This window comes from Chelonia mydas, chromosome 1, assembly GCF_015237465.2.
Source record: "Chelonia mydas isolate rCheMyd1 chromosome 1, rCheMyd1.pri.v2, whole genome shotgun sequence".
NCBI classification, from domain to species: Eukaryota; Metazoa; Chordata; order Testudines; family Cheloniidae; genus Chelonia; species Chelonia mydas.
The window spans coordinates 51,833,313-52,121,670 of NC_057849.1; the positions used below are offsets into that span (position 1 = coordinate 51,833,313).

Below are 288,358 nucleotides of genomic sequence, written 5' to 3' on the forward strand. Positions count from 1 at the left end.
TCACAATTTCTGTTTAAATTCTGTCACACAGTTCTTTGGCTCATAATTGTTTTCAGCTGTGTGAAATTGGCCTTTGAAAAGTACCAAGTAGAATTGGATTGGACTTAATTCTGTTTACACATAACAAATGTAATCAAATCAGGATCAACTACGCCTAAGCAACCACTAGCTTTTAGTTTTGTGATCAATTCCTGTTTAATCTGTTAAAACTCTGTGTTGGATACAGACTTTATTTGCATGAGGAAATCTAACTTTTAGAAATTTCAAGGATGGTTTAGTAGTGGCAGCATGAAACATGTTCAAGTGTCCTCTTCTCAGAGGAATGTTTTCCTTCACAATTTTTGGGGGGCTTTGGAGGACGAAAGGTGAGCGGGACATGGTGAAAGAAGACTAGTGCGTTTTGGAAGTATTTAAATATATGGGCAGGACAACTTGCTAACTTTTGTTTCCTCCTGACTTGTTTCCTCTTAAGGCTCTGCAGAAGCATCTATTCTAGATGACTTTGCTTTTGTTGAGTTTATAGCTGTACTGTATAGGAATAGGTCAGTATCCCTTTAAATAGTTTGTGAGCCCTCTAATGGTGCTTACTACATTGTATGTTTAGAAATCATCCAGAGCAGCTCTGTGTGTGTGTGTAAGTATATATACACACATGTTGGCTTTGTTGTGTATATGGTTGTGTATATCCTGGGGTTTTTTGGAGTCTACCATGCCCATGTGTTTTCTTTCCTGTTGTGTATTTTGCCTTAAACAATAGAGTGAAAAAAGTAAGCAAGAAATTCTTTTTTCCTTTTCATGGATCTGACACCAGCCTCTCTCAGAAGAAATAGGAGCATCACCAGGAATGTGAGCCTAGCTGTTTGAGAAACATTCATCTAGTTTCACCCCCTCTATAAATGGTATAGTGACCTTCCTCCCTACATGCAAGCATGATCACAATTAATGATGAGGGCAGCCATCATTTTTTTATTTTAAAAGATGCAGATTTTCCAACAAGAATAGTACATATTTCCTCTGTAAAAAATATTTATAAAATAAATTCATTAAAACCCAAAACACAAAAGAAAAATCTTTGGGAACACAATATTCATTAGCATGGCCTGTCTGTTCAAAACTGGGATCAAAGCAGAATTCAACAAGTGGAGCGAGATATGCCATTTGTATTGAAAAACTATTTTTTAATTAAAAACTTGATTTATGTGGAGCAAATTTATCTCGGTTTACACTATCTGGCAGAAGTAAAGAGAAAAAGAGCCTCAGTGAAAATTTAGTGCTTGAAACCGGCTCTGTCAAGTAATGCATCTTTTACTTAGTACTTAGCCCACGGATTTCCAAAAAGCATGTCATAGAATCATAGAATATCAGGGTTGGAAGGGACCTCAGGAGGTCATCTAGTCCAACCCCCTGCTCAAAGCAGGACCAATCCCCAACTAAATCATCCCAGCCAGGGCTTTGTCAAGCCTGACCGTAAAAACTTCTAAGGAAGGAGATTCCACCACCTCCCTAGGTAACACATTCCAGTGTTTCACCACCCTCCTAGTGAAAAAGTTTTTCCTAATATCCAACCTAAACCTCCCCCACTGCAACTTGAGACCATTACTCCTCATTCTGTCATCTGCTATCACTGAGAACAGTCTAGATCCATCCCCTTTGGAACCCCCTTTCAGGTAGTTGAAAGAAGCAATCAAATCCCCCCTCATTCTTCTCTTCTGCAGACTAAACAATCCCAGTTCCCTCAGCCTCTCCTCAAAAGTCATGTGTTCCAGTTCCCTAATCATTTTTGTTGCCCTCCGCTGGACGTTTTCCAATTTTTCCACATCCTTCTTGTAGTGTGGGGCCCAAAACTGGACACAGTACTCCAGATGAGGCCTCACCAATGTCAAATAGAGGGGAACGATCATGTCCCTCAATCTGCTGGCAATGCCCCTACTTATACATCCCAAAATGCCATTGGCCTTCTTGGCAACAATGGCACACTGTTGACTCATATCCAGCTTCTCGTCTACTGTCACCCCTAGGTCCTTTTCTGCAGAACTGCTGCCGAGCCATTCGGTCCCTAGTCTGTAGCGGTGCATGGGATTCTTCCGTCCAAAGTGCAGGACTCTGCACTTGTCCTTGTTGAACCTCATCAGATCTTTTGGCTCAATCCTCTAATTTGTCTAGGGCCCTCTGTCTCCTATCCCTACCCTCCAACGTATCTACCTCTCCTCCCAGTTTAGTGTCATCTGCAAACTTGCTGAGGGTGCAATCCACACCATCCTCCAGATCATTAATGAAGTTATTGAACAAAACCGGCCCAAGGACCGACCCTTGGGGCACTCCACTTGATACCAGCTGCCAACTAGACATGGAGCCTTTGATCACTACCCGTTGAGCCTGACAATCTAGCCAGCTTTCTGTCCACCTTATCGTCCATTCATCCAGCCCATACTTCTTTAACTTACTGGCAAGAATACTGTGGGAGACAGTGTCAAAAGCTTTGCTAAAGTCAAGAAACACATCCACTGCTTTCCCCTCTTTCACAGACCCATTTATCTCATCATAGAAGGCAATTAGATTAGTCAGGCATGACTTGCCCTTGGTGAATCCATGCTGACTGTTCCTGATCACTTTCCTCTCCTCTAAGTGCTTCAGAATTGATTCCTTAAGGACCTGCTCCATGATTTTTCCAGGGACTGAGGTGAGGCTGACTAGCCTGTAATTCCCCGGATCCTCCTTCTTCCCTTTTTTTAAAGATGGGCACCACATTATCCTTTTTCCAGTCGTCCGGGACCTCCCATGATCGGCGTGAGTTTTCAAAGATAATGGCCAATGGATCTGGAATCACATCCGTCAACTCCTTTAGCACTCTCAGGTGCAGCGCATCTGGCCCCATGGACTTGTGCTCATCGAGCTTTTCTAAATAGTCCCGAACCACTTCTTTCTTCACAGAGGGCTGATCACCTCCTCCCCATGCTGTGCTGCCCAGTGCAGTAGTCTGGGAGCTGACCTTGTTCGTGAAGACAGAGGCAAAAAAAGCATTGAGTACATTAGCTTTTCCCACATCCTCTGTCACTAGGTTGCCTCCCTCATTCAGTAAGGGGCCCACAGCAGAGAGGCTAACAGCTGTCCACCCATAACAATGATGCTGTTCTCTTATACACCAAAGCTATGTCTATTCTCTAGAACAGTGGTTCCCAAACTTGTTCTGCCGCTTGTGTGGTGAAAGCCCCTGACGGGCCGGGCCAGTTTGTTTACCTGCCGCTTCCGCAGGTTCGGCCGATTGCGGCTCCCAGTGACCACAGTTCACTGCTTCAGGCCAATGGGAGCTGCTGGAAGCGGCGCGGGCCGAGGGACGTACTGGCTGCCGCTTCCAGCAGCTCCCATTGGCCTGGAGCAGTGAACCACAGCCACTGGGAGCCGCGATCGGCCAAACCTGCAGACGCGGCAGGTAAACAAACCGGCCTGGCCCACCAGGGGCTTTCCCTGCACAAGCGGAGGAACAAGTTTGGGAATCACTGCTATAGAACCATTGATGCCAAAAATGCCCTTTAAGATCCTTCAGAGAAAGGTGTTTACATAGTTAAGACTTAATCCAAAGCTTTTGAGGTCAGTAAGTCTTTCCACCTACTTCAGTGGGCTTTGTATCAGGCTCTTATTGACTAAGGGTTGCAGGATTTGGCATTTATGGATGTGACAAATTCAGTCCTTTGGGAATAGCCAGATACCATACTATCAGCTCTTACATTAATCAGATATCTATGAAACTAAGTAATAAGACTAAGCTATTCATTTTAGGTTCAAAGAATTGGGCATGTTTTACTTTAGAGAAGAGAAGGCTGAGAGGGGATATAGTCTTGAAATGTGTACAAGGTTCTTATAAAGAGGATGGTGATCAATTTCTCCATGTCCATTGAGGGTAGGACAAGTAGTAATTGGTTTGGTTTGCAGCCAGGGCTACCCAGGTTAGCTGTTGGAAAGATTTTTTCTTACTATAAAGATAGTTAAGTACTGGAACACGTTACCTAGGGATTCCCATCATTGTCTAGTCTGTTCTTAAAAACCTTCAAACACCTGTCAGGGATGGTCTAGGTATGCTTAATTCTGTCTCAGTGTAGGGGACTAGACTAGATGTTTTGAGGTTCCTTCTAGCCCTATACTTCTGTGATTTTACTGAATCACTTCTTAGCTGATATTTGGTAGACAGCCAGAATAGCTATGGTGTACTCCTGTAAAAAAAAAATCACTGTACCGTTGTTCTCCATTCCAGAGGGCAACTGTTTAGGATTGTGCACATCAGGTCAATTTCACTTAACAGGAACCAAAGGCAAAGTACCAGAGAGTATGTAGAACTGATCAATGAAATTGTTTTTAATTGTTCACTTTATTAATATAACTTCATAAGCAAAGTTTTATGAATGAAACATTCATTCATAAAACCGATTACCCCAATAACTGGCTAATTGAGTTTCACTTTCAATCCAATTGCTGCTTAAATCGCTGAAACTTACACTGTTTCAACATTGTAACTTCTGTTCACTGTTTGTCATTCATTATACTTGTCCATATTGTAACTCAAACTCCATTTTAACTTGTCCCAAACTCCATTTTAAAATGCTCACTCCATTTTGTAAAAGCTTGCTGCAACCTTCATTTTTGCCAAACCCTGCTGTAATCTTATTAGTTTAGTTTAGAGGTGTGAATGAGGTATGTATGGATGATGGAATCAACCTCCAGCCCCAGCCTGTCCTGATGAAATAAAGTGTAAACACCAACAGCTGAAGATGCAGACAACAGGCCTGACAAAGCAAGAAGAGTCCACCCTAAAAAGAAAAGAACAAAAGTACAATTGAAGAAACATCAAAGCCAGGTCTAGGCTGCAAGTCATGTCTGCAATTGACGGGTGATCAATCACACCGAACCCAGAGGCAGCGTGACACAGCAAGAACCTATAGACTCTGGATTCAAACTAAAGCCTACAAAAAAGGATGGATGAGATGGAAGACTTTGGAGAGTAACATTCTGCTGCCAACATGGAAGGGCATCGGTGTATGCCCAACAGAGACGCAGCCCTTCCTTATGCCTGGCTTTCCTGGCCAGTTAGCTGCCACAAGCTATGAACCCAAGTCACAAACTCAAGCTACATTCAGGACTGGTAACTATACAGCAGCTGCAGAACATTTGGGGTGTGTGTGTGTATACACATAGGTATTAGATGTTAGTTATTGGTCATAAATCAAATTGTGTTATTATAATAAACGTGACGTCTTGTCCCCTGAAATGATCCTGTGTAGTTTTGTCTGCATAACAAGTAGAGCTAGTTTTCTTCTACAGGCATTGATCTGAAGAGGAAAAAAAAAACAGATACAGACAGAAGAAATGGAGCAGAAGACTATAGTAATCCCCAAAGATTTCTCCCGACTTTGGTAGCCCAGATAATTTTCACTATTAGGACAATGGATCCAACTTTAGACATGGGCCACTAAAACTTATCTCTAGGTAGATCATTGGATTAACATGGAACAAATCAGTTTGTTTACACTGATAATATAAAAAGAAAAGGAGTACTTGTGGCACCTTAGAGACTAACAAATTTGAGCATAAGCTTTCATGAGCTACAGCTGCTCACGAAAGCTTATGCTCAAATAAATTTGTTAGTCTCTAAGGTGCCACAAGTACTCCTTTTCTTTTTGCGAATACAGACTAACACGGCTGCTACTCTGAAACTGATCATATAAACAGTCACACATTTCTAGAATTCTGCTACTCTTGCATTATGTATACTTGTATAAAATGCAGATGTATACTTGTATAAAAGCTATTCTCTTTTTATTCATCACTTTATATTTTGTCATTTTCCAAATCTTTTATCACAAAGTATTTTAGGATTAGGACCACGTTCCCCAGGTAGAAGCATTGCCAATCTAGAGTAAAATGGCATATAAATTTAGGGCCAAATGTCTTCTGATGTTTACCCTCCCTTTATCACAAGACTTAAAGGCACCATGTTCTACAAACTAACACATTTAGAGCCAATGAAACCCCATGTAACTATGCACTAATGTAATAGCAAGAAATGTAATTAAAGTCACTACTGTAATAACATCTTATTGGAATGTACAATGAAGACAAACTTGGTTACTCCAGAGACAGAGGTTGTACTGCATAGGAAACAGATAGTTCAGAAGGGTTCTTTGGTATACAACCAATATCTTTTTAACTGTTTTTTTTTATTTTTTGTAAATAGCCCCACATTGTTTCTTTGGCAGCTGGGAAAAATAATTCAAAAAGAGAGGATTGCAGGATCAAAGAAACAGAAGAAGTTATGTTGTCTAGTGAAAACACTAAGGGAAAGAATTCTAAAAATGATCTTTATTTCTAAATATTTAGAAGGCACAGATGCTGAATAAACACCTCATTGAGCAAGAGGCCCTAGAACAACAATTTCTCTATGAAAAGAATCAAGGGCAAAATAAACTAGGTTGGTGACAAGTATGTAAACTGTGTATAGAAATACCACAAGTATGCACAAGGTATCAGGTTTTCCTCACAAACGGCAAGAAATTAACATGACTCATATGTACGTATTTTGTACACAAATCAGACAAAACGGCAATTAAGGGAGTCAGGAGACTTCAGAGATTCCCAGCTTCTGGGAACTGGGTGGAATGGTCTCATTGAATGAGCTCTTAGAGCCATGCAGAGAGAGGGGGGCTTGGAGAGCCAGGCAGCCTAGTGATTAGAGCACCCAACTTCCAGCCCCTTGTCTCTCAGTCAGAGTGATGGGGTACCTGTTTTGACCTTAAGCCAGGGATCTTCAGCTTTTCACTCACATCTGGAGCTAGGCCCTAAATGGAGTATAGCAGGAAGACCTTTCCACCAAATCCCAGCCCAGGGTCCTGTGGGAAGTGACACCACCAGGATCCTCCCTTCAGTAAATCTAAGGGTATGTCTACACTGCAGTTAACCCACAGTTGGCCTGTGCCAGCTGACTTGGCATGCAGGGCTCAAGCTAAGGGGCTGTTTAACTGTAGTGTAGACATTCAGGCTCAGGCAAGAGCTCAGGCTCTAGGACCCTGAGAGGTGGGAGGGCCCAAGAGCTCTAGCTGCAGTCCAAGCCCAAATACCTACAGCGCAATTAAGCAGTCCCTTAGCCTGAGACCCACAAACCCAAGTCAGCTGGCACAGGTCAGCCACAGGTGTCTAACTGTAGTGTAGACATATTCATAAATTCCTTTCTTGGGCTACTTCCTACCTATTGATCCCTTCAGTTTGGGGCATGACTCCTGTAATCCAAATAGTCAATCACCTTACAACCAAAAGAGCAGGACCCTGTAGGACCTGTTGATTCACAAAGGGGGCAGTGGTAAGAGAAGGCACTGCCTGAGGTCTTACCTGCTCTGTGGCCTCCTCTCAGGCCCACTCTTCTGCCTGGAGAAGGATTCCTCTCTCCTGTAACCTGTCCACCACCCTTTGCCTGAGCTTCTGTGCTCCTTTTAACTTGCTTCTCCAGTCGGAGCATGCCCAACAGGCTGGAGGGGTGGGACTACGTGGGCCCAGTATTGCTTTTTAAACCCTCTGGACCCAGTGTGGGGTTGTGCACCCAATCACACATGTTATAGGCTAAGCTAACTCTAGCCTCTTCCAAAGGCTGCCCAAAGAAGCCCAGGGAAATTCAGAAGAAAAGAAATGATCTTTCTTTTTTGGTTAGAGCTCACCATAAAAGAGTTATTCCTGGGGCAATTCTGCACCACTGTGCATGTGCTGAATTCATGTCCTGTGCAGAATTTTTTTTCTCCACAGAAAATACATTCTGCTGGAGAAGTCGTGTAATTACACCTTTTGCCAACCAGAGGCTATTGTGGCACCAGAACAGAGAGTATCTGCTGCCAGGAGGGAGCAGCCCCAGCTGCAGATAGGGAAGAGAAGAGGCTGCGTTCCTCACAGCACGCTACCTGTGGGGCCAGATCAGGAGACACTGTATATGTGGGGGTGACAGTGTAGGGCACATGGGGGTTATGTGGGGGGTGACAGACTGGGGTTCAGAAGGGCTAGTGGGGGGACAGTCTGGGGGATTGGGGTGGGGGCTGAATAGGAGTGAGGGTGCAGGGACACATGGGGACATGGGCAGCTGTGCCTGACTGAATGTGAGAGGCTAGGGGTCAGCCAAGGTCTGCATGGGGGAGGCTCCCTAACAATCCCTACCTCTCCCCAAAACCTATTCCATACTTCTTCCACCCACATCTAATAACACTCCAAGTTCACAACAGGCTCCTTCCCAGCAATTACTTCGCTCTCCCTCAGCTCCTCTATTACCCTTGACTCCCCCAAGCCTTTCCACCGCTTCTGAGCGGTGTGGGAAATACATTTCTGTATTGTAGTTTACATGAATTATTACTCAAAGTTCTGTATTAATATGTCTAATAAGGCATCTATTTGTCAAAAAACATTTTCTGAATCTTTTTCATTGCCTGTACTGTTGTAGACATACTTGCGGACAGGTATTTTGAAATAAATTTCCAAAATAGTTGAAACTGGCGTGATTATATTGTATTAGTTTGACAAATTAAAATATGCAAAATTTTGCAGAATTTTAATTTTTTTGGCACAGAATTCCCCCAGGAGTAATAACTAAAGTGTAGTATTGACTAGTTTACTTAAAGCACTTAAACATTCACTCAGTGGTTCCACATTTGCTGAGGACTCAGCAAGAAAAAATGGTGCAGCCTGCCTTAGGATTCACAGAATTAAAATATTCGGCCCAAATGGGTGACATCTGCCCACACACATCAAAAGCTATTTTTTGTCAGCACCTCAGTTTTTACAATTAGGGAAGCCAGAGTATTCATTTATTTATTTTGCCTTACGATAGGGATGCTGTGACAAAGTGTGTGAATCTCTGCCTTTGAGTGGTTTAACCAACCACAACAGTGTAAAATATTAAGTTCCAGGGTGAGACGCATGATCTTTATTATTATGTAACGTATATATTGAGGTAGAGGCAAAAGGCCACAGCCAGGTTGCACCTCATTGTGCAAAGTGCTGTACAAACCTATAATAAATGACAGTCCCTGGCCCAAAGACCTTACAGTTTAAAAGGCAAGATGTTACAGCTGATGAGGCAAGCAACCGGGCTGGTGTGGGGTTCGGAGTCATGCAGGAAAGGATGGGAATAAATACAATAGGATGTGCACAATTCCTAGCTAGTCACCGTATAGGGATGAGCACATCAGTATTTGATGATAATTAAGGCTACGATTTAGTCACAGATATTTTTAGTAAAATCCTAGGCAGGTCATGGGCAATAAACAAAAATTCATGGCCCATGACCTGTCCATGACTTGAACTATGTACCTCTGACTAAATCTTAGCTGGGGGGTGGGGGTGGGGCTGCTGCCTTGGGAGGCTGGGAGGCCACTGCTCTGTGTGTGTGTGATGTTATCTGATTAAAATATGACCACATAGATCATTGTTGCAACCACTATTATATATCTGCAACAAATCTTGTACAAAGGTTGTCAAGTAAGGTGTCTATGGAAAGGTTATGATTTGCTGAATACAATTATGCTATATGTATGCATGTATCATTTTTGTATTTGAAGTTATGAGTATTGGCTCTATACCTGTATTTCAAATGTTTGCCCTTGGGGTAACGCCCACAAGGTATTTAGCCTGCACATCTTGAAGGGAGTATTCAAATTAAGTGGCTCATTAAAGAATACTTAACTCAATATGGGAGATGCCTATCTACAGATAATGGACTTTCCTGCTGTGACTAAGCAAAAATATGCATGGACATGTGACTTGCCCATGTGAATCCAAACCCCATCTTGTCACCAGTGATTTTCCACTGGTTGTGGTGAGGGCTTTGTTTAAAACAATGGGTTTCCCTCCACATGGCAGAAGCTATAAGAGGTCCCAGAAACACCTCCATTTTGTCTCTTTCTTGCTCAAGCCTTTGGACTATGAACTTATACTAATGGGAGCATTCCAACCAAGGGACTGAGGACCTTCCAATGATTTGGAAGCAGCCAAAGACTTAACATAAGCTAGCAGTTTATTCCATCACTGCTACAAGCCTGAACCAAGACATTTGCAATTATTGTATGTATTTGATTTCTTTAACCAATGTTAACTCTCACCTACCTTTCTTTTCTTTTTTTTTTTTGTTTCTTTCTACCTTTCTATCTTTAGATACTAAAGGATTGGCAACAGCATGATTTTGGGGTAAGATCTGAGTTGTATATTGACCTGGGTGTGTGGCTGGTCCTTTGGGATCAGAAGAATCTGTTGTTTGATGAAATTGGTTTTAAAGAACCACTCATCTATAAGTCTAGCATTTTTGGTGGTGATACAAGGACTGGAATGCCTAAGGAAACTGCTGTTCTGACTTCTTGTTAGCCAGTGTGGTGAAACAGAAGTTTACTTGTGTTGCCGGTTTGGTATATCTCACGGGAGAATAACCTCCAGTTTGGGGGGATGGCCGCCCTATTTCTTAGCAGTTTGTCCTGAATGTGGGTATTCTCAGTTGTGACCCACAAAGGCACGGTTACAGGGGGCCCAGGGGCCAGCGGCACCAGCTGCTCCAGCCACCTCCGGGACCGCCCACACGCTACTGCTCCCACTGCCCCCCGGAGTGCTGCTCAGGCGGTCCTGGGGCCAGCTGCCTGAGCAGTGGCTGGTGCAGCTGGCCTGGGGGCTGTCTGCAGAGCTGCTCCAGCAGCGGCGGTTGTGGCTGTCCCTGGAGCCAGCTGCTTGGGCGGCTCTGGAGTCAGTCACACCGGCTGCTGCAGAAGTCACGGAGGTTGCGGAAAGTCACAGAATCTGTGACTTCCGCGACCTCCATGACAGACACCAAGCCCTAATAATAATCACACACATTCATTCTGGACAGCGAAACTTGGCTAGGAATCACAGCTGTTCTAGCCAAGTTGCACTGTCCAAAATGAATTTGTGTGATTATTATTATCAAATACTGATGAGCTCATCCCTATACAAGTTACATAAGGCATTCTCTACCCCAAAAATGTGCAGTCTAGAAAACAGACACAGAGGACCCAGCAAAATGTGTATGTGTGGGTGGGGGGACAATTGAATATCATGGACTGGTGTTTGTGGGCCATATGGAAGAAATTACTCTCCAGAAGTGATTTAACACCAGGATACCAGATAGTTGTGACACTTACTCTATTGTTCCTTAACTTAAGCATCTTTGCTTCCGTGATGTTTCTTTATTGTCATGAGGGTGCCTGTCCATAAGGAACTGGATTGCAAAAACTCATTTCCATAGGCCACTAGGATAGCCTCCAGGCCTCTTTCATCACTATCCACCTGGCTGGGATTGATTCACCCTGATCAAGAGGCGAAAGACTCCTGTTACTGTTTCGACAGTCACCAGCTTTTGGAGCAATACTTTTCCAGCTTTTATATATTAATAAAGAGATCAGGAAAGGAGGCGATCCATGAGGCAATCATGATCGCAAGAACCTCTTCCATTTTTGTTTGTAACCGTATTACATCCCTACAGCAGTTGGTAGATGGACAAATAATTAGGAAAGCATTAGATGTGTTGTTAGCTTTTTTAAAAAATGCAGTTTGGCAGCTGAAAAAAAGAGCAAGCCAGCAAAATGTGACCAGTTGGCTCTCTATGGACCACTAGTGGTGCATGGATTGTCATTTGAGAGTTGGTGCTCTAAAACAGCTAATAAAAGGGCTGGTCTACACTACAAAGTTAAATCAGCTTAACTACATCACTCAGGGCTATGAAAAATGGCATGCCCTTTGTGATGTTATTAAGCCAACCTAAGCCCCGGTGTAGACACAGTAGGTGATGGAAGAAGGGGAGGACTATAGTGACCTGGCTGGAGGGTTGAGCCACAAAGGATCACCTCGACTCCTGGAAAGAGGGGGGCCATGGTGCAAGGAAGGGGGCATCAGACCTGAGTGGAGCTAATCCCCAGATGTGGCCCAGGCACCCCTAGTAGCGAGTGAACCCCATCACACATACCCTAAGATTTAAACTTTGTTCTGGAAATATTTTGCCACCGTGGTTTTTATTAATCAGTAGTTCTATGATCATGTGTGTGGTTGTAGCATTCATATTTCAAGTTGTCAGCTTTCACTTTGGGGCCAAAAACATACTATATCTGTAAGAGGTTCACACACTGTTCACTGCGACTGGAAAAGAGCCAGAGCCTCATCAAGTCTGAGAATCCCTGACTAATGCAATCATATAATTAATCTTCTAAAAGGCTTCTGTATTCGAAAGCTATGTTCATGTATTATTCCTCTGCAATGGCAAACAACGCGCTGCTAGGACTACCCTCTCGGGTTCTGATTCTGCTGTCTGATCTGTGTGGGTTAGCTCTTAACGCTGAGCAGAGTCCCGCAGAAATCAGTGGAGTGCCGCAGACATACAGGGGTCCATCCACGCAGATCAGATTACAGGATCCAGGGACTAATGGTATAAAATGTTACTCGACTAAGGCACAACCTCCGTCTAATGCAAAACACTAGGAAACTGGAGCCAATTAGTTTTCCTAAGCTTCTGACAATCTACAAGGACAACACACATTTTGGGCACATGGCTCATTTACAGCTAGATGAATGTTTATTGCAGGGGTTCTCAACCTTTTTCTTTCTGAGCCCCTCCACCCCCACCATACTATAAAAATTCCTCGGCTCACCTTTGCTACAATAACGGTTTTTCTGCATATCCAGTAGATTAAAAGCCAGGGCCAGCATTAGGGGGTAGCAAGCAGGGGAATGGCCAGGGGCCTGACAGCACAGGCAGCCCCACGAAGCTAAACTGTTCAGGCTACAGCTTCCACCCTGTGTGGCTGGGCTTGGGCTTGGGCTTCAGCCCCGGGCGGCAGGGCTCAGGCTTCGGCTTTCTGCCCTGGGCCTCCACAAGTCTAACGCTGACCCTGCTCTGTGGTTTATTTTCGTGGACCCCCTAAAACTTGCTCAGGGCCCCCCAGGTGGCCCCAAACCCGTGGTTGAGAATCACTGGCTTATTGCACGGAACAAGGACTGCACAGCATTCAACTATATACACGGGTAATTATAAAAACCTGTCCAACTGGGAAAATCATCTCTAGACCTGCCAGAAAGTTAAGTGCATGATCTGCCTCCATTGTAAATGTATAACATGAAACTCATAAGAAAGAGTTAACTTATTGCAAGGACTATTCAAGGGACTTGTTCTCCTAAGTCACTTAAGTGCTATTGAAAATCCCACCATAGATAGCTATTAACCCTTCCATCCTGATTCTTAAGTATTCTGTCTGCTCTGCATTGACTGTAAATTGTAATTAGTACCAAGTGGTTATAGAATGAGGTTATAGCGGCTGAGGATGTTAGGGAGATTCCCAAACCTGAGACGTCTTTTGTAGGTGACAAATCTGAGGAATTGTCACAGATTGAAGTGTCACTAGAGGAGGTTTTGGAATTAATTGATAAACTTAACAGTAACAAGTCACCGGGACCTGATGGCATTCACCCAAGAATTCTGAAAGACCTCAAATGTGAAATTGCGGAACTATTAACTCTGGTTTGTAACCTGTTCTTTAAATCAGCTACTGCACCCAATGACTGGCAGATAGCTAACGTAACGCCAATATTTAAGAAGGGCTCTAGAGGTGATCCTGGAAATTACAGACTGGTAAGACTAACGTCAGTACCGGACAAATTAGTTGAAACAATAGTAAAGAATAAAATTGTCAGACACACAGAAGAACATAAATTGTTGCGCAAAAGTCAACATGGTTTCTGTAAAGGGAGATAGTGTCTTACTAATCTATTAGAGTTCTTTGAGGGGGTCAACAAACATGTGGACAAGGGGGATCCAGTGGACATAGTGTACTTAGATTTCCGGAAAGCCTTTGACAAGGTCCCTCACCAAAGGCTCTTACGTAAATTAAGTTGTCATGGGATAAGAGGGAAGATCCTTTCATGGATTGAGAACTGGTTAAAAGACAGGGAACAAAGGGTAGGAATAAATGGTAAATTTTCAGAATGAAGAGGGGTAACTAGTGGTGTTCCCCAAGGGTAAGTCCGAGGACCAATCCTTTTCAACTTATTCTAAATGATCTGGAGAAAGGGGTAAACAGTGAGGTGGCAAAGTGCAGATGATACTAAACTGCTCAGGATAGTTAAGACCAAAGCAGACTGTGAAGAACTTCAAAACGATCTCTCAAAACTAAGTGATTGGGCAACAAAATGGCAAATGAAATTTATTGTGGATAAATGCAAAGTAATGCACATTGGAAAAAATAATCCCAATTATACCTACAATATGATGAGGGCTAATTTAGCTACAACTAATCAGGAGAAAGATCTTGGAGTCATCATGGATAGTTCTCTGAAGACGTCCACGCTGTGTGCAGCCGCAGTCAAAAAAGCAAACGGGATGTTAGGAATCATTAAAAAAGGGATAGAGAATAAGACAGAATATCTTATTACCCTTATATAAATCCATGGTACGCCCACATCTTGAATACTGCATACAGATGTGGTCCCCTCATCTCAAAAAAGATATACTGGCATTAGAAAAGGTTCAGCAAAGGGCAACTAAAATGATTAGGGGTTGGGAACGGGTCCCCTATGAGGTGAGATTAAAGAGGCGAGGACTTTTCAGCTTGGAAAAGAGGAGTCTAAGGGGGGATATGATAGAGGTCTATAAAATCATGAGTGGTGTGGAGAAAGTGAGTAAGGAAAAGTTATTTACTTATTCCCATAATATAAGAACTAGGGGCCACCAAATGAAATTAATGGGTAGCAGGTTTAAAACAAATAAAAGGAAGTTCTTCGTCACTCAATGCACAGTCAACCTGTGGAACTCCTTGCCTGAGGAGGTTGTGAAGGCTAGGACTATAACAGGGTTTAAAAGGGTTTATAACTGGATAAATTCATGGAGGTTAAGTCCATTAATGGCTATTAGCCAGGATGGGTAATGAATGGTGTCCCTAGCCTCTGTCTGTCAGAAGGTGGAGATGGATGGCAGGAGAGAGATCACTAGATCATTACCTGTTAGGTTCACTCCCTCTGGGGCACCTGGCATTGGCCACTGTTGGTAGACAGGATACTGGGCTGGATGGACCTTTGGTCTGACCCAGTATGGCCATTCTTATGTTCTTATATGTGCACATATTTACAGCTTAAAAAATTATTTCCTTTCGAGAAGTATTGTAATTGTTTGGGGAGGGTGAGATTATGGAAAAAAATAAAAGCATTCTCTCACACATTAATTAATGTCTTATGACGTTATAAACTGCCACTAAATGTAAAGATTGTATTCCCCAAAAAGTAATCGACATGCATAATAGCTCCGTGGAACTGGGAATTGATTTGTTCAGCACTCTCTCTAACTGAAGGAGACGTGATCGAGAAGCTTGAGGAACCTACCAAATTGTTGGGTGTGTGAAGACTGTGTGACCCTCTATGGGAGGTCAATGAGCAGAAGTTTCTGCTGAATGGACTCTTATGGAACTCATGGCGAGTCCTGAATGCTTTAGGGCTTAACAAGTAAACTAGAATAGGGGTTACTTGCGGGGTTTCGAAGTGGGGTCTTTATAGTGCTCAAATACAGAACCTCTTCCACTTTGCTTGGTAAGTACAAGCCAAAATATTCTGGACTTCAGTAGAGTAGTTTCTGTCTGTGGCCAGCCAGTATCCGGCTGTAAGATGCAGCGATGCTTGGTGTGGGTGTAGACGCTGGCCTTCACTCTGCATAATCATATTGGGCTGAATTGGAAGTATGAGGTGAAAGTGTGGCAGAAGAGCAAAAGGCAGAGAGACTCTTCTTCTGGAACATTTGTCTCTTTCTGGAAGGCTCTGAAGACCTCTGTTGGCCACAGTAGTGGAAGGAAGTCTGCCTCTGTCATAGGCCTCAGAGCTACCCTAAATGCTTTCTTCTTAGGGCTAGTGTGTCCACTTGCAGGGACTGCAGGGTGGCTTTCGAGTCCTTTAAAGTGTACAAGGCTTCATTGGTGTGCATGTTGAAAAGGTCATACCATTCAAAAGGTAGATACTTGATGGTTGATTGTACCTCTTTTGATATCTCCACAAACTCAACCATGGAACCCTGCACACGGTGATGAGGTTCCCATAGGCTGCACTGCTGTGTCGGAGGTATTGAGAGCAGCCTGAAGAGAGGTGGGGACTACTGGTTGCTTTAGCTCCTCCCTGTGCTCCTGTGGGATCCTTTCCACAAACTGTGACAATCGGTCTGAGTTTAGGAAGTCCTATTTAGCCAGCAGCACCAGGAGTTTGATATGCACATCTATAAGCTGGCTGAGGAATAAGCCTTCCAGACAATCAAACTTATTTGGAACCTTATCCCATGGTATCATTTTGCTTGGTCCCTGCTGCATAGACCTTTTGTGGTCTGCTGCAGTCACCAAAGATCCTGGGGTTGAAACTGGGATTTGCCAAAGGTCCTTAACTCATTCCAGCAAGCCATCATTTGTTGGCATTGCCAGTCTATGAGGGACTGAGGAATGTAGGACGTCTAACAGTTTGTGTGATTTTTTTCCTGCACGCTCTCTATTGGAATTTTCAGGGTATTGGCCACTTGCCATAAAAGGTCTTGAAAAATATGGTAGTCATTTGGCTGGGTTGGGATGGCTTCAGTGAAAAGCTTCATTGGGCAAAAAGGAGGCTATCTTCATTGGGATGTGATGGTCATCTATGTCCTGCTCCTGATGTGTGATGTACCATGTATCACTGACTCTCATGAGACGGTATATGTGGGGAGGGAGACCTGACTCTAGAGGCAGGAGCAATGGAAGAACTGTAGAGGCACTGATAGGCTCCTTAAGGTGTTGATGGGGTCATTTGGTGATCCATCAGTGCCGAGGTGTCAGGAAGATCTTGAACTGCCTCCTGGCTTGGATGTACCTGGTCCCAGGGAGGGAGACCTGTCTCAGCAGTCACCCTAAGTGGTGTTTTTCCTGATCCCTTTCTTCTGAAGAGGAGGCAGAGGAGGGCTTAGTAACTGACTGACTCCATAGTCGACAAATGAGACTTTCTCGAGGATGAGTGAGCCCTCGAGCTTGGGGAAGACCTGCAGCTTACCAGAGCACTTGCAGAGATGGTCTGCTCGGGTTTGGTGGTATTCTTCCCATGAGGCTCAGAGGAGACCCTCAAGGAATACTCCAAGAGGAAAAAATTGAGGGATTTCCTTACTGTTTGTGATCTCATAGAAAAAGAGGAACATACGGAGCATTTATTGGGGATATGCATTTCACTGAGGCAGAAGGGCTCTTAGTGCCACCATTGATAGGAATAGCTGCCTCACAAAAGAGACAGGGTTTAAGTCCTTAAAATTTGGATTCCGCTACCTCGGGAGAGCTCTGGTACTCAGAGCAACTTCTCTAAAGTTGAAGTTTCTTTCTGCCTTTGTCTTTTTTGACAATGAGCAGTAAAGCTACACTATTCTAAAGTGCACAACTTTCATAACTACAGCTAATTAACAGTAACAATGAGAACTAGAAAGAATAAGAGATGAAACAGTGTGCAGAGAAGGGAATGCTGCAGGGTTCCATTTTGCTCTCAGGAGCAACTGAAGGGCTTTTGGGGCTGTTCAGCCCTTTATGCCCTCAGGTGGGGAAGTGCAAGGCTATGCAGGGCACAGGGGTAACCCCAAGAGATGCTCCAATCCAGTCTCACAGGAGGCATGCATGTCAGAAGTGGAATCCACGTGGACAATTACTTGAAGCACAACCCAGATTTCTTGACTCAGTCCACTATACCACACCTGTTCCCCCTGAAATAACCTTATAGAATATAAAATCCTCAACCCAGACAAGTTTATATGTAGGCTTGGCCGACTTTGATTTTTATTTTTTTTTTTATAAATTTGACAGATAATGTCAATGCTTGTTTTTAGGCATTTTTTTTTCAATTTAAATGTTCATAGTTGTGGGAAATTATGGGGGGGAGGTGTCAGACAATAATTATTTAATGACAGCAGACACTGAGATGTAAAAATTGAAAGCGTTAACACACATTGTCAACATCACATATCAAAATACACAAAATAAATAGCCTTAAATCAAACTCTAATAAAGTTCTCAAGCAGCATTTTTCTTCCCGTGCCTAGCTGTAAATTTCAATTATTATTGATGGAAATATTTTTTCGTCAGTCTGTGTACAGTGAAATCAATGTTTATTGACTTTTATCGATAAAAATCTAATCCTTCTAAGCATATTTATATGTAATGGGGCTTAGAATTTAGAATGAAACTCTTTGCCATTTATAAAAGCTCTAATCGCTAAAGGGGCCGTTTTTTAAGCTATCCCCTAAACACCCATATTTTATTTACACACATCCAGTAACTGTACCACTAGAACTGCAGCTAGTACAGTGCTGCCTAAGCCCAGGTAGGTGCCCCTCTGTCCCATTACTAGCATCTTTGAGCTCAGGAATAAGCCAGGACCAACTGGCATCACGGGTGGACGCTTTTTCTCCTGTTGGGCCGCTGGAATCATATGTAATACTGCTGGGATTACCAGTGGGATACATACAAGGTGTTGGAAGTGAGACCATCGGTGCCAGTGGAGATAGGAATTTTAGGAAGCTGATACTCTCTTGAAGTGAGACTGAAAGGTTTCTTAATGGCTCATGTGTTAGACCTTCTTTGGGACTCAGATAAGTGGTTTTTTTTAGGCAGGGAAACTTGCTCTCTTCTCAGCTGTTTCTTTGTATGGTGTGTGGGTGTGAGGGAAGGAAAAGCTGATAAAGACAGCATAGTTTCCCTGCTAATTACTCTTTAGTATAAGCTTATGCCCAAATAAATGTGTTCGTCTCTAAGGTGCCACAAGTACTCCTTGTTCTTTTTGCTGATACAGACTAACACGGCTGCCACTCAAACTCTTTAGTAGTATCTTTCATTCCAGGATCACCAAACACCACATGAATGAGGTAGGTAAACGTTTTCCAGATGAGGAAACTCAGGAAGAGCACCCTCTACATGGGAATTTTTCAAAAATTTCACATCATTGTTCACATCAGTTCAGCCTCACTATTGCAGCAAGGTTAATAATAAAGAACTGCCAGTTACCCCTAATGCTTTAAGGAATGCGTCATCTCATCTTGCTCAGGTAAAATTTTGGAAAATAATTTTTGTTGTTACTTTAAATACCAAAAAGGCAATACATTCAGTTCACTGTGATTTTTTGTTTTAGATTCAACTATATGTAAAAACCACATTAGCTGAAGCACTATTAACTGGATCAAGTTATATTCAAACCTCTTGGTAGAGCTAGTACTAACTGGACTGTCTGAACAATTTGCTTCAGACAGACTAGAGAACTGATGAAAAGGGGTATAATACTACTTGCTCTGCAAAGCCCCTCACAGTAATGGTCTAGCAAGGTTCCTCTGCAACTAACTTTACTGTAAGTGAGAAAAGGTGGATGAGGTAATATCTTTTATTGGACCAACTTCTGTTAACGAGAGAAGCTTTGGAGCTTAATCAGAGCTCTTCTTCAGATCATCTTTTGTATAGTTACTGTAAATCGTGCATCAAATATTTTTATGCACGGATACGTGCCAAAGACAAAAGTGAAACTTCCCGAATTATTAAACAACATAGATGACTACGCCCGTTTATCTGTTTTGCATGTTGTTTCATCAGTCAAATTTTGTCTGACGTGTTCGCTACATGGACACTGAAAGCTGAGAAAGTCATTTGGGAACCCAATGCCCAAGATTTTCAAAGTGGCTCTTAAATTCACATCAGTCCTAAACAAGTAACCTGATTTTCAAAGGTGCTGAGCATGAAGCTGCTCTCATGGTCTTCAGTGTCTGCTGCAGGGTGCTCAGCATGTTTGAAAAATAGGGTCTCTCGTTAAGGTGCCTAAATATGGATTTAGGAGGCTAATTTTAGACACCCGTCTTTGAAAATCTGCAGATAATAATGTTAGAAAATAATAGTTATTGAACAGATTTCCCCAGAAAATTATTGGCAAAACCACCCTAAGAACAATGAAAATGTTACCAGGACTGCAATATCGAACATCTTTCAAAATATCTCTTTTGCACTGCAGCATCATGCATTTAAAAGATGAAATGTTATTCTGATCAAGTTCATGTCTTTGGTGAGATGGGTGAGACCCCAAGTGAAGTTGAACCCTCTAATGCTCCTTTAAACTGAATGGGCTACCCTATGGCAAGTATGCAGGCTTATTACTGGAACATTCACTACAGTTCATCTCTGTTTCAGGGAAATGAAACACTTGCACACTTTGGAAAAGGCAGGTATGCACTCAGCATTTATCTCATTTACAGCATGTAAATAAATGCTTATATATGAAGTTGCTGAAAGGATTGGGAGCCTGCTAAAAATCTGGCACACTATATTGACAAGTTAAAAACGGATTTGTTCTTAGCCCCAGAAGTATTACTATGGATTTGCAGAGTGCTCGAATGCTAGCACTAGGGTTTGCAGAATGCTTGAACGCAAGGGGGCTTAAAAAAAATATCAGAAAAGGATAATTGTCTAAACATATCTAAATGAGCAGCTTGACAATCACATAACTATAATTACAAATAGAAGGCAGAAATGGTTCATGGTAATAAAAATGGTGAAATGTAGAATAATGTACAGTACAGCTATACATATTCTATTTCCCCTTCCAGCGATCAATCTTTTAAATAGATTCACAGGTGAGGGTGGCTGCCAGGATATGATCTCAAATGTATGTTTTATTTTATATAATATTGAAAAAATAGCAACAGTAAGAAAGAGAGGCTGGGGCTTAATATGACAATGTTAAACAAAGGCTAAGGGACAAATGTTAAAATATATGTAGTAAATAACCATTGGGATAAAGAAAAATTATGTTCTCCCATTCTCTTGCCTGTATTTGATCTATTTGTAGATTGTAACTTTTCTGTCTCTGAACATCTAGCACACTCTTGGGTACATGGTAAATTGATAATTATGGGTAGAAGCAATACTAGTATAGGGATTCAAGAATAGATATTGAAGGTGTGTATGCCACAGCTAAGGATGTATCTGTACTTTTCAAACATTAATTCAGTTTAAATTTGCATCGCACCTGTGTAAAAACTAGTTGTAAAACTAATCTGGGCATTTGTTGCCAGTTGGTATGGGAATGTCCTCAGATATTTGTTTTGAATTCTGTAACTGGTATATTCAATAGAGTTCTGCAGAATGAACTGGAGCCATCTCCTGCCTTTCGTTGCTGACACTTCATCATTTTGTTCATTCTGCGCATTCCAAATGGATTGAAATTGCTTTATTACTTGTGCCCAGGTGCATTGCCCTGAAATAATGCTGCAGTGTCATTGAGCCCGTGGACTGAGAATATAGAGCTAAATTCAGGAGTTATACCAGTGATGGATTTGGCCTGTGATGTACTGTGTATCTGCAGAAAAGGTTATCTACAAAAAAGATCAAAGTGAATCACTGTCCTTTACTGGAATAAACAAACTCCCACGAAGTATCAGAATTATGTCATTTTATTGTCAAATACAATAAACAGGCAGTTACTCACTTGTAATGGGTGTTCTTGGAATCTCTTGCCTCTGCTGAGCCACATTTGGAACAGTTTAGCAATTAAATCCCTATCTCCTCTCTGCAGGAGAGCATGTAGACTTCAGACTCCACCAGGAGCTTTGTGGACTTCAGAAAATGTGTGGCACCCTCAAGACAGACCAACTGTAGTGAACAGTTTCAAAATTAACTCTCCAAGTGTTCCAAAAATGCTGCATATGAACTTTTTTCAGACCAAATTTGTAATTTCCAGGTCAAGCTACTAAAAAAATTGAGAATATTTTATTAACAGAACAGAATTACTACTCAGGCTTTTTTCCTGCAGCAGTCATGTTCCAAATGTCTTGTCAGATTATATATAAGGGGAGTGTGCTAAAAGACAACATATGGAAAATGTCAGGGAAAAGAGTTTATTGTGAAGTTGCATTACAATGGATATCTATACACATTCTTAATGATGGAGTCTCTGCTCCACCATTGCTTCATATTATCCAATAACAATGGAAGAATCCTGAGTAAAAGAATTAGATGAATTTTAGGGCTTGTCAAAATTTAAAGAATTTATTGTTTTCTTTTTGAAAGGCTATTTTTCTACAGAAAATGGCCAGTGAAAAAAACTTTTGATAAATTTGACAGCTTTTTATTAAAAAATCTCTTTTGCAAAACTTTCTGCCACATTTATCAATTTTTGTCCAACGTTTTCAAAATCACTGATGTTTTTCGTTTACTGAAATCTTCATTACTGAAAACTATTTTCAGTAAAAGAAACATTTGGATAATGATTCAAAACCTGAAGATATTGATTAAAGTCCTGCAGAAAATTTTGGAGAAATGAAAGTAGGTCAAATCTGAAAGCTGTGAAACAAATAATTTTGAAGTTTGTTTTTTGCCAGCTTCATGATGAGATCTGATTATTTAAGCCTCTCATTTTAATTTTGTTATACACAGATTTATGATCAGTGTTGCTCAAATGCATAGTAATTTCCATAATCTAATATAATGGTTTTTTCCGACAAATCCTGTGATATTTAATCTGGAAGGATTGCTTACTAATATTCTTTTAATGCACGTATTTTGTGTGTAGTTTTCTTGGTTTAAAGAAAAACCCAACAACTGAATTCCCCTAGCTTCTTTCTAAGAAGCTGCCAAAAATATTCAGTTGAAGTTTTCAAAATCAGACTGAGGCAGACACCTTGCATGGAAAACTGCAGCCCAAATGGTTAGTTTGAGAAAGTTATAAGCTTCTGAGAACATGATCTTATAATGGGAAACATCAAACAACCTTAACAGGTGATACTACCAGCCCTGCCTATCACATCAGTAGTGAATAGAACACTTACCACAAGTGAGCAGTTATCACTTTATTCTGGTTAATGCAGCAACCAGTCACATAACTCATTTGGCAGAAGTGACAGATCTACAAAAGGAACACCAAAGGAAGTGAAGACTACAAAACAAAAACTGAACATGTTCATTGAGATTTTATTTTAGTACCACTTCATCCTCCAGAAAACTGAGGTAACCAAACCCTAGAAGTGTATAACAACTTGTAAAAGGAGAAAAGACAGATTTCAACTTAACATATCTGAAAGTACAACTGGTTGTACACTCAGTTTTCTTTGCTTTAAACAAGCTCATGGGAAAAACTTCTTAACAAAGTGGGACACGTATTACCCTTTATGGTAGCTTCAAGAAACTGGTTTACTTGTTTGGCAATCACAAATGAGCCTTTTTGACATTTGCCATTTTAAAGTTATGCTCCATGATAGGTTGAGATACTTTATCAATAGAAAGCCCAGCCCTTAAAGCTGAAAGCTCATGACCTTCACAGCTAAAAACCAAACATGCTTAACACACACAACCCCCAGCAACTCCAAGGTGTCAGTCTGTTAGTATCAAACTACTTTCTCCCTGGCCTCTGTACAACAGTTCTTGAGGCTCCCAGTCTAGTACATATAGTATTCACCTGAATGGCCAGATTGTATCTAATTGTAAAAGAGAGCATTTTAAAATTAAATGTGCTTTCTTTTGGAAATGTTATGGTCCATGGGGAGTGAATATGAAGTAAGATCTCAGACTTAAGTGTTCTAAATTGCAGGTCAAGATAGATTACAATTGGAATTTTATGAGATTACTGAACAAGTTCTCAGGAAAATAGCACATTCGTTGTATAACACAGTAAAATCCATTAATATCAGCCATACCATTTAAAGATTTAAAATAATAGCCTAAATCCATAGAAGTAATTTAATACCACTATTACCAATTCCAAATCACAACATATGTGTGTGTTCAAATACACAGAAACAAAAAGGGCTTTGGTCATCCACAATATTGCACTTCATGGGATATGGGCTCCTTTTAATGTGCATTAACGGGAATTCCAAGTGCACAGTGAGACAAAATCAGATTTGTTTATTTAATCTGGGTGAATTTATGCAAGAACCTTTAAAGCTGCTACAGAACAAAAGAAAAAACAGATGCTGGGATCAAAACGTATGTCGTTTAAAGATGCTTTTTCTTTCAGATTATAGAAACATTTGACTATCGGCAATTTTATAAAATATACGTACATTGCAAAAATGCAGTACATAACAGCAGCAATGAAGAGTAACCTCAGCTTTCTTCAACATTTTAGTTCACTCGAAATAGTTCTCATGCTCCATTATGTGTAATAATGCATTTGGAGAATGTAAATAACCTAATTAGATTTGCTTGTTTCGAGACGCCAGGCACCAGTCAAATATCTCAGTCGTATAAAAAGAAGATCCCTGCCCATCTGCAGCCAGCTCCAAAAGGGAACCAGTTTCGAACCTATGGTTAATAAAAGATACAAAAAAATCAGAGGGACAATGTTTAAACAAGTGTTCACCTTCAATAAAGTTATCATCAATAAGATAGATTTAACCAGAGAACATCTGCATTGTTAGCTTATTCAGCACCATGATTTAGCCCTTGACTTTAATAAACATTTCCACTTGAAAAGTTAATGCTTTATCATTTAAATTATATTTGAAATTATACTGAGAGTGGGACATTCTAGGTCAGAAATAGATAGTGGCTCAACATATGCTACAGTGGCCTATGTACACAAATTTACTGCTGGACAATAAATCACACTTTGTTCAGGCAACTAGACTTAGAACCTGAGCAAAGGTAACTGGAAGAAAGCATGTGTTTGTTTTTCTTTCCTAAAATCACTCAAGACACAATCTTAAAAGCACTAGCACAAACCCTACAACCTATCCTGAAGGATGACCCAACACTCTCACAAATCTTGGGAGACAGGCCAGTCCTTCTGTACAGACAGCCCCCCAACCTGAAGCGAATACTCATCAGCAACCACATACCACACAACAGAACCACTAATCCAGGAACCTATCCTTGCAACAAAGCCCGTTGCCAACTGTGCCCACATATCTATTCAAGGGACACCATCACAGGGCCTAATAACATCAGCCACACTATCAGAGGCTCGTTCACCTGCACATCTACCAATGTGATATATGCCATCATGTGCCAGCAATGCCCCTCTGCCATGTACATTGGTCAAACTGGACAGTCTCTACGTAAAAGAATAAATGGACACAAATCAGATGTCAAGAATTATAACATTCATAAACCAGTTGGAGAATACTTCAATCTCTCTGGTCACGCGATTACAGACATGAAAGTTGCGATATTACAACAGAAAAACTTCAAAACCAGACTCCAGCGAGAGACTGTTGAATTGGAATTCATTTGCAAATTGGATACAATTAACTTAGGCTTGAATAGAGACTGGGAGTGGCTAAGTCATTATGCAAGGTAACCTATTTCCCCTTGTTTTTTCCTAGCTCGCTCCCCTCCCCCCCCCACCTTTCCTCAGACATTCTTGTTAAACCCTGGATTTGTGCTGCAAATGGCCCACCTTGGTTATCATACACATTGTAAGGAGAGTGATCACTTTAGATAAGCTATTACCAACAGGAGAGTGGGTTTGTGTGTGTGGGAAAAAAAAAGGGGGGCGGGGGAGAAGAAAACCTGGATTTGTCCTGGAAATGGCCCAACTTGATTATCATACACATTGTAAGGAGAGTGATCACTTTAGATAAGCTATTACCAGCAGGAGAGTGGGGTGGGGGGAGAGAAAACCTTTTGTAGTGGTAAACACCCATTTTTTCATGGTTTGTATGTATAAGAACATCTTCCGTATTTTCCACAGTATGCATCCGATGAAGTGAGCTGTAGCTCACGAAAGCTTATGCTCAAATAAATTGGTTAGTCTCTAAGGTGCCACAAGTACTCCTTTTCTTTTTGCAAACAATTTAACTAACCCTTCTTCAATAGGGCTAGACATCATGCTAGGTAGAATGTGCTATCTCTGTATCTTATAGCAGAGTTCCCTACAAGCTGGAAAGCAAAAGGCACTGTGAGAAACCTGAAGCAAAGAGGGTGACCTAGGGGAGCCTGTACATGGGAGAGGTGAGAGTTTTGGAGCCATCACAAGAAAGGGCCGGAGAAAGGAAGTATTGGAAGTGGAGCCATCAGGGAAGCTGGCCAGCCTTACTGCCTTCAGGTCTTTTACAACTGGATGGCTGTATGAGGAGAAGGGTCAATGCAACAGGTCCTCAAGTTTGGAAAAAAGTGTTTGTGTCACTAGAGGATGATACAAAGGTATTGCTTTCTGGACTGACACTCAAGGGGATGAGAGGTGGGTAAGCAATTTACTCACCATCAATTTCAGTCCAGTTGACAGCAACCTCTGCTATTGGTATTTTCAAGAGCTGAGCTATGTAAAGAAGTTCCACATCAAATGCCCTAAATAGAACAGGAAATAGTAAATTCATTTGTATTTATTTTCAGAAAAAAGACGACCGCAGTGTTAATTAAATCTCTGTTCTGGTGTAATTTAAGGCAGTTAGTGTGCAGTTATCAAGTTTATACTGATACTCTGAAGGTCAGATTCACATGAAAGATCAATCCGTTATATAGCTGAATGACAGAAACTAGCCAGGGTACAGATTACAATACCTCATTGCACAACACATACATTAAAAGGAAGGATGAAGTGCTCGTATCAGCACTCACACTTTCCATTTGGTCACAGTCAAGATTTAGATCTTTGTAGAGCTTCCTTGCAGCACCAACCTACTTCTCTAGTGTTTTCTTGGGTTTCAACTGCACCTGAAGTTCCTCTTCCCTTTCTTGATGCTGTTGTATGCTGATGTGAAACACTCTCCTTGTTTTCTTTGAGTCAAAAACCAATGCAGAAGGGAAGTGAGGAAGCAGAGAAATGATGGGAGCTGAGGAACAGCTGGGAGTGCATATAAGAAACCATTATAGAGCTCTTTCACTCCTCAAGTCTATCATTTTTACTGGCAGGCTCTGCTCAGAAGAGATCCACTACTAGAACAGATGGGGTAGCAGAAGTCAGGAGTAGGTGCACTGGCCAAGTTCACACAGTTTCTCACTGCACTATGTCTAGCACTAACGAACACCATAAGACCTACACTTAAGCATGAAGATTCACTCATTTCTTCACCCCACTTGTACAGCTAAAATTCCTCATCTGCTCAGCATTCTTCAGGCCTGGTTTTCACAACAGCTGAGCATCCACAGCTCTCACTGAGGTCAATGGGATACATGGATGATTGCTATTAGACATAAAGGACATGATTTTCAGTAAATAGCTATCTACATATAACTTGTGCATTGCAAGGGTGACTAGAGATAAATTTAAATCTCTAGTGAGTCAGTATTTCTCTATATTTAGTTGCATATACTAAGTACCGAACCCCAAATATTCTGACTTCTTGTTCACCTGTCATTAGGTTTCTCTTTACACTTAGACATTTGTTCTTAGACAGCCACGAGTAACAGAGGTCTTTTTTGAAACAGTTCAGGAATATTAAGTGTCTTATCTGAATTAAGATAATTTTATTTCAGACTTTCATATAGGTCACTCACAAATTCCCTGTTTCTTAACTATTTCTAGGCAACGACTAATTTTAAATGCAAACATTTGTTACAGAATGCGAACACTTATGCTCTGAGTCAATTGTTATTGATTTTTAGAGTGACATAAAACATTAGCACTTCCTTTTCAGCAACTGCATTGTCTAACTAATAAAAAGATATAGTTACATAAGACAATTTGTGCCTTCAACTGTCCAACCAGGATATCCATTATAGTCCTATTTGAAGTACCCTCTTGCTTTGATTTAAAAGACAACATATACATTACTATATTTCTATAAGAAGGCATAGAACCATTTCTGTTGTTAAAGGTTGGGGGAGGTTAAAAGTTTAAGTAAAGACAATTTTCAAGTTTAAAAGGTTTTCTTGGGGACAGGGAAGGAAGAGGGTACCTGTTGAAAACTTCAGGAACTTAGTGGCCATAAGGCAGCTTTAGCTAAAGGTGCATACCTCTTTTAACTCTCATATAACATCCAATATATTAAACTAATGAGAGGTGTTAGCTGCTAGTGACCAGGATGGATTTAAAAAAATAATCACGATTTCAAAAATTTGTTTTCATGTTGTTAATTCTTTACTTTCTTCCTATTTTATATCCTTAAATTGCTGAAGTGGGTGTTCTGTACCTGGTTCCTTAATTGGTTTCCTAATTATTAGTAGAATTCCAGATTTTACATTTTTTTGTTTAAAAAAAAACCAAAAAACTGTTTCACACTTAAAATGCTCATCTGTGCTGAAGAAGAAAAGTCCAGAGCCTCTAACATACCTACTGGAAGAATATCACATACACAAATACAAGATTGATAAGCAAACAGTGCCAGCTATAATTGCAACCAACACCACTTTCCTGTATATATTGAACTTCCACAAGTCAAGAAAGCTGAAATACTTTACATAATCAGGCTGTACTCCTCCATCAGGGTTTTTAGTTTGAAGTCAATGGGATTTGTGCTCCCAAGTCACATAGGTACTTTTGAAAATACTACCATTAGGTCCTCAAAATACGGCTTGACAATTTTGGCCTCTGTGCATGAAGAGTTCACAATAACTAGATGTGACAGAATTCAATTTTTATTTTTTGATAATTTCAAAGGAGAATATCAATGTTTATTTTTAAGCATTTTTTTCGATTTTCATTTATCTAAATTTTCAGTCATGGGAAATTATGGGAGAGGGATCAGATAATTATTTAATTACAGTAGATGCAGCCATTCAAAAAGTTAAAGCTCTAACTGTTAAAACACAAATTGTCAACATCATGTCAAAATATACAAAGTAAATATTCTTAAATCAAACTCTAATTTCTCAAGCAGCATTTTTCTTACTTGGCCTATTTGTAAATTTAGATCATTATTGATGGAAATTTTTTTTGCAGTTTGTGTGTGTACTGTGGAAACGACGTTTATCAACATTTACCAATAAAAATCTAATCTCACCAACCCTGTCACTCATTGTTAAAGTCTAAATAACTTTCATTGCTAACACTGAAGCAATTTTATTTTGATGAGACAAAGATTTTGTCCCCCTAGGAAGTGTGTAATAAAAATAAATTTTATCTGCGATGCTGCAAACACTTATGCACGTGCTTAACTTTAAGCACCAGCAGTCCCACTGAAGTCAATTTGATCATTCAGGTAAACAGTTACATACCAGCTTAAGTGTTAGAAGGAGCAGAGCTTTAACTCTATATTTTATATTTTGCCAATAGCATTTGTAAAATGTAAATAATTTTTAAACCCTTACAGCACTGACATTCAAAGAAAATAAACAATCAATCATTTAGAATGTAGTTTGTTATACATTTTAATTTGAATTTGCCATAGCAAATTTTGAAATTAGTTTTACAAAGCCTCAGCTAGATTTTAAAAAGTTAAGCAATGCAAATCAGTCATTTAAATCACTCCCCACTGCTGCTGACTGCCTTTTTACTACAGCCTCTTTGAAAACAAGAGTTTGACTGGGGGAAATTAAAGGGTTTAAGATTTAAAAGAAACTCTTGCTTTTAAATAAAATTGTTAAATACCTACCTTGCTTCTGCCCCCTCCCCCCCATCTAGGGCAAGATCCTTGCCTCTGCTCTAGACACTTTATGTTACATAAAAGTGCTGGCCAGAGAAGTGTAAAGGGGCCCATAAGTCCCGTATTTGAAATGGGGAGGATTCCCCAGTGCAAGAATTGAGGAATGCAGCCATAAAGCTGTCCTCCCATGATCCCCTTATGTGTCCCTGTGCAGGTGGTTTTCTGGAGGTGGGAGGAGCTACATCAGACAACACTGTGAAAATTCCAGGAAGCACTGCAAGTTAACCCATAGGACAGCCTGGGGAGGCTGCTGTAATTTAGAGGAATTGTCTAAATTATGCTGAGGGACTCTCCAGCCCCCTTAACAGACCAGGATCAAGAGGGTGCAAAGATGTCTTAAAGCAGCTGCAGTTTCCACTCCCCTGGACTGCAAACTCTGAATCTTTCCTGTAATCTTTATGGTATTTTGACAGAGGCTATTGTAGAAAGGTGATCAGTAGCATGCAAAAGAGACACAAGCCTCTGCAGATTGTCAGATGAGTTAGAAATGCTGCTTCCCCCATTCCACTCCAAACCACTCTCCTTTCAGACAAAACCGTACAGGACTTTAACATAATTAAAAATAATACATTACAATTAGTGAAGCAGCAAGAATATACCTCAAAATAGGTGCTAGTGCAGTAATCCAGAGAGACACCCCCATACAGTCAGATACCGCCACAGTCAAACACAAGTGATTATACATTGGCCTCGTCACTACACCACTAAAATAGGAAATTCAAACTAATGGTTTCCATGGCAACTGTAACTCAGCCATATTGCACATATATATTCAAAAAGCAGAACTATTAACATTACCCTGTACAACAATAGAAAAACGCAATAGGTGCAGAAGGCAGCCGAGTTAAGTTAGCTAGGGAACCAGAGGTTTGCAATAATCTCAAATCAAGATGACTTCAGAGTGGGAATAGGGCCCATTAGCTGCCACAAAAGCAGTTATCCAAGTAAATGAATTTGTCTGAATGTGCTGAATCTGTTCCAAGTGATGTTGCTGTTTAAAAAAAACCCAACAACCTACGAACAATTGAGAACTGAACACTGTTTATTAACCCTGCCTAATTTCTCCAGTTTGTTCTATTGAAATTCTAGGTTTGTATTACTTGTCATTTCTGGCTGACATTTTAGATTTGTAAGCAAAGATATATTCATTTGTTATGTTCACCTCTGAATAGGTGCAAACAAGCTTTTAGCTCTAATACAGTGGTCTCCAACCTTTTTACGCCCAAGATCACTTTTTGAATTTAAGGGCAGGATCTGCCCCTGCTCCACTCACTCCATCCCCCCTCCCTCCCATGTCGCTTGCTCTCCTGCACCCTCACTCACTTTCACTGGGCTGGGGCAGAGGTTGGCGTGCAGGAGGGGGTAATGGGGTGCTGGCTCCGGGAGGGGGACACTTACCTCAGGCGGCTCCCAGTCGGCGGCGCAGCGGGGCTAAGGCAGGCTCCCTGACTGCCCCAGCCCCACTCAGGCACATCAGCACCTCCTCCCCATCACGAGCCGGGCCACCCTGCCAGCCTGTAGTGCACCATGTGGCCACGCCGCTCCCGGAAGGGGACAATGGGCTTCTGCGGCCCCTGGGGGAGGCACATGGTTCCATGTGCTGCCCCCCTCTGCAGGCACTGCCCCCACAGCTCCCATTGGCCACAGCTCTCCGTTCCCAGCCAATGGGAGCTGCGGGGGTGTGCTTGCAGGCAGAAGCAGCGCACGCAGACCCTTGCCTCCCCCCCGCACCCCACGGGGCCTCAGGGGTTTGCTGGCCATTTCCAGGAGGGGCATGCTGGAGAGTCTCCAGGATTGACCAGGCGTTTGACGGGTTGGTGACCACTGCTCTAATATGTTATAATTCCATAATACCCATTACATGTATTAATTGACTAGAAATCTTAATAGAAACAGATCATTTAATTGTCCTATGTATTACACTGCACTAACTGGTCTAAAAATGTTGCTCAGACTAGGGAACTAATGAACAGAGTTCAATCATCAGCTAAGCACTATTGTAAGTTTTACCACCTTATAGAAATTGATTAATGCAATGCCAGGACATCACTATCCTGCTGAAGTGACATTAAAAAAGAATTGTGAGCAAATTTTAGTGACCAGGAAAGTAAAGGACGAACATCCCTGGCAAGAATGTGCTCCCTCTCCCCGACTGCATGTGATGATGAACATGTCCTAACCTTGAACCACTCCCTCCTCCCACGTTGAATGCCTAAAGGAAAAGGACTCATGGGTGGGATACTACTGGGGTACATTTCAAGGTGTATGCACATCCACTATCAGAGTTAGTGAGGAAACAGATTGCAACGTATTCAGTAACATGATGATAACTAGTTCTACATCTCGTCAGACCCAGATGGTGCACTGGAATCTACTGTCTTTCTATAATCACAATATGAACAAGGGTGCACTAGCTGAGGCTTAATCTGGACAAGAGCAAAGTGACACTAGTGGATTTGGAGGTTGTAACCTTATTAGTTGGCAAGTGTGATATCTGCACCCAGATTAAGGGAGTGCACCTGCCATTTGCGACTCAGGTTCATAATCTTGGAGTTTTATGAGAGCCAGGACTGCTTTAGGAAGATCCAGTAGTGCACTTATTTTTAATTGTGTTCTAACACAGGTTAATGAGCACGATCTTAAATTGTAGCATAGACAAAGGAGTAAACATTTGTTTCTGGATGTATTTAACCCTAGGAATTTGTTCCTTTACCTATGCTGCAATTTAAGATTGCTTTAGTTAACACGTTAGAACACAATTCGAAACAGCATGTGTGATATTCTGTACCTTGGGGCAGTGCCCTGTAACCCCCATATTCCTCATTTGTATATGACTGTGATCTTACATATGAAGCATGCCTTGTAAGGTATCAGGGAAAAGGTTATGACCTGCTGAAAGTCATTTCTCTATCCACATATGTATATCATTAATGCATATGAAGTTATGAGAATTGTGTTCTATAGCTGTCACGAAAATAATGCTGTAAGTTGGGGAATCAGCCAGATATTCGCTCACCAAAGGCAAGAGAAAGGAATGTAACCAACACCCGGGGCAGGGTATCAATCAAACCATCAACAGCCATTGTCCAGCAAAGGAGCTACAATTCAATGATTCACCTGCATGAAGCCACAGCAGGGGAATTGCTCAACCTTGCCTGGAGACTCAGCAATGCCCCCAGACATGCCTGGACTTGTGGTCCCCAAGCACATGGGACTGAGGTTATAAAACAGATGGGGGGCCTTTTCTTCTGCCCCCACCTATGCTGCAAACAACAAAGACACTGAGAAGAAGACTGAAGATTCAAACAGAGGAGACTGATCCAGATTTAAGGGACAAATCTGTATATTAAGGACTGCAATATCCAGTGGGGTGAGAAAAACTGCTTAATATACTTGCTGCCAAGTCTAATAGGGTTGAGAGTTTACACTGCAAACTTATTTTTTTTCTTTTGGTAACTGACTTTTTGCCTATCACTTAAAATCTATCTTTTATAGTCAACACATTTGCTTAAGTGTTTATCGTTACCAGTGAGTTTATATGAGGTGTGTGGCAAATTTGCTCTGGTTTACAAAGGCTGGTGAATATCCACTTTCCACTGATGAAGTGGTGAACCAATTAATAAATTTGCACTACTCATCTTGAGCAGTACAAGACGGTATATTCCTGGGGTACAGTACTGGGAGCTGGGGGGAATTTGCTCTGATGCCTGTCTCTGTGTGATTCATGAGTGTCTCTGGGAGCATTCATGCAATATAGCTGGGTGTGGGGCTCCACATGCTGTTGTGCTGAGTGATCACAGCTCCTGGAGGGGTTTGCTGCTGGTCACTAGCAAGGCATTGTGAGAGACAGGCAAGGCTGGAGAGAGTTCAGGGGGCACAGCGGTCCCACAGTCCTAGGCTGTACCCCGGGGATCCTGTCACAGCATGCACAAGCAATCTGTATCAATTTCCAAATCAATTGTGCTCAACTTCCAGTATGTTTATCCTGCCGGCCCTGCAAACTCACCCTGGGCTCTGAAACTCCAGCCCAGCTTTTTGCTGCTCGTGCATCATCACCAGCAACAAGTGTTTTCCAGGACAAAGTTAGGCCCTTTGTTATACATGTGAGACTATCTGGAATGTAGGCCTTATCTAGATTGGCAAGGGCTTCCCGGTATAGTTATAGTGGCAAACCCATTTAGTGGAGACATAGATTATACTAGCAAGAGTTCCCCAAATGAAAAGATACACTGGCAAATTTTTGTTGGTATGCCTGCATCTACCCAAGGTTGTTTCATAGAATCATAGAATATCAGGGTTGGAAGGGACCTCAGGAGGTCATCTAGTCCAACCCCCTGCTCAGTGCAGGACCAATCCCCAACTAAATCATCCCAGCCAGAGCTTTGTCAAGCCTGACCTTAAAAATATCTAAGGAAGGAGATTCCATCACCTCCCTACGTAACGCATTCCAGTGTTTCATCACCCTCCTAGTGAAAAAAGTTTTTCCCAATATCCAACCTAAACCTCCCCCACTGCAACTTGAGACCATTACTCCTTGTTCTGTCATCAGCTACCACTGAGAATAGTCTAGATCCATCCTCTTTGGAACCTCCTTTCAGGTAGTTGAAAGCAGCTATCAAATCCCCCCTCATTCTTCTTTTCCACAGACTAAACAATCCCAGTTCCCTCAGCCTCTCCTCAAAAGTCATGTGTTCCAGTCCCCTATATCATTTTTGTTGCCCTCCGCTGGACTCTTTCCAGTTTTTCCACATCCTTCTTGTAGTGTGGGGCCCAAAACCGGACACAGTACTCCAGATGAGGCCTCACCAATGTTGAATAGAGGGGAATGATCACGTCCCTCGACCTGCTGGCAATGCCCCTACTTATACATCCCAAAATGCCACTGGCCTTCTTGGCAACAAGGGCACACTGTTGACTTATATCCAGCTTCTCGTCCACTGTAACCCCTACATCCTTTTCTGCAGAACTGCTGCCTAGCTATTCGGTCCCTAGTCTGTAGCAGTGCATGGGATTCTTCCGTCCAAAGTGCAGGACTCTGCACTTGTCCTTGTTGAACCTCATCAGATTTCTTTTGGCCCAATCCTCTAATTTGTCTAGGGCCCTCTGTATCCTATCCCTACCCTCCAGCGTATCTACCTCTCCTCCCAGTTTAGTGTCATCTGCAAACTTGCTGAGGGTGCAATCTACACCATCCTCCAGATCATTTATGAAGATATTGAACAAAACCGGCGCCAGGACCGACCCTTGGGGCACTCCACTCGATACCGGCTGCCAACTAGACATGGAGTCATTGATCACTACCCGTTGAGCCCAACAATCTAGCCAACTTTCTATCCACCTTATAGTCCATTCATCCAGCCCATATTTCTTTAACCTGCTGGCAAGAATACCGTGGGAGACCGTGTCAAAAGCTTTGCTAAAGTCAAGGAACAACACGTCTACCGCTTTCCCCTCATCCACAGAGCCAGTTATCTCGTCATGGAAGGCAATTAGATTAGTCAGGCATGACTTGCCCCTGGTGAATCCATGCTGACTGTTCCTGATCACTTTCCTCTCCTCTAAGTGCTTCAGAATTGATTCCTTGAGGACCTGCTCCATGATTTTTCCGGGGACTGAGGTGAGGCTGACTGGCCTGTAGTTCCCAGGATCCTCCGCCTTCCCTTTTTTAAAGATGGGCACTACATTAGCCTTTTTCCAGTCGTCCGGGACTTCCCCTGATCGCCATGAGTTTTCAAAGATAATGGCCAATGGCTCTGCAATCACATCCACCAACTCCTTTAGCACTCTCGGATGCAGCGCATCCGGCCCCATGGACTTGTGCTCGTCCAGTTTTTCTAAATAGTCCCGAACCACTTCTTTCTCCACAGAGGGCTGGTCACCTCCTCCCCATGCTGTGCTGCCCAGTGCAGTAGTCTGAGAGCTGACCTTGTTCGTGAAGACAGAGGCAAAAAAAGCATTGAGTACATTAGCTTTTCCCACATCCTCTGTCCCACATCCTCTGGGGCCCACACTTTCCTTGGCTTTCTTCTTGTTGCTAACATACCTGAAGAAACCCTTCTTGTTACTCTTAACATCTCTTGCTAGCTGCAACTCCAGGTGTGATTTGGCCTTCCTGATTTCACTCCTGCATCCCCAAGCAATATTTTTATACTCTTCCCTGGTCATTTGTCCAATCTTCCACTTCTTGTAAGCTTCTTTTTTGTTTCCCCCAACCCCTTCCCCTGATATAGCTATGTCGGTTAGGGAGGTGGTTTGTTTAGGTGTTTTTTTTTTTTTTTTTTTTTTTTAAAAAAACCTCTCCTAACCGACAGTTAAGTTTAGGCCAGGCCTTAGTTAACAAATAACTCTGCAGCAAATCCAACTCATTCTCTTATTTGTATTGGCTCTGCAGGACTAAGAGGAGGGACAAAACTTGTGTCACTAAAGCGAACGGATACAGCAAGACTTGGATCTGTGGAATAAGAAGGTGCCATTTTACCAGTAATATTTGAGATAAAAGTGCACACTTAGTGCTTATATTGGAGAAACAAATGAAAGTTAATTATTTTTACAATGTTCACTAGCTCAGCATAATTTTAAGAAGAAACAGTTGGTACCATAACACGAGGCACCCTCTTCAGGCAAAATTATACATACAAAATGTTTCTTCCCATCAATCAGCTGTGAGTTGCCTAACAAACATAAATTTAACCAGTCACAGAGGTACAGAAAGCATCTAATTGTCAATCATTGAGAGGAATAAAAAATACACTTGGAATTTCCCTAATGTGACTAGAATCCAGTATGAGGCAGGATCCATCAAACAACACCTGGAATATTTGATTCCTTCCTGCAGGGAAAGGAATCCAAGATGCAAGGAACTTTTAAGAGATCCCTTTGGGTCAGAAAAGGCTAGTATTTCTGACTTAAAATTTACTATCTGCCAGTGTAGCCATCTGATTGGCTAAACTTCCTTCAGCAGTTTATGGTTTAAAAAAAGAAAAACAAAAGAAAAAACAGATCATCTTTCAGGTTAAGTCTGTAGTTGTAGAAATAGAAATATCTTCTCTTTAAATCTGGAAACAAGTAATTCCCAACTGTCTCTGTTATGCTTTTAATATAAGCCTTTTAACTTTTTTTTTTTAAGTTTAAATTTAAAAAATGTGCCTTATCTATTTCTGAGAAATAGATTAGTGGTTTAATCAGATTCAAAGCCTAAAACAAAGCATATGCTCTTTGTTTGGAGATTGCTCTCATTTCAGATCAATGTCAAAACTTAGCTATATCGGAAATAAATTTCAAAAACATTTGTTTGTACTGGTATGTATGCAAAAGAATATCCAAAAGGCAGCTTTAAAAATAATCCCAAAAAAATCTCTCCCCTTTAATTCTAAATAGAATGCATGCATAGTAACTTATAATGCTATGAGACAAATACAATACTCCTTTATATGGCTTTGCATGTCTAGAATACCTTTTGTCTATGGATTTCAAAACACTTTACAAACAATGAAAGGAGTTTAAAAGCACCCCACGCTAGTTTATCTAGGCACTTCTATGGCCCTCATCATGATAGTATTTGAGCACCTAAAGTATTTCAACTCTACCCATGTTTTCCTGTTTATGAGCACCTCTACAAATTCAGATATAGCAAATAAGAGTTTGTGCTCTCAGACTGCTGAAAGATTTAATATTAAGGAGAAGGAGATGCTCTGGTCAATAACTGTGAAACAGAAATAGAAAGGTGGAAGTGGTAAGACATAAAGAGATCCAATTCAAGTTAACATTTGGATCTGATTTTCAGGAGGGTTTTTTTGACATCCCTTCTCCCCTCTCCCCCCATGGCATGGGATGAGAAAACAGAAACAAAAGGCTCCATTTAAAAGGTGTTGGTGAAGAAACACTGAAAATACTGTAACCATTCCTTTTGGTGGCTTGCTAGCTACTTAAAAACAAAAGTTTTAAAACCTTTCACTCCGTCCAGTCTAGCAGCAGGACATCTACACTGTTTACATTGCCACATATATTAGTGAGCCAAATATCTTTCACTAACAACTGAGAGAGAATGTGCTCTCAACACTCGTTCCTTCAGTGAGGTATGTTAACAGGCTGCTGAGAGAGACAAAAATAAAATCTAGCTATCTCTTGGATAACTGCTTCTCTCTTTTCAGGAGCAGCACTGACAGGGTCCAGTGCTCCAAAAGAAGATGCGGCACTCTCTCCTGCTGCCCTGCTAATTCAGCACTTGCTCTCTCTAGCATGCACAAAAGGCTGCTTCTCCTTTTATCTGAGGGGAGGAATTCCTGGGGCCTTGCCTGCAGGAGCAGCTGGCCTCCTCCATATATGCAAGAAGCTCAGCATGGAGTCACTTTGAACTACAAAACTGGATGTTGGTTCAGTAGTTTCTCCCCAGCCTTCACTCCTCTCAGGACTTTTTCAGTAGTTCATCTTTTTGTGTTTGATGTGACAGAAATTCAAGTTACAGTTAGAGGGGCACTTTGCACAGTTACAGTTGGGTTGGTACTAATTGCATTAGAAATCTCAAATGTCAAAGGATTTATAAAGTATTCTGCTGTCATAGCTCACTACAGACACCAACTCAGAATACAGGTCAATAATAATGAAGACTTCCATTTTTTTTTTAAAAAAAGCTATTAATTTTGAATAGTGTTAAATGCCGAACGCTAACTTTTTGCTGTTTTGCTTTAAGAAGTTAGCTTTGGGCATGACATCTCTCTTGATTTACTGAAGCTAAAATGTGTAACAAAGCTCCAAAAATATGGGACAAAAAATTATTCATGCAAGAAACCTCAGATTATGTTGGTTACGCTCCTTTAGTCCAAGTTACTTTCTAGAACTTTAGTTGTGATTATTTTTGATGTAAAATAATTTTCAACTCTAAATGAGAAGTCATGTTTGTGTGATGTGTAGGTAAACTGAGGAGTGAAATGAAGGGCATTTGAGAGGCACAAGAGTGATTGTGCAATGTCAGGACGCAGTCCTGCCAGATGCTGTACATCCTCCTCCTGATGTCACTGGGAGTTGGGTTAGTGCACAGGTGCTGGCCTGTGATATATAGGAAGTTGGACTAGATGATCTGGTGGTTTTAGCCTTAATTTCTCTGACTTTGACTATGACCTTGCAGGATTAGCCGCTTAATGCTTTTAGAATATTGGGGGGAGGGGGGGGTGAGTTAAAAACTGAGGAAAAACTTGAAAGTGTAAAAGATTTATTATGTACCTGTCGTGTACGTTTTTCCAGACAAATCACTACAACACCGTTGTTAGTTCAGGTCTTTGATAACAAAATATCTATAAAATATTATTTACCAAGACGTGGGATAAATACACCGTTTCCTAATTTTTAGCCTACTTAACTATTCATCTGATAGGCTAGAGCATTCTGTGAAAGAAGGGCAGAGTAGGTATTTTTTTTAAATCAATACGCAAAGCTGCAGTGAGTGTTCAGGCTGGGACAACCTGACAAGAGAAAGGAAGTTCTAAGGGGAGACTGAGCCAACTTTAGTTTTAGTCTCTCAAAGTGAGAGCTAAGAGCCAAATCCTGGATCCGAGTTACACAGGAGAAGAGGACGTATTAGTCCCGTCCCTCCTATGTAACTCAGCTCTACACTGTGCCAAATGATCCTGAATCCAGTCAGCCCAGCAGAGAGGATAGGGGAGGATTCTGCAGAAGTAAAGTGCTTAAAGCTGAGTTGAGCTGATGAAGGGTGGGTAGGGAGGCCAGTGTCAGTGTCTTCAGACAGGTATGCCACTGAAATAGGATCTTATTTGTTGGCTTTTCTATAGCATCCTGCTGCCCCTCCTCCCCCCGATCGCTACAGTATCGGAGCACTTTCCTAATTCAAAAGGGTATCATGAGGATAAATTCATTAATACTAGGGAGGTACTTTCCTCATTTTACTGATGGGGAAATAGGGCACACAGAAATTAAGTAACTTGGCCACATCTTGCAGGAAACCCATAGCAGAGACGGTAATATAGTGCAGATCCCAGAGTCCCTGTGCAGCATAAAGACTATCCTTCCTCTCCGACAGCAGCTTCTCTCCAGTCCCCAGTGGACAATCTCAGAATGAGATCATCAGCCAGAAGTGGTATATGAATCCATTAAGGATTCCCTGCTGCTCTGAGCCAGAGTGAACATACCCCTCCCGCACTTGCAGGGACCTTGTGGAGGCACCATGAAGACAAACTGTCTCACTAATATTGACAAGAGGCCTGCTGGGATGGAATCACTGTCTTTGTTGGGCAGCAGCAGGAAGAAGCTGGGTTTCTCCCTGCCCCCCACCTTATTTCCACTCACTCTCAGGAGATGTGTACAGCCTCCTTGGTACACAGCCAGATTGGCTGCTCAGCTCCCGCCAAGTTACACACGGCAAATGCATCAGGGCCCAGATTTATCCAAAGGGAGTCTGAGTTATTGGATTGTCAGAGTCTCACAGTTTTGTGCAGAAATTGTTTTATTTAATAATTAATGCTGTCTCTAAAGGGTGAATTATGCTTCCAAACAGCTAAATAGGGCAAATCTATTAATAAAACATGCAATGACTGGATGCAAATATACACAGTGAAACTAGAAGAGAAATTTGTTGAAAGCTACATTAGATATCAAAGGAAAAAAACTAATTATTCTTCTTTTAGACAAATTTGCCATTTTGGAATATTTGCAGAGAATCATGGAAAAATATAACTCACTCTTTCTCCACGAGCACAGCAAGCATTCTTGATAAGGGGTTCCAAGTTTTATAAACATCAGAAAGCCTTAAGGGTATTGCTTTATGGTAATTTACAGAGTAAGCTACAGCATAAGGCTAACTTCACAGCAGTACCTCTGACTAAAGCAGGTTAGGACACGATACTGAAAAGGTCACCTGTTCCTGAAAATTTGGTATCTATTACAGTTACACACATCACCCAAAATTCTTATTTAAGTGAAGTCATATTTCTCTAGTCCCCCCCGAGTTTGTTCTGCATATTTCACTGTATGGAGTGCATAGTCATTTTCACTTTCTCACTCTCATTTCTCTCTTGCTGAAGAGTCCCTTAAACAGTCAGAGGAGCCGCAAAATCCTCATATGTTTTTAAAAGGAATTTATATTATTTACTACATACTATTTAGAGGGTATCAGCAACTGGAGTTACTTGAAACTGATGAATTTCAAACAAAGAAGATTGATTGTTTTCCCTTTAAGGACCCCTTTATTTTCTTTGAAAAAGCCAGAGAGCAACTATACTCATTGGTTTCCTCCTGCTTGCAGCACAGCTGTTGTGTCAGCCTCCTGAAGTAATAGATACACCTTGCAGTTAAAGAGACTGTCAGAAAATAATATATTTTGAGGGAGTACACTTTAGGGCTGTGCTTATCATGGAAATTTCCTTAACATGAATGCAAAGGAATTAATAGAAATACGTCTATAAAATTTAATTACTTTTTTTCCTTAGGAACAGATGAGTAGTCTTATACTCTAAGATTATGGGTAGTAGTCTTATGCTCTAAGATTATGGGTTCTATTCTTGGCTCTGCTACAGTATTCCTTTGTGACCTTGGACAAACCACTCGCTAGAAACTGATTTTCAGAGGTACTGAGCACCACAATTCCAATTTAATAGCAGTTGTGGGAGCTCTGTACCTCTGCAAACTGGGTCCTTAAGTTCTGCACTTTCATATCCTCATCTTTAAGAAATGAGGAGACCTCATAGCTTGCTTTCAAAGTTCTTGCAGTGTGTATTTCCCCTCTAACTCAATGTCAGATTTTTCACGTCCCTGATCCCTGAAGCACCCGCCCTACCCCAGCCATTTTTGTATCTCCATCCTAGAAGCAACATGGCTTGGCAACAACTGCTGAAGATCAACCTAAAACTAAACTTACAGGCTTCTGATTAGCACGATTGGACAAAAGTTCTCAGCATGTGCATGGATGTTGTACTCTATTCTTGTGAGCAGGCAGGTTAATGAGACACAAAAAATTTCTTTCTACGAGAGGTTTTCCTAGATGAAGACAGTTTGAAAAGACTAGATTATACTCAAACCTGGGCCTGTCAACCATGACAGCGTCCATTTAGCAAGAGAGGTGGTGCAAAAAGTCTACAGAAACTATGACACTTACTGCGGAAACAGCATTTCAGTCTTATGGGCATGTCTACACTGCAATAAAATACTTGCAGCTGGCCCATGTCAGCTGACTCAGGCTTGCAGGGCTTGGGCTGCGAGGCTATAAAATTGCAGTGTAGATGTTCGGGCTTGGGCAGGAGCCTTGTCTCTGGGACCCTCCCGCATCACATGACCTCAGGGCCCGGGCTCCAGCCTGAGCCTGAATGTCTACACTGCAATCTTCTAGCCCCGCAGCCTGAGCTCTGCGAGCCTCAGCCTGCTAACACATGCCAGTCGTGGGTGTTTTATCAGAGTGTAGACATACCCATCATAGCTGTCCTCACAAAGCTACTCTAATAATGGACATTCCATCACCCTCTCCAATGCTAAGTTACAACGAAAGACAGCTCTAAAACAATTCAAATTGTATTAATGGTTTTTACTGCCCTTCTTCAGACTAATGAGAGCCATTTTACTGCCCACTTTTATGAAACAGAACAGCATGGACAGAGTACATCAGAAACTTCCTTTACATATTAGGCTTCTTCTAATGACACTTGGTGGTGTACTTTTCAGGTACTCATTAGGTAATGATTTGAGGGAGGGTTGGTTGGTTGACGAGTAAGGAGTTGTAAAATTGTACTAGAGAGCAACACAGGCTGATGAAGTTTCTAACTATCAGATATCTCTCATTATATCACATGCCAGAGTAAGGATAGACTGCAGGGTTCCAGACATCACCATCCATCGAGAGTCTCATCAGTGTAGCCCAAGAGCCTTCTTGTATCTTTATCGCAGACACTCCGTTTAAATATTAAAACTTAGCTAACACATCTCTCCCCTCTTGCATACTGTATGCCTCAAGTATTGAGGAAGAGAAATTCTGCATCACTGCATTATTCAACCGATTCTGGGGGTACAGTTTACGTGAAAGATGCTAAATTAAATAAAATTGTGTTTTCTACATGCATTTTGGACACAAGACGATCAATTTGTAAGCACCACAGGATAATAAAGTTATAAGGAATTGACTGCATGGATCTGTCAACAACAAATCATGCCAAAACAACCTAATTTCCTTCTTTGTCAGGGTTACTGCCCTAGTGGGGGGGGGGGGGCAGTGAATATGATGTATCTTGATTTTAGTAAGGGGTTTGACACAGTCCTCCGTGACATTCTCATAAGCAAACCAGGGAAATGTGGTCTAAATGAAAATATAAGGTGGGCGCACAATTGGGTGAAAGACTGTGCTCAGAGTAGTTATCAATGGTTTGCTTTTAGACTGGAAAGGGGTCTCTACTGGGGACCCACAGTGGTCAGTCCTGGGTCAAATATTATTCAATACTTTTATTAATGACTTTGCTAATGGAATGGAGAGTGTGCTTTTAAAATATGCAGATGACACCACGCTGGGAGGGGTTGTAAGTACTTACAAGTACAGGATTAGAAGTCAAAATGACCGTGAGAAATTGCAGAATTGGTTTGAAATCCACAGGATAAAATTCAATAAAGATGAGTGCAAAGTACTAGATTTTAGGAAGGAAAAATTAAAAGCATAATCACAAAATGGGAAATACACTGAGTAGGCGTAGTACCACTGAAAAGGATAGGGGGTTATTGTGGATCACAAATTGAGTATGAGTCAATGTGATGCAGCTGGGAAAAAGGCTAATATCATTCTGGAGAGTATTAATAGGAGTAACATATGTAAGACACGGGAGGAAATTGTCCCACTCTACTCTGTGCTGGTGAAGCCCCAGCTGGAGTAGCATGTCCAATTCTGGGTGCCACACTTTAGGAAAGATGTGGACAAATTGGTGAGAGTTCAGAGAACAACAAAACTGATAAAAGGTTTAGAAAACCTGATCTATGAGAAAAAAACTGGGCATGTTTAATTTTGAGAAAAGGAGATTCAGGTGGGACCTGATAACAGTCCTCAAATATGTTGAGGGACTGTTATAAAGAGGACTGTGGTCAGTTGTTCTCCATGTCCCCTGAAGGTAGGACAAGAAGTAATGGGCTTAATTTCAAGCAAGGGTTGATATTTGGAATTTTTTTTCTAACTATAGGGGTAATTAAGCTCTGGAATAGGCTTCCAAGGAAGGCTGCGGAATCCCCAATCATTGGAGGTTTTTAAGAACTGGTTAGAGGAACACCTGTCAGGGATGGTCCAGATTTACTTGGTCCTGCCTCAGCACATGGGCTGGACTTGACAATTTCTTGAGATCCCTTCCAGTCCTACATTTCTATGAAGGGTAATGGAGTTAACAGAAATACATCCAAATATCCAACTATATCCTATAATGTAGTTCTTAATATAAAATTCATTGCTTTGCAAACATGTAATAGTTTAAAACAATAAGAAATGTGAAGTGCAATACAAAAAACAAGTACTAAAACTGATTAAAATGGATTTAACAGCTGTTTTTATACGTGCACAAATTGTTTATTGCAGTTTCCATGTGGGAGTTACATTTTCACAACCTCAATCAACTGCTATAAAAATTAAAAATAGAAAAATTAATTGAAGCTAAATGAAAGAACTTACCAGCGTTCTATATGAAGAGCTGAGAAAGTCCGTGAGGCCGCTTCTCTGGTTAACAGTTTAAACCCACATTGTGTGTCCCTAATTTCCTTGACACAGAGGAACCATACTAGGAAGTGGAACCCATACATGAGAAGAGTTCGGAAGTAAGAGCGCTATGAACAAAAGCCAAGAAATTAGATTTTTTTTTTTATATGACAAAAGAAACATCTGAACTGATCTGAACAGAGGATGAAAATTCCACTTCATGACAGTTTTGAGGTTAGAAATGAGTGTTTGTTTCACACAGGAACAAACACAGAATTGTGGTGGAGGAGAGGTGTGTCAGACAGTCACACCTAGGATCTCCCCTGGGATGTGGGAGACCCAGCTCTAAGTCCATGCTCTGCCTGATTCAGAACAGTTTTTCATCCCAGATCATGCCAAATCAGGCAGAGCAAGGACTTGAATCTGGGTGTCCCAAATCCCAGGCCAATACCCTAAACACCCATCTGTAGGGTCTCCCTCCTCCGCCACCCTAAAACAAAAGTTTTGTGGAAACTGATGTCTCTGCAAAATGTTTCAGCTTTTATGAAACATCATATTTTGCTGAAATTTCATTTAGGCAAAAGTATTTCAGCCAGGTCTACATCTGAATCATTTTAGGCTCCCAATGTAACTTTACAATAATGGTGTATGTTACAGTACGGAATGGGATTCTTATTGCAACTATGTATTTTAAAGTTTTGTTTCCATGACTCAAATTTAAACAAATACATATACAGAACTTGGTATAGATCATATAAGTAGAACTACATAGACATACTAGGACATAATGTTGTACTCACATTATGATTTTTGTTCTGAACATCCAAAACCAATTTTAAAAGTGTTTGTAAGCCTAGATTTTAAAAATGTAAACAAGTTTACTTAAGGTACAAAAAAGATCCCAACCACTATTTTAATATGCAAATTAAAAGTAGCTTTATGTCAGGCCTTAAAAGAACAATAATCCCTCCCCCCACCTAAACAGTATCCTTTTATTTGCTCACTGCTGGATTTCTTTCATTCAAGATCAGTTCAGCATAAGCTAGTACTGCTTTAAGGATACATAAAGCAATGCAAGTTACAGGAAAATGTATGCCTATGTACACTGCATATATGGTGGACTGAGCAACAGTTCTCCTATGTAGCCAGTCATGAATGATATATAACAAACATCTAATACAGAAGAAGCCAACAATTGTCAGTATTGACTGATCTTGTAATTTAGTTTATGCACATACTCTAATGTTTCCAGTAGATTTTTCTCCCATTTTGCTTTAGCTGGAACTTTTGTTTATTAGCAATTCTTAACCACGAAGACCAAATCGTGGTCCTAACCACAGCCCCTCCCAGCTGCATGGTGAAGCCTGGTTCCACAGCTCTTGTTGTCTCTGAATCCAGAGAGGATTCCCCAGAGGCTGCTTATCCCATTCCTCCTGTGATTCTATCTCTGACTGCCATATATGGAAGCAGGGACACTTGGCAGTAGTGTCTTCCCAATGCTACTGCGGAAAAGGCAGCATCATTGCTAGCTAAGTGACACCAAGGGAGAGCGAATGGGCTGCATGATTCAAAGAGCTGACAGATGAGGGGAGGAGGAGAGCCTGATCAGCTGAAGATTTCCTCACCACACTAACAGAGATGTAGGGGAAGGAAAGGTACACCCACCTGCAAATTTTCCCTTAGAAAGGCCCATTCCAGTTCTTCTCCCCTATCTCCTGGCAGAAATCTTGTGAGGGAAAGAGGGAGCTGGATGCACTTGAAGGGAGTTCATTTGTATATGATCCCTCAGCAGCTTATCACATGACCACAGAATCAGAGAGCCCCTCCACTCTATCAGCGGTCCTCCAATTTTTCACACCACCCCTCTCCCCTTGCTCTGTCTGCATCCCCAACCTCCCGAGAGCCAGGGCTGGGAGTGGGGCTGTGGCTCTGGGGTGCAGATACGAATAAGGGGAGGGGGGTCAATGCGTGGCTGCAGCTGCAGGCAGGTCTGGGGCTGGGAGTGGAGCTGTGGCCAGGGACCGAGGCTGGGGGCAGGGCTGGGGCCAGGCTGGGAGTGGAGCTGTGGCAGAAGCCAGTGGCTAGGGCCACGGCCGGGTGCGGCACCGCACCCGGGAACTAGGGCCACAGCTGGGGGCAGGGCAGGGCAGAGCTGGGGGTGGAGTGGGTCTGGGTGGTATCCTCTCCCTCCCCCTGGTGGGGGCTGGCCCAGGCCCTGCTATGGCCCCCTCCCCCATGCCCCACAGTTTGGGAACCACTGCTCTAGACGCATCAGGCCCAACCATCCCCAGGATTAGTTGGTCTGGTGCACAGCCAGCATATGTAGACAGTAACCGTCTTCTGTACCCATTCATGTTGTGAACACAGGGTCCAGGATTTAGTCCCATTACTGAGAGAGCTTTGGGGTTTCTTCTTAACTATGATGCAAACTTTCTATTCCCTAACGCTTACAGGAACTTTACCCGTGCATTGAAAGGAGAATAGATCCCTGACACTATTAGATAATCCAGAGGGAAAAGCAGTGCTTAATTTGTGCCAGGGCGGAGTCCCCAGCACCTCTAGGCTTGGCAGTTCAAAGCCCTGACACCTTTGGGCTTGCTGCATGAGTTATGAATGGAAAAAAATTGCTTGAGCCCTGGCAGCTCTTTCATTACAAATTAAGCACTGGGGAAAAGTAGAATATATACTAGGATTTGAACTCCCTGCTATCTCCTCCTGGACTTTTGCAGCTATTTCAGTATTTTGTATACATTTTAGAATGATTTTAACTACCACACGCTAGTGCAGGGGTCTCAAACTCAAATGACCACGAGGGCCACATGAGGACTAGTACATTGGCCAGAGGGCTGGACCACTGACCACCCCATCCACCCGCTGGCCCGGCCCCGTCCCCACTCCACCCCTTCCCTGCCCCCATTCGGGGTGCAAGAGGGGTGCGGGGTGCAGCAAGGGGCTCAGGGCAGGGAGTCAGGGTGCAGGGTGCAGCAGGGGGCTCAGGGCAGGGGGTTCGGCTGCAGGAAGGGTTCGGGGGGCAGGTCCGGCCCATCGCACACTTAGTATGAGGCTCCCTGCCTGCCCTACCCCCGCGCCACTCCAGGAAGCGGCTGGAACCTGGGCGGTAGGAAGTGGCCGGAACCTGGGCGGGGGGAGCGCGGTGCACAGGGGTCTGTGTGTTGCCCTGGCTACTCCTCTAGGTACCTCCCCCGAAGCTCCCATTGGCTGCGGTTCCCCGTTCCCGGCCAATGGGAGCTTCGGGGAAGGTACCTGGAGGAGCGGCCAGGGCAACACACAGATCCTTGTGCCCCTGCCCCCCACCCCAGGTTCCGGCCACTTCCCGGAGCGGCGCGGGGACAGGGCAGGCAGGCAGGGAGCCTGCCCTGCCCCTAGAGCGCACAGGGCCGGAATCGCTCTAAGTAAACGCTGGGGGCGGGGCGGGGAGCTGGCGGGCCGCAGAAAATATCCCCGCGGGCCGCGTGTTTGAGACCCCTGCGCTAGTGTAAACATAACTTGTTCTAGAGAAAATCCAGCACTAGGAGTTCATCTAATGATGTTACAGAAATTAGTCCAGCAATGTGTTTGTTGCAATATAAGTGCAATGTCTGTGCTATGTCAACTACTGTCTGCCAAAACATCAGTAAAACAGATGTAAGACGAGATTGCGTGCTGATGCAAGTTTGTTGCATAACAATCACATACTAAGTTGTTCTGTCCAGTGTGTATTCAATACTTTATTCTCCTGCCATTTTCCTGTTCATATTGAAATTCTGCTTTCATACGGGTTACCGATATTTCCACAAAACAAACCTAGTAGTCTTCTCTCAAGGATCTTTTCAGAGGCTCTTTGCCTGGAACTCATTCAAGACTAAACACAATGCTCATTTCCTCAGTATGCATACTCCACCAGAAGAAGCAACATTCACTTGTTGTCATTTGTAGAAATTTTGGAAACGTGCAAGCATGAGACCCATGAGGCAGTCTTGGCCTCTCCAGTTTTAATCTGAGAGTCTTCCAGGGCATAACTATCTCAAGGAGCTTTAGGAAGGAACGTGCATTGCAAGTGATTCTCAATTAAAGGAGGGAAAAGAAATGCAAGTTTTCCAAATTAGCTGAGTTTGCTGGAAGTTCTGAATTCCAAATCTACACTTGCTGGGGCAAGTCTGGGTGGCGGTGAGGTCTTCCCCTTCAATCATTAACATGAAATGAATTTTCATAATGTTGATTGCAAGAGAACTGTGATACCCTTTCAAACATTTTATTACTACTTACAACAAAACATTACAACAAAACTTTTACCACTCTCAGCTTTTAAGAGTTGAAGAGTGACAAACTGTTGGACTGAAAGTAAAGTCAAACTGTCAGTTGCTTCTCCCTGTGATCCCAGTACTTGAAGAGCCTGCGCATGTGTGTGAAGAGACTGTTCCAGCCCATGAGCTGCAGAGCCACTGTAGAACCACAGAGCTTCCAAAGCATCTGCCTAAAGCTCTCTACACAGTGATTACAGTAGATGTCCTTTTTGGTTTCATGTTGGACAAACTTGCGCACACATGCTGTCGGTTGCGTTTGGGACCAAAAGTCCCATCCCCTGCTGGAGCAACTGATTTAAATCCTTGTTATCTGAAATCTAGCTCACACTTCCTGCTGGTGGTGTCTGAACTCTGGGAACAGAGAGCTTTTAGTCATGTTGGACTATTGCTAGGCTTATGGCAACAGCCTTCCCCACTATCAGCCTCCATTCATTTTGTGTGTCTTGATTTAATTTAAAAACTGGAATGTTAATGAAAAAAACAGCAGTCCGAGGAGACTAGTTTATACGAGGAAAGAGAAACTTACCTGTGTTATTGAGTCCTGCTCCAAATGGGCTCGAGAACCACAGGCAATAGCCATCTGGTCCTGCAGAGGAACACACACACAAGAATTGGAAGCTAACTACAACACCACTAGTGTTTTCTGATTCACTGGCTTCTTCTATTCATGTTTTTATGTGAAACCTTAAAGCATTATGATGGCCTAATCTTGTCCACTGAATTTGTCAAAGCAATAGAAATTTCTGCTTTTGGCGAGTTACACAAATCTTATTGTTTGAATGTGTAGATATAATAAAGCCTTTCTACATTTTATGGATTGTCTAAAGCTCATTACATTTTGTATATGACAGGTTCAGATTGCTGCATTTTATTCAGGTCTCATTTGGGAGTAAGAATGTCTCTGAGCTTTTCAGACAGAGAATTTATTTCACAGTGCAGATAACAAAGTATCTAGGTACACTTAATATGTATGGGCATGTTTGGCCTAAGATTTGCAATAGGGAACAGAAGACTTGATTTTGCTGATATTGTAATATTTTATTTGTTTAGGAATGTCATATCTCTCCCCCCATTAAACTGTAAGAGGCACTTCCAATGGCCTGCATTAAAATTACACTCACATTACTTTTGACATGAAAGAATCATTTCTGGACTTTAGGAAAATTCTGAAGAACTAAGGCCTGCTGCCTTTTCAATAGCACACAGATTTAAAAGGTATGTTAATCAATTAGCGCCATCTAGTGGGGTCGGAACTTTATCTCTTTGACCAAATGGTTATTTTAAACATAATTCAGTGACTGCTTCGTAAGAATACCAACGGGGTAGAAATGGGGGAGGAAAAAAGCTAAGTATAGAAGTTACATATTGCTCCCTCCATTTTAGTTACAAGTTCCACATCAACTTGTCTTTAAGCACCATGTTAACTGAAAATAGGTTTCTTAAAGTCAAGCAGATCTAAGTGCCACTGTTACCCTATTCAGGAATACATTGTGATCTGACATGACTTCCAAAATAGTTTTTTTTTCCAGATAAAAACCATTATTTCGTCTTCACAGAGGACACAATCTGAATGAACTGACACCTGCAAATTAAAAGTTAGCCATCCGCTAACAGGAAATAGACCAATTAGAATAAAATAGTCATTCTCAAAATAATGTAGGAGGAAATTAGGTTAAACAACATATCAAATTAATAAGGGTAGAGAAAGCAAATTTTTAAATAAGTAGGCAGCACAGTGAGCTGTGATACTGGAAAGAAAAAAGGGCTAGCAATGCAAAACACATAGGTCCCACAAAAGTTTAAACCAGGAGTCGGCAACCTTTTAGAAGTGGAGTGCCAAGTCTTCATTTATTCACTTTAATTTAAGGTTTCGCGTGCCATTAATACATTTTAACGTTTTTTAGAAGGTCTCTCTATAAGTCTATTATATTATATAACTAAACTATTGTCGTATGTAAAGTAAACAAGGTTTTCAAAATGTTTAAGAAGTTTCATTTAAAATTAAATTAAAATGCTGACATTATGCCACCGGCCCGCTCAGCCCGCTGCCAGCCTGGGGTTCTGTTCACCTAGGCCAGCAGCAGGCTGAGCGGGGCCTGCGGCTGGGACCCCGGCTGGCAAGGGGCCGGCAGCCAGAACCCCAGACCAGCAGTGGGCTGAGTGGGACTGGCGGCCGGGACCCCAGACCGGCATTGGACTGAGCAGCTCAGCCCGCTGCCACTTAAGGGTTCCGTCCGCCAGCTCCTGCCAGCCAGGATCCCAGCTGCCGGCCCCGCTCAGCCAGCTGCCGGTCTGGGATCCTGGCCCTGCCCACATAGAGTGGGTATCTACCATCTCCCTGGTTCTTGCCCATTCTATTCCTCTCTCTCTGCACTGAGCTGAGGGTGGGAGTGCACTGAGCACAGGGCTGGGGATGAAGGATCAGGCTGGGGGTTGGGGTATAGGGTCTGGCCAGGAGCTAGAATGAGGGAGGGGGCTCAGGGTTGGGGCAGGAGGTTTGGGTGTGGAGTGCTTACCAGGGCAGCTCCCATTTGGTGCGAGGGGTGCAGGTGGGAATATGTGTGTGTGTGCGCACGCGCGCGCGCAGGAGCTCCTGTTTGGTGCTCAGGATGAGGGTGGGAATGTGGGGCGTGCAAGAGTCAGGGCATGGGGCTGTGGATGTGTGAGGGGGGTGCAAGAGTCAGGGCATGGGGTGGGAGGGGCACTGGAGTCAGGGCTGGGGTTGTGGGCGGGGGGGTGCAGGGGTCAGGGCAGGAGGCTGGGGTGTGTGAGGAGTGCAGGGGTCAGGGCAGATGGCTAGGGTCGTGGGGGTGCTCCCAGCCCCCTGCCCAGAGCGGCTCACAGCAGGGGGCTGGAGGGGATATGCCCTGATTCCACCCCCCTTCCCCAAGGCCCCGTCCCCACCTCTTCTCCTCCTCCTCCCCGGAGCAGTCAGCACGCTGCAGCTCCGCTTCTCCCCCTCCCTCGCAAGGGCCATCAGCTGATCGGCGGCAGGGAGGGAGAGGAGGAGGGGCAGGAACCCAGCATGCTGGCAGAAGAGAGGGGGGGCCTTGCCTGCCCTGCAGCAGCCGCCGGCAGGACCAAGCTTCTTCACCCTGCCCCCGCGCGGGGGGGGGGGCGGGCGGGCAGGATTTTTAATGGCACGCTGCTGCCTGCCGGAGTCCTGGCCTGCAGACCCACTCAGCCCGCTGCCGGCCTGGGTTCGGCAGCAGGCTAAGCGGGGCTGGCGGCTGGGACTCGGCAGGCAGCAGTGTGGCATTAAAAATTGGCACGCGTGCCAGAGGTTCCTGACCCCTGGTTAAAAGACTCAATGCAAGAGATAGCACAAGTGTCAAAATGTGCAAATTAAGGCACCTGATCCTGCAAAAAAATACGCACATGCTTAACTTGATGCACTATAAGTAGCCCCACTTATGTCAAGTTAAAGTTAAGCATATCTTAAAGATTTATAAGATTGGGACCTAGAATTCATACTCTCAATATGTATGCAAGAAACTTGTTAATAAAGAGAAATACAACTATGAGTCCATAGACAAACTGATCAGCTAAAATGACAGAAGCTCATACTTACTGGCCATGGCTGGAGATTTCTAAGACCCTCTTCAACTTTTTCAATATCTGCAAACTTCGTGGCTCCATCTGCATCAGCCATAAGGATTTTTTCCCCTCGAGAGCTAAAGACACCCTGCAGATGAGACAGCAAGTTAAAACTTGCACCAATACAAATAATTTTCATCACGATAAACTAGCTTCCAGGCCCCAGGAGTCTAAATTAAGAAAGCAAATCCCTAAAACGTTAACCTGAATAGAAATCTAGAAAGGAATTAAACTAAACAAACAGGTGAATCTGCAATTTCCTATGTTGACATTTTGTTGATAAAAAAACAAGTGTTCAAGGTTATTAATTTGTATTACAGCAATGCCCAGGTGCCTCAATCACTGATCAGGGCCCCATTGTGTTATATACTGTACAAATAACAAAATGACGGTTCCTGACTCTCAGAGCTTACAATCAAAGTATGTAAGACAAGAGACAAGTGGATACAACAAACAGATGAGGGGAGCAGAAGGAAACAAGGAGGCAATACTGGCCAGCATGATACATAGCTGTCAAAGCACATCAGCTGCCTAATCACTGTACAGTTTTTCCTTGTCACTTGATCCATGTTCCTTGGACAAGGTGTGCAGCATTGGGATAGGGTGTGGGATGCTACCTCCTAATACATCTTCAAGAGCTAAATCTCTAAAATGTATCTGAGAAAGATAAAGTACAACATAACTGCAGTTAGCTTGGGGCAACAACTGCAGCAGACCTGGAGCTTGGCTACATCGTATTCTAGGTGCTACATGACACACGTGCAGATGCACAAGGGCATTTGTGCTTGTTGCCACCATACATGCTTAACTCTGTGCAAAGTGTGTTGCAGGCTCTTGAAGATACATCCAGAATATCCCCTCACTGTCCTACCCAAGATGTTATTCACTCGAACTCAGAAAGAAACATGGAATCTTCCATTTCAAGTAAAATTAAACAGAGGGTTTAAGGTCTTTTTTTTAAAATATAAGAGCAGAGATTTCCTGGATTTATTGACCTTTTAATTAATTTCTAAGAGTTTCAAACCAACAGCTACATACTAAAACCAATTAAAAGCACGGCCGCAGTTCTATCATCTATGCAAAGTGTAAAGCATAATCATCTTTCTTCCTCAATGCTGATGGAAAGTACAATGTTGATGAGGGTTTATTCTCTGGTGGTCATGCAGCATTCACGCTCTTCCTGCCTGCTACATACAGCAGTACAAACACACCTCACATATGTGCTACACAAAGAATAAACTCTCTTTCTCTCAAGCAAGTGGGCAGAGGCACTAGTGAATGAGAACATTCCATGCACTTCAGCATTAAAATATCCCACACAAAGTCATGCTCCTTCACCCGGAAGAATTGAGAAGAAGAAAGAAAAAAAAAAAATTTGTGCTTTTTCATTCCATATACTGCCTAAATACTATAATCATAGGCACCATGGATTTATATATCATAATGCCTCTATATAAATCCATGGTATGCCCACATCTTGAATATTGCATGCAGATCTGGTCACCCCGTCTCAAAAAAGATATATTAGAATTGGAAAAAGGTACAGAGAAAGGCAACAAAAATGATTAGGGGTATAGAAACAGCTTCTGTATGAGGAGAGATGAAAGAGACGGACTTTTCAGCTTGGAAAATAGATGAGTAAGAGGGGATATGACAGAGGTCTATAAAATCTTGACTGGTGTGGAGCAGTGATGCTCAACCTTTCCAGACTTCTGTAACCCTTTCAGGAGCCCCGCCTACCACTTACCCAGGGCTGAAGCATATAACTTGGCTTTGTGGGGTCCCCTGTGGTGTGGGACCCCAGGCAATTGCCCTGCTTGCCCCTCCATAATGCCTGCCCTCTACTTGTGACCCCCCTCCCACCCTCCAACCCGCGAAACAGATCTAGATGAGTTGACATACCCCCGGAAGACCTCTGCATACCGCTGGTTGAAAACCACTAGCGTGGAGATAGTGAATAAGGAAATGTTATTTACTCCTTCACGTAACACAAGAACTAGGGGTAACCCAATGAAATTAATAGGCAGCAAGTATAAAACAAACAAAAGGAAGTACTTCTGCACACAACACACAGTCAACCTGTAGAATTCGTTGCCAGAGAATGTTGTGAAGGCTAAAACTATACCAGGGTTAAAACTAGAAACAAAACTAGATAAGTTCATGGAGGATAAGTCCATCAATGGCTATTAGCCAGAATGGTCAGGGATGCAACCCCATGCTCTGAGTGTCCCTAGCCTCTAACCGCCAGAAGCTGGGAGTAAATGACAGGGGATGGATCTCTCGATGATTGCTGTTCTGTTCATTCCCTCTGAAGCACCTGGCATTGGCCACTGTTGGAAGACAGGATACTGGGCTAAGATGGACCATTGGTCTGACCCACTATGGCCATTCTTACGTTCACCATATAAAAACCTTAAGACAGACAGACAAGTTATAGATGTAGCTTTAGCATAATCTTTGAAAAAAATAAATGCATGAAGAAAGACTCCAGAAATAATAAATGAAGCGTACTGACAACATGAGAGAAAAGTTTTATTTTTACTCTTTATAGTCACCTATTATCCGAATTCATGGTTCACAACCCAATACTGATGCAGTCCTTTTAAGTCAAAAAAATAAAGTGCAATGAAGTATCATTCACTCACTCTAAACAATTACATAATCACACACGCTAATATATTTTCTCTTGTGAAGAGAAATATCTATTTGTAATTAATATACGAATTACACACATTATGCCTCATCAAAATCAAGCCCAGCTGACTTTAGTGGGACTACACACATTTAAGCAAAACTTTGCAGGACCTGGGCCTTAGTTCCTCATTCAATTCAAATATCAAAACTATAATCTGGAGAGGAATGTTTGTATTTACTTATCTTATTACCAGAGCTTGCTTTTCATCTTATAACACGTTTTTTGTTTTGGTTTTTTTGCATTGAAGAGCTATTTCTAAATTAACTAATGGATGTAGTTTGGCTTTAATTTAAATTCTCATACAAAAAAATTCTTCAGTGTTATTACTCAATGTGTTATCAAATCCTTGCAATGAGTTTATATTTTGTACATTTTTGCATTGAAGATTTATGGAAGTATTCAATATTTTTCAAAACGGTTTTATTAATCTAAAGTCTTTAAATTAAATTAAATCCACACAAGGTCTGCTTATTTTGGCAAGACTAGAATTAGTTCAAAACAGAGAAAGAACTGAAAGTATTCATTACCATTTTGACAGCTCCACCTTTCCCCCGATTTTTTACCAATGTTAGGACTCGTACTTTGTCACTTCCATATTTCTTGCAGTACTTCATTGCAACCTGTAAGACATATGAAAGTCAGAATAAAACAAAACTGGAACCTCAAATGAAAGATAGAGATCTTATTCTTCCATCCCTTTTTCTTCAACAGCATTGTTACCACTTCAATCTGTTGGATCATATTAAAGAAGTTCTGTATTAAAATCACAAATGAGTTTGATTCCCCATAGTTTAAATTCCAGGGTATTACTAATTAAGAGGTCTCTTGGTTTTTGGTACTGTTTCTCTCCCTCTGTGTGTGAAACTTGCAAGCTGCTAATTATGTTAGTACATTCTAAGACAGAGTCTGTTCTCAAAGCAATTCACAGAGAGAGAGACTCAAAGCAATACTCTAACAACAGAAACAGCACCCAGAGACTCCCCGCCCTTTTGTTGTATTAACAATTGTGATTAAAATAGAGATAGAGGATGTATGTGGATGGATGCTTGGTGTGGATAATAACTGAATGATCAGGGAGGTGCCAGCCTAAGAATCCAGTGTCCATTGGCTGAAGAAGGCGTCAAGAGGAAATAACCAGAGGACCCCCGGAGGGCAGACTGGAATCCACCCAGCAGCCTCAAGAATGGGAGAACCAAAGAACAAGATAACATCTTGGAGCCGTCAGGAATGTGCTATCTGCTGATTGATTCAGCAACAGCATGATGAAGCAATTCCCATAGACTGGCATAGGAAGAAATTCCTATAAAAATAGACTCTAAAAAGTGAGAACTTTGGGGTCTGATTCTGCAAATCAACTTCCGGGAGCATCAGATGAGCATCTGACAGGGCCCTGCTCCCTCCTCATGTCCAGGCCACCTGGCCAGTGGCTTGGCATGAGCAACTCTAAGGCTCGTAACTATGATAACAACTTTGCAGAACCTGTGTGTGTGTGTGTGTATGAATGAATGTGTGAATAAATATGAGATTGAATGGAATGTTATAGCTGTAACTAACTGCTTACTATGATTCTTTCTGTATTCACAATAAATGTGGTATTTTGCCTTTTTCCCTTTAATAAGATCCTGCTGGTTTTTATTTATTAGTACAACAAATCTGCATAAAATGGAAATATATTGTCCAGTGCAGAGTTGAAGTCTGTTTAGGAAAATAAAAAGAGTAAGAACATGAATAGCGACAAAACTGAAGCAAGAAGAATAAAACCAGGTAGTGGTCAGAGAGGTTAGCTATGGCTGTCCTAAGCGCCTTCACCCCACCCGCCAAAGTTAAAGCTAGAAAACCGTACAACACGTATTTATACCAGTGCACAAAACTAGTCTATGAAAAATATTCTTTCATTACTATTACCTGGTTCCCATTTGTTTCACTGCTATGTCTGCTTTTAAATTAAAACTGCAAGTGCTTTGAGACATGAATTGCTCTTATATAGTGCTTTTCATCATGTTTTTCTTCTAGCATAATGAAGCCCTAAGAGACTACAGTATCACAAATATTTAATAAAGTTGAGCATCAGCTTAAAGCAATTTCAATGTTTGAGTAGTTGGGCATGAGAGTGGAGAACACCTATGTCTTAGAAGGCTGAGACGTGTTCATCACTGTATAAGACAGACAATGGCTACTACTTTGAGGGCTTTTCAATCTTTATACAATACAGTAACTCCTCGCTTAACATTGTAGTTATGTTCCTGAAAAATGCGACTTTAAGCAAAATGATGTTAAGCGAATCCAATTTCCCCATAAGAATTAGTGTAAATGGGGGGGTTAGGTTCCTGGGACATTTTTTTCTATACACACACATACACACACACAAAGTTTTAAACAAACAATTTAATACTGGTACACAGCGATGATGATTGTGAAGCTTGGTTGAGGTGGTGAAGTCAGAGGGTGGGATATTTCCCAGGGAATGCCTTACTGCTAAGTGATGAACTAGAAATTGGCTGAGCCCTCGAGGGTTAACTTGTTGTTAATGTAGCGTCACACTCTACAAGGCAGCACAAATGGAGGGAGGGGAGACAGCATGGCAGACAGAGAGACACACCCTGTGTGTGTGTGAGAGAGAGAGAGAGAGAAAGAGATGAGCATTGCTCCTTTAAGTACGCTGACCCCATTCCAAGTACATTGCCTTTTAAAGTTAATCAGCAAGCAGGAGGCTCCAGGGAGCAGTTCGAAGGCAGAGGGCAGAAGCAGCACAGGGCAGTGGGGGGGAGGGACAGCTGAACTGCCAGCAATTGATAGCCTGTTGGGTGGCTGTCGCACAGGGAATTTAGGGGAACGGGGAGCTGATGGGGGGCTGCCGGTCCACCCTGGTTCCAAGCTCCCACCAGCTCGCTCCAACGGGCTGCTCTACCTGCAAGCAGCGGACAAAGCGGGCGGCTGCCAAACAACGTTATAAGGGAGCATTGCACAACTTTAAACGAGCATGTTCTCTAACTGATCAGCAATGTAACAATGAAACAATGTTAACTGGGACGACTTTAAGTGAGGAGTTATTGTACTGCATAAGAGATGTGATTCATCCATCATTGACACTGGCAGTAGTAAACAAGTTAGTAAGCTACTGAACAAACATGCACGAAAGGACACATAACCTTACCAGGCAAGCTTGAAGGAAAACAGAAGCAGGAATGCTAGTGACTAACCTAGACATTAATCTAGGGTGGTATTTTCAGAAGTTGCTTAGAGCTGGCCTGACTCTGCTCCCACTGAAGTCAATGGTAAAACTCCCATTAACTTCAACAGAAGCAGAAGTAGAGGAAAGCAGAACATTTTTGAAAATCCTACCCTTAATACTTCAGTATTAATGTTTCTAAACGAATACACAACTTTATGCTGTATAACAAATTCTATACAAACTATGTCAAAATACTTTACAGAATAATAAAGTGACATTTAAAATTGTGGGAGATTAAGAGGCTTAGATGGGAAAGAATTATGGTCTCAGATGAGATCTGGAAAGAGAAGGGGAGATTTGAAGAACAGACACACACTGATGCTGTTTCAGATAACAGAAATCACACCGGAGAATGCTCTTGAGGTGAGACTGTGTGAAAGGAGATACACTGGATGAACAAAGGGAACTGGGGAAAGAAATTCAGCAAGTTACTACATCTGTTCAAAAGATAACTGTGCTATAAGAATATCATCCTATGAATGGCAGGGACAAGAATGGCAGAAGGAATCTGAGAAATAAATAATTAAAAACAATGAGCAGCAGATGTGTAGAACAAAAGGTAAAGGTTTGGTACATTTTATAAAAGCTAAAACAGCGTGATACACATCTGCTCCCTTAGACTGCCAGGTGAGAAACTTTAATATTCTCTTCTTACCTTTGAGGTCTGATCTTTACTGCCATCATCAACAACTATTACTTCATAAGTGAACGTAGGATCTCGTTTCTTAAAAATAAAAATGGAAATTGTGCATTTGGTCCAATCTCTGTCTCTTTCACACATACACACCTCTCACCCCCTTACTCAAAAAGGCAAAATTTCAGCCACCAGAATGCTTTGTTGCCCCTGGAGCCTTCCTCCTCATTCATGCCATAATATACATTTATATAGATGCACCAATATCATTTTGTAAATTTGCTATGATGATAAACATCCTTAAAGCAGTATCAGTCTGCTACCAATATGTTATTCTAATGCTGCCAGATTACATGCTAACGGCACTATTTTAGGTAGTCTTATTTATTTTTAAGCTACTATAAAATGTTGAAAATCAATATTGCTATGAAATTAACTTGGAGGCTCTGAGTAGCCCTTACGTTAAAGATCAGAAAGAGTTCAAACTATGCCATATTTTCTGAAACTTGCTGCCTCATGAGCAGGTGACCAACTGTAACAGTGATAGAAAATCAGGATTTTAAAAACCTTGTGGGAATAGATAAATTATATCATCAGCTAACTTTTACTCCCCTATATGTTTATCCCGGATAGGTATCATGTGGGTACAAGTCTTTTCCAAGTGCAACAGTTAATTTTTATATTTCAGTAAAAATTGCCTTCCCCCATACAGTCTGAAAAGAACTCATGAAGAGATGTTGCCAGGATAGAGAGCTTATCTTTTAAATGGATAATTTTATATTGCTTCTAGGCAGATCACAGAAATCCAAACAGGCAGTTTGTTTTCATATACTTACAAGGATACTATATTTTAAATTATTTTAAATGCAAAAATGAAAGTTTCACACCTGTCTTTTTTCAAGATAGTCTAAAGCTTCATCCATCATAAGAGGCACTGGAAGGAAAAAAATATCACAAAAGCTTGTTTAAACAAAGCATCAATAAAAGCATATTTAAAATATTTTCACATCCCAAAGTAGTCAGGTCTTGAGATAAAAAAATACCACTGACTTGAAAATAGGGGAACAAAAAAACAAAATTACAGTTATAAATTTAATCCCAGCTGGACTAAAAATTAAGTTAACTATATTTTACTCTCAGCTCTACCACCAAAATCACTATGCAGTCTCTAGCGCTATGTAATTCTGTATGCCCGTTTCCCTCTTCCTGGATAGTAAATTGTTTTTACAGGCTCTGATGCTGCAAAGACTTGTGCACTTCGGAGTTACTGGGGCTACTCACAGTGTGTAATGTTAAACTCATGTTAAGTCTTTACAATATAAGGCTCCAGTTCTGTAAAGTCTTTTGGGAGGAAAGACCATTTCTTCATGAGTTTTTACAGAGCCTACCACTATGGGGCCTGACAGGAGCCTCTGGGTGCTACTGTTAATATAAAGACTTGCTTTCTAAAGGTGAAAACCACTAGTATTATAGGATTTAAATTCCGGTTTGTACTTAACACTGGCGATCATTTTTAATTATTAATAAAATGGTTACATTAAATTACAGGCACAAGGTATCTATGCAAAGAAATATGACTGGAAAAAACAAATTACCCGAGGCACTAGGCAGAGCACTAATTATCAGCCGGAGCCAGCTAACAGCAACTGGGTAGATAAGTAGAGCAAATTGCCTCAGCAAAAAAAGCGTTGATTTCTGCAAACAGGGTGACCATTTGTGACTCCAACCCCTGCCCTTCCCGGATAGAGAAAGAGTACAGAACATCTGGGACACTCTCCTCCCTCCCCCAGTATCAGGGGGTAGTAAAACTTCCTTTGAGGAGGGAAATCTATTACCTACCCTGAAAAAAGCAACAATCCAACCCATACTAATGAAACCACCACGCTACACTAGCGGCCTTGCAAACCATCACAGGCTGTCCAACCTTTTTTCTAAGCGAGCTAACCGAAGACAGCAAAACACAGCACGAGCACTACCTGTCTGCGGCTAGTACCCTGGATCACTCTTAGTACGGTTTCAGGCCAGGATAGGAGACTGAGGGTATGTCTACACTGCAACTAGACACTGATGACTGGCTCATACCAGCCAACTCAGGCTCACAGGTCTCTGGCTGCGGGGCTGTTTCATCGAAGCACAGACTTCTGGGCTCGGGCCGAAGCCTGCGTTCTAAGTGGTGGAAGGGTCCCAGAGCTCAGGTCCAAGTGGTGGAAGGGTCCCAGAGCTCAGGCTCCAGACCGAGCCAGGAAGTCTACACTGCAATGAAACAGCCCAGCAGCCCCAGCCCAAGTCGCCTGGCATGGGCCAGCCCTTGGTTTTTCACTGCAGTTTAGACATACCCTGAGACAGCACTTCCTGCTCTTGTGGCTGATCTGTTCAATGACAAGGGCATACATACATGGCATCCAGGAGGCTCTCTCTGCGAGAGAGAGACAGACAGAAAAGACAATATGGTCTGAAGTGCCAACAGTAAGTAGACAGCATCCAGCTCCTTCGCATCAGAAGGACCTTTGCATTTTAAGGTTAAATGACTTGCCCAAGATCACAAAGGAAGTGCATGGCAAAGCCAGGAATAGAACCCATATCTCCTAAACAACAAGACCATTCTTCCTTCTGCCTGATTAAAGCCACTGGTATGGGTTCCAGAGTGCAAAATTCTAAAACAATTAAACCATAAAGATACATTTTTACTCCTAACCTCCAGTGACTTTAAGAGCCACTAAAGACCAGCTAAAAGTGGCTTTTATAATCTTTAAGCAACCTAGTTTACACTCCTGGAGGGATTCTAGGCCAACAAATTAAAAATTCTGCAAAATTCTGCATATTTTATTTGTCAAAAGAATGTAATATAATCAGTTTCTATTGTTTTGGTAATTTGTTTAAACTATAATACAGAAAAATTTCACAATAACTACTCAGCATTTCCTAAACACATGAAAATTAAGTTACAAACACTTGGTAAATAATGCCCTGCATTCCAGTTATAATCCTGGATTTTCATTTAAATTACATTACAGAACACCAAACAGAAAAAAAAAAAGTAGAATGTCATTTTAAATTGCTCAGACTTTCACACACAAAAGTCATACAGTTTTGCTAATCATTGTCCTGGACGTGGCTGGGTACCTTGGGAAGTGCTTGCTTCTGATTGTCCTGAATTTTATTGACTGCTTGGTAAATGTTTTATTTTCCCTTAAAAAGTCTTTTTTTTTTTTTTTAAATGGGTAAGTAAAATAAATCCTAAGCTGTAATCTAACCCCACTGTGCCACTTTGGCACAGGAAAAGAGTGAGAAAGCACATAAAATCTTCCTAGCTGATTCTCTTACTGTCATTTATAAGGCTTTACATCACTCTGGCAATGTAGGGGCCTTAAAACTATTACAGGTTTTATGCTCCTGGGGGAATTGACTGAGAATGGGAAGAGTTAACTAACAAACAATGTTAGTTAGGCAGGCTGCTACATTTCTGCCTCAGAGAATGAGATCAATTAACTAGCAGGCAGGCTGTTACATTTCTGTCTAGCGGACAGAGCCTTCCTTGTGCATAAATAAAAGCCCTACCCCTCCATGCCCGGCGAGCTGCAGTAGCAAGCAAGAGGGACAGAGTCTCTCTTGCTTGTTGGCAGGCACGCACGCCCCAGCCCTGACCCACCCCCTGACAGTGATCAACATCTCCCCCACAGGCACGCACACCCAGCCCTCTTCCCCCACAGTGATTCGTGTCTCTGAGGCTCTCCAGGCACGCTGGAACAGATGCACTGCCTGGGCTGCTGCGGAAGAGGCACATGTCCCTCCGCAGGTTTTTTTTGCATTCTTCTGTGTGGGGGGCACAGAAACATGCAGGCCATATAAATTCTGTGCCCCCACAGGGGAGAAGAATTATTAACTAGTATCCCTACAGAAACATCTACCTTTATTTCACAAGATTTTAGTGACACTGGGTTCTTACAGAAAGTAGCTTAATTTCTGTTGCAAAAAAAAAAAAAATATATATATATATAATAATCACATGGCTAGATTCTATAGTAGCTCTATGTGCAGAACTCCCATTTACTTGACTGTGACCTGGGAACTGGGTATGCAAAACGGCTACAGAATTTGGCCTGCAATTTTATGTTGCTGACATTCACCGATAATGCAGAACTAAGTTTCACTCTTTAAAAAGAAAACAAGGAAGTATTCTTACACCTGTCTTCCTCATTGTATGAAGGCACGACAACAGAGAGCTCCTTTGTAGGATGGTCATGTATGCTTGGTATAGATTCCTTCTTCCCTTCAGCATTTATAAAGAACTTCTCTTCTTCATGTCGATGAAGATTTGGCATTTTGGTGGCAGTTATATAGGCAACAATAGTAATCTGTGATAAAAAAACAAATAGTATTTGTGACAATGTTTCAGTAGCAAAGTCTATATTCATTGTTTGCATAACAGGATTCTGTTTAAGAGTTAAACAAACTATTCTAATTGGCTGAACAAGGGAGGATCAAATGTAGCCCACTGATACAGCCCAGTAATCCACAGCCATTCCTGTTACAAACATGGTGGAGTGGTCTACTGAGGAGTGCTCTTTTATCCACTGCCCAGATCAAAAAGGAACTTTACCTATCAGGACTTTTTCTCTTCATATGGCATTAAGCTGTTCTATTTTATGTAGACAAGGCAAGGCCTAAGTTTCTTGGCAAGTTGCCAATGAAATTTTCAACTGGAAAAGGTTTGAGTGGCTCTGCGATAAGGCACTGGCCCACACCACCATAAACTTGCCTCAGTTAACATTCTCTAGACCATGGTGCCTGCCAGGTCTAAACCTTGTAGCTATGTCCACTGTATTTATTGATAACTATTCACTAACATTCATAGAGCGTAGCAAGCATTAGCAGCAACACCTATAATATTAAGCAATTCCATACAAGAAGCAAATCTTATCATATGTAAAACTAACATTAAACTATGTAATTAAGTGTAAAAACTTTCTTTTACCATTAAAAATGCCACATACTCATAAACAGAGTGGCGCACACACACACGCATATCACTACCTCTATGAACAGACTAACTAGTAAAGAAGAGATGGGCCACCATAATCTTCAGTAACCACAAACTTCAGTAACCACAGTAACTATGGAATGAGGTCTTAGGGCTTACAGAAGTATGACCATAACTGAATAAGGAAAGAGGAGGAAAAAAATGAATTAAATATATAGATAATAAGTTTGCATGTCTTATAAATCCTACTTCTGGGTCTCCAGTGCGTCTAAAGTCTTATTTTCACCTTCTTATTTGTAATGAATTTGGGACAGGGACTGTTGACATCTGTGTCTTGTGCAGCACTAGACACACTGCTGGCACTAATAAGTCCTGCTGGCTTCTCCAACAGAGCTTCCAAGTTCTTTGAACAAAATAAAATACTTAAATGATTTGTGGTTTAGATTTTCTTAACATTAGAAAAGTGTGCTTTTATCCTCAAACTAAATACTGTAATGGCTCCAGGGAACGTGATCTAGATTTAAATTTAAGTTTCATTTATAGCTTAAATTCTAAATAACACGATTTCCTTTTACAACGGGTCACAGCAAAAATGGTTCAAGTCTGAAAGTTAGCAAGGGCAGTCTTCAGTACATTGTTTGAAAGAAACTGGTTTTAATTTAACAAAATAATGATGTTTTGAAAATTGCATAGGACCTGATCCTACAGAGCATTGTGACCTCTTTCTCATTGGCTTCAGTGGGAGCTGAAGACACTTAACACCTGCATACACTACAGAAAGTTTCCTTTGATCTATAGATATGTACTTAGGCCATGTCTACACTACGGCAACCTAGTGAAAGTGCTGTAGCTATGTCACTGCAGTGCAGATGCTTCCTACAGTCTAGTTACTTCTGCACGGGGGGTTAAGTCGCCATAGCTACAGCACTCAGCAGTGTGAATTCTTCACACACTAAGCACTGTTAGCTCTGTCAACTTAACTTTTAGGCTCTGATACCACACACTAAGGAAAGCATGCAAAACTTTGAATGGAGCACCATTGACTTAAGTTTTCAAAAATCCACTCTCGGAGGTTAGCTTGTCGGATCAGGGCCTTAAACAGAGAAACGCTATTCACATGTTCACAGTTCAGCAGGCATTTGTCAGTTGAGAGAATATTCATAGATTCCAAGGCCAGAAGGGACCTTTGTGATCATCTGATATGACTTCCTATATAACACACAGGCCATGGAACTTCCCCAAAATTAGAGGGGAAGCTCCTAGAGCGTATCTTTTAAAAAATCCATCCATTCTTGATTTAAAAAATATCAGTGATGGAGAACCCATCACAACCCTTGGTAAATTGTTCCAGTGATTAATTATTCTATTTAAAATTTACACCTTATTTCCAGGCTAGCTTCAGCTTTCAGTCACTGGATCTTGTTATACCTTTCTCTGCTAAAGAGCCCATTTTAAATATTTGTTCCCCATATAGGTACTTACAGATTGTAATCAAGCCACCCCTTAACCTACTCTTTGTTAAGCTAAATTGATTGAGCGCCTTGAGTGTACCTAAGGCATGTTTCCTAATCCTTTAATCATTCTTGTGGCTCTTTTTTCAGAATGCTCTCCCATTTTTCAACACTGTTCTTCTATTGTGGACACCAGAAATGGACACAGTATTTCAGCAGTGGTTGCATCAGTGCCAAATATAGAGGTAAAATAACCTCTCTGCTCCTACTCAAGATTTCTGTTTCTGCATTCAAGGATCACATTAGCTCTTTGACCACAGTGTTGCACAAGGAACTCATGTTCAGCCGATTATCCACCATGACGACCACATATTTTTCAGAGTCCCTGCTTCCCAGGATAGGGTCCCCTATGCTGTAAGTGTGGCCTACATTCTTTGTTTATAGATGTACACCTTTACATTTATCCATATTAAAATGCATATTGTTTGCTTGTACCCAGTTTACCAAGTAATCCAGATTGCTCTGTATTAGTGACCTGTCCTCTCCATTATTTATCAATCCTCCAATTTTTGTGTTATCTGCAAATGTTATCAGTGATGACTGTGTGTGTTGTTCCTGGTCATTACTAAAATTATTAAATATCTTAGGGCCAAAAATTGCTGCCTGCCCGACCCCTTTAGAAAAACACCTCTGCTTGATGATGATTGCCCATTTACAATTACATTCTGAGACCTAATAGCTAGCCAGCTTTTAATCAACTTAATGTGCGCCATGTTAATTTTATATCATTCTAATTTTTTATTAAAAAATATTGTGTGGTACCAAATCAAATATCTTACAGAAGTCTAAGTATATTACATCAATACTATTACCGTTATCAGCCAAACTCGTAATTTTATAAAAAAATTTAAAGTTAGTTTGACAGGATCTATTTTCCATGAACTCATGTTGGCTGGCATTAATTATATCACCCTCCTTTAATACTTTATTGATTGAGTTCCGTATCAGCCACTCCATTAACGTGCTGAAATCAATGTCAGACAGACAGGCCTATAATTACCAGGTCATCCTGTTTACCTTTTAAAATATTGGCACAATATTAGCGGTCTTCCAGTCTTCTGGAAACTCCGCTGTGTTCCAAGATTTATTGAAAATCAGTGTTTAAGAGTCCAGCGAGCTCTTCAACCAGCTCTTTTAAAACTCTCGGATGCATGTTATCTAGACCTGATGATTTAAAAATGTCTAACTTATGTAGCTGCTGTCTAACATCCTCCAGAGATACTCAGGGAATGGAAAGAGAGTTACCATATGATATAACATTTTGTTTTTTCCCAAAATACAGAACAGAATTTTTTGTTGAACACTTCTGCCTTTTCTGATTATTGATAATTCTACCACTTCCATCCATCCATCGACCAATGTCATTGGCAGGATTCTTTTTGTTCCCAATATAATTAAAAACCTCCTTATTGTCTTTAACTCTGTTGGTCATAGATTTCTCTGTGTGTCCTTTGCTTCTCTTATCAATTTTCTATGGTTTCTAGCTTCTGATTTATATTAAGAACTATCAACTTCTATTTTCTTCCATTTGTTATACATATTTTTTTTTATAGATGCTTTCACTTCCCCAGGTTGGTTTTTTAACCATTTTTCTCAATTGTGGCTTTTTGGGCATCTAGTAAAGCGTTCTTAAACAACTCTCATTCACATTTTTCTGATTAAATTCTTCCATCCAGCTGATTCAGCTCATGGTCTGCTTGTGATGCCAGCAGAATTTTAAAGTATGTAAATCTATTTCCTCCATATTTTATTTAATTTCCTTTTTGTTCAACCCTCTGCCCCAGATGAACCACTAAAAAATTAAGGAGGGGAAGGAGAGGGAGAATGGATGAATGCACACAGCTAATTCAAATACTATGTTGAGGCTGCAAGTTCAAGCACTCAACATCATGAAATTTCCAAAGATAAAGTTAATCTGACAACTCTAATTCAGCCATAGTTAACCCCACAGCTCTGAGCCCCCATGGGTGGTGGTGACCCCTGGAACTCCAAGCTGGATCCCCGGCAGCTGGACCGGGGTGGGGGAGGGTGGAAGATATGCAGCCGCCAGGCCCGGCGCCATCAGTCGCCTCAGCGGAGCTCTTCTCGGAAGCTGGACGCAGCTCCCCATTTTGTCACGGATATTTTTAGTAAAAGTCACGGACAGGTCATGGGCTTCTGTGAATTTTTTTTTAATTGCCTGTGACCTGTCCGTGACTTTTACTAAAAATATCAGTGACAAAATCTTAGCCTTAGCCATAGTGCAAACCTGTAGTATTTTTTGCTCCTCTCACTTGTTAAGTAATTAAGGTTTATATTTATCAACATAAATTAGTATTGCCAAACTAACTTCTGGAATTTCTCAACTTTTGTGATTGATCTTACAACCTTAATGTTATATTAGTGTTAAGGTTTAAAAAATGTTCAAAATGATTGTATGTACAGCAATATATTCAAGCAATGTATGTGATACTGTTAACTACCAGTGGTATCTGGGTTTCCACATGCTACAGACTTCCCAGTATTCTAGAAGAGAACATTATGTTTCTAAATTATTAAAAAATAAAATAAAAGACAAAAACAAAATATTTGTTTGTGTTATAAAAGAAAGAAATAGAACACTGTTTGCAGTTCATTTACAAAGCCAGCTGGGTTTGTTTAGTTAAATTAGGTTTTACAATTTAAAAATATTTTGGATATAAATTAGTAGTTATTCACTGTTAGAAAAGCAGAAAAATTTGAAACTTGAACCCTGATACATTTCAGCTTTGTGGTAATGTATCTGCAGAGATCTGTGGGTATTTTATAACAGACCATAACCCATAACATATGGAGTACCTACTGCAGTCCAAAAATACCTGGCACAGTTGCAGTCACAATTCTGTCCAGTTTCGTATTTTAACAAAACTGTAGTGTTTAGATTGATAAGCCTCCTGGGAGAAAGCACTTCACTGAGATTAGATAATATTGTATGAGATGAAGGATGAACACCTTTGCACACCAATTTGCCAACCCAGTGGGAAAGTCTTTATACTGGGTTCAAAGGGGGCAGGTGACAAAAGATGTAGATATAAAGAAAATGTGCCCTTACCAGAGGGCTAGATGTTTGGGATGGAATGAAGAATTACAATAGGGTCATAGGAGCAGCAAGAGGTAAAGAAGTGGGAGAATCTGTTCAACATCTTAGAAGTCTATACATAAATTCAAGGAGTATGGGGAATGAACAGAAAGAATTGGAAGTATTAGTACAATAGCTAACTTATGATTTAATAGGTATCACGAGAATTGGTGGGATGAATCTCAATTGCAATATTGGTATAGAGGGGTATAGCTTGCTCAGGAAGGTAAGGCAGACAAAAAAAGGGAGTAGATGTTGGATTACACACCAAGAATATATACACTTGTTCTGAGGTCCAGAAGGTGGTGAGAGGCACTCAAGTTTAAAGTCCTTGGGTGAAGATAAAAACAGAAAAACAAACAAAGAGGGGCAAAGTCATATTAGGGATCTACAATAAACCACCACATCAGAGGCAGTGGATGAGTCATTTCTAGAACAAAGAACAGAAATATCCAAAACACAAGACCTACCCGAACATCTGTTGGAAAAGTAAAGCATCATAACACAAAGTGTCCTATAAATTCTTGGACTGTATTGGGAACAACTTCTTGTTTCAGAAGGTAGAGGAAGTAACCAGGGAGACATCCACTTTAAACTTGATTCTCACTAACAGGGAAGAATGAATTGCAAATCTGAAAGCTGAAGGCAATTTCAGTGATAGTGACAAAGAAATGATAAATTTCCTAATTCTAAGGAAAGGAAGGAGTGAGAGCTGCTGAATAAGGACAAAAAGAAAAGGAGTACTTGTGGCACCTTAGAGACTAACCAATTTATTTGAGCATAAGCTTTCGTGAACTACAGCTCACTTCATCGGATGCTGTAGCTCACGAAAGCTTATGCTCAAATAAATTGGTTAGTCTCTAAGGTGCCACAAGTACTCCTTTTCTTTTTGCGAATACAGACTAACACGGCTGTTACTCTGAAACCTGAATAAGGACAATGGACTTCAAAGAAGCAGACTTTATCAACCTCAGGGAATAGTAGATAAGGTCCCATGAGAAGAAAATCTAAGGGAAAAGGAGTTCAGGAGAGAGTTTCTCAAAGAGACAATATTAAAGGTGCAACAGCAAACTATCCCAATGCAAAGGAAAGACAGGAATAATACTAAGAGGTTAATATGGTTGCATTAGGAGCTCTTTAATGACCATTGTGAAAATTAAAAAGGAATCCTACAAAAAGTGAAAATATAAACAAATTGCTAAGGAGGAGTACAGAAGAATAGCACGAGCATGTAAGGACAAAATCAGAATGGCTCAGGCACAAAATGAGTTACGCGTAGCAAAGGCAATAAGAGGCTCTATAAATACTTAAGGAAAAACAGAAAGATGAAGGAAACACACTACTTAGCAAAGAAGTAGAGCTAATAATAGAAAACATCAAGAAGTCTGAAGTGTTTAATGACTATTTTGCTTCAGTCTTTACTAAAAAGTTTTTATGGTGACCAGATACATAACACAATATTAAGAGCAAGAAAGAAGGAACACAATCCAGAATAGGGAATGAACTGATTAAAGAATATTGAGGTAAATTAGATACATTCAAGATGGCACAGCCTGATGAAATTAATCCTAGGGTACTTAAAGAACTAGTTGGGGCAATCCTGGAAGTGATTATCAGCCCAGAAGACTGAAGAAGGGCAAACATAGTACTTATCTTCAAAAGAGGGGGAGGGGAGAGAAATAAGAGCCCATGAAATTATAGACCAGTCAGTCTAACTTCGATATCTGAAAAGATTTGTAAGCACCTAGAGGTTATTAAGGCAATAAGTAATAGCCAACATGGATTTGTCAAAAACAAATCATCCCAAATCCCTACTTTCCTTCTTTAACAGGGCTACCAGCCTAGTGGCTGGTGAGGGAAGTGGCAGATGTGATATATCTTGATTTTAGTAAGGCTTTTGACAGTCTCATAAGCAAAATATGGACATGTGGTGTACAGTAAATCGTTATAAAGTGAGTACATAACTGGCTGAAAGATCGAACTCAAAGAGTAGTTATTAATGGCTCGCTGTGAAGCTGCGAGGAAATACCTAGTGAGGTCCCTCAAAGATCTGTCGTGGGTCCAGACCTATTCAATGTTTCGTTAAGAACCTGGATAACAGAGTGAAGAGTATACTTATAACATTTGCAGATGGCACCAAACTGTGAAGTGTTGTGAGCACTTTGGAGGACAAAGGTAGGATTCAAAATTATCTTGACAAATTGGTCTAAAAATCAACAAAATGAAAATCAATAAAGACAAACGCAAAGTACTACACTTAGGAAGAACAAAAAAAATCAATTGCACAACTACAAAATGGGGAATAACTGGCTAGCTGATAGTACTACTGAAAGGGATAAGGTGTTTATGCGGATGACAGACTGAACATGAGCCAACAATCAGGATGCAGCTGCAAAAAAGGCTCCTGTTAACACGAGTGTCAGATGCAAGCTGGGGGAAGTAACTGTCCTGGCCTGCTCAGCACCGGTGAGGCCTCAGCTGGAGCACCCTGCCGCGTTTTGGACACTGCACTTTAGGAAAGCTGTGGACAAACCGGATTAAGTCCAGAAAAGAGCACCAAAAATGATAAAAAGTTTAGAAAACCTGAGCTAGGAGAACAGATTAAAAACACCGGGCTTTAGTCTTGAGAAAAGAAGACTAACGAGGGACCAGACGAGAGTCTGCGAATACCTTTAGGGGTGTGACAAAGAGGTGCATGGCCCTTCCCTAGGCATCAGCTCCTCCTCAGTGCCCCTCCCCGGGGGCTCTGGGCTGTTCCCCCCTAGGAAGGGATAAGCGGGGCCTCGCCCAGCGAGGGGCTCCGGTTCTCAGCTCTCTCGGGGGCGGCCCTGTTTGCGGCGCGATGGGTTTGCGACTAGTGGGTGCGGGGCCCCCTGGGGCTGGGGGGCTCCCTCTCCCCACGGGCAGGGGTCTCTCCCACGGTGGGGGTCTCTCCCCACTCTCGGCGAGAGCGGGGGGGGGCGCGCTGGGTTCCGCACTCACCAGGCTCAGGGCTGCGGCCGCCAAGGCGGCGAGCGCCGCGACCGCGTCACCCAGGAGCAGCTCCATGGTCCATGCCAGGCGGGGCCCTATGGGGCAGCTCCACCGATGCGGAAGCGGCTCCCGGCCGCGGCGCTGACAGCAAACCGCCTCGGCGAGAGGAGCCACTTCTCGGAGCGGCCGGGCTGCACAGCGCCCCCTGCCGGCCGCTCCCGGCCAGCCCGCCAGCCGAATCCCCCCCAGGGTGTCGCGCGGGAGAGGCTGGGGGAGCGGAAGTGCGCTCCCGACCCCGGAAGTAGATCGCGCACGGGCGGAAGTGAGACTATGGCGGCCGGATTCAAGTAAGTGACTGGGCGACGCAGCTTCTGGTCCCGGCCCGGCGTTCGCTGTTCACCCCTCCCCCTCCCGGGGGCCGGGCTGTGCCGGCCGGGCGGGCTCTGAGCCGGGCTCGCCTCTGGCCCCGCGGGGGGGTCGATGCAGCCGCCGGGCCCGGCGCCATCAGTCGCCTCAGCGGGGCTCTTCGCGGGAGCTGCGGCCCGGGGCGCTCTCAGCCCCCGACGTTGGCCGCGCGGGGAGCCGGGAACGCGGCCCGCGTCTGCCTGGAACCTGCCCTGGGCCCAGGCCGCTGCCGAGCCCTCCGGCCTGGCCATGGCCGCGGGTGTCAGGCTGTGGGTGGGTTTAGCCTTCAGCTGGACCGACCCGCTGCCTGCTCGTAACGTGCCGTGCCCAGAGCTCTGCCAGGCCCGAGTCTGGGAACTGGCTGCTGTCAGGAGCGGCTCCCCCGCTTGGAAGTGGGGGCGGGAGAGAAACACACCGCCTAGGAAACCCCCCTCTCGCCCCTACCTTCCCCCGGCAGAGCTGATCCACTTGTTATTGGTGATCGTGGAAATCGAGCGGCTAAGGGCATGTGTCCTGCATGCACTTGGCACATGTGTAATTTTATGCATGTGAGAAATCCCAGTGAGTTCACTGGGGCTCCCCATATACAGAGTATGATGCTTGTGCAGAATTGTAATTTGTGGCCCTTACTCTCTATTAGACAATCAGCATTTAATTTGCCCCTCTCCTAAGCTTTTTGTTGTATTTGTTTGTTGTGTATTTTTTATTCCATCCAAATTTATTTATATTCCAAAACTAAAAGCTTAGTTCAGAGGCAGTTAAAGCTATTAAGGTTTTGGGTCAGTAATAGGAACGTGCCCTTTAACAGCCAGGCAGTGTCCAGTTAAGGGGAGAGACCAGCCCCTACCTCGCTACACCCCTCTCAGATTATCCACTTTCAATGCAACGTTGCAGTCTACCAGAGAAAAGTTCCTTCTGCTTCAAGGAGTTACAGAAATACACTATTCTTCCCATGTTCATCAGCCTTGTAGCATAACTCACACCCGTAACTGCTGTCTCATACTTTTGCCAAAAAGCATTTAATTCCCAGTAATATTGACCCTGGGTATGAAATATTTGGGGGCGGAAGTGAGATGACAGGTTAAGGTTTATGTTTGGCTTTTTTTTTAAAGTGAGACCTAATCTTAACCAGCTAAGGTGTCTTGAAACATGTGGATCTCTGTCTATGCCAGAGCAAAAGTCTTGGTGGAAGTCATAATAACTATAATCTCTTCCTAATCAAAACAAGGCCGAGGTGTTAGAGTTGCTAGAGTGGAGGGATCCATCAGGAGACAGTTAGAGGAAAAAGAAAAGGAGTACTTGTGGCACCTTAGAGACTAGCCAATTTATTTGAGCATAAGCTTTCATGAGCTACATCCGATGAAGTGAGCTGTAGCTCACGAAAGCTTATGCTCAGATAAATTGGTTAGTCTCTAAGGTGCCACAAGTACTCCTTTTCTTTTTGTGAATACAGACTAACACGGCTGTTACTCTGAAACCAGTTAGAGGAAAGTGGGTGTTAAGTATAAGGACTGGTTGGACAAGGAGTCTGTTCCTAGGCATTTGGGGGAAGGTTCTTTCTGCATTGACCAAACTATCTTTTGCTTCTCCCGTGTCTCACAATCAATTAAATGGGGCATAGTAGCATTTCCTGAGACAGTGAGGAATTGCCCTTATGTCCATGCTAGTTGGGAATATCTCAAGGAACACCAACAGGGATTAACATTACCCTTGTGCTCGTAAATTGTCAGAATTATGTCGAGTTTATGTTGTCTTGGAAAACGTAATAAAAGTTCTCACTCTTAGTTATCATTTCCATGAATTTTCTCCAAAAATCTTTGTTTGAACAAAACCTGGGAAGGCCTTGTGCCAAAGATTAACTTCTCTCCTGGAAATGTCATTTTAATGTCTCTGATGCAAACAGTGTCATAACAGTTTGTGGCTGTGGAACATTCTGTCTTAGTTTCTGTGTTCGCTGTCTTAGCAACTCTCTGATTTGAAAAATTGTGTCATCAGAAGGGCTATGCAGAAAACAGCCTGCAGCATTAAATTCTATTTTAAAAATGCTGTTGTCATACTACATACATTGGTGTATTTGTAACGTCTATGAAGAGAACGATTATTTATTTATGCTCCGAATAAACATAGGTAGATGTAGGATAACTAGAATTCTTTAATTTTACATTTATCTTAAATTTGGTTAAGGAAATATATTTGTGTTGTAAAGAAAGGCCCTGAGAAGCAAAGTAGAGGGAAGGCCTTGAAAATAAGAAGTGATAAGGCCGGAAGGAATAAAGTAGGGAGGATGTCTGGTTGAAAGAATAACCAATGGGATAAGGGGAAGTTTCTAAAAAGAAGACCTCTGACCAATAGGGGTGACTGCAGATGGTTTTAAATCAAATAAAGAGAATCTATCTTAAAACGAGCCAACATAGCCCTTCACCAACCCACACACCAGCGTTAAAGCCTATGTGAACCCAGGTGCAATGGGAAAACTGTTGGACAGCAAGAAGGAGGGGAGGAAAGCCCTTGGGAAGACAGGAGGTTGTAAATTTCATCTGACTGGAAATAAGGGTGAACTGTCTCAGATTTTACTTCAGCTGAAAACCAGTAATTGGCAATGACATTTCTTTGTTAAAGGACATAAAAATAAGCTTTTAAAGGGTTCATTGCTAATACCTACCTGACCATGTTACAGCCAACCAATATGGGTTTAAGCATTGGGGTTAGCTCATTTGTAAGTATATTGATCAAATGCTTATAAATGTTTTGTTACTATTTGGATGTAGTAAATTGCTTAGTATTTAGGCTTTTTAGGCATGGTTAGACCAACTACATATTGGTCTTTGGATTTAATAAGGAATTTATGGTTAAATTGGTTTTTGATTTCCAATATTAATAATTTCAAGTATTATTAATACCAACAGTAGAGTAATGTGTGAATCAAAAATCAGATTTCGATATGTTATACACATTTTACAATAGGGCTCTGAGAATTTAGATTGTAAGCTCTTCAGGTACCAAATAATAATACAAAGGTGACACCCCACTGAAAATTTTAAAAAGTGGTAATTTTTGAAGCAGTCACGTTCTGTATGGATAAGCCAATTAATCATCAAACTAACCTGAAAAATTCAAATACTATGTACATTTCAATTTGAAACATTTCTTAAAAAATATTTAACACACCTATCTCAATCAGATCTCTTATGCAGCCGTAACTATGGTATTGCTACCAACTCCATCATAATATTAGCTTTTACAGATTCTCAGTTTTCAAGCTAAGGTTTTTTATGTATGCAGTTACATTAGCTGCAGTAAAGGGTGGGTTTTGTTGTGGGATGATGGAGTAAAGTATCTCTCTTTCTCCCATTTTCCAAACTTCACTCTTTCTAACCTTTTTTCAAAGCCCTTGCCACGAGGCAACCATCCCTCCGGAACCTATGAGTTCTGGTGTCAAAATGATCAGAAAGAACACCGTAGAGGGCTCTAGTCTTTCTGAAGTTGGCACTCACTTGGCTAATGTGTTGTCTCCACTGCATTGTCAGCCAAGGAACAAAAAGAGAGCTTGACTCTGAAACACAGACGCCCACTGAGTAACACTTGCTTTTCTTTTCTGCTAGACTTTAGGTAGCCATTTACTTTGTAAAACAGATTATGCATATGAATTTTAAATTTTGTGTCTATTTTAGAACTGTGGAACCTTTGGAGTATTACAGGCGATTTTTGGTGAGTAAAGCATCATGTATACATCAGTTAAATAGATTTAGAATATATTTTTCTTGTACAGCTACTGTACCTCTGTTGCTATTCTCTTTAAATTATACATAAACTCCAATGGGGTTTTGTTTTTCCTTAAAGCCTTTCGTAGAATAAAATCTTTCAGACTCTTCAGGACAGGGACTTTTTATTCTATGGCTGTGATCCTGTGAGTGCTTTTGTACATGTGACTAGTTTCACTGGCCTCGAAGGGACTGCTAAGTGCATAAAGTTAGATGTGCTTAAGTGCGTACAGGATTGAGGCCTTGGTTTGTACAGTGCCTTGCACAATGGGAGACCAACCAGGGTGGTGGCTTTTAGGCGCTACCAAAATACAAATAATATCACTGACTGTGTCCTTGGAAAAGACAAATTCTGAGTCTACATTAATAATGCATATTAAACAAAAGATAATAGAAGATAATAAGATGATAAGTAACAGAATGGATTTGTCAAGAACAAATCGTGTCAAACCAACCTAATAGCTTTCTTAACAAAAAGAACAGGAGTACTTGTGGCACCTTAGAGACTAACAAATTTATTAGAACATAAGCTTTCATGGGCTACAGCCCACTTCATCGGATGCATAGAGTGGAACATATAGTAAGAAGATATATATCTATATATAATATATACACACACACACATACAGAGAAGGTGGAAGTTGCCATACAAACTGTAAGAGGCTAATTAATTAAGATGAGCTATTATCAGCAGGAGAAAAAAACTTTTGTAGTGTACTTCCTCACACCTTGTCAACTGTCTAAATGAGCCATCTTGATTATCACTACAAAAGTTTTTTTCTCCTGCTGATAATAGCTCATCTTAATTAATTAGCCTCTTACAGTTTGTATGGCAACTTCCACCTTCTCTGTATGTATATATATATATCTTCTTACTATATGTTCCATTCTATGCATCTGATGAAGTGAGCTGTAGCCCACGAAAGCTTATGCTTTATTAAATTTGTTAGTCTCTAAGGTGCCACAAGTACTTCTGTTCTTTTTGCGGATACAGACTAACACGGCTGCTACTTTGAAACCTTTCTTTAACAGGGTAACGAGCCTTCTGGGAAGAGGTAGATGTGGTATATCTTGACTTTAGTAAGGCTTTTGATACTATTTCATATGACAGGCTCAACAAACTAGGGAAATGCAACTAAATGGAGCTACTATAAGGTGGGTGCATAACTGGCTGGAAAACTGTTTCCAGAGAGTAGTTATCAGTGGTTCACAGTCAAGCTGCAAGGGCATATTGAGTGGGGTCCCGCAGGGATCAGTTCTGGGTCCAGTTCTGTTCAGTATCTTCATCAGTGATTTAGATAATGGCATAGAGAGTAGTCCTATAAAGTTTGTGGACAGTACCAAGCTGGGAGAGGTTGAAAGTGCTTTGGAGGAAAGGATTAAAATTCCAAATAATATGGACAAAGTGGAGAAATGATTTGAAGTAAATAGAATGAAATTCCATAAGGACAAATGCAAAGTACTCCAGTTAGGAAGGAACAATCAGTTGAGCACATGCAAAATGGGAAATGACTGCTTAGGAAGGAGTACTGCAGAAAGGAATCTGGGGGTCATAGTAGATCATAAGCTCTAAACTGAGTCAACAGTGTAACACTCTCTTGCAAAAAAAAAAAAAAAAAAAAAACAGCAAACATCATTCTGGGATGTATTAGCAGGAGTGTTGTAAGCAAGACACGAGAAGTAATTCTTTTGCTATACTCTGCGCTGATTAGGCCTCATCTGATGTATTGTGTCCAGTTCTGGGTGCCACATTTAAGGAAAGAGGTGGACAAATTGGAGAAAGTTCAGAGAAGAGCAACAAAAATGATTAAAGATCTAGAAAACCTGAGCTATGAGGGCAAATTGAAAAAAATGGGTTTGTTTAGTCTGGAGAAGACTGAGAGGGGTTTACATAAAAGGTTGTTACAAGAAGGAGGGAGAAAAATTGTTCTCCTTTAAACTCTGGGGATAGGACAAGAAGCAGTGGGCTTAAATTATAGAAAGGGTGGCTTAGTTGGAAAAAAATCCTAACTGTCAGGGTGGTTAATTGCCGGAATAAATTGCCTGGGGAGTTTGTGGAATCTGCATCACTGGAGATTTTTAAGAGCAGGTTAGATAAACACCTGTCAGGGATGGTCTAGATAATACTTAGTCCGGCCATGAGTGCAGGGGACTTATAGTGTCACAAAATTCACAGATTGCCACTATATTCGTAGCAATTTACTGATTGCTTTGTCACTGCACCACTGATACGAGGTATTGCTTTTGTTGCTGAATGTCCTAAATAGCTGTAGGAAGGCACATAGTACTTGGCCTCGAGATGCTTTTTCCTGCTGGACTATAAAATTTTTAAAGTACCATATATACTCGTTCATTAGCCCGTTCGTTTATAAGACGACCCCCCCAAGATGGATAGGTAAAAATAGTAAAAGCTGATTGACCCTTTCATAAGCCGACCCTATATTTTAGGGGTTGGCAAACTTTGGCTCCTGGCCCATCAGGGTAAGCCGCTGGTGGGTCGGGACATTTTGTTTACCTGGAGCATTCACAGGCACGGAGCCCCTCAGCTCCCGGTGGCTGTGGTTCGCCATTCCCAGCCGCCACTTCCCACAGCTCCCTTTGGCTGGGAACGGCGAACCGTGGCCACAGGGAACTGAGGGGCTCCATGCCTGCAGATGCTCCAGGTAAACAAAATGACAGAGTATTAGATATTCAATTCAATGATTTCATAGAGTTTAAAATCATCAAATTTTGGTGCAGACCCGTTTATAAGCCCACCCCGCTCTTTGATGCATCAACTTTTTACCAAAAATATTTGGTTTATGAACGAGTATATACGGTAACTAAGTTTTGGACCTGTAACCCAGATCACACTAAATTAGACCAGAAAGCTCACCAGCACACAAATCTTTGAGTTTATCCTAGTGGTCTTGTCATTGCAAATTCCCATTTGAAGATAAACACAACTTTATCATTATATACTCTTGATTGTGTAACACCATGAAAATGTCATTTAACTTGAATTGTGTAATGTTTATGTTTAGAAAGAGAACTGCCGACCTGATGGAAGGGAGCTAGGTGAATTCAGAACAACCACTGTCAACATAGGTAAGTGTTTAATGTTGGGAAGTGCTGGTGACTGAATCGAATGGAGTCAGTTTTTATACCTGGAGTCTTTAATGAATGGCTGATCTATTTCCACAGAGCTTGATTTCAGAACAACCAGGGCTGACATTCTGTGTTGCGCCTCAAAGAGGCACAGTACAGACTCTGCAGTCCAGGGATAGTTTTAAACCATTGTTGCACCCTCTCACTCCGGAGCTACTCAGTGACACCCCCGTTGCTCCCCCAAAGCATAGTTTAAACAGCCACGGGTGGCTGTCTAAATTAAGGTAGCTTCCCTATCTGCCTCTGGGCCACAGCATTTTCCTGAATCACTGTGGTCCCATTCCCAATTTGCCGCTCCTGCCTCCAGCACTGATTCTAAGACACCCCTATATCAGGACTTGCACGGGTGTGTCAGAAGGTGCTTTATGGCTTTCACAGTTCATACATTGGGGGAATTCTTCCTGATCATGGCATTTAGAACCCTTCTGTGCTGCTTTGGCCATTTTACCTGGCATAAAGGTAAATTTTCATCTACTAAAGTTTTGACTATTCCTAATTTAGAAAAAATGAATACTTTAGAACTTGATAGTTAATAGAAATATAGAAATATAAAAATACAAATATAAAAAATGCATTAGAGAATTAAAAACATGATTAAATATAATTTCTGTATATATCAATTCAAAATTAAGTTTAGCCAAAAAAAAAAGAAAAAGCCCTTACCTTTTGCAAGGTGAACTGAAGCTTTTTATGGGTAAGTGCCAAAAACCAAATAGAACATTCCATCATTATGTACTTTTAAACCAATTTTGTTGTCTCATTTATTAAATAATTAACAAATGACAAGTCTAAAATATATTTATTTCGTGGTGCATTTCCCATTCTTTCCATGTAGTGAGAAGTTTGCCACCTTGCTTTGGCAAAAAGCAAATTAAGCCCCACAATGTGCCCCTCCTGCCAAATCGTAGTGCTTAAAGCAAATTGTGGTTCCCTGATGGTGGAAATCAAATTGCATTCTTTAGCAAAATTGCCAGTTTCTCCTGCCTGGCCATCTGGCTTCACCCCTATGGTCTCTTTCACTTACTTTCTCTTTATTGTTCTCTCCATGTTATGTGTGCATGCGCTCTGTCCACTTCTCTGCCTGCTCTATTTCCATCATGGCTTACACATTTCTACCCACTTTCTCCTTTATTCATTACCCCTCCTTTGGAGGGATGCTCCCTTTTCTTCTGTCCTTCCTTTCATGAATTTGCTCTCACACCCAGTTCTTCTTTGTGGTTCTCCTTCCATTCTTCCTCTAATCTCCTGCTATATATGCAACTCCTATACTGCTGAGTCTGCTCTGTTCATCACTTTCCCCAGTGTCCTAACATCGGCTGGAATGGAAAGTGCTTTTTTTTTTAATAAGTACTTTGCTGGATCTTTTTAGCACATTCAGGCTACAGCAGTTTCCCAATAAGAATATGATAAGGCAGGGAATGGAAAACAAATAAGCAGTGCTAAACTAACAGATCTTGCAACCCCTTACTTCGACAAATGTCCTTCCTCATAAGAGTAGCCCCAATAACTTCACTAGCAGACTGCTGAAAGATCTTTGTTTTGCCTCACAAAACTGGAAGGGAATTTAGGTGATAGGGAACTGGACCATAGGGGAAATACAAGGTAACCTTGTCAGTAAAACAGGTAAGATAGGAGAAAATACTGGTATGTGCATTTTAATTTATAATATAAATTCAGCAGTCTGTGAGGATATCATGGTTTCTCACAGAATCAAGTAGAAAAGCAGCATAAAAAAGTCTTCATATTATATTTGAAAAGTTCTGGGTAATCCAGTACTTTGAATCTCTTGTAGGGACATATTCCACTTACCCTTGGAATTCCCAAACATTTAAAATACACCATGTATCATGTCGTTTAGTCTAAGTGAGTGGTATGGAAGCTAAAACTGGTAACTGACAGTGTGAAGATGGATATTAAGTTAAAGAGCTTTCTGAGGTAGCAGACTGAGATTTTATTAAACATGTTCTCTTTTCAGGTTCAATTACTACTGCAGATGGCTCTGCCCTGGTGAAGTTAGGAAATACTACTGTAATTTGTGGCATTAAAGCGGTACGTTTACTTTTTTTGAGATGGAGAAATAATAGTTAAGACTATGTTTTAGTCACGGGTATTTTTAGTAAAAGTCATGGACAGGTCACAGGCAGTAAACAGCGTGGCCTGGGACCCCTGCTGGTGCTGGGGCAGCGGGGAGGAGGTTGGCGGGGCTGGCAGGCTCCCTACCCCGCTCTGCAGCTCCCTGAAGTGGCGACATCTCTCAGCTGCTGGGTGGAGGTGTAGCCAGACAGCTCTGTGTGCTGCCTCTGCCCCGAGTGCCGGCTCCGCAGCTCCCATTGGCCAGGAACCACGGCCAATGGGAGCTGTGGGGGGCAGTGCCTGCAGGCGGAATTCAGTGTGCAGAGCTCTTTGGCTGCACCTCCCCCTTGGAGCTGAGGGATGTCACTGCTTCTGGGGAGCGCCCCCGAGGTAAGTGCTGCCCAGAGTCCTCACCCCTCCCGTGCCCTAGCCCTGAGCCTGCCCTCCTCCGCCCCCAAACTCCTGCTGCCCCTGGGGGCCGGGGTGAGAAGGGGACAGGCTGGTGGCCGCTGCCGAAGTCACAGAAAGTCATGGAATTTGTGACTTCCATGACCTCCGTGACAAACGTCGCAGCCTTAATAATAGTTAATGTAAAGATAAAGCCCCTACTTATTAAATTGAAATCGATATGCCTGTCAAATACACGTACATTTTTTTCACAGGAGTTATTTTGAGGATTGAAGATTACAGGTAGATTTGGACAAAGGAATTAGGGTACAATCAAGAGAGAGAGGGGTGTGTGTGCATGCGTGCATTGTTGTTTGTGTAAAGAGTTGTTTGGCTCTTCTTAAAGAAAACAAAGACCTTATTTTTGTGTATTAATTATTTAGTTTTTGTGGTGATTAGAGAGCATTGATAATGAAACAAATCCTCTTCTTTCAAGGGAGATGTTAATAAATATAGCTGTGGAAAATCTAGTTATAATCGTCTTTAACATAAAACAACAAGCAATTCATTGAAGAAATGATCATAAGTAGAGTAGCTGGAAAATCTAGCTTGGTTTATAAAAGCATTTTGGGCAGACAAACCTTTGAGCCCTTGTGGAAATAGGATTTGTAAATTATATTTAACATCTTTTAAAAAGTCTTTTCAAACCAGTTTGTAGATACAAGCTTTTCTTCGCCCTGGGTTTTGTTGTTGTTTTTGCTTTTATAGGAGTTTGCAGAACCCCCAGCACAGTCCACTAATAAGGGATATATTGGTAAGTTTTAGAGCTTTGTCAGTTTTCTGCCTTTTTAGAAAAAAACCAGCGTTAGTTATTTCAGTTAAATGCTTTTAGTGATTGGGAAGAATCTGGTGCAGTAGACGTTTAAAACAAATAAATCACATTAAATAATTGCATTACAACGCACAGAACCAGTTTAGTAAGATGACACATGGGAACTGGCCTTTTTAGAGGTAGGTGACAGGTTAGCTAAGGAGTACTAGTTATGAGATTGAGGGTTTCTAGCAGCAGCACAAGGCAGAGGCACAAGGTGGGATTTGCTCTGCCTTCCGCATGTGAGAAACCTCTCCTCATGGAAACTGCCTTTTCACTGCCAATTCCAGCCCTGACTACCAGGAAACAATGGGAGGTCAAAGCAAGATATCTGAGGAGACAGGTAGATGAGCCAGAGAACTCACCTACCTGTCTCCTCAGATACCTTGTTGTGGGTGAGATTGTTGTGGCAGTGGAAGGTGAGGTCTGATGATTCAGGAAGGGCTGCAATAAATTGTATGTTCCCTTGTGTCTTGATAATGCCCAAGAAAAAAATTGGCTTGACTTCAAAAATGGTGAGAGGGAAGTATAATTCTGCTGAAATTGAGTCTAACTAACTAGGGATGGTCCTGATGTAGGCCCTGATCCTGGAAGGGATCTTTGCAGGCAGACCCTTATTTCCATATGGAGTTCCAGTGAAATAAATGGGGTCCACTTCTGAGCGTCGCTTTATAAGATTGAGGATTTACATTATAAAAAGGTGGTTTAGTATCTCTCCAAGATGTGATGTCTTTGGGGAATTTACTAGATTGTGTTCTCAGTTTTCTGTGATTGTTCTGAAATATTTTTTGCTTCTTTTATGTCCAAAATGGCAAATTTGGGCAGTTAATAAAAGGAAATGTGTCATACCAGGAAAATTAGACTCCTGGAATGAAAAGATTAGAGTTGTTGTTTATCTAATTACGGATATTAAGAAATAATTTGTGGTTCATGATCTACATAGCAGGACCTCAGGTAAAATGCTTTAATTTACTGTAGCTAGGAGTATATCTTTATTTCATTCTGTAAATGTAAATGCTATTTTATGAAACACTGACCAATAAATGATCTGTACCCTGAATCATATATCACTTTGTGTAATTTTGGAAGAAAAATCATGCAGACCAGTGTTCCCTCTAATTTTTTACATCCATGTGTGGAATGAATTTTGTTATATGCACCAATATGGAGGTGATGTGTGACACATCACCTTCATATTGGTGCACACAACAAAATTCTTGTGGTGGGGGTGGGACCGAGAGGTTCGGTGTGCGGGAGAGGGCTCAGGGTTGGGTGCAAGGGGTTGGGTGCAGGGGGTGAGGGCTCTGGCTAGGGGTGTAGACTTTGGGTGGGGCTGGGGATGAGGGGTGCAGGCTGTCCCAGGCTTGGGGTGCAGGCTGTCCCGGGCCTGTGATGGGAGAGAGGACTCCCCCCAGCCCTCTCGCTGCAGCAGCTCGGGGCCGGAGGAGAGGCGCCTCTCCCTGGCTGCAGCAGCTTCATCTGGGCCACGGGAGGGGCTCCTCTCCCCTGGCTGCAGCAAGTCCAGGGCAGGTCTGTGTTGGGGCCGTGGGAGGGGCACTTCTCCCCCAGCCGTGGCAAGTCCGCGCTGGGGGAGAGGCATCTCTCCCTGTCTCAGCCCTGAGCGGGGCTTAATAGGCAGCTGCGTGGCCACGCAGCTTAGAGGGAACTTAGATGCAGACTTGATTAATGTTAACAATTCATGGTCTTGGCTTTCATTTGAAATGCATGGTACTAATTAAGACCATAAAACGCTTGTATGCATTTTTATTATTATAACAGACTGTATTTTTTCTTTGTTTAGTTCATAACTAAATATTTTTGATTTCTAGTTCCGAATGTGGATCTACCACCCCTCTGTTCATCAAGATTTCGCCCCGGACCTCCTGGGGAAGAGGCTCAAGCAGCTAGCCAGTTCATTGCAGATGTGATTGAAAAGTGAGACCCACTATAACACAGTTCAATTATGAACACAGTTATGGGGAAGAATTTTATTTCTTAATTTTCTGTGTCATTTTGTTTTAGTTCAGAAATAATAATGAAAGAAGATCTGTGCATTGCAAATGGCAAGGTAAGAAAAGGTTTGGTGTTAATGGCAATGTCTCAGAGTAAAGGGGGATAATAATTTGTTAACAGGTTTCAAGAAAACCCTTCAGCTTTTGGGCTACTACTCTTATTATTTGTTAATTTTGGTACCTGCACACTCTTTGGGTTACATCCAAGTATAAGGTCTGCGTGATCTGATTACGGAAATCAATATCGATGTGTGTATCAACTATATTTTTGAAAACATTATGCTGTTTATGCAACTCCTAGAATGCTAAGTACTTTCTTGGTTTGTAGTGTTTGATTCAAGAACTCATTGCAACAGCATGTCTTTAAACCCAAGAGCTTAGTAAGATACAAAGAAGGAACGGATGATGATATGGATAACTTGAATGTCCAGAAATAAAATAGCTAATGCAGAAGAAAAATTTTGGAAGGGTTTAAACCAGAATTAGGATGAGATCGTCACAAGGGGAAGATTATCCTACATCTGTGCACTGTGAGATTTGTGTTCCTTCTTTGAAGCATCTGGTGCTGAGAGACAGGATACTGAAGCTGGTGGACTGCTGGTCCGATCCAGTATGGCAATCCTGTTTGTCATCAGAGTCCATATAAAACTACTTTGTCTTCCCTGCTTTTGTAGTAGGAATTGACTGTCTTTTTGAAGCTCTGGATCTTGCATTTAGTAAAAACTATTAGGCCTGTCATGGGGGCACGGTGTGGTGAGCGGGCTGCCCCAGTTGACTCAGTGCAAGGTTGGTACACTCCATCACACGGTCGACGGGATTCCCTGTTAAGTCAAACATTTGCGGTCAGAGGACTCAGGACCCCTGGCGGGGCCGAGCAACCCAGCAGTTCGTAGACCCTGACCTGGGGCAAAACAAACAGATGATACAGTGGAAGGCTTGGACCCTCTGGGAGGGCAGAGCAAATGCTCAGTCTTTCGCTGCTGAGCCTCCTGGCTGGGCTCTGACTCTGGGCAGGGTCGAGCAAACAATCAGTTTATATTGGGAGTCCCCAGTAGCCACGCCTTAATGGCAAGTGCAAGGGGGGAAGTAGGGGAACCCTACTCCATGGGTTCCAACCTATGAAGCTGTAAATTCCCTATTAAGGGTTCAAGCATTGGCTTCTAACTCATTCCCTCAGTCACTTCTTACCATAAGGCCCATCTCGGGCATTTCCTCTCGGCATTCCTGTCAGTCTCCAGAGTCAGCTGATCAGGGTCCATGGTCCTGACAGCCTGGAAAGCAAACATCCTTCCTCTTCCTCAGACAGCCCGGACTGAACTGGGCTGCCTCCTTTTATCTGTCCCTTTCACCTGGAGTATTCGCAGCAGGGGCGATTACTGTGATTAATCAGCCCCATTGGCCCAGTGTGGTGTTGATACACCCCATCACATGGCCAAATTTAGCAAAGCTGCAGGGAAGTGTAAAGAATACCCCTGTGGTGTGCCTGCCATGCTCGCTGCAAGCAAGGGTATATTCACCCTTTGGAGTTTGTTTTGACTAGGATTTAAAGGTGTGTTGTCGGAAGGTATTAGCTAATGTTAACTAAAACTCCAGTGTGGACAAGACAGTGTAGATGTTTAAAACATGATAAGCTGGTCAAGTTGAACCCTGGCTTTCTGTTTTTCATTGAAAACCTGAAAAATTTCCATGAAAATTTTTGGGAAAAAACCAAAATTTTTCATGTTTCAAAAATATTTTTTGTTAAAAATACTTACAATTCTCCAGCCAGTTTTAAACCTGGGCATCACTTACTTTTCCTAGAGGGATGACAAGACCTTGAATTCCAACATGTGTGTTTTTGTTTTTCCTTTGAAAATAAGGAGGCATTTTGGGTAGGGAACAGAAGAGGTCCATGTTGCAGCTTTGATCCACCTATCTTCAGTTCAGATTTTTGTACTGAAGTCATCTCTCTGTTGTCCTACTTTTTAAACTTAATTATAAATGCCTTTTGCCATGTTTAACTGCCACTCACACTAGTGGTCAGCAAACTTTATTTCAAATTGCAGATCCAATGCTCACAGAGGACTGACAGGCTAGATTTGGCTTGTGGACTGTTAAGTTTAGGGCCCTACCATTTTTGTGGCTGTGAAAAACATGTCATGGACCATGAAATAAGCACTTCCCCATGAAATCCAATGTCCCCTTGTTCCTAGGAGTGCCCCAGCAAAGTTCCTAGCTCCGGCTGGGCTGGGGAGGGACAGGACTTGTCCATTCCCTGCACTGCCAGGGTGGGGGACTAGACCCATCTCTGGTTGCCTCCCCTTGCTGCAGGATGCTCTGGAACTGGACAGCAGCCCCAGAGATTCCTGCAGCTGGAGGAGGCTTGTAGAGTTAGATCCAATCTTCCCTGTGCTGCTCAAAGCGCCCCAGCAAAGGGGGCTCCTAGCTGCTAGTCTGGGTAGGGCTGTGGCAGGACAGGACTTGCTCTTTCCCTGCAGGCTGCTCTTGGGTCTCTCTCCCAGATGCAGATAGCTCCGCACCCTCTCATCCCCACTCTGTCCAGCTCTGAAGGCAACACAGAAGTGAGGGTGGTAATCCCATGACCAATGTTCCCTCTAATTTTTGACAGGCTGTGTGCGCAAAAAATTTCTTCTTTGCAAATTTTTGAAGCAGAGTTCAAATTTGTGCGCCATGAGGCAAATGCGCCCAAGCAAGTAAAATGCTTATACGTTTAAAAAGTTTTAATTTGCAATTTGTGATAATAGTTTTACACCATGTTATTTTATAAATGTCATTTTTAAATACTTAGAAAAAGGAAATTTAACCTCCTTTCCCTTTCCCCCCATTGCCAGTTAGTAGAATCTTGCTGTGTTGATAGATGGCAGGTGAACAATGTCAAAAGTCGCCCGTAAATGATATTTCGGCCTGACGCCGATGTAGTATTTCATTTTTTGTGCGCGGTTTCTCGCCGTGTACGCGGGGTTTAGGATCTGTGTGCGTGTGCACACACGTACAGCTTAGAGGGAACAGTGCCCATGATCCCCCCTACAACAGGTTTGCGACCCCCACCCACAATCCTCCACGGTTACACCACCTTGAAATTTCAGATTTAAACATCTGAAAACGTGATTTTTACCAATTTTCAAATCCTATGGCTGTGAAATTGACCACAATAGACCATGAATTTGGTAGGGCCCTAGTTATGTTTAATAGCTCAAGTGTAAAAAGTCCATATATATTTTTTTTGTGACATACCAAATATGAATTGAATTTCTCACCCATGGTTTTCTAGTGGAGGCAGAAGTCATTCTCTTTGTTGATAAAATACAATACAGTGGCTGACTACAGATGGCTATCTGCACATAAATAACTCCTTTTAAAAAATTGGAATTTTTCTGAAGTGACCATAATGCAGAAATGTGTGTGATGTTCTTTGCTGCCCACTCGGTAAAATTGTTTCCTCAGCCACTTCTTAGCAATATCAATCCTAATAATCTGGAAATGTGAAAATATATTGACTGTTTCTCACCAGCAAAATTAATATTTTGTTAAAATCCATCTTCTTGGAGTAGATCACATGGGAACAGGTGAGGCTTTTGATCAGAAGAGCCATCTAAATTGCTATGCTTAGTGAATTGGGTGGGGGGAGCTAAGAGGCCGTGTATTCATATTTGTTGTTAAAGGATCAGAGGATGTGTATTATCATTGGCTTGTAACCTGAATTAGTGTGATACTGGCAGTTCAAAGGATATATCAGATCTCACATGTACAAACTTTGTTTCTTAGCTTGCTTGGGTTCTATACTGTGATTTCATATGCTTGGACTATGATGGAAACATTTTGGATGCCTGCACATTTGCTTTGTTAGCAGCTTTAAAAAATGGTAAGTGTCCTATAACACACAATTGTTAAGCAAATTACATTCATGGGATAAATGTGTTAGTAGTAATCTGAATCATGGTGAACAGTCTGTTGCTGATTTTAATTTCCCCAAAAACAGAATATGTCAGCAGTTAAACCCCCCATCTTTTTATTGAACTACTGAAGCTATAATACAAAGAAGAAATATGTCACTAAATTGATGTCAAAGTTTTGTATACATGTTGTTGATCAGGCTATAGGCTACCTTGCTTACATATGCTTCTTGCACATTGTATTAATCTATTATAGGACTGAGAGCCATTCCACCAGATAGGTTAGTTTTTCAGAGCAATGGTATTTGTCTTCAGCGTACCAGAAGTTTGGACACTCCACTACTGATCATAAGCAAAATTGTAATTTCAGTACACCAACATCTAAATGAAGTGATACCTGTTCGTGTTATTTAGTGTAGGGAAACTAAGTATTTAATCACTTATATTTTGTGTGATGCAAACAAGAGATATTTAGAAGTTATTAACATGTTCACATTTATAATTGAAGAGATCACAAAAGCAGGATCATAGAGGAGTAGAGAGATGTGATGTAGTGATAGGAAAAAGACAGGCTATTGTGTGGGGGTTTTTTTTTGTTCAGTGTGGTTCAGCTAATGTACTTGTCATGTAGAAAGTGCCATTATGGTGTGTGTGTTTTAATTTCAAATTTATTTTTTTTACAACTGATCGTTTATACTTGACTGAATCTGAACAAAATAATGGGTTCAAAAAGGATGAGTGGCATCTGTTATTTTTGCAGAAAACAGGTGTCCCATATTGTCTGATTTGGGACCTGCAGTCAATAGGAATTGCAGTTGCTCAGCCCCATAGAGATTGGTGGATGTTAACATAGAACAGTTCATAAAGAATTCCTTTGGGGATAAAGCCCAAATTATCTTCAGCTAGTTTAATATCATACAATTAATTGGCCTCTTCTCTTTCAGTACAGTTGCCAACAGTTACTATAAATGAAGACACTGGTTTGGCAGAAGTTGATTTAAAACAGACAAATCCTTTGAATATCAGAAAGCATCCAGTTGCTACATCGTTTGCTGTATTTGACGAGTAAGTCGGTAACTGATCAAATGTATATATATTTTGTAAATTGTTTAGTGACACACACACTGGTGAAAAACTGACACTGTTGCCAAGAAGCTGTGGTGGCAAAATCCTCATGCAGTTATGTCAGTGCTCCTCATGGACCAACCAGACTTTTCAGCTACTCTAATTCAGGGCTGATTATGTTGAACTGTTACATAGTTTTATAATATGAACAAATGACCACCAGAACAAAATTAATACTACCAAATTTCCCCTGCAACTGAAGCCAGATTTGATCTCCAGATTTCACAGCTTAGTCATATTGGAAAGTATTTTAATATTGAAATGTACTTGAGAGGTGTAGCTTCATGATGTTGTTGTATTTATATACTTTTCATCCCAAAGGGCTTTACGTACATGAATCACTACATCCACTACTGAAACGCAAATACCTCTGGCCTACATCGTGACAATTTTTCAATAGCTCATAACAGTTCACAACAGTTTCAGGACAGAAAGTAAAGAACTTATCCAGGGATTGACATATATGGAATGTAATTACTCAAATTAAAATTTGGCCAACTCTCCAAGTTAACGTCCTTAGATCTAAAAGGGTTGCATGTTGTCAGGCTCTTTATTTTGAAATCTGTCTGAAAGACTTCTTCCTTGAAATCGTTCTTGTTTTTTCACTAAAATAGCAGGATTGGGGTACAAGTGGTTCCCCAGGCCAGACTTTGCCTCTTGGATTGTGGCCTCTTTGAGTTTTGTTGTCACCAGCACTTGCTGATTGTTATAGCCCACATATCTCTGGCAAGCCCAGAATTAGAGAGGCCCTTAATTCCCAAAGGGTAAATGTAAAGTCTGTTTCACTCTTCAGGGATTCATCTGCTATGAATTACTTGTTTTCTGTTACTTCAGGCCCTAGCATCTTTTTGTCAATAGTAAAATGGAAATGTGTTAGCTTCTAAGTATAATAACTACCAGATAAGAAAGGTTCTAAAACTAGCTGGCGAGCAGTGCTGATAGTATGCTGCATCTCTTTCAATAGCCACAGTCAACAGAAATATATCTTTCTGTTTGTCCTCTCAAAAATATTTACAGGCAGCTCCTTAATACTGTTAATGTGGGGGGCGAGGTGGGAGTGAGGAGGGTTGGTAACCTGGTATACAGCTATCTCCAGCAAGAACTCTTTGGATGAAAGGCTGTGTGCGCAAAGCAGTAATAACTCTTAGGTGTGTGTGCCATTGCACAAAAACAGCAACTGGAAAAGTGACACTGGAAAAAATGAACAATGAAAGAACCTCCTACCTTCCCTTCATTGAAATCCTCTCATGTAGAACAAGCAAATGTTTTTTGCAGGTTTCCCTCATCAATTACCTGGGGGGAGGGAGGGAGCAGGTACCCTTGGTTAGGGGGTTTATGTACTGAGATTGAGTTGTTCTGTTCATTACTTTATGAAAGTTCAGGCAACTGCTTGTCCTCTTTTTATGATGCCGATAATATGAAAAACATTACCAAATTATAGAACTCCCCACTTTTTAAAAATTAGTTGTAAGTAACGTAGAATAAATGCATTCCCTTGGCAGTTTCACTGTATTTAGTATATCAAATTTAAATTACATTGACTTTAAAATACACTTTTTTTTGAACAGTGTGGAATTGGGAATTCGCACCAGACATTCCCAATAATATTTGCACTGTTGTTTATAAACATTTTGCACGTTCAAAAAGGTTGTAGTAAGGAATGTTTAAGGGTTTTCGTAAAAAGCTGACGTCTGTCATCTTGTCCCATTGACTCCTCTGTGAACTTTTATTATTTGTCTCTGTATCTGTCCATTGTAGTATAGATTTCTAAAGGACTAAATGGTTCCAACAATTTTTATTGTAGAGTAAAGGATATTTAGCATAATTTAATAATTTAGTCAATTTTCCCTTTAAAATATTATGAATTTTACACTATTTGCTGTGGAAAAAACTAATTTTGGGTCTTGAGAAATCAATAGCTTTCATCGCAGGGGTAATATTTTTGATCGCTTCCTTGATTGAACAATGTAGTAGATCAAAATACAGTCCTTGATTCTCTTTCAAAAAGTTCACTAAAAATAAATATACATACAAATAGGTTTTGTAAGTACATCTATAGCAAACGGAAATAATGGTGTTTTCACTTTGTTTACCGTTAACAGAAAACTATCTTATAGCATGTAGTCAGCATTTTAAAAGATTTGTTTTACAACAATTCTAAACTTTTACTGTCTGTTACTGTAGTAGCTGTTTTAGTGCTGCAAATTATAGTTTCCTGATTAGGGCATAAATTTTTAAAACCTCTAAATTTAAATTTTATTTCTATTTACAAACCCTCAAACACCCAATTGAGTTCAACATTGAAGTTCAGTAAGGGTTTGCCTTCTCCCCATGTTCTTTAAATTAGGGCATCCTGATGACAGAACAGTGGATGTTTATAGAATACTTCCAGAAGTACTATATTCAGCTAACAAAATACTCTATATAAATAAAACCTTTTAAAAAGTTAGCCTAAATGACCCTGGCCAAATTCATCTTAGATGAACCTTTTCCTATCTGATTGTTTTGTACGTGAAGATCCAGTAACTTGTACACAAACATCCCACCCACCTCTGGATTCTCTTCTTTTAAAAGCACAATACTCATTGTTGATCCAACGGCAGAAGAGGAGGACTTGGCAACTGGAACGGTAACCATTGTAATGGATGAAGAAGGCAGACTATGTTCTGTTCATAAGCCAGGTACTTTTCAAAATTACTACAAGTTAATTTGACAGGCAGCAAATTTAAAATTAAACAGTTGGAATCAAATTCTATCTACAGCTGGCTGTTACTTCAGTAGTACATGCTACATAGTAATATTATTGGCCTTTAGCATGTAGAGCCATCTTAATACTGTACCTGTGTCGGACAGTGCTCTCAAAACAAGTAACATTTTCCTTCACTTAGTTGAACTATTTCTTAAATGAAAGTTACTACTGCAGTCTTCTTAAAAATAATCTACAGTATTGCATTTTGCAAGAGTTGGTGTGGCTGCTGCAATAAATAACCTTTTCCTTGAACAAATCGTCTTCATGACTTGTTTAGACATACTTGTTGCAGAGGTTGGATCTTGAACCGAGGTCTTCTATTGTGCTAGTAAGATTTGATATTTAAAGTAAAACAATTTTCTTAAGGAGAATTGCAAATTAGACCACCCTGATTCTTAAACAGTAAAGTAACCCCCATGACTGAAAGGTTTTAATGTTTCCATTTGATAAAAATTTTAAAGAAAACAAAATGGAAAACCAAGCTACTACTTTCAATTTTGGGGGGTTCCCCCCCTCTTTTTTTAGGTGGAAGTGGCCTAACAGCAGCAAAACTTCAAGACTGTATCACCCGGGCCGTTACAAGACACAAAGAAGTGAAGAAGCTGATAAATAAAGTGATAAAAAGCATAAAACCAAAATAAACATACAGCAAGGTCTCTTCAAAATGGATTTGTAAAAATTGTATTTGTTAGAGTGTTCACCAACCTTTTATACTAAATAAACAGATATTAATACTACATTTACAAAGTTCATATTTTCTAAAATGTATCACCCTTATACTATGTACAGTGCTGCTGAATGGTAAAAAATACAAGGTTAAAACATTTTGTTAAAAATATGAAGTGACTTGCAAAAAAACAAACCCTAGCTTTTTGTTAGATGAAATTCCTATTTTCCATAGAGTTGGCTTCCCGATACAGTTTATACTTATCGGCGTTACTTCAAAAATTCATTTTCCCATCAGCCATTTCAAACACTGATTTGATTTTGATTTTTTTTTTGAGCTTTCTTTAAAAAAAAAAAAAAATTTAAAATCACTTCTGCCTCTATTTTATTTAAATATAACCCCCCCAAGACTCAGGACTTTGGAGGGGTCGGTGTGCCTCTTTTCCTTTTACTTTTGGACTGGCTGCCTGAATGTTGCTGGTGTCGTAGCTGAGCTGCTTGTGCTGTTGCTGCTGCCATAGCCATTTGATGCTGCAAGAATCGCAACTGCTGCCGTGGGGGAGAAGGGAAAGGAAAAAAAAGCTTGTTATATTAAATTGAACGCTACCTTTTACCTCAGGAAGAATGACAGGAAAGAACAAAATGGGGTAATTAAACTGAGGAAGCACTGAAATGGCCTCAAAAAGGAATACCACAGACTGGGACAATGAGTACAGTCAAGCAGCACCAGTGGCACAGAAGCCTGCTGAGGGCATTTTCTAACATTTCACAGTCAAACTTTGCCCTTTGTGTCTGTCGCAGTAACTGCAGTAACTCAGCAACTTCAGTAAACACTTTAGTTCAGATGATATATTCAGCATAATACTTAATATAATTTCTCTATTTAAGTCTCTCTTCCTCATTCATGCAATATATTTTTGTCCTGAGATGGCAATTATGTACTCCCTCTATAAACATCAGGATGGCTAACATTACTATGTGAAAAGAACACTTTGCCAAAGCTTCCTTTTTAATGTAATAACTGTAGCTGTGCAATGTGTTTGAATTTAACTACGCACTCGACATGCTGTTGCTTCAAAATCCTAATGGCACCTGGCCAAGCTTATTTAGTAACGTGCCACAAGCACTCCTTGAATGTTGTCAAATCAGGAAAGTGGATGGCTTTAATGTATAAAAATAAATTCAGTGCTCCAAGTTGATAGAACAAGAGGAATCGGATCTCTCAGTTTAGTTTGCCACACTGCAGCATTTTTAAAATTCCATATGGTATTAGTAAAAGTCTAAGGGCAGCATTTTTGTTTTTGGAGCTGAGAATTGTATTTTTTTATGCAATCAGAGCGAAGTTGCTGGATTACTTGTATCTGTTGCTGCTGCTGCTGCAAGGCTTGTTGTTGTTGCTGCTGTAAGGCAGAGGAGAGCTGGAGTCTCTGCTGAGGAAGGCTTTGCCCACGTCTGTTCACGGCAGAGCCAAGCTGAGACAACACTACGAAAAGGAGAAGGGGAAAGCAGGCAGGTCAAAGAGGTTGGGTGGAGGTTGTCAGGGTTAGGAAAGGAAGACATAGGAATAGAGTGTAACAGAAAGGGGATCAGTAGAATTAGAGTAAAATCAGAAACAGTGCAGAATAAAGTATACACTGTATAGACACTGTTAGTTGGAACATGCAATTAGCTTATGAAGAGCTTGTGGACATGAAACAAATTTCTCATACTGGACTTTAAAGCAGACAGTTTAAAGAAATACTCCTTAATGAAGTTTGGTATGGAAGCTTTGTACAGTTTTGGCAGGAATTGTTCCATGTGATTTAAAGACTATTCAGTTTATGAAACTACCATACACAAGACAAAGAAGCAGAAAAGTGCATGCTTTTAATTTGCAAGTCAAATTAAGTGCAACATCTTTTATGTGATCCACACTCTGTTGTGATAACTTGATATGTGATTTGCTTTAATCAGAGTAAGGGGAAGGCTTATATTAAACACCAAACTTCATTCCAGTATGAAATTTATCAATGTCACTAAAAAAACCAGAAGGAAACTCTGCCAACACATACCTGCTGCTTGAGGTTGCATAAAGCTCCCCACTCCAGTAAGGTTAATAACAGCGGCTTGCTGGGCAGATAAGGCTTGGTCTTGATTGGCTGGACATTGCTCAGCACTCTGGCAAAAATGAGAAGCTTGATACTTATTGTGGAACTTTTGGGCCATTGAATAAATAAATTCAAAAAATCAGCATGAAAAGATATGAGTACCGCTTTTATTTCCCTTTAAAAAAACTCATTCTGCCTTTTATAATGTTAAATACTGGTAATGGAGTGACTATTCAGATATGTACAGCAGCCATTATGTGCTCTATACTAGCTCTTCAATAATTTTGGATTCTATAACCTATTTTACATAGATGGGAAATGTTTTCCAGGACATTAGGATTGTGTGTGTTCTTTAACAGAAGTCCCATGGCATCTCTAGCTGCACCACAGGCAACCTGCTAGTAATAACTATAGTTTGGATCCAATCAGGTGGTACTTCATCTCCTAATCCTGCAAGAATCTGTATTGCACCTGAAATGGTGGTCCACATGCAATCCAGAGGCAAGAATACTAATCACTGAGCCATCTATAGACCCGAAACATCAGGAAAAAAAGTGAAGATTGTATCATCCTCTCTTATCTCAAAAAAACCACCCCAGTAATATTCTGAAAGCAACAGCTTCACTCAGGAACAAAATGACTCCACACACCTCCATTCATTTCTTACACAGATTGGATCGTGAGAGGATTGATCAAATGTCAGTTGAAGTCAATGGGATCATGCGCTACACTAGGGTACCCACATGCATGATTCTTTAAGTACACACATGGAATGAAAATGTTGTCTGAGTACATCTTACATGATTCAAACAGACTTGTAACACACACCAAGCCGCCCCCCTCCCCAAACAAAACACCAAGCATTCGCTTCAGTTGTAAGAAGGCAGAACTTGTGACTGGGCTGGTAAATTGTCATGTGTTATGCAAGGTTTCTTTAAGAGAACCATACTAAATAATCACTGTACTAAAGAAATAGTAAAAAGAAAAGGAGGACTTGTGGCACCTTAGAGACTAACAAATTTATTTGAGCATAAGCTTTCGTGAGCTACAGCTCACTTCATTGGATGCATGCAGTAGAAAATACAGTGGGGAGATTTATATACACAGAGAACATGAAACAATGGGTTTTACCATACACACTGTAACCAGAGTAATACACTATTACCAGCAGGAGAGCGGGTGGGGGGGGAGCTGTTTTCGAAGTTTTTTTGTTGAAGAATTGCCACTTTTAGGTCTAATTGAGTGACCAGAGAAACTGAAGTGTTCTCCGACTGGTTTTTGAATGTTATAATTCTTGACGTCTGATTTGTGTCCATTTATTCTTTTACGTAGAGACTGAATTTTTCCACTGAATGCATCCGATGAAGTGAGCTGTAGCTCACAAAAGCTTATGCTCAAATAAATTGGTTAGTCTCTAAGGTGCCACAAGTACTCCTTTTCTTTTTGCGAATACAGACTAACACGGCTGCTACTCTGAAACCTGTCATTATGCAAGGCACTGAATTTAGCTGTATGGAGTGGAAATCTATCAATTTCATGAAAAAACTCAGATACAGACAGTCGACATCTTCCTTTCCAAATGCAAACAGATGGACATCATACCAAAAGGACTGAAGGTAAAAAATCCATTACAATCTACATACCACACAGACTATGCTGACAGCTTGTGCCACATGCTCTCAAAGAAACTGCGGAACCACCTGATCAACATCCTCTACAGCAAACAGAGAAAGATTAAGAATGAGCTCTCAAAACTGGATACTCTCATAAAAAAACAACCTTCGACACACACTTCCTCGTGACTGGACTTTACAAAAACTAGACAAGCCATTTACAACACACACTTTGCTTCTCTCCAAAAGAAAAAGGACACTAAACTATGTAAACTACTACATGCCACAAGGGGCCACAACAGTGGTTCCCTTATCCCACCCAGCAATATTGTTAATCTATCCAACTATACTCTTAGCACAGCTGAAGAATCTGTCCTATCTCGGGACCTCTCGTTCTGTCCCTCCACCCCCACGAACATGATACAGCTCTGTGGTGACCCAGAATCCTATTTTCGACGCCTCCGACTCAAGGAATATTTCCAAAACACCTCTGAACAACATACTAACCCACAGAGACTTTCCTACCAAGACTACAAAAAGGAGGATTCTGGGTGGACTCCTCCTGAAGGTCGAAACAACAGACTGGACTTCCACATAGAGTGCTTCCGCCGACGTGCACGGGCTGAAATTGTGGAAAAGCAGCATCACTTGCCCCATAACCTCAGCCGTGCAGAACATAATGCCATCCACAGCCCCAGAAACAACTCTGACATCATAATCAAAAAGGCTGACAAAGGAAGTGCTGTCGTCATCATGAATAGGTCAGAATATGAACAAGAGGCTGCTAGGCAGCTCTCCAACACCACTTTCTACAAGCCATTCCCCTCTGATCCCACTGAGGGTTACCAAAAGAAACTACAGCATTTGCTCAAGTAACTCCCTGAAAAAGCACAAGAACAAATCCGCGCAGACACACCCCTGGAACCCCGACCAGGGGTATTCTATCTGCTACCCAAGATCCATAAACCTGGAAATCCTGGGTGCCCCATCATCTCAGGCATTGGCACCATGACAGCAGGATTGTCTGGCTATGTAGACTCCCTCCTCAGGCCCTACGCTACCAGCACTCCCAGCTATCTTCGAGACACCACTGACTTCCTGAGGAAACTACAATCCATCAGTGATCTTCCTGAAAACACCATCCTGGCCACTATGGATGTAGAAGCCCTCTACACCAACATTCTACACAAAGATGGACTACAAGCCGTCAGGAACAGTATCCCCGATAATGTCACGGCAAACCTGGTGGCTGAACTTTGTTCTCACCCATAATTGTTTCACATTTTGGGACAATGTATACCTTCAAATCAGCGGCACTGCTATGGGTACCCGCATGGCCCCACAGTATGCCAACATTTTTATGGCTGACTTAGAACAACGCTTCCTCAGCTCTCGTCCCCTAATGTCCCTACTCTACTTGCGCTACATTGATGACATCTTCTTCATCTGGACCCATGGAAAAGCAGCCCTTGAGGAATTCCACCATGATTTCAACAATTTCCATCCCACCATCAACCTCAGCCTGGACCAGTCCACACAAGAGATCCACTTCCTGGACACTACGGTGCTAATAAGCGATGGTCCCATAAACATCACCCTATACCGGAAACCTACTGACTGCTGTTCCTACCTACATGCCTCCTTCTTTCATCCAGACCACACCACACGATCCATTGTCTACAGCCAAGCTCTACGATACAACCGCATTTCCTCCAACCCTTTGGACAGAGACAAACACCTACAAGATCTCTATCAAGCATTCTTACAACTACAGTACCCACCTGCTGAAGTGAAGAAACAGACTGACAGAGCCAGAAGAGTACCCAGAAGTCACCTACTACAGGACATAACCAACAAAGAAAATAACAGAACGCCACTAGCCATCACCTTCAGCCCCCAACTAAAACCTCTCCAACGTATCAAGGATCTACAACCTATCCTGAAGGATGACCCATCACTCTCACAGATCTTGGGAGACAGGCCAGTCCTTGCTTACAGACAGCCCCCCCCCCACCTGAAGCAAATACTCAACAGCAACCACACACCACACAACAGAACCACTAACCCAGAAACCTATCCTTGCAACAAAGCCCGTTGCCAACTGTGTCCACATATCTATTCACGGGACACCATCATAGGGCCTAATCACGTCAGCCACACTATCAGAGCTTGTTCACCTGCACATCTACCAACGTGATATATGCCATCATGTGCCAGCAATGCCCCTCTGCCATGTACACTGGTCAAACTGGACAGTCTCTACGTAAAAGAATAAATGGACACAAATCAGACGTCAAGAATTTTCACATTCAACAACCAGTCGGAGAACACTTCAATCTCTCTGGTCACTCGATTACAGACCTAAAAGTGGCAATTCTTGAACAAAAAAACTTCGAAAACAGACTCCAACAAGAGACTGCTGAATTGGAATTAATTTCAAACTGGATACAATTAACTTAGCCTTGAATAGAGACTGGGAGTGGATGGGTCATTACACAAAGTAAAACTATTTCCCCATGTTTATATCCCATCCCGCCCCGCCCCGCCCCGTTCCTCAGACGTTCTTGTCAACTGCTGGGAATGGCCCACCTTGATTATCACTACAAAAAGCTCCCCCCCAACCCGCTCTCCTGCTGGTAATAGCTCACCTTAAGTGATCACTCTGGTTACAGTGTGTATGGTAACACCCATTGTTTCATGTTCTCTATGTATATAAATCTCCCCACTGAATGCATCCGATGAAGTGAGCTGTAGCTCACAAAAGCTTATGCTCAAATAAATTGGTTAGTCTCTAAGGTGCCACAAGTACTCCTTTTCTTTTTGCGAATACAGACTAACACGGCTGCTACTCTGAAACCTAAAGAAATAGTGTTATAAGGTTAGGACATACTGAGAATACCATTAAAAAAAAAGACTGACAAAGCTGTAAAATGATGGTACCAACCTCTCAACAAAAACCTACAGAAATTTGTGATAAATGTACCAGTATGTATATTTTGCACTAATGCAATAAAAAGTGTTATTTTGATTATTTCTTTACTAAGCATTTAGATTTCAGCTCAATTTAATTTACATGCTGGAAGAAACTAAGTTAGGATTTCCTTGTACAGATGTTGAACTATGAAGAGTATTGGCTTACTGATCAAAGAACAAAGTAATTACAAACTAACAGATTCCACAGTTGGATTCCAAATGCCTTAAGAATACATCTACAGCAGTCTGCTGTCACACCACCACACAACAGCTTAAACACCTGTGTGAACAGAGATGATACTGTAGGAGAACTTTTCGGCCATGTGGGATTCCAGGAAACGGACGTTACCTCGTAAGAGAGACCAGTTGGGTGAGGTAATATCTTTTATTGGACCAATTTCTGTTGGTGAGAGAGACAAGCCTTTGAGCCACACCGAGCTCTTCTTCAGGTCTGGGAAAGGTACTCCCAGCATCACAGCTACATGCATGGTGGAACAGATTGTTTAGCACAAGTAGTTAGCACATATTGTAAGGGACCATTCAAGGTAGAGCCTGTTACCTCGTAAGTGAGCTTAGTGTCAGTCTAATACTTTATGTAGTATTCAGAACCACTTTACTGATGATTCTTCCATACTATTCGAAATAAAATTATTTTAAGATAAACTGATCTAGGTATCTGGGCTGAAGGCAGAGACTAACTAGCACACACAAAAGGCCTCTGCAGGAAGACTAGAAAGGAGCTGGTAACTACACTCGTAGATGGGATACAAAAGTAGAGCAGACTGTACTTTTCCTTTCCTAAACTGGCCACATGTGGGCACGGTGAGAACTAAATACCCTATCAGATAGGAGAAGGTCTTGATGCTCCAAGGGAAGGGGATTTGGCATATGAGAATGGATTGAGGTTAGTCTACAACAGAGGTTAGAAGTTTTTACAAAGAAATCATCTATAAAGATTAACTCTTTTCACAGTGATTGTACGTGCTGCCTCAGCTTCCCACCTGTCTACAATCATCCAAGATGACAATCTACAATTTTAGGGCCAAATGCAGCCCTACCCTTTGCTAGCACAGAAATGCCAACTCAAATGAAATGGCTAAGAGGTAAGCCAACTGCGAACTGACAGGCCTAGGAAGAAATGCTGGTTTATTCTACAGTAGCAGGTTTCACATGTATTCCTCTAACACAGCTGTTACTGGTCATTGTAAGAATCGGGACAATGGAGTAACTGGAGCACTACTCTGATGCAGCATGGCAATTCCTGTGCTGTAGTTCTGTGTATGGAGGGGCAAGAACACACTTCCCTCACATACTGAATGACTTCTGTCCACATTAGTGCAGGACGGTGCAAGGCCAGGTTATCTGCCATGTCAAAAAATCACCAGTCCTAACCGTTCCTTTTCTGCAAGGGGAGAGAGGAGCCACGGCTCCAGCTATAACTACAACCTGCGTGTATAGCAGTGGCAACAAAATCGCTGCACTCTTCATGAGGTTTCCTTTCTCCTTAACCTGATTGAGATCTTTTGTGTAAAGGCCCATTTACTTGTTGTTCTGGGGAAAAGGAGAGACACCATTTAATCCATGCATTGTAACTGCCACAGAAAACTTCTACAATCTTCCAACTAATCCTGTAACCTTTAAAAGACTCACTGACATATCTAGATTTCTACAACATTCAGAGATCCCATTCCTCACAAGTAACTGATAACCAGTCAGTTGTCAATGAAATGTTTAGTAGATGTAGTTTTAAATAAGATTTTATTAGCCCTGTCTTCATGCAGGACTAAATGCATGAGCAATCTGATACCTTAAAATCAGCTCTTTAAGTCATAGATAGACAAAAAGTTATGTTCATTTAAAATCCAAAGTATGCTAAGTTTCCAATACTCTGTAACTAAAAGCCTCCTTACCCAACATGCATGTGAATGTTAAAAAACAAAATTCTCTTCTGATCTGAAATTAACAATTTTTAAGGCCAAAGAGGAGATGTTTCTGACAAAATAAAAAGGGGAGTCAAAGTGGAGTTTAGAATGCAATGGGTCTTTCAACTTAAATTATACTATATGAAGGCTTATTTAATTTTAAGGCTAGCAAATTCATACAAACCTATGCAGCTGACATCCTATAGTAAGTGTAAACAGAAAAGGAGTACTTGTGGCACCTTAGAGACTAACCAATTTATTTGAGCATAAGCTTTCGTGAGCTACAGCTCACTTCATCGGAAAGCTTATGCTCAAATAAATTGGTTAGTCTCTAAGGTGCCACAAGTACTCCTTTTCTTTTTGCGAATACAGACTAACACGGCTGTTACTCTGAAACCTATAGTGTGCAAGGCATAATATGAACCACCAGAGGGCTACCCTATCTTTGTCAGTTCTTTGCTAACTAAAACACAGTTAAGCAATACAGGAACTGTTAGAAGCAAACCATAATGGTCTTTTCAGTATTGTCATGACTACAGAGCTGAAAGGACAGTGGACTAACTGGGCAACACAACTTATTTTTATATTCCTATTCCTTGTAAAAGGAGAAATTATGAATGACTTTTACCATCCAAAAATAGATCCTTGCTATTTAGTAAACTAGTATTGTTCATCTCCTCTTCCTTTAAACAACTACTCCAATCAACCACTCACCACCTGAAAGGTATAATCATTTGGGAGTAAACTATGTAGTTCAACAGTTTTCCAATGTATTTATGCACTCTTACTGAGGGTAACTGGCACACCTGGTCTCCCTGCTGTTGAGGACTAGAGGTTGCAGGCTGCGGGGACTGCTGCTGTGGAGAGAACTGTGAGAGCTGTTGCTGCTGAAGTGGGTTGAAAATAAGTGAACCACCTGGAAGCTGTTACAGATTAAAAAACAAAAGACATAATGCAATCAAATTCATGAGCCTGCCATTCTCCAGGGATAAGCACAAATAAAGATCTAGATATTAAATTACTTCTTGCAGCTATTTTAAAAATGCTGCTGTTTTTGAAAAGGCCCCATTTTTCAGAAATAGAGTCTACATAAGTTGTACCCCTAGATTCCTCGGGAGAAAAGTATATTATTGTCATTGTTCGATTTAAATACAATTGTGCAGATTTTATACATCGCTAATAAAAAGGTAGGTTAATGGATATCTGTAACATCAGAATACTTAATTAATTCCATGTTTAAACCATTTTATTCTATTTGGATGAAGGCTTCCTAGTAATAAATTGTGGAGAATCGGATGTAACAGATATTAATTAAATATGGGGCCTATTTCCTCTTGCTTACACCAGTTTTACCAACTGCACAGATTTCAACTGAATTATTCTTGATTTATATCAGTGTAAGAGAGAGGAGATTCAAGAGCATAGCCTGAAATTACAGCCTGAAGAGCACAGCCAGAAAATACAAGCATTTCACGAATATCTTCATAATCTCTCACACACATACAATGCAAAGAACTGTTACTGCAATATGAAGGTTACACAATTAAACTCTCAAGGAAGACAAGAAATGTAAAAGTTCCAAGATCCAAGTTAAATTATCATACTAAGTCCTCCATAGTTTGTAATATATATTTTAAAACAAACAGTGTGACAGCAAGCTGCACATTTAACCAGGACTGGAAGAGTCCCTGTACAGATATAACTGTGACTTGTGCATTTGTGAACTGCACTTTTAACTGTGCAACCTGACTCTTTATTTACATTTCATTTCCTAGGGTCACATCCCCTGGTCTACTAAGTCCACTATATTCTGTGTAAGTGGCACTAAGTGGACTTAAAACAGCTGACTACAGTCAGTGGAGAATTCCCTCCTTGGCAGAGGAACTCTCCTGACACTGTCTCCTGTGCCAGCCACACCCCATACTCCTGGCAGGGGAGAGTACAGGAAAGCAGCATGGGGTGTGGCTGGCACAGGAGACCGTGTCAGACGAGAGTTCCTCTGCCAAGGAGGGAATTCTCCACTGACTGTAGCATGGGGGAATCAATCCTATTCTGATGTAAGGTTCCTGAAGGATCTTGCACCACTGGTGTAATTTAGAGCTGCTCCATTGCAGCTCTAAATTGTGCTGGACCTGATAGCTGCCCCACCCAGCCCTGCATTTGATCAGATCTCAGAAGCAATCAAGAATTTTCCCCCTTGGATTTTATTTTTTGTTTAAATTAAAGAAGTTTATTCAGAGTTTGTAAACTCCTTGTCTGGAACTATTTGTGTTGCGTAGCTTTCTATTTCTGGTAATAGAGACTACAAGTGCACATGCACAGTTCATCTTTCTTAAGACCTATGCTGGTTAATTTACAGGGGATTTCCATTGCACTGTTAATTTTGCAGTTTTCAAATAATCATAACTAAAAATGAAAACAACTTCTTTTCAGTGAAAGCAAAGGCTGAAAAATGGAAGCCTTTAGTATGCAATTAGCCACTTGAATTCAATTTTTCAAATTTCACTATTTCTACAGCTTATTTTATGTTATTCAAGACTTGTTGATTTGTTAGTGGTGGAAGGACAGCCTCAGGTTTGCTGTTTTATAGGTTGATTTTAGTTATCTTTTAAGGCACCTATTCTCTTAGCATAGACCTTTTCTTGTCTTATGCATTCAAATTAAAATAATAAAATGAAACATTTACAATAAATGGCATGTCTCGGAACACCTGGCTCTAAGGAGCTGGAGGTCTATGTGACCAAAAGCACTTATCAACACATCTATATAGAATAATGCAAAGAATTATTGTGTCCAAATACATTAATTACCTGTAGTAGATTTAAGGGCCGAAGACCTGAAGCATTTTTTAAACCAAAAGGGCTGCCTGTTAATTAAAAGTAGGCAACCATTACTTAGTTAGATGCACATCATCAAATCAAATACATCACACCATACCATGCCAATGGGATTATTTCTAAACACTCCAAGGTTGCAACATGGCAAGGTTAAGTTTTAAACTTAAACAGCGTATTGTATTTTCTCTATAAAAGTGTAAATTGCATGATTATCCAGACGCAGCTCAGGGGAACAGACTGATTAGAAAGAAAGTTCTACCAATATTAAACATGGTATATTGCAAATACTACTACTGTGTTTGGACTAGATAAAGTATGCAGAGAGCATCCTAGCAGATGTTCTGTAGTTCTTCCTCTATTTTTAAAATACATTACAATTTGCATCCCACACATGGACATGTCTGGAATCTCAATGAAACAGCAGTTACTGATAGCTGCATTAGCGAGAGGAAAATATTGAAACACAGCAAATTATAATGGCTTGTTTTGGAAGATCTTCAAGTCCAAAAGCATTATTGGGAGGATAAACATCTAACAAACACTAGGTGTTTTTCTGTCCTGTTTTCAAAAAGGTTGGAGCCTAAGAACTTAAACACTTCTCATTAAGGAATGTTGAAGCATATTGATTTCTACAGTAATATTTTATGGCAGTTAAGAAGCTAAAAACACACTTAGAATAAAACACAGTCTAGTAAAAGAATAAGGGCCTGAAGCACTGAAGTGTGGGTCCTCTTCCTAAATTCTGGGATGTTTTCATATTTTACTTTTCTTCTAGTAGTGATGACTGCCATATTCACTTCTGAACTTGCAACGTAACCTACCTCAGAAACTCCCTTGATGGGTGATCCAAATGTATAACCAGATGTATAATACATCTCCCTAACATAGCCTAGGGTTGCCAGGTGTCCAGTTTTTGACCAGAAAGCCTGGTCGAAAAGGGACCCTGGCGAGACTGTTCAGCACCGCGGGGCTAAGGCAGGCTCCCTGCCTACGATGGTTCCGCGCAGCTCCCAGAAGCAGCAGCATGTCTCCGCTCCGGCTTCTAGGTGCAGAGGCAGCCGGGGGCTCCACACACTGCCCCCACCTGAAGTGCCAGCTCTGCAGCGCCCGCTAGCCAGGAACTGCGGCCAATGGGAGCTGCGAGGGTGGTGCCTGCGGACAGGGCAGCACACAGAGCCGCCTGGCCACGCCTCCGCGTAGGAGGGACATTCTACTGCTTTTGGGAGCCGCCTGAGGTAAGCACCGCCTGAAGCCTGAACCCCTCCCGTGCCCCAGCCCCCTGCCCCAGCCCTCATCCCCCTCCCACTGTCCATACCCCTCAATCCCAGCCCGGACAACCCTCCTGCATCCCTAACCCCTCATCCCCCGGCACCCCAAACCCCTGCCCCAGCCCTGATCTCCCTCCCGCCATCCAAACTCCTCATCCCAGCCCGGAGCCCCCTCCTATACCCCAAATCCTTAACTCCAGCCCCACCTCAGAGCCTGCACCCCCAGTCAGAGCTCTCACATCCCCCTGCACTAGCCGGGAGCCCCCTCCCACACTCTGAATCCCTCAGCCCCAGCGGCCTCTCCCACACCCTGAAATCCTGATTTCTGGCCTCACCCGCAGCCAGATCCCTCACCCCTCCCGCAACCCAATCCCTTGAGCCAGCCTGGTGAAAATGAGCGAGTGAGTGAGGGTGGGGAGAGCGAGAGATGGGGGGGGGGGGGGAATGGAGAGAGTGAGGGCATGGCCTTGGAGAAGGGGTGGGGCATCAGAGGAGGGACAGAGCTCAGAGGAGGGGCGGGGCCTCAGCGGATGGAGAGGTGCAAGGGTGTTCATTTTTGTGTCAGTAGAAAGTTGGCAACCCTAACCTAGCCCCTTAAAATAACTATTTCAGACACACTCAACCTCCGCTGACCTGGGGCCTAATAAGGCAGAGATACTCCCCAAATTCAGTGTGGCCTACATCCTAAAAGGAGTGCCAGCAGCTCAGATTTAGGTGCCACTGCAATCTACAACACCCACCCCCCTCAGCTGCCGTCTAAATGTAAAAGTTGCCTAGGCATCTAAGTTTCTGCCTCTGGTCATGCGCACTTCACTCTAGGAGTCCAGACACATATGCTGCACACCTCTGCCCCAGTGTGATCTACAAACCAGGAAAAGAGAGGCAGGCAAATGCCTATCTTGCCTTTTGGCCTGATCCAAACATACTCAGAACACACCTGTCAGATCAGGCTCCATTCAAAATCCAGCCGTAGCAGGGCCACCTTACTTATAACTTCTAGCACAGTGGTTAGAGCACTCACCTGGGATGTGGGAAACCTAGGTTCATTCTCCCCTCTGCCTGAGGGCTAGAAAACATTTGAACAGGGGGTTCCCACCTCTCAGGAGAGTGCTCTAACTGCTGAGGTATGTGTTATTCTGATGTGGGTTCACCCTCAGTCTCTCCAGTTGAAGCTGTTCCACTTTGGATAAATAGTCATTGGGCCAGAGAGAGAATGACCCTACATCCTGGCAGGTAGCACACTTAGCCAGGTGGTGGCTAACGCTGGGTCCAGTCCCCATGCACCAATGACTCTATAATTATTTATCCACAGTGAAACAGCTTTGACACAAGAGACTAAGGCAGGCCCATAGCAGAAGGTCCCAAAGCCTAGCGGTTAGGGACATGGAAGACCCCTCTTCAAATCCTTTCTTCCCATCAGTTGGGGTGGGAATTGAACCTGGGTCTCCCACATTCTGGATGAGTGCTGTCTCCACTGGGCTACCATCTCTTCCTCCCTCTAGAGAGGGGTTTAAGACAAACTCCTCTCATCAGCATCTCCCATTGGCTAGTTAGGCAGCTCCCCATCTAGCATGCTGGCTTTTGTGGATCCCATTCTTAGGCACTTATTTCCCCCCCTTCATTGCATAGGGAGTCTAGGTGCCTAACTTAGGCCTTGTGGATGCCAGTGTTGTTCTTGTGATTTTCTAGGCACCTGAGTGTTGAAATCCCTAAGTCCCTTTGTGGATTCAAGCCTGAATGTACACACTATCCATTCACTGGCACACTTAAATTCTTCTGCCCACTGTTTTCATATTCTACTTTCACTGCAGTTAAAGGACTCTTGCTATTTAACCTGATCTGAACGTTTCCTCATGACAGCTTTTTACCTGATTCCTACTAACCTGTTTGAGAGGCAGACTGCATTGCAGCTGGCAGCGCATTTGGCACCAGACCTCCTGATGGTAAAATGCCACTCAGATTTATACCTGCAGGGGTTATGGCACCAGTATTACACCCCAGCATAGGGTTTGAGCCACTCATCAATGTCTGTGCTCCACTGTAGAAGAGGAAAGAAAACACATTAAATCCAAGTGGCAGAAATGTGTGTGAACAATTAGATTTTTGCCTTCCAGTCTTTGACAACACAATCAACAGTTCGCGTTAAATGAGGTTAAAATTAAGGTGACTGATCAGAACAACATTAATCAATCAATAGGGTGACTATAAATCACAAACTAACATTAAATGAATGTTACAGCTGAGTGGGAAACGTGCTATGTGTTCTCTACAATCCAGACTTCAAGGCATCTTAGAAAAACACATAAAGGAGTAGCATAAAGTACCTAGGATTTGGAATATATAGGTCCTTATCCTACCCTCGTTCTGTGCACACAACTCACTCTGATATCAGTGATCATGGGGAGAATAAAGTGTACAGGTTTTTTTATTCTAAGCCTGTAGTGTTTCTAAATACAAAGACTAACACAACCTTAAATACAGCAGCACTGACAGGACATAAAAGCTGGAGACCAGGCTCATGTTTTCCTTCAGCAACTTGAAAAAATCTGTTTAATGGATTTGGAGTGATGAGTTGCTGCTGGACAGTTCAGATGAGTAATTCACACATCTGACATTGTTAGGTTGCACTCTGTGTTTTACACAAAAGAACGCTACTTTAATTTAATAGATATCTACCTTGGTAATAACAGAATAAATTCCACTGTTGGCAGAAGTGCTTTTAAAAAATACAGAATAATATTTAAGTCTCAGAATAAGTGTAAAAATGGTTAATAAAGTTAAGTAATCATAAATCAAATTCACTGATGTTCCATTTAAGGCAACAAACAAAAGGAAGTATTTTTTTTATACAACGCATGGTCAATCTGTTGAACTCTTTGCCAGAGGATGTTGTGAAGGCCAAGACTATAATAGTGTTCAAAAAAGAACTAGATAAATTTATGGAGGATAGGTCCATCAATGGCTATGAGCCAGGATGGGCAGGGATGGTGTCCCTATCTTCTGTTTGCCATAAGTTGGGAATGGGTGACAGGGGATGGATCACTTGATGATTACCTGTTCTGTTCATTCCCTCTGGGGCACCTGGCATTGGTCACTATCAGAAGACAAGATACTGGACTAGATGGACCTTTGGTCTGACCCAGTATGGCGGTTCTTAAGTTCTTCTTATAAACATTTTCTACAGAGTGTTTCACTCACAAGGGCTTTTACACAGAATTTGTCTAATTATTTTTAATTTGGAATGGTTTGCATATTCCATTTCCTCTCTCATAATGATTAATAAAAAGATAACATTCTAGTGGAAAAATTGTAAGAACAAAATCCCAAGAGTTATCATAGTTTTTGTAGCTAGCTAAGCACTAGTGCAGGGATCGGCAGCCTTTGGCACGTGGCTCGTCAGGGAAATCCACTGGTGGGCTGGGACGGTTTGTTTACCTGCAGCGTCCACAGGTTCGGCCGATCGCAGCTCCCACTGGCCGCGTTTCACCGTTCCAGGCCAATGGGGCTGCAAGAAGCGGCGGCTAGCACACCAGCCTACACTGTTTCCCGCAGCCCCCGTTGGCCTGGAACAGCAAACCACAGCCATTGGGAGCTGCCATGGGCCGAACCTGCAGATGCTGCAGGTAAACAAACCATCCCAGCCCGCCAGCGGATTTCCCTGACAGGCCACGTGCCAAAGGTTGCCGATCCCTGCACTAGTGCAATTAAACCCTATACATCTTAAAAACTCAAAGTACACAGTTCAGTGGTTCTCATTCAACTTCATCAGCATTCAAATACTGGGTTTCTTCTGTTTGAGCACCTCATAAAATTGCATTAACTCTGAATTACACCATTACAGAGTGAAACGATACATTTCCGTTGGACATCTTGAATAAAAACTCGCTTAATGAATATTGAACATTTCTGTAAATCAACATAAGGCAGGTTGTTAAGAAGCCACTAAAATAAAGTGAACTTACCACACAGAGCCCACTACATTGATGAAGTTAAGTCCTGCAGGGTTTGCCATGACCTGGGTGGAGGTGGTTCCTGTAGTAATGGATGTTACCATGGTGGAAAGAGGAATGGTCATTACAGGCAATGCCTGGCTCAGAGACATTTGCTGCTGAGCAAACGGGGTTAACAAAGTGGGCTGAGGGGTGAAGCCTGAATCTTGGGGAGTAGGGGTGGCAGAAGGGGTAATAGGAGTTGAGCTCTGAGCGTCAGGAGGGTGTGGGGTCGATGAAGGGGTGTTGTTTGGAGTAGGAGTAGATGGTTTAGGAGTTCCAGACCCTGCTCATTGAGAAAAATAAAAAGTGCTAGTTTGTTATAAAAGGCCAGTCCTTTTGTAAAATAAGGTTAATGGAATCTTATTTAGCACTGACAATTTGTTCCAGTTTTTATAGCAGCAAACTGCAAGTGTTAATTTCTACACATGACACACGAGTGTTGCTGCACTCGCTCATTATTAAAGATGCAGTATATCACACAGAAACCCCATCACCATGCTTAACTCTTTAACCAAAACATAAATTTGTATCGTCCATTCAGCCCTTTTAAAATGTATAGTGCACTAAGTCATGACTCTGTTGGAAATATTTTTAAGTCAATGTAGAACAATTTTTCTGAGTGACCATTTGAACCCAGTTAATGGTTTTGCTTCTAAAATGTCAAACATATAGTCTGTATGTACTGTCTGTATAACAGCATCATGTTAAAACATATGGAAAACAACAGATCCAACAAAGAACAGATAATAGTTTCAGTGATCAAATGGGGTCAATGGTAACCATCTAAATTCTATCATATAGATATCAATAACTGTATTTGCCAGATTTCTGTCAAATCACAAAAGAGAAAATAAAGTAAATGCTTTTGCAGGAGATAATACTGCATCTTTAAAAGTTACTGTGTAATTCCTTCTGCTTAAATGTAGAATGTATAGATAAATTTGTTGTGAATGCAGTATGCACAGTTTATCAATAGAAGAAACAAAAAACAGAAAAAGTAAAAAAACCCAAAAGCTCTTGAGGTGTTCTCTTTTTTAGCTTTCATGTCCTGCAGAAAGAAAGGAAAGAAATGTGAATGTCCAAAAGCTGTGACGAGAGCTTTACTTACAGTAACAACTGTGTGCAGTAGATTTACATAATCCATACCAGCAACATAAAAAGGTGTGAATAGAACTGTTAGAAAATTTACAAAATCTTTCTTATGTTTTTCTTTGTGCAAAACAAGAAGGCAGAAAAATTACACCTTTTGAGCTATCCAGAAGATTTTAAACTATTTAATGCAAAAAACATATATCACTGTGCAGCATACTGAAATGTTCAGTGTGCAATTAGTCATAAAAAAAAACGGGAAACTATAGCTGTGGTTTCTTTCGCTGTACAAATATGTTCATGAAAGGCCTCAAGACGCATATTTTAAAAACTGTTTATGATCTATCATTACAATAATCCTGTCATTGTTAATTAAAAAAAAATCAAACTTAGATGTCACTCATTTTAGAAAATTACATTTTAACACCTGACATTATGGTGCTATAATAATCATTATTACACTTTAGTAATCAGCAATGATTTGTAAAACAGTGTTGGAGTGTTTTAAAAGATCATCTCATAGTTTATTGTATCACCACCTTGGGACTGATCAGGTTATATACATACACAGAGATACAACTGTACCAGCTCCTATGACATTTAAAAAGAATCAGTTGCTTAAATTATGTAAAAGCAAATTGGTCTCATATACTATTATTTTTACACTGGAGGAAAGAACCACACTTTGGAATCTTATATTGTCACATTAGCTATCAGGCTTTTTTAAAAAAAGAGAATCATACTGGTTGCATAAAATGTATTAAAACGTATACACAAAGGGTGCATACATATATATATATATATATACAGAAAAACAAACACAATTACAGTAAACATAAAATACATACAGTCAACAAGAGACCTGCCTGAAGCTTTGCACAATTTATACAATTTAGAGTACACTGTACATTTAAGTTTCACCATTCCACTGGTTAAGTTTATCTCAAGAAGCATTATGCAAAAGCCTAAGATTTAATGGAGAATTTAGTTCGTGACTCACTTTGTGAAGAGCTCGCAGGAGACATGGCAGCTGGAGAAAGCATGCTAACTTGACTAAGATCCATAGACTGTTTCCGAGAAAGACTGGGAGGCTTAGAAGGAGGAGGAGGAGTTGGGGATTTTAGGTGGCCACTTGACTGCTGTGGACTAAAAATATTACCTGAAAAAGCACAATTAACACATGTTATGGTTCTGCGGAGGGATGCTAGTCAGAATATTTTCCATTATATACATCCTTGAACAATACTGTTTAATCAGAAAGCAGTAAGATCAGCTTTGAAAAACGCTCTCCATGACCTACAGAGGTAAAGTTTTCACATTATATTTAAAATTATTACATTAAGTAGTGAAACCTCACACTTCAAAATAAGGGAAACAGACAGTAGGAGGGAGAGGATAAAAAGCTAAAAAGTATTTACCTGAAGAACTACTTCCTGAACTTGAAGGTAGTTTGATGGGAGGAGGTCGATGTTTTACACCTTTCCCCAATACTGAAGACTGCACGGACCCTGATAGACTCTCTGGCTGCTAAGAAGAAACAGAAATTAAAGATATATTAGCTCAATCTGAGATCACATTATACATGTTAGAAATAAGTAACTATTAAATTAAAGCATTTCTAGTAGAATTCTAAAGTAAAGCAATTTTCAGGAAGTGGTCTCCCTTTGTGGGAGACATTAGAAACACAATCTGTGATCCTTTTCAGATGCAGCTTTTGCCAAGAGAGGCCTCCAAACTAGTGGCAAAGTTAAAATAAAACAAACAATGGGAATTATATTGCTTCATTCCCTGTCCTGAATTCATTGCTAATGACATCCCAGGAGTAGAAGAATGACAGACGTACTCTTGAAAGAAAGGAAAACTTAGTCTTACAGATAAATTTGTCTGTCAATCCTGATCCACTTGGGATTCAGGGCACAGAACCAGAGTATGGGAACAGGAATATAAATACTTGGGTGAAATCCTGGCTCCCCTGAAATTGATGGGTGTTTTGCCATAATTGCACCATTATATTTAGAATGAAGATGTTCTGCTTTTTGTTTCACCAATTATGAACAGAATTTTTTAAGATGAATTAATAAAGTTCAAGTATTGCCTTACAGCTATTCAAATGTGCAGTAATGAATTACAAATGGCAGGCTACATAGAAGTTGGCTGTAATTGCCTCTAAATCCATGCAACTACTAGTTCAGATTGTCAGACAATCTGTTTCAGGGAAAATAAATTTACAGGTAAATGCCAAATATTTAATTTACATGCATGGAGTATAAATTCAGAATAGAAGAAGTATTATAAACATAGTGTCTGTTCTTTCAGGTTCAGGGAGATGACAGAACACACAGAAGACAATATCAGGTATACAACTTCAAAAACTCAATTTATTATTTGCATATTTATTTTTATTATTCTTAATAAAATTAGTGCTTGATATTTTCCCTCCTTGTCAAAGGAGTCAAAAGACTGTGACAGAGGAAATTAAGTCAGCCTTCTTCAGTGCCCTAGAAAAAACACCTAGTTAACTTTAACAATAAAATTAACCACATCACTAAAAAAAGTTAGAAGAGTAATTTCAACATTTTTTTTAGCTGAATTATGGTTCCTTTGAAGTTCTTTTCAAGTTGGGCACACATGCTAAGAGCTGATGCTTAGCTCTTTGTATTTTACAGAGTATACAATTCTGTGGTCTTTAATGGCTCTGAAAAGCAAACAGACACCATTCTCCTTTTATGTGCTTCTATTTTTTTCTTTAAAAATCCTTTAAGTTCCCGTTGATGATAAAAATAAAAACTAAGTGTTTAGGGTTACTTTTTCAAACTCCTTTCTTCACTATTCAAGATAACTGCTTAACCACTCATAGAGGATTATATAGTCAAAAAAGAAGGTGATCCACTGCTTCCTTGCTATGACTCTGCTGACTCCGGCAGAACTTAATTCATGGCTAACAAACTGGACAGCTTTATTTATCTATTTAAAAAGAAGGGATGCTATAGGGCAGAACATAGATAGCCAGGAGGAAAGGAGCAGCAAAGCAGAAATGCTAGCTGAGGTCAAAAAAGAACTAGAGTAGTGGGATCAATCTAAAATGCTCAGCAGAGAAAACAAAACACATAGCCTGATGGGTCCATCAGCACCAAACTTTCAGCTATGGAAATTCCTGCCAGACATGTACAGAGGAATACACCCCTAAGAGCATGTATCCTTTAGAAGCATGTTGTCATTTTGAAATCTAATAAAAAAAAAAACTCCAAACCATTTTTATGAAGAGTTAACAGTTCAGGTACTATGCCTGCCTCCAAGTTCCCTTGCCAATTTTTAGATTGGTTTTAGAACTGTATTTTTCTGTCTTTAAAAATGCTTTTCTCTGCTCTGCTGCTGTATAAAAGACCTACATAAACTGAGAAAATGGACTATAGCAAAACACAGACACTGACTTTACACAGCATTATCAAAGACACAAAACTAAAAAAAAAAAGAAAATCTGAGAAAAACATTTTTCTCTAATTTCTTCCATTACAGACTTGTAACAATAGTAGATTTAAAAACTTCAGACAGATGTTTGCCCTTTGAGTCCCTTTAGGGAACTGTAAGTACTCAATAAGCAATTGTAAATGTAAGAAAGAAACATTTAGCAAACTCACTTCCATTTCCTTCCCTGGAGAAAGATGACTTAGGTTGACTGATCCACCTGAATTATGAACCATTTTCACTGGACATTTAGCTTCACTTTGAACTAGTTCCTGGTATTGGTTCACTACCCTGAAATACACCACTAAAGACTTCAGCACAAGATTTGAAAAAGCATTAACAATTTTGCACTATTTTTAACATTATACTGTTTGTTCTAGATGTAGATTAACTTGATTATATTCTAAATTTTCTTTGCCTACTTACGCCTGTTTCACTTTTCTGAAATGCAAACTGCAAGCACATAGATAAAATGGTTTGAATTGTGATTCAGGTTTACTTTAAACTTCAGTAAATTGATCTGCAACATAACAACATTATATAGAAATATAGACTCCCTTACAGAGACAGCTGAAGCCACAATATTTAAATTTTTTCTATCAGTTTGAAGAATAAAATATCCACTTGTGTAAAGCAGTGCTTCTCAACCCATGGGTTGCGATCCCCAGTGAGGTCACCAAAGGCAATCAGGGCTGTTGCAAGGCCCTGAAAATCCCATTACATTCTAAAGCAAAGAAAATTTCTCCACAGTACTGCCATGACACCCTTATCCCTCGAAGTCAAGTATTCGGTCAGCCTCTTGAAACACAAATAAATTATATAGGCTTAGCATTGTTACATTTTTCACTCCTACTTTTACCATAAATATAAGGGGGTTGTGAAATTTTTTGACTTTGAATTAGGGGTTGCCAACCAGAAAAGGTTGAGAAACATCAGTCTGGAGAAATCCACTGAGTATGGGAGAAGTCTACTTTACGTTTTATAATAAACCACAGCAGATAACCGTAAACCTCTTATAGCTAAAATATACTGGAGGGACTATTTTTCCTCTTGCTGTAGGAGTGATGGAATACTTCTCACAACGCTATATCAATATTGCCTGAATAAAAAATATTCAACTGATTTCTAGAAGAAGTTTTACACTACAGTTAAAGTTCAAAAGAACAACTCTCTTTGAAGATATACTTGATAGCATATTTATTTGTACAAAGTCTCAGGGCCAAATTCTTCTCTTGAATGCTCTCACCAGGCTACCACGGGAGGGTGCATCCAAAGGCATAGTATGGCCTTCAGAATTTAACAGAAAATGGGACAAGGTATGTGTAGTTATTCTCTTTCCCCAACCCTCCCCACAAACGTAAAGTGCAAGAGATGCTACGTTTTTAGTCTGGTTGCAGATCTTGACTGTTTCTATTTAATATCCATGTCACATGCCATTACTTCCATGCTAATGAAAGTAAGGTACATTATGGCTGAAAGGGACAAACCCGGGCTGTAAAAAAAGAAAGATATGAACTACTTACCTTTCAGCATCAGTCTTGGAGCCAATAAGGAACCTAAAATGTAAAACATAAAACAACGTAGTTACTATTTTTGGAATTTAAGAGCTTTCCTCAAAGATCACAACTCTGAAAAACAGCAAAGAAATCACTCTCTTTTGGAATGGGATGCACTGCTGCCAGCTAATTGATGAGAACAGTTAACACTTAAATCTTACTTGGTGGGCTGGAGACTACTGAAAGTATAAAACACTAACCCTGATTCATAATCACTAATACAATATATTTAGAGGGACACAATTAAGGTTGACAAGGATTTGAGGGTTTTATTGTAATACCATCCCTTTAAGAGTGAATCTACACCGATGTAAAAGACAAAATAATACCAGTTTTATATACCTAAAAACAGGAAGTGGCAGTTTGCTGTATATTCTATGCTGTTAAAAGCAGCATTGCATATTGTTTGTATTAAGCACCATGGCATTATACATTTGGTTTACATTTAGTAAAGAAATGTAACATATATATGTTCTCATATAAGGAAAAAAATGTAAGAGCTCCAGCAATTAGCTATTCATATTACTAAAAAAGAAGGATTCAGTTTGAAGTAAATATATTTTAAAAATAGAATATATGAAATCTGTTTCACTAATATCATTTTAATGTAATGCCCATATCCCTTAAAGGAATTTTTTTGGTCCAATTCAGACCAATTTAGGAAATTAGCATGGAAATTATAACCAATATAAGTCAAGGATTACAGATCTCCCAGGCTTTTCCCAGTAATCTACTATTTTCTTCTCTCTTTGTACAGTTCTCCTGGGAAATATGACCGATCTATTGCTTTTTCTGGTTAATGCAGATTCATGGTATGGAAGGGATTTCAGATGCAATGAGAGTGTGATTTGGGTGTATGTCAAGAAACACCAAAGCACTAAAATGTTAAAAGAAATGTTTAGTTTTCCTGATTTCTCTCATTATTTATCTTTCCAATCATGCTTTCTCACAAGATGTAGCTCTAAATAAATATTTCTTGTTTGTTATTCACATTCACATTTTACTGAAAATTTTATTTCATTCCATTCAGATCTGAAATTTGCAATGAGAATTGTTAGGGTTACTTCAGAATTATTCATGTTGTTTCCATGGATTCAAAAAGCAAACTACTTTACAGGAAAATAAGGGGAATACATTTTTTGGATCCCTGACTTTTGAGGCTGGAATTTTCAAATGGAGCCAAAGAGATTTAGGGAACCAAATCCCAATAAGTTCTTAACATTGTGCATCAGGACTGGTATTTTCAAAGGAGCCAATTTCAATCAAAAACTCCCTTAGGTGCCTTTGAAAATCCCAGTTCCAGTGCACAACCCTTAGTGACTCTCTAAGATTAGTATAGAGCTCTAGAAAATAAACAGGCAAAGATGGAGACAAGTGTTAAAAATAACTAAGACTTGGCAGTATGAAATGGTTAAAATTAAAAAGTAATAGAGAAGGATTAAACACTAGGTAACAATACAGAATAGTAGCAGTTAACAAAACCTGATCATGCTAGCTGCTTTGTGCAAGTGGACAGACCCTTACATCCCATTGAAATCAATGGAAGCCTGCGCAGGTGCAAAGGCCAAGTATCCAGAGCACCTTGCAAGATTGGGGCCTAAAATAAGAACTAACAATGGGTAGGTAAAGGGATAGCTGTAGCCAGCTATATATAGTCAGTATATTTTAAAACAGAATTAAGAACATATGTACCAGTCATCGTCCTTGTTTGTGTTGCATCCCGCCCCCCCGCTCTTTGTTTTTTTGTCTTTTTAGATTGTAAACTCTTTCGATAAAGGACTGTGTCCGTTCCTATATGTTTGTACAGTGCCGGACACATTTTCAGCACTATCATAAGTACTGAAAATGGGAACACCACTGGAAACGTGTCATGGAAATTCTACAATTGTCCCTCCAAATTGAGATTTTGTTCCAATATAACTTTAATGTGGGAAGATATGAGATTCTTGTGATTGTATCTGAATTTATGCATTACACAATTTACTACTTTTCTTTTTAAGATGACATTGGCAAATGTGGGTTAGATATTTTTAAATTTCTGAAATGAAATCCTTTAACCACATTTTTAGTTTTCTAGTGTAATTAGGTATACATTTGTCATTATGATCTAAGCAGGTAAATACGCCCTTTTTTCCTCAATTTTCATAGAATAGACCTTTTTAAATATACATGCTACTTACTGTGATGGAGTTACTGGGCTGTCATTCTCCTCACTGCCTTTGAACGTCTGTATTTTACCATAGTACAGCGGATTACCAAGGGACTGAAAAATGGTCAGTTTTGTTTTCTGAAGTTGATTACCAACTTCACATTCAAACACATAATCATCTCTTATCTCCTAAAAGACAGAACGACATTATACATAGAATCTTTTCAAAAACAAGTTAACAAAAAAGGCTGATCAATATATGTCAGAAATCTACAAAATACAAATTGCAAGTAACACAATCTAGTAGTCCCTAAATATCACTTTGCTCAGCAGGAATGAAAAATGATTTTCAGAAAAAATTCTCTAACTAATAGGATGGGAGAGATAAATAAGTTACTTAAAAAACAAGAAATACAGAGAACCCGTAACTATTTATGATAGATAGTGGAAGTGCAGACAGAAGAAACACATCTAAAAGTAGACACACAAGGTGGGTGAGGGAATATCTTTTATTGGACCAACTGTAAATGGTATTATCTCAGCCACCTTGTCTCTCTGATATTCAGGGGCCAATACAGCTACAACACTGCAAATATCTAAAAGTAGTTATATACACAACACAGAACTATGGTTGAATAGGATGCCATAGGGATGAAAATTAGGTACTACAAGAAAAGCATACAACCAAGATGGTAGATTTTGGTAATATGAAGTAACCTGCAAGGACAAAGAGATGGATGCTGAAGATAAAGTGGACACAGTATGTTGGTGGTTCCATTATGAAGAGTCCATAAACTGATTTCTAATTAACTTAAGCATTTTCTTATGTATTGGATCATGCAATTTGCAGCTGATCTATAGGTTTCACTGGGACAGTGGAGGAAAAAAACCTGTACAGCCTTCTGCCTAAAATAGCCCTATGTACTAACGTGCTACAGGGGTTAGACTAGATGACCCTTGTGGTCCCTTCTAACCCTACGATTCTACGACCTCCCTTCCAGAATCTACTGCAAGAGTTATTACTGTAACGGCAGCTCTCCTGACTCACCCATTACATGAGGATTAGAAACAAAACAAAGGTGTGTTGAAAGCAAGAAACATTGCTTCCTGTAAATTATTACATTTTTGTTACTACAGTAATGGCAGCAGCTTCCCACAGTGTCCTGCTATTATACAGGGAAATTAAGAGTACTTTGGCTAGCTGATTATTGCAATGTGGGTAGGCAGTGTTGGCAAAGCAAAAATTCCATTGCATCATGCTCACACTACAAAACTGAGGTTAAGGACTGGAATTTAAGAGTAAATTATTTTTTACTATTTTGTGTGCCAATGAGTAATAAATTATAGTTATTCTTTTAGCTTTGATAATCAACCCAATGCACCAGTGTGTGAAATTACACTTCCCCGTGACAATCTCCCTTCCAAATTTTTATAGAAGACTAGATTATAGAAAAAAAAATATTTTTATGCTCTCATTTACATTTTGTTGAAAGAAGCAGCATCTTAACTAGAGGGACAAAAGGTGGGCCAAAAGTCTAAATTACTCACATGTGCTGGCCAGACAGTAGGTTGAGAGTCATCAGGTTTGACAGACTTTTCCACTTTGGCATATTTTTCCACCTTAAAAGAAAAAGCAGATATCAGAATATAATGCATTTGAAACAAGTGTAGAGAAGAGCCTTAGTGATTTCATACTTCTGTTACTTTGCTCTAATGTTTTCATTGAGGAATTCTCACAATCTTTAAATAGATTTAGCAGAGCTTTATTTAGCTGTAAAAAATCTATTGGCTAAGAGTGTGGCTCACACTGTGGGATGAGTGTGGAATCCCGTCACACTGAGAGTGAATCAATTGCATTCTAGCAGCTGTTCCTAAAGGCATTGTGCCCAAGCCCAGCACAATGTCCCAAAGAGGGCCATCATTGCTCACTGCTTTATCATTTATCTTCCTGCTTGATACACAAAATGTTGAATAAGCGAAATTTTTACTGACCCAAATGTGATTAGAAACAATTGAACTTACATCAACTTCAGAAGGTGCAGACAAGTAGCAAGGGTTCTGTTTCCACATATCTACACACTGAGAGGTGGGGAAAAAGTACAAAACAATGTGAGCATCTGTAAACTAATGATTAACAATAAATAAATAAAAATGTTCGCCCATCTAACTTGCAATGTACTTACATTTCCAGCTTTAGAAATTTTGAGGTCGTACTGCTGGGCCCCTTTCCTTTCCTTTCTTTTCTGTAAGTAGTCAAGTAGTCTGAGTTGAGGTGGAGTTGGATAATGTGCCACATCCTGCTGCCGATTCAGAGACGACCTGGAGTATCTCTTGAAACACCTATGGCACATTGAGAAGTGTGCTTGTAAAACAACAGACTGAAACATGCTACACAGGAAAAAGCTAGTCACGTAACGAAAAGATGTGCTGTGCAATATGCTTTTTAAATTATCATCTTTTATGCTGTTGCATAACACATAACTGTGATCCATCTACTTTTAAACATGTTATTGTTCTTATGAGCCTCAAGGTCAAAACATTTATAGCAAATATTCTTGGAATAAAAATTATGATGGAAGAATTTTGTGAATTTTGACAGCAATTCAAATATTACAAAAAACTGAATATTGTTCAGATTTATTTCATCTTGCCAAACCTTTGTGCAAAACCTACAAAAAGTTAAATTACATTAAAATATAAGACAGTGCTGCCACTCTCTCCAGCCCAGACAGGATCCTTAGCTATGTTAGTATTATACCGTACACTTGTAGTCATGAAGGCTTCTAATACAATCACACTGAAGCTAGCATATTAATTGATTTAGCTAATCTCTGCACACCTGAGCACCTAATATCCATTTTGACACCTACTTTGTTAATTCTAGCAGATCATTTATATATTTTACATGTTACTGAGCATACATATATCTTAGTAAAATAACTGTGAACCATTTCAGGCTACTGTAAAATAGTTGTGAACACACAACCATACACAAAAATGAAGCTATTCTAACGGATTGTATAGTCATTTGAAACCACACTGCTCTTAAAATCATTCAGACACTAATCCTCCAAACAATGATATACATGCTTAACTTTAAGCACATGAACAGTTCCACTGGCTATTTAAAATTCAGCTTGTGCATAAATGTTTACAGGATCGAGACCTTCTGCATGATACTGATGCTCTAAATTTGTTGCCCATTTAAGCAATAGAAAATCAAATTAATTGTGCTGGATTTTATCCTGTTATGTAGTTGAATATTTTTTCTAGTTTATAAATTAAAGTCAGGTCATGAAAATAAGATCCCATGTTCATAAAATAAAACCTGTGAAATATTATCCTGGTGAACCATAGCCTTTAATTCATTTTTTGCAAAGAAGTACAAGGAAGGTTTAAGATGAAACATTTTTAACACCATATACTCATATTTAACATTGTTCACAGCCGCCATCTGCCTCAGCTCACATTTTGACTATAAGCCATGGCAAAAATATGGACATGACCATAAGAGAGCAATACAATTTGGTATTCATTCAGTACGGCATTGTAAGAAAATAATCCATGTGCATATATTATATGTATACACATTACATATACACTTAATATACTACCAGCTGCAATTTAGAATAATCCATGGCTTAATAGGCCTTAGAGCATTTCCTATTTGGAAGAGATTGCAAAAGCATTACACAGAACAAGTACTTAACAAGATTCAGATTACAAGTAATAACTGTTACTGTTATAAGACAAACTTTTGACTTTCCTTAAAAATATTTTTCCCAAGAGTCCTTCTTAAAACTTTAATGTATTAAAAATAAAATAAAAATTTCCAAAGAGTTTCAAAGCTTGTTTAATTTAAATTTATTTAGTCACTGGTCATGAACATACATGTTAGTGAATGATTTTTCTTATTTTTTCTTTAAAGTGATCTGTAAAATTCTAAACAGGTTTATATATGTCCTGACATATCACAGACTAATTATTACCGTTTCATTGGGCGAGTATTCATCTTCTGCTTGTTATAGAGGAGTCTGTTTGCTGTGCAGGTTACGGCTATTGAAGGATCAAGACACAAAGGCTCTGCTGTAGCCAAGATAAGTTGGCTCTCAAGTAGAAGTTTGTCTTCCTATAATATATGCAAATTTTAATTATGTAAAAAAACGTGGAAGTTTTGTATATCTATATAGGCTTTTATTTCATGCGAATCATCATGGTATCTGACTGTGTGTATACATATGCGCGCACATGCACGCACAATTTGATAACTTTGTTTTGGATTGTTAACCCAGGAAAATATAATATTTATTGTTTAGGAATCATGAAATCATTATGCTCTATTGTAGGTTGAGGACCTTCTAGATTTTTTTACAGAAAAAAAGGATGAATACTGAGAAGTAAATGTTTACACACACACACACACACACACACACACACACTACAAGCAATAAGCAAATCAGCAGTGTGTTTGTCAATGATGTATCTTGATGAGGAGGCAGAGTTTCTATTTTACCACAACTGATATATATGAGACAACAGATACTGGTTGTGGCAAAGAACTTGAATTGCCTGTGCTTCTCTGCAGATGTATTTTGCCACTAGTAACTTCTGTTGTATTAAACCAACTAGAATTGCATAATCCTAGTTTCACTCTGCTATCAGTACCAGTGGGAAGGTGCTTCTACACAGGAGAACAGTATAGTGTAATAGAGTCCTTCTTCAGATGCCAACCTGGGCCTACATGATGAAGATGATGGAGGGTGAGGAGGGTAGACTAGTTAGACTATCTCTAATTTTGTCATCCTCTATAATCAAAGATTAAGTGCTAAGCATCTTCAACACATATTGTCTTCTGTGTGAGTTGAGGGTGCTCAGCATCTCGCAAGATCAGACTGCTAGTGAGCTAATTTGGCACATCTCTAGATCATTAAACAGACTCTCAATCACCCTAAAATAACCCAAAGGTCTGTACAATGTCAGTTTAATATAATTAGCAAAACTGCTTTGTTCCATCCTTTATATCACTGTAAGGTTTAAATTTACATGGAAACTCACCTGTGTCCATTTGTGGTTGTCACTTGTTAGAGAATGCACATCACAAACTAAAGTCTGGAAAAATAGGCAAATTTTTGGTTACTTTTCAAATAAATATGATAATATAATTGTAATATATTTGTATATAAATTATATAAAATATTTAAAAGTGATGGCTAATTTCTATTATGACATTTATCTTAAAGAGTGAGAAAAGGGGGATCCCACTCAGGGTAGTTTAAACCATTTAATTTGATGTACCTCTTACCTGCATTGTTGGACGCAGAAGAACATGCTTGCTTTGGTATGTTGGAGATTTCATGTTACCAGACTGCCTATAGTCACGTATTTCTGCTATGACACACCCACAATGAAAAATATTAACCTGTTTGAAACAAACAAAAATATTTCTCTAAATATATGTATTATATAATTATCTCAGGACCCACCATTGTAATTTATTCTTTTGGCCACTGATGCAATGCTCTTATAGCTCATTGTGAACTCCTGTTATGTTTTCACTCTATAAATATATATACCCCATCCAGACATAAAACCAAATTCATCCCCAGCACAGGATGGTGTCATTTCTGCCGAGGTCAGTGGGAGTTGTACAGTTGTTTCTGCTTGCATAATGTGGTCCTTGGTGCTGTGCTTATTATTACGATGGCTAAACCAGTACAGAGTTCTAAACCGCTAGGCATTGTCAAGTGTAGTGATCCTTAGTACACACCCAGACAGGTCCAACACCCAAGCTCCAAAAGAGCATATTAACATTAAGACAGAAAACGTGACTACCTACATTTATGAAATTCCAATCTCAAACATTTCACTACAGTGCACTTTTCTGGTGCATAACAGCCATAGGGGTTTGTCATGTTAGACTAAACCATGGCAAAAAATGTGCATGAATTCATTTGTTTTGGATGCTAACAAGATATTTTATTTTGGACACTAAAAGAATTATGACCCTGATGCTTCAAAATGCTCATTGCAGGTGCACCGAGCCCTTCACCTGATCAGAGACTGATTAAAAGAATAACCCTTCATTGTAAAGACTTTCTTACCTGAGATTTTTCTAAAAGATCCACCAAAATAGGTGGCAGCTCCTCTGCATCCAAATATTCAAGGAGTTCACCTTCCTCATAAGGCAGTCGAATGGTCTCAGAATCTGAATTCAAACAAATAATGCAATGCCTTATCTATTTCTTCCCACTACAGCTTCAGAAGTAAAATGCTAAATATAAGCATGTTAAAAAGAAAAAGTGGGGCTGTTGAAAACTATCCCAAATCCCAATGTTCTTTGCATAATATCCATTTTCATGCTTTTGACTATATTTCCAAGCCATTTAATATTGGCTTTATCCAGCTCTCATGGTAGTAAATGGCAAAACTCTTATTTATCTCTATAAGAGCAGAATTTGGCCACCAAATGAGTTCTCTGTAAACCTAAACTACAGGGAGACAGGAAATCTGTCTCTTTCAGTATCAGCAAGTAGAACTAATTCAGCAATAAATGATAGAAACGATTAAAAAACAAACAAAGTAGTGCAAACAACCCTAAAGTATTCATCCCTGATCCTGCAAACACTTATGCACTTGCTTAACTTCAAGCACATAAGTAATCCCATTGGCTTCAATGAGACTACTCACTACTGAAAGTTAAGTATGTACATAAGTGTTTGCAGGATTGAGGGCTACATGTTTCAACAATAACATAGTGCCTATATGGACAAACTAAATTTCCTGTTTGTTGTAGGAAGTGCAGAATGCTGCGTTCCAAATCTGTCTCACCTGATATTTGCCTTGAACTGGGTGACAGAAGTAACACAATGTATTAAAGAAATTGCTAATTTATTTTTTAAGAAATCACCTAAAAATTGTCTATTCTTTCATCTCAGAGAGGTGATTAAGAAAAAGCAGAAAGCCTACAAGGAGTGGAAGAGGGAGGGATCAGCAAGGAAAGCTACCTTATTGAGGTCAGAACATGTAGGGATAAAGTGAGAAAGGCCAAAAGCCATGTAGAGTTGGCCCTTGCAAAGGGAATTAAAACCAACAGTAAAAAGTTCTATAGCCATATAAATAAGAAGAAAAGAAAGAAAGAAAGAAGTGGGACCGCTAAACACTGAGGATGGAGTGGAAGTGAAAGATAACCTAGGCATGGCCCAATATCTAAACAAATACTTTGTCTCAGTCTTTAATGAGGTTAATGAGGAGGTTAGGGATAATGGTAGGATGACAAATGGGAATGAGGATATGGAGGTAGATATTACCACATCCGAGGTAACAGCGTAATGGGACTAAATCGGGGGGCCCAGATAATCTTCATCCAAGAATATTAAAGGAACTGGCACATGAAATTGCGAGCCCATTAGCAAGAATTTTTAATGAATCTGTAAACTCAGTGGTTGTACCATATGACTGGAGAATTGCTAACATAGTTCCTAGTTTTAAGAAAGGGAAAAAAAGTGATCCGGGTAACTACAGGCCTGTTAGTTTGACATCTGTAGTATGCAAGGTCTTGGAAAAATTTTGAAGGAGAAAGTAGTTAAGGACATTGAGGTCAATGATAATTGGGACAAAATACAACATGGTTTTACAAAAGGTAGATCGTGCCAAACCAACCTGATTTCCTTCTTTGAGAAGGTAACACATTTTTTAGACAAAGGAAATGCAGTAGATCTAATTTACCTCAATTTCAGTAAGGCATTTGATACGGTTCCACATGGGAAATTATTAGCGAAATTGGAAAAGATGGAGATCAACATGAAAACTGAAAGGTGGACAATGAACTGGTTAAAGGGGAGACTACAATGGGTCATACTGAAAGGTGAACTGTCAGGCTGGAAGGAGGTTACTAGTGGAGTTCCTCAGGGATCGGTTTTGGGACCAATCTTATTTAATCATTTTATTACTGACCTTGGCACAAAAAGTGGGAATGTGCTAATAAAGTCTGCAGATGACACAAAGCTGGAAGGTATTGCCAATACAGAGAAAGACTGGGATATCATACAGGAAGATCTGGATGACCTTGTGAACTGGAGTAATACTAATAGGATGAAATTTAAGAGTGAAAAGTGCAAGGTCATGCATTTAGGGATTAATAACAAGAATTTTTGTTATAAGCTGGGGACGCATCACTTGGAAGTAATAGAGGAGGAGAAAGACCTCAGAGTATTGTTGGCTCACAGGATGACTATGAGCCACCAATGTGATATGGCCGTGAAAAAAACTAATTTAGTCTTGAGATGCATCAGGCAAGGTATTTCCAGTATAGATAAGGAGGTGTTAGTACCGTTATACAAGGCACTGGGGAGACCTCATCTGGAATACTGTGTGCAGTTCTGGTCTCCCATGTTTAAGAAAGATGAATTTAAACTGGAACAGGTACAGAGAAGGACTACTAGGATGATCTGAGGAATGGAAAACCTGTCTTATGAAAAGAGACTCAAAGAGCTTGGCTTGTTTAGCCTAACCAAAAGAAGGCTGAGGGGAGATAGGATTGCTCTCTATAAATATATCAGAGGGATAAATACTAGGGAGGGAGAGGAATTATTTAAGATCAGTACCAATGTGGACACAAGAACAAATGGATATAAACTGGCCATCAGGAAGTATAGACTTGAAATTAGACGAAGGTTTCTAACCATCAGAGGAATGAAGTTCTGGAACAGCCTTCCACGGGGAGCAGTGGGGGAAAAAGACATATCTGGCTTCAGGACTAAGCTTGATAAGTTTATGGAGGGGATGGTATGATGGGATAGCCTAATTTTGACAATTAACTGATCTTTGACTATTAGCTGTAAACATGCCCAATGGCCTGTGATGGGATGTTAGATGGAGTGGGATCTGAGTTACTACAGAGAATTCTTTCCTGGGTGTCTGGCTGGTGAGTCTTGCCGAAATGCTCAGGGTTTAGCTGATTGCCATATTTGGGGTCGGGAAGGAATTTTCCTCCAGGGCACATTGGCAGAGGCCCTGAGGGTTTTTCGCCTTCCTCTGCAGATTGGGGCGTGGGTCACTTGCTGGAGGATTCTCTTCACCTTGAAGTCTTTAAACCATGCTTTAAGGACTTCAGTAGCTCAGACATAGGATAGGGGTTTGTTACAGGAGTGGGTGGGTGAGATTCTGTGGCCTGCATTGTGCAGGAGGTCAGACTAGACCATCATAATGGTCCCTTCTGACCTTAAAGTCTATGATTCTATGATTATATTTTACTGTAGAAATTTTTATTTAAATATCTTGTTTTCCCAAAGGATGCTCTACAATATGATTAATATTCTGAAGTTCCTGTTCCTGGCTAAAAGGTACAAAACAGTTTTAATTAGGCTTATATTTTCAGAAGTGACTAGTGATTTTGGGTACCTGAGTTTTACCTGATAAAACTTAAAAGGGCTTGATTGTCATGAAATGTTGAGAGCCACCCCTTTGAAAATCAGGACATTTTAGGTGTCTCAAATTGGGCACATAAAATCACTAGTCACTTTTGAAAACGTTCCTCCTTAATTATAAACACAGTTGATAGTACCACCTACAATTAAGGTTACCTGACATTTCCCATTTTAAGACCCTCTTTTTAGCTGCTTATAATTTTACCAAATTGAACCACATGGGCTGAAATTTCCTATGTTTTGTGTCTGCTTAAGGCTGAATTTTCCTCGAAAGTTTTTTTTTTTTTTAAATGGCTCAGTGAGATTAGGGAAAAAATGAGATTAAGGGAAAATTTGTTGTTTTGCCAGGTTAAAAAAAATTCTTATAACTGTTTCGCTGAGAATCTCTAGTGCCTCTGTGCTTTGGAGCAGGGACTTGAAGTTTGGCAGGAGCATTGCTTTTTGCTGTTCCCCTGGAAAAGTTCCCAAATCTGGTTAAGTTATAAAACTTTGAAAAAAAATTAAGTTCACACATACTTAATAGAGACTTAGTAAAATTTGGCAGCTAAATGCTCTGAAGAGTCCATCTTGACTGGGCCTGTTCCAGCCCAGGGCTACATGAGCTGAGAAGATCTTCCCCTGCCATTGCTGCACCCAGCTGCTGTGGGCCATCACAGCACCCAGCACAGAACAGAGAGCAGGACAACTGTCTTTCCAGTTCCCCCAATGCTCGCCCAGCTGGGATTCAGGGAGCATGTAGGAAGCAACTTAACTTGAGTGCAGAGGGGATGAATTGGACCTGAGTGTGTGGAGTAGTGGAGGGAATAGACTGGGACAAGCAACCCAGAGGAGGAAGGAAGATTAGGATGAGGAACACAGAGAGGAAAGTGCCTGAGACGGGAGGAGGAGCTGGGGGCAGCAGAGACTGAAACTGCCTGGGCAACGGACCTTGGAGAAGACTAGAACTTGAACAGGGAGAGTGGGCCTGGCTAGGCAAAGAGACTTGGAAAGACTGGGACAAGAAGACTGGCAGGGGATGAAGGACTGGGACAGGCTGGATTTAAGTAGTAGAGGCCAAACACCCCTGAAAAGGGATGAATTTGTCTCTGGATAAATAAATGTTATATACCAAATTAAGGACTATTCAGAGGGCTAAAGCTTGCTAATTTAGAGTTTATTCCTATGCTTATATTAGCATCATCCATGATCAGGTGTTTGGACATTTTTAGTTCAAGAACAGAATTGTACAGAAGATTGCTTTAGAACAGAATGCTTTATGGATACAGACTAACATGGCTACCCCTCTGATATTTAGAACAGAAACAAGTACCAAATGCAAGCAGCCAGCATGGCTCATATTGACTAACTAGCGTTTGTAAAGCACTTTGAAGATGAAAAGAGTTAAGCAGCAAGAATATTACCTGATCCATTTTTTCCCCTGAGCATCAGCGAATAACCCTCATTCCCTGGATAGAGGTTCACTACCAGACATGACAAAGTCTCCTGCATAACCAGCTTCTCAAGTAAGTTCACATTTCGCCTCAGCTTCTGCTTTAAAAGTAAAGGGTGCTCATGAAAATAATCAATAAAATCAAGTAATTAATAATATGACATTGTTAACAAAAATAAATAAATCAGAAGGTGAAATTATTAGAGAATGCTGAACATAGTTTACCTTAGTGTCAAGGTATAGATTTAAAGAAGCCAAATATTTAAACAAACACACAATACGGTACATTCATGAAGTAATGCAAACTGCATACCTTTAAAAAAAAAAAAGATTTGAGAAAAATGACTCAGTTGGCTCTTTTTAATCCTTTTCACTCCTAGGTCCACAGTTAATATGGTTATAATCTAAGAATACCCCCTATGCTATAACCCCATAAACCTACTCTGTATATTTATTTAATAAATTGTAAATTTAACCAAATGGCACTTTTTGACCAAACAACAAACAGGCCTTCAGAAATTCTTAACAGCAAAAGTTTCCCTCCAGATTTACAGTATGACTGTAGAATCTGGAAGCTTTCCTAGTTGCATTGCCTTACCTAAATTTGCTGAAATCTGGTTCAAGTGCTACAATAACTTTTCACTATTATTCGTAAGGAGGTTCCTGTTCACTAACAACAGTTAAAGATGTGAATGACCTATTTGCCCCTCTTCCCCGCCCCGTGCCCACTACACTTTCAGCTACTCAAAGTCCTTGGCAACAAAAGGGTATTAATTTTTTAAGCCCAAGATTTCTCTTTTTCTCCTTCTATCTTCATTTTATGGTTGAAGGCTAAGGTTGGGTAGAGGTGCTGCTTAAATGAAATGCATCATGAGTCACATCCAGGGAATAAACAAAAGTTTCACCACCATTGTCTTCTCCTACAAGGACCCAACACATCAGATGTGGGAAGACTGGGGGAAAAAACATCAATGTGCTACCACTTTTTCTAGGGGAAATATTTCTGAGGGGAAAGGGAAAACAGATTGAGGAAGGAATGTTGCTGCTAAGCCAAGAGGCTATTTTATCAGGGCTGCAGGAAGAATGGGGGAAAAACTGTGGATCACACCTTGCCTAGCCCTGGGCTGACTGCCAGGAGCCTTTCCCGTGCCTCTCAAACTCATAAATGGTGGTAACAACTGCATGTTCCCCTATCTAACACACTTGAGAGAGACATGCAGGCAACAACAGAGGAATGGATGAAACAGCATAGTTTCTGCTGCATGGAAAAGAGACAGGGAAGAAACCAGCTAGGGTGACCAGATGTCCTGATTTTATAGGGACTGTCCCGATATTTGGGGCTTTTTCTTACATATGCTCCTATTATCCCCCACCCCGTGTCCCGATTTTTCACACTTGCTGTCTGGTCACCCTAAAACCAGCTCCTGCCAGCAGTGCAAGGCTAGGCTGCTCAAAAGATAAGACTCTTCCCCCGTGGCACTGGAGACATAACCTGCCAGCAATGCAAACCTTTCCATCTACCAGACTCACATGACACCACAGCTCCAAGTAGGAACAGATTGCACATATATTGCTTCCACAGAAGCTCAGTGCTTATAGAATTGGGGATGAGGCTGCTATACCTTCAGCTGAGTTGAGATTTGAATAATAATGTAAGAGCACAACTGTCCTAGTGAAGCAACAAAAAGGTACACTTGGTTTGTGTGCTTGAGAGGAAGAGCCCCAATCTCAACCCAACCCATTCACCTAGCTCAAGCAATGTTTTCCTTACGTGTAGTGCTTTGTTTAAAAAACAAACAAAACTTCCCACAATCACAAGAACAGCCATATCAGGTCAGGCCATGGTCCATCTAACCCAGTATCCTGTGTCTGACAGAGGATCAGCCTAGGATTGCTTCCCTTTGGGAGGAATTCTTATCAAATGTTGCTCTTGTTTTCAAGAAAAGGTCTGTTTTCAGTATTGGACAATTATGTTCCTTTCATTCTTGGTCATAGTGTAGCTCAAGATTTCCAGTCACATGACAAGGCATGTTAACTTGAGAGTACTCAAATTCTGCAGGACTAAACTCAGGAACAAAGTCTTTGCTGTTATTTAACAGAGATCAACAGGAAATGAATTTCAGATAATTGGATTTTATAATACTCAGTACCACATAGTGTTTTATATCTTGTCACAATGATCTAAAGCACTCAAAGAATAAACAAGATCTCCATCTCTGTGTTCAGGGAACAGAATTATGACATTTTCTAATTCTGTTCTGGTGTGTAAATACCATGCAGCAGCGACTCAGTTCATCGAGTGAAAAGCACTATTTTATGCTAAGCATGGGCAAGTGAGTAACTTCATCAACTGACCACTTCTGACAGAATTACTACCTGCAGGCAGAATTAGATACATAATTCACTTCAGAAGTGTATCCAAAGTGTCCCATTAATAATGGAAAACAGGGATCTATATTTTTAAGGGAGGGAGTTGTCCCCGAATTAATGATGAGTACAATTATAATGGTAATTCCATTGTAAATCTAATTTAATTCAGCTAACCACATGCAATTGTATGTGAATGACAAATTAATTTTATTTTTTCCAGATATATTCTTGCGAGTAAGTAGTTGTTCAGTTGCATTTTCTTATCTTTTTCGGCCCGCTGAGGCTAAAATAAGAAGATATTGTTGACATCAGGTTCACATTATCCATTCTGGATTGAACTATTTAAATCAACTTTTGAAGCATAAAGTGAGAGTGAGTTTGCAATATGAACTGGTGCTTGTAAGTACAAGATTTCAGAATCAGTTCCAGTAAAAACATCAATTTCTCCATTGAGCTGGCTGCTAGGAATGCTGGCTCAGGACTGGCCGTAGTGGGCCCGCTGGCTGCTGCTAGGATGTATGTGCCAGATTTGGGGGTGATAAGTCCTTTTCTGTTTTCCCCTGCCTACCTCCACTTGGCACTCAGCAAGAGTAGAGAGTAAGAGCTTCATGTTTGGCCCAAGTGTGAGGGGCCAGTTACAGCAGCAAGCAAGAGGTAGAGAGTGGTTTCTTTTCCCTCCCCTGTCTTTTGCTGGGGCCCAATAACTACTACATACTATAAAGGACAGCTAGCCTTTTTCTGTCTCAAATCAGATCTAGGACAGGGGTTCTCAAACTGGGGGTCTGAACCCCTCAGGGGGTCGCAAAGTTATTACATGGGGGATCGCGAGCTGTCAGCCTCTATGCCAAACAGCATTTATAGTGGGGTTAAATATATAAAAAAATGTTTTTAATTTATGGGGGGGGGGTCACACTCAGAGACTTTCTATGTTAAAGGGTTCAGAGTAGCAGCCGTGTTAGTTTGTATTCGCAAAAAGAAAAGGAGTACTTGTGGCACCTTAGAGACTAATGTATGGTCACACCCATTGTTTCATGTTCTCTATGTATATAAATCTCCCAACTGTATTTTCCACTGAATGCATCCGATGAAGTGAGCTGTAGCTCACGAAAGCTTATGCTCAAATAAATTTGTTAGCCTCTAAGGTGCCACAAGTACTCCTGTTCTTTTTATGTTAAAGAGGTCACCAGTACAAAAGTTTGAGAACTGCTGATCTAGGAGAAGTGGTGTTTATTTTTCCTATCCCTGTATTTTTGTACGTCTGTATTTCTCCTATCCCTGCCTAACAGTAAAGCATTCAGTCAAGTATTTTATTAGCCCACCGGAACATCACTTGGAGAGAAATAAGATTAATTCCAAGATTATGTGTTACTCTTCTTCTCCTGGACCCAAACTTATATTGTTTAAATTTACACTGTCAAAGTTTATTTTTATGACTGATCATCTCTCTTAACATGGCTAAAGTGAATGTTTCTGAAAAGCTGCTCTTGCTGCTTATCAGTTGTCACGTTGTTTGGTAGTACACAAATATGGAAAAATGCCACTACCATCCCTCTGAGGTCATGTTTCATTTTTTTCTTGGGCTGATAGTCACAGCTTTACAGAGACCAGCTGGTACAATTACCATAACTAGAAGCTATTTCTGAAACACAAGCCTACCACTTCACACCAAACACAGGCAAACGCCATCATCAACATTTTAGTTTCAGTAACGGGCCTAAAAATTCCTCTCTCTCTTTCAGTTTATCACGTTTAGAAAAATCTTTATATAAAGCCCAGCAAATTCATACCTGATTCTACTGGCAACAGAAATTAATAGCATAGGATGATCTGCCCTGAATAGATGTATAGTTATGTCATCCTCTGGACATACCACAATTTTAGTCCTGTCACTTTCTCAGCCTTGAAGACTAACCTTTTTTAGTGTCAAAAACCAAATGGCCTACTCTGTTCCAGAGCTGATTAGTATGATGAATGAGAGAGAGAGGGCTGCATTATTTTCAGCAATCTGTTTTGTAGTTATATAAGTCAAAGAGACTGGCTCATCACTTTCTAATTTCATAGAGCAAAGGGCCTCCTAACCCCATGTTATCTTCTATACAAAAGCGCAGTCTCACTGATCCATCCGCAAACATTTTTTGGATGGCTTATTATATACAAGATTTTAAAAACTTTATTAATACATGTTATTCCAGCAATCATAATACTCAGCACTTATACAGCATTCTGAAACATAAATTATGCCTCATACAATGCCCGTGAATTTTTATATCCCTTCTACAGAAAGATAAGGGAGAGCGGGCAATTTGCCTACAGTCACACAAGTGAGTAACAGAAAGATGAGAATCCAACAGTTCTGATACATTTTTTTGTGACATTGCAGAAGACATTATGCAAAAGATGAATTCATACCAACACAACTAATGAAGTGCTCCAATTAAAATAATATGTAAGTATTAACATATTTAAAGAGGTAAGGGGGACAGAACACAGAAAGGTTTCAGAGTAACAGCCGTGTTAGTCTGTATTCGCAAAAAGAAAAGGAGGACTTGTGGCACCTTAGAGACTAACAAATTTATTTGAGCATAAGCTTTCGTGAGCTACAGCTCAGAAAACCATAAGAGCATTTTTGTTTAAAAACTGATTCCTCACAAGGGCTGTGCTTTGACCTATATCTCATAATAACTGAGAACAGCATAATTAGGACAGAAAGCAATTTATAGGCCAGGACCTTTTCCAGGATTATAAACACTTATGGAATTCTTTTATACACTATGTATTTAAAAGTACTTCATTCAGGACAAGTAGTTAATAATTTGTTTCCATTTTAATTATTTGACACGATTGTTTTATTTCTTCACATGGTGACAGAGATTTTCTTCTGTTCATGCAATGGAAGCCTGAAGTCTTCACACAGCATCTTCCTTCCCGAAAATAAGTCACTTGTGTTGCTCTATATGAAGTCTACAGTTCCGGGGGGGGAAAATGGCTCAAAGTAGCTAAACCGAGAAGTTTGGAATTCTCCCTTGAGTACATTTTAACTGGTTTTCCAATCTTGAAGAGACAACATGTCCAGAGACATTATAACAATATAGCATATATGCTCTAGTTCATCCACAAATTATTGGGCTGAATATAGGAATTAGTGAGTAACAGTCAGTGTTATGCAGGAGATTAGACTAAAATTTCCCTTCTAGTCTTGAAAACTACTGATCAAAATGGCAGAAGAGTTTTATTTAGAGTTTTTATTTTCCTAACGTAATCAAGATCTGATTAATTATCCACAGACTATGAAGCATCCAGCGGCTATTTAGCATGGTAAATATGTATCTATTAATTACCTTTAACACTTCACTATAATATGCAGATTAGCAGAAGTTTAAAAGGCTAAGTCTGTTTTCAAAGTTTAACTTATTCTTGTTTTTATAAGGAATTGCCTGTGCAGTAGAGATCCACCACTTCTAAAAAACCATTAACATTTCTGTTTGGACATTAAGAGTGATCTCATTCCCTTCTCCGCAATTTCCTGCCAATAGTTACAAGAATAGGCTTAGTCCCATTCTTCCTGAGGGAGACCACCTCTGAACCAAACAGTCACTCTTTAAAGATTAACCACAAAATTAGTGCTATGTCCTATGCTTCTAAGATTGTATAAAGACTGCTTCAAATTCCTGCATTTATTTGCCTTGGATTCTTTTTGGATTGGACTTTTTTTTGTTTTAGTCATTAGAAATAGCAGGTCATGGTTTCTCTTCTGGAGGGACTTCAAATGATTTTTTCAGTGACCCTTGTGGCCCTTCTAACCTGATGATTCTATGACTTGGGAACAATAGTTAGAGATCATAGAAGCTAACAGAACCAAGAAGTTGAAGCTTCAGACCCAGCCCCATAGACAATAGGGGAGGAAAAAATTGGACCAAATTAAGCCTTACTAAAAGAGAGCACTACTCACACAGACTGCAGTTACAGTTGTGCTTGCTTCCCCCAGAGCTTAATTTGGTGTGTGGAATGTCAAATGCTAAGGAAAAAAGAGACAGGCTTTAATATTCTTAATTTAGGACTTCTTAAATGTTGAGGCTGCCTACATGTATAATAAAGGAACAGTATTTGACAAACTGTTTTAGTTTTATAGCTAATCTTGAAGCTAAATTTTCTAAGAATAAACTCAAAATAAATGCTATGGACTGAACAAAATTTGCCAGATTACTAGAGTTAAATTAGGGGGAATATATTTTCACACATACAGTCTTGTAACCAACTGTATTCTCATCCAACTTCTTCCTCATGCTAACAGTAGTTCATAATTTAATAGCCAGATAAGCAGGCATTGAGAGTGAACTTCTAATCACAGAACACTGTCTAGCCCTGTATCATGTTCATTGCAGCAACAGATCTGCCTACACCAAGCAAGCATATCATTTCTTAGATTCCAAGGCCAGAAGGGACCACTGTGATCATGGAGTCTGACCTTCTGTACAACACAGGTCATAAAACATCCCCTGAATAATTCCTAGAGCATAGCTTTTAGAAAACATCAATCTTGATTTAGACATCAGTAATGAAGAATCCACCACAACCCTTGGTAAATTGTTCCAATGGTAATTTATCTTCACAGTCAAATTCACACTTTATTTCCAGTGTGATTTGTCTAGCTGCAACTTCCAGCCACTGGATCATATTATACTTTTCTCTGATTGACTGATGTCAGGCTGAGAGGCTTAAATTACCTTAGTCATGCCGTTTAACCTTTGTAAATATTGGCATAAGATTAACTTTTTCCAGTCTTCTGGAACTTCCATAGTACTCCCAACACTTATTGAAAAATCAACATTAACAGTCCAGCAAATGTTTTTGAGTCCAGGCAGCTCTTTTAAAACACTGGCATTCACTTATCTGGACCCACTGATCTAAAAAAAGTCTAAGTTTAATGCTTTCAAGGACAAGCATTGCAGATAATTGTGGCTCAGTGTTATTTGTTCCTGCAGCAGTTCAGTTTGTCTCCATTTACCAGCCTGTTTTTTAGTAGGATAGGGAAGTGCATCCAGCGAAAGAGGTCCTTCCAACCTCTGCTACTGTTATGACACCTCCCTCACAGCTCCTGCATTAGCTCCTAAAAGCAGCTCAATAGCCTGGAAGCTGTTTTTTTGGTTTACCATGTTTGTACCTAGTATTACATTGAACTTCATGTTAGAAGCTAAGACTTATTCAAATTATTTTCAATAACTAACCCTGTGCCCCACCTAAGGCGTGAAATGCTTTCACAATTGCATAAGGGTAAGTTGCCAGGAGGCTCCCTTCTATAGATAGGTTCTGGGCCTACAAGATCGGCCTGCATTATAAACAATGTCATCTCAGGGCTGTGGTGATCCTGGGATTTTTACTTATAGGCCTGATCTTCCAGCCTACATACAATTCAGCATGAGAGGGGACTGTGGTCTTAGGCCCAGTTTTGAAGATAAACTAAATATTCTATCTTATGATTCTTCTAGGGTTCAGACACAGGAGTGCTGAAGGCCAAAGTCTATAGGAGATGTGGACAAACTACAGACTGCGGGACCGTCCTGCCCGGCCCTCGAGCCCCTGGCCCATCCCCTGCTGTCCCCACTCCTCCGCAGCCTCAGTTCACTGTGCCACCCGTGCTCTGGCCCGCCGCTCCTGCCAGGCGGCGCGGTGGCGTGGTTGGCTCCGGGCGGAGGGGCTGTGAGCTCCTGCCGCTGTGAGTGGCACAGTAAGGGGGCGAGGAGAGGGGGGCGCGGTTGGATAGGCGTGGGAGTCCTGGGGGGCCTGTTGGAGGGCAGGGGTGTGGATAGGGGTCGGGGCAGTCAGGGGACAGGAAGCGGGGGGGGTTGGATAGGGGGTAGGGTCCCCGGGGTGGTTAGGGGCAGGGGACCGCAGGAGGGGGCGGTCAGGGGACAAGGAGCACAGGGGCTTGGATGGGTTGGGGGTTCTGAGGAGGGCAGTCAGCGGGGGGGAAGTGGGAGGGGGCCAGGCTGTCTGGGGAGGCACAGCCTTCCCTACCCGGCCCTCCATACAGTTTCGCAACCCCAGTGTGGCCCTCAGGGCCAAAAGTTTGCCCACCCCTGGTCTAGAGGGAGCAAACTGCTCAGCCTGTTCTCTCCCTGCCACATCTGAAGCAGCAGCTCACCAGAAGACAATACTAGTCCTTGAGAGGAGGCAGAGAAAAAGAGGACAGTGGTGGTGGGAGAAGCACAAAAGATTAAGTAAAGAAAGCATTTGCTTGGAGATAGGGTGGTCCCTCAACTAATGTAATAGTTCTAGGGTCCCCTTGTTCCTGATTGGGGTAGGGTTGCCAACTGTCTAATCACACACACCCAAACACCCTTGTCCCCGCCCCCTGCTCTGCCCTGTCCTGAGGCCCCGCCCACTCAATCTCCCTTACTCTGTTGCTTGCTCTCCCCCACCCTCTGTTACTTTCACCGGGTTGGGGCAGGGGGTTGGGGTGTGGGCTCTGGGTTGGGGCCGAAGGGTTTGGAGTGTGGGAGGGGGCTCCAGGTTGAACCTGGGGCTGGGGTGCAGGAGTGTGTGTGGGGTGCAAGCTCTGGAAGAGAGAGTTTGGGTGCAGGAGGGGGCTCAGAGCTGCAGCAGGGGATTGGGGTGCGGGAGGGGGTGTGGGCGCCAACCAGGAGGTACTTACCTCAGGCAGCAGCGCAGGGAGCTAAGGAGGCTCCCTGCCTACCCTAACTCTGCGCAGCTCCCAGAAGCGACCGTCATGTCCAGTCCCCAGGGGGTGGGGGAGGGGCAGGGGGCTCCGCACACTCCCGCGCCTCCAAGCGCTGCCCTGCAGTTCCCATTGGATGCAGTTCCCGGCCAATGGGAGCTGTGGAGTCGGCGCTGGAGGTGGGGGCAGTGCACTGAGACAACCCCCCCCGGTCCCACTCCACAAGGGCCGCAGGGATGAGCTGGCTGTTTCTGGGAGCGGCACAGGGCCAGGGGTGGCAGGGAACCTGACTTAGTCCCCTGTGCCACCTGAGTTTTAGTGCTTAAAATCTCCTGGGTTGGCTTCAGTAGCCTCCAGAAGATAGGGCCTGATTCCGGGAGACCCCTGGCAAAACTGGGAGGGTTGGCAACCCTAGATTGGGGCCACTTCTGCACGATTATTGTACAGACACATAGTAGGGGGCCACCATGAATCAAAAAGTGTGTAAATTGAGGGAGACAAGATAAAGGAAAACAAAATAGGTGCTGAGTGACTTTACCAATACAACACCATCATACATTCTTAGTGATACCACATAGCATTATGGGATGCTTTTACCCCTGGTCTATGAAATTAACTCCAACCACTACCCCTTCCTCAATATCTTCATTAATCTGGAAAAGGGAGTAAAAATATTATAAATGAAGTTTGCAGATACTAAACCAGGAGAGTTGCAAACATTGCTGAGGACCAAGAAACACACAGGACCAAGAGTGGTTCGGAAACTGGGTAGAAAATAACGTAGAAAGATACAAGCAGTACTTCTGGAGAGAATATCAAATATTCATCAAAAAAAGAGAAAAGTCAATCCTGACTGGAAAACCTAGATGTGATAACAAACAACATGTTAGACCTGAACTGACAATGCAATATGTCCGGGGACGTACTAATGCAAACTGGTTTCCCAACATCTCTTGCCCTTTCCCCTTCAATCATTTGGCCCCTGCTGCACCACCTGCCCTTTGAGCCAAATGTGAGGAGTGGCATGAGCGCCTTCCAGCTACTGGAACACACTAGATCATGCAACACCTTGGCCACTCATAGTAGTCCAATGAATTAAGGCTGGCAGGTTGTGCATGGAACTGTGGAAGTTCCTGAAGCCAGCATCATGACTGTAGTGAGATAAAGATGTTGTCCAACCAGTCAGTCAGTTATGTTGCAACTGGGTTTCAATATAGCCTGTTGCAGGTGCTGTAGTCTCCAATTAAGCTTTCCTAGTAAACAGGCATTAGTAATTGTGCAGGAAAGTGGCCTATTTATATGACTCCCCTGAAGCCCTCCTCTTCTCTCCCCAAAGTAAAAGAAAATTCAATTTTTGCATAATTTATGCTTGCAAACTTATTTCCTGGATAGTACATCCAAGATCTCTGGATAAGCACACAGGATTAGCAGAAACATCCAGCTAAGCCTATCAGAAGCATAATAATAAACACTGCTATTTAAAAATTGTTGTAATTAGCAACATGAACACACCACTGAGCATTACTCTTGGTGCTTCTAGTTCAGGGGTTCTCAAACAGGGGGTCAGGACCCCTCAGAGGTTGCAAGGTTATTACATGGGGGGGGTCACGAGCTGTCAGCCTCCACCCCCAAACCCTACTTTGCATCCAGCATTTATAATGGCGTTAAATATATTTTAAAAAGTGTTTTTAATTTATAAGGGGGGGAGGTCGCACTCAGAGGCTTGCTATGTGAAAGTGGTCACCAATACAAAAGTTTGAGAACTACTGTTCTAGTTACTTTCCAAGTCTTTAGTACATCTGCTTCCAAACACTCTTGCATTGTTCATATTTTGAAGGTTATTTTTCAGTCAGAAAGGCCAGAAATAAACAAACATTTTTAAAATGAAAACTTCAGTTTTGTAGAAAACATGAGACCAATGATCTATAGATACAGTGTGCAGAAATTCCATATATGTCCATAGCGTGGGAACTAGAAGTGTGGGGGCCCTCCTCCTGGAGTCACGGCCCTGAACCAGGCTCCAGCTCTACCGGGTGGTGCGAACAGGTGTAAAGGGGGGTGGGCGCAACTCCCCCACTCTAAAAAGTATTCCAACACCACTCTATACGTCTCTAATTAGAAATATATAATACCAGAGATTTTGAGCGAACACTCCAGTAACAGGCAGACAAAGTCTTTGTTGCAGTGTGTTCGGAGCTGCCCCATGTTCATATATATTTTTGGTATGAGATACGCATAGGGATAAAGCCTTGAAAGTTCATATCCTTCACATATGGTGCCATTTCCTGCTAGAGGAAACATGGGGAAAAAAGCGAGAGGACCTAAAGCCTAAGTATGAGCGGCGTGAATTTTTTTTGGTAGAATGTCCTAGAAAACCGAGTTAGAAGATTTCCCCTCAGCCAAAGGGTTAAGATAAGTATAGTCAAAGAGACAACATATGCACTAAACTCCTGAGTTCCACCAAATACAGCCATTTTATAGTTCAGATTTCCTAGCATAAACCAAAAAGAAAAGGAGTACTTGTGGCACCTTAGAGACTAACAAATTTATTTGAGCATAAGCTTTCATGAGCTACAGTTCACTGTTGCATCCGATGAAGTGAGCTGTAGCTCACGAAAGCTTATGCTCAAATAAATTTGTTAGTCTCTAAGGTGCCACAAGTACTCCTTTTCTTTTTGCGAATCCAGACTAACACAGCTGCTACTCTGAAACCTAGTATAAACCAGGCACAGTGTACACAGGTAGATCCAGGAAAAAATAAATAAAAAGACAATCAAGTTGTCCTTGGAAAACTCATAATAAGAAAGAACAGTTGAGTTTTTGAACCCATATGTAAAATAACTAGGACTGTCGGTTAATCGCAGTTAACTCACGCAATTAACACAGAAAAATTAATCGTAATTAAAAAAATTAATCGTGATTAATCAGTTTTAATAGCACTGCTAAATAGAATACCAACTGAAATTAAATATTTTGTTTTTTTACATATTCAAATATATTGATTTCAATTACACAGAATACAAAGAGTACAGTGCCCACTTTATATTTTTTATTCCAAATATTTGCACTGTAAGAGTGATAAAATAAGTTGAATTTTTCAATTCACCTCATACAAGTACTGTAGTGCCATCTCTATCGTGAAAGTGCAATTTACAAATGTAGATTTTTTTTTTGGTTTTGAGTGCAATTATGTAACAAAACAATGTAAAACTTCAGAGCCTATTAGTCCATTCAGTCCTACTTCTTGTTCAGCCAATTGCTAAGACAAACAAGTTTGTTTACAGTTACGGGAAATAATGCTGCCCGCTTATTTACGTCACCTGAAAGTGAGAACAAGCATTCGCATGCCATTTTTGTAGCAGGCACTGGAAGGTATTTATTTGCTAGATATGCTAAACATTCGTATGCCCCTTCATGCTTCAATTACCTTTCCAGAGGACATGCTTCCATGCTGATGGCGCTCATTAAAAAAATCATGCGTTAATAAAATTTGTGAATGAACTCTTTGGGGGAGAACTGCATGTCTCCTGCTCAGTTACCCACATTCTGCCATATATTTCATTTTACAGCAGTCTCAGATGATGACCCAGCACATGTTGTTCATTTCAAGAACACTTTCGCTGCAGATTTGACAAAACGCAAAGAAGATACCAATGTGAGATTTCTAAAGATAGCTACAGCACTCAATCCAAGGTTTAAGAATCTGAAGCGTCTTCCAAAATCCGAGAAGGATGAGGTGTGGAGCATGCTTTCAGAAGTCTTAAAAGAGCAACACTCCGATGCAGAAACAACAGAACCCGAACCACCAAAATAAATAAATAAATAAATAAATATCAACCTTCTGCTGGTGGCATCTGACTCAGATAATGAAAATGAACATACGTTGGTCCACACTACTTTGGATCATTATCGAGCAGAACCCGTCATCAGCATGGACGCATGTCTCCTGGAATGGTGGTTGAAGATGAAGGGATATACAACTCTTTAGCGCATCTGGCATTTACATATCTTGCAACACCAGCTCCAACAGTGCCATGCCTATATCTGTTCTCATTTTCAGGTGATACTGTAAACAAGAAGCAGGCAGCACAGGACTTGGTGGTGATGGGGGACTTCAACTACCGAGACATCTGTTGGGAAAACAACACATCAGGGCACAGATTATCCAATAAGTTCTTGGAATGTATTGGAGACAATTTTTTATTTCAGAAGGTGGAGAAAGCTACTGGGGGAGGCTGTTCTAGATTTGATTTTGACAAATAGGAAGAAACTGGTTGAGAATTTGAAAGTGGAAGGCAGCTTGGGTGAAAGTGATCATGTAATACTAAGAGTTCATGATTCTAAGGAATGGCAGGAGGGAGAACAGCAAAATAAAGACAATAAATTTCAAGAAGGAAGACTTTAGCAAATTAAGGGAATTGGTAGGTAACATCCCATGGTAAGCAAGTCTAAGGGGAAAAACAGTTGGCAGTTTTTTCAAAGAGACATTATTAAGGGCACAAGAGGAAACTATCCCACTGCATAGGAAAGATAGCAAGTATGGCTCAACCAGATCTTCAGTGACCTACAAATCAAAAGAAGAGTCCTACAAAAAGTGGAAACTAAGTCAAATTACAAAGGATAAATATAAAGAAATAACACAAGTATGTAGGGACAAAATTAGAAAGGCCAAGGCACAAAACGAGATCAAAATAGCCAGAGATATAAAGGGTAACAAGAAAACATTCTACAAATATATTAGAAGCAAGAGGAAGACCAAGGACAGGGTAGGCCCGTTACTCAATTTGGTGGGGAGAATAACAATAGAAAATGTGAAAATGGCAGAGGTACTTAATGACTTCTTTGTTTCAGTTTTCACCAAGAAGGTTGGTGGTGATTTGGACATCTAACGTAGTGAATGCCAGTGAAAATGAGGTAGGAACAGAAGAGGCTAAAATAGGGAAAGAACAAGTTAAAAATTACTTGGAAAAATTAGATGTCTTCAAAAGCCACCAGGGCCTGATGAAATGCATCCTAGGATACTCAAGGAGCTGACTGAGGAGATATCTGAGCCGTTAGCGATTATCTTTGAAAAGTCATGGAAGATGGGAGAGATTCCAGAAGACTGCAAAAGGGCAAATATAGTGCCCATCTATAAAAAAGGGAAATAAGAACAACCCAGGAAATTACAGACCAGTCAGCTTAACTTCTGTACCCAGAAAGAAAATGGAGCAAATAATTAAGCAATCAATTTGCAAACATCTAGAAGATAATAAAGTGATAAGTATTTGTTTTTGTCAAATCCATGCTGACTGTTAGTGTCAAACCAACCTGATACCTGTCAAAGAAAGCTAACAAGCCTTGTGGATAGAGGGTAAGCGGTAGATGTGGTATATCTCGACTTTAATAAAGCTTTTGATACTGTCTCACATGACCATCTCATAAACAAACTAGCAAAATGCAACCTAGATGGAGCTACTATAAGGTGGGTGCAAAACTGGTTGGAAAATCGTTCCCAGAGAGTAGTTATCAATGGTTCACAGTCGTACTGAAAGGGAATAACGAGTGGGGTCTCGCAGGGATCAGTTCTGGGTCCGGTTCTGTTTAATATCTTCATCAATGATTTAGATAATGGCAGATGATACCAAGCTGGGAGGGGTTGCAAGTGCTTTGGAGGATAGGATGAAAATTCAAAATGATCTGGACAAACTGGAGAAACGGTCTGAAGTAAATAGGATGAAATTCAATAAAGACAAATTCAAAGTACTCTATTTAGGGAGGAACTATCAGTTGCACACGTACAAAATGGGAAATGACTGCCAAGGAAGGAGTACTGCGGAAAGGGATCTGGGGGGTCATAATGGATCACAAGCTAAATATGAGTCAACAGTGTAATGTGGTTGCAAAAAAAGCAAACATCATTCTGGGATGTATTAGCAGGAGCGTTATAAGCAAGACACGAGAAGTATTTCTTCTGCTCTTACTCCGCTTTGATTAAGCTTCAACTGGAGTATCGTGTCCAGTTCTGGGCACCACAGTTCAGGAAGGATGTGGACAAATTGGAGAGTATCTAGAGAAGAGCCACAAAAATGATTAAAGGTCTAGAAAACAAGACCTATGAGGGAAGATTGAAAAAAATTGGGTTTGATTAGTTTGGAAAAGAGAACACTGAGAGGGGACATAACAGTTTTCAAGTCTGTAAAAGGTTGCTACAAGGAGGAGGAAGAAAAATTGTTTTTCTTAACCTCTGATGATAAAACAAGAAGCAATGGGCTCAAATTGCAGCAAGGGAGTTTTAGTTTGGATATTAGGAAAAACTTCCTAACTGTCAGGGTGGTTAAGCACTGGAATAAATTGCCTAGGGAGATTGTGGAATCTCCATCATTGGAGATTTTTAAGAGCAGGTTGGACTGGACTAGATAACCTCTCGAGGTCCCTTCCAGTGCTATGATTCTATGATCTGGCCCAAATTGAACCCATATTAATCTTCCAGATGAATATTAATTAATAATAAGTTAAAGAGAATACTGCACTCTCTCTTGGAAGCGATAGAGACTTTTTCCCAAAAAAACCTCCATGGCAGACATTTACCAATAAAAATCTAATCCTTCCAAGCCTACCAATGTAGTATTTGGCACATCCATATTTGATGGCAACACCTTACTGAAGTTGATAAGTGTAGAGGTAGAGATGGTTTCCAACATTATCTTCCCATTAAGTGAAAATATCTTCCAAAGGTCCCGACCAACATCCTGTACTGTGGAGATCCATTACTGAAAATAAGGTCAGAATGTCTACTCCAATACCCAGCATTTTAATTTAGTGAATTAGGGCACTAAACAGAGCTTCATGGTCTAAATTATCTTCTAAATAAAAAATAATCCCCTCTGTATTCTTAAGGACCTGGAGTTTACAACTGTATTCCTGGTTGTAATCCTTCACTTCATTTCACCACTTGTGATGCATCTTAATAGCTGGATAAACACAGGTTTGCTGAGTGCCTTCCTCTTTTGCCACACTTGGATTATACAGTTGATTTCTACTTGAATCCTCCATGATGGTTCAGTCTACTGATCAACCTTCTCAAAAGCTCCTCCCTACCTAGCTTCCAGCTATCACAACCTACCTGATTCCCCCCTCCCACAAACATTAGAATTCATCTCCATGCTGCTGGACCACCCCATCCTTCCCATCAAGGTTAAGCCTCATACCTTCTTCTACATATTCAGCCCTACTCTCTCGCAAGTGGGCAAGAGCACCAGTGCCGTCCTAGCTTTCTAGGAAATTAGTATACTTACAGCAAAACAAACCACCAACAAAAACCTACTGCTGCCTGCCTTATTGCCATAATCCTCCTAATTTCCTCTAGATCCCCTAACTAGCTCCTGCAACTAACCTAATCCTCCTCCTCCTCTCCCTGCTGCTAAAACCCAATTCACCCAGCCCACTGCCTTGATGAAATTAAAGTTGTGACTAATGTGCAGGTGAGGAGAATAAAATGGCATCTGTATTCACTAGAATTTGTGATGCCAAATAATCTCTATTACAATCAGCACTCAAAACCACAAAACCAATGCCTGATAGTGGCTAATCAAAACGACAGCAATTCAGTGACTGGCATATATACACCATTCCTACAGTTTCTCCCTCTCCTCAACCCCCAACAATAGGTTTGTTTTGATTTTTTGTTTTGTTTTTTAAATGAGTGGTGTTGAAGTAGGTTCCCTTTGCTATTTTTAGCAGACATGCCAAGGGAAGTACATTTTAGTGTACTGACATTTCATCCATGGCCTTTAAGCCTTAAATTGGTCAGATGAGGCTCTTCTCTTAGGTTTGAAAAAGACTTCACAATATTTGACAACAATGCAGCAGTTATCCCAGGAACAAGATGGCAATTTAAAATAGAAGACAGTCAAGTCTACTTCTTCACTAGTAGCCAAGGTAAGCAGAAACGACATTGCAGGTCCTTTGAAGGCAGTGACATTAATAGGACCGTACTCTGGGTACAAACACTGGCCCTGAACATGCTCTCACTAATTTTGATGGTATAGGTTCTAGCACTAACTCTCAGATATCTCAGTAAGTCCCAGACACTGAGGCTCCTACTGTATTGATACTATTATTGTTTTGATACTATTATTACAGTGAACTTGTTAGACACTTTTGTGCTTCTCTGGTACTCTGTTGGATAGCAAAGTAGCTCATTTACGATAAAGGGGGCACACCACAGCACCAGGGTAGTAGCCATTTATTTTCTCTGGCTGAAATTCTATTTTGGCTTCTTTTAAATTACACTAGAGTAACTGATTAATAGGACTGGTCCAATAACTATTCTATTTCATACTGAACTGAAAAGACATCTTGTAAACCTAGTCTGTACAAATAACGTGCGATTTCTAGGCTATTCATTAGCTCAGATGTATGTGCTGCAGTCAAAAGATTTCTGCAAATCTCTTGTGCCATTTGCTGCTGTCTCCTCTTTGTTAAAGAGCCTGCTAAACTTGCTTATTTACCTATTTAGAGATTGCACTGAATGGCTGCTTAACAAATAAATTCCACTTACCTTTATCTCAGGCTCTTTTTCACATTCTTCTATATACAAGTCATATAGCTTTTGAAATACAGATTTTCTGAAATTAAGGAAAATGTTAACATAAAAATTGTGTTAAATCAATACAATAAAAAGTTAAATATTGAAATATTTGCTACCTTCCACTGGATAAATATTTTCGTTTGGGAGGTCTCTGACGGGCACTTTCAATGACATACTGCAAGAGAAAGGTGCATGCAACTCAACAGTTCTATCAACGTACAAGTTACTTTAAGAGCCTTAATATCATTAAAGCAAATTTAGGTTACAGTAGTTATTCTGTGTTACACAGACAACAACAACATGTCAAACCATAGTTCTTTAAACAGAGTAAATACTCTCACTTCTAAAGTGGTCTGTAGGAATGATAGTTACAAAGGAGTGCTTAATTCCAACCACCAGCTAACAAAGGAGTTATTTCATAGCTAAAATTAAAACAAAGTGGTATGTTTCATGATTCTCACTATTACAGTTAAGAAGTAGTTTCTGAAGTCTATGACACTTCATGCCAACATTTTATATTTACAGTAACAAAACCTTAAAGAAACCTGAAATTTCACTGTATTTGAACCAAGACAATTGCAACATTCAGATATAATGCTGTTGCCCTGGTACAGCTCTCTATCTTTGAACACAGCCAACTGTGTTTTAGAAGGCCTACTTTGTTCCTGTGTTTCTCTAACATTTTTTAGAAAAAAGAAAAGGAGTACTTGTGGCTCCTTAGAGATTAACAAAATTATTTGAGCATAAGCTTTTGTGAGCTTATGAAGTGAGTCCCATGAAGTGAGCTGTAGCTCATGAAAGCTTATGCTCAAATAAATTTGTTAAGTCTCTAAGGTGCCACAAGTACTCCTTTCCTTTTTGCAAATACAGACTAACACGGCTGCTACTCTGAAACCATTTTTTAGAAAGTAGGTTAATTCTAAACAAATGCAAGATGCGTACAATATTTTAATAAATGTTAGTTAAGACACTCTCAGGTCAAATTTAGCCCTTGATTTAGCTTTTACATAGACAAGTTTCACAAAATCCAAAGTCTGGAGGAAACATTTCCATTCTCGACAAAGTGCTGATTGATCATTTGGTTTATTTTAAATAGAGACAGGTTCTCCCTCTTCCCCCCCCCCCCCCACAATAGTTTGAATTTAGTATTATATAGTGTAGGAGAACCTGCGTATGAAAAAAATGACTGATATATTCTTTGTTGGCTGTGGTATGACTGAAGTTGCTCACACTAGGTTTATGTAGACTATATGAATAGCAGCCTTGTAGGATTCTACTTGACCAGGCTACATAATTGTTTTAAAAACAGGAAAATAAAGTCTTAAATGTTTTCATCGTGGGAAAGACCAAGCAAGTAGATTGTGTGCATGGGTTGGTAGTTTTAGTGACAATTTTGCAAAGCTAGTGTTCTATACATAGTTTATACAAAAACACCTTCATGTAATATAAATGCACAAAATGTAAACAGACATTTAAATTTAAGCCTGATATATTATTTATATATCAATAGGCAACTTAGCTACTCCTTACCTCTGCACGATCCAATGCCAGTTCTAAAGCTTGTTGCTGCAAAAATTATAAACAGCTTTCTTAGAAAATGTGTTAACTGATGAAAACCTTGTACTGTAACAATCACCCCAAACTCTATGACTAGGACTCAAAGTAGTATTAGTTTGTTATTTTTACAGGACTAGCTGATCAAATGTACGATTCTTTGGCATGTACAGAATTCTACCAATAAATTCAGCACTCTGTTGAACTGCATTAACAGTAATTAACTCCACTACAGGATTTGTGTAGATATGACTGGATTATTAAATGTTAGAAGGACAGTGATGCTGAACTGTAAGGTGGGCAATACCAAGTTTTAACTAAAACTAAATTTTTTAAAAATTGAGAAAAAATGGGTAGGCAAGACTATTCTTTGCCCTCACCCTGGCTGCCAATGCAACGTCTTTCAGCACAACTGCCCGCTTGCATCTATTGCATCAGGAAGAGTAGCACTAGTGGGATAAAGGATGTATGCGTGTGAGAAAGACTTAGTAACAACTAACTGTAAAGTAGAGTTGTCTTGAAGAAACGGATCAAAGCCCACAGCCACTGATACCAAAGAGTATGCATTAAAGTAGGTCATCTTCCTATGAGATGGGAAATGAAGACCCAAACCTCCAACACTCAAACTTATTACATTACACTTCTCCCATCAACATGGAGACACTAAGCAGAAGTGGTCTAGGCCCCTTCCCCAGACATACAAGCAGCTATTTGGTCAAAAACTGAGCTTTGGCAGAGTTTCTCCTCAAAGATTCCCTTTGAGGTGGGCTGAAAAGTATGTCTGAGCCCATGACTGCATACTGAACTCAAAGTCCTGCAAATTGTTCATAACATCTGATAGCAGAATTCACTGGATAATACTTACTGTAGCGGATTTACAGAATCATAAAAATGTAGGGCTGGAAGGGACCTCAAGAAGTCATAGCAACCCTAGACCATCCCTAACAGATGTTTGTCCAACTTGTTTTTTAAAAGCTTTCAATGATGGGGACTCCATGACCACCCTTGGAAGCCTATTCCAGAGCTTAACTACTCTTATAATTAGGAAAATTTTCCTAATATCTAACCTAAGTCACCCTTGCTGCAGATTAAGCTCCTTACTTCTTGTTCTACACTCAGAGGACATGAAGAGCAATTGATCACTGTCCTCTTTATAACAGCCCTTAACATATGGGAAGACTTATCAGTTTGTCCCTCAGTCTTCTTTTCTCAAGACTAAACATTCCCAGTTTTTTCAACCTGTCCTTGTAGGTCAGGTTTTCTAAACCTTTTATATTTCTGTTGCTCTCCTGTGGACTCTTTCCAATTTGTTCACATACTTCCTAAATTGTGGTACACAGAATTGGACACAGTTCTCCAGCTGGAGCCTCACCAGTCCCGAGTAGAGTGGGACAATTATCTCCTGTGTCGTACATACAACACTCCTGTGAATATATCTCAGAATCACATTAGTCTTTTTTGCAGCTGCAGCACACTGATGACTCGTATTCAGTTAGTGGTTCCCTAGAACCCTCCGATCCTTTTCAGCAATGCTATAACCTAGACAGTTATTCCCCATTTTGTAGTTGTGCATTAGGAAGGAAAAAATCAAAGAGAAGTACTTTGCACTTGTCTTTACGGAATTTAATCTTTTTCAATTCGGACCAATTCTCCAATTGGTCAAGGTCATTTTGATTTTTAAGCCTGTCCTCCAAAGTGCTTGCAACCCCTCCCAGCTTGGTATAATCTGCAAATTTTGTAAGCATACTCTCTACTCCATTATCCACATCATTAATGGAAAATATTGACTAGTACCAGACTCAGGACTGGTGCTTGAGACCCCCCATTAGATACACACTCCCAATTTGACAGCAAACCATTGATAACTATTCTGAGTACAGTTTTTCAGCCAGATGTGCACCCAGATTATAGTAATTTCTTCTAGACTACATTTCCCTAGTTTGCTTATGAGAATTTCATGTGGAATAGTGTCAAAAACCTTACTAAAAATCAAGGTACATCATCTCTACTGCTTCCCCCCTACCAGTAGGTCAGTAATCCAATCAAGGAAGGAAATTAAGATGGTTTTGCATGATTTGTTCTTGACAAATCCATGCCAACACCTCTATTCCCCTATTATCCTCCAGGTGTTTAAAAATTGATTTTTAATAATTTGCTCCAGTATCTTTCTAGGTGTTGAAGTCAGGCTGACTGGTCTATAATTCCCCGGGTCTTCCTTGTTCCCCTTTTTCAAGATAGGTACTATGTTTGCCCTTACTTCTCCGATCCTCCAAGAGGTCTCAAAGATAACTGCTCATGATTCCAAGATTGCTTCAGCTAGTGCCATAAGTGAGCTAGGATGAACTTTATCAAGCCCTGCTGAGTTGAATACATCTAAATATTCTTTACCCTGCTCCTTCCCTGTTTTGGCTTGCATTCATTCCCCTCACTGCGAATATTAATTATGTTGAATACCTGCTCATCATTAATTCTTTTAGTGAAGTCTGAAGCAAAACATGAATTAAGCACTTCAGCTTTCTTGATGCCATCAGTTATTAGCTCTTCTTCCTAGGGCCGGATTAACATTTTGTGGGCCCCCCACGGTGGCCCCACTCTGCCCAGCCCAAAGCAAGAGCACTCTTTACAAAGTGGCAGATGCCAGACACACACTGGTCCACCCGGTGCTGCGAGCGTGCCCCTTCCCCTTGGGGGTGGTCCTGCACCACATTGCCCCCGCCTTGTCCCCCAATCCTCTATGCCCAGTGTCCGTCCCTGCCACCTACCCGCTCCCACAGATCCCTATGGACAGAATCCCCTGCTGAGATCCCTCACAGATCCCTGCGCTCAGCGCCCTTTTGACCCACTATGCCCAGCGCTCCCCTACCGAGATACCCCACCACCACAATTGCACAGTGCCCTGCACATCACCACCCCCTGCCCACAGAGCTCACCACTACTCAGTGCCCCAACACACAGACCACCCCACCTTCCAGTGCCCCCCCCCATCCCATCTATGCCCAACACCCAAAACACATAACCCCTTCCACCCCCCACTACTCAGTGCCCCCCCCAAAGAGACCCACTTCCCCGCACCCTGTCCCTTGTTTGCACTTACTGGCCCCGCCTGGAGGTGACCGTGTCCACCGGGCTCAGCCGGCAGCGCGGGGATCACTATGGCCCCTCTGGAGTGGCACCATCAGCCAGGCTGGAGCAGGAGTGGGGCCTGCCTGGGCCGGGCTCACTCAGGACACCACTTGCCTGGCAGGGCCTAGCTGAGCCCCCCGCACTACCCTCTCCACCCCTATTAGCTGAGACCAGCCTGGCCTTTGCACTGGTCCAAGGCAGCTCAGCTCCAGTGAGGTGGGCAGGGTCCCACAGGTGGTGGGCAGCAGAGACCACTTGGAGCTGAAGCTGCACTGGAGATCAGGGTAGACCCCCAAGATGAGACCCCCGAGAGCCTGCCCAGGCTGGCTGGGGCCAGCAGCCATGCCCAGTCTGCATGGCAGAGCCCGGCTGCTGGGCGGCAAGCTCCCTACAGGTGAGCGGGACCTGCTGGCTGGTAGCTGCTCACACAGCAAGACCTGGGTGCTGGACTGCCCCAGGTCAGAGGCCAGACCTGGCTGTGTGGATGGGTTAGAAGGGTCCACCATGGGCCCTTTCCCAGTGTGGGCCTGGTGGCATTTTGTATCTGTGCAGGGCTCTAAAAATACTCTCTCTCTCAAGTCCCAGGGAAGAATGTCCATATAAGTTCCCTCCAGAGCTGAGCAAACATATGATTTCATCATGTTAGTGCAGTGCACAGGAAGAGAAACTGGCTAGAGACAGAGTGCTGTAAAAGATAAAATACTTCCCCCCACCTAATCTTTCAGTGACAGTAACCTTAGAAATTACTTGTAACAATAGTAAGTATGAAGTTTTCAGATAGAAGCCTGACTTTCAAACTGATGCTGTGCCTTTCAACTGTGGAAACCACTGCTACAAAACATTGAGACAGAAAGTAACAGGATTCAAGATATTTAGACATTAAGTATTTATATGAATAATACAGAGTGTTATACTTTTTAGGATAGACGTGCATAAGGGAGATCAATCCACAGGCTTTTAGGTATAACTCATCCACTGACTGCTTGACATTAAGAAAATGCCCTATAGGCATGTTACTGCCTAACTGCCCACTATAGATATGTGAGTAGGGCTTACACATTCCTCTGAATCATCTAGTACTGACCACTGTTGGAGACAAGACACAAGAATGGATTTATATGACAATTCCTATATTCTACCAGCAGTGACTAAATGATTTAGGCGCAGCATTCCCAACTCCACAGAGAGCCCCACCATCAACTAGAGACTGTTAGAGTGTTAAGTCACATTTCTGAGGATTTCAGAGACACAAAGGACTTTTCCTTCTCCACCTTCATCTGCCAAATACCCACCACCCTAAAGGCAAAAGAGTTATGAAAAACATGACGTGAATTGTATCTTACCATTGTAGTTGAAGCCAGGTGTTCAAATGGCAGATGAAATATTTAGGAGTTTTGGTGCAGTAGGCAAACAGTCATATTTTTAGGGTCACACGAGGTACTGTAAAGTTGGGAGGAAAGAAATACAATCACCAACTGTGTTAAACAAGCACTATAATTATTTAAACTGGACGTTTTAATGGCAGATTATATTGATTTATATAGCATCTTTCATCCACTAATACAGAAGTCACCACTGAATACTGTTATCCTGCAAGTGAAGCATAGCCATTCTACCTCAACACCACTAGCCAGGAGAAGGAAAATAAACTTAATCAAAAGAAATTACAGGGCCAAATGCCATGACATACCTGTGAGGTCTTGGCAGAATATCAATATCACCAATGTCTCTGATAGGTACAGTAAAATTGAATATTTAATGACATTAATGACAGGTTTCAGAGTAACAGCCGTGTTAGTCTGTATTCGTAAAAAGAAAAGGAGTACTTGTGGCACCTTAGAGACTAACCAGTTTATTTGAGCATGAGCTTTCGTGAGCTACAGCTCACTTCATCGGATGCATAGCATATCGTGGAAACTGCAGAAGACATTATATACACACAGAGACCATGAAACAAAACTTCCTCCCACCCCACTCCCCCGCTGGCAACAGCTTATCTAAAGTGATCATCAAGTAGAGCCATTTCCAGCACAAATCCAGGTTTTCTCACCCTTCCCCCCCCCCCCCCCCCACACACACACATACAAACTCACTCTCCTGCTGGCAACAGCCCATCCCCCTTTGAAACCCCTCTTTATAATGCGCATGATAATCAAGGTGGGTCACCTCCAGCACTAATCCAGGTTTTCTCACCCCCCCCCCCCAACACCCCCCCCTCCAAAAACCACACACACAAACTCATTCTCCTGCTGGCAACAGCTCATCTTACAATGTGCACAGCAATAATCCAAGTTTAACCAGAACGTCTTGGGGGGGGGGGGGGGGTTTGCAGGAAAAAAACAAGGGGAGACAGGCTACCTTGCATAATGACTTAGCCACTCCCAGTCTCTATTCAAGCCCAAATTAATAGTATCCAATTTGCAAATGAATTCCAATTCAGCAGTTTCTCGCTGGAGTCTGGATTTGAAGTTTTTTTGCTTTAAGATAGCGACCCTCATGTCTGTGATTGCGTGACCAGAGAGATTGAAGTGTTCTCCGACTGGTTTATGAATGTTATAATTCTTGACATCTGATTTGTGTCCATTTATTCTTTTACGTAGAGACTGTCCAGTTTGACCAATGTACATGGCAGAGGGGCATTGCTGGCACATGATGGCATATATCACATTGGTGGATGTGCAGGTGAACGAGCCTCTGATAGTGACAGCCACACTATCAGAGGCTCGTTCACCTGCACATCCACCAATGTGATATATGCCATCATGTGCCAGCAATGCCCCTCTGCCATGTACATTGGTCAAACTGGACAGTCTCTACGTAAAAGAATAAATGGACACAAATCAGATGTCAAGAATTATAACATTCATAAACCAGTCGGAGAACACTTCAATCTCTCTGGTCACGCAATCACAGACATGAGGGTCGCTATCTTAAAGCAAAAAAACTTCAAATCCAGACTCCAGCGAGAAACTGCTGAATTGGAATTCATTTGCAAATTGGATACTATTAATTTGGGCTTGAATAGAGACTGGGAGTGGCTAAGTCATTATGCAAGGTAGCCTGTCTCCCCTTGTTTTTTTCCTGCAAACCCCCCCCCCCCCCCAAGACGTTCTGGTTAAACTTGGATTATTGCTGTGCACATTGTAAGATGAGCTGTTGCCAGCAGGAGAATGAGTTTGTGTGTGTGGTTTTTGGAGGGGGGGGTATTGGGGGGGGGGGTGAGAAAACCTGGATTAGTGCTGGAGGTGACCCACCTTGATTATCATGCGCATTATAAAGAGGGGTTTCAAAGGGGGATGGGCTGTTGCCAGCAGGAGAGTGAGTTTGTATGTGTGTGTGGGGGGGGGGGGGGGGGAAGGGTGAGAAAACCTGGATTTGTGCTGGAAATGGCTCTACTTGATGATCACTTTAGATAAGCTGTTGCCAGCGGGGGAGTGGGGTGGGAGGAAGTTTTGTTTCATGGTCTCTGTGTGTATATAATGTCTTCTGCAGTTTCCACGATATGCTATGCATCCGATGAAGTGAGCTGTAGCTCACGAAAGCTCATGCTCAAATAAACTGGTTAGTCTCTAAGGTGCCACAAGTACTCCTTTTCTTTTTAATGACATTAAGTGGTCAGAACATTTATTTTATGTATCAAAGAGCCAGTACTGATGGCTTTGATTTTATATATTATTTGAAGGACAGCAGCTCCACCAACTACACCTCCTTGCACCATTTTGAGATGTTAGTTCAGTAATGACTTAGGGTAAAGACTGCCAACTACTGAGGTGTTAACAATTTTACTCAGCACCTGGGTGGTCCTCAGACATTCTTCATTCAGCTATTAACCAAGTACTGCACTGTTTCACTTTTAAATTCAACTAGATAACGACATTTCAGTTTCTTTAATACAATTACTTAAATATCAAGATTTAAATCCTCATCATGCTCCATTCCCTTTCAGCCTCTCTCTCAATGAGGAGACTTGAAAGTCAAAGAGATCAGTTTTACTTTTGGTTCTTAATGTTACATTTCAAACACTGCAGGGGAGCAGTTTAACCATTTCCAGTGGGTTTTATTTTGAAATGTGGAAACGTTCCTACTGGTTTTAGGTTCTATAAAGCTTTTTAATACATATTTTAAATGACGAATTATGTTTAAATTGACAAGCAGGTCTTTCTCTGTTATTAGCTATATGCTAGCCAATCTCTTTCCTTAGAAACCTATTCAGCCTTTTTGTTTGGTTGGTTGGTTTTGGTCCCAATTCCAGGGACACACTGTGGTACTGGTAAGTGACGCTGCGTCTCCAACAAGGAGGCTACAGCTCTGGCCTTTCGTTACTGGTCAGGATGTGCTAAGCGCTTTCCAAGCCAGCGAAAGCACCATCCCCGGCCTACAGACCCCGCAACCCACAGCCAGGCAGAGGTGGGGAGGGCCGAGATCACGGCAGAGCGGCTCGGCCACACGCGGCGCTGGATCCGCCGGATTGCCGGCGGGCTGACAGGGGCGCTGGGAGGGGCAGGACGACGGGATCGCGGGCAGGGAGAGGGGTCCAGGCAGGTTTAACCCAGGCCTTGCCAGGGTCCCGTGGGGGAGGGGGAAGGGAGCGGCCACCACTGACAGCGCCGCCGTTGGCAGGAATCGGAGGGAGCCGCAGATCCCAGCCGGGAGAGCGATGAGAGCCGCCCCGACAGCACGGGGAGGGCCGGGGCGGACCCAGGCGACACAACAGCCGCGGAGAGGCCGGGGCGGGAGACCCCAGCGGACCGGCCCAGGAGGAAGACGCCGGCCGGAAAGGCACCGCGGAGGGTTATAATCGACCTCGCCCCCAGTGCTGGACACAAGCGCCCCCAGCCCCCTTTACCTGCCAGCCTCATGTCGGGTCCTGCCCCCCGCACAGCTGCTGCCGCCGCGGCCCTTTCATCCGCCCCCCCTCCGTTCCTCCTCACGTCCCGCGGCACCGCGGCTGCTCCCGCCCCAGAACTTCCGAGCGCGGCCCGGAAGGGGCGGGAAGAGTTACCCTAGAGACGGGACGAGGGTGGGGGCCGCTTCTGCCGGGTTGCCATGGTGAGCAAGCCGGGTGTGGAGCCCCCGCAGCGGCCGGGGGCGGGAATCCGCGGGCGGGGGTGATTCAGGGCTGAGGCAGTTCTGGCCCCGTCCCCGGTATCCCTACACGTGCATCCAGCCTGACCCCTGCAGCCTCCCAGCATCTCCCACCGTGGTTCCCACACGCCCCTGCCTTTCGCCATACCCAGCGCGCAGGCCCTGCCCTGCCACAGGCTTCCTGTGTGACCTTGGGCAAGTCGCCTATGTCCAGATCTTAAGAGCCTAAATACCTTGGACAATGACAGGTTTCAGAGTAGCAGCCGTGTTAGTCTGTATTCGCAAAAAGAAAAGGAGGACTTATGGCACCTTGGAGACTAACCAATTTATTTGAGCATAAGCTTTCATGAGCCACAGCTCACTTCATCGGATGCATCCGATGAAGTGAGCTGTGGCTCACGAAAGCTTATGCTCAAATAAATTGGTTAGTCTCCAAGGTGCCACTAGTACTCCTTTTCTTTTTGTAAATACCTTGGAGGATCTGGCCCTTAGTAACTCTCTGTATCTCACTTTGCCATCCTGGAGAACACTTAAAATGGGGAGAATAGTAACTTCCCTACCTCACCAGGACATTGTGAGGACAACTACATGAAAGGTTGTGATTATCACAGTAATGAGGACCATTTCAGTACTTGAAATAGGTACGGCTTGATGCCCAGGCTAGTGGAAATCCCTGGGGGGCACAGGTATTTCAGTGCTAGTGGGCAATTCCGTGACTGGTTGGTGTAGCAGCAAATCATTTGGAATAAATTACCACATCACTGACAATTTTTAAATCGAGACTAGATATTTTTCTGAAAGATGCGTGCTAGGAGTTATTTTGGCGACGTTCTCTGGCCTGTGTCATGCAGGAGGTCAGATGAGATGATCACAATGGTCTTCTGGCCTTTGAATCTATGAATTGTGAAGGGCACAGTGGTGACTCTGGTGCGGGGTGGCAATGGTTCTATGCATGGGGTGGGATGAATCTTGTTTCATTGTTAGAATTACAAATTTGATGTGAGGGCTGGTTTTCTATAAAAGTTTGATGGCTTTCTGCAGAGTTCTAGAAATTCTCCAGTACAAAACTTGCAAATATCTAGAGCCCTGCATGGATACAAAATTTGTATCCGCATCTGATCTGCAATCCGCAAAAACGATCCATGGATATAAAGCAGATATCTGCAGATTTGCAGGGCTTTAGATACAAAATTTGGATCAGTATGCATCTGCAAAATGTGGAGGCAGATATTTGCAGATATAAAGTGGATATCTGTGGATTTGCAGGGGTCTACAAATAGCCATCTCTAAACCAACAGGTGCAGCCAGTGGAGGTGGCAGTTCAAGGGCAGGCCCCATCATGATGCAACGTTCAGGCTAATACTCATTCCGAGTCACTCCTTAGATGCAGTGTGTGTGTTGGTAAGGGTGGCAGATATTCATTAACAGCAGGTGCTCCAAACAATGAGGATCTTTGTGGTGCTTGACATTATCCCTGCAGGAGTCAGAGGCAATGCGCTGATCTCAGATTGCATTACAAATCTACTGATGGCATAGGTGGAAAATGGTTTGTCTGTTTGCTTTACTTGAACATTTTGTTATGAATAAGAGTACAACAAAAAAGACAACAAACACAGGTACAGAGTAGTGTATGTCTATTCCTGCGCACATTTAAATATTCTATGAATTATAGAACACGTAAGATAGGAGCATCAAGATTAAGCTACAAACGTAAAACGGTATATTTAGAGATAAGTATCTACCAGGATTAGATGATAAAATAAGGAAGTAAGGAAAGAGTGAAAACAACTCCTTACTGCCTAAATATCAACGTATTAATCAAGCAATACAGATTTTGGGGTAGGAATTGGACCCCTTAAAGCACAAGAATTGTAAAACATGTTTAAACTGTGTTATTAACATTGCAACTTTGATTAATGGTAGCAATTCTGTAAGCATCTGGCCAAGAAGACCATATGTTATAATACTATGAACAGAGTTATTCACTGAATATGTTAATCTTTCCATCTCATTCATTGTCCATATGAGTTTTTTTCCATTGTCTAATAATGAAGGTTCTGTCAAGCAGCCAATATCTTGTGATAATGTATTTTTCCAAATGTAATAGCTGAGGGTCATATCTTGTGAGGTCCTGAGTTGCTCCCGCAAAGTGCTGGTGTTCCCCAATGCCTGCTGAAGTTAAAAGGGGTTGAAAACTCTATATTTAGTAGATCTTACAAATTAATAGTAAATTCATCAGGAATATATAAAAGTTGAAAATATCTAAAATGTTGCTTTATAACTCTTGAGTGGGAGTAGGTCTTTCCCAACTTGATTATGCTACGCAAAATCAAAACTTACTCCATTCCTAAGACTTTGTCTTATAAAGAAATAAAAAATAGAAGTGTAGGTTGGGGCGGGTAGCTCCAGCCTCAACTATGGAGTGACCATTCCTTCATAATATACAGCCAATAAAATAATGTGGTTGTACTTAGCACATAAATAGAACTTTACAAATGATAAATAATTACCATGACATGCTTATGAGATAGGTAAGTATTATTATCCCCATTTTATACATGGGGGAACAGAGAGGCTGATTCTTTATTGCACTAAGGATTCTTTATGTCACCAGTGGAAGTGGTTTCTTAGAATACCCCCCGCATAAGGGGGCTTCCTGCACCAGCATAGAGCCATTAAGGGCAGCCCTACCCTACCCCTCATCCCAGCCTCAGTATGAGGGAGTGTGTCAGTGTAGGGAAATGGGAGGGGAGAGGTGATGAAGGGGTGTAGCTAGAGCATCCTCTGCTACAGCTATTCTATGCTTCCCAGAGTTCATAGGGGCCTCTGAGATTGTTCTGAGGCTGAGAACCATGGAAGTCCTCTGAATAGCCCCAGAGAAAGTTCACAGCTTAAATCACTATAGTTACACTGGCGTAAAGGTGGAGTAACACAGTGGTGAATCCGGCCTGATATGTTCTTAATAGTTGAATAAAAGTTTTGTGTTAAAAGTACTTCTTGATGCTGGGCTTGGGAATCTGTTAGGCTTCCTAAAGCAGGCCACGGGAATTTTGGAATCACAGATTACATATTCTTCAGACATACTCTCTGTATATTTTACCCTTTTGCCCCACAGGAAAGACATTGTAACAATATGTAATCTTTTTGTCATGCACAGCTGGGACAAATGATGTACATAGTTTCATAGGTTATAAGGAGAGAAGGGACCGCTGTGATCATCTAGTCTGACCTCCTGTATAACATAGACAATAGAACTTTCTTGAATTAATTCCTGTTTGAAACTAGAGCTGATCTTTTAGAAAAACATCCTATCTTGATTTAAAAATTGCCGGTCATGGAGACAGCACCACAATTCTTGATAAGTTGTTCCAATCGTTAATTACCCTAGCTTCTAAAAATTAGCACCTGTTCCAATCATGCGTGGCAGATGGAGCCCTCCTTCGGGGAGGCTAGCCCCCAGCTCTGCCCCTTCTGCTCCTGGCTGCCCCCCTCCCCCCCACGGCCGGAGCACCGAGACCCCCTGACCTCCCCCGACCATGGCCAGAGCCCTGAGCTCCCATGTGCCTGGAGGAGCCCTGAGCACCCGCCCCCACATCAGCTGGAGGAGCCCTGGGCTGGCCAGAGGCCCAAGCACTCCCCACGTCAGCCAGTGGCATACCATGCCAGTCAAAGACCGGAGTCCACCCCACCAGCCCAGAGGAACCCTGGGCCAGCTGCAGCCGTGCCTCCCCTCCCCAGACCCCAAAAGCGTCTCATCTGGAAGAAGCTTTTGCTGTGTCCCATGCAGGTTCTGGGGCGGCTGAGGAAGCAGTGTTTGTTACTCAACTTCCTGGATTCATCAGCAATCTCGCTGGAGTACAGTGAGATTTCTGATGAACCCCGGGAAGCTAAATAGCATATACCACCTCCTCAGCTGCCCCGGAACTTGCACGGGGCATAGAATCATGGAATGATAGAACTGGAAGGGACCTCGAGAGGCCATCTAGTCCAGTCCCCTGCATTCAAGGCAGGACTAAGTATTATCTTGACCATTCCTGACAGGTGTTTGTCTAACCTGCTCTTAAAAATCTCTAATGATGTAGATTCCACAACCTCTCTAGGCAATTTATTCCAGTGCTTAACCACTGTGACAGTTAGGAAGTTTTTCCTAATGTCCAGCCTAAACCGCGCTTGCTGCAATTTAAGCCCATTGCTTCTTGTCCTATCCTCAGAGGTTAAGAAGAACAATTTTTCTCCCTCTTCCTTGTAACAACCTTTTATGTACTTGAAAACTGTCATCATGTCCCCTCTCAGTCTTCTCTTCTCCAGACTAAACAAACCCATTTTTTTCAATCTTCCCTCATGGGTTACGTTTTCTGGACCTTTAATCATTTTTGTTGCTCTTCTCTAGACTTTCTCCAATTTGTCCACATCTTTCTTGAAATGTGGCACCTAGAACTGGACACAATACTCCAGTTGAGGCCTATCAGTGTGGAGTAGAGTGGAAGAATTGCTTCTCATGTCTTGCTTACAATACTCCGGCTAATACGTCCCAGAATGATGTTTGTTTTGTTGACTCATATTTAGCTTGTGATCCACTCTGACCCCCAGATCCCTTTTTGCAGTACCCCTTCCTATGCAGTCATTTCCCATTTTGTATGTGTGCAACTGATTGTTTCTTCCTAAGTGGAGTACTTTGCATTTGTCCTTATTGAATTTCATCCTATTTACTTCAGACCATTTCTCCAGTTTGTCCAGATCATTTTGAATTTTAATCCTAGCCTCCAAAGCACTTGCAACTCCTCCCAGCTTGGTATCATCCGCAAACTTTATAGGTGTGCTCTCTATGCCATTATCTAAATAATTGATGAAGATATTGAACAGAACCAGACCCAGAACCGATCCCTGTGGGACCCCACTCATTATGCCCTTTCAACTGTGGCCAATGGGAGCTGCAGGGGCAGTGCTTGCAGGTGAAAGCAGCATGCAGAGCCACCTGCCGTGCCTCTCCCCAGGAACCAGACCTGCTGGCTGTTTCCGGGGCACAGCGCGGTCCACGGTGACAGAACAGGTAGGAAGCCTGCCTTAGCCCCCCCGCTGCACCACTGACCAGGAGCCACTGGAGGTAAGCCAGCGCTTCAACCCTGAGCTCCAACCTCTTGCTCCAGCCCTGAGCCACCCCAAAACCCAGAGCCCCCTCCTGCACCCCAAACCCCTCATCCCTGGCCCCACCCCAGAGCCCGCACCCCCAGACAGAGCCCTCACCCCCATGCACTCCAACCCGCAACCCCCTCCCACACCATGAAACCCTCATTTCTGGCCCCACCCTGGAGCTCCCCAACCCCAGTTAGAGCCCTCTCCCACATCCACACCCCAACCCCCTACCCCAGCCCAGTGAAAGTGAATGAGGGAAGGGGAATGTAGTGAGCGGGCGGCAGGGCCTCAGGGAAGGGGTGGGGCTAGAGTGTTCGGTTTTGTGGGATTATAAAGTTGGCAACCCTAGCCAAACTCGCAACTGGGGGTCTAGCGGCAGCGCCAAGGGAGGCCCTGGCCTATTATGCCCGCTGCTGATGGTTCCAATGGTTAATTACCCTATTAAAAATTAGCAATACATATGGCAATCTTTTTCATACAGTGACTATAACTATAAAGAATATTCTTTTTATGGTGTTTTGAAGACTTGCCATTGTCTATATGGAAAATGAATCTATTATATTCATTCTGCTTTTTTTGGTTTGGCTTGGTGTACGTTAATTGAATGTGCAGTGTTGGAAGTTAGTCTTTTCACTGGGGATAATTTGTCACTGGAGCGAACCTAATGATCAGGTATATGACACTCAATAAAATAGTCTGAGTTCACTGAAGCCAGAGCTGTTGTAAAGTATCACAGTAAGTGGTTTCAAATAAGAAAATTGCATATATTGTGGAACATTCACACATTCAGAGGTACTGGGTTTTGCTGCAAAAAGATCTTAGATCCTGGACACATGAAAAATATTTCTTTTTTACTTTGAATGTGCAAACTGACTAGCTTTATACTCTCATTCTGAAATGTAACATAGGAGGTGTCAGAGAATTTACCTCTGGGCAGCTGGGCACTGCCTCAGTTACTCCATCTGCTGTAAGAATTTCTGTTTAATTTAATGACAGGTTTAGAGTAGCAGCTGTGTTAGTCTGTATTCGCAAAAAGAAAAGGAGTACTTGTGGCACCTTGGAGACTAATAAATTTGTTAGTCTCCAAGGTGCCACAAGTACTCCTTTTATTTAATGTAATAGACACCATTCTGTCCGGACAGATGTCACTGCTCAGCCTGGGTTGCAGATCTCTTCTGACGATGGATCCAGGAGCTATTCCAGTGGATATGAGCCTGCTTTTCTCTTTTCATGCTGCTTAATATCTCCATGAACTATCTCTTCAGGGATAAATATGTCTGTGTAATTGCATTGAAAGGAAGTGGTAAATGTGAGATATTCTTCATTCTGCTGTAACTATGCTAGAGTCCTTTTCCTGCCTAGAGCCAGCCCTTCATTCTTTAAGCAAACTACTGTGCTGCAGAATCAATGACTACTGTTATGTGCTAAAAAGCCACACTCCTGGCATGAGAGAAGTTGTCCCTCATCTCTCTCTGTTTTGCTTAGCTTGAAGAGCTAGGTGAGGTACATGCAGTCAGCAAATGAGTCCACTTATGAATTCGTAGGTTTCTTTATGCATTAGTTGTTGAAAAGTAACAGATTCCCAGCAATTGGCATCTTTCATATTAAGAGGTATATAACTATCCTAGGCCAAACTGATCTTTGCTTCTTCAGCTATGATTTTTGTCCTAATTTTGTTACTTCAGCTTTTCATCCAGATAGAGTCCCATTTAGGGATAGCCACCCTTTAGAGATTCTACCAGCATTCTGATCCTGATGGGCAAGCTGCAGGGTTTATAGCCAGGCTTTTTGGCAGGAAAGAGAGACTGGAGACTGAAGGAAGCAAAACTTGATGTATGTTTCACACACTTCTGACACTCATGATTCTTGTTAAATACAAGATACTTTAAATGAAGGGAATATTGTTTTAAAAATATATAAATGCTCAGTTATGGTTAACTTTGAGCACCTGGAGCAACTCCTGAGTGCTCCTGAGCATGTTGCTAAAGAATCCATTCTGTGGAGTCTTTGGATTCAGACTGTGCCCCTAAATCTAACCTCCTGGAGCACTCAAACCACTGGGCTGAGATAATTTGGGCATGAACAACCTCCAGTTTGAAAATCCCCTGGATGGATACCCAACTCCCACTTGAGTCCAGAAATAGGTGTCATGATACAGCATCAGATGGCTATTTGCACCTATCCAAGCTTTTTAAAATCCTGAATTAAGTGATTAACTAGAAGTCACATAGCAAATAATTGGAGGAGTTGGGAAGGTAATCTCAGGTTTCCTGACCTTGTTTATAGCCTCTAACTAGATGTGCTACCTCCTTAGTCCTGTGTTTCGTATTTCCCTTCAGTCTTCCATTTAAACTTCAAGCCTGTGTTCTGATTACCTCAGTCTTATGAACAGTTTCAGTAGAACAGATGACTAATGGGCAGTAACACTTTCAACATTTCTGAAAGAATATGAAGTTTTCCAAAATGACCTTCCAAGCACATACTGTTCTTGCTAGTATAATCCTAGACTCGACTTCATTTTTAGGGAAATTTATTTATAATACAAAGTTTAACGGGATGAAACACTTTATTTGACTGATGCAACAAGGCATGTCAGATGTGAGTCATGGGTAGCGTTTCCTGATACTTGTTTTAAATTTCACTTCTAAAGACTGAACATATTTCTCTAATTTTTACCTTTGGATCTTCACTTTCCAAACCTGCTGGTGGGCTCATGGCAAGCTGTATACCTTCTCATGTGCCTGTGATAACCTTCCATTGAATGTAGGCCAAGATCCTTCCCTTCTCATCTTCTAAAACACTTACCTCTTCCGCAAAGCACTTCAGCATGACACTCCCTTCCCACGCTCTTTATTTTACACTGTGCTCTACTGTACTTACATAGAGCTAGCTTGACCGTTTGCTCAAAACCCTGTGTAAGGGGCAGAGAGTAGCTGTATTGCTCCAGGAAGAGTCCTTGGAATGAACAGGTTTCAGATTGTTTCCCCATGTTTATTTCCTCCCCCTCCCCCCCCCCCCCCCCCCCCCCCGCCACTGTTCCTCACATGTTCTTGTCAACTGCTGGTAATGGCCCACCTTGATTATCAGTACAAAAGGTCCGTCCCATCCCCCCCCCCCAGCCCCGCTCTCCTGCTGGTAATAGCTCACATTACCTGATCACTCTTGTTACAGTGTGTATGGTAACACCCATTGTTTCATGTTCTCTGTGTATATAAAATCTCCCCACTGTATTTTCTACGGCATGCATCCGATGAAGTGAGCTGTAGCTCATGAAAGCTTATGCTCAAATAAATTTGTTAGTCTCTAAGGTGCCACAAGTCCTCCTTTTCTTTTTTTTTTTGGAATGAACAGTGGCTCATGGAGTCACAGTCCTTTCCCTCATCGTCCCGCTCCCCCTCACTCCTGAGGGGGACTAAGTTAATTTAACTGAAAGGGTGCAGTTTACTTCCTCCCATGTGCCAGCTTAGGTACTTTGGTTGGCTTATTAGGGGACAGAGCCAAGACTCTCTCTACTGCCTGCCCCTCTTGCTCAGAAGGGGGAGTAGAAGCTACTGAAGCCTGCTTTCTCATCCTCTCACAACAGGCCACATAGAAGTGGGCCCCTTTACTTCCCTTTATGACTGCACTGAGGCCACTGAGAGTCTGGTCCTAAGTCTTTAGATGATTAGCTCCTCGAAGTAGGGATCAGTTAGTTATTTGCCCCACCTACTGTATAGCACCGTTCTAATGAATGGTGCTATAGAAATAACAATAATAATAGTGCAAGAACCTGTAGATTTTGGTGAGGGGAAGAGGCTTCAGTAGATTTTTTAATGTTCTCTACTTTCCATTAATCATAATAATACCTTGCTCTTGTATCATGCTTTTGGTCCATAGATCTCAAAGTGAGTTGCAAAAGAGGTCACTATCATTATTCCCACTTTACAGCTGAGGTAACCAGACCAACAATACCCCTCAACTGTTCAGCCTTATGTTAAGCAATTTGATTAACATTTTCCTATTGTTTTTCGCTTTTATTTCAACAAATGCCATTTTCCCATCAAATCAGTTGTGGTCCTAATTCATTTATTCTTCCCAAAGTCCAAATTACAGACAGCTCTGTTTTCAGGGAGTTATTTGAAATCTGTAATTGAACTTAAGTCAGCACTAGTCAGCCATCCAAGCGATGGGAGAATCCATCCAGCCATCCAATTGTTACAGCTGGAGTAGAGAAGGAATGAGCCAGCAAAGCACCCTGTCCCTGAATTCCTCTCCAAAGATGGGAGAGTGGATTTGCAAGAAGCAGGTTTTTAGATGTTAATGGTGAAGGAGATATGAACTATTTTTTAAAGGGTTCAATTACTCAGAGAATAAGTAAATATTCTGTCTGGTTGTTATTTTATCTGAATTGTATTGCTTATCCTTAAGGCCCTTTTCATTTTCAGTTTTTACTGATTTTTACTGAAAAATTCTTAGGTTTTACTGATTTTCACCCAAATTTTGGACCAGTCAGGAACACAAGAATACTGATTATGTTAAGAAAATCAAATACATCACACTTTACGTTAATAAGTAAGTCTAAGCGTAAATGGGAGGCTGTCTGTTACAGTAAGGCAATATAGTGTAAGATAAACATGCACACACACGTGTGCATATGTGTATGTACTTTTAATATACAGTTCATTAAACCACAGCATTAAACTGCTTTTACTTTCAATATTCTTACTTTTCTCTATTTTTTGCTTTTTTTCTGCCCTCCCATGTCCCAATATTCACCCAGAAAACTGTGAAAATAATTGTTTGCATTGTTTTCCACCCATTTTTAAATTGTTGTTGTGATAAATAAAGTGTGTTTGTGTGTGTGTGTGTGTGTTTGTGGTGGGGGGGTGGGGGGGATAGCTCCCTTTGATGGACACCCAGCAAGCCAGTTAGCTGTAACATCCCACTTGGTAGCTGTTCTTTACTTGCTTTACCTGCAAAGGGTTAAAAAGTCCCTCAGGTAATGAAAAAAAAAGTGGGCTTCTGATCAAAAGAGCCAATGGGAAGGCTAGAACTTTTTAAAATGGGGAAAGAAACTTTCCCTTTGTCTGTTGTTTTCTGGGCTGGAGGGACAGAGCAGCAATGCTATAAGCAGCTTTAAGGCAGATATGATCATAAATCATCAGCTCATACCAAGAACTACTTATCTGAACTCCAAATGTTTAAGCAGATTAGCTAGACGTGATCAGGTTTATTTTTTCTTATTTTTTAAGGCTTGTGGATCTCCTCTGTGCTAACGCCTGATGCTTTTGTTTGCTTGTAACTTTTAAGCTGAACCCCCAAGAAAACTGTTTTGGGTGCTTAATTTTTGTAATTGTTTCTTTTAAGATCTAGCAAAAAGCCTGAGTTCCAGATGTATTTTTTCCCCTTTTTGTTTTTAATAAAATTTACCTTTCTTAAGAACAGGATTGGATTTTTGGTGTCCTAAGAGGTTTGTGCTTGTTGTTTGATTAGCTAGTAGCCCCAACTAATTTCCTTTGTTTTCTTTCTCAGCTCTTCCCCGGAGGGCGGGTGAAAGGGCTTGAGGGTACCCTACAGAGAGGAATTCCCAAGTGCTCCTTCCTGGGTTCAAAGGATTTTTTTTGCATTTAGGTGGTGGCAGCGTTTACCAAGCCAAGGTCAGAGAAAAGCTGTAACCTTGGGAGTGCCATACAAGCCTGCAATGACAAGTATTAATTTTTAAAATCCTTGCGGGCCCCCATTTCTGCACTTGGAGTGACAGAGTGAGGATTCAGCCTTGACAGTTGTAATAAACACTGATACATTCCCAGGGAATTTTAAACAAAATAAAAACTGAGAATGAGGGGCTTTGCCCATCCTTTAACAATAACCAGCCTTAATTCATGCTAGTTAGCAGTCTGAAAACAGACTTATTTTTTATTAAATACATGTGTTGTGTGCAATGGCGACAAAATATCATAGTTCTGCTGCAGCCACTATAATACACTTCCCCCATTACAAAATCCCCAAACTGTTTTTTGTTTCTCATATTTTGATCTGGGACAGTCTTACATTTCCAAAGTGTTGCTCAGGCTGGTCAAATGGTCCCCTCATTTAAGCGTAAATAAGAAAGGAAATGGCAGCATGTCCCTGAGGAGAAAATTATATATTAAATAGAGATAGAACATGGACTGGAGAATTAAGAGCAGGGCTAGGAGCCAGCCTGAGTTCTAATCCCTACTTCACTATTGATTTGCTGTATGGTCTCTGACAAATCACAAAATTTTCAAACTTTGCTGCCTACATACATCTATATTTTGCAACTAAATATAAATGGTCTGATCTTCAGAGCTGCTGACCACTTACAGCACCCACTGACTTTCAACTTGAGGTACACATTAGATATGTCTACACTGCAATATAAGCCAGGGCTCAGACTCGGTCTCAAGCCTAACTCCCCCTTACCATTCAAACACAAATCACACTAACCCAGGGCTTGGACCATAGCTGGAGCACCCACAGGGAAAAAATGGTAGGTTCTTAGCACCCACCGGCAGCCCCCCTATCAATGCCGCTCCCTCCTCCCCAGTACCTCCTGCCCGCTGGTGGGCCCCACCGATCAGCACCTCTCCCTCCCTGATCCCCGGATCAGCTGTTTCATGGGGTCTGGAGGCGCTGGAGGGGAGGGAGGAGCAAGGGTGCAGCGCACTTGGCGGAGGGGGAAGAGGTGGGGCGGGAAGAGGTGGGGTGGGGTGGAGTGGGGGCCAAGCAGGGGTGGGAAAAGGTGGGGTGGGGGGAAAGTGGGGCGGGGCCTGGGCAGAGCTGGGGGTGAGCACCCCTCAACAGATTAGAAACTCAGCGCCTATGGCTCAGACCCAAGGTCCCAGGTCCCAGCCGGGCTGCAGGGTCTGAGCCCAGGTCAAGTCTTAACCCAGGGTTCAAGTCCTATTGTTTTCCAGTGTAGGCAAAGCTTTGCTTGACTCAGGTCCTGTGAGTCCTCCAAAAAGTATTCCACAATCCCATGGGCCAACTTCCTTTGTCCTTTCTATCACAAGAACTTCTTTTGTCCTTTCTATCATGCATTTCTAAGGTGTCTCCAGTTAGGTACTCTGAAGTTAAGGCACTCAAAATCACAAATCACTTCTGACAATTTAGGCCACATATTTCCCTTCTTCCTGCCTAACACAGCAACGCGCCCACAGGCACATACCCACAGGTCTTACAGACAAATTCTGACAATTACTGATTTTCTCAGTAATAGGAAAAACAATGTTGAAATATGAACAGATACATATAATTATGAAATGCATTACTTTTGTGTTGAAGAAGGTGATTTAATTTTACATGTTCTTTATGTTTATCTATCAGCAACGTGTAAGCATAGATTTTAGCATGGATCTGTGATGCTATGCTTGTGAAGTGCTATGCAGTGTGCTAGCAGAGTTGATGAGGCTGCACATTTGTAAAAGTCTTTCTGGAATCAATTTAAAAGGTTATAGTCCAATAGACAGTCCAGGTATAAAATCTCCTTAAGTTATTCCATGAGAATTCCAGGGTAAACCTGGAGACCTCAGTTTTATGGCTTAGATCTTCCCTGTTCAACTTTAAGCCAACCTGAGATGGCAGGATAAGGCCTGGGGCTTTCCTTTATAGCTCTTAAGAAAACTGCTAAGCCAGTTGTCACAACAGGACCTTCACCCCCCCAAGAATAGGCAGTGTATATTGTCTGTAGACTGTTGCTTTGAAGCTAATCTTTTGTTTCCTATGCATGCACAAATAAACTAGTTGCATTCATTCGCATCAGGCAATTAGCTGTTATTTCATTAGAGCATAGATTGTCTTAATCTTAACTATGTAAATAATACTATTAGTTTCCTGCAGTATCTTACATCTTTGATCCGGAGGTTAACTGAACCATCTGCATGCGTAATATAAGGCAATTAAGACATGAAAGGGAATTAGCATCTACAAGCTAATCTGGTTACATTGTTTTTCTAATAAGATATAGGTAAACTTCTAATAAGATATAGGTAAACACAGACAAATACATTTAGCATCCACTCTTTGATTCTCTAACAATACAAGAAAATGTTAAATATTCTAGTCTACTTCACATAGCTTTGATAACTATCTGCAAGGAATGGCCGTGGTTACTATTGCAATTCCCTTTTGATATGTCCTTAAGTGTTGCTTACAGGTCACCTAGCTTGCTGATTGTTTAACCTTCGCTGGCTCAGCGTTACGCCTCATGCTGTCAGAGAAATCGAGACTGAGTTGGATAGGTTGGAAAAGGAGGGCATCATTTTACCAGTAAAAAGAAAAGGAGTACTTGTGGCACCTTAGAGACTAACCAATTTATTTGAGCATAAGCTTTCGTGAGCTACAGCTCACTTCTTCGGATGCATACTGTGGAAAGTGTAGAAGATCCTTTTATACACACAAAGCATGAAAAAATACTTCCCCCCACCCCACTCTCCTGCTGGTAATAGCTTATCTAAAGTGATCACTCTCCTTACAATGTGTATGATAATCAAGTTGGGCCATTTCCAGCACAAATCCAGGTTTTCTCCCCACCCCCCATCCCCAAAACCCACTCTCCTGTTGGTAATAGCTTATCTAAAGTGATCACTCTCCTTACAATGTGTATGATAATCAAGGTGGGCCATTTCCAGCACAAATCCAGGGTTTAACAAGAACGTCTGGGGGGGGGGGGGGAGGGTAGGAAAAAACAAGGGGAAATAGGTTACCTTGCATAATGACTTAGCCACTCCCAGTCTCTATTCAAGCCTAAGTTAATTGTATCCAATTAGCAAATGAATTCCAATTCAACAGTCTCTCATTGGAGTCTGGTTTTGAAGTTTTTTTGTTGTAATATCGCAACTTTCATGTCTGTAATTGCGTGACCAGAGAGATTGAAGTGTTCTCCGACTGGTTTATGAATGTTATAATTCTTGACATCTGATTTGTGTCCATTTATTCTTTTACGTAGAGACTGTCCAGTTTGACCAATGTACATGGCAGAGGGGCATTGCTGGCACATGATGGCATATATCACATTGGTGGATGTGCAGGTGAACGAGCCTCTGATAGTGTGGCTGATGTTATTAGGCCCTGTGATGGTGTCCCCTGAATAGATATGTGGGCACAGAGAGTGATCACTTTAGATAAGCTATTACTAACAGGAGAGTGGGTTTGTGTGTGTGGAAGTGGGGGGGGAAGAAAACCTGGATTTGTGCTGGAAATGGCCCAACTTGATTATCATACACATTGTAAGGAGAGTGATCACTTTAGATAAGCTATTACCAGCAGGAGAGTGGGGTTGGGGGAGGTATTTTTTCATGCTTTGTGTGTATAAAAAGATCTTCTACACTTTCCACAGTATGCATCCGATGAAGTGAGCTGTAGCTCACGAAAGCTTATGCTCAAATAAATTGGTTAGTCTCTAAGGTGCCACAAGTACTCCTTTTCTTTTTGCGAATACAGACTAACACGGCTGTTCCTCTGAAACATTTCACCAGTGCAGTTTTTGGTATGGGCTACCCTATAGCGCTAGTGGTTAAACCCTACAAGACCATCCACCTCTGTGGGGATTATAACGTAACAGTGAATCAAGTCCTTAAGCTAGACAGTTACCTCATTCTGTGAAAGAAGACTTGCAGTGCTAGGTGGAGGTCAAAAATTCAATAAACTGGACATGTCACAGGCATGTGAGATAGGAGGAGGACTGGGTTACAGGATAGACAAGGAGCGAGTTCACTCTGGCCAACAAAGTCATGACTACTGAATAAGCACCAGCCCCCAGGACACCACTGACCTAAAAGCCTATTTAGATATGTTAAATTACTATCACAGATTTCTTCCAAATGTATCAGACCTTTTAGAATATTTACACCACCATTTTAGGAAGGTGATCCCTTGGCATTGGGAAAAGAAACAAGAGAAAGCCTTCCAGGAGTCTAAAAAGTACTCAAATCCTCAGAGCTCCTTGTTCATTTTGACCTGAGCAGAGAATTAATCCATCCTGCAATGCTTTGTCATATGGGGTGAGGACAGTTATGTCTCATAAAATGAGAGATGTTGGAGAAAGACCAGTTGGATATGTCTCCAGGACCCTGAAAAAAGCTACTTGGGGTTACTCCAGTTGGAAAAAAAAAAGTCTCACTATTGTTTTGAGCATATAAACAAATTCTACCTATACGTATATGGGAAGTCTTTTACTATTCTGGCAGATCACAAACCACTGGTGGGACTCTTCAATGAAAGTAAGGGGGTGCCAATCATGGCAGCAGCCCAGTTGCAGCATTGGGCTTTGACATTAGTTGCCTATAAGTATAAAATAGTTTATAAGGCCAGACATCAGCATGCGAATGCTGATGCCCTCAGTTGATTACCATTAGCAGAACCACTTGGTTCTATGGAATCACCAGGAGAAATTGTGCTACTCATGGAAGACCTAGACCAGACCCCAGTAAAGGCTTCCCAGATAAGAAAATGTTCTAGATGGGATCCTATTTTGTCCCAGCTAATTCAGTTCATATCACACAGGTGTACAAATCAGAGTAAGAGGAAAAAAATTCACCTACTTAGGACCAGGGGTACAGAAATAAATATACAGAATGGATGTATCCTGTGTGGGATCAAGTCTTGACTGAATTACATGAAGCACACCTTGGCATTTCACACATGAAATCTTTGGCTCAGAGTTATGTATGGTGGCCAAACATGGATAAGGACATCAAAAAAGTAATAAAGGATCTCCCCAAAATGTCAGATATATCAGCAGACTCGGGCATTGGCACCCTTTCATCTCTGGGAATGGCCAGAACATCTATGGTTCCATAGACACAGGATTTGCAGGTCCAAACATGGGGAAGATGTTTTTAATTATAGTGGATGCTCATACAAAACGGTTATAAGTGCACATAGCAACCTCAACAATATCAGTGTGTACCTGTGAAAAGCTCCAACAGACCTTTGCCACATGTGGATTACTGGTAGCACTTGTCACTGACAATGGGCCAAATTTTACCAGTCTGGAGTTTAAAGATTTTTCTAAGCAGAAATGGGATTAAATATATTCAGATTTCTCCATATCATCCAGTTTTGAATGCTCCAGCAGAAAGAGCTGTTCAAACTTTCTACAAGGGAATGAAGAAGATGATGAATTGGGAGCTTGGAAACAAAGCTGGCTTGATTTCTTTTGACGTATCGAACCATGCCTCAGACTACAGCAGGGAAGCACCCAGCCCAGTTGTTGATGGGAAGAAGGATAAGAACTCATTTGGACTTAATTCATCCCAGCATTGAGGAGGAAGTTTTACAGAAACAGGCTTATCAAAAAAACCTATGATTATTGTGCCAAAGTTAGAGCACTGGGTTTGAGTCTATACTAAAAGTTTTAATACATGCTAGCCAACGTGGATTCAGTGTACTATCCTAGAATACACGGTACCTTTGTCTTTTAAAACCTGTTTAAGTGATGCCTGAGTCTGAGTGTTTGGGTGAGGACTACCATGAGAAGCAAAGATCAGGAAAGGATGAACAGTTGACTGTCATACCAAGTTGGGGAGTATCTACTGAATCGTCAAACCTAGAGACTGGAGGAAGACTGGAGTTTCCTCAAAACCTGAGGTTTCACTGACAGTTGAGGCGGTCTGCTATCTGGAGAAAGAAAGAAGAGCAGGTTATTTAATGGACCTCATCCATGCTGTAAATTAAGACAGGAGGGATGAAGTAAAATGGCTATTAAGGGGTTAACTGAGTCACTCAGAATATTATGGGCTGGAGCTTGGCTTTTTGACCTTACTTCTAGTTTGTTGGTTGGGGTTGTACCACCATTTTGACTATGTAGTTCCAACAATAAAGCAGCATATTCTTTAGCCTGTGTATGGGACCAGGGCATAGGCAGTCTTGCCTAGAGGTCATAAGTAGGCTGAGGTATGCCCATGAGGGATTGGAGATCAGAGGTAGTACTGGGTTAGAATTGAGAAGCAGGAAACAAGGTCAGAGTCAGGCTGGAGTCAGGGACCAAAGATCAGGAGACTAAGATCAGGAGGCTAAGTGAAGTCTGACATTGCAGCAGGCCAAGGTCCATGTGGTTGCCCAGACAACTTCCTTGGGCATCCCCTGGGGATAAGTAGGGGCACTTGGCCAATCAGAGGGCTGCAAGGTACTGTCACTCTGGATCTTGTAGGTGGTACTTCCTGCAGCGCCTACTCTCCACAGTGCTCCCTGGGTGTGCCTCTGCATTGCCTCCTGATTGCAATGTGGAAATATCAGCCACTCTAGGCTCTGTCGACCTGGGTTCTAGTCCACAGGTCTTTATGTCCTGCGGTAACTGTAAATAGACCGTGTGGTGTACCCTGTGGGGGTCACTATATAAAATGGGGTGTGCCCTGGGAGATGCAAAGTGTTATCAACTCTCACTGAAGTTAATGAAAATTGATTATTTCTCATCTCCTATGGGATTAGGTTATAAGAACCTGCAATGTACCCTACTCCCTACCCTGCCTTAATTCCCCTGAATCCAAGAATGGCTTTCTCTAGGTCAAAGATCAGCAAATCAAGCTAGAGGTAGTGCTTCCACCGAAGAAAGCAAATAGAATGATGAAATAGCTAATTTATCTAGTGGACAGACTTCAGAATGGGAATTAGCATTCATGTGTTGACTCTCATAAAGATCTCGTTAACCAGTTGGATGTTGCCATAAGGCATGGGCAGTAATGCTGTTGGCCTGTTGTTAATTTCATTTCATGTAATTCAACTCGCAGATTTTTGACTTCTGGTTTGCCTGCATTGTGACTTCCGTATTTTCCAACCTGAAAGGAAAATATTCAAGAATCCTACCTAACATTTACTGTTGCTGTTACAGCTAACTCATTCAACCCACTAGAGGTCAGGGCGGTACTACGAAGGTACAGTTGACCAGTGATTCGTATTAATCTTAAATTTAGTTTTAAAAAAAGCTGTCACAGCAGGTGATAATTTTATCAGCAGTTTATACATTTTAGAGACAAGTAAAAATGTTTTGTTTCATTCAGTTAGTGTTAAATAGCCCCAACAGTTTCACAACTGGCAAAACAGACCCTGTAGGTTGAAGAATTAGTATTACATTCATGTCTAAGAAATAACTTTGCCTTATGAAAATGTCCTATAGAATTTAATAGAAAAATATAACTTATCACATAGTACTTAATAGAGAATTATATCCCTGCCATGGAATTGTGCAGAACAGTTTAAAAAGTAGAGAAAGGTTGAGTCTCTAATACATTTTTAAGTTTCTAGTGTCTCTATAGGTCCCTCTTTCAGTCTTATTGGAACTTATTGGTTTCATCCCTATGATTAAATGTCTAAAAGTGTTTTAAATGCTGGGTACAATAAGATTTCTCTGCTTCCTTAAAAATCCTAACTCATACCCACCAGTACAAATCAGTGAACTTTCATAATATTTGCTATAACTATTCTTGTAGAAGTGCTATGAGGGATAGAGATTAATTAATTTAATGCTGTAAACTGTAGTTATGCTGCTAAACAGTTTAATAATAATGTTTGGGGGTTGAAACGATATTTAAGGGTCTGCACATTTAGTAGCATACCCTAGCATAAGAAGTCTTATGTCCATCCTCAGAGCTTTATCATCATTAGTGTATCATACTGTTCCCAGGGGACAAAATTTAAGAGAAGTTATGTGGAGACAATTAAATTACCCACAAGTGGTGCAGGGCAAAATGGTACAGATTATCATAACAGAGACTATATGGACAACTACTACAAATCCTGCAGAATAGCCATTGTAATATAAGTGTATTTGTGTGGGGCAGAAGTTGTGGTCTCCACTGGAAAATGACCCATCAGCTTCTCGATGACCTTGTATTCAGTCAGATTAGATGGATGATTGGAGGACAGACTGCATGTATAACTAAGATAGCTGTAATCTAAGAGCAGATCACTCTCCATTGATTTGATTGCATAAAACTAAAGGATCTCATTCTAAACTACTATGATTGAGTGTGACGTGCCCAGAATATGACATGGAGATGGTACTTATGAAGGGGTAGGAAAATATGGTGGCAGATGCTCTATCCAGTAGAGATGGTTCAGACCTACTTTCTCTAGCTCAGCCAGTGGCTAACCCTACTGCAGCTTTGTAAGGGGAGAGGTGTACCCTCAGAACATCCCAATGCCAGAAGGCAAGCGTTCTCTGATATCTGGTAGAGAGTTTCAGCTGGCCTGACCAGTTCAGTGTACCCCATTTCATTAATGTAATACATTGTATCTGATATATATTATGTTAGTCTCTAAGGTGCCACAAGTACTCCTTTTCTTTTTGCATATTATGCATATCCTTGGAACACTAATAACACACTGATCATTAATATATTTGTGTGGTATATGTATGATAAATGACCAAGGGACAATACAAATGCGAAGGAAATGTGGCACTAAAATGTGTTTACCAGAAAAGTCTGTGGAGTGGGTAAGCAAGTTGGACAAGCTGACACTCCAGCCAGGTGTCATCAGAATTGATTGACAATCACATGTTGTCACCTTGGCTTAGTGGATCACAGCTGAGGATGCCAAATTCAGGATGAACTGCTAAGAAATAGGGCGAACTCACTCCAAACTGGTGATTATTCTATTATTAGACATACCAAGCCAGAAACAAAAGTAAACTTCTGTCTCACCACATTGGTTAACAAGAAATCCAAACTGAAGTCTCCATAGGCATCCCAGCTCCTGTTTCATCATCCTGACACTAGACTTAATGATGAGTGGTTATTTAAAACCAATTTAATCAAACAAACGGTCCTTCTAATCCCAAAAGATCAGCTACACAGCCATGTCATAAGAACGTAAGAATGGCCATACTGGGTCAGACCAAAGGTCCATCCAGCCCAGTATCCTGTCTACCGACAGTGGCCAATGCCAGGTGCCCCAGAGGGAGTGAACCTAACAGGTAATGATCAAGTGATCTCTCTCCTGCCATCCATCTCCACCCTCTGACAAAAAGAGGCTTGGGACACCATTCATTACCCATCCTGGCTAATAGCCATTAATGAACTTAACCTCCATGAATTTATCCAGTTCTCTTTTAAACCCTGTTATAGTCCTAGCCTTCACAACCTCCTCAGGCAAGGAGTTCCACAGGTTGACTATGTGCTGTGTGAAGAAGAACTTCCTTTTATTTGATTTAAACCTGCTACCCATTAATTTCATTTGGTGGCCCCTAGTTCTTATATTATGGGAACAAGTAAATAACTTTTCCTTACTCACTTTCTCCACACCACTCATGATTTTATAGACCTCTATCATATTTCCCCTTAGTCTCCTCTTTTCCAAGCTGAAAAGTCCTAGCCTCTTTAATCTCTCCTCATATGGGACCCATTCCAACCCCCTAATCATTTTAGTTGCCCTTTTCTGAACCTTTTCTAATGCCAGTATATCTTTTTTGAGATGAGGGGACCCCATCTGTACACAGTATTCAAGATGTGGGCATACCATGGATTTATATAAGGGCAATAAGATATTCTCTGTCTTATTCTCTATCCCTTTTTTAATGATTCCTAACATCCCATTTGCTTTTTTGACTGAGGCTGCACACTGCGTGGACGTCTTCAGAGAACTATCCACAATGACTCTAAGATCTTTCTCCTGATTAGTTGTAGCTAAATTAGCCCCCATCATATTGTATGTATAATTGGGGTTATTTTTTCCAATGTGCATTACTTTACATTTATCCACATTAAATTTCATTTGCCATTTTGTTGCCCAGTCACTTAGTTTTGTGAGATCTTTTTGAAGTTCTTCACAGTCTGCTTTGGTCTTAACTATCTTGAGCAGTTTAGTATCATCTGCAAACTTTGCCACCTCACTGTTTACTCCTTTCTCCAGATCATTTATGAATAAGTTGAATAGGATTGGGATCATTCTATAGGAAAGATTCAAGCCAAATATGTCATTGTTATTTTAATACAAATAAAGATTTAGCAAATACTTGATTCTTTTAGTGCTGTAGAGCTCATAAATTCTTGATGGCCCGTCTCTGAATAGATGACCTCACTTTCTCAACCTCTCCAGCAAAACTTCAGCTGTTTCCAGTAACCAACCAGTTCTGCAAATTTGGGACAAGACTTCATTATAAAACATCTCTCCACTCCCCAGCAAACATTGCTCTGAATCACTAGACATAAAATTTAAATTCTTGAAATTAGTCCAGCTGTATGCTGGAGGAGTCAGGCATAGTCCCTTAACATTCCTCTCTGAAATGCATGCCCCCTACAATAACTTACTATAGTGTCAAGCAGCACAGAATGGCAGTTGCCTCTGTGTTGAAATGCAGCATTTATTTAACAGCACATGGCAAAAGTATGTGACAACAGTTTAAGACAGTAAGTACTGGAGAATATAGCAACCATTTGAAATAGAGGGGAATTAACATATGCAGAATGTTGTTACTTCAGTTGGAATTTGGTTAATACCCCTAGACTTCTATAAAGTTCAATGAAAGGGCCAAATGGTCAGGACCTAGGTTTTTATATGTCTTATCTGAGTAAAACGGTGACACCTCCAGAACCAGAAATCTCAGAGCATTGGTTCAATACTGAATCACCAGCTCATCTTTCTGTATTGCACTTGGCTTTTTTTTTTTTTTTTTGGAGATTGGCCAATCAAATACTGTCTGGGCCCAATCCTGCTTAGGTTATGACAGCAGATAAGATCACAGTCCAAGCCTCCATGGCTGCAAGAAAGAATTAAAAGTGCAGAGATAGGATGGTCTTATGCTAAAGATGCTAGACTGGGAGTCAGTAAATGTGGTTCAATTTCTAGCTATGGCACAAACATCCCGGACAAATCGTTATAATCTTTCAGTGCTTCAGTTCCCTATGTGTAAAATGGGAATAATAATGCTCCATTTCTCCCACACTTTTTCAGTCTTGTCTGTTTAGATTGTAAGCTCTTTGGGCACAAGCTGTCTCTTAGGTGTGCACAATGCTTAGCACAGCTGGGGCCCAATCTTGGTTAGGGCCACTAAGTACTACCACAATACATGTAATAATAACAACATCCACACACGAGGTCGCTTTCACTCCCTCAGTGACTGCGTCCTCTATCCAAAAAGTATTGTTTCTGGAATGGAGGAATAGTGGCTCAGGAGGATTCCCCTTGTAAACCTACTGGTATGTCTACACTGCAATCAGGAGGTGTGATTGCAGCACAGGTAGGCGTACCTGAACTAGCTTGCTAAAAATAGCATTATAGCTGCGAAAGCATGAGCTAGCCACCTGAGTACAATTCTGCCCAAGGCTCTGAGTACATACCCGAATGGCTAGCCCATGACGCCACCTATGCTGTTGCAGCTACACTGCTATTTTTAGTGAGCTAGCTTGATTATAGCTAGCTTGGCTATGCCTACCCATATTGTCCAGATCGCAGCGTAGAATGCACTTAGAGGCCCAGCACATTCTCTTACAGGTACCAGGCTGCTTCGTATAAATATGCCTAAAATGAAGTGTTCCATAGAGGTCTAGGCTCAAATGTCTAAATATCCTACAATTTGATGGACACCACTCATTTTATTTCCAAATTTCTCCATGTCCTATATCAATAGAACATTTACTTTTAACAGTAAACATTATTTACATCAGTGAAAATTATTCATGAAACTGAGCGACAGAAAATTATTTATACTAGAGGACCAAATCCCACTCTATTTGAAGTTTCTTGCAAGAATATTCTCTTTTCTGTCCCTTATTTTGGGTCTATGTCCCACATTGTGTCTCATGTTTGGGCCTTGTTAGTTTGAGAGGTATGACTAGGCTGTCTTTGAGCAACAAAGAACTGGCATGTCATAAAAAGATATGTTTTATTAAAGAGAATTATTTATATAGTTCTACAGAATTGAAAGCACTAGCTTCAAAAGACAGTAAATACATTACAGAAGGGATATAGTTACTGCTACTGAGAAATGGTCACTAGATGAAAAGCAGCAATGTTTCTGCTAGTACACTTTACTGCTGAATAGACTTTCCCCTTCCTGGCCCACATCAAGAAAAGCAAATGGCTTGTATTGTAGATGCACTGCAGATAGATAAGTGGTAGATGCCTATTTGCTTGGGAGATTGACTGGACAGATTTTCCAAATGGAATAACCCTGCAATCCTAGCATTAGGTGGACTAAATAGTTTTTATTTTGTTTTCTTTCCCCCGCTGTTCCCTCCCTTTGTCCTTTATTCCTCTTTGTCAATGAGCACAATAGAATGGATTGATTTATTCTCTTAGCCCTGGTCTACACTAGCAGTTTAGGTCGAATTTTGCAGCGTTATATCGATGTAAACCTGCACCCGTCCACACGATGAAGCCCTTTTTTTCGACTTAAAGGGCTCTTAAAATCAATTTCCTTAATCCACCTTTGACAAGTGGATTAGCGCTTAAATCGGCCTTGCCGGGTCAAATTTGGGGTACTGTGGACGCAATTAGATGGTATTGGCCTCCGGGAGCTATCCCAGAGTGCTCTATTGTGACCACTCTGGACAGCACTCTCAACTCAGATGCACTGGCCAGGTAGACAGGAAAAGGCCCGCAAACTTTTGAATTTCAATTTCCTGTTTGCATGGTCACCTGCAGCTTGCCATGCTGGCCAGAGCTCATCAGCAGAGGTGACCATGCAGTCCCAGAATCGCAAAAGAGCTCCAGCATGGACCGAACGGGAGGTACGGGATCTGATCGCTGTATGGGGAGAGGAATCCGTGCTATCAGAACTCCGTTCCAGTTTTCGAAATGCCAAAACATTTGTCAAAATCTCCCAGGGCATGAAGGACAGAGGCCATAACAGGGACCTGAAGCAATGCCATGTGAAACTTAAAGAGCTGAGGCAAGCCTACCAGAAAACCAGAGAGGCAAACAGCCGCTCCGGGTCAGAGCCCCAAACATGCCGCTTCTATGATGAGCTGCATGCCATTTTAGGGGGTTCAGCCACCACTACCCCAGCCGTGTTGTTTGACTCCTTCAATGGAGATGGAGGCAACACAGAAGCAGGTTTTGGGGATGAGGAAGATGATGATGATGAAGTTGTAGATAGCTCACAGCAAGGAAGCGGAGAAACCGGTTTTCCCGACAGCCAGGAATTGTTTCTCACCCTGGACCTGGAGGCAGTCCCCCCTGGACCCACCCAAGGCTGCCCCCCGGACCCGCCAGGCGGAGAAGGGACCTCTGGTGAGTGTACCTTTTAAAATACTATACATGGTTTAAAAGCAAGCATGTTTAATGATTAATTTGCCCTGGCATTTGCGGCTCTCCTGGATTACTCCCAAAGCCTTTGCAAAAGGTTTCTGGGGAGGGCAGCCTTATTCCACCCACCATGGTAGGACACTTTACCACACCAGGCCAGTAGCACGTACTCGGGAATCATTGTAGAACAAAGCATTGCAGTGTATGTTTGCTGGCATTCAAACCACATCCGTTCTTTATCTCTCTGTGTTATCCTCAGGAGAATGATATCATTCATGGTCACCTGGTTGAAATAGGGTGCTTTTCTTAAGGGGACATGCAGAGGTGCCCGTTCCTGCTCGGCTGTTTGCCTGTGGCTGAACAGAAATGTTCCCCGCTGTTAGTCACGGGGGGGGGGGGGGGAGAGGGGGGGAGGGACTAGCCACGTGGTGGGGGGAGGCAAAATGCGACCTTGGAACGAAAGCACATGTGCTGTGTATGTAATGTTAACAGCAAGGTTTGCCGTAAAAGAGTGTAGCCATTGTTCTAGAAAATGTGTCTTTTTAAATACCACTGCCTCTTTTTTTTTCTCCACCAGCTGCATGTGTTTCAAGGATCACAGGATCTTCTCCTTCCCAGAGGCTAGTGAAGATTAGAAGGCGAAAAAAACGCACTCGTGATGAAATGTTCTCTGAGGTCATGGTGTCCTCCCACACTGACATAGCACAGACGAATGCATGGAGGCAGACAATGTCAGAGTGCAGGAAAGCACAATATGACTGGGAGGAGAGGTGGCGGGCTGAAGAGAGTAAGTGGCGGGCTGAAGAGAGTAAGTGGCGGGCTGAAGAGAGGGCTGAAGCTCAAATGTGGCGGCAACGTGATGAGAGGAGGTAGGATTCAATGCTGAGGCTGCTGGAGGATCAAACCAATATGCTCCACCATATGGTTGAGCTGCAGGAAAGGCAGCAGGAGCACAGACTGCCGCTACAGCCCCTGTGTAACCAACCGCCTTCCTCCCCAAGTTCCATAGCCTCCTCACCCAGATGCCCAAGAACGCGGTGGGAGGGCCTCCGGCCACCCAGCCACTCCACCCCAGATGATTGCCCAAGCAACAGAAGGCTGGCATTCAATAAGTTTTAAATTTTAAAGTGCTGTGTGGCCTTGTCCTTCCCTCCTTCCCCACCCCTCCTGGTGCTTCTCTCCTCCACCACCCCTCCTTGGCTACCTTGGTAGCTATCCCCGTATTTGTGTGATGAATGAATAAAGAATGCATGAATGTGAAGCAACAATAACGTTATTGCCTCTGACAGCGGTGATTGAAGGGAGGAGGGGAGGGTGGTTAGCTTACAGGGAAGTAGAGTGAACCAAGGGGCGGTGGGTTTCATCATGGAGAAACAAACCAAACTTTCACACCGTAGCCTGTCCAGTCATGAAACTGGTTTTCAAAGCTTCTCTGATGCGCACCACGCCCTCCTGTGCTCTTCTAACCGCCCTGGTGTCTGGCTGTGCAAAACCAGCAGCCAGGCGGTTTGCCTCAACCTCCCACCCCGCCATAAACGTCTCCCCCTTACTCTCACAGATATAATGGAGCGCACAGCAAGCAGTAATAACAGTGGGAATATTGGTTTCGCTGAGGTCTAACCGAGTCAGTAAACTGTGCCAGCGAGCTTTTAAATTTTCAAATGCACATTCTACCACCATTCTGCACTTGCTCAGCCTGTAGTTGAACAGCTCCTGACTACTGTCCAGGCTGCCTGTGTATGGCTTCATGAGCCATGGCATTAAGGGGTAGGCTGGGTCCCCAAGGATACATATAGGCATTTCAATGTCCCCAATGGTTATTTTCTGGTCTGGGAATAAAGTCCCTTCTTGCAGCTTTTGAAACAGACCAGTGTTCCTGAAGATGCGAGTGTCATGTACCTTTCCCGGCCATCCCACATTGATGTTGGTGAAATGTCCCTTGTGATCCACCAGAGCTTGCAGCACTATTGAAAAGTACCCCTTGCGGTTTATGTACTCGCCGGCTTGGTGCTTCGGTGCCAAGATAGAGATATGGGTTCCGTCTATGGCCCCACCACAGTTAGGGAATCCCATTGCAGCAAAGCCATTCACTATGACCTGCACATTTCCCAGGGTCACTACGCTTAATATCAGCAGATCTTTGATTGCGTTGGCTACTTGCATCACAGCAGCCACCACAGTAGATTTGCCCGCTTCAAATTGATTCCCGACTGACCGGTAGCTGTCTGGCGTTGCAAGCTTCCACAGGGCTATTACCACTCGCTTCTCAACTGTGAGGGCTGCTCTCATCTTGGTATTCTTGCGCCTCAGGGCAGGGGAAAGCAAGTCACAAAGTTCCATAAAAGTGCCCTTATGCATGCGAAAGTTTCGCAACCGCTGGGAATCGTCCCAGACCTGCAACACTATGCGGTCCCACCAGTCTGTGCTTGTTTCCCGAGCCCAGAATCGGCGTTCCACCGCATGAACCTGCCCCATTAGCACCATGATGCCCACATTGCCAGGGCCCGTGCTTTGAAAGAAGTCTGTGTCCATGTCCTCATCACTCACGTTACCGCGCTGATGTCGCCTACTCGCCCGGTTTCACTTTGCCAGGTTCCGGTGCTGCATATACTGCTGGATAATGCGCGTGGTTGTTTAATGTGCTCCTAATTGCCAAAGTGATCTGAGCGGGCTCCATGCTTGCTGTGGTATGGCGTCTGCACAGAAAAAAGGCGTGGAACGATTGTCTGCCGTTGCCCTGATGGAGGGAGGGGCGACTGACGACATGGCTTACAGGGTTGGCTTACAGGGAATTAAAATCAACAAAGGGGGTGGCTTTGCGAGAAACTGAATGACCCCCTCAAGGATAGAACTCAAAACCTCAAGGATAGAACTCAAAACTGGGTTTATCAGGCCATTGATTTCACAGAGGGAAGGAGGAGAAAATGAATACAAAACAAATCTGGTCTATTTCTTGTTTTGAGCCACTTCATCTATCTTTATACATCTTGCTGGCAGCAGACTGTGCAGTACGACCGCTAGCCATCTTCATCTCCTGGGTGCTCGGCAGAAGACGGTGCAGTATGACGACTAGCCATCATCTTCTGCTGGCTGGAGGTTAAAAGACAGCGCACTGCCGGTAGCACTGAATCACCACAAGACGAAACTTAAAAGGGAAATGACCTGGCTGAGTCACTCCCATGTTTGCCCAGATGCCCGATTAAAAGAGCACCCAGGACTATGTCAATGACGGCTACCAGTCATACTGCACTGTCTGCTGCCAAAAGGCAATTAACTGCTGCTATGCAGCAATGCAGTACCACGTTTGCCAGCACCCAGGAGACATACAGTGACGGTTAGCTGAGCGGGCTCCATGCTTGCCGTGGTATGGCGTCTGCACAGGTGACTCAAGAAAAAAGGCGCAAAACGATTGTCTGCCCTTGCTTTCACGGAGGGAGGGAGGGAATGGGGGCCTGACGATATGTACCCAGAACCACCCGTGACAATGTTTTAGCCCCATCAGGCACTGGGATTTCTACCCAGAATTCAAATGGGCGGCGGAGACTGAGGGAACTGTGGGATAGCCACCCACAGTGCAACGCTCAGGAAATCGACGATTGCCTCAGTACTGTGGACACAGTCCGCCGACTACATGCACTTAGAGCGCTTGTGTGGGGACACACACAATCAGCTGTATAAAACCGCTTTCTACAAAACCGACTTCTATAAATTCAACCTAATTTCGTAGTGTAGACATACCCTTAGGTTATACTTTTTCTTTTTTTTTTTTCCTCTCCATTTTTTGTTCTACCCCTCTGTAACTTTTCAAAACTCCTTCAACCTTGGAAAAGTTACAAAGTGGCAAAAGGGAAAATGAAAAAAATAAAAATTAAAAAGTCGGGAAAAAAAGCATGGACGTCATCCATTTTATTGCTCTCGGGAGCAAAAAGGAAAAGTGGAGGTGGGGGGAAAAACAGAAAATTTTAAAAATTGGAAATTCAAAATTTTTCAAAAAATACATTATAGAAATACATTTAAAATGAAAATAATATTCTGTTTTGAACTCTGTTAAATGGAACCAATTTTGACATTTCCCACAAAATTGTTTTTCAATTTTTTTTGAAAAGCTCTATTTCTTAATACTATGCCTCAAAAACGTTTGTGGCATCCCTCAACCTTAATTTCTATGCTTGTATCTGAATGCTTTTTTATCTGGGACACTCCCACTTTTATATATAGAAAGTTATATATTAGTATTTGCTTTAAGTAAGTTCACAGTTCCCTGCACTAACTTTACATATCCCTCTTCAGATCCTGATTGAAGATAGCCTCATGGTTGAAATATGTTCACTCATTTTTTATTTGCTGCATGAAGTGAAGATTGTTTTGCAACCCACACTTTGACACAACATCCCTTTTCTTTTGTTACCAGAGAGAAAAGCAGAAGTTTGCCATTAATAATCTGTCTGTATACCAGACTCCGCTTCTGACTCACATCCCACTGTGTTTCTCTCCTCTCCCTCCTTTCACTGAGTCACTATCCAGTTTTCTAACTGCCTCCATCTCTGAGTGGGAGGTTGTTTTGGCTGGAACTAAATTGGACTAAGTGGGGGAAGAGGTAGGTATGCTGGAGGATAGGGATAGGGTCCAGAGTGACCTAGACAAATTGGAAGATTGCACCAGAAGAATTCTGATGAGGTTCAACAAGGACAAATGCAGAGTCCTGCACTGAGGATGGAAGAATCCAACGCACTGCTACAGGCTGGGGACTGACTGGCTAAGCAGCAGTTCTTCAGAAAAGGACCTGGGGATTACATTGGACGAGAAGCTGGATATGAGTCAACAATGTACCCTTGTTGCCAAGAAAGCTAATGGCATATTGGGCTGCATTAGTAGGAGAATTGCCAGCAGATCGAGGGAAGTGATTATTTCTTTCTATTTGGCACTGGTGAGGCCACATCTGGAGCACTGCATCCAGTTTTAGGCCCCCCACTACAGAAGGGATGTGGACAAATTGGAGAGAGTCGAGCAGAGGGCAAAAAAAGATGATTAGGGGGCTGGGGCACATGACTTATGAGGAGAGGCTGAGAGAACTGGGCTTATTTAGTCTGCAGAAAAGAAGAGTGAGGGGGGATTTGATAGAAGCCTTCAACTACCTGAAGGGGAGTTCCAAAGAGGATGGAGCTAGGCTGTTCTCAGTGGTGGCAGATGACAGAACAAGATGCAATGGTCTCAAGTTGCAGTGGGGGAGGTCTAGGTTGGATATTAGGAAACACTATTTCACTAGGAGGGTGGTAAAGCACTGGAATGGGTTACCTAGGGAGGTGGTGGAATCTCCATCCTTAGAGGTTTTTAAGGCCCAGCTTGACAAAGCCCTGGCTGGGATGATTTAGTTGGGATTGGTCCTACTTTGAGCAGGGAGTTGGACTAGATGGCCTCCTGAGGTCTTGTTACCTAGCAGCTCTGTGTTCTTGGGAAACCAAGGTGCAGTACCCAGCCTGTCTGACTCATGAAAGACCTCCCCCTGCCAGCCTCTGCTTGAACCAAATCTGCATCAAAAGAAAGACTTACAAAAAGCAATGAAGAGGCAGTGGGAGGCACACCTAAACCTCTGGGATATAGATGACAGAATTAAGAAACTCCCCTAGCCTCATATGCATTGAAGATGGGGCAAGAAGGCATCTCCATTAGCATACAGAATGGAGAACAGAAATTCCAAGGCAAGAACTACATGAAACTCTGGGATCAGAAAAGCAGGGAAGCACTGCATGATGGGGGATCTCTGCTCCACATGTTAATGAACCCACGTCTGTACACACCCAGCTCAGTAGTTATCAGACCAATTCTAGTAATAAATCCTTTATTGGTATCCAAAATAGTGAAGCTCCCAAACTGCATTGTGAGCTCCTTCCAAGAAACACCGCCCATAGCCTGGAATTATCAGGTTCCATGGTCTAACCTGAACAAAACAACTTTGGTATTCTCCCTTGTTTACACATAAACAAATCTAATGTTCTCCCTTGAACCACTGTTGTTTCTCTACAAAAATTCCTACCCATGCTCAAGTAAGTGTTCTGTTGCATTAGTTCCATTGGGACTTCATCTTCTCCTGACTGATCATGCTGGGGACTCTGCACTCCAGCACTCCTGCCCCTTAGCTAGCACCACCACCTGGGATCCCCAATAGTTTAAAGCTTCATGGAGTGGTGAGAACCCAGCTTAGGGTTCTCTCTCACTCGCTCTCTCTCTCTCCCCCTCATGGGTGTTTTTTGGTTTCCTCATTCGCTCTGCAGCAACACTCCTCATACCTAAGCTAAAAGATCCCTGCAGCACCCAAAAATCCTGTGGGATTTGATCATCAAGTGGGTTACTACCAGAACAATTGTAATGTGAAAGTGGGGATAGAGACATGCTAAACCTGGGACATATGAGGGTGGCAGATTGAAAGTGTTGCTTGACCCAGCCGGCTCAGGCATGCTCTATTCCGGTGTGCCCAAGGCACATGAGGGTGACAGCTTGGAGGTGCTGTTCAACCCAGCCTGCTGAGTCCAGGGACATATAAGGGGTCAGCTTGGGAGTGCTGATTAACCCGGTCCTCTCAGACGCACTCTGTTAATGTGTGTGTGCGTGCGTGTGTTAGTCTGATTCTGGGGCTGGAAGAACCCAGTCCCAGGAAACGTAGGTCCTGCAGGATAGCTCCATTGGAAGGCAACTTGCAGCAGAGAAAAGTAGAGCTCCGTATGAGAACACAAGCGACACAAGCAGTTCATTGATAGCAGTACAGAATCCTCCCCACCAGAAGAGTAACCCTAATAAATGAGCATACCCCAAAGTAACGGGCAAAGCTGGTAACAGTCTCTTCCAACCCTAATCTTCTATGATTCTATGATAGTAGCATAGTGTTCGTCTCATGCTATCAGCCATAATCAGAGGTGGGGAAACAGAGGAGATGGGATGCATTGGTAAGAGCAGCAGTAGGTGTAACTTAAACTCCTTTTCATGAACGAAACAAACCACACATTAAAATGAAAAAAAAATGTAAATTAATTCCTTCCTCTAGGTTTCCCAGCATGCCTTGTCTTCTCTGATCTTATCTTTTAGATTATAAACTGTTTTCAGGTCATGTCTTGTACAGTGCCAAGCACATTGCTGATATTCAAGAGATAATGCCTAATAATAAGACACCTATTGTAGCATTTATGGCCTCAATCCTACAACTGACAATGTGTAGGCACAGCAGTCCATATGTCAGTTACAGGGTTAGGCCTCCCATGGGCCAGATCCTCAAAGGTATTCAGGCTCATAACTTCCACTGACATCAGAGTTAGGCACGTCATTACTTTTGTGGATCTGGGCCCAAAAGCTGACCCCATCAATTTAGATAGTTTGCACTGAACCATAAACCCACTATCCTCTTTTCCTTCACATCTCTCCCCAAGACGTACCTCTCCTGTGGTGTCTATAGGAAACTAGCTGAAGAATAGATTGTGGGGCAGCCAGGTATAGCTGATGTGAAACAAAACAATTGTATATATAAATGCGTATGATGCGTAGAAAAATGTGTATATTTGGTGGAATCCCTGTGCCACACACATTTGTATGTGGCTTGTCTTTTCATGGCCAAAATGCTCTGCTGGCAGAACTCCACTAAAGTCAGTATATGAATACAAATGTAAACCAGTAGGTGTAAGTGCTTCAGGACTGGTACAATTTCCTGTTTGTGTGGACAGCTCCTACCGCATTTTGGCACTGCTGGAATAATAATTGCAACAATAATTAACAAAGACTAAGAGGGAAATTAGCTCTTTTATCGAAATTCCAGATCCCCTAACTTCAATGGAGTTTTGCTGATTTACACTAGCAAAGAATTGTCCCTTTGCCTTCCCACAATTCCAAGCTTTTCATTTTTTATTTTATTTAATACACCTGTTTTCTCCTTCTCCTCCTCCTCCTCTCTTCTCTCTTATACTCTAATTTTCTTACTTGGGAAAGCTTTAGCAAAAATGTGGATCTTGCATTTTGATCTAAATATGGTAAGATTTAGACTGTTTCACATAGTGGGGGTCATCCTGCTGAGAACCGTTTGACCATCGTGCCTTAATTGCTGGTATTTCTCTCAACACTGCATTTCTGTGGAGTGGCATCTGTTTTAGTGGATCATGACTTTGAGATTATGTCCTAACCAACAAAAGCCCTTAAATTAGCACTAATACCACATATTTGGTGCAGAAGGAGCTATGGAGTGTGTATGCACAGACGTGATGTGTTCATGTCAGCCTTTGTCATTTAATAAGTGGACTGCTGTGTATGGAATGAGTTGTCTGTGTGGCAGGTTGAGTGAGCTGCAATAGTGTAATCCAGATACAATGACTGTAAGGATCAAGCTGTGGCAAAGACCTCATCAGGAATGATGGATTCTTCTAGCCAGCAGAAGACAGAAGAAGACATTCCTTGTCTCTACTGCAGTGTGTATGTCTACCAGCAGTGAGGCATCCATGTAATCCCAGGGCTTTCAACTACCTTGATGATGGGAAGTCAAAGGCCCTTGATTGATGGTGAAATTAGTTTATCAACCAGCTCCCTTTTCCTACCACCATCACATCTGTTTTTGTTGGATTAAATATGAGCCAACTGTTTTTCATCCAGCTGTTTTTCTTCCAGTCACTGAGACTTTTTGGTAATAGCTGAGGCTATTCAGCTGAGGAGACATATAGTTGAGTGTGATCCATATATTGAGGATAATGAAGTCCATGGTGTCTGTTAAGCTCTCTCAGCAGCTTCATATACATATGTTGAAGAGGAAGGGTGAAAGTATTGAACCTTTTGGGACTGGCCATGTGAGGGACCTTGGTGCGATAGAGTAGCCCCTCATTATGTGTTTTTGGGATCTGATTGAGATGAAAGAGTGGGTCCAGCGGAGTGCTGCTCCGTTGACTCCTCTTGGGTCTTGTCCACATGTCAATGGCGCTGCACCTGTTTACACCATGTCTGAATTTGGCCCTTCATGTACAGTAAGTTTACATTGTAATCACCACTAAGGTTTTCTCTACTGTATTGTGCGCGAACTTGTGTCCAATATAATAAAACAAAATAAATCCTAAAGAATAAAATATACGAGCCATTAATGTTCTCTCTCTGTTATGAAGAAAACATTTATTTCTCTTCCTTTATTGTTCATATAAATGGATCTGGATTTGGTGTGCTTCTTTCCTCCTGTTCTCAGTTTTTCTGACCCTCAGAAGAAAAGCCCTTAAGCCCCTCTGGGAAAATGCAGGCTGAGTGACTAGTTACTTGATCTAGCGTTGAATACAACCGCTCCAAGTAGTTACTACTCCTGATAATAGTGCATTTGGGAGGGACAGCAGTGATGTGGCTAATCACTGATGTGGTGATTTCATTCCAGGACATGTTGCTTCCTGTGGTGGCACTTTTGGATGTGATATCATTGAGCACATGTGTATTTGATATACTCGGCTTCAGACAATCGGTTGGGTATTGGTAAAAACCTACAAACAAAAAGATGTGCCGGATAATTCACTACCTATCCAGATCTCTAATATGGGGGTTTTTTTGTGAGGGGGAGTCATTTTCGTACTTGTGTATTTCTCTTTCATCCCATCTTTTAGTCTAAAGCTCACATGCAAAACAAACCACCCAAACTCCAACTCCTTTGGGGGCACAGTCCTCTCTAGGTTTCTCTGAAGCTCCATCCCTTTGGGGTTTGATCATTCCTCTCTCTCTCTCTGATGTTCATATTTACCTCAAAATACAATACATAATAAAGCCAAATTCTCAGCTGGTGTAAATTGACATATCCCCCATGAAGTCAATGGAACAACACTGGTTTACATTGTTTGCGAATGTGGCCCAATGAGTTTATGAATCAGTGATCTCGTTATTCAGCATGTTACCATATAACTATAGCAGCTTTGTTGGCTCCCAGACCTGGAGAATTTTATATTTCCTGGCACAGTAATGGTGAGAATTCTAGCAGGGTTGATTTAAGCTCACTTTTTACATACTTTTTAAACAGCAGTGAACTCAGGATAGAAAGTTTGAGAAACCTGAGGATCCCGTTTACCAGTTTTGAATCATTTGTGAGCAGGTTGCTGTTCCTTAGTTTTACTTAAGCTAGTACAGGTGCGAAAATTAGCTGCACATAGATCTGAACTGTAGAACCATACAGCTGTTTCTTTTTTGATCTCTATTAATTCTTTGGCTGTGTTTAATTATTTGCTCTGCATAAATACGGTTATGGAAGAAACTTAACAATCTGCATTGGCATCCCTTGCCTTTTTCTGAGTTTACTAGAATGAGGTCACTCACATATGGAAACATTTAGATTATTGTATTAAACAAGCTAGTTGGAAATCTGTTATTTATAAACAAGCTGAATATGCAAATGAATAACAAATAGATGTTCTTTACAGTCTCACGAAACAGTTTGAGGATAACTGATGATGTTGTCAGTTACAGCTTTGTTTTTTCAATTGCACTGTATTAAAGAAAGATTTGGATCTGCCCTTTTTGGGAACACAGTATTTCTGGGAATTACATTGTCATCCTGTGAGTCAATGAGCATTTTTTGACACTGTAATATAATTCCTGACAATTAATATATTATTAATAATTATTTTATTATTGTATTTTTTTAGTGCCTGAAAGGGCCTTTTTGTTACGTGCTTTCTGAAGATGCAGTATTCATATTATCTGGAGATAGTATTGGGGGTGGGGTGACCTGTATACTCAGGAGTTTTGATCCACAGTCTCACTAGTTCAAAAATGTCTACAATTTTCCTAACTTGGCCAGATTAAATCTATTTTATGTTCTATGATCTAACTTAAATTACTCCTAATCGTGAAAATGCAAAGTTAAGGATGAAACTCCACCCTTACATCCTCACACAAGGCACAGTCAACCTGTGGAACTCTTTGTCAGAGGATGTTGTGAAGGCCAAGACTATAACAGGGTTCAAAAAAGAACTAGGTAAGTTCATAGAGGATAGGTCCATCAATTGCTATTAGCCAGGATGGGCAGGGATGGTGTCCCTAGCCTCTGTTTGCCAGAAGCTGGTAATGGGTGACAGGGAATGGATCACTTGATGATTACCTGTTCTGTTCATTCCCTCTGGGGCACCTGGCATTGGCCACTGTCGGAAGACAGGATACTGGGCTAGATGGACCTTTGGTCTGACCCATCATGGCTGTTCTTATGTTCTTAAAGTTAAGGATGAAACTCCATCCTTAATGGACCTTGAAAATAGCAACACATGTATGGCCATATACTATCCCTCTTGTGTGCTCAGAATTCCATCATTGGGAGGTGCCTATAGACTTAGAGGGCTTGACCCTGAACTGCTGATGTCAATCAGAGTTTTACCATGGACTTTAGTAGAAGCAAAATCAGGCCTTATATTGCTTGTAATGTTTTTGATCACAATCTCCTGAAGCTTCAGCAGTATCAAGGTCTATTTGTTTAAGCACATAACTTAGAAAGAGAGCCTTTACATTTTCTTTTGTTACAATAGTGAAACAAATAGAAACATGACATAATCCAGTCTCAGTGATGTCTATATGAAAGCCTGATATGGTAGGTTCCTTCTGTTTTTTTAAACTAATTTGTAAGGTATGGACACAAAAAGAAATAAAGTGAAGGGTACCTAATGTACACATGTATATTTACTTGTTACACAGGAGCATACATTCATAAATATTATGTAATCAATTTTTAAGTATTGCCTTTTCACTCAACCTAGTCAAGCTGATATTCTTCCCTACACATGGTGGTATTTTTTTTTTTTTTTGCCTTGTCTTCATTCCCTCTGGCTTTTGTAAGGTTGGGGAAGATAGACTGTAATCCAGAGTTGAATGATGTATAGGCTTGGAAGGATTCGATTTTTATTGGTAAATGTCGGTAAACCTCAATTTCACCATACACACACAAACTGATGAAAAAATATTGTTTACAGCGAGGCAAAATAAGAAAAATGCTGCTTGAGAATGTATTAGAATTTGATTTAAGGAAATTTACTTTGTATGTTTTGACCTACGATGTTAACAATTTGTGTTTTAACAGTTATAAAACTAACTTTTTGAATGTCAACATCTACTATTAAATAATTATTGTCTGACTTCCCAAAGGGGCTCTATTTGTAGCTGCTAACAGCCATCTGTCATAGCCTGATAATAACGATAAATAGAATCCCTTTTGGGAGCCAGCACCCTGGTCACTTAGAACACAACAGGCAATGGTGAGTTAGAGTAGAAGGTAGGTAGGTAGTGTTACTGGGTTTTGAAGGTTAGTGGGGGATAACTTGCACCTGTTGAGAGTCTGATGAGCTAAGGAGGTAATTAGCTCACCGGCTGGATAGCTCAGAGAAGAAATTAAGCAGTTATAAAAGGCTGAACCAGGGAATGGAAAGGAGGCCCCTTCTGTCTGCTGCTACATTGTATTGTACCTGGAGCATAAGGCAAGAAATAATAATAAAAACACTTGGTGAAGATATCCTGGTGGAGTGTGTGTGCTGTTCAATCACCAGAAGGGCTCCCCAGACAGGGTTTCCAGGGCTGGAGGGGGAACCTGCTTACACTTCCGCCCCCCAATAATTTCCTGTAACTGTGAAAATGTAAATAAATAAAAACAACAAAATTGCTTAAAACCCATAATTTTCCACCATTGTGAAAATTTAAATGGATAAAATTGCAAAAAATGCTTTAAAAATATGTCAAAATTATAAAAAGAATAAAAATCAAATTCTGTCAAGCCTAACGATGTAGTTCCAATATGTATTGTATTTTGATACAATATGCATCACTTACCCACATTAATTATAGTCCTTACTAAGTTAAATTCAACTCCGTTGATTGAAGAGGATGGAGCATGATCTGGGGAGACATTGTGGTTTGGGGAGCTGGTCTGGGAGTCAGGAGCCTGAGTTCTAGTTCCTGGCTCTGCCATTAACCTGGTGTACGACTGCAGGAAAATCACTCTACTTCCTGTGCTTCTGTTCCTCTTTCATCCATTGTTAGTTATCTCTCTTTAGACTGCTAGCTCTTTTTCTTACTTTGTGTTTGTACAGTACCTAGCATGATGGGGCCCTGATCTTGGTTGGGATTTCTGAGTACTACCATCTTACAGGTAACAATAAATTAACCAGTTACCTTTTGCACAGTGTTATGTAAGGTAATCACTACTAACAGAGTCCATTAGTTTGATATTTTCTAAGAAGCAGGTTTTGGGAGTGGCCCTTCCTCTGTGGAGCTGACTCAAGTGTGAGTGTTTTCATCACCTAAATTCAAACTAGGACAGGGTGTCTTCCAAACACTGCTCTCCCACTTCTTTGCAAATAACTGAGGGAATGGATCCTTTCAAAAATTCAAACACTAATTCTGTAAGCACATCTGTTTTTGTAGCAATTCATGCTAACAGTTGCCCAACACCACACTTTCAGTGCCAATTGTGTTGTGTGGGGGAAGCAAGCTAGTTATTATGTAGTCTTGCCTTGAGTGCAGAGGACTGGACTTGATGGCCAATTGAGGTCCCTTCTATTCCTACACTTCTATGATTCCATGGGATGCTGAGTAAGAAAATAAATTCTTGGCGTCCCAAGTGAGGTAGAGGGGAAGAGGGAGACGCAACTTTAAAGAGACAAATAGAATAGTCACAGAGGAATCTGGGAAAAACATAATTCCTGAGATATTAGATATTCTTGAGGGCTTGGAATCGAAAACCACCCTAGTTTGCTCATCTCTGCAGGATTCTAACCCTTTATTGGTGCTGTAATAGGATCCACAGTAAATCTAGCCTATATTCATATAAAATACTTGGATCAACACTAAAGATAAAAGTAATATAGCTGTAGATGTCTGTATCATGGGGCAGGACTTACTTTTAGGGGCTGAGGAGTGATACGAGCCGTAGCTTTAATTTATGTGCCTCTTTTTCCAATTTGCTTCCATAAAGTAAGTGGCTCACTTTCCTTAGAGTTCCACCTAGTTGTATGTGGTTGAAGGATGTGCACTTTCTCTTCACGTAAAAGAGAACAGAATACCAAGTTCATTGAGACTTACCATTGATAACAATTGCAGCTAGTGGCTGTTCTAAAATTCTGACAAATTCCAAGATGTGGGCTGTGAGTAAAGGCTGAACATGGTCCATAATGTGATAGTTCGACTTTATTATGACAAGTGAAAGTGGAGTGAACAATAAAATATTTACCAATGGGGAATTCTTTGGTTTGATGACTGTCCAAATCTTCTCAAAGTAGTGTGAATCATCATTGTTTTGTGTTATGGCTTCCTCATATGATTTCTTTTGCATCTCCTGACCTTGAAAATAATTCCAGTTAGTGAAAGCATAGGTCTGCATTCTTATGACATTTATCTGCTTATGTAACAAACCTTCTTAAGGAAGGGAAAAGAAACAACCATCCCAGGCATTTCCAAGTTGCTTTATTTTACAGCTACAGAATCTCAGTCAGTGGGGACACTGAGCAACAGGTCAGGCAGTAAGACTTTCTCAGGAAATGGAGAAGACAGTCAAGAGGAGGAGGAAGGTGGGAGTGAGCTGCTATTTACATAAGAATGGGTCATTGTTAGTTAAGTGCCAAGATTAATCCAGATTCCAATTCTTAAGAACATGAAACCACATATTCTGGTAAATATGATTATCTAGCTGACTAAGTAGGTTGATTCCTAATTATAAAACCATCATCTGTCTGCTTCTAAGGGCTTGTCTACACCAGACATTTTCACGCTGGATTAATTTAAGTTAATTACAGCGCACTAACTTCACATTTTCTGTGAATGCTGGAATCCTATTTCAAAATGTACTCAGTTCAAGGGAAATGGAATTAGTTCAGTTTATTGTTCATATGCATGCAATGCTGCCACGCACAGCTTTTGCAGTCCTCCACTGCTTTGCGGATGTCTGTTGTGGACCTGTTACCCTGAAAAATGGAAGTTGTGATGGTGCTATTGTAACCTGCCTGTGGCTCCCTTACTCTCTTCTTCCTGAGGTAAAAGTTTCCGGGGTTGTTAAGGAAACACTAAAGGACATGGATAGAACCTTCCGGTAAAGTAATTGACATAAGCACTATTATTTCCAAAACAAAGTCTTTTATTAAAGTAACTAATAATCTCTAATACAATATAATCTAAAAATCCCAAACAATACACAAAATCCCTTACACAGTCCCTTATTGCAAGTTAAAGAGAATTCAAACTGCAAAAGCATATAGTTTAAATGATTCTAAGTGAAGTGCTTTGTTACAAGTGGCCAATTTGTAACAAATCACTGATAAAGTAGAATTTAAGAACTGCTAAATTTTACATAAGTAAGATACAATTAAAACACACAGACTTCAAGCATATTAAATACTATACTAAACTATGCTACACTAAAAATTATATTAAAAACTGGCAAGCTCACTTTATAACTTATTAGTATCTTTTTAGAACAATGGTCCCCAAACTTTTTTGTCCATGCCCTCCCCTCACCCCTTATATGGTCCTGTGGGAGCCAGGGTCAGGAGCCAGGGCTGGTGCTGCAGCTGGGGCCTCGGCTGGGAGTGGGGCTGCAGTCAGGTCTGGGAACCAGAGGCCGTGGCTGGGAGCAGAGTCGCGGCTGGGATTGGGGCCAGGAGCCAGTGGCAGAGGCTGGGGCCGGATCAGTGGTGGGGCCGGAGTGGAGATGGGGGAAGAGCAGGGTTAGGTGGTGCTCTCTCCCCACCTCCCATGAGGGCTGGGCCAGGCCCCACCATGCCCGCTGAATGTTCCAAATGCAAGCCCCACAGTTTGGAGACAACTGCTTTAAAATCACTGTTGCTGGTTTGTAAATCTTTAATCACTGTTGTTGTTCAACTCCTGGTCAGTCAGTTTTGCTGTGCTCCAATTTTCTTCTTTCTCTTCACAGTAGCTTTTCTGACTTCTTTCCAGCAGCTTTTCTTTGGCTCCTCTTGCTGACTTTCGTCTTCTTCCGATTGAATTTCTCTCTCTCTCCATCCAGAGCGTCTTCTCTCTCCCTCTATACTGACTGCCCTGCTCTAAGTGTTTGGCTTTATATACTGTGCAACTGGCTGTCAGGTCTTTGTCTGGGCATGTTTTGCACATGCTGAGTATCAACTATTATCTCAGAGCTATAATTGACAGCTTTGACCTTTAAAACAAGTTGTGACTGCTATGAGTGGGGTATGACCAGCTCGCTACTCAGTTAACTGACCTGTCACCCCTTACTGCATATGCTCAGTAGCCAATCTTGCACATGCTCACTGTTGTTGTCTATCTCAGAGCTATAATTCTGCTGATGCACACACACACACACATATACTTGCTCTTTGTCAGGGCATCATTTTAGAAATCCTAGGTTTTCACTGATGATGCTGAGGATCTGCAGCATCCATTTCACGGTGGAATGATTTTTGCTTATTCAGAATAAAGATTAGAAAAACAAAGTAGAGACTGGAGAATTTCTCTAGGAATATTGTCTCTTTACCTGTGTGACCTCCACTGCTTTTGGAGCAAGTTGACTGGATGTCTGCTCCCCTACTTTAAAAACTGGTATGGGGCTTCAGTCCTGTATTCCTCCAACTGATGTTGGTTTTCTGAGCCCAGAAACAGTGCTGCATGGTGTGAAGCTGCTCTGGGGGAAGCTCCTGTAGTAGCAGTTGCTTGGCGTTGTCCTCTTCTTCCTTGTCCTCCTTCCATTTCTGTTGCTGAAACTGCTGATGTTGGAGAAGGACCTGCTGCTGCAGCTATATCATCTGCTCATTGAGGTGGGTGAAGTCCGAAACTGAAGCCAGATAGTTTCAAGACCTCAAGTACAACTCAAGCAGTCTCTGCCTATTCACAGTTTCCAGCATAGCAGTGCGAAGCATTGTTGGGTCTATGCTGGCTGACAGCAATTCAAAAATGGCACTAGCCCACCCAGAAAGAGAGGCCACATGGGCTGGAGAGAGCAGAATCATGGCATTTGTTAAAAAATTTGCTCCCCAAGTCCCAGTATCCCCCTGGCTTTTGCTATGCATCCCACAATGCACAGTGAAAAAAATCCCAGAATGAGAGCTCAGCAGTGAAGCAAAAGACCATGGAATACCCTCTGAGAATGCCACATGGTTAATATGCAGCGAGCCCCCATCCTGTATACACAATGATGCAAACTGAAAGAGAGGACAGCTGTCCCGTGCACCCACTGTTAATGTGAGTTGTGCATTGTGCACTAATGCTTGTCAACCCATTGTGAACTAACTCCCCTCCCCTGTGTAGACAACGCCTTAGTGTGATTTAGCAGTTTTGGGTTTGGCAAGACAATAGGGATGCACTGCATTTTAAATGCTTGATGTAAACAACTACATTGCTAAGATTTTAAAACTGTACTGCATAAAGCACTTGAAAAATATAAGAGGAACAATATGCAATAATAGACCTTGGATCTTTAGCATTTTTTATCCTAGAATCTCAAACATGAATGAATTAAGCCTCAACTCCCCCTTTCTCCCCTCCATGAGGTATTGTAGGTGACTATTAATACAATTTTATGGGTAGGGAAACTGAGTTATAGAGAAGTTAAGGACAAACATGGATGTCTAAATCTAGCTAGGCACTTAAAATATTGGTCTGATTTTCAAAGGTGCTTTCAGTTGAAGTCAGGTGGAGCTCTGAGTGCTCAGATCCTTTGAAAATGAAGCTGCATATTTAAATATAACTTTTCTTGCCTGTTTTAATGCTCCCAAGTTTGAAAATGTTGGCCCAGATGGCTTGCCCCCGGTCACACAGGAAGTCTGTGGGAAGGCCAGGAATGGAGCCCAGATCTCACTGCCCTAGGCTTCAGTCACAAGAATTAAGTCTTTTCCATCTCTGGTACCTTCTGTGATTCTATACTCTGTTCCATTGATACATAATGGGCCAAATTCTTCCCTGGTGTATCTCCTCTGGACCTAATGAAGTTACACTAGGGATGAATCTGCCCAGTGGCCTGTTTTCAGTCAGGAAAACTCTAAAGCTAGAGTTGGGCGACAAGGAAAGTTTCTTACAATTTCTGAGTTCAAAGGGGTCTATATTCTGTAGTGAAGGGGGTCTATATTCTCTAGCCTTACTCTATAGCTTCTTCAGTTGGATCTGGTCTGAATTAAATGGAAGAGTTCATGTAGCAAGCTGTCAGTGTACACAGGTTTCACAGACAAAGAATTATGAAAAGCAGACAAGGGGAAAAAAACAGATGACTGGTTAAACAAAGAGTGTAGGCTACTTGCAAACCTGATGTCTATAAGTTACTGGCTTATAATGATAGTGAAAATGCCAGGTGCAATATAAAAAAATCATTGCTCACATCTGACTACATAAGCTCCATATGTTAAGTTGATGGGCTGCCAATAACTTATCATATTTTCTGTCTAGACGCTGCAGCTCATGTGAATCAGAACATTTTTATGTGATTTTTCTCTTCCGTTTTTTTGCTAACATTCTTTTTCTCCTCTTTCTTCCTCTGTGCTCCCTCTACTTTCAAAAAATAAAAATGGATAAATGGTACATGGATAATAATCATCATCAGCATTATCGTCTCTTCATGACTCACCAAGGACTGTGGAGTTTCAGGAATTAGTGAGGTGACACATGCATATGTTTTAAATTGAACACACTGCAGTACCATGAACCCATTTTTCTTTCCGTGCATATAAAATAAGTCATATATCTACAAACAGATGCAAGATAGACGCCTTAGAACTTAAAATATTCAGGGCTTATTTTCCATCTGTTCTGTTTCATTTGGATTGCACATGGGTTATCAGATAGGTACAACAATTCTTTTAGAATGATAGTGGATGTTTAAACTATTTTGGGGTGATCACTATCCATTTAGTTAAGAATGTGTTTTCATATCAAGAAGAATTTTCCTCAGCTCAGGATTATTTGACTACTCTTACGGTTTTAAAGGGTCAGCATAACTCTTCCCATAAGTGAAATCCTTTAAAAACTGTTTACAACTTACTTAAAAACCCTAGGGTTCTCCCTCCAAAGAAATGAGAATTGTCAGGTCCATGTACTTCCATGGAGATATGCCAGTTTATGCCAGCTGAGGCTCTAGTACACTGTGCTCAAATGATAAAACAGTGGTGCTCTGCTGCAACTTCGTAGCTCTTTTCCTCTTCAACTTACAACAAGAGAAGTAGAGAGATGACACATTTACCTATCAATACTGCAGTTTTGCATGCCTTTTAAAGTGCATATGAAGTAACGTGAACTTTATTACTGCAATTTGAAAAAGCAGTAGGTCAAAGCATACTAGGACTATGGCTACACTACAGCTTTAGTCGACGTAAATTATATCACTCAGGGGTGTGAATTAGCCGCTCCTCTGAGAGCATAATTAATGCTGATGTAAGCGCTGGTGTGGACAGCGCTATGTTGGCGGGAGAGCTTCTCTACTCGTTGGGGCTGGAGTAGTTAAACCAGTGGGAGAGTTCTGTCCTATTGACTTAGAGCAGCTATACAGAGAGGTTACAGCAGCTCAGGGAGGATGGCAAATTCACACCCCTGAGTGATATAACTCATATCGACTTAAGCTGTAGTGTCGTCATAGCCTAGTGCTTAGCAGCAGGGTCCACATGGATAGTTAGTGCATGGCAGATTGCTGCTCAGCAAATGTTCATGGAGACAATTCTTCATCACCAAGGTAGCCGAAGGCTTTCCATGAAAAGTAAACAAAAAGCTCTCTTCTAGCCCTGTTCCTTTAAGGAACAATCTTATTTGGCCAGGTAGTCAGCTGATGTAAACTGGCATAAAATCAATGGAACTACACTTATCTCCACCAACTGAGGATCTGACCCACTGTTGGGCTCTGAAGAAGAAGGAAAAGAATTTGACTCATATTTGCTTTCTTTGAGGATAAAAAACCCCCACCACATTGATTACTTTTCACTGAAGAGCCACTATACCTCCGGGGAGAGAACTGGAATCCAGGGTCACTTCTGGGACTGCCCGTGCGCACTGGCCAATCACACCAGCCCGCGGGACCCCCCAAATCCCACCCTTTTAAATCACCTGGGCCCCTGGGCAATTGCCCCCTTTACACACACACACACACACACACACACACAGGTCAGCGGGCCTGCTGGAATCTATTCAGGCTCATGCATCAATAAAATTCTCAACTGTATAATTTTTATTTCTAATGACATGTAAACCAGAAAGAACAGTGGGACAGATTCTGATCTCACTTACAAAAGTGTGCAGCAGGAGTTGAAGTCAGTGAAATGACACAGATGTGAGACCAGTGTAAATGAGATCAGAATCAGTCCCACTCTCTTCTGTTTTAGTGATAGCATTGGCTCTTAAGCTTGAAAACATTTGAATGTCTGTATGGTTTAGTGGCATGAATTTCAAGATTTTTTTTAAAGGTTTGTTCTTATTCCTGTTGGCCACCTGAGTAATAGAAATGTCACTCATTGGTTTGAACCAAGGTTGGAAGGGACTCTGAAAGAGTAGAGCCAACTACAGTTTGTGTTTTGTGCATGACACTTGGCTTCTTTTGCACAGTTGGAGTAATCTAATAGTGTTCTTTAATAGTCAATATATTAGACAATGCAACTGCATTTTATCAGTTCATAGAAGCATTTCTTAAATTCATAATGAATAACAATTGCATTATGGAATCAATCTAGGTTCTAGGTAGTTTTGCTATATACTTTAAATTTTCTCTTTCTCCATCCCCCACTCCAATATTCTATACAGTTATATCACTGCTAAGTTTTTATTTCCTTCTGTTTTATTCCTAGTTTGCACTTTTGATTTATATGCCTTTTCTGCTTTAATGAAGTCAGAATATCTTTCCTGTCCTCTAGGCTGAGGCATAGAATATTTAGTTATGAGTCTCTTGAGTCTAACTGACCAGTACTGAATTTGGTCCAGTGCTGGGAGTTCTTGACAGGAATTAAAAACGTGGATATTCTGTTGGTACTTGACTTATGCTCACTGTCAACTGTCAGTCTGTAGCTGTCAGAACTCTTAACAGCCAGTAGAGATTTCAAGGTTGCATGCCAATAAAATACAAGATTTGCAAATTCAATTAAATAACCACTTACATTGGGAACAGAAATTTGATAATGGGGGCTCTTCAACCTAGCAGACAAAGGTATAATAAGTTCCAAAGGCTGGAAGTTGAAACTAAACAAATTCAGAGGAGAAATGAGGCATACATTTTTAGCAGTGGGGGGGATGAACCAACGAAACAACTTCCCAAAGGATGGGGTGGATTCTGTATTACTGGAAATGTTTAAATAAAGATTGAATGTTTTTCTAAAAGATAAGCTGTATTTCAAACAGCAATTAATTCAGAGAAGACTTATAGGTTGTGTTATACAGAAGGTCACACTAGATCATTATAGTGGTCCCTTCTGACTTTATAACTTTCAATCTATTAATTCTCTTTTGAACATTTCTGGTCTATTTCTGTCTACTTCGGTCCTCTGCTTTCAGAAGGGGAACCTTTTGTATAGACTATTTGTCATGAACAACATAAAACAAAGTGTGTATATATCAAAACAATCCTATCGCAGTGTCTTATTGTATGAAACCGAGATAGCTATGGCAGTGATGCCATTAAAATTATGTATGATAAACAATGATGATAATTTAAAAAAATGCAAAAGCATTTGTATCAGTTTTGGCACCATGGCTTAGATGGCTAAAGCACCAGCCAAGTTGTCACTTCGGTGTGAAGCTCAAGGGTGTGTCAGAAAAGCTTCGTTGGTACGGTGTGTGTAAACTTCCATGGGGGAGTCACTGAGCACAGGACCTCTGGTTCTATAAACATGAGCCTATACTGCCTGAGCTAAACAAGATGGAGCTGGGAAGCCAATGCTGTGTGAAGCCAATCACCTGTGTGTGTAGCCCCGTCACTAGAGGAGAAAAGAGTGGCACACTGAGTAAGCACTGGTTGTGAGTATGTACACCTGTTACATACTCTGGGCAAGCTTCATTGGTATAATCTGGCTGTTGTGAGAAACTTTGCCTCAAACTGGCCAGTTAAGCCACCAAAGGGTATGTCTACACTTGCAGATAGGGGTATCATTCCCAGCTCCAGTAGACATTCACACTAACGGTCACTGAATTAGCATTCTACAAGAACTAGTGTTGCCAGAGTAGCGTGGGCAGCGGTGAGTGGGAAACAGTATAGCCACTTTGAGTACAAACCTGTGGTATGTACTCATGGTAGCTAGCCCATGCTATCTCAACTACTGTTATATTTCGCATGCTAGCTTGAGCAGAGCTAGTGTGGGTATGTCTTTGTGAGCTGGAAATTGCACCGTCCCAGCTCCTAGGGTAGACATAGCCAGCATGATAGCTTCATTTCATTACTGGATTGGTGGAAAGCAGCTGGAATGCACCAGTGAATTTGGCCCTTTGTGTAAACATGTTTATTGGTTAAGAATATATTAGTGCAGTGTTGCTGTGTGTGTGATATAATGTATGTAGGCAATATATGATGGTGTAGTGTGGTGCAAAGATTTTATTGGTATGAGTAATGCAGCTGCCCCATACTCATATTTGTAGGAAGCACAAATGAGTTATGTAGGTCATCTGAAATGAGCGCTGATAAAATCTTTAAGGCTCTCCATACCATCAGATGTCCTGTATATGCCACATATTCTGAAAATTACTTTCAGAGGGGACATAACAGTTTTCAAGTACGTAAAAGGTTGTTACAAGGAGGAGGGAGAAAAATATATTCTCTAACCTCTGAGGATAGGACAAGAAATAATGGGCTTAAACTTGCAGCTAGGGCAGTTTAGGTTGGACATTAGGAAAAACTTCCTAACTGTGAGGGTGGTTAAGCACTGGAATAAATTGCCTAAGGAGGCTGTAGAATCTCCATCATTGGAGATTTTTAAGAGCAGGTTAGACAAACACCTGTCAGGGATGGTCTAGATAATACTTAGTCCTGCCATGAGTACAGGGAACTGGACCAGATAACCTATTGAGGTCCCTTCCAGTCCTATGAGTCTATGATTTATCCTTAACCATGAAGCATCTACTCACTCTATAGTATTCCTTTAGGGTTACTCTGAATTTTGCTGGATTTTTTAAAAAATTGTGTGCCCCAAATGAATATATTCTAATTTCAGAAACATTTAGGGCCAGATTCATCACTGTAGCTGTCAGGGTAGGAGGATGATTCAACTCCATGAGAGGATGAAAGTAGTACTAGGGGTCTGGCTAGGGGAGGGCAGTTTTCAAATCAAGCAGATACTCTCCAGGAGTGTACTCCCACCAGTGGAGGCTACCCAGTGAATCAGTTCCTCTTTGACTGCCTTAACACCAAGCCCATCCTGGCCAACCCTACCCGCTTTGGGGGCTGCATGACTCCAGGTTCCATCATAGTGAAGGAGTTTCAAGCAGCTTGCATGGCAGCACCTGTGATTGGGGCAGATTTACCTTGGAGGGCCAGCAGCCTGGAATATGCTTAGTGGAACAGAAATGAGCCCTTATATTTTTCCATCTAATCCCTGACTGCTGAAATCAGTTGGGAAGTATGTGAACATTATGGTTCAGATGACAAACTATTCTTTTCTTCATCTGCAATAAAACACTATGTTAGTCTAGGACAGAAAACCCCCTAGAGTAATAGGTTGACAAATAGCTCCAAAGCAGACTAAAGAGAGCTGCAGCTGCATTTTTCAATGCTTAATGAGGGTTCAAATGTAGTTTAAAAATAGTGTTCAGCGAATCATAATTTCTCAGAATTATTCTATTCCTGTGACTCCCTCCTCAGTGCCCAATATTCTCAGATTTCTGTTTCTGGATTAGTTCTTTGTATAATCTAATTTCCCATATAAAGAAATATTATAGAGGGAAAGTAATCCTTAAAAGCAGTTCTGGGAAAAGCAAACATTTGTTGTTGTACCAAGTGTAATTTCTTAGGTCTCAGTCATGAAATGATCTCCACAGGTGAAGGGCTTCTCCTGCACATAGCTCATTGCAGGATTAGGGTCTTGGGAGCTATGTACATAAGAACAGCCGTACTGAATCAGACCAAAGGTTCATCTAGCCCAGTACCCTGTCTTCCGACAGTAGCCAATACCAGGTGCTTCAGAGGGAATGAAAAGAACAAGTGATCCATCATCTCCAGTCATCCATTCCCAGCTTCTGGCAAAACCAAGGCTAGGGTCACCATCCCTGCCCATCCCGGCTAATAGCCATTGATGGATCTATCCTCCATGAATTTATCTAGTTCTTTTTTGAATCCTATTATAATCTTGGCCTTCACAACATCCCCTGGCAAGGAGTTCCACAGGTTGATTGTGCTTTGTGTGAAGAAATACTTCCTTTTGTTTGTTTTAGACCTGCTGCCTATTAATTTCATTTAGTGACCTCTAGTTCTTGTGGTACAAGGAGTAAATAACACTTTATTTACTTTCTCCACACCAGTCATGATTTTGTAGACCTCTATCATATCCCCCCTTAGTTATTTCTTTTTCAAGCTGAAAAGTCCTGGTCTTATTAATCTCTCCTCATTTAGAAGTGGTTCCATACCCCTAATCACTTTTTTTGCCCTTTTCTGAATGTTTTCCAATTCCAATATATCTTTTTTGAGATCGGGCAACTATATCTTCACGCAGTATTCAAGATGTGGGCATACCATGGATTTATATAGAGGCAATATGATATTCTCAGCCTTTTTATCTATCCCTTTCTTGAGGATTCCCAACATTCTGCTAGCTTTTTTGACTGCCGCTGCACACTGAGTGGATGTTTTCAGAGAACTATCTACAATGATGCCAAGATCTCTTTCTTGAGCGGTAACAGCTAATTTAGACCACATCATTTTATATGTATAGTTATGTTTATTATGTTTTCCAAGGTGCATTACTTGGTATTTATCAATATTGAATTTCATCTTCCATTTTGTTGCCCAGTCACCCACTTTTGTGAGATCCCTTTGTAGCTATTTGCAGTCTGTTTTGGACTTAACTATCTTGAGTAGTTTTGTATCTGCAAATTTTGCCACCTCACAGTTTGCCCCTTTTTCCAGATCATTTATGAATATATTGAATAGCCTTGGTCCCAGTACGGACCCCTGGGGGACACCACTAGTTACCTCTCTCCATTCTGAAAACTGACCATTTATTCCTATCCTTTTTTCCCTACCTTTAACCAGTTACTGATCCATGAGGGGACCTTCCCTCTTATCCCATGACATCTAACTTTGCTTAAGAGCCTTTTATGAGGGACTTTGTCAAAGGTTTTCTGCAAATCTAAGTACACTATATCCATATGCTTGTTGACGGCCTCAAAGAATTCTAGTATATTGGTGAGGCATGATTTCCCTTTACAAAAGCCACGCTGACCATTCCCTAACAAATTATGTTCATCTGTGTGTCTGACAATTCTATTCTTTACTGTAGTTTCAGCCAGTTTGCCCGGTACTGAAGTTAGGCTTACCAGCCTATAATTGCCAGGATCACCTCTGGAGCCCTTTTTAAAAATTGGCTTCACATTAGCTAGCCTCCAGTCATCTGATACAGAAGCTGATTTAAATGATAGGTTACATACCACAATTAATAGTTCTGCAGTTTCACATTTGATTTCATTCAGAGCTCTTGGGTGAATACCATCTGGGCCTGATGACTTATTACTGTTTAATTTATCAATTGGTTCCTAAACCTCCCCTAATGAAACCTCAGTCTGGGACAGTTCCTCAGATTTGTCACCTAAAAAACTGGCTCAGGTTTGGGAATCTCTCTCACATCCACAGCCATGAAGACCGATGCAAAGAATTTATTTAGTTTCTCTACAATGGCCTTATTGTGCTGGAGTGCTCCTTTAACGTCTTGATTGTTCAGTGGCCCCATTGGTTGTTTAGCAGGCTTCCTGCTTCTGTACTTAATTTTTTTTTGCTATTACCTTGAGTCTTTGGCTAGCTGTTCTTCAAATTCTTTTTTGACCTTCCTAATTATATTTTTACACTTCACTTGCCAGAGTTTTTGCTCCTTTCTATTTTCCTCACTCGGATTTAACTTCCACATTTTAAAGGATGCCTTTTTGTCTCTCACTGCTTCTTTTACTTTGTTGTTTAGCTACGGTGACACTTTTTTTGTTCTCTATGTTTTTTAATTTAGGGCATACATTTAAGTTGAGCCTCCATTATAGTGTCTTTAAAAAGTTTTCATGCAGCTTGCAGGGATTTCACTTTTGGCACTGTACCTTTTAATTTCTGTTTAACTTCCTCATTTTTGTTTAGTTCCTCTTTCTGAAATTAAATGCTACCATGCTGAGCTGCTGTGGTGTTTTCCCCACCACAGGGATATTACATTTTATTATATTATGGTCACTATTACCAAGCAGTCCAGCTACATTCACCTTTTGGGACAGATCCTGTGCTCCACTTATGACTAAATCAAGGAGTGCCTCTCCTCTTGTGTGTTCCAGGACTAGCTGCTCCAAGAAGCAGTCATTTAAGGTGTCAACATGTTTTGGATTATAATCTGATGCAAGAAATTGAAAAGGTAATGAAATAGTTAACTTCTCACATGTCAAAACTAGCAGGATGCACTTTAAAATTGAGTTGCCTTTTGGGAAACTTGAGAAACATGTGAGCTTCCTGTGATAAAAGTTGTCTGAAGAAAGTGAAATAAGACATTATGCACATTAAAGGCTGCCTGGTTATAATTTTTTGCTGTCAGTTGGTATCACAGTAGCACTTACGGACCGAGTAAGGGATCAGGTTCCCATTGTGTTAGGTGCTGTACAAACACAGAACGAAGAGAAGGTCCCTGGCCTGAAGAATTTATAATTTAATTAAATAACAGTTAACACTCTGGGAACAGGAATTCTCTGACTAAATGAAATGCAGGCAAAAGCTCAAATCTCGTGAACAATCTGGCACAGGTTTATGGCAGCAAATTAAAATTAAGGAATTATACAAACAAGAACAAAACAAAGCTTTCAGTGCCTTGAGGAACCAAGGGGCCTGGTTCTCCACCCATTCACACTGATCTGACTCAGGAGGAGCTCCACTGAAGTCAATGGAGTTACACCACTGTATATATAAGACTAGGGTAACAGAGTCAGGCCCCATAGATCAGCAGGTCCCAGAGCACTGAGAAGACACCTATATCTTTATGGCAGTGCTAAGATGCGACTTCTATCCTATAATAATAGCATCATAGAATATTAGGGTTGGAAGAGACCGCAGGAGATTATCTAGTCCAATCCCTTGTTCAAAGCAGGACCAACACCAACTAAATCATCCCAGCCAGGGTTTTGTCAAGCCATGCCTTAAAAACCTCTGAGGATGGAGATTCCACCACCTCCCTAGGTAACGCATTCCAGTGCTTCACCACCCTCCTAGTGAAATAGTGTTTCCTAATATCCAACCTAGACCTCCCACACTGCAACTTGAGACCATTGCTTCTTGTTCTGTCATCTGCAACTACTGAGAACAGCCTAGCTCCATCCTCTTTGAAACCCCCCTTCAGGTAGTTGAAGGCTGCTATTAAACCCCCCCTCACTCTTCTCTTCTGCTGACTAAATAACCCCAGTTCCCTCAGCCTCTCCTCATAAGTCATGTGCCCCAGCCCCCTAATCATTTTTGTTGTCCTCCACTGGACTCTTTCCAATTTGTCTACATCCCTTCTGTAGTCAGGGGACCAAAACTGGACGCAATACTCCGGGTATGGCCTCACCAGTGCCGAATAGAGGGGAATAATCATTTCCCTCAGTCTGCTGGCAATGCTCCTACTAATGCAGCCCAGTATGCTGTTGGCCTTCTGCTGACTCATATCCAGCTTCTCATCCACTGTAATCCCCAGATCCTTTTCTGCAGAACTGCTGCTTAATCCTTTAAAAATACACCTCTTTCCATTTAAAAATCCAAACAGAAAATCACATTGGTATCCCACTGAGGATTATAAAAATCTCAGTACAGTGAGGTGTTCTCTGCCTTCCAAAAGTGGGCAGTTTGTGGTCTAAATTAAATGGAGGGAACCCCCCCCCAAACCTTGCAATAAAGCTGCCTTGCTTGTCCTCATAACCACAAAACTATTCTGAACTAATCTCCTTGAAACCTGACTTCTTTTTCTGGATCTCAGTGAGATCTACAAACAAAGCTTAGTGTAAACCATCTTGGATCTCCATCATGCGTGTTCCTCGTTGGAACATGTGGGACAAGTATACAGATGCCGAACTCAAAAACAGTTGAACAGATTTTGCCAAACTTCCATGCCCTGCCCTCCTCCCGAAAACAAACACAAACAAAAATCCCCCCACATTCTCGGGCTGAGACAAAGCAGGAAAAAATTTCTGACTGAAAAAAGAATGTGCTTAAGAAACTTATGAGCAGCCGAAAAATGTGATACCGTATAATTCTAGGGCCCTTTGTTTTTGGTATTTACCAGTTTTCTCCAAAAAAATCCTGGGTTTTGAAACAGCCAGTATTTGGGTTTTCCTGATTTTTTTTCACCTGAATTTTGGCTTTTCCAGGACCCATCTCCCACCTGGCAGAGTATGTCTACATCACATTTTGGAGTGAACCTCCCAGTCCAGGTCGATAAACTTGAGCTAGTGGGGATTGCGCTAGTGCTCTAAAATAGCTGCATAGACAGCACTTCGAAGTTGCAGCTCAGACTGACTTCAGAGCCAAGTCACAAACTTCAAAGCACAATGTATACAGCTATTTTTGGAGTGCTAACGCAAATCCTGCGAGCCCGAGTCTGTCAACTGCAATGGGGCTCATTCCTGCTTGTCCCAAAATGCTGTGTTCCCATCAGAGTTCAGCCCAGCTCCGTGCACTTCCTCTCTGCAGTGGGGGATCAAGACCGGTGGGGAGCTGGGTCTCAGCAGCTGAGAGCATGGCCACTGCAGCGACCGTACCCTCCCCTGACCTGCTGTACCCTGTGAGTGCTGGGCACACCTCCCCCACTGCCCCCATGATTACTGAGCACCTGTCCCCTCCACCAACTGACCTTTGGTTTTGGTTTTTGTCCATTTTTAAAAGTTTTATCATTGTTTGTTCAAATTCCCAGAAAACTTTAAACAATAAAAATGGAAAACAAAGGCTCTTACATATGATGCATCTCAAATATCCTCCATTCGACTTTGCTGACGGCCTCCTCTGGGTCCAGGGATGCCACTACACAAGTATCATTTGGAGTATATGGAGAGGCCAGGAAATGCAAGGATCTCCGACAGTGATGCATGAGTGATAGCCAGAAACAAAAACTGCTTCATCAAGATGAGGAGAAATGGGTTGAGTCAATCAGCCATTATCTTAGCAAGAGTCTTGATGCCTAGCTTCAGGAAGAGAGGAAAGGGTGGTGAAAGTCACACATTTGAGGATCCTTCTTGGCTTTAGGAAGAAGGGTTAGTAAAGACTGGATTAGAGTGCCTGGGAAGGAATCTGTTTTCAGAAAACTAGTTGTGTACTTTTAAGAAGACTGGCACTAAAGAGCTATACATTTTCACCCAAACCCATCTGGATCCAGGAAGCTGTCTTGTTTGAGCTGCAATGGATTTCCTCAAGATGATGTGGCTTATTCAGCCTGTTCTGTAGCTCAGAATCCAAGATAGGGAAATCTATTTGATCTACTCTATCTTTCCTATATATCCATCCAGTTTGTTCTGCTTAGGTAGAGGGAGAGACCACTGTAGCCCTAAAAGGGCAGGATTTACATGGTTGAAATCCCCTGAGAAATGTTTTATTTAAATCACTTAGTCATAAAACCATTTTTCTTTTCTTTGCAGTAATGAATGAAACCCTGTGTAAGCTCAAAAGAGTGTCTTTCACAAACAGAAGTTAGACCAATAAAAGATACTGCCTCACCCACCTTGTCTTCCTAGAAGACATTGCTACATTCTTCTTGAAATTTATTGGCCCAGATCCTCAGCTTGTGTAAACTGAAGTGAGAGCTAGTTACACGATTTACACTAGTTGAGGATCTGTGCCATTAACTTTCAGTGATTCGTCATCATAGCTCAATGGGGGAAATGAATTAGCAATGATTCAATTGATCAATTCCATCTAAACTTCAAGGGAATGCCCATTAAACATAAAGTGAAGCCCAAATACTCTTTTTATGGGAAAACAGCATCCTCTACATAATAGAACAACAATGTCCCTGGATGTTCTTACTGTATCTCAGATGTCTATTTTATTTACAGGCAAGCAATCACTGCAGTGCAGTAGGTGAGTTGCCATTTTCCCCATCACTTTATGTCGCCACTCTCCTTCCGGGCTGTCAATCTTCAGAGCCAGAAGGTATTTCACTGTCATGCAAGCTCTCTGGGTAGCAGTGAGCGTTAGAATGTACCAAAGGCAATTCAGATTCACTAAGGCAAAAGTGGATTGATTTTTTATTGCGTGAGAGAGATGCTTGGTTTTCTTTGAAGATGCTTTCTCTGCATTCTTCCCTGAGGGAGGAGATCTACAGCATGTGACAATCTTTTTATGATACTCAATATTTCTTCTCTCCGAGACAGGCACTTATCAAAAGTCACACACTGTCTTTAGCTGCCCTCATCCCAGCATACATTATACATTTCTAGGAAAAAATACAAGTGCTTTTAGAGGGAATATTTAATTATGACCCCTCTCCCCAAATCTCTATTAGTCTCAAAGGATGACAGTTTCTCTGAGACATATTGTGGTTTGGACTTTGTCAAGAAAATAAATAGAATTGAATGACAAGGAAAAGCCACACCATTTCTATTGCCTGCACTGAATCATAATTTGGTTAACCTACAGATAGCAAAGACATTTGTTTATGGATTGAACTGTAGGTTGTTTTGATGGAAAAAAAATCCCTTAAATCATCCCAGCTGGGGTGGGATACAAAGGTAATGCTTGAGCTAGTTAAAAAAGACACCTGCAGAGGGCTTCCTTGGAATACACTAGATTTTCTGCCACAAAATAGGGAAAGCTTGTTTCACAGCTCTGCATATTCTTGTTTGAAAAGACTACTCATTAACATTAAAAGTATTAAATCAAAATCTAGGATGCCAGTTTAGTCATGGAATCCATTGAAATATTTCTTCTTTGATTTTGGCAGGCTGTTAATGCATGCCAAAATAGAGAAAGAACAGGTCAAAGAATATTTAAATATATTGGATATATTCAAGTCAGAAGGGCCTGATGAAATTCATCTTAGGGTACTTAAGGAACTTTCTAAAGCAATCTCTGAACTATTAGCAACTTTTAGAATGCCTGGAGGATGAGGTCCCAGAAGACTGGTGAAGAGAAAACATAGTACATATCCCTAAAAAGGGGAATTATAGACCAGTCAGCCTAACTTTGATACCTGGAAAGACTCTGGAACAAATTATCAAACAATCAATTTGTATGCATCTGGAGGATAATAGGATTATAAGAAATATCCAGAATGGATTTGTCAAGAACAAATCATGCCAAACCAACCTAATTTCCTTCTCTGATAGGATTACTGATCCAGTGGGTGGGGGAAAGCAGTAGATGTGATATCTTGATTTTAGTAAGGCTTTTGGCACATGACAGTCTCATAAGCAAACTAGGGAAATGTGATCTAGAAGTTATTATAAGATGGGTGCACAACTGGTTGAAAACCATACTCAAAGTAGTTATCAGTGGTTCGCTGTCAAACTTGGAGGGCATAGAGTGGGTCCCACAGGAGTCAGTTCTGGGTCCAGTACTACTCAATATTTTTATTAATCATTTGGATAAAGGAATGGAGAGTATGCTTAAAAATGTGTAGATAACACCAAGATGGGACGGGATGCAAGCACTTAGAATACAGGATTAGAATTCAAAACAACTTTGACAAACTGGAGAATTGGTCGAATTTTGTGTATGAGTGTACGAGATGAAATTCAGTAAAGACAAGTGCAAAGTACTTCACTTAGGAAGGCAAAATCTGATGCACAGCTGCAAAATGGAGAATAACTGGCTAGGTGATAATACTGCTGAAAAGGATCTGGAGGCTATCCTGGATCACAGATAGAATGAGTCGGTGTGATTCAGATGTGGAAAAGCTCCATATCATATCATATCCAACCCTCCATCTGGGGAGGATTAACAGGAGTATTGTATGTAAGACACAGAAGGTAATTGTCCCACTCTACTTGGCAATGGTGAAAGGCCTCAGCTGGAATACGGTGTCCCATACTCAGGGCACCCCACTTTAGGAAAGATGTGGATACGTTGGAGAGAGTCCAGAGGAGAACAACAAATATGATAAAACAGCAAGTTAGAAGTATGGGCTGGATGAATGGAATCTAGGGTGGATAGAAAGCTGGCTAGATCGTTGGGCTCAAAGGGTAGGTATCAATGGCTCCGTGTCTAGTTGGCAGCCAGTATCAAGCGGAGTGCCCCAAGGGTTGGTCCTGGGGCCGGTGTCGTTCAATATCTTCATTAATGATCTGGAGAATGGCGTGGATTGCACCCTCAGCAAGTTTGCAGATGATGCTAAACTGGGAGGAGTGGTAGACACACTGGAGGGTAGGGATAGGATACAGAGGGACCTAGACAAATTAGAAGATTGGGCCAAAAGAAATCCGATGAGGTTCAACAAGGACAAGTGCAGAGTCCTGCACTTAGGATGGAAGAATCCCATGCACTGCTACAGACTAGGGACCAAATGAGTAGGCAGCAGTTCTGCAGAAAAGGACCTAGAGGTTAAGGTGGACAAGAAGCTGGATATGAGTCAAGAGTGTGCCCTTGTTGCCAAGAAGGCTAACGGCATTTTGGGCTGTATAAGTAGAAGCATTGCTAGCAGATCGAGGGACGTGATTATTCTCCTTTATTCGGCATTGGTGAGGCCTCATCTGGAGTACTGTGTCCAGTTTGGGGCCCCACACTACAAGAAGGATGTGGAAAAATTGGAAAGAGTCCAGTGGAGGGCAACAAAAATGATTAGGGGTCTGGAGCACATGATTTATGAGGAGAGGCTGAGGGAACTGGGATTATTTAGTCTGCAGAAGAGAAGAATGGGGGGGGATTTGATCGCTGCTTTCAACTACCTGAAAGGGGGTTCCAGAGAGGATGGATCTAGACTGGTCACAGTGGTACCAGATGATAGAACAAGGAGTAATGATCTCAAGTTGCAGTGGGGGAGGTTTAAGTTGGATATTAGGAAAAACTTTTTCACTAGGAGGGTTGTGAAGCACTGGAATGGGTTACCTAGGGAGGTGGTGGAATCTCCTTCCTTAGAAATTTTTAAGGCCAGGCTTGACAAAGCCCTGGCTGGGATGATTTAGTTGGGCATTTGTCCTGCTTTGAGCAGGGGGTTGGACTAGATGACCTCCTGAGGTCCCTTCCAACGCTGATATTCTACGATACTCCCCCTATAGGTGGAAGCAGCAGTTGCAGCCCCTCTGCACCACTTACATACTTTGGTGAGGCACTGGAACTATTTCAATATAGATCACCTGGCCCAACCCCTGATCTTCCTGCATCAGCACACTCCACAAGGGAGTGCATGAGCCCAGCTTGGCGACCCCTTCTGTGTTGTGCGAGGAGCGTGGAGGCTGAGCTCACCTCACAGAAAGAGATGGTCCAGTGGTTAGGGCAGACACACATTACCCTTTGGGCAAGTCTCACAGTCTCTCTGTGATTCAATTTCCCATTTGTTATATGGGCACAATATCACTCAGGTGTTGTAAGGATAAATACATTAAAGATTGTGTGCAAGGCCACACACGTACCTTAGATAGACAGCCCCAACACAGGGCTTAAAAGCCTTCACTGACCCACCACCCCAAGGTGAACTTCATCCCAGTTGCATTAACTCTTTTGCTTAGAGACTCTGCAATAGTGCCCTTTTTCTTATATTTTTGGCATTCAGTTTAAATTGTGTGCTACACCTCTACATAACATTTCTAACTTCACAGGCTGTTTCCTGGGAGGAGCCCTCACAAATTATCTGCCTGCTTTTCTTCACGGGACCATATTCAATCGAATGGAAAAAACTGATCCAGATGTTTTGTGGTCAGATAGCAGAAGCACAAAGCCAAAGCCTTTTCTTGCCTTTTCAAGAGAAATGCATATAAATAATACTGTGCGTAATGCTTTTAAAGACTTCCCTTTTTGTGTTCTGTTGTGATAATGAATGGTAAATTCTGCCAATGGGAGGATTCTTGATTGTCTAGAAATTACTAGAAATATTGACCTAGTCTACTGCATTCATTTTTTTAAGACGTAAAGTACTTTTCTCCCTAGACTGCATTCCTTTTCGAGTAGACAGGGCTGCAAGAGAATGGGCTAAATAATACACCATTAATTATTTTTGCTATGTACCGTCATTGCTGAGAGGAACACTTTGAAAAAGGAGATTAGCCAGTGTCATGGGGCACTCAGTGTCACTGCCGGGTGACACCTCACCTCCTTTGGTGACTGGGGATTAGCTCCGCCCAGTTCAGTACCCTCTTTTTGGTCTCTTCCAACACACAGTTTTCCTTCCACTCATAGAACCACAGTACAGTTACTTCATGACTCAGCCCTAAGGTTGCCAGGTGTCCCGTTTTCGACCGGAATGCCCGGTCAAAAACGGGACCCTTGCAGCTCTGGTCAGCACTACCGATCGGGCTGTTACCAATCCGGTTGGTGGCGCAGCGGGGCTCCCTGCCTGCCATGGCTCCGTGTGGCACCTGGAAGCAGCAGCTAATGTGTGTGTGTCACATTGGCTACTAAATAGTCATCAGATCGTAACAACTTTCACTCACTACTGATGTGGACTGGACATGGACTAGCAGTTAAGAGGTGAAAGGCTGTGCATTATATCCCATTACCAATCTCCCTGGGCTGTGCAGTCTTTAGTTAGAGTACAGATTTAATATATATGTATATATTTTTTGCCAAAATACTGCAGATAAGTGTTTGAAATCCAAGCCGAGTTTCTTTACCAGTTCCTATTATCTAATTTTCCATCAGTGACATCAGATCCCTGAAGCACATCAGTTATTATAGTAACTCATTTTCCATTGTAAAAAAGAGCAGATCAAGGCTCTTTCTTTCTGCACTACAGTTCATTTCAAATTATGTAAACCAACAGCGAAATGCTTCATTGAGACTTAATCTTAATAAGAAACCCCCTTATCTTTGCAAGTTAACCCTTTTGCTACTGACCCTTTGCCATGCTTACTACGCTGTTAACTAAAGACCAAGCCATAAAGATGTTTATCTACCCATTTTCTGTGTTGTGAGTTCTGCTGCATTTAGGAATAGCAATGCTTTCTGTGAGCACGTAACATTAATTGCACTTTCTCCACCCCTCCTTTGTATCCTTGTGTCTTCGGGAATTTCTTACCCAGCAGGGAATGTGGCATTCTGGATAGGGGACAGACAGAAAAGTGGCTGTAGTATGATGGCACCAGACGGTTACGCCTTTCCAGTTCATGTTCTGTGAACTGTGAGGCCCCATCCCAAACCTGAAAACATCTCATGTTCATCATATTTAGGAAGGAGGGTCCACGCACAAGTCCAGGAAACTATAACATTGATTCGACGTACCATATGGAACATGCAAGTACAATTAAAAAAAAAAGAAATGTAGACCAACATAACATAACAGGACTGAGTCTGTGAACCACAGCCAAATGTTAATGACTCTGCAAACATCTCCTTGCTCTTCACCTGACCACGGGGAATGATAGGGGTGAAACTGTTCTTGTAGAAGACCACAATATTAATACTTTTCAGCAGTCCAGGAATATGACTGTTAATGTGTCCTTGGTTCTCAGACAACTTTTGCAGTTCCTGTGGAAGAAGCAGAGGCTACTAATGGTAAGATACATGTGTGACACTAATAAACCAAGTGCCAGCTCTGGCCACAGCCGTAGGCATTAGCTAAGAACTGACAAACTCATAGCTGGAAGCCAAACCAGCTCACCTATATGTTAGTTTTGTTGAAAATAGGTGTTAGTCTTATCAGAATGTATTTACTGTTTAGATTCTATGAAATGCTTGTAAATTGCTGTGTGCATTAATCTCACTTGTAATATTTATGTTCCACGCCATAAGGAAATATGTAAGTTTTGCTTTATAACTTTGAAAATGTTTGCTCTGAACTTGTAAACCCAGGCAGGGGAATCATCCCTCCTGCCCATCAAAAATTAAGTGGTCCATCGCAGGACAAAAGCTGAGAGACAAATCAATGTGGGGGAAATGACTGGTCCCTTGGGACTGGAAGCAACCTGAATATTTTGTCATTTTTGGTGTACGTGACTGTTTATCACTAAGTCCAGCTTGCCTGGATGGCAAGAGAGACTGGAGAGTCTAAGGCAACTGTCTGTGACTCCAAGGTAAGAATAACATGGTGATCCAGGAGTTCACATTTGTTACTGTGTTAGTAAAATCTAATTATAGAACATACCACCAGTTTGGGGTATCTTCCCTGTTTTTGACAGCCTGTCTTGAGGTAGGCACTTAGTCGTGTGCTGCTCCAGACAGTGTGACAACGTGTACTAATGCTTTTAAAAATTTAAAGTTTTCATAATGTTTCACGGGTGGGCAGGTGGAAGAGATGACAATTCTTTCCAAGGACTATGTTACCAGTTTGCAATTTCTTCTTTAAAGTGGTCTTACGTTTGGAGACGTAATAATTGTTAAGGTACCAGCATGGAAAAGAGAGGTGGCTTTCCAGTCTTGTGGAGGAGATCTGGAAATCTATGCCCGAGGGGTATGTCTGCTAATGGTCATTCTTCTTCCTATTGCTGAATGGATGGGTTTGGTCAGCTATGAAGATGGACCAAGCATATTTGTACTGCCATGTAACCTCAACAACCAACTGGAATTTCTTCTGTACCAGAAATTTACTGAAGTATGCTAGAACCTTGACCCACAAGGTGACCCACAGGACTGTTGAGCAGTCCTGTCCCTGGAGAGGGGCATCCACAGGGTACTGTACACAGTACAAGGTCCGTACTATGTCTTCCTTTTCTTTCAAACAGCAGTCTGAATGGTGACAAGTACAGCACATACATGATCACTATCAGTGGGCAGTGATTACAAAACAGTGGATGCCTTTAAAAAAGGGTATTTGTAACAGGGTCCATGACCCACCCCTCTTCCTGGGGCCCCCTTGCTGCCCCCAATAAGGCTCAGAGAGGCTTCAGGGTTGTGCAACACCAGTGTCTTTATTTATTTAAGGTTATCCCACCACCAGTGTCTATATATATACAAGCTTTATAGGATTAGTCACCTCCTTTCCAGGCAGAGTCAGCCTTCAGCTAGGAGGCCTCCAGTTCCCTCCCTGGCTGCCCCCCAGCCTTCTGGCTCCCTCCCAGCCTTTATAGGCCTTGGCTTGTCAAGCCAGGAGGTGTTGCCAATCCTCAGGCTGGCATCAGGCCTTTTCCATCAGCCCCAGTCTGTTTCCCCTGATTGGAGCTGACTGGGCAGGGGCTAATTAGGTGCTTTTGTACCAGCACCTGCTACAGTATTATTCAATACAATTGCCCCCTTTCTTACAGTCTGTGTCAAATTCTGCAGTAAACTTGGAGGCAGCTGTGGGACTTCTGGTGTTGTTATTTTACAGCTTCTGCATTGCCTCTAAATTTAGACTGGTAGTCTTGTCCTCCATTTTCTCATGTTGAACTTAGTTTTTCTGTTACGCCTTTTGCCCACTCTACACCACCTTCCTTGTCTGCTTATCCAAGTCGCCAAAGAGCAAGAAGGACCTTCTTCTAGTGCTTTCAGTCATAAATAATTTCCTTTGGCTGAGCAATAGGTCTGCTTCTAGTCGATAAAGACAGAGGGCTTGAGGAAGTTCTACAAACTTCTTATTTATGGGGCATATTTTTTACTGCAGAGAAATAGCAGCTTTCCTGTAATGCAACAAAGCAGAGTTACTGAATTAATACCCCAAGCAAGTTAAAAAATATATTCTAAAACCACACAGCATCGAAAACTTGCAAAGATAATGACCTTCCAGCCCAGAGGAGGGGATCAATAAAGAGAACCTACAAGCTGTGACCTGTTGATCTTGCTGCTCATGTCAGCACAGCCACTTGTTGGTGCCAATGGCTAAGAATTAGCTAGGGAACAGAGACAGCGCAGCAAGCTCATTCCAAGCTGGATGGAACATTTAGGAAGTCGTTCGTTGTGTATTCAGAATTGGTTTCATTTGATTTCCTGACCAGATTTTCTTTTGGAAACTTTTTATTAAGGCAAAATTACAATAATACATCATATTACATTGTATGTTACTTATTCAGGACCAGATTAATAGTCAAAGAACCTGGCTACAGATTGTGGCTTGTTGGCTGGGAAGTCCTCTTCCCCTGAGTGTGCTAGAAAGGATGACCTAATTTCTATATACCTATCATCTTTTTGGTACTTCTTTTGCATATGTAGTTGGTGTGAGAGCTTTTCCATTACAAAGACAGTCCATATTTTACTATACCACAGTTCCATAGGAGGAGGGGTGTGTGTCGCATTTTTGCATCAATATGCAGAACAAAGTCAAACCAAAGTCCTGACCAGCTTCTTGTGGATGACTACTGATAGCTTTTGCTCAATATGGCATCTGGATTTTTTCCTTGCAATCCTGTCATGGATTCCTTTCTGGCTTTTCCAGCATTTAAAATTTCAGATTTCCATGCAGGGTGTGAGGTGTTAGTGTGTGTATATTCAGTAAGTGCTTGGAGTGCATTCGGTTACCATTTTCCATGTTTATTTTCTTGTAATAACACTGCCCTCCTGACAGACACTATAAATCATGGGACTTTGTACTCATTTCCTTTGGCCTCCTGATTTCATCCCCCCTCTAGTGTGAGCACTATTCCTAAGAACAGCTTGTTTCTGGGAAAGTCTTGTTGGCACTCTCTGCCTGAGTTCCTCTAGAGGATATATGGTGTGCAGAAATAGAGACCTATTTGAAAAATTGTTTGTTTTATGCGTAGTGGTAGTTGCTTAAGTTACTACAGTAGTAGTGACTACATCCTTTAGAGAGCCAGGCACTGGTTTCTCAGGGACATATAAACTTGGCATTTTGATTGTTTTCTTAATGAAGACATTGCTTTACCTATTGCTGGACCATTCTGACTTTTTAAAAAGACATTTTGGAAGGCAGAGACCCCAGTTTCATTAAAACACTGGTTTCCAAAACGACATTGCGTTACTGAACAATTTAAAAAGGAGCTCCCTAAGGAAACCCTGACCTTTGAGCTGCTACACAGTCAGTGCAATGTGCCTAAATATTAGAGATAGAGATCCAAATTCAAGTTGTGTAGCTTGGGCCTATTCTGAACATCCTCCACTTTAGGAAGTGTTCAGATCAAGGACATTTGGTTAGCCCACTATAAAGATAAATCCACATTTTGCAAATGACCCCTGAGCTGGGTTTCTAGTCATCCTTTGTTTGGAGATGTTTGAATCTGGGGTTTTGGTTTGGATGCATCTCCACTACACAGGATGCTCTTATGCTCTCTACCACTTTCTTGACCTGAGGGAATTCTGCATTTGTAGATGTTGGCAGAAAGCCACCTCTGTAGCCATACATCCACACAACGTTGTGGAAGCCCTTCTGAGTTGATCCCGAGTTCCCATTCTGTATGTAGGGAGAGTGAGGCAGGACTACAAACAAATCTGTCTGATTCTTCCCTCACAAAGCCGGGGTGGAAATGAGTGTCCGTTTCTGCAGACTGAACCTACAGTAGCTTCTTCTTCTGTGGGCAGCTGGGGGAGCTCCTGGAAGTATGACTTCTTTAGGAGCCATGCTGTCAAGGCAGGGAGTGGTGCTGAGAGCTTGAGGGTCAGACAGCAATGTTTAGGCAAGAGGTTTTGTTCTCCTGGCAGATATCCAAGATCTTCAAGGATAGAGGGTAGAACTCCAATGTCATCCACGGAGGAGCTCAGACCACTGACTTATCCAATCCACTATCTGATCCCAGATAGTGGCCAGTACCAGATGCTTCAGAGGAAGATGCAAGAAATGCCATAGTGAACAATTATGGAAAAACCTGCCCACAGGAGAAGTTTCTTCCTAACCCTGGCTGGTAGCAGTTGGTTTATGCTCTGAGGTATGAACAATTTTAGACATTTTTATCCTGTCTAACATAGCTGTGGATGCGCTCACTGAAAATACAAATGCTTAATCCTATTTACAATCCTACTAAACACTTGAATTAAGTGAAGTCTTGTGGCAATGAGTTCCACAGGCTAATGCATGTCACAAAAAGAGGATTGGTTTTAAATTTGTAGCCTTTCAGCTTCAGTATGTCCCCTTGTTCTAGGGTTATGTGACAAGTAAAGTGCTGTTCTTTTACTGAGATGTCATTTGAATTTGGCCTCTGTGGAGGGATCCATTTTCATGTGTATAGTCTGAACCAAACTCTGTAATTAATCTTATAGAATTACATCACACAACAACTGGCAGGTGGTCCACAAAGCTTCCCTTTGCATTTTTGGAGGTAATTAATTCTTTATAAATTTCCATTTAAAACAGGGGAAAACAAAGAAAATACATACAATTCCAATTCCTCTCAATCAATTAAATGTAATTGATTTGCTTACAGGGAGCTTTGGTTGATCACTAAATTGTTTCCATTGTTTTCTTATTTTCTAGTTTGTTAGTTGTCTTAATCCAGGATAGTTTTGTATGAAGAGCTACCAAAAGGTACCTAATTGCATACCTCCCAACATTTCAAGTGGAAAAGGTGGGATGGGTTCTGCCTCTGGGTGCTTCCCCTGGAATGTGGAAGGCCCCAAGGGTGTTGGGTTCTGCCCCTTGGGAGTCAGAGGCACAGGGGAGAGGGGGGAGTCACAGAGTGACCATGCCTTGTACTCACATTGTAGTGGTGCCTCCTGTCTCATGGGGCTGGGGGGGGGCTCAGCTCCTTGATCTGGGCATTGCGACCTAGCTCCTGGAATGCAGGGTCACAACCCCACTCACTCAAATTTGGCTGGCCAGGTCCCCCTCAAGGGAGCCAGGCCAAACCTAAGCAGCACTGTGAACCCTTCTTTGGATTCTGTGGACCAGGGGCCAGGTCACCATGCCTGAGCAGGGAGCCAAGTCCAGCCAGCCCAATGGGACAGAAGCAGCTTCAAACAGGATGGAGTTTTGTGGGTTAAAGTCCTGCGAGACCTGGAACTGATGGAAGGTCTGTAGCTGACCTTTATAGCTTTGAACTTTTCCACACCAATAACTATTGTGCAGTGCTTAGGCACTCTTACAGACGCTGTTACATGACCTTGTGGTCCCCTTAGTAGGGGGTTAGCACAGCCTTTCAGAACCCCTGGAATGAAAGTTATGCCAACTGTCATGATTTTATTATGACTCTAGTGATTTGGGGTTTTTTTTAAGCTGTCCCTTGAAAATATGATGAAAAGCTGCCAACTCACACATTTTCCATCATTCAAAATGGCCAGCATCTCCTATTACTGTCAATGGGACTGAAGTCAGCAATATGGCTTGCATTTCCTCATAGTCTATCTGCACTGGAAGTGAGGCTGCCCCTAATAAAGTTGGCTGCCACTTCCCACTGTTTTCAGTCAGATTGATTAAAAAATTAGAATGATATGAAATTAACATGGCCACATTAAATGGGTTAAAAGCTGCCTAGCTGTTAGGTCTCAAAATGTAATTGTAAATGGAGAATCATCATCAAATGGGTGTGTTTCTAGTGGGGTCATGCAGGGATCTGTTCTTGGCCCTATGCTGTTTAACATTTTTATCAACAACCTGGAAGAAAACATAAAATCATCACTGATAAAGTAGGCAGATGACACAAAAATTGGAGAAGTGATTAATAACGAAGAGGTCAGGTCACTAATATAGAGAGATCTAAATTGTTTGGTAAACTGGGTGCAAGCAAACAACATGCATTTCAATATGGCTAAATGTAAATGTATACATCTAGGAACAAAGAATGTAGGACATACTTACAAGATGGGGACTCTACCCTGGGAAGTAGTGACTCTGAAAAGGAATTGGGTGTCATGGTCAATAATCAGCTGAACACACACTCCCAGTGTGATGCTGGGACCAAAAGGGCTACAGTTACCCTTGGAGGCAGTGTTGGGGCAGCTGCCCCACACAGGCAGAAGAAGGGTTAAAGCAGCCTTGGGGAGGCTGTGCAGAACCCAGCCAATTAGAAGAGGGCTTATTGAGCCAGCCAATAGGGAGAAGGCTTAGTGAAGCAGCCAATCAGAGTCAGGCTGGCCCATATAAAAAGGGCTGCTGAGCAGAACAGACACAGTCTCTCATGGGAGGCCAAGGGATGAGGACTAGCTGCCCTGTAGGAGGGTTGAGAGAGACAGCACCACAGACAGAGCAGCATGGGTCAAGTGTCAGGGGAGCAAGAGGGAGCTCCAGCCTGACAGCTGCTAGACTGAGGTCCTGATACAAGGGCAGAGAAGGTGCTAGGGCTGCTGGGAAGTGGCCCAGAGAAACAGATGATGGAGTAGGAGGATGGGCAGTACATGGCTGCTAGCTATAGGGTCCTTGGGCCAGGACCCAGAGTAGTGGATGGGCCTGGCTTTCCCCCCTTTGCCTTTCCCACTTGCCACTGAGGGGAGTGGTTAGATCAAAGACTGCAGTTTGCTACCAAGGCAAGTTGCTGGACTCAGGATTTTTGGGTCCCCCAGAAGTGGGGAGAGAACCAAGTGGGGCACAGATGGAGGGCTGTGTCCAGAAGAGGATGCTGCGGTCTGGGGAGTGATGTGAGTCCTAGAGGTGGAGGTAAGAGTGATGACAGGTGAGACACCACTAGATGAGGCTGCTCTGGTGAAACGAGAGCTAATTCCCAGGATGGCCAGCAAGCGGTGCTGCTGTGGTGCGTCCCGCCCCGTTACAGAGGCATAAAAAGGGGAATCTGAAGTAGGCTTAGAGAAGTGATATTAGCTTTGTATTTGGCACTGGTGCAATCACTACTGGACTATTGTACCCAGTTCTGGTGCCAACAATTCAAGAAGGATGTTGATAAATTCAAGGCTCAGAGAAGAGCTGCAAGAACGATTAAAGGATTAGAACATATGCCTGACAGTAATAGACTCAAGGAGCTCAATCTATTTAGCTTAACAAAGAGAAAGTTAAGGGATGACTTGATTACCATCTCTAAGTATCTACAGGGGGAACAAATATTTAAGAATGGACTCTTCAATCTAGCAGGTATAGCACAATCCAATGGCTGGAAGTTGAAGCTAGACAAATTCAAACTGGAAATAGGGCATAAATTTTAAATAGAATAATTAACCATTGGAACAACTTACCAAGGGTTGTGGTGGATTCAGGGCTGGCTCTACTGTTTTTGCTGCCCCAAGCACTGAAAAAACTTGCCACCGCAGACGGCAGGAGAGAGACGCTACCGCCGAATTGCCGCTGCCGTGGAAACTCTGCCGCCCTTTTCTCACTGCCGCCCTAAGGGTGGATTCTCCATCACTGATAATTTTTAGTGGATGCTTTTCTAAAAGATATGCTCTAGGAATTTGTAACAGTCCTCACTCAGGGTTTGGTTGGGAAGTGTGGCCTAGTGGTCAAGGCTGCAACCCATGGCTGGCAGGGGGATTGCTGATAGGGGACCCTGGGCCTCACACTCCACTAGGCTCTGGCCCGCGGTCCTTTGGGCTACCAGTGGTTGGCAACTGAGGCTGCGTAAGACTATCGTCCCTGGACCACTTCCTATTTCTCTCCCCACCCCGGGTCAGCTTAGTCCAAGGCTTTCCCCCACGGGGGTGTCCAAATCAGGAAAATAAGATGGGATTACCAATGTACATGAGGGGAATACGCTCTGTTTCTGGGAGGACCCCTTTGGGGCAGTTGTGTCAGACTTCAGCCTTCCCTCTGCTCTGTGCTGCTGGAGATGGAGAGCAGGTCTGTTCTCTTCTAGCTCTGCCACCAAATGAGCTGTTTCCCTGTCTTTCAATTACTCCACCAGATCCCTTAACCCCTTGCAGCACAGTGTGGGGTTTGCACACCCATAACAGAATTATTTAGGGTGGCCTGTCTTATACAGAAGGTCAGACTCCATGATCACAATGGTCCCTTCTGGCCTCAGAATCTAAGAAATGAGATGCTTGCTTGGTGTAGGCATATCTGTAGTTGCAATGAACATCATACAGCACTAGACAGCTTTTTGTGATTAGTAGTGTAGCCACAGTAACATGGGCAGTGATGTATGGGAAACAGACCCGGCTGAACCTTGTGGTATGTACACAGTGTGGCTAGCCCATGCCTATGCTTGCTGATGCCCACGCTACCTCAGCTACACTACTATTTTTGGCATGTTAGCTTGAGTGGAGCTAGTGTGGGTATGTCTGTGTGATCTGGGAATTGCACCCCCAGCTCCTAGTGTAGACGTAGCCAGCATGATAGCTTCATTTCATTACTGGATTGGTGGAAGGAAGCTGGAGTGTACCAATGAATTTGGACCTTTGTGTAAACATGTTTATTGGTTAAGAATATAGCAGTGCAATGTTGCTGTGTGTGTTATGTAATATATAGAGGCATTATCTGATGGTGTAGTATGGTACAAAGATTTTCACGGTATGAGTATGGGACAGCTGCATTACTCGAATTTGTGGGAAGCACAAATGAGTTATGTAGGTCATCAAATGAGTGCTGATAAAATCTTTAAGGCTCTCCACACCATCACATGTCCTGTATATGCCATATATTCTGCAAACTACTTTAAAAATGCTTTAGCTAGTTTTTAAAAATGTTACTAGTATTTAGTATCTCTCCACCCACAAAGCCAGGTGCCTTCCTTACTATGAGTTTGATTCTCTACTGCCCTGCCCCTGTGATGTAATTTACATCAATGCAAACTGAATGTGAAGTGGGTGTGCAATGCCACCATTCTGATTTAGTAGCATTACGTGCCCGCTTTGCATAGGTGAATACAAGGTACAAGGCAGGGGAGAATCAGGTGCCATAGCTTGAACTATTTATTTTTCCTAAATGTCTCAAAATATTACCCTGGGATGAGGGAGTGTGTGAAGGTCAGAGGTATTATCATTGTCATGCTGTCTGGAGTGGCTCATGACTGTGAGTGCTCACCTCAAGGCAGACTGACAGAAAATAGAGCAAACACCCCAAACTGGTGATGTGTTCTATAATTAGAGTTCACCACGCCAGTACCAAATGTGAACTCCTGGATCATTATACCAGTCTTACCATGGAGTCACAGACAGTTCCCTTAGATGCTCCAGTCTATCTTGCAACCCAGACAAATTTGACTTAGTGATAAATGGTCACTTGAACCAAAAATCACACCACATCAGGTTGCTCCCAGTCCCGAGAGACCAGTCACTTACCCAGTTCAATTAGTACTCTAGATCAGTGGTTCTCAAAACCAGCCCGCCGCTTGTTCAGGGAAAGCCCCTGGCGGGCCGGGCCAGTTTGTTTACCTGCTGTGTCTGCAGCTTCGGCTGATCACGGCTCTCACTGGCCGTGGTTTGCTGCTCCAGGCCAATGGGGGCTGCGGGAAGGGCGGCCAGCACATCCCTCGGACCCCGCTGCTTTCCACAGCCCCCATTGGCCTGGAGTGGCGAACTGTGGTCAGTGGGAGCTGCAATTGGCCGAACCTGCGGACGCGGCAGGTAAACAAATCAGCCCGGCCTGCCAGGGGCTTTCCCTGAACAAGTGGCGGACCAGCTTTGAGAACCACTGCTCTAGATATTACACCAAAGATAATGCTGGTAGACAATTCTATAGTAAACTAACTAAAGATTTATTAGCTAAGAAAAGGAAATGAGAATTATTGAGAAGTTAAAGCAAGTAAAATATATGCACAGGTGAGTCACAGTTTGTAATTCCAAATGGTAGCAGTTTCCCAAATGTCTTTCAGGGCTCCCCAGAATAACTCTGGGGATCTCAGTCTTCTCATTTAGTTATTCTGCTGTTAGAATCTAAACAATCCAGAGATGCAGAATCTATCCTTGAATCCATATTTAGCTTCTTTTCTGTGAGAAGAAGATATGACAGGGTCATGAGCCATGTGGGCTTTCACTTTGACTGAGAGTGAGGATTTAGAGTCTTTGACTCCGATCTTCACACAAAATGACCACTTGCTTTGAAATTAGCACCTTTCCATTAAAGTTCTTCATTTCCATTCCACAAGGCTTCTTTCTCATTTGACGGCTCATTTGAGGGTTTTTTAGTTTCAAGGGTATAACAATGTAAATATTTGTTGTTACATTATAGCAGGATACAGATAGGTGAAAACAATGCAAGTAACATCTCATTGATTTTCATGAAGTTAAAACACCAATCACTCTTATACACTTAACAATTACATTGATCTATACCAATACACAAGTAAATTGGCCTGGGGCTTTGGCATGAGCTGGCACCTGGTCTGCCAATGTCACAATCTTCTTTTTGGGAGCTGTGCGAGGGGTATTGAAAAATCAGGTTTGGAAGCTAGCTTCATCTGGTGTTAGCTGGTGTTACATACATATATATCAGGCATCTACCTGCTCTATAGTATTCCTTTAGGGTTACTCTTAATTTTGCTGGATTTTTTTTTAAAAGTAGTGTTTGTGACCCCAGATGAATAAATTCTAGTTTCAAAAATATTTAGGGCCAGATTCATCCCTGTAAATATAGGGGTAGAAGGAAGATTCAATTCTGAGAGGCTGACAGCAGCACTAGGGGTCTGGAGGATGAGGGCAGTTTTTAATCAAGCAGGTATTCCCTGGGAGCCCTGCCAATGGAGGCTGCCCAGAGAACATGCTGAATCAGTGCCTCTTTGGCTGCCCTGACACAAAGCCCTCCCAGGCCAGCCCTACTCACTTTCGGGGTTAGGTGGCTCCCAGATTCTGTCACAGCCGGGGCGTTTCATGGAGCTTGCACTGCAGCATCTGTGATTGGAGCAGACTTAGCTCTCCTGAGGGCCAGCAGCCTGTAATATGCTTCGTGGAAGGGAAATGAGCCCTTACATTTTGTCATCTAATGCAAAATTGCTGAAATCAGTCAGGAAATGTGAACATTATGGTTTAGATTACAAATTATTCTCTTCCTCATCTGTAATAAAACACTACATTAGTCTAGCACAGAAAAAAACCCGAGGATTATAGTTTGACAAATATCTCCAAAGCAGACTAAAGAGAGAGCTGCACCGCCTCCAGTAGATAATTACCCAGGAACTGCCATTTGATAGAAGCAGCCAACCCTTTTTATTTGGCCTCCTGGACTCTGATTGGCTGCTGCCTGAGTCCAGACCTTCTAGCTGCTGGAGCGCAGAATCTGACTGGTTCCATCAGCATCTGATCCAAGGAGGCCTTTCTAGGCAACCCCAGAGGTTCACAACTCACTGCTCTTCTCTTCTTAAATAGCCACTTTCTGGAGTGGGGTGCAGCAAATGCCTGGTACCAGAGGCAGATTAAGATTTATTGGGGCCCTGAGCACAAAGAACATTTGGGACCCCCACACCCTGGGGGTCCAGAGCACCAGAACTGCGGGGGGGGGGGGGGAACGAAGGGGCTGTGCCTCCCACTTAAAAAATGGGAGGACCATGCCCGCCCATTTTTAAACATGGGGGTAGTAGTCTTGGGTAGGCCTGAGCAGCGGCAGCATGGGCATAGTCCCCCCCCCTCCAAACTGCAAGTCTCCGGTCAGAGGTGACAGGAGGAGCGGTGCTGAATGGGAGTGGGGCAGCCTGTCACCGGGAGTGGGAGGGATCTGGCAGTGGGAGCTGGGCTCAGGCACTGAGTGAATCCAGGCAGAGTGTGGCAGCTGCTGAGGCCAGGCTAGTAGCAACGGGAGCTGTGCCAGAGTAGCCCTCCCTGCCCGGCTTCTCACTGCCTGTGACCTTCCCGGGGCCCCCTGCCACCTCCCAGGCCAGGGCAGGGCCTCCTCTGCCTGCAGAGCATGTCTGCAGGTCCCGGGGAGTGGGCAGGAGGACGGACTTGAGCCCCTGCCCCTGGGTCCCACCGGCAGCAGCGTGCCCAGGGTGGGAGGGGGACATGGTTGAGGGCTGCTCTTGGGTACCCTGGCCCCTGCCTAAGGCACACGGAGGCTCTGGGTCTCCCCACAGTGGCCTGGGTTCCCTGGGAAGCTCTTACCATAGCCTGGCTCCAGCTTCTGGCCTGTGCAGGGGATGGGGCTATGGGGAAAGAGGAGGAGCAGGGGACAGGGCCACAGTTCCAGCGCCAGTCGCCCTCCTTCTACCCAGGTTCTGGCGCTCCTGTGCGGGCCCCCAATTAGTTTAATACCACTCATTAATTAGGGGACAAAGGGACAAAAGTAGCCTTCCCCCCCTCACTGTTGGTAGAAACCGCTTCCATTTCTCCCTGAGGAAGCACACACATACAGTTACTTCCTAAGACTGGGGTCCTTCCCATCTGGGAGAGGCCAGACCCTTTCGGGGCTGTCTGAGTATGTGGAACACACACAGACTCAGCCGGCACAGTAACTATCACCATACTAGGGGCCTGTGGACTTCCCCATTGACTCCCATGGACTTCAACATTTTGAATCTGGCCTTATAAATGGGCAGTAAATATGCAAATAACATCTTGGGTGGGCCCTCTGAAGGCTATTAATGTTGTAGATTAAAAATATTTTACCCAGAGATAGTATCACCAAATGATCTCTAGCACAAATTATAAAGGCTGTAACTGATATGCAAGGAAGTGAAAATTCTGCCAGGTGTAAAGTTTTACTAGAGCATCTTGTTCCTTTACAAGAGCACTTGTTTGCAGGATCTCATTGTACAAGAACACACTGAAACCAAGACATGGTGGAAAAATAAAGACAAACCAAAGCTTTCAGGAGCATCATAACAAATGTGAAATTAGTTCAGTGAACTTAAGACAAAACCCTGCTAAGGTTTTCTCCTGACACATTTAGAGTTGCAAAGTCAAAATAAAATATATTTTCCCACATCATAACATCTTCAGTGGAACACCTTTACAAGTGACATTCATCTAGCTGGCACTGGTCATGATTCTAATGAAAGATTCACTTTTTGAACATTTGGTTTTGTTGACCTGAATTTGATGGGTTAGTTGTTATGGCTCACCACTGATCGCATCCGACCAGAAGATTTATAGGTTCTTATCCAATTCAGACTACAGAGGTTAAGAACTCAAAGAGTTCTAAATTGGGAGAGGATTTTCGGAGTGCTTGGCAAGAACAAGTACACTGAGGACAATACCAAGTTGATAAAACCTTTATTGAAATTAACATAAAAATAAGAAATGCAATGAAATTTATAACTGCAAAACAGTAAAAGAATTCCAAAACTCCTGGTGGTACCATCTCTATTATAAGTACCTTAACTTAACATACATACACCCTTCCTTGAGGACCTGGTAATAGGAGGTGAAAGACAAGCCTCACTCCTGGCATGCCCGATTACGTGATGGTGCTAGCTTCCCCAGTGGTTAGGAATGTTGAGTAGTTATACTATACTACACAAGCTGAGCTGATCGCATGATAGAAGATAGATAGAATAGATAGATGGAACTTAGAAGAGCCAAACTTAGCAGAACTAAACTACACTACATTAAACTAACAAACATCCGATGAAGTGAGCTGTAGCTCACGAAGGCTTATGCTCAAATAAATTGGTTAGTCTCTAAGGTGCCACTAGTCCTCCTTTTCTTTCTGTGAACTACTCAGAGCTCTCTTACAAGGTATTTTATAGGATTCTGACATATGTAATTCAGGCCCAACCTACTATACCCAAATCTTATTTCCATACCCTAAGAAATTTATGGGTACCCTTCTCCTATAGGTTTTAAATATATTAATAAGGATTATCTCATTCCAAAACTGCAAACCTAGCTCTCTTGATGACCTCCAAGTTGTGGTGTGCCCTGCGGTTACCAACTGGTTGTAGAAGCCAGATAAACCTGTGAAGTGATGTGGATAGTTCCTCCCTTTGGTTCCCCAATGTTCAGGGACCATCCTTATATGTGCCAAAGGTTCCCAACTTTTATGCTGACATATTTATAACTGATTATACTTTTTGCTATATAGCAGATCTTACAGGCTGGTAGGCTTCTTGCATTTCAGCATTTCAGCAAAAATTATTAGGAAATATATGCCTCAACATATCCTAAATTCCAAGGAATTAATATTGATAAAATATAAGAATAAAATGGATTAATTTCAGAAAAAGAAACATATTAATTGATACTGCTGACTGGATTAGTAGGATATAATAGTTGGCAAAATAATCCTATGGGCTACAGTTTGTCTTTATTAACAATAATTTGAACTAACATAATGCCTTCCAGCTGAGGATCTTAAAGTACTTGAACACTCACTTCACCCTGGAAAGTATAGTACTGTTAAATATTATAACTATTTTATAATAGTTTTATAATAGATGGCTAAACTGAAGCAGGGGTGGGTTGTGACTTGCCCAAGGACATATGTCAGTGGCAAAGCTAATAAAAGAATCCAAATGTCCTCATGCACAGATCCATGTCACATTGCACTCCCAATGCCAATACAAGGAGTATATAAGTTACTCATAAGGTGTAATAAAGCAAGGTGCTGAGTGCCTTCTGCAAGGTGCTCTCAATTCCCAATGGAATCCGTGGTAGTGGAGGCTGCTCAAAATTTTGCAGTGGCTCAGCATCTCACAACATATGCCTATAGTCAGCTCAAAATAACGTCACTGTATTCTTTTACCAGCACTTTCAAGAATGTCCTCCATTCCCCATGTTAAGTATCCTCACACCTTCTTCTCAACTGTCTAAATGGGCCATCTTGATTATCATTACAAACATTTTTTTTCTCCTGCTGATAATAGCTCATCTTAATTAATTAGCCTCTTACTCCACTTTTTCATGCTTTCTGTATGTATATAGACATATCTTCTTACTATATGTTCCATTCTATGCATCCGATGAAGTGGGCTGTAGCCCGCAAAAGCTTATGGTCAAATAAATTTGTTAGTCTCTAAGGTGCCACAAGTAGTCCTGTTTTTTTTGCAGATACAGACTAACACGGCTGCTACTCTGAAACCTGTCATTACATTTAGGTCTTCCATAGTGTTAGACTTCTTTAAAGTTTAGAAAGCCACTTCCGGTCTCCCTCTCCTTTGTCCCTCCCGTACTCTTCCCCCGCCCCCATTGCAGTGGTGACTGCCAGTCTGCCATCTTTACCCTCTGGATGTAGTTTAAAAAAACTGGCCTTCTTTGGAAGCATCTGGCTTCCATCTTAGCATGCTGCAAGTCGCGCCTGCATGCTGCCAGACAAATACAGCATAACAAGTACAATGGGTACAAAATTCAACAAATAAAGAGCAAAAATAAATAAATGAATTGCAAAATATTTCAGTGATCTGTTTGCATATGAGTGCCCCTGTCCTCAGCTAATCGTTGCTGTGGGGGGAAAGAGGAAAAGTGCAAAGGGGGAAAAATAGCATGGGCTTGATTCTGATCTCACTTATTCTAGTTTGATCACCAGGTAGCTCAACTGACTTAAGCTGAGTTACTGTTGATTTATACTGTGCAGCTGAGAGCAGACTCGGGCTGTAGGTGGTTGCAAAACCTGGGTGTTCTTATTGTTTTACCAGTTTTCCAAGACTTTTAGGTAACAGATGCAGCTGCTAAAACTAACAGTAAAAGAGAAAATGGCTTTAAACTCTATTTGTCTGTGAGTCGTGGAATGATAGAACAAATGAAGATTCTCAAAAGGAACTTGGGATCTAATTCTCCCCACATTCATACCAGTTTTTTGCCTGATGCCAGAGTAGGTAAGAGGAGAATGAAACTCCTGGGATCTGATCTTATGTAAGTAATTGATTTCAGTAGGAGACAGATCAGGCTCCTGATTTGCTTTTTTATATCTTAATGCAAGCTTATTTTCAAAAATGTTCCCATTGTGTGACCCTGCCTATGACTCTGATGGTTCTATTCACATTACAGATATTGCTATAACAGGAGCCTTGGCCTCCATCCTTTTGGGAACTGGTGTTAACAATATGGGCCACTAGGGATGGTTGGCTCTACACTTACTTGGAGCAGACCAGTTATTTGATATACTCTACTTAGAAAAATTACATTGCTCTTTAGTTTGGAGAGATGTTTCCAATTTTTGCAACATGTTCTTCCTGTGGAACAAATTGTTTTCATTGAACAGTTTTTTTGGACCAGTTTTGTACATCATGTCTCTGGATTACTGAGGTCTAACCATATGGTGAGTGATATGCCTACTAGGTAAACTTTCTGTTCTTTTCCTTATCCATCCTCCCATTGTATCAGCAGAACAGTGTTATGGTGTGGAGATAAATTCATAGCCATATCTGGATCTTGGCCTGTTATCATTGCTAGACTATTTCCCTTTGATATCCCCTTTTCATTGGTGGATTTTATTATCTGGAGGAATGTTGAAAAGAGAATGAAGAATATCCACTAAATGAAGACACTTTGGATGTTAACTTTGATCCTTAACTTTTTTCATCAATTATAATAAAAACCATCATAAATCATAAAGCAATAAACATAGAACAGATTCTTAGGCTAGTGAAACTTGTTTTGAGAAAAAATTGGCTAGTCAGACTATTTACATTATTTTTAGAAAGGTTCCTTTTGTCCAGAAAAATACTCCAGGTTGCCAGACTTGTGTTCATTAATAAGTGCTCTCAGAAACTGCTTGGCATGCTGGTCACATTTAGAGATCTTCCCTACCTGGAAGCATCAAATAGTGTAAGACTCAATAATTTCCTAGATCCTCCCCAAGGCACTTCTGCTGCTTCTGTATTAATTTTTGGGACATTTTAAATGTGAAATAAATAGCACTATGCAAGAACTATATATTCAGTCATGCAGGGTGAAATCTACTGCAGTCAGAATATTCAGAGTCCACGCACGCCAAGTGCATTGGGCTAGCTAATGAAAGCCAACACCTGGGACCAGGGTGTTCCAGGGCAGTTACAGGTTGGAGTAGCATCAGTAGATGCCTCTGATATGTGCACAATGTGGTGGAGCCATAGAATAAACATAAATGCAGATCCAATGATACCATCCCTTGCCTCCCTACTGCCACCCTCCACACTAGGCTAAGAAGCCTACCTTCCGCTGTACCAAGATGTCATTAAGGAGCCCTTACTAGGGTGTTCAGTCACCCCCCACCCCCAACCCTAAGCAGCTCCTATGTGGGTCTTAAGTAAAACAGACAGCCTTGCACTGACCCTCTGTACCACAGGTGCATTTTACCTAAGTAAATGGGCTTTGCACTTGGGAATTGTATGGGAGTTGGCAGGGAGATGGAATTTTCAATTAATGTGAGGCCAAAACATGGAGCATTTACACAGCTATGCTGTGGACACTACCCTAAAACCTGGATAGATAAAGCAGCCATAACTCATTGCTTTTACACATGGATTTTGAATAATTCATGAACTTACCGGACATGCGACTTATGCCCAATTCCCGTTCTACAGTTGGGAGAGAAGTTCCATGGATCAGTGTGCTCCATGACAGATAGGGGATGTGGGATCATTTGCACAGATTCTCCATATTCTGTGGTCTTGCCCTCACACGATAGCATTTTTACTGGGTTTAGGGCCTCTTGCAGCTGCACAGAGGAGAAATAGAGGAGATAGAGTTTTCCCTAAAATGAGAGAGTTAAATTTCACCTGGGGACCTTAACGCCAGTTGTCCTGACTTTTGTGCAATCAATACACTTTTCCCCTTTCATGGCATCTACTTACTGCTCAAATGAAGAGCAAATAGATATGCTGTGGCTTGTCAACTTCCTTCAGATAACCCCTCCAGTTCTGTTGCCTCCTTGAATGCCAGAAGATTCAAGAGACATCATGGGTAAGGTAACGTCTTTTATTGGACCAAATTCTGTTGGTGAGAGAGACATAGGAATGGCCATACTGGGTCAGACCAAAGATCCATCTAGCCCAGTATCCGGTCTTCCAACAGTGGCCAATGCCAGGTGCTGCAGAGGGAATGAACAAACAGGTAATCATGACATGAGCCATCCACCCAGCTTTCAAGCTACACAGAGCTCATCCTCAGGTCTGGGAAAGGTTCTCAAAGTGTCACAGCTAAATATTTTGTCACAGCTAAATATTTGTATTTGTTCCTTGTTTCTTTAATATCCTGGGACTGACATAGCTACAACAACATAGCATACAGAAGATTCAAGGAAAGAATGCAGAGAAATAGCCACCTTAATTATATAAGTTGCAAGCAACAGGAATGTAACTATTGAGCATTAAAACCTCCAACCAAAACAAACAACCAGCCAAGACTGGTACCTGAGTCCTCTCATGAAGAATCTAAATATCAATACATAGCACTTATCGTTTCATTTTCAAAACTACTTTATGAACATTAACTAAGAGCTGTGCACATTAGCTGTGTGAATTAACTAATAGCTGTTAAGCTAGCTGCATGCATTGCCTGCTGTGGGAATATGCAAGCCATATTCAAACCCTTTCGTAATACAAAACCTTTTTGTATCCCTTAATTGTAGGAAGAAAACAGCCTAATTTTTATCTTACTGCTTCTTTGTTAAGATTACAGCAGCACCTAGAGGCCCCAACAGAGAGGGGCCCCACTGTGCACATGTGCTGGCTTCTTCATTTCCCTGGGGGTGCTCAGCCCCCCGCTCTACCCCAGACCCCACCCCCTCTCCCCCTGAAGTCCTACCCCAACCCTGCCTCTTCCCACCCTACCCCACCCCCTCCCCTGAGCATGCCCCGCCCTAGCTCTGCCCACTCCCGCCATCACCTCCTGCAGGCCGCTGAACAGCTGATCACAGTGGATGGGAGGTGCTGGGAGGGAGGGGAAGGAGCTGATTGGCAGGGCTGCGGGCGGCCAGATGGGAGGGAGGTGCTGGGGCGGGGAGGGAGAGGAGCTGATCAGCAGGGCTGCCAGTGGGTGCTAAGCACCTAGTATTTTTCCCCATGGGTGTCCAGCCCAGGAGCACCCAAGCAGTGGCACCTATGCCACTGTGCCAGGTACTATACAACCACAGAGTAATAACGTGTTCCCGCTCTGGAGCATTTACAGTCTAAACAGATAATGCAGACAGAGTGACAAGAAACAGAAGCCCAGAATGCTCTTGCCTAAGGTCACAGCAGGTCAGTGCTAGAACCTGGAATAGAACTGAGCTCTTCTGAGGCCAGTGCCCTACCCACTAGATGACACTGCTTCTCATGTGGTTGTTTCTTCCAGATTCTGATTCGTTTATGCCAGTGGTTCCCAAACTTGTTCCATCGCTTGTGCAGGGAAAGCCCCTGGTGGGCTGGGCCGGTTTGTTTACCTGCCGCGTCCGCAGGTTCGGCTGATCACTGCTCCCAGTGGCCGCGGTTCGCTGCTCCAGGCCAATGGGAGCTGCTGGAGGCGGCGGCCAGTACGTTCCTCAGCCCGCGCCACGTCCAGCAGCTCCCATTGGCCTGGAGCAGCGAACCGCGGCCACTGGGAGCTGCGATCAGCCGAACCTGTGGACGCAGCAGGTAAGCAAACCAGCCTGGCCCGCCAGGGCCTTTCCCTGCACAAGCGGTGGAACAAGTTTGGGAACCACTGTTTTATGCTAAACTGTCTAGTACAGAATCATACAATGTAATAAAGGTTGTTCTAATTCAGTCACTCTTGATTTTTAAATGAATTAGTACTGGCTTAAATTTACTTATTATTAGTACAGTGAAAACAAAGTCAAGTAATTACTGGTAATAGGTTTTGGGGCACCCATTACTCACTAGATTTATAGGACCTGGGCCTGCAGACACTTACTCACCAAGTACCCCCAGTGACTTCATTGGGAATAGTTGCATCTGCAAGTACAACTCCTACAAGCGTCAGCGTGAAAATGCTTAAAACATGCTAGTAATAGGTCAGTTTTAATATGTAGAAACAGCTGCTGGTGGCATCCCCTATAAAAAGTGATGTGGCTCACAATCTTTAAATCCCCATTTGTGTTGTAATACAGAACAAATGGGAACTACAGATAGTCACTGTTTCCATTCCCCCACTGTCAGACCCCCAGGCAGCATGTGCTATACCCAGGGACTATAGCTTGGCTCCAAGGTGGGCACAGAGCCAGTCAGTGGCAAAACTCAGACTTTTTAAAGGCACATCCTTGTAAATGAGTTCTTCCACCACAAGAGTTTATTTTCCTTGTAAAATGAATGAATATAAGAATCTGAATCAGCTAAGCTGGCAAGATTGCCAAGAGCAGCTTATCTGAGCTGTTTGCTGGAGCGCAGGAGTCCATGGTGAGTCGTCAGCATCGCTTACTCTCAGTTCAGAACATCAGATTCTGCCTTTAGGATACACGCTGTGGATTTTAGGAATCTGGAATAAATTACATGTAGTGGGACTAATAGCAGCCTCACTACTTACAGGTCTGTTAACTCCTGCATACAGGCACATTGCTCCAGTTGATGTCAATGACAGTTTTTGTATGTGGAGTTATCAAAGGGAGAACATGCTTATTTACCAGCCCCAGATCTATACATCTTCAATGCTTGTGACTGCAGAGCACCAAAGGGGAATAGTTTAACCAAAAGCAGGTGGAGTCAGCAAACCAGCTAGTCATGTAGCTCTACTGTCTGGCACAGGGTGATCTTGAGTCAGTGCAGTGAGCGCAATTTAATGCTGACCTCTGGCTGGAGTTACTTCTGCACTCAAGCTTCTCCATTTGCATAGACAACAGGGAACTCTCCAGTGATAGGATTTTTTAAAACACATTTCAGCTAAGACAGAGATCCAAATGCAAAACTGAGAACTATGAACATCACGTGTTTTTATAATGATCGCTGCAGAAGGGGGTGTCCTCTGAGCAATTCATGGACTGCCGCACTGTACAGATGTGGTGGGTAGATGTGCAGGCAGTGTAAATCAGCATGGGTCCAGTGAAATCAAGCATTGCTGATTTATGCAAACTGAGGATGTGGCCCCAGTGTTTTCATGACACAGGACTGACCTAGATCACCACTTCTGAGAGAATGTAACAGATGGATTTACTTTTGTCTTTCTTAGGTTTTTTTCCTGTAATGCCCACCACTGAACACAGAACTCATAGAATACTAAGTAAATTGTTCCAAGCGTATTAATGCAGGATCTATCTCTGCTCCTTTCTTCTTGAGCAGGGGCGGCTCTACCAATTTTGCTGCCCCAAGCAGTCGCCGCCAAATTGCCGCCACGAGACACGGGCTGCCGTCCCATTCTAAATGCTGCCCCAAGCACCTGCTTGGAAAGCTGGTGCCTGGAGCCAGCCCTGTCCTTGAGGGCTTATGTGCACATACAACCAGGCTGCCTGCCCAAATGAGAGAAGGATGCAGAGTGGCCAGCCTTCCAAGGGACATGGGTTCGTTTCTCCTGTGGCTCCTGGAGGCCGCCCCACCTTCCTCACTTTGGTTATCCAAATGTTTCCAAGCAAAGGGAAAATTTTCTGAAGAACCCTAAGAGGTTCATCTCCCAGTGGCTCCTATAAGAATGGCCACATTGGGTCAGACCAAAGGTCCATCTAGCCCAGTATCCTGTCTTCCAACCGTGGGCAATGCCAGGTGCCCCAGAAGGAACGAACAGAACAGATTACCATCAAGTTCTCCATCCCCTGTCTCCCATTCCCAGCTTCTGGCAAACAGAGCCTGGGGAGACCATCCCTGCCCATCCTGGCTAATAGCTGCTGGAGCACCCGCAGAAAATAAATAGCAGATGCTTAGCACCCACCAGTCACTCACCAATCAGCTGTTCTCACTGTGCCCTGCAGATCAGCTGTTCAGTTACAGGCTGGAGGCACTGATGGGAGTGGTGGAGCGGGGGTGAGAAGAGGCGGAGCGAGGATGGAGCCTTGGGGGAAGGGGTGGAGTGGGGGCGGGGCCTTGGGATAGAGCAGGTGTGGAGCACCCACCTGGAAAGAAGAACGTCGGAGCCTGTGGGTACAAGGTTCCTTCTTACAGAATTGGACAAACCAGTCCCACGTTGTCAGTTACAAGCCTTCTTTCAACTGGGTTCAGGAGATCAGTGCACTGATCTATATATGAGAAAATTCTATGACAGATGACATCAGAAATAAAAGTAATCCAGTTTGTTTGATGACATTAAATACAAGTGATTTAAAAAACTCAGAACCTTAAGGTATTCAAATGCTATTGCAGCCTTGAAAGTGCATCACCTTGTGCTCCAGCCCAAGCATAAATCTGTTTTTCCCTCCTGTAACATGACCAGCTCTTCAAAAAAGCCCTTCCAGCAGAAGACAGGCACTCCCCACACTGACCCCAAACCTGTATCAAACAAAAAAAAAAGAGGAAAGGAATTAAGTCTTATAAACCAAAACCACAAACCCTCTCCCCAAGCAGAATTTTGATCCTAAAAAGGGAGAAGAAGTGTCAGAGACACCATGAAGTACACTAGGAACTTCACTGCTGCTGTTGATTTTACATAGAAGGTGCTCAGATACTACAGTGCTGGGCAGCAGGATAAAACCTACTACCTAAGGGAGATGCTAATAAAAAGATACTGATATTTTACTCACCCATCCAAAGGAATTTCTTTCCCAAGTAGACAAGTTCAGTTTTGGCAGGCTATGGGCTCAGCTTTGCTTGGTCCTGCATGGAGGTACAAGGTGGTGAGAAGGCTCAAGGACCCTACTTCTTCCCTTTGATACCTGTACATAGTCTAGTCACAGTGGCAGTCATTTCCCTCCCCTGGGAATAAGGTCTGTTGCTGGTACGGACCATCCCAGGCATGGGAAGGCTGGGTCATGGCATCACCTCCTCTGCCTCCTTCACACTGATCTGTGGAGCCTGAGGTGGGGAGAAGCATTTGCTGCGTCACAGAGAGGACATACTTCCCTCAACTTCTGGGGCCATTGCACCTGCCTGAAGCAGAATTCTCCTGGCTTGAGGTCCTGGTTGGGGGAAAGCACAGAGGGAAATGTACCTCTGCACTGCTTCCTACCATGGGCTTTGTTTTACTGCCACAAGACCCTGATATGTGTAGTATTACTATTACTATTAATATTAGGACTAATAATACAAACTATGGAACAGGAATGCTCTGTAGCAGGGATTCTAACTCCCCTTGAACTGCAGATTGGACCATGCACATGCCAAGTGACTAAAAATGCTAAGTTTGACTAGGTGGACAGGAGGAACTATTTGCCACAGGGAAATGAGCACACTCAGGAATCATCATAACCTTTGGTCGGGAAGCAGTGAGCTGGAGGATTGATGGAGGCTCTGGGAAGGCACAAACACTTAGGAGAAGTAGTTAATTAGGCCAAATTTTTCAGGTGTCCACTAATTTGGTTTGGGGTGCCTCAGTTTTTGGGTGCTTAGCTTGGGACAACTAGGGTTGGATTGCAGAGGTGCTGAGCACCCTCAGATTACATTGAATTCAGAAGAGTTGAGCACTTCTGAAAAAAATCCAGCCCTAGGTGTTTCAAGTTTGCTACACATAATTATTGGACACTTGAGAATCTTAGTTTGAGAGTATGTCATTAGCTTGCTCTGTTAGCAACAGCATTGTCTCATTAATCAGCTTGTGTCAGACTCAGAGCTTTCGTTTTTCTGAACACATCAAGGCACGGATCTGAGAATGTTTCTGCATTTCCTAAGAACAGTGATTTCTTGGAAACCAAGTGTGAAACAACGTACGTCCCTCAAAGCAGGGCATTGTTTTATTTTGGCTACTGTGTAACAGGGGATTCTAACAGCAGTTTGCACATTTAGGAGGGAAATATTTCTTTCACACTTCTTCACAGCTACCATTAGTTATCCCAGGCACCCTGCACGGGCAGTAATTACAGCAAATGCATGGGAAATAAACTATGCAACCTAGTGTGAAAGGAGCATGTGGAAGGCACAGCAAGCTGCAGGGGCTTCCAAATCTGAGTATTTGAGACTAAAAGGATTTGAAGAGCTAGACAGAGAAAAATAAAAAACAAATAGCATATTTTTTTCAAGTCAATGAGTTTAGTGACAGAAATAAATATTAGCAATAAGGGGGGGTGGGTGGGTATAGGGTTGTGGTAAAGCATCAGACTGGGTCTCAGGAGACCCTCTGCCACAGACTTCCTGTGTGAGCTTGGGCAAGTATCGTCATTTCTCTGTGCCTGAGAATGAAGATGCCTAAGCACATGAATAACCTCATTGAAGTCAATGCAAATACTCAACATGCTTAAAGTTAAGCATTTGTAAAAGAGGGCATATCTTGTGGTATATCTTGACTTTAGTAAGTCTTTTGATACTGTCTCGCATGACCTTCTCATAAACTAAGGAAATACAACCGAGATGGAGTTACTGTAAGGTGGGTACATAACTTCTTGTAAAACTGTTCCCAGAGAGTAGTTATCAGTGGTTCACAGTCAAGCTGGAAGGGCATATTGAGTGGGGTCCCGCAGGGATCTGTTCTGGGTCCAGTTCTGTCCAATATCTTCATCAATGATTTAGAGACTGGCACGGAGAATACACTTATAAAGTTTGCGGACGATACCAAGCTGGGAGGGGTTGCAAGTACTTTAGAGGATTAAAATTCAAAATGATCTGGAGAAATGGTCTGAAATAAAAGGGATGAAGTTCAATAAGGACAAATGCAAAGTCCTCCACTTAGGAAGGAACAATCAGTTGCACACATACAAAATGGGAAATGACTGCCTAGGAAGGAGTACTGTGGAAAGAGATCTGGGAGTCATAGTGGATTACAAGCTAAATGAGTCAACAGTGTAACTCTGTTGCAAAAATAGCAAACATCATTCTGGGATGTATTAGCAGGAGTGTTGTAAGCAAGACACAAGAAGTAATTCTTCTGCTGTACTCTGTGCTGATTAGGCCTCAACTGGAGTATTGTGTCCCATTTTGGGTGCCACATTTCAGGAAAGATGTGGAAAAATTGGAGAAAGTCCAGAGAACAGCAACAAAAATGATTAAATGTCTCGAAAACATGACCTATGAGGGAAGATTGAAAAAACTGGGTTTGTTTAGTCAGGAGAAGAGAAGACTGAGAGGGGACATGATAACAGTTTTCAAGTACATAAAAGGTTCTTACAAGGAGGAGGAAGACAATTTTTTCTCCTTAACCTCTGAGGATAGGAGAAGAAGCAATGGCCTTAAATTGCAGCAAGGGGGGTTTAGATTGGTTATTAGGGAAAATTTCCTGTCAGGGTGGTTAATCGCTGGAATAAATTTGCCAGGGAGGTTGTGGTATCTCCATCATTGGAGATTTTTTGGAGTAGGTTCGACAAATACTTGTCAGGGATTGTCTAGATAATGCTTCGTCCTGCCATGAGTGCAGGGGACCTGACTAGATGATCTCTCAAGGTCCCTTCCAGTCCTATGATTCTATAAATATTACTTACCTGCATCATAAGGATGTTGGAGGATTAATCCTGTATTAAGATATTAAGTTCAAACAGGAATTATTCTGAGGAAATTGTATGTCCTGCTTTACGCAGGATGTCAGACTAGAATGATCACAACGGTCCCTTCTGGCATCATACTCTATGAATCTGTTAATATTTGTAAGGTGCTCAGATATGGTAGTGTTACAGGAATGCTTATTATGGCCCCCATCCTGCAATGGACTCCATGGAGGCACAACGACTTGTAGTCCATTGCAGGGTCAGGGCTTGTGTTAGGATGAGTGTTTCTTAACAAGACAAATACTTCCACATTCACCATTATAGTGAGCAGGACAATGGCTTTGCAGTGAAACCGTTGCAATAATAACATAAGGGGTGATGTTAACCCCTTGACTTTCATTGCTTTCCATCACTACATTTGTTTTATGATGTGCTACATGTTTTGTTTTGTTTCTTCTTGCACTAAATGAATATTCTATTCTAAGTCTGGGGTCCAAGGAGACCAGCCTGGGGGATGTTTATTACCATACCAAGAACACACTGCACGATTTCATTTTTTTCCAGATTGACACCCATTAAGCAATAAGTACAATTTCATTTTAATAGAAAACATTGTTCTGATTTAGACAGAACTATACATATAGATGCCTTGATCTATCACCATCATTAATAATTTCAATGGCAGTCTCAGAAGTGTTTAGGAATGGACTGTCTTTGGCTGTAATTAAAGTCCTTTCCAGCTATGGGTGAGTTGGTCATTATTTAGGAAATGGTGTAAGGGACTTTTTCCCTGGTATTGTTTCCTCACCGCCATAGGTGCTTGGCAATTTGGCTTCAATTCATGATGCCTCTCCCTCTGGTATCTGCCTCTTCTCCTGAGGGCATTCAACAATGTGGTGAGGGTGTATATAAAAGTTACTGACTCCTTTAGCATTAATCTTTGAGTTACAAAGTAGATGTGGGGACTGGGACAGATATTATGGACCAATGGAATATATTTGAGACTATTGAATCAAACTTTTAATGTGTTCTATGGATCTGCATGGGTGAAGGTTACTATTTTTGCTCCATGGGGGAGTAACAGGAGTTTCCTGCAGGAATTAAAATCTCTGGGGTAATTAATCGAAATCCTTAGGCAGGTAACAAGTGTGGAGAACCCTCCCTCCCTAGGGGAAGTTGCATGTACTGGTTTGAACTGGTTGAAGAAGGCTACCAATCAAAGTGAGAACTGTATGAAGTGACCACCCTAAGGTAGGGAGGGAGTCACTCTCCTTCAATCCAAGAACTGACATGACACTATGACCCAGAGGGACAGACCCTGCATAGAGGGTTTGAAGTACTTTGTTCCTATTAGTGGAAGATGGATGACAGCCTGGTAAGGCTATGACCTGCCTGTAAACTGATTTATGAAGGCTGGCTGGTTACTGAAAAATCCTGTCATTGCCCCCGACAGAACAGGATAGCAGGTACTGAACTAAAACTCAGACTTGCTAAGGTGAGCAGTCAATTGCATGAGGAATCACAGCCTACATCCCTGGTCTAAAGAGAGAGAGTGTCATGGGACCCTGCCCAGCGAAAGGTGATGGCTAATGGCCTGATAGCTAAGTGGGATGCTCTCTAGGAGGCCACAAAAGGGTCAATATGCAGTTAACTCAGGAACAGTGACAGGGACTGTATGAGGAAATTCACCAGCATGCCTCCACAGCTGCTGATCCGAACCCTGCAGAGGAGGGAAAGATACTACAGATGACTGACTTTCCCTTTTCATGTTTCCCCCACAGAAATCTGCTGGGTTTCTGTCTCATCAGAGCACAGAAGTGGAGGGATTGACTATGAATCCCTGCACCATTGCCTGCTGGGAAAATAATGAGGCATATAGATAACCACAAACTTTACTGGGTTTTGCTGGCCATAGCTTTAGAGGACTTCTTGCTGCGAATTCCAAACAATTCCATTTTATTCCCTCAGTGGATCACTTTGTTTTATTTCCTCCATATTATTTCTGATTCTGCATAGTCCTTATTCTTCTAAGGGCAAAATTTGAATTTTAATGATAAATTACATGACTTGGCATAATTATTACTTTTATTTACGGGTGAACAGAAATTGCCATATTGATATTCTCTACTGCAATTATGTGCACTGTACTGTGTTTAAATAGAAGTTAGAAATGGATATGGACCTATGAGCTCCTGTTTTCTATCTCCTGACAATGCAGGATTGTTCCCTTATTGAATGCTTTCACTTACAAAGCTAGTAAAAAAATTTCAAACTAGTTTTCTTGTTGTTGAAAAATGGCCGTTAAAAAAGTCTCAAAAACCTGACATTTTCATGAGATTTTATCAACATTTTTATTAAAAATGTTAATCAGATGGTTATTGAAATCTTTTGTTCACCAGAAAAATAGGTTTATAAGTTAAACCAGAATTTCCCTTGAGAAATATAGGCTTGATGTCGTGGATGAAAGACTCCCATTGACTTCTGTGGGGTTTGGATCATCACCAAACAGTAGCTCATGGTCAGATTTTAGGGCTTGATTCCACAAAGCACTTCAGGATATGTTTAAGTTTAAGTACATGAGTAATCCCACTGACGTCAATGCAACTACTTACATACTTAGAGATAAGCATGTGCATAAGTGCTTTGCTGGACCAGGATTCATGCTACAGTGATGCAGTTCCTCTGCTATCTGGGCAAAAATAAATAAATAAATAAATAAAATAAATCTCTCTGTGCTGCATTCTTAATGAAGTCCACCGGTTGTTAGGGGACGAGAACTAGATCTCTTTATCCACCAAAATACTGATTCTATACCCTGTGGATATGAGGGGAATACTTACCAAGGAAGGAGTAGGTCAAATCTGGGAAATTGGATATCAGGAGTGAAGTATTGCAGGGATGTGGGACTGATATTTTTAAACAAGTTTGGTTCTTCCAAATTGTGTAATGCTTTGAGTAATCTTCACTTCCATGGAGCAGGGGAGGTTCTCTTAGAATTAACTACAGATGTTCAGAATTATTTTACATACTATAAATGGCCCCCTGGGAATTTCATTCCTTAAATGTTTGATATGTTTTAAGAAAACGGACATAAAGGAGGAGATCTAGGTGTTGATTGTTGTTTAGTAGAGTAGAACTTTAGAGTTACGAACACCTCGGGAATGGAGGTTATTCGTAACTCTGAAATGTTTGTAACTCTGAACAAAACGTTATGGTTGTTCTTTCAAAAGTTTACAACTGAACATTGACTTAATACAGCTTTGATACTTTACTATGCAGAAGAAAAATACTGCTTTCCCTTTTATTTTTTTAATAGTTTACGTTTAACACAGTACTGTACTGTATTTGCTTTTTAAAATTTTTGGTCTCTGCTGCTGCCTGATTGCCTGCTTCTGGTTCCAAATTAGGTTTGTGGTTAACTGGACACTTCATAACTCTGGTGTTTGTAACTCTGAGGTTCTACTGTACTAGTGCTTATAATACACAAATAAGTGGATTGGAAGTGTGCTGGGGGAGCTGAACCAAAGGTAGTGATGGGTAGATTTGATTTAACAGCTAGTGATGGCATAAGAACATAAGAACATCCATACTGGGTCAGATCAAAGGTCCATCTAGCCTACTATCCTGTCTTCCAACAGGTTTCAGAGTAACAGCCGTGTTAGTCTGTATTCGTAAAAAGAAAAGGAGTACTTGTGGCACCTTAGAGACTAACCAGTTTATTTGAGCATGAGCTTTTGTGAGCTACAGCTCACTTCATCGGATGCATAGCATCCACGATATGCTATGCATCCGATGAAGTGAGCTGTAGCTCACGAAAGCTCATGCTCAAATAAACTGGTTAGTCTCTAAGGTGCCACAAGTACTCCTTGTCTTCCAACAGTGGCCAATGCCAGGTGCCCCAGAGGGAATAAACAGAACAGGATCATCAAGTGATCCATCCCCTGTCGGACATTCCCAGCTTCTGAGACACCATCCCTGCCCATCCTCGCTAATAGCCATTGATGGACCTGTCTTCCATGAACTTATCTAGTTTTTTTTTGATGGCAAAGTCCTCCCCACCTCCTCTTTCATCTCAAGAGGTTGAACTCTGGTTTCTTCTCTGCAATAAGGAGAAAAAGATGCACCAAAAACCCTTAAGTCATGGCCACCTTGGTTTCCAAGTGAATAAGACATGTGGGCTACTTTCCCAAGTACAGGTTCAGATTAGTTTCTCTGGTTGCTGATAGAACCTTCCCTATGCCCATGTCATAATGCCCCTATGTCCCTCACAAGGGGCATATTTCCCAGGTATTTACATGTCAAAGGAATGGCCTTTTATTGTCTCTCTTTATGCTGAGTATATTATTCAAAATTGAAGTGTTGTGCTCATGGGGGCCCGATACGAGAGCATCCTTGCCGTAAAAGGATGACAGTCTAATTCCCCCTGAACCATCATTGCTCTTTCATAATGCAACTATCACTCAGTAATAGCTGATTAAATACTTTGAAGCATGAGCTAAATTACTTTTCCCTGTAGAGTCTGAAAACCATCTGTTTGTGCTTAAAAATGTTGGGGCCCAAGTTAAAGGAAATTTTTTCCCAGAGAGTTTTTGATTTACACCTTGGCAGTAAGTGCTAAGGTGCTCCTATATTATTGAGGTGCACAGATATCATGGTGATGGGAACAGGATAAATACCTAGCTAGACAGAAGTATAGAAGCCTATCCCATACTAGAAAGTTACTGAGCTTTCCTTAAACCATTCAATTCAACTCCTTTATTTTATGCCCTTTCTGCCATAATGGTTTATATTCCGGAGTTTGTCTATCTAAAAATAGATCAATATCCAAATTCTGGGCATGATCCAGTTCAATGCATCTAGTGGGGTGGGGGAAACAGATGGCTTTTTCATATCTCCCAGTCCTGGGCCAATCAGGGACTAAATCAGCCAGTGGGTGCAAGTTAGAGCAACCACCGGGCTGCTCTGACTTACTCTGTCTTGTAAAAGGAGCCATATTGCCAGACAAAAATCAGCTGGATCACAGTGTTCTCTGGTCCTACACCCTGAGGTGGGATAGGGGAAAAGCTGCTGATGTAGAGCTACATATGTCATCTCTATGCCATCTGGAAAATTTCCCTATGCTAGAGGAACCTCCAGATCGCACCACAATGCAGCCAGAAGCAGGGCCAAGGGTCTGAGTTCATTGCAGTAATATGTCAAGTTGTTAAGTGTCAGCATAAGATATCTTTCAGGAATATACTTAATAAACAACAGTAACTTGAGTATGAGCATGTTGAATCACATCTGGATGAGTAAATACAGAGATCTTGGGAAAATATTGTTGGACAATATTAGTTTTCAGTTGAGATATGCTCTACACCAGTTTCAGCTAACAGTCATTTTATATTACTGTTTACCTATGAACACTGGAAGTTTTTATAAATAACTATTTAAAAGTGTTTATAGTAACTTTTTAGTATGTCAAATTATCAAGGACTAACTTTTTTAATGGGAAAAGTATAGCGAGAGAATGTAAAAAGAGTGGATAAAAAAGCTAAGGAAGGAGTAAATTCAGGACTTATTCTTCAGGCTTTGACTAGTATTATAAGCAGATTTAAAATATTTTCAAACTTTTCTTCCTTACTTTGCAATCTGTATATTACAGGGTGCTGTCTCAGTCAATATTGCAATGCATTCCTTCTGAAAAGGTTGTGTGTCTGCTTTCCACTATCTAAATTATTATTTTTTTGCAAAACTAGTACTTATAGTAATCCACCTGCGCTCTATTCTGACACCTCAGTGGCTGAAGTAAAATGCATGTTTCTGGAGGTTTGATCTTTTATTTTCCCCTCCAGTGTTGTACTATGTTTGAGCAGCCCCAGCAAAGCTGGCCTTTGGCCCCTGGAAGCCTGTGGTAACAGGGTGCTGCTGTAACTGCGGGAAATAGATATTTAAAGGAGATTGCTAGTCCTTTCCCTTATAAGAAGAGGGAAGAGTATTACTTGTGCAATGCATCAACGTAAAGGAGAAAAGGGGCTTAAGGCCCCCAAAGAGGGGTCACTCACTGACCAGTGCACCCCCTCATGGCCAGGCATGGCATAGCAGCCTATCCAACTCAGCATCCCCTATCACTAGCCAGTAGAAGCCTGCAGTGGTTTGCCCATCTTACAACTCATCCCTCCAGCCAGGTTGCTTAGTTCCACCTCTTCCAGGGGATAAAAGGTCTACAAACAATCAGTCTGATAACCTTAGGCCAGGTCTTCAGCTCCACACTCTTTGCATCATGAAATCTTTATATCCCCTTCCTTGGAGGCACGTAGGGGAGCCCAGGCCCTCCCTCTCCTTTGGGTTCCAGCCCAGGGACCCTGTATTCACCAGCTCTGGTCTGCTCCCTCAGATTCATTGCTGCTTCCCTGGGCCACTTCCTACCTCGTTTGCCTCAGGCTACTTTCAAAAAGCAGCTCATGTGAGTGCTTTACCCTGGGAGAGCCCAGCTGCTGGGACTGTTTTCTCCCCATTTGTGGCCAGTGCAGAGTCTCTGCCAGCTGCCCCTCTCTGCCTAAGACAGAGACTTTTATCCCAACTATTTCTGGTCAATAATTAGCTGAAGATGGGGAAGAAACTGCTCTGTCCATTAACCCACTGGTGCCTGTTGCAGTGTGGGAGCTATACCCCCCATCACAACCCCCGACTCTCCTATGTTGGCTACTCACATTGGTAGTCCCAACTCACTCTAGGACTGATACATGCAAGAAGGCACGGCACAGGTAGGCTTGGGTAGGGGACAGGCAGAGCCTTTACCCTGTTCCTACAACTTGTTGCCAAGCAGAATAGAGCTGGTGTGCAGAGGGAGGTATTCTGTTGCTGGCTAAGGGCAGTGGCAGGTTACTTCCCTCCTGGAGCAAGGACAGAAGTAGGGAATGAAATGTGACTCTTGGGACAGTTCAACTACAAACTGACCCTTACTCGGGGAAGAGGGTATGGCTGCCAACTTTCTAATTGCTGACAACCGGAACTGGCCTGCTCTGCCTCTTCCCCGCCTCTTCCCTCGAGGCCTTGCCCCTGCCCCACCTCTTCTCCCCAAGGCCCTTCCTCCAGCCCCACTCCTGCCCCATTCGCTGCTCTCCACCTCCCTCGATTGCTCACTGCTCTCCCCCTCCTCTTTCCTCAAAGCTGGATCCTCTCTACCTCCCTCCTCCCCCTGCCTCACTAGGCTCCCTCTGCTCTGGAGCTGCAGCCTGCCTGCTCACGAGATACAGGTAGGAGGCGGCCTCGGCTGAGCAAGGACTGGCATGGGTTGATGGCCCAGCACCTCCTCCTTCACCCATGGTAACTGGACTTTTGGTGTCTGGTCACGTACATCTGACTGCCAGGTACCCTTTTCGACCAGACTTTCCAGGCACCTGGCAACCCTAGCAGAGGGTGAGGGTACAGTCTAACTTTTAGCTTTGAAACTGTAAACTGGTTGCTAAGATACAATCAGCTGGACTCCATTTAGGCAGCTGGAGCCTGTGGGGGAAGTGACCTACAGATGACTTCCCCACATACTTTTTATATGTAATTAATTAGTCTGTTAAATTTGGGGTGTATCCCAAAGAAGCATCTTATTAACCTTTCCCCAAATCCTCCCACTGGCCCTGTGCTGTGACATGAATAATGGTGGACTAGTCTTACAAATGGAAGAGATGTAACAGCATCTCTCAGCCTCCTCTTTGGTCTGCTCAAATAAGCAGGATAGTTTTGATATTTGGGTTTAGCAAACTAGTTGAATAAAGTGACCAACATTGCTAATTCTGTATAGTGGGCACACACGCTAGGGATGTTGTTCCACTGAGAACAATGTTCTAAAACCTACCCCTTACTTCTGTTTTTTATTAATGGGTATCACTACTTCATATCTTATTGGGTTAGGCCAGGGATCGGCAACCTTTGGCATGTGGCCCATCAGGGAAATCTGCTGGTGGGCTGGGCTGGTTTGTTTAACTGCAGGTTTGGCCGATCGCAGCTCCCACTGGCCGTGGTTCACCATTCCAGGCCAAGAGGGCTACAGGAAGCGGCGCGGGCCGAGGGATGTGCTGGCCACTGTTTCCCACAGCCCCCATTGGTGTGGAACGGTGAACTGCGGCCAGTGGGAGCTGCAATCGGCCAAAGCTGCGGACTCTGCATGTAAACAAACTGTCCTGGCCCACCAGCAGATTCCCCTGACGGGCTGCGTGTCAAAAGTTGCTGATCCCTGAGTTAGGCAAATGGGATTAATTTACAGTGTGTGATTGGGCACACTAACCCTTTGGGGTACATTAACCCTTGGGGCACTCCCTTGTGTCCTCCGGGTATAACGTTACCAGTATCTTCAACTCCAGTGATTCTCTTTCTGCTTGAAAACCCTAACTCAGGGCTTCCCCTGTAGGAGCCTAACCTCCACCTGTAACACGTCCCCCCCACCCGCCACACCTTATCCTCCTATTAAACCCTAGCTCTGGGCTCCTTTCTGACAGAGAGATCTGTCTCTTGTAAAATATCTCCCTCAACTAAATTCCTTCAGTCCACTTATTATGGCTTGGCTGTGGCTCCTCTGGCTAGGAGCCAGTTAGCCACTCACCTTCCCAGGTGCAGAGCATGACTACTTGGGTACACTCTCTAGCCTTGCAGGTGATGGGGGTTAAGCCCCATCACACTGTGTCTTGTCTACAGAGATGATTTCTTGGAACTAGTGCTACTCCAGTGGGGTTAACAATGGTGGAAGTGCTAGCATAGACCTGCCCCTGGTATTTTTGCCACCATGTTGTCTGCACCTGCTCAGAATGGGATTAAACAACTTGCTGGTAAAAATGCCCATCTGGCTAATACGCACTATTACTTCCACTGTCATAAACCCTGCAATAGGGAGGGATTTTTATAAAACTATGTAGATACAGCCTGTATGTCTTTAGATTCTAGGGCCCAAATTCTGCTCTTGGATATGAACAGGGGCTTCCGTCTACCTGAATGGCAGCTACACCTATTCAGACTGACAATTCACCCTTTGTTGTAGCTGGTGTGGATTTTTTTGTAGGAGACTGTTTTGTTATACCATATCCTCATTTCATTTTCCTCATTTCAACCAGCTCCCCCTGTCCTTTTATAAAGAGGTGTTTTGCATCTCAGACCCATTATGGCCCTAGTTACAATTAGGCACAATAGGCCAAATCCTGGCCTTTGTTGTGGCTTCCGCTTCATAGGCAAAAATCCATAATGAAGCTGCCTTGGCTAGGTACCCAACAGTTCCCCTTGTGTAGGGGTATCACTGGGTAGCCCTTCCCAGCTGCCCCAGCACAGGTGTGATCAGGGAAAGGAGTCAGGGACAGAGCACTACTGCACTTTCGTGATTCTTGGCTTGCATGTGGCCCTAGGGCTACTCTAAATTGTACTGTAGGCCAAACTGGCTCCCTGCCAACCTACAGGCTGAGAGGGATGTTATGTGGTGTCCGGCCACCCTTGCCGCTCCTGCTGAAGCCTTTGCCCAACTCAGCTAAGTTGGACCTGAGATCTCCCTTGGGGCTCAATCCTACTTCCTTCTATCCCCCTTCAACCAGCTTTCTGGCTATAGCTCTTCTGGCCAGGAGTTCTCTCTCATGAAACATCCCAAGTTAATTAAACATTTCCATTCTTAAATCAGATAATGGGGTCCATATGGTGAGGGAAATAAGTGGTTATATTGGGAATGAGGTTCTAAAATCCAAAATAAAACAGTTCAGAAACTCAAGGACCAGGGAGGTCTCAGCCGTGTGGTGTGTACTTGGCTGTAATACAAATGACTGCAAATGTGCCTCATCCTTGTAATGCTAATATTACTCACTGAAGCAACTGACAGAGGCTATGCCAATAGTCATTGTGTATAAAGATGCTAATGAGTGCACTTTGTGAAGGACACCACATTCTGTATTTCTGGAATTATTCATCAACTTCTGTTCATACATTCATGGAAATATTCCATTTCTTGGTAGTGCTGACTCTCCCTCCTTACATGTTTGTCAGTAACAGATTTCAGCTGTGGATGAGTTGAATTTTTAGCCATCATGTGTAGGAGGAAACGATCCATAAGTGCGTTGTCACAGGACACACTCACTACTAGAGCATCCCCTTGAACCAGCAAGCAGTATTGCAGGGGTTCTTCCATTCTAGCACCTCCTCCTCCATCCTCCTGCTTGCTCAACAATCTGCAGCTTCCATGGCCTGGCCTTCTGTCCAGGTCATCTCTCAGTTAACAGGGGTAACAGGAAAGTCCAAATCAGAAATCCCAGAGTCTTGTGGTCTTTATGCGAGGCCCTCAGCCCCCATATGGAACTCATTTATCTTTGCTTTTTTAAGTCCCGGGGCCTGTTCTTCTCCTCTTGCTGGGGGAGGAATAGGAGAACCAAGTCACAGGGCTGGTCTACACTATGGGGGGCGGGTATTGATCTAAGTTACGCACCTTCTGCTACATGAATAACGTAGCTGAAGTCAATGTACTTAGATCTACTTATCACAGAGTCTTCACTGCGGTGTGTCGATGGGAGACGAGAGAGCATCTCCCATCGATTCCCCTTGTGCTTCTCGTTGAGGTGGAGTACTGGAGTCAACTCTAGAGCGATTAGCTGTCGATTTATCACGTCTATACTAGACACGATAAAGCGACCCCCGCTGGATTGATCGCTGCCCGTCGATCCAGCCGGTAGTATAGACAAGCCCTCAGCCTCATTGCTGGGTTTCAGCCAGGGACCCTGCATTTGGCAGATAAGGACTACTCCCGACAACCCCTTTCTGCTTCCCTGGGCTTGTGCCTGCCTTTGTCAGCTTGTCTCAGAGAGCTACAGCTTCCATTGTTCCCACTCTGGACTTGTCTCCTCATGCAGTTTCTCCCCAACCCGTTAACGAGGGGCTTCTTCACTGCCACTGTCAGCCTCTTCAGGCAGACAGTCTGTCTCCCTCCTTAAGACAGGATTCCCCCAGCCTTCCTCCTGTAGCTGGGGTTGTAATTCAGGCCAGCTGTAGGGCCTTAGCCAGTTTCTTTTTCAGCTGGCCTCTTCTCCCATTAGTCCTCAGTCTTGGAGAACTCAGCAAGCAGACCTTCTCCCATTGGTGGCTCCTGCTATGAGGGAGGAGACAGTATATATGCTGATTCCATTCCCAAAGCTCATCCCAATTGGCTGTGAGAGATGGGATTATTTCCCTACCCACTCTGCAAGGCTTCTGGACGTAGGCCCTTAAAGAAACAGTAACTGGAATGCCTCCCAAACACTACCTATGACTGGGACCACTTCTTCTTTATCAGTGCTTCCTAGTTCCTAGTGTCTTGCATACATCGGACCTCCAAAATCTTAAAAGGGCATGCTACATACCCAGGGTATGCTGATCCCTAGGCCCCACTACCCTTAAGGGGACAGACCACTCTGTCATATGCATACTACCGATAGTAAGGATCAGTGTGCAGGTGCATTGCCTAGGGGGGTGCTGGAGGCATTGTGACTCACCAATGCCAGTCTCTCCCAGGGCTTCCCTACTGCATTGTGAGGAGTGGAGGGAGGAATTTATGAGACCCCTTTATGGGGTGCAGTATATTTCCTCCATGCATCTAGACAACTCTGCTGGCTGGCATGTACTGTTGGTGGAGTCACGATTTTGTTTGCCTTCCTCCTTTTCACCCAGTTGCTCCCACTGGGGGCTTCATGTGCATGTCCCTATCATCTCCCAAGCACCCAGGGCTGCCATGTGGGTCACACAAGAGACAGGGAATCTGCACAGTTCCTAATCCCCTGCATGGTCACATTCTGCTAGACACAATCTGGCCCTCAGAAAATTGTCACTGCTGATCATATTCACGTTTAACTGAAATATGCCACTGAACACTTAAAGGGTAGATTGTGTCTGCCCCTAATGTGGGCTTGCAGGCATGGGGAGGGCACAAGAAGCCTTTCCCACCTTGTCAAGTTTCCTTCCCCACTCTGAACTCTGGGGTACAGATGTGGGGACCTGCATGAAAAACCCCCAAAGCTTATTTTTACCAGCTTAGATTAAAAACTTTCCCAAGGCACAAATTTCGCCTTGTTTTACCAGCTTAGGTTAAAACCTGGTACGCTGCCACCACCAAGCTATTTAACAAAGAATCAGGGAAGAGCCCACTTGAAGACGTCTTCCCCCAAAATATCCCCCCAAGCCCTACACCCCTTTCCCTGGGGAGGCTTGAGAATAAAGCACAAGATGAGCACAAACCAGCCGTGGATTTTTAAGACTCAAAAAACCCAATCAGATTCTTAAAAAAAAAAACAGAACTTTATTAGAAGAACAAAAAAAGATAAGAGAACAACTCTGTGAGATCAGAATGGAAGATAATCTCACAGGCAGTCAGATTCAAAACATAGAGAATCCCTCTAGGCAAACCCTTGAGTTACAAAAAGACTCAAAAACAGGAATACACATTCCCTCCAGCACAGCAAATTTACAAGCCAAAACAAAGAAAACCTAATGCATTTTCTAACTAGATTACTTACTAACTTTACAGGAGTTGGAGGGCTTGCATCCTTGATCTGTTCCCAGCAAAGGTATCACCCGGAGAGACAAAAGCCTTTCCCCCCCTCCGGATTTGAAAGTATCTTGTCCCCTCATTGGTCATTTTGGGTCAGGTGCCAGCGAGGTTACCTGAGCTTCTTAACCCTTTACAGGTGAAAGAATTTTGCCTCTGGCCAGGAGGTATTTTATAGCACTATATACAGAAATTTGGTTACCCTTCCCTTTATATTTATGACACACCTGAAACCCTACCTGACACCAGATACAATCACAGTCTCTAGGCTCCAGAGTGAGCTACCTCCTTGTGCCCTGAGGGGCACAAATCAACCTAAGGGATGGGGAGTCATGGGGTGGAGAGGGCCAAGGCCTCACTTCTTCTCCACCCAGGCCTGTGTAAGTGACTGGTGGAGAGGGGATGGAGGTGATCTTTACTCCTGTACCCCCTAGTGCTGGCAGTCTTGGCACTATATTTGCCCTCTTCCACTCCTCTTGAATGTCTCCGTCTTCCATGAGTTTTTGAATATAATCGCTAATGGCTTAGACATTTCCTCAGTCAGCTCCTTGAGTATTCTAGGATGTATTTCATCAGGCCCTGCTGAAATGAAGACATCTAACTTGTCTAAATAATTTTTAACTCGTTCTTCCTCTATTTTAGCCTCAGATTCTGAGAGAACAAGGATTTCTTATTCTTAACACAAATGCAAGCTTGTTCCTCTGAGAAGCAAGTCTACAGGAAAAAACAGTTCAAGAGAGTTGGCAGTTTTTCAAAGAGACATTATTAAGGGCACAAGAGCAAACTATCCTACTGCATAGGGAAGATAGGAAGTATAGCAAGAGACCACCTGGCTTAACCACGAGATCTTCAGTGATCTGAAACTCAGAAAAGAGTCCTACAAAAAGTGGCAACTAGGCCAACTTATGAAGGATGAATATAAAGAAAACAACACAAGCATGCAGGGACAAAATTAGAAGGGTCAAAGTACAAAATGAGATAAAACTAGCTAGAGACATAAAGGGTAACAAGAAAACATTCTAAAAATACATTAGAAGTAAGAGGAAGACCAAGGACATGGTAAGTTCTTTACTCAATGAGGGGGGAAAGACAATAACAGAAAATGTGGAAATGGCAGAAGTGCTAACTGATTTTTTTGTTACAGTTTTCACCAAAAAGGTTAGTAGCAATCGGACATCTAACATAGTGAATGCCAGTGAAAATGAGGTAGGATCTGAAGCTAAAATAGGGAAAGAATGAGTTAAAATTATTTAGACAAGTTAGATGTCTTCAAGCCAGCAGGGCCCAATTAAATACATCCTAGAATATTCAAGGAGCTAACTGAGGAAATATCTGAGTCATTAGTAATTATCTCTGAAAACTTATGGAAGACAGGAGAGATTTCAGAGGACTGGAAGAGGGCAACTATAGTGGCAATCTATAGAAAAGAGAATAAAGACAATCCAGGGAATTACAGATCAATCAATTTAATGTCAGTACTTGGAAAGATAATAGAGCAAATAATCAAGCAATCAAGTTGCAAACACCTAGAAGATAATAAGGGGGATAAATAACAGTCAACATGGATTTCTCAAGAACAAATCATGTCAAACTAACCTAATAGCTTTCTTTGAAAGGGTCACAAACCTTGTGGATAGGGGGGAAGCAGGATATGTGGTATATCTTGATTTTAGTAAGGCATTTGATACTGTCTCGCATGACCTTCTCATAAACAAATAAGGAAAATACAACCTAGATGGAGCTACTATAAGGTGGGTGCATAACTGGTTGGAAAAAACATTCCCAGAGAGTAGTTATCAGTACTTCAGAGTCAATCTGGAAGGGCATATCAAGTGGAGTCCTGCAGGAGTCAGTCCTGGGATAGTTCTGCTCAATATCTTCATTAATGATTTAGATAATGGCATAGAGAGTGCATTTATAAAGTTTGCGGACAATACCAACCTGGGAGGAGTTGCGAGTTTTTTGGAGGATAGGATTAAAATTTAAAATGATCTGGAAAAGCTGGAGAAATGGTCTGAAATAAATAGGATAAAATGCAATAAAGACAAATGCAAAGTACTTCGAACGTAGGAGGGAACAATTAGTTGCACACATACAAAATGGGAAATGACTACCTAGGAAGGAGTACTGCAGAAAGGGATCTGGAGGTTAGTGGCTCACAAGCTAAATATGATCAACAATGCAACAGTGTTGCAAAAAAAGTGAGCATCATTGTGGGATGTATTAGCAGCTGGAGTGTTGTAAACAAGACATGAGAAGTAATTCTTCCGCTTTACTTTGCACTGATAAGGCCTCATCTGGAGAATAAATGGGGGAAGTTTTAGAGCTATTGGGCCTAATTCTGCTTTCACACTGGTATAAATCAAGAATTACTCCTGTGAAGTTAATGGAATTACGCAAGTGTCAGTGTGGTGTGAGCTCAGAGGCAGTTGGTTGTTTCTGTCTGCGTGAAGACTCAAAGCAGCACTATATTGGTTCCTGTTAGAAAGTTTATCTCTGAAACACTAGGGGTAACTTAATATCTTAAAATAAAATCTTCAGTTCAGAAGAAATGAATTGGGCCACCAGAAACATTGCTCTACCCTGCACATCAGCATATTGTCTCAATCCAAACCCCATCCCGACTATAATGCATTTGAGAGCAACAGATGACACTGTCTGCCTTCTTTTGGGGTGAATCCTTCCATAAGGCCCAGGGAACAAGATTAGCACTGGTGAATCTAGACCTCTGATTATTCCAAGGCTTCCCCTGTCTCCTATTAACAAGGCCCTTAAGGCATTTTTAGGTCCTAGAATGAAAGGTGTTACTGTATGTTTCAGTGCAAAGTATTATTATAACATCTCATGCTAATTTGGTTTTCTTTCATGTTAGTTGTTTTTGAATCCCAGGTTGTGGCTTCAGTATTTCTCTTAATTCTGTTAGCCCTTTGCTACATCATGAATATATATATAATCCTGATAAGCTATGGTAACTGAATAATAATTTCCTCTAACAGTCTCCTTTTATTTCCAGCCTACTAGAAATCTCAGATGTGTCCCACATCAGAACAGGGAAGTTAAAATCCTCCTGGTGATAGATTTGTTACCTAGGCATTCCTTTTATCTTTCATCAGAGAATAACATTCTCATATCTGTTCTGCCCTGGGGACCTTTAACAAGCTTCTACTTTCATCCCTCTAGTCCTTTAATTTATAGGTATGTTATCTAATGTGTCTGACCATACTTCTTAGGAGTTGATGATCTGATTAATGTTCCTTAGTGTGTTCATTACCTTTGATATAAGGGAGTATTTCCTGTGAGCCTTATTTCTAGAAAAAGCAGTTGGGGTTAGGAATTTCCCCTTTGGTAAAGTTTTATATGGTCAGAGGCATGTTTTATACCCCCTCTGATTCAGCCTGTATTGGTTACTGCTGGAGAAAGGCTACTGGACAAGATGATCCATTGTTCTATTCTGGAGTGGCAAACCCTATTTTCCTAAAGTAAACAAGGAAAGAACCAAGGAGAGGGAAAGATATAATTTTGAAATACATTTGCAGTTCAATCACTGTTTAAGTGGCCATTAATTTTACAGGGGGATGTGTGCTAACTGTGTGTTCATTCTCAGTACTGAAACAAAGCATTCCTCCAGGCTGTTTTGACTAATTTCTTGAAATCTACTGGTTCTGGATTGAGTGCCCTAGAAATACCCTGGGTTAGGAAACATGGATAAATAAATGAAACAGTGTTGCAAAACATTCCATATAGCAGGGAAGGGGAAAGCAGCTCAGTGTAAGCTAACAGTCACCCTTTGTCCATTCAGACAATACAGGTTGTGAATTTGTTTTTAGTAACTGCACTTAGAGGTTGGATTTTTCTATGACATTTATGTACTATATAAAAGGTCGTCTGTGTCCTAAGCACAAGGCATGGTTGACCCATATGAGTAAGAGAAAGATTGCACTGGCCAACATAATATTCTTTAAAAACACCCAGCTGAAGTCAGGAATGAAATTGACAGGGCTTGACTGCAGGGAATGATATTTCCATCTCGTCAAGTTTCACTGTGAGTAACAGTGCATTGAAGCCAAACTGATTGATGAGTAACAGGGGATGAAAAGGAAAACTGAGGTTACAGAACACAGAAATCATTTCAAAAGAACTTCAGAATGATTAATCCAGGTTCCCCAGAACTCCATTCTCAACAGATTATTCAAGTGCATCTCAGAATTTATTAGCCTCCTATTTAAATTATTCTGCTTTCTATCCAGTTACAATATAAGAAAGGAAAGCCTAAGGTTTTCCAGAGGCAATTTCCCCTGTGTCTAGAGTAATGTATCAGTCATTTAATTGTAACCCTTCTGCCAATTGGATTGGGCAGCAAGAAGGGCCAGGGTTCCTTTTCAACAATATAAGCAGAACTGGCTTGAGCCCTCACCCCAATCTGCTCTCTGGGCGACTCTGAAAGGCAATTCTTCCCCTCTCACAAGTACAGAGACTGAGGTAGAAAACATTTCTTCAATAAAACTAACCTAGCATTAATCTGAGAAAACAGCACAAGCAGAATTCATAAACAAAAGTATGAGCAAGACACCTGACCCAGAGTATGCTGGGCAGTGTCTTTTGCTTCAGGTTCTTGCGTCCAACATCAATGTTCCTGTAGCATGCCCCCCCTTAGCACCCCATTCACAGTTGTTTTGTCCTTGGTCAGTGCAGACCCAGAGTTCAGAGGTGCATCTGCATGAATTCTCCTCCTGCCATGAGTCGGGGGGTGGGTAAAAGCCACCAGGTTCACTCCACTGTCTGGGCTCCCACTGCCCCCTTCTTGCCGACCGCCTGCTCACCTGCCTCTCCACTGTGACCTCTTCCAGTCAGTCTCTTAGTGATTTTTAGCTTTGGGCAAGCACATGGTCCTATCACAAGTGATTTCAGCTCTCAGTGATTTTTAGCTCTGAGCAGAAATGCAGTCCCACCACATCTGATTTTTAGCTCTGAGTGAGGATTTAAAATAACAAAGAGGCTCCTAATAAAGCCTGTTTAGCTCTTTCTTTGAACAATGGGGAGGAACAAATTAAACCAGACTGAGGGAGCTCTTGGGAAGGGTTTACAACCTCCTGACTATGACACCTGTTCCCCACCCCTCTTACTTTCACAGGGCTCTGGCATTCAAGTCCCTGGCTTAACAGGGTCCTTTCAGCTGAGGGTGACCACCTTCATTTGGGACAGGTAAGCACAGTCCTGCTTCCCTGTATTCCTGCAATAATTACAACATTGGTAACAGAATTTCACTATCCCTGCATTCCGTACTAAAGTGATTTGTAACCCAACACCAATCAGAGCTGATTACTTTGATCAAAACACTGCTCTATCTGCTGGATATCTAAGCAGAGCAGGAGCAAAATATATTTACATTAAACACACCCAAAGTCTCTCCCCCTCCCAGCTATCTGTCAGGGAAGCATTCATTCAGACCCTGCTTACATCATCATACTTGATACTTTATGCAAATATAGCTCTTATATTCTAGGTGTCCTGTAAGTAAATGAACAAGTATTAAGTTAAGCCTTGCTTTATTTACTTTCTGATGCATTTTAGTGATGCCAAATAAAATTTTCTTAGACATATTTTTTAAAAAAAGAAGAATCATAACTAGTATGGGGGCATATGCTAAGGAATACATAGCCCCTTGCTCCTGTGTAGGGAGGAGGTTCCACGGGCCTGAGGACATTTATTTTATTTGAGGTAACTCTCTCTTGCCAATTAAACTTTTTTCAGGTGTACACATATGAAGCTTCCATGTACCCATCCCCTTCAGACTATCTTGGGCTGTGATCTCCTTATTTTAGGGTTGGGTCTGGCTAATATTTGGATGGGGAAACCTTCAAGGAATATGCTCCAGGAAGTGATGTTCATGCTTCCTTCTAAGTAGGAAATTAACCAATCCCCACCAGAAGAAAAGAAGCAAATATGCAAAAATATGCAAAACAGATCCTGATCACAAGTGCTCATTAAATATCTCATGGCACTTTTTGTATGATTGGGAGCATTGATTTGCACTTAGGTTTTAGTCAAATTCCAATATGGATCAATTACATTCTGCCGACTGAAGCTAAATTCCACCATTGCTTCATCCAGATAAAGATTCTTCTTCATCACCTGTCCCTAAACTGTTGTGGAGTTTTGCTGGTTTTATTATAAATGGCTGCTGCATCCCACCCCAGAAGTGGCTGTATTGATATGTGTAGAATATAGCCCCATAGATAAGTTTGTGGATGAAGTGCATTGACCAGTGCCCATGTAATTATATAAAGCACTTCTGGCTTGCTGATGATGCTACATAAATGAATTTAAACACCTTTTCACCATTATTGAAAACATGTGTCTTGTTATATATTAAAGAAAGAAACCAGACTTCTTCCCTCCAAAATACTTTGTCAGGTGCTGATATTGCTATTGATTCAAATGACCAGTTCCTTTTAAAAATTTGAAGTTTTGTCTCAAATTCCTAAAGTGATCATGGCAGACATTGATCTATATACCAGACACTGCCAGAGAGGCAAAAAGTGGATGCTAACACATCTTGATATATTGCTGCAAAGTAAGGGGGAGAAAGTTGCCAAAAGAGATGTGGCTTGAGATGAAAAGTACGTTCACTAATGTGGCAAAAGATGCCATCATCACAAAAAAAAAAAAAGGAGGCTTATTATAAAATCATGGAGCTCAGATGAAGAATCGCAGCAGATGGAAAAGTGGAGAGAGCTCAAGGTGAAGAAATTCTGCAAACAGCCAGCCAGGAGGGAATATGTATGATTGAACAGACATCTGCAAAGGCTGGTGAGATGTGAGAAAGTGGCTTACATCAGTCAGAGTGGAAGGAGGTACCTCAGACAGATAGCCAAGAGGCCTGTATTTAAAAATATTTTGGCAACATTTGCATAACAAGTTGGGCCAATAAAGTATTATTTAATGGAAACCAGAATGGAGGTAGGACAGGGTGTTTGCCAAGCCAAGAATGGATATCATCAAATTGAGTAAAGTAAAAGTCCTGCAAAAGAGCAGAGGACACTGAGGGAAAACAGAAGGAACACATTTAGAATCTCTCCTATATGGTGCATGGCATCTCTGATGTAGATTCCTCAGAAAGACTTTCTAACTGTGGCTAAATACAGCAAACAAGCTAAAATGGGAAATCTGGATAGGATGACCTAGCACTGTCTGCTGGAGATTTGTCCATGTACCAGCTGTTAGAGTGAGGAGCAGAATGCTAAAGCTCTGCTGTTAAAAAAGTATTAGCTAGGGTTCTTTTGGATGCAAAACCAGGCCTACACAAACACACACACACAGCACCACAGCTGATGGTGAGCTGAACTCATTCTGAGGAAAGGAAAGACAAAACAGAAGGAAAGAGAAAAAGATCCAGAATAAATCCAGTACTTAGCGGCAACACAGCTCTGCATTCCTATAGCACCATTCCCATACTCACTGTTGGTTTGGAGAAATGAAGTGGCAGTGTCCATCTGTGCTGAGAGCAAAAGAAGCTTGGGAGCAACAGTTTGTAGAAGAGATAGGAAGGATGGTGCAATGGTTAAGGTCTAGCTGGAGACTTGAGTTCAATTTTCTGGTCTGCTACAGACTTCCTGTGTGACCTTAGGTAAGACATATTTAGTTTCCCTGTACCTCAGTTCCCCACCCATCAGAAGGGGATAATAGCACTGCCCTACCTCACAGAGGCGTGGTGAGGATAAATACACTAAAGGCTGTGCGGAGCTCAGACACAACAATGATGGAGGCCATGGAAGTACCTCAGACTAAGGGAATTGGATGCCAACTTCCCATCTAGGAGGCTTTGAAAATCACAGTTTAATGCTATTAGAAACAGTGGGGTTGGAATAAAATCTGCAATAACAAAGGTACAGAGACATACAGAGAAAAAACACCAGTAACTGACATATACGTTTGAAAGAAAACAATAGAAAGACACAACTAGGAAAAGAATGATAAAAAGGGTTTTAAAAAGACCACATGGCATTTGTATCACCACTATTTCCAGCGTTTAATATCCATCAGCTCAGCAATGGCAGAAATGAACAAGCAGATTCAGAAATGTGCTGGCTGCATTTGAAACGGGAAGTCCAAAAAAATATCATTTCCACTGCAGAACAGACTAGCTTTTCCAAAGACCTCAGGGCCTGATTTTCAAGTGCTTGGCTCTAGAGTGGTGCAGCGCAATGTATTTCTGTTTCATAAGGATTTTGATATTTTGATATTTCAAAAATTGGTTTCATTCTGATTCAGAATGAAAACAAAAATGTCTAATTTCTCCCTGAAAGGTAGAGCCCTGGCTCTGGGGCAGTCTGTCTGGGGGGCTACCCCAGAAATATAGACTGTGGAAGCTCTGGGTACCCGACTCCGAGGGAGTCCGCCTGGCAGGCCAGCCTGAGGCCGTGGAAGCTGGAAGCCCTGGAGTCCCTGATTCTGAGGCAGTTCAGCAGGTGGGCTGTCAAGCAGCAGGGCAGGTGAGCTGGCAGGAAACCTGGTAGGTTTCAAAAACTGCCTAGGTTCTATTGGACCTCTGTTGAAATTGCCCAGCCTCCGTGGAATGGTTCAATTTTGATAAATCAGCAAATTCCAACAAAAGAATGTTTCGTTGGCATTTTCCTGACTAGCTCTACTCAGTACCCATAATTGGGGACAGATGAAAACAGCTCAGCTCCCACATAGGCACATAAATAAGGGACAGATTTTCAAAAGTATTCATCATCCAGCAGTGAGCTGAGTGCCTTATAAAATCTGTCCCTTTGTGGTTAAGGAAGTAAAAACACAGTGAAACACCCAACAGAGAAAAAATGCCTGGAAGAAGCTCTTAGTTCTGACTAACCACTGATCCCCCCCAAAAGAATGTCATATATAAAGCATTTATCTTCAGCCAAACAAGACTAGATAATCATTTTTTTTATGTCAAATTATGCCAATCAGCACTCATGTGAATTTGTTGACTTGGTTTGTGAGATCAGAATGCAAATTGTGCAACATTATCAGTCAAGCTTCAGAGAACTTCATTAATAATCTAGAATTTAAGTTGGACCGATTTTGGGCCGTTGGATGAGCTATGGAAGTGGCAGGGTCACAGATGCTGAGAATGGAAAACACTGTATGTACATCTTGTGTGTATGCTAAAGGGACAGCAGTCAGTAGTCCCCACAGATCAAGTCTCAAGAAGGTAGTAAATACAGACAGTCTCAGATGGAAAATATAGACAAAGGAAAAATGGAGAACCCTCAATATGCACTGGAAGCATGACGAAGAAAGGGCAGAACTGAAAGACATGTATCATAGAATCATAGAAATATAGGGCTGCCGGGGACCTCGAGAAGTTATCAAGTTCACCCCTCTGTGCTGTGGCAGGGCCAATTAACTACCCTTATAGTTAGAATGTTTTTCCTAATATCTAACCTAAGTCTCCCTTGCTGCAGACTAAGCCTATTGCTTTCAGTGGACATGGAGGACAACTGATCACTGCCCTTTTTAGAACAGCCCTCAACCTATACACCCTATCTTCCATTCCGGGTCATAAAAGACACTAAAGAAGTAGAGAAGGAAGTTCTTTAAAGAGGAAATAGTTTCACAAAGCCAAAAAGAATCTGGAAAGACTGTCAGTGATGAAATGGCTCCAAATCATCCATCTGAGCCTTTTGCAAATATACTGTTGCAATACAATTAGAAATGCCATCTTTTGTATGTGATAATAGTAAAGAGAAGGTGGCCAGAAATGATAGACTGCAGGATTGCAATAATGATAGTGTTGTTTTTAGGAACATAAGAAAAAAACTATAGAGGTGCATATTTAGATTTGCAAAGCATTGGGGGAGGGATATAATTATATTAGGCCACTGTAGTGTAATCTGAGAACGCAAGCACTTTAGGTGATTCTGCTTATGTAGGAGCTGTTAGAAAGCAAAAGAGCCTGATGGAGCTCTGTTAACAAAAGAACACTTATCTTACTATTACCTTAATGCCCCAAAGCTCTACTCTTGGACCAGGACTACACTGTGCTAGGTGTTATACAAACACAGAATAAAAAGGGGGACCCTGCCCCAAAGAGCTTACAATCTAAAACCTGGATTTACCTTCACAGAACAACAGATATATTTTTACATTACATCCCCGGTGAGCATCCCTTGCCTGGCAAGCTTCAAGGGTTGCTTGTTTGTTTTCTTGGTGAAAATTAGCACAGTGATAATTTTTTGCAATGAGAAAAATATTTATTTTGTTCTCAAACTAATTCTCCTTTCAGGTGAGACGGAGAATGGAAAAAGTCAGCTTTTTTTTTTTTAAGCAAGAGAAGACATATGATACAAATGACACTGTTTTGCGAGCATAAGCTGTAATATGAATTGTCTTTCTTAATGTAATGGCAGAGGGTTTCAAAGAGTCAGGCAAGAAACGTTTAAATACTTGTCACTTTCCTAATAGGGGGCTAAAGAGGTGGCTACTAGGAGCATAAGGGAGTCCTTTCTTGTTCTGTGGTTAGCGCTCAATGGTTTACATTAGTGAACTCCAGTCTCTCGGATCCAGTCTGTCCTGTTATCTTTTCACATTATTTTGCTTGTTTGTTTAACCTGTGTCAACAATCAACAACCTGCCATGGAGGTTTTTTTGGGAAAAAGTCTCTATCGCTTCCAAGAGAAAGTGCAGTATTCTCTTTAACTTATTATTAATTAATATTCATCTGGAAGATTAATATGGGTTCAAATTGGGCCAGATCATAGAATCATAGCACTGGAAGGGACCTCGAGAGGTTATCTAGTCCAGTCCAACCTGCTCTTAAAAATCTCCAATGATGGAGATTCCACAGTCTCCCTAGGCAATTTATTCCAGTGCTTAACCATCCTGACAGTTAGGAAGTTTTTCCTAATATCCAAACTAAAACTCCCTTGCTGCAATTTAAGCCCATTGCTTCTTGTTTTATCATCAGAGGTTAAGAAAAACAATTTTTCTTCCTCCTCCTTGTAACAACCTTTTACATATTGAAAACTGTTATTATCTCCCCCTCAGTCGTTTCTTTTCCAGACTAAACAAACCCAATTTTTTCAATCTTCCCTCATAGGTCATGTTTTCTAGACCTTTAATCATTTTTGTCGGTCTTCTCTGGGCTCTCTCCAATTTGTCCACATCCTTCCTGAAATGTGGTGCCCAGAAATGTGGCGCCCAGATCCTGAGGCCCTTAGTCCCACTGAGTTCAGGATTTGCCCTATGGTTTATTTGATCTTCATAGCACACTGTAAGCTAACTAAAGTCCTCTCTGGAATGTTAATTGTATCCTACTTAAATTGTTTTACTGTATCCATTACTGTGCTATCAAAGCACCTAAGGGAGGGATGGTTTGCAGAGGTGTGGGTAGTCTGAGACATTCTGCTTATGGAGGAAGATGGAATAAGAGTACCTTAGCAAGATAGGGTGGAGGAAAGAATGCGGGGGAGGACAGGAATGAGAGTACAATATGTAGCATTCTTTATCTCCTCTGGAGAAGGCACAGTATGCATTATCATCCACCCCAGGCCTGCTCCCCAATGTTAGAAAAAATGGGGGAGGTGAGTGCAGGACATTGATTATGCCCACTTGGGCCATGGGCAGAGTATGTCTTCACTGCAGTTAGCCCAGGTGATTGGCACTGTGGTTTGAGCACCGGAGTTGCCCTAATCTGAGTGTGAGAAGCGACACTGCAAAACCATGCCCAAGTACAGCATCAGTGAGGATGCAGTAATTCTTCTGTGTGTGTATCTAGAATTTCCGGGGGCATATCCCATAGTTTTTGGTGCTTCAGTCAGCTGAGCCATTGTATGATTCTTTCCCAGTGAATTGTGGGAGAACTTGTTTGTATTTCTGGGCACATGGGGGGAATTGTGGGTAAGTGATTTAGCTTGTGCCCTCACTGCGAAGTGGGTGGCTTACTAGCATGAGTGAAGTGGAAGCCAGTTCTAACCTGCATCCCCAACCCTTGTATGGATTGAAAGCATCACTTAACTTGGGTGAGAAGTTTTTGTGTGTGCACAGGATGGAGCAACAACCAAATACATGACCCGGCTGACTCTGCAGTGAAGACCTACTCAGAGTTTGCTGGATAAATCAGCCAGCTTCCCCTAACACTGACGAACCACTAGTGTGACAATTTCAACAGGGTCCTGTTTCAGAGTAGCAGCCAGGTTAGTCTGTATCCGCAAAAAGAAAAGGAGGACTTGTGGTACCATAGAGACTAACAAATTTATTTGAGCATAAGCTTTCGTGAAAGCTTACGAAAGCTTTCACGAAAGCTTATGCTCAAATAAATTTGTTAGTCTCTAAGGTGCCACAAGTCCTCCTTTTCTTTTAACAGGGTCCTGTGTTAGTGCTCTGTTGGTGGTAGAAGCTCCCCTTCAGTTTCCTAGTCCCCTTGTGTAAACTGTGAGGACAGGCCAGACTTTACCTCTGAAAGGTGACTTACAAAGGGATTATTTTTTTTAAAATTGGGTTTGGGTTTAGCTAAGACCTGAATTTCTAACTGGGGGTTGGGGAAGAGCAAAATGTAGGAAAAATATATTTTGGACAAATCTTTCAGGCCTTCTACATACATCTTAAATAAGGAACAAAATGCACATGCCCATTTTTAACTTTTACAGGCCATTACAGGTAAATTATTTAAAATCTTCTTTTAAAATTGAAAATTTTAAATTGGAAACGTTAAAGTTTTTTGCAAAGGGTAGAGCATGTCAAACCAAAACCATGCTAACAACATTTTCTAAATGGGAGAAAATGAAGTGTGTGTTATTAAATTATTTGACTTTCCATATTTGCTACCTTTACATATATTATGACAAATATAGATCTCAATTCAACAATGTACTTAAACACATGAATTTTCTCATTGACTTCAAAGTTAGATGCATGCTTAAATACCTTGCTAAGTCAGGCTACAGATTCCAATACCTCTTTGAGTGCCATGTGGGTCCACCTCCCTGGGGCTCCTTGGAAGAACAGGGTCATATGTTCTTTAAAATTTGATGATACCTATAAGTTGAGTGGTAGCCTAGTATAAAAACAGCAGCCAGATGTTTTTGAAAGTTGCTTATTTAATTCAATTTCCTTTTAAACCTAAGTACAAATTTCTTCCCTTGAACTGATACTTCTTTTTAAGATGCAGGTCTTCTTTCTTCCTAAAATAACATAAACAAAACTTACCTAACCCTGAGTTTTTCACTAGCTGTTTATTGTGCATTTTATGGGTCTATTCTAACAGCACATTAGCAAACTAAGAAGTAGTTTGGCAGCAGGTCAGTACATTGAGGAGTGTCCTGATCTTTGTCAATTTCATAACTTTTCGTTTTTTTCTTCTTCTTTTTCAGAACATCTGCTGTTCTGGGTGACAGCAGAAATGCTGGTTGTACTCCAGGCTGAAGAAATAGAGAATACCACACTCTTCTTTTTAACACTTTGTGGTCTATTTCCCCTTCCATGTATGCATACATATAACTCTAATAATGTGCATTCATGAATAGGAATAGGGAACTTTTAAATACTGGAATCCCCTTAAACCTTGAGACAAATTAAAGCATATTGTTTGTTGTATCCTTTCTCATTTTAGTGGCAGGCACCTGAATTCCAAGGAGAAAGAACCATATTAGTTTTCCTCTGGGACAAGTGAAGCTGGAAATGTTGGCATTCATGTGCGGTGTTAGTGTTCACCCAAAATATCCTATATTATTAAAAAGAAAAGTACTTGTGTCACCTTAGAGACTAACAACTTTATTTGAGCATAATCTGTATGCTGTAGCTCACGAAAGCTTATGCTCTAATAAATTTGTTAGTCTCTAAGGTGCCACAAGTCCTCCTTTTCTTTTTACAGATACAGACTAACACGGCTGCTACTCTGAAACCTATATTATTAAGTGATGCTGGTCACTTCCTTGGACAAAATGGTTATTGCAATCCACAACAATTTTTATTATGACAAGTAATTGAAATAAGTTTTGTGGAGAAAACATGGAACTGTTTTGTATAGAGGTTTGCAACCCCTATTCAGATGTGTTGTAAATTTGTATTTAGAGCCCTCAGCTTGAAGTCCAAGTAGCCCGACACTTGCACTGTAGAGGTGGGAAGATGGGCCATGGAGCAGCTGCCAAGCTGCTTCATGGTGACTACTTCAGCCCACTGGTTGCGGGGCCTTTTCACACACTCCCTTCTCTTGTGGTTAGAAGATAGGAGCTTCCATGCAGTGGTATATCTCCCAGACATGATCCAGCCTACGTCCTCCACTCTCATCCACTAGGCAGGTGAGACCCCCACCTTCCATCATAGTGCACTCATTCTGCATCTTCACACAAAGTCCTTCCACAGGTATGGAATTAGGGCTGGATTTACCTGTAATAATGCACAGGTGTAAAGAGTAAACCGCTCTGCAGTCAAAACCTCTGAACAAGTTTTCCTTTGGCTGTTAATCAGAGACATGTATGCTGGCACCAGCCTTCAGCTGTAGCAGAAGCCAGGGAGTGGGCCAGGCACTTCCTCCCTCTTGATTAGCTCCCTTGAGTCCACAAAAGAGCTGCTAATGAGCACCACGCCTAGTATACCCTTCCCCTCCTTTGTGTGACCTCCTACCATTAGGCTCATCATGGCTCTGAGATGGAGTGGGAGGAAGGGGCTGAAGCCAGCAACAGCTGCCACCAACTTCAGTGGCAGGGGAAAAAGCCTTTAACTCAGCATTCCTGAGATCAGCTCATGGCTCAAAATGGAACTTTTACATCTGCACTTTGGAATCTTCCACTGCCCAGCTTCACTCCCCCCACACAACTCACTGCTCTCAGAGCCACTTCTGCCTCCATCGTCCTCATCCCCTCCCTCTGTCTCCACTTCCCCCTCGCTCTGGCTCTATCTTCCCTCTCTCTCCATGTTCTTCCCTCACACTCTTCCTGTTTTCCCTGTCGTCACTCATCTTTCCAGCCTTCACTTGTGAGAGAACAAATAAGCGCAACTTTAGCTCCTAACTTATTTAAAAAAAAAACCCTAATCCCTTAGGAAGCCTGCACAACCACTCAAAGTAACCTCCCGCTCCTGATGTTTAACCCCATACCCCACCTCTCGTATTTTCTGCCTTTTGTCTAAATTAGGGCAGCTGGTCATTAGCGCTCATAGGGCTAAACCTGGTGGTACTGGGTACTGTGCCTTTAAGGTCTGAGTTTCCCAGATCGAAAATCTGACTGCGGTGCGCCAAAGCTTCTGTTATTCACAGCCAGTTCGAGTCAGACATAGAATAAACTTAAGTACTGAGTGATCACTGAACACCACAAACCCCACCAACAATATCATAGTTGTGTAGGTACAATTCCAGCTGTTGCCTCTGGGGGACTTCTGTACATGGACTGCTACAGGCAACAGCAGGAGGCACAGAGCTAGGAATACAGGCTGCTGTTTGGCTAATTTGATCAGGCCCCCTGCTGCCTCTGCTCCTGCTTTCCAGGGCCAGCTCCAAGTGAGAATAGCACGAAAGATACATTACATAAAGAAAAGAAGGGTGGTTACAGCCCCTGAAACCTGTTCATGACCCTCCAAGGAGTTTGTGACAATTCATGTGGTAAAGTGTTCCAGGTTTTCATTCTGAAGGAGAGGAGGTGAGAGAGGAAAAGAATGTTCCTTTGTTTTTCTACTTGCTTCTCCACCAACCCCTTTTGTCCCTCACCAAAACGCTTTCATGTGACACTCTCAACCACAGTGTCCCAGTTTTTCCACACAGAAAATACTATCCATTTGGGGAGGGACTGTGTCTCAGTAGTGCCTAGGCCATTTTGGCTGCTCCTATGATGCAGATATTGGCCAAATTCTCTGCTGGTGTAACATGGAGCTCTATTGTCTTCTGTGGAACTCTGCCAATTTAGACCTGCAGTGGATGATGTAACTACATCATTATCCATGCTGCTTGTTCTATGAGATGTTAATGGGTATTTCCCTGATGATTGCATTACATCATTGCTCATGTTAGGCAATATAAAGATGTATACAGACAGTTCATATGCAGTTTCAAAGCAGCTAATGGCCACGTTATTTCCCTAAAAGCTATGCCCAGCTTTTTACAAATACCCATAACATCTGCAGATGAGCCTTTGGCACGGGAAACCATCTTGTGGGGGAAGATGCCACGGATACTACACTGACCATCAATTACTGTGAAACTGTAGGTGGGTAGAAGCACAGAAATAGAGTTTAATAGGAATATAGAATATTAGGGCTGAAGTTGTGCTGCTGACATTATAAAGTGTTAAAACTCTTCAATTGAATTATTCCATCCTAGACTTTGACTACATCCTTCATCCAAAACATACCCATGGTACTGTACTCATGGTTTCACATAATTTAAATAAATAAGGAAACCAGGATGTGTACATTTAAAAGAGTCATAAAAGAAATCTCTGAGTGTACCTTCGCATGCCAAAGAGTTTGGGCAAATTAATTCAGTGGCATTTGTGAGGAGTTGCACCAGAGATGTATTTGGCCCTTTATGGGGGGAAATGAGGAGACAATATATTCTAAATTAATTGGAAATAGTCAGACAAAAGCAAAATATATTTGTTGTTGGAAAAATGATGCCATGCAGAACCTACATATTAGTTCATTAAAACTTGTGAACAGGGTGATGTGTTGTTTTAATAAGTAGCTTATCATCGCCACAGGTGTTAACCTGATCTCATTGTAGTCCAAGGAAAAACTCCCATTGACTTCAATAAGGCCAAAATTTCACCCCAGGCACTTATATTGAAATTTCAGGCCACACTCTCTGCTCTGTGGCTTTTGCAGAAAGTGCATAGCCCCAGAAGTGAGATTTTCAAGAGCGCTTAAGTGCCCAAGTGATTTTGAAACACACCCCTCTCCCCATTGTGAATAGGCCCCTTTAAAGTGAGTTAAAACTTGAAATGGCAAAATCATTAGTGACCTGAAAATCTTGGCTTAAAACCTTTTGGCCTATTACACCAAAAGCCCACAGTTTTCCATATGATCAAGTCCACAAGCTATTTAAAAGGACCGTTATCTCTTTACACAGCTACCCTCCTCTATTTCATTTGAGCTATCTTAGCTCCTATTTATTCAATACAATATTCAGTTAAATATGTTCAGAACCAAGTCTTTTCAGTAACAAAGGTTTGGAATTTTTAAACACATGACACTCAGGAGCTTGAACAGAGCAGCGGAAACTGGTGGATGCCCTAGGTACCAGAGGATGCAGGAGAGTAAAGACAGAAAGAACACCCAGATTATTTATTAAAACTCTGTTTCTGGAAATGTGTACTGTACAAGTCATTTTATTCCCCAATCTTCAGAAGTGTGGCTAGCAGAAAATGAGTAATGTTTGGAAGAATCCACTTAGGGATGCAAGCCACGCTGATGGCCAAGAAAGAATAAATGGGCACTTTTGCTGTTTATATATAGGCTCCATTGGGTAATACCAGCCAACACCAATACACACTGGCAATTATCTCAAGAGAGCGACACTGCAAATGGGCTAACAGTCAGATTTTAAAACTGTCACTCAAATCTATGAAACAAAAAGAGAAAAAGAATATCTTTTTTTCCCCTGACACTGAAGAGTCCAGAGATTAATGCTTTCCCTACCAGTATTTTGAAGCCAGCTGATTTATGGCATCATCTCACAGGTGGCTGTTACAAGATAGACACAAATCCACTAAACGGATACAAAAAAAAAAAAAAAAAGAGTGCAAAAGACAGTTCTAGGTTTGTAATTAAACAGAATAGCAGAAACTATCACTATGAAATATAGTTTAGGGTTGTTGAACAGAAACAGCCTATATGTTTTCGATTACCTTTTTTGTCAGTTCTTCCAGCTATGCTCCTGTCCAAGCCAATTTGAACTAGTTTTGCAAATTAGTTTGTGAGTTACTGTCTCAGATTCTTTACTAAAATTCCAAGTATAAAACCACTTACTGCACTTTGATGATTATTTATTTATATTGTGGGAGTGCTTAGGGGCCCCAGTCATGCAGTACAACCCCATTGTGCTGGGCATTGTACAAACAGCACAAATTGACAGCCCCTGACCCAAACAGCTTACAGTCTAAGTAATATAAACTCCTTTCATCCACTAATTTTGTAATTCTATCAAAAAAAAAAAAGAAGAAGAAGAAGGAATTGAGTCTGTTTGGTGATATTTACAAACTCATTGTCCCATGATCCTGTAGTTTGTGGTTCTCAAATTGTGGCCTGAGATCACTGGTGGTCTACGGAGATCTGGCAGGCCGCATGGTCTTGGCTTTCTTCATTGTTTCCAGCTGCTTCTACAAGTGTCTAGGATCTTCTAAAAAAGCCACAGAGAAAGAGGTCTAGTGTAACTGCGTCTATTAGGTGTTGTTGCTGTAAGAGGAGGAGGAGAGAAAATAAGAGTCACCAGCATGAGAGGAATGTGAAGAAGGCCAAGAGGAACAAGTGGCTGGCCAGTATATGCAGTAGAGAATGGAACCATGCAACAGAGAAGAGACCCAGGGAATAGGGGAGGATGTGCATAGGGAAAGGGTAAAAGGGAACCAGACAGTAAAGAAGTTTTTGCAGGGAGGTAGAAGAAGAGAGAATGGATAGAAGGAGGGATATAAAATGAACAGATGTGATTAACTTTTTATAAAAAGGACAGAACACATTAAAGCAGGTAGGCAAACAAACATTAATATGATTTGTCACTAAATAAGTAGTGAAATTATGAAATCACAAAAGGAAGTGGAGATGCTCCAAGACAATCTCTGTTGAGGTCTAGTCCACACAGTGAAAAATATTTGCAATGCCTAATCTAGATATTTAGTGGTTCCCTTCCCTGTATCCCCCGTATTATTTATTTCATTATTACTCTACAGATTTAAATTAAATCAACCTGTTTGCCAGGATCACTCTTCATCTCTTTAAAAGATCAGTACTAAGTTTTGCTTTTCTCTTCAATCTCCCAGTACTTCCCATGTTTCAATTATTTTTCAAGTCGTCAGATTTCTGGTAAATTCACAAGCCAGTTCCCCTTAACACTCTAGGATGCAGGTCATTCACATTGGCTGATCTGTAGGTCTTCACATTTTCCAAGTGTCCCCCTACCTACTCGCTATAAATAATTGTTTGGACAATCAATTCATTATTTACTCATTTTCCAGACTTTTCCTTTTTTTCTTGATAAAAACAGATCTTTAAAAAATTAGTTCAGTATCTTAGTAATTTGAGTCATCATTAGATTTCTCCTCCTCCTAATTTCCTGATGAGCCTACCAGACTTCTTTTTAGTGCATCTTGTCTGCTAACATATAAAAGGCCTTCTGGCTAGCATTGACTCCTTCCAATTATTTCCCTCCTCACATTTTTCTCCTCTACAGACCTTTAAATTAATTTAAAGTCTCACAGCTGGACCATCTACGCACTCAAAATCCAATATTAATATACTGTGCTAAGCCATGGCTAAAGTTCTAGTAATCAAATTGTAATTCAAACAGTGACATGTCAATCTGATTTATATTTTATCTAGAACCAATTTAATCCAAGATCTGATAAAATTAATTCAGTCAGATCTCTGCCTGCCTGTGGTGCTTAAACATGTTTTTACATGTTATTGCTGATTGACTGACTCCTATCAAGAAAAAATTCTAATCTGTTTAGAATATAAATAATCTCCTGTTGAGTGTCTTTAATAATGTATAAAATTATGTGGCTTAGATCCAGCTGAGTTTTATATATAATATAATCAAATAAATAAAAGAATGTTAAGTTCAAAGGATTTTATATAACTACGTTTCTAAAGTCATCCTTAATTAACTTTAGAAGGGAAAAAACTCTTGAGACCCAGCCTAGTGAGATAAACACATGTAGCCTTGCAGATAGATACCTATAAGGCTTGAGAGTACCACAGGAAAGTTTTTCATAAGACCACCAAAGACCTATCCACTTCCAGAGCCATATCAGAGCATACTGTGGTAAATAATTCAGCCAAAATATAACAAAGAACGCTGTAGAAAATAAGACCCTGTTCAACTACTAACAGCATCAAGTACCTATTCATCTTCATTGTGGATTTAGCAGGCTCCATAAGATTTTGCAAAACCCCCTCTGAAGCTTGGCAGACACTTCAAAGACAGATCAGATTTGATAAAAAATACACCTCCACAAGTTTAAAAACCAGTTTGTTTTCCTATACAGATATAGTAATATTCACTTATATAATTTTCCAACTCCAAGCAGAAAACCAGGTAGGCTTACTTCTATTAGTCTCCTTTGGAACTGTGCAACAACAACAGCAGCATAGCATTGCAATACAGAGAGTAACTGTTTAACTCTAAGCTGGGGGATATAGCACCATGTGCTTCCTGACGTATTGTCTACTCTAATCACCACAACTTGCACTGCTAGGTGGAATCTCTTCACTGTCTCTGATGGAGTGTGTTATGGTAATCACAAGTCACTTTGAACAGCCAATACTCCTAATATGTAAAATAGACTATAACCTAAACCTTCAACAGCACTTATTCAACTTGTGCAAGGCATTTGACATTCTATGAATATGAAACTTTTATATTGTTATATTTTTCATATTTTGTAAAATTTATGTTTGATTTACCAAATCAATTGGAGTCTTTATATATGTATATGCAGGTACATGTGTGCACATGCACACAAATTTTTGAATGTAGAAATATACAGTTCTTAGAATACCCAATGGTATTTACAGAGTAATATTTGACTTAAAACAAGCCAGTGTGGGCATATTCAGATCCCTGGTGTCTTCAGATCCATCCACTCCTTCCCTCCCTATATTTTATGATCATATTCTAAACATCTCTAAATGCAAATATATTTTAAGTCTGTTAATTGTTTTTGTTTTCTGTTACAAATACACTTTGGAAGACAAGATATTTAACTACAGATCTTGTGGTATACCTGACACCCTTAAAGGCTCAATTGAAGGCAAAAATTTATTCAGAACTAACCACTGTCTAATATGTATATATACAGACCATACACTAGAGGTGTGATTTTACAATATCAATGGGGAAATATGTACCTTTAAGAAAAAGGTTTCTTGTCTTTTAAAATTTTGTCATGAATTTTCTTAGTGTGCTCCCAGAAGGTGATGGGACTTAATCACCTTTCCAAAAGAATTAAAATCCTGAAACACCTTAGATCAAAAGAGTGTCAAGTAGCTTTATTGCAGGAAACTCATCTACCAGAAATAAATCCCAATAGAATCAAGAAGATGTGGGTAAGTGTTGACTATCATTCACCATTGAATTCTAATGGAGGAGGCACATCCATATTCATTCATAAAAGTACAACTTTTCAGTGTATACAGTCTTGGTCTGATGCTGAAAGATAAGTTCTTCTTGAAGGCTGTTTCAACTGAAAAAAAAATTAATTGTAGGAAGCAGATATAATTCAAGTGGAGGTAATTCTGAATTTTTCAAAGACACTGCAGACATTCTTTCTAATGAACAAGACATTCCTGTAATACTTGGAGGTGATTGGAATACTATGCTGGATTGACATCTGGACAAATCCAATTACATGAGACCCATCATTCAAAGCACAATAGGCCAACCCTCGTTATTAATGAAGGAATTTGATTTAAAAGGTTTATGGAGACTGACACACTCCTTGGGGTGTGACTATACATATATCTCTATATGGCTTAATGTAAAAGCTACTTCAAGTATATTATCCTTGTGATTCTTCCAGAACAAGATATTAAACAGGTTCTACTGGACTTCAGAACATTTGTTTAAGGCTAGATTGCATCTCCACCATTCACTGTGTGTTGCCAAACAGCCACATATCCACCTTTTGCATATCCTCTCTAGTCTATACCTGTTAAAATCCATGTGTTTTGGAACACCATATTCAGTGCTCTCTCAAAAACTTTACGTGTCACTATCTTTCCTTTTTCTCCTGTGTGTGTATTTTAGGGATGCTGGGCAAGTTGGTATTACGCATTATCATTAAGAAATGGATTGCAGCAGCTATTTTAGCGGCCAAGAGAGTTATTTTGTGAAAATGGAAATCTGCAGTTCCTCCCTCATACACAGTCTGGCTTAGCGAGCCCCCTGTTACAGCATTAATGGAAAAAATGCCTTTGTCTAATAAAAGTTATTGAAAAAATATCAGGATGTCAGGCCACACATGAAACTACTGTATATTTGTGATTTTGTATATATTTAGTTCCTGATACTTATAGGTTATGTTCTCACTTTTTATCTAGTCAGTGACTTTAATAATTGATGTCTCACGTGACCTCTATGGGTCCAGGGCTTCTTTGATCTCCCCCCCCTCAGGTTTTGCAAATACTGAATATTGAATATTGATATTTATATGGTATTTCCATCTTGTGCATGTACTTATGTTTTGTTTCATTATGTGTTTACATGTTACATAAAAAAATACAAATAAAGTTAAAAAAATTAATGGCACAGGAGGACATTAAGAATTGGACTAATAAATACATTTTTTACACTTGGAAGGGATTCAGGAACTATGCAACATACTCCAAAAATGATTAAACTAGAAATAGATAGAGAAAGGAGGCTGAACTACTATTACTTCTCGTAAAAGGTGAACAAACATCTGCAATTTTGAATGGTGTTTAATTAAATTCTGGAGATGCCTAGATTTGTTTCTGGAGAAGGCAGGAATTAAAGGATAGGGTGGAAAACAAAATGTAATTAGGATAAACATTAAGGGCTAGATTCATTGATACACTTCAGTTGCTCAGCATTGCCAGAGTGGTACCACGGAGTTGGAATGTACCAGTGAATCTGGCCCTAAAGGGTACGGACACTGGGCTGGATTTTGTTTTCATTTGTGTGAATGTCTTATTTTCAAATTAGAAATTAAACATTGTAGCTTCAACATTCTTTAAGTCCCTACTGCAACACTGACTGCACTAAAACTATTTTGCCTATTCTGTTGAAATCAAGAATTGTAAATACATATAGAAAACCAGAGGCAAATGAAAACTACTGTTGAACTTCTCATAAAAGAGAAAACCCCAAGAGTAGTTGGCATACAATAAATTGGATGAGATAATAGGGGAGGTAATATTTTGGAGTCACATTAGCTTGGTGGTTTTGTGACAGCATAATGCTAAGAAAAGGCTCTGTAAAACATGCCTGAATGTTCCATGAGCCATTCTTTACAGCTTGCCTGTGTGCATTTCTCCATGTACAAAAAGACCTTTATTAAAGGACACGATTCAATGGAGTCACTTATAATTATAGGAATTACAAAGGTGTCAGGAAAGTGTCAGATTCAGTTGACTAACCTTTGGAAAAGCTAATAGGACACGAGGCAAACCAAAAGCAGGTAATGCTTTAATTTTATGGGTGAAATCCTGACCCCATTGACACTCACTATGAGCCAGTGATGGAAAATCTAGCCCTAGGAATCTTCACTGTTCGTTCCCCTTCCTGCATTCCTGCTATTGTTTACTACTCAGTGAAGAGATGAATCTGAATTGGTGGGGTTTGGGTTAGCCCCATGAAAGAACAGGAGTCAGTCATAAAGACCCTGAACAAACTCCCACCAAAGCCAATGGGAGTCTAATGCAAGTAGAAACAGACCCAACGTTCAGGGGTATTTTAATTTAGGATTTGGGTGCAGCTGTAATTCAGAATCAATGCTAGCTCACTGGGGATGTTTCATGGGGATTCATAAGGAAAAAGTGAAGGAGTCTTTCTTCAGTGTTTTACATGGATAAAGGAGTTAATATAACTACATGAAGAAAGCTTATGCTCAAATTTGTTAGTCTCTAAGGTGCCACAAGTACTCCTTTTCTTTTTGCAGATACAGACTAACACGGCTGCTACTCTGAAAGTAGAGAGAGTTCGGCTTTCTGTTACTCTGTACAACTGCTTAGAAATTATGTAGCCCTTGGAAGCTGTAAGAAAGAAACAACTTATTTAAAGTCCTTTATATGAAATCACGATTACATACACTGAAATTAAAAACAAACAAAAAGCTCTTTTCATTGTTCCCAACTGTTTCTGAATGCGTGACATCTCAAAGGGAGAACAAACATCCTTTGGCTCTGCAAGCCCAAAGCCCAGTCTGCCGCTTTCCTCAAGTATTGTTTCATCAACTGTTTGGCAGTGATTAAATCTTTAATTGAAAAGGCTTTCCTTAAATTACCAAGAGATCTTTAAAAAAAACCCCACACACTGTTTTAAGTTACTAACTGCTGGGGAATTCTTCTTGGGCTTTCATTTGTCAGGTTATTATATTGACATAGGGTATGTCAACATAGCATTTTCAAGCCTCTGGTAGCAAGCCTCCCAGCCTGGGTCAATACTTGGACTAGTGGGGCTTGCACTAGTGCTCTAAAAATAGATGTTTAGATAGCACTTTGAAGTTGTCCTCCCTCCACTGCACAGTTATGGCAGAATAAAACAGACTAATTCTATGCTGTGTGTCACATGTCACATCTGTTGCACTTGTTGACTGCAAACAATCTGAGATAAATTGGGTTAGGGGGATGTTTCTTCCCTATTCTCTTGTTTTCCCCCTTCTCTGTGCCATCTTGTCCTCCATTTACTTGATAAGGGGAATTAAACTTTGTAACCTCTTTCGGAAGCAAGGGTATAGTATTCAATATTTTTCTTTTGCAAAAACTGGCAGTTTATAATGATTTGTCTGCTTGTTCCTCCTTATTACCAACATCAGTGGAAGATCAGTTAAAACCGGTTGTTCACATCCTAAGCCATGGTGAGTTTTTCCAGATTACTTTTTGATGAGGTTGTGGGGGAGGGAATCTGAACTATAAAGTTCAGCAATTTGTGCACTTAAAACTTGGGCCAAGTTTTACTTCTGTGAGATATTAAAAATCTAAGCCAACCAGCAATCTTTTGAACAATTTTTATTTCCATACTTGGGGAAAAAGGTCTCGCCAGAGAGGTTTTGTTCTTCAAACCAACCATTTTTTCCCAGGAAGAACAAATGACTGATTCTATTGCTAACCACATTTCTGTTCAAGGGAAGGATATTCAAAAGTTGACTTTTCAGGTTTCTGTGGATGATCACTGTATGTTGGAGCCATGATTACCAACCAGAGGCCCATGGGAAAGCTGTTAGGTGACTGCAGAGGGTAGCACATTTTATGTCCACCCTAAATTTGGGTCCTAGAGCTCTGCATAAAAATAATAGCCCCAACAGTAATGGTCATGCGTGGAGATTGAATATGGGACCTCGAACTCTAGAGTAGAAGTCTCTACCATTTGAACTAAAAGAACTACTTGGTTAGCAGCACTAGTAAGTGTCACAGTTTAGGGCAACTGCACCTGTATTTCCCCTCTCATGGTCCAGCAAGGGGACCCACTCTCAGGCTTCCAGCTCCCCAGCTATCACCTCTCTTGCATGGAGACATATATATGACTGGAGCATATTCAGGCTGCACAGTTCCCTGCCTACACTGTGAATACCCCAGCAAGACAGATTGCTAAAACAGTTTTCTCTGCAGAGACTACAAAGAGTGTAATTGCCACAGGTAAACTACCACACAGTTCTTTCTAAGCAGGCACATCTCTTCTTAAGATAGAAATGTTAGAGGAAAACATATTAAAAAACAACAAACTAACCTATATGGATGCTAGTAAGCTTACCTGAGATCACCTGAACTCCAACAGCAGCCTGGGCACATGACTAGTTCTTTAAACCTCACCAAGAGGTTTTTCTGTGGTCACAAGCAGGAGTGCAAGTAGGGCGGTACCCTCCAGTACCCTATAGCTGCAAGATATTGGAAAAAATTATTGGACTTGTAGGCTCTAGAGTTTAACACTGTTTTATTATTGAATGCAGTTATATTTTGTACATAATTCTACATAGAGTCATAGAATCATAGAATATCAGGGTTGGAAGGGACCCCAGAAGGTCATCTAGTCCAACCCCCTGCTCAAAGCAGGACCAAGTCCCAGTTAAATCATCCCAGCCAGGGCTTTGTCAAGCCTGACCTTAAAAACCTGTAAGGAAGGAGATTCTACCACCTCCCTAGGTAACGCATTCCAGTGTTTCACCACCCTCTTAGTGAAAAAGTTTTTCCTAATATCCAATCTAAACCTCCCCCATTGCAACTTGAGACCATTACTCCTCGTTCTGTCATCTGCTACCATTGAGAACAGTCTAGAGCCATCCTCTTTGGAACCCCCTTTCAGGTAGTTGAAAGCAGCTATCAAATCCCCCCTCATTCTTCTCTTCTGCAGACTAAACAATCCCAGCTCCCTCAGCCTCTCCTCATAAGTCATGTGCTCTAGACCCCTAATCATTTTTGTTGCCCTTCGCTGGACTCTTTCCAATTTATCCACATCCTTCTTGTAGTGTGGGGCCCAAAACTGGACACAGTACTCCAGATGAGGCCTCACCAGTGTCGAATAGAGGGGAACGATCACGTCCCTCGATCTGCTCGCTATGCCCCTACTTATACATCCCAAAATGCCATTGGCCTTCTTGGCAACAAGGGCACACTGCTGACTCATATCCAGCTTCTCGTCCACTGTCACCCCTAGGTCCTTTTCCGCAGAACTGCTGCCTAGCCATTCGGTCCCTAGTCTGTAGCGGTGCATTGGGTTCTTCCGTCCTAAGTGCAGGACCCTGCACTTATCCTTATTGAACCTCATCAGATTTCTTTTGGCCCAATCCTCCAATTTGTCTAGGTCCTTCTGTATCCTATCCCTCCCCTCCAGCGTATCTACCACTCCTCCCAGTTTAGTATCATCCGCAAATTTGCTGAGAGTGCAATCCACACCATCCTCCAGATCATTTATGAAGATATTGAACAAAACCGGCCCCAGGACCGACCCCTGGGGCATTCCACTTGACACCGGCTGCCAACTAGACATGGAGCCATTGATCACTACCCGTTGAGCCCGACAATCTAGCCAGCTTTCTACCCACCTTATAGTGCATTCATCCAGCCCATACTTCCTTAACTTGCTGACAAGAATGCTGTGGGAGACCGTGTCAAAAGCTTTGCTAAAGTCAAGAAACAATACATCCACTGCTTTCCCTTCATCCACAGAACCAGTAATCTCATCATAAAAGGCGATTAGATTAGTCAGGCATGACCTTCCCTTGGTGAATCCATGCTGACTGTTCCTGATCACTTTCCTCTCCTCTAAGTGCTTCAGGATTGATTCTTTGAGGACCTGCTCCATGATTTTTCCAGGGACTGAGGTGAGGCTGACTGGCCTGTAGTTCCCAGGATCCTCCTTCTTCCCTTTTTTAAAGATGGGCACTACATTAGCCTTTTTCCAGTCATCCGGGACTTCCCCCGTTCGCCACGAGTTTTCAAAGATAATGGCCAAGGGCTCTGCAATCACAGCCGCCAATTCCTTCAGCACTCTCGGATGCAATTCGTCCGGCCCCATGGACTTGTGCACGTCCAGCTTTTCTAAATAGTCCCTAACCACCTCTATCTCTACAGAGGGCTGGCCATCTCTTCCCCATTTTGTGATGCCCAGCGCAGCAGTCTGGGAGCTGACCTTGTTAGTGAAAACAGAGGCAAAAAAAGCATTGAGTACATTAGCTTTTTCCACATCCTCTGTCACTAGGTTGCCTCCCTCATTCAGTAAGGGGCCCACACTTTCCTTGGCTTTCTTCTTGTTGCCAACATACCTGAAGAAACCCTTCTTGTTACTCTTGACATCTCTTGCTATCTCTTGACATCTTGTTGCTCTTGACATTTGTAAGTTCAACTTTCATGATAAAGAGATTGCACTACAGTACTTGTATTAGGTGAGTTGAAAAATACTATATTTTGGTTTTTTACAGTGCAAATATTTATACTGAAAAAATATAAAGTGAGCACTGTACACTTTGTATTCTGTATTGTAATTGAAATCAATATATTTGAAAATGTAGAAAACACCAATATTTAGATAAATGGTATTTAGATAAATGGTATTCTATTATTGTTTAACAGTTATTAATCAGAATTAATTTTTTTAATTGCTTGAAAGCCCTATTTTACCAAAACAGGATGTTTTGGTTGAAGTGCTTGGGAAATCTCAGCTCAGTTTACAAAGGCTCATGTATGTCCTCTCCGCATTGAGGGAGGGACAGACTGGTTAATAAATTTACACTGGTCAGTCTTCAGACCAGGGCAAGACGGTACAGCTCTGGGGTGCAAGGCAAGGGAACTGGGGGGAATTGGCTGGCACCTTTCTCTGTTAGACTCATGAGTGGCTCTAGGAGCATTCATGCAATCTAGCTGGGTGTGGGGCTCTACATGCTGTTGTGCTGAGTGATCACAGCTCCTGGAGGGGTTTGCTGCTTGTCACTAGCAAAGCATTGGGAGAGACAGCCCAGGCTGGAGAGTTAAGAGGGCACAGCGGTCCCACAGTCCAGGTTGTACCCCGGGGTTCCTGTCACAGTATCTTGTTGCCAAAATTTCACATGAAGGCTTTCACTCAGTTTTCATAGATTCTTAAATTTCAAGGCCAGAAGAAAACATTGTGATCATCCAGTCTGATATCCCATATAACACAGAACTTCCCCAAAATAATTCCTAGAGAATAGATTTTAGAAAAACATGCAATCTTGATTTAAAAGTTGCCAGTGATGGAGAATCCACCACAACCCATAGTGTATTGTTCAGTGGTTAATTACCCATTGAATTATGTTGTACTTTTGTCTGCTAGACTGAAGACCCCATTATCAAATAGTTGTTCCTCATGTAGGTACTTATAGACTAATTAAGTCACCCCTTACATTCTGCTTGTTATGCTAAGTAGATTGAGCTCTTTGAGTCTATCACTATAAGGCAGGTTTTCTAATCTTTTAATCATTCTCATGGCTGTTCTCTATACCCCCACCAATTTTTCAAGATCCTTCTTTTATTGTAGACACCAGAACTGGACCCAGCATTCTAGCAGTAGTTGTACCAGTCCCAAATACAGAGATTCCTCTGTGTACTCATCCAAGGCTCAGATTAACCCTTTTGGCCATGGCATCACACACAGGGAGCTCATGTTCAGCTGATTATCCACCATGACTCCCAAATCTTTCAGAGTCACTGCTTTCCAGGATAGAGTCACCCATCCTGTAAAGATGGTTTAGTCTTTATTCCTAGATGAATACATTAACATTTAGCCATATTAAAAAAAATATATTGTTTGCCTGAGCTCAGATTACTGAGCAATCCAGATCACTCTGTAGTAGTAACCTGCCCTCTTCATTGTTTATCACTCCTCCAATTTGTGTCATCTGCAAACTTTTCCAGTGATGAGTTTATGTTTTCTTCCAGATCATTGGTAAAAAAAATAGCATAGGGCAAGGAACTGCTCTCTGTGGGACTCAACGAGAAACATACCTGCATGCTGACGGTTCCCTGTTTACAATTATATTTTGAGACCTATGAAGTTATCCAGCTTTTATTTCATTTAATGTGCACCATATTAATTTTATATAGTCTTGTTTTATTAAAAATGGCATGTGATCTCAAATGCCTTACTGAAATCTAAATATATTATATCAATACTATTACCTTTATCAACCAAACTTGTAATCTTATAAAAAATATAAAGTTAGGTTGACATGATCTATTTTCCACAAACCCATATTAATTGGCATAAATTACCCACTTTTAACTTCTTTAATTGAGTTCTCTATCAGCTGCTCCATTATTCTGCCTAGAACGAAGTCACACTGACAGGCCTATAATTACCCAGATCATCCCATTTACCCTTTTCAAATACTGTCACAGTAGTTGCTTCTTTTCGTCTTCTGGAACTTCCCTGGTTTTCTAAGACTTATTCTGAAATCACCAGTAAGGGTTTAGCAAGCTCCTCAACCAGCTCTTTTAAAACTCTTGGATACAAGTTATCTGGACCTGATGATTTAAAAATATCTAACTTTAATAACTGCTGTTTAATATCCTCCTGAGATGCCAGTAGAATGGAAAGTGAATTACATATGATATGACTACATCATCTGTTTTTTTCACAAATACAGAACAGAAATATTTATTGAATGCTGCCTTTTCTGCATTATTACTGATAATTCTACCATTCTCATCTAATAATGGATCAATACGATTGTTAGGATTCTTTTTGTTCCTAATATACTTAAGGACAATGAGGAGCTTTGTAGCTCTGCTAGCCATAGATTTCTCCTTATGCCCTGTTTCTTCCCTTATGGCTTTACTGCAGTTCCCACCTTCTGATTTATATTGATCATCATCAACTTTCCAGGGCCAACCTTATGGAAAATGGTGCCTAGGGTGAGTCTGGAGGTGGAGCAGGGTTGGGGCTGGAGCTCAGCTGAGGGCGGAGCAGAGATGCAGCTGGAGTAGGGGATGGGGCTGGACGGTGTGTGTGAGCTGAACAGGGCTGGGCAGTGGAGCCTGTAAGGAGCAATGGAGGGTGTTATTGTAACACTCTCTTGACAGCACCCCCTGCCCAACCACGAGGTCCTGGACAGTCACTCATGTCGACCACCCCTAGGGCCAGCCTTGCAACTTCCCCTTTTAAAATATATATATAAGTGTTATAGCTACCTTCACTTATTGGCTAAGCCAAGTCAGTTTAGCCAATATGTCCTTTTCCCTCAATTCCAACTTTTTGGGTTTCTAATGAAATGTTCTTAAACAATTCCCAGTTATCTTTCACATTTTTCTGATTAAACTTTTCCACCCAGCTGATTTGTCTCATAATTGCTTTCAACTTTTTGAAATTGGCCCTTTTAAAGCACCATGTGTATGTTTTACTGGTCTGAACTTTAGTCTGTTTGTACATTATAAATGCGATCCAGTCATGATCACTTGTACCTGAAGTACCATTAATTTTTAGCTCTATGATCAGTTCCTCTTTATTTGTCAAGACAAGGTTTAATATAGGATTCCCCCTAGATCTAATATAGAATTTATACTGTCCCTCAATGATAGGTGTCTTAATACTTCATGGCACTTTGGAAAAAACAAACAAACAAAACGATACAACCTAAAATCCATCATGGCACTTGGATTTTCATCAAAGTGAGGGATGAGGAGAAGATCTAGGAAAAGAGGCTAGTCAACTGGAGGATGAAGTTGGGGAAACAAATTGCTTGCTGTTGGGAGCTACGGAATGCGTTGGGCCAGGTCAGTGGAAACAATTTACCTGTGATATTTCTCAGCTCCTTCTGTTGTTCTCCTAGGACTTTGTCACTGGGCACAGACTCACTGGCGGCGCCTTCTGCTGGTCGTCTCAGGGAATTAGTGTTCCAGCCTCCAGAGCACCCCAGCTCTCTCCCAGGGCTATCTTAAATCCCTCTGGGCCTGAGCGGGTGTCCACCCTGCTATAGACATATATATGATAGAATCATAACTGTTTATGACTTTTTTTCCAACCACTTTGCTAACATATTTTGTGGTAAAAATCAAATTCTGTAGAAGAGGTCAAGCCAGGAGTACTTCAGTGCACCACAAGTTAATAGAGGCCTCAGAGAGCAATAGCACACAGTACACGCTGAGCAGAATCAAGAAAGAAATCACTTATGGAAATTATGGTGGTCAGGCTGGCTCTTTCAGAAAGACTGAAAGGAAGGCTAGGGTGTTGACTGTAGTTATATTTTTTATGTCAATTTAATATAATTTAAAGCAGACAAAGCCATGTTACAAATATATTTGTGAACACTTTCTGTGAGAACATGGATCAAACTGATTATCAAAGGGCTAATTGCCCCATCTCCCTCTGTGGGATGAAGCCAGGTAGATCCCAACCTGGGGTTTAGAAGCTGGAAGTGCATAGATGCTGCAATAGAGGTGCTGTAGCACTCCCCGGCTTGAAGTTATTTCCATTATATACAGGCTTTACAGTCTGACTCAAAGGCTGTCAGCATCCCCGCTATAAAAGTTGTTCCGGCATCCCAATGGAAGTGCTACCTCTGTGTCATCACTCTCACTTTCCCCCCAGGAATCCTCTACATAGGGTTAGGGACCTTCATGCAGGAAGGAGACAGAAGGTTAATGCTGAGAGTGATTTTTGAAGTCCCACCATATTGAGAAACCACCCTTGAGAAGGGCTTGTATTAATTTGATGGAATATATAAGATTAAAGATCTAAGGTGTTGGACAGTTTCCAGGTCATGTTAACATTAAACAGTGTTAAACAAGGTTTGGTATACGGAGATCTCAGCTTGCTTAATAACATGGCAAACACACCATTCAATATCCTTTCAGCCTTTTATGTAAGATACAGAAAAAGGAAAAAACTAAAGCTTTTGAAATATAAAGTGTAAGCAGAGTCAGGATGAGCTCCACCCTGACATCTGGTGGTGAGGTGTGGCAAGTTGTGGAAAAGAACTTCAGGGGCTGATCTCATTTGCATAGGCACACCCACCCCACCTAGAATGAGGCCATAGCTGCCCAAAGCTGGTCACTTTGGCTGCTGTGGGATCCCCAGAGTCTCTGTTATTGGGGCAGAAAGAATAAATTGTTATTACCCTGATTATGGGAACTGTGCTTGGAACCGTACTGGGCCTTTTGTTATGATGGAGGGACTCGCCATCAACTTAGTAGCACTCGCTAGGCAAGGGACATGGGTTCCAAAATTCTGTGAATTGAGAGAGGCTTGGGACAGGTATTTATACTTGGTGGCATGGGCCCCTGGTGAGGGCCTTATGTGCTAATTACACTTTCTCCACTGTGGAATATCAGAGTTAATATTGATTCCATTAGGAGTCTAATTAAAGGCTGCTGAGCTGAATTCACTTTGGGCTAATGGTGCACTAGTGCTAAGGCTCCCCTACTACAAGCTGAAATCACAAAAGAGCTAAAAACTGACTAAGAGCTGAAATCACTGAGTGTTGTGTTAAGTAGTGGGGGAGCCTGATGATATATTGTGGAGCAGTTTGTGGGATGACTGGAGTGGCTTGTGGACCGGCTGGTGGAGCAGTTCATGGGACGGCAGGAGCTGCTTGTGGGACGCGGAGCGGAGCCGAGCGAAGCAGTTCATGGGACGGTGGGAACTGCTTGTGGGACGCTGAGCGGAGCAGTTTGTGGACTGGCTGGCGGGGCGGAGCGGAGCGAAGCCCTATGGAGTTGTGGGGCAGTCAGCTTCAGATCATGTAAGGTGCCCCCTTACCTCTTCTCCGCCTCCCCCCCCATCTCCACCCAGGTTGGGAGGTAAAACTCTGCAGATAAACTTTCAAACTCTGGGGCAGCCCTGACCAGGGACAGAGACTTCTGGGCCACTGGACTTTTGGGACTTTGGGTGATTTCGGGTTGCTGGACTCAAGAACCCAAGGGAAAGGACACGGCCCAATTTGCTTGGGGTGGGTTTTTGCTCATGGGTTGTGTTATGAATCCTGTTCATGGTGTTTCCCCAACATAATGCCACATTGTTTATCTCTGTTATTAAAAGGCTTTTGGCTACACTCAGACTCTATGCTTGAGAGAGGAGAAGTATTGCCTCTTGGAAGCGCCCAGCAGGGGTGGTATATATTTGTCCCAGGTCACTGGGTGGGGGCTTGAGCCGGTTTTGCATTGTGTTATTGGAATGGAACCCCTAGATACTGAACCCGGCCCTTGTTGCTGCCAACTCTGATGGACAGAAGGGTTACAAAAGTATTAAAGAAGACTTTTATTTTAGCATTCCTTCTTCCCTTTCCCTTTAGCTAGAGAGTCTTTAAAGGACTTCTTTGACTGTCTCAGGTAATATCAAAGGTATAATAACTGTCCTTTTTGGGGAAAAGAAGAAATTAGTTGAAATAGGCTGGAGATATGGCTGCTGCTGTTGTTAAAATCCAACCCCATTTCCTAGAAGGCAAAACAAGACAAACACACAAGAGGGGAGAGGAAAGATTAACAAAAGATAGAAAATGCAGCTTCTGCCTCTGGTCTTTACTTTCATTTGCAGCCTCACTACTGGATAAATAGGCAGAGCACACAGTGTTATCAGCCACTCCACTATCTGGCTAACTTGTACCAGCATTGGGCTGTTTAAGGCATTGCTTTTAGCTACCTCTTTGTGATCAAAGGCTTACAGCGGTGTAGCAGAATATACAGCCTTGGGCAGCTTAGCCAGATTCTTATTAGAGAGAAAGGAAAAGGATATGAAAGAGAAGAAATAAAGTGGAGAAGGAAAAGGACACAGTGCTGTGTGTCAGACAAAGTCACATATCCTAAGTAGTATTTGGGAGTCAGCCAAATCCAGTGGAAGTGGTGATGTCACCTGGCTATCTATCTTGACCTGGTCTGGTCAGGACATCTCTTGGGCCCGGTCTACACTGGGGGCCGGGGAGGGCAGGATCGATCTAAGATATGCAACTACAGCTACGAGAATAGCATAGCTGAAGTTGACGTATCTTAGATCGACTTAGCATCACTTACTTTGCGTCCTCGTGGTGCGGGATCGACAGCTGCCGCTCCCCCGTTGACTCCGCTTCCGCCTCTCTCTGTGGTGGAGTTCCGGAGTCGACGGCAGAGCGATCGGGGATCGATTTATCGCGTCTACACTAGACATGATAAATCGATCCCCGATAGATCGATCACTACCCGCCGATCCGGCAGGTAGTGTAGACGTGGCCTTGGTATGAAGATGATGAAGGCCTAATGGTATTACAGTGGATCCCAGGTCCCAAGAGACAGCGGAGGTTGCAGTCATGATGGTGAACCTTGCTCCTTCACCTTCTTTCAGTCAATTGTCCCCATTCACTTCTGCTTGCCAATTTTCCTCTCAAAGTCTTATTTTAAGGACACCAAAATGGAATGATGGGTGGAATAGTACATCCTCATTATTTTGTCCAATAGGGGGATGGACCACTTGATGATTACCTGTTCTGTTCATTACTTCTGGGGCACCTGGCATTGGCCACTGTCAGAAGACAGGATATTGGGCTAGATGTACCTTTGGCATGACCCAGTATGACCATTCTTA

At 41.9% G+C, this 288,358-nt stretch overlaps 3 protein-coding genes across 58 annotated transcripts; 1 reads left to right on the forward strand and 2 right to left on the reverse strand.

Moving 5' to 3' along the window:
- Positions 1-21,451: 21,451 nt before the first annotated feature.
- On the reverse strand, positions 21,452-71,439 carry ALG5 (ALG5 dolichyl-phosphate beta-glucosyltransferase). Of its 7 annotated transcripts, XR_006286565.1 has the most exons (14): positions 71,232-71,394; positions 68,720-68,855; positions 68,531-68,580; positions 62,844-63,015; positions 59,548-59,594; positions 58,682-58,750; positions 55,322-55,414; positions 52,074-52,187; positions 49,029-49,088; positions 44,175-44,326; positions 26,218-26,303; positions 24,077-24,317; positions 22,844-22,920; positions 21,452-21,668 (listed from the first exon to the last, which is right to left on the reverse strand). XR_006286565.1 is itself a non-coding variant. In XM_043532211.1 (12 exons), exons 2-12 carry the CDS (start codon positions 68,832-68,834, stop codon positions 24,205-24,207), a joined length of 1,071 nt encoding a protein of 356 aa, XP_043388146.1. In that variant the 5' UTR covers positions 68,835-68,855; positions 71,232-71,394; the 3' UTR covers positions 22,966-24,204. The 7 variants fall into 7 exon arrangements, 4 of the variants coding, with proteins under 4 accessions (XP_043388146.1, XP_043388161.1, XP_037748620.1 ...); XR_006286564.1 differs by having other exon boundaries at positions 21,452-22,920; XM_043532211.1 differs by lacking the exons at positions 21,452-21,668; positions 22,844-22,920 and having other exon boundaries at positions 22,966-24,317.
- A 36-nt stretch (positions 71,440-71,475) lies between these two features.
- On the forward strand, positions 71,476-92,384 carry EXOSC8 (exosome component 8). The gene is made up of 11 exons (XM_037892682.2): positions 71,476-71,569; positions 75,299-75,335; positions 78,412-78,475; positions 80,511-80,584; positions 81,764-81,809; positions 83,696-83,801; positions 83,889-83,934; positions 87,644-87,740; positions 88,716-88,836; positions 91,471-91,577; positions 92,171-92,384. Exons 1-11 carry the CDS (start codon positions 71,553-71,555, stop codon positions 92,284-92,286), a joined length of 831 nt encoding a protein of 276 aa, XP_037748610.2. The 5' UTR covers positions 71,476-71,552; the 3' UTR covers positions 92,287-92,384.
- SUPT20H (SPT20 homolog, SAGA complex component) lies at positions 92,311-155,411 on the reverse strand. 50 transcript variants are annotated; one of them, XR_006286544.1, is made up of 26 exons: positions 155,258-155,410; positions 151,755-151,851; positions 147,265-147,300; positions 145,851-145,909; positions 145,705-145,771; positions 128,088-128,217; positions 123,364-123,467; positions 122,565-122,681; positions 122,318-122,371; positions 121,252-121,391; positions 119,446-119,602; positions 119,285-119,341; positions 118,811-118,882; positions 117,294-117,451; positions 115,081-115,113; positions 113,731-113,848; positions 111,511-111,619; positions 111,093-111,251; positions 108,974-109,286; positions 106,895-107,049; positions 103,717-103,772; positions 101,713-101,829; positions 101,535-101,623; positions 99,334-99,384; positions 94,363-94,468; positions 92,764-92,860 (listed from the first exon to the last, which is right to left on the reverse strand). XR_006286544.1 is itself a non-coding variant. In XM_037892599.2 (25 exons), the coding sequence occupies exons 2-25, from the start codon at positions 151,755-151,757 to the stop codon at positions 92,723-92,725; spliced, it is 2,355 nt and encodes a 784-aa protein (XP_037748527.1). In that variant the 5' UTR covers positions 151,758-151,851; positions 155,258-155,410; the 3' UTR covers positions 92,311-92,722. The 50 variants fall into 50 exon arrangements, 43 of the variants coding, with proteins under 43 accessions (XP_037748527.1, XP_043387961.1, XP_037748574.1 ...); XR_006286543.1 differs by having other exon boundaries at positions 99,265-99,384; XM_037892599.2 differs by lacking the exons at positions 99,334-99,384; positions 101,535-101,623 and adding an exon at positions 93,667-93,794 and having other exon boundaries at positions 92,311-92,860; positions 101,695-101,829; positions 108,974-109,043; positions 111,511-111,616; positions 128,088-128,214.
- Between the last annotated feature and the right edge of the window lie 132,947 nt (positions 155,412-288,358).

Bases quoted from the DNA above. Each gene is read 5' to 3' on its own strand.
- SUPT20H (XM_037892492.2), bottom strand. The intron at 93,795-94,362 runs GTATGTGTTGGC...TCCTTTTCGTAG, and splicing joins TATGCAACCTCAAGCAGCAG to TGTTGTCTCAGCTTGGCTCT. The intron at 92,861-93,666 runs GTAATCCAGCAA...CCCCCACGGCAG, and splicing joins AGCAGCAGCAACAGATACAA to CAGTTGCGATTCTTGCAGCA.
- EXOSC8 (XM_037892682.2), top strand. The intron at 80,585-81,763 runs GTACGTTTACTT...TTGCTTTTATAG, and splicing joins TAATTTGTGGCATTAAAGCG to GAGTTTGCAGAACCCCCAGC. The intron at 83,802-83,888 runs GTGAGACCCACT...ATTTTGTTTTAG, and splicing joins ATTGCAGATGTGATTGAAAA to TTCAGAAATAATAATGAAAG.
- ALG5 (XM_043532211.1), bottom strand. From the start codon at position 68,834: ATGTCTCCCTGGTTACTTCCTCTACCTTCTGAAACAAGAAGTTGTTCC. The intron at 59,595-62,843 runs GTAAGAATACTT...TTTTCCTTCCAG, and splicing joins ATACAATGAGGAAGACAGGT to TGCCTCTTATGATGGATGAA. The intron at 49,089-52,073 runs GTAAGTATGAGC...GTTCCTCTGCAG, and splicing joins GAAATCTCCAGCCATGGCCA to GACCAGATGGCTATTGCCTG.